A 208,216-nucleotide genomic window follows, 5' to 3' on the forward strand; every position below is an offset into this window, starting at 1 on the left:
TACATTAGAGCTCCAGAACTAATTCATCTTATAATTGGAAGTTTATGCCCTTTGACCAACATCTCCCCATTTTCTCTACCTGCAAGCCCCTGCCAACCATCAATAAATGTTTCTATGATTTCAGCTTTTTCATTTTCCAAGTGTGAGATTATATAGTACAGTTGACCCTTGAACAACACAGGTTTGAACTACACAGGTCCATTTGTACGTGGATTTTTTTCAATACACACATATACAGTACTACACAATCCTCAGTTGGTTGCATCTGTGGTGGTGAAACCTCAGATAGGGAGGGCCAACTGTAAAGTTATGTGTGGATTTTTGACTTCGCAATGAGGTGAGTGTCCCTAAACCCTGCCTTGTTCAAGGGTCAACTGTAGTTGATGTTCTCTGACTTATTTCACTTAGCATAATGCCCTCAAGGTTTGTCCATATTGTCTCAAATGGGAGGATTTCCTTCCTTTTTTGTGGCTGAATAATATTCCATTGTGGATACATACCACATTTCCTTTATCCATTCATTCATCCATGGACACTTAGGTTATATAAGTAATAGAATATGTAAAAGTGGTGGGCTGTCTCTTCTGAGAGTAGGTTACAAAAAAGACTGTGACTTCCATTTCTCTCTCTGTCTTATCCCTTGCTCTCAGGGAAGTTAGCAGCTTCTTATGGAGAAATACAAGTGGCCAGAAACTCATGAATCCAGTCAACAGCCATGTGAGTGAGCTTGAAAGAGGATTCTCCTGCCTTGAGATGCTGGCAGCCCCAGCAAACATCCTGTTGGCATCCTTGTGAGAGACCCTGAACCAGGGAATCCAGCTAAACAATTCCTGACCCACAGAAACTATGAGGAAATAAGACGTATTTTCCTTTATTTTGGGCTTCCCTAGTAGCTCAGCTGGTAAAGAATCTGCCTGCGATGCAGGAGATCTGAGTTCGATCCCTGGGTCAGGAAAAACCCTTGGAGAAGGGAATAGCTACCCACTCCAGTACTCTTGCCTGGAGAATTTCATGGACAGAGGAGTCTGGCAGGCTACAGTCCATGGAGTTGCAAAGAGTAGGACATGACTGAGCGATTTTCACTTCACTTTCTTTAAGTTATTAAGTTTGGGGAAGTTTGTTACTGATCAATACATAATACAAGGACATTGGTTACTCCAAAAAAAAAAAAAATCGCTATATGAGACAAATCTCTTGGACAGTTCAGTTCAGTCACTCAGTCATGTCCAACTCTTTGCGACCTCATGGACTGAAGCATTCCAGGCCTCCCAGTCTATCATCAACCCCCGGAGTTTACTCAAACTCATGTCCATTGAGTCGGTGATGCCATCCAACCATCTCGTTCTCTGTCGTCCCCTTCTACTCCACCTTCAATCTCTCCCAGCATCAGGGTCTTTTCAAATGAGTCAGCTCTTTGCATCAGGTGGCCAAAGTATTGAAGCTTCAGCTTCAACATCAGTCCTTCCAATGAATATTCAGGACTGATTTGCTTTAGGATGAACTGGTTGGATCTCCTTGCAGTTACAACCAGGAAAAAGCTAGCAATATATAAGAACAATATGTTTCTTAGAGACAGTGAGAATAACATACATGTGTTTTTCTTTTAGTTTCGGCCATCAGGAAGCTCAGAGCCAGATTTGTGGCCCAGTTTTAATTATTATATGATACTCTATGGCCTGCTTGTCTATGTTCTTACTCCTGGTCTTTCCTTATATTTTGAATAGGCTTTTTCTTCATTCCAATTTTTTAGTTCATTTTTATATTTTACTGTATTACATGGAGTATGTTGTTGTTGTTCAGTAGCTCATGAATGCTGGCGACTTTCCCCACCCCTGCCATCTTGTTCTCAAGTTCTTAACCTGTATGTAATTCTGACAACAACATTTGATGTAGGAACTATTGTTTCCTATGTTTTCAGTTCAGTTCAGTTGCTCAGTCCTGTCTGACTCTTTGAGACTCCACGGACTGCAGCACGCAGGCTTCCCTTACCATCAGAAACTCCCAGAGCCTTCTCAGAATCATGTCCAGCGAGTCAGTGACGCAATCCAACCATCTCATCCTCTCTCATCCCCTTCTTTTCCTGCCTTCAATCTTTCCCAGCATCAGGGTCTTTTCCAATGAGTCAGTTCTTCGAATCAGGAGGCCAAAGTATTGGAGCTTCAGCTTCAGCATCAGTCCTTCCAATGAATATTCAGGGTTGATTTTCTTTCGGATTGACTGGTTTGATCTCTTTGTAGTCCAAGGGACTCTCAAAAGTCTTCTCCAACACCACAGTTCAAAAGCATCAATTCTTCGGCTTTCAGACTTCTTTAGTTAAGCCATCTCAAATTCAGCTCACAGGGAAGCAAGGCATTCAGAAATAATTTTAAAAAATAGTTCAGCTTGCACTTGTTGAATACTAAGTGCCTGGAGGTGGTGATAGAGAACATCAGGGAACGTAAGCGTGGCTCTAGAGCTTGGGAGTTCTGGCCAATGGCCAAGGTTAATTTGGATTGGGTGAGAAAATATCAAGTGATGACAAAAAGAAGCGGAAAGTATGGCCATTGATTAGCCCCCCAGGAGGTGGGGCCAAGGGCTTATCCAGTCACACACGTTGATATCTTTGAAATTTATTCCTCGCACCCAGTCCTGTAGGACCCGCGCGCGCCACCCCACCCCTGCTCACCCCACCCCTGCTCACCCCACCCCACCCCTGCTCGCCCCACCCGACTCCTGCTCGCCCCTCCCCTCCCGCCCAAAGCCCCGCCCTTCACCCCATAGCCCCGCCCCTTCTTTGGCCCCGCCCGCTGCGCGCGCCGCGCCGCCTCTGGCTCCGCCCCCCGGCCGGCCTCTCGGGCGGTTGCGCGCTCCTCCCCCTCCCTCCGCGCCCGCGCGCGCTTTCCTAGCCCGGCCGGGCTCTCTCCTTTCGGGGCGGTTGGGCCGCGCGCCTGTGGGGGCGGGGCCCGGAGGAGACGGTCGAGCCAATGGGGCGAGGCGGCGGTGGCGGCGGTGGCGGCGGCGGCGGAGGCGGTGGCGGTAGCGGCAGCGGCTGGGTCGGGCCCCGACGGGCGGCGGCGGCTGAGGTGGAGGCGGAGGGAGGCGGCGGCGGCGGCGGTGGTGAAGGAGGCGGCGGCGGCGGCGGCGGAGGGGGGAAGATGGCGGCGCCCGTCCTGCTGAGAGTGTCGGTGCCGCGTTGGGAGCGGGTGGCCCGGTATGCAGTGTGCGCCGCCGGGATCCTGCTCTCCATCTACGCCTACCACGTGGAGCGGGAGAAGGAGCGGGACCCCGAGCACCGGGCCCTCTGCGACCTGGGGCCCTGGGTGAAGTGCTCCGCCGCCCTTGCCTCCAGGTAGCCCGGCTGGGGGGAGCGGGCCGGGAGCGGCCGAGCGGGGCGAGGGCGGAGGCTGGGGGTGGGGAGCGCGCGGCGGGAGCTCGGGCCTGGGGGGGCGGCGGGGACCGGGCCGCGAAGGGACCGACGGCGCCGCGAGCCGGGCAGGGGGCCGCGGCCGGGGCCGGGGGGAGCGGCGGCCCAGGGTGAGGGGCGGCCGGAGTGCAGGCCGCCGGGGCTGAGGTGGCGGGGCCGCGAGACCGACGAGGAGGGAGGGATGAGGTGGCAGAGTGCAGCCGGGGAGGCCGGAGCGGACCGAGAGCAGTTGGGGAGGCTGGGAAGGAGCGAGTGGGGTTCACGGAGGGTGGGTCCCGGCTGGCTTGACAGATTTCCTGGTTCTCGCCCCGGGAGGCGGGTCGGGGGTGCGGGACGCTGCTCGAAGGAGCCGTGAGGTCAGTGTCCACCCCTCGTCCGGGGTCGCCGCTGCTGCCCTAGGCTGTGCGGCCGGCGTGGGCTCGGAGGTTGCATTTCCCAGTGTCTTCCTGGTGCTAGGACAGGTGTTTCCGTGGTCAGGCCTCTTTGTACTCTGGAGCGGTGATGGGAATTTTGCAGACTTCTTGAGACAGTGACATTTGCGGGCAAACACGAATTTGACCCTACTCTGGAAGAAGATACCGGCACTCAGCATATCTGATTTCTTGGATTCCCCCTCGTATATTTCAGGGTGCCCGGTGGCCTGAGTTTGGGTCTAGTCTCAGCTTAATTTCAGTAAAATATGTCATGTGTGATGACGATGTTTGGGGAATAAGGGTGACTTTTAAACGTTGTTGGTTATTATAATGAAATACCCACCGAAGAATAAAAATACATAGATTGCTAAACTGGAGGGATTGGTTTGTTTTACTGATAATCAGGTTTTTCAGCATGTTGTAGTTGATTTATCTGTTACACTTTATTTTCTGCGTTAGATTTTCCTAGGCAAATTGCTTTGAAAAAAAAGAGGAATTTACATCTATAAAGTGCCGGCTCTTTTTTTTTTTTTTTTTTTGAGGAGGGTTCCTTTTTAAAAAGTAGCAAAAGTAAAAGAAATTATTTTACAGTTGCTAGGTTACACAGGTTGCACTGTTAATAGAGACATACTATGCCTAATATTTTGAGTTTGTTAGCGGTAGTCATGTTTGAGCAGTTTCTTCCTCTCCTGTTGATCTGTAGATTACTAGGCAGACAGTCATGTATATAGCTCACTAGTTATTTTGACCTACATATTGGTGATTGTATGAACAACCTAGCATTGGAGTTTGTCTTGCTACTATTTACAAGCTCCAGGCCGAGGATCTTTTCCCTTTAATGTTCTTAGTGAGCCAAGTACTCTTTCTCATCTGTAACTTTTTAGTGGGAAAATAGTTATCATTATTGCTACATTAGACACAATGTGTTTAAAATGTAGATACCAGTTAACAGTTAAAATACAACAAAGTAACAAAAAGTTTACATTTGTTGTTGGGTATTTTGAACCAAGTTAATAGACCTAACAGACTCTCAGATAACCTTATGAGGACCGCTGAGTGTATTTTATGTAAACATTTGTATATTATTTTCACTATCCATTGGGAAGGACTTTTATACATAGAGTACCTTGCACTCAAAGTTAGCTGAATAAATATATAATGAAAAGACTGTGCAGCAGTATATATCAGGTATTTGAAAAAAGAAGAAATAAAATAAGTTTTGATATTAGATTAATGTGGAATTTAAGCACAATTATTACCAGTTTTAGCTTTTGGATACATTGTAGTCTATAATAAGTTTTACTAGATCTGTTAAGTTTTGGGCATGGAAAGAGTGATTTACGTTATCCAGACTGTATGTTTAAGTTCTTAAAATTGGCTCTCCTTTTAAAAAGAGTGGTTTTGAGTCATGTAGTAAGTACAGATTTTAAATATTTTCCGTTATGTGTCCTGTGAGATACAGGTTTTTGTTTTCTGATTTCATTTTAATAAGGCACCATAAAATAATATAAATAGCATCAAGTGAGATTAAAAGTTTATGTAAGACTGAAAAATCTGGATCTCTTTATAATTTTAAATGTGAATTTAATATGTTGTGACTGAAACTAATATTTAATTGTGTAGCTGTGTACATAGACTATTTTAAATTTGCTCACCAAAAAAGGTAAGAAATAAGACATGCTACTAAGAGAAGTAAATAGCTTATTTGCCATGTATACTGTAAAAGTCAAGAAATTTATCTAGTTTGACCAACTTGTTTGTAAACTACTTGCAAAGCCATATGTATATATATACACTATATCTATCTGTCTATATACATTATATATATATATATATACACACACACACAGTGGAGATAGAGAAATTTGGAAATTTGCTTGAGTCTGATTTATAGACCAATTTTCTTTTGGAAGTAGTAGACTAAACCTAATTAAAAGTTTTTATTTTGTCAAAGTGAAAAAGGCTTTAAATAAAGGCAAATTATTGGAGGCCTCAAGTAGTAGATCTTTTTATTTGACTCAAGTATTGATTGCCACCTAGCAGTAGTAGTAAAGAATGTGACTATTTTAGGAACAGAAAGTTTGCGCCCAGGTTTGAGTGAGTAGAATTGAAGATAAAGAATGATAAAAATCAACCAGTGAAACAAATCCTGAGGAAAGTTCTCTGCCCAATCCAACATTAACTCATGTGATTTTTGGATTGCTGAAACTCACTTTATTCCCATTTCTCAATCCTTCAATGTCCCAATCCAAGTAAAATAGAGATTAATGAGAGAGTCTTGAGGTGTATGTATGAAGTCCTCTGTTATTTTGGGAGGCATCATTGTCTAAGGAAGTAGTTCCCAAATTTTTTTGGATTTCAGAAGTATTCCCCCCCAAATTGGGAGGCTGCAGGAGAGGTGCCAGGCTTCTTCCTAGTGGTAAAGAACCCACCTGCTAATGCAGGAGACGAAAGAGACGCACTGTCTACTGTCACTGTCATTTTAAGGAAGGATATTTTAACTCAAATAATTAGAACCGAATCTCAGCATGAAAGACCTTTAAACTGAATCAATTAGCTTTGTTGAAAAGTTTACTTTTCAACAGTTTCAAAGTTTTCCTCATTTATGTTTAAATTACTAAAAAACATCATTGCAAGTCTGCACCAGCCTGCCAACTGATCCCTGTCTAGTGCACTGAGCTTAGATCCAAAGATATTTGGTGGACTTCTGGCTCTTCACTTGTTAGACTGTGACATCAAGCTAGTTGTCATCTTCATGGAGCCATAGTCACTTCTCCTGTTAAATAGGGATATTAAAACCTACTTTGCCAGATGAATGGTAGGATTAAAAAGGATACACAGAATGAATAAATGGATGATACTTGGAATAAAGTATGTACTCAATTAGTTACAGCTGTTATTGACTGGAGGTGGAATGATTATTTTTTTGCAGTGTCTTATCATAAATGCCTTTAAATAGTAGTAGTTTCTTGTTTTAGATGTAGTATTTATGTATTTTAAATGTAAATTGTTCTAGTGTACTTTATTGCTGGGGTTTCCCAGGTAGCTCAGTGGTAAAGAATCCTGCCAGTGCAGGAGGCAGGAGATGCTGGTTCGATCCCTGGATTGGGAAGATCCCTTGGAGAAGAAAATAGCAACCCAGTATTTTTGCCTAGAAAATCTCATGAACAGAGGAGCTTAGTGGGCTGCAGTCCATGAGGTCATGAAGTGTTAGATACAACTTAGCAACTGAGTGTGCACACATGCACTTTATTGCTCGCTCCACGGCATAGTAGAAAGACTTTCGTATAAAAACTTAAAGTCCAGAGATTTCCCTGGTAGTCTAGTGGTTAAGACTTCACCTTCCAGTGCAGGGGGCATGGGTTCAATCCCTTGATCAGGGAGCAAAGTCCCACATGCCTTGGGGTCAAAAAACCAAAGCATAAAACAGAAGCAGTATTGTAACAAATTCAATTAAGATTTTTGAAAATGGTCCGTGTTAAAAACACACACACACAAAACTTAATAAAATCCATTTAAACAACTCCACAGGTATGGTGAGAGACACAAAACAATGAGCAGAATAGTCTTTAAAGGTATTTCCTGTAAGTTGCATTAGACCCCTTCTAAGAAGAGCTTTTATGTAAGACAGAAATAATCTTGAAAGATTAATAAGCTTGACAGTTCATGTTCTCAAAAAGTTGCCTTACTTTGCAAAATGTTGAACTAGTATCCCCTCATATCTTAAAGATAGTACCATCTATTTACTACCCTCCTCTTTGAGATACATTTTTGGAATTAGATTAGAACCTAGAAATCTTTGCTGCCCCTAGCTTGGTCCAGCTATACTCACAGGTTAAATGACTTACCCAGGGTAACAGAGTTAGTGGCAGCTTGGGACTAGAAGACTAGCTTCCAGAGTACTTGTTTAGAGGAACCACCACCCACCACCTCCATTTGAAAAATTAGATTCTTATACAGATAATATGGGCTTCCTTGGTGGCCCAGACGGTAAAGAATCTGCCTGCAGTGCAGGAGACACAGGTTTGATCTCTGGGTTGGGAAGATCCTCTGGAGAAGGGAATGACAATCCACTCCAGTATTCTTGCCTGGAGAATTCCATGGACCGAGGAGCCTGGCAGGCTACAGTCAGTGGGGTTGCAAAGAGTCAGACATGACAGAGCAACTATCACACACATAAGTAATATATTCACTGCTTCAAATTTGAAAGATACTGAAGTATATACAGTGAATCACCCCTTTCATAATCCTTCTCCCAGGCTTGTACTTCTCCCTTTCCGTAATCAGACATGAAGCTTTATAGAGCCATCTTATGTGTATACAGGCATAAATATGACATTAGTCTCCCAGTTTTTTAAACATAAAGCTGCCATATTCTATGTTCTGATCTGTACTTTCCTCTTTGCTAGCATTCTTTCCATCACCACTATACTTTTAAGTGCTTACATTCATGTTTGGTGGAATGTTAATAGTAACTGCTTCTGTGTAAGAGAAAATTTGTTCTGCTAGTTAGTTTTGATCAAGATCAATTTAATAAATAAAACACAGATTCTTATGTGACCACTGTTTCAGGAGCAGTATGAACATCAGAGTGTAAGCAGAATAGATGTCACAAAGAGGTGAAGCTGGATTGCCATGTGTTAGAGATAATTGTTAATACTTGGATAATGTTTACTGTGTGCTAGGCACTGTTCTGAATGCTTTACATATGTTATTTAATTCTTGAAACTGTCCTGTGAGGCATTTTTATTACCATTTTACAGATGAGAAGATTGAAGTACACAGAGGGTAAATGAAACTTGATTTAGAAAATACAGTGGCAGAGATCACATTTTCACCCAGGCAGTTTGGCTCTTTACCACTACTTTATTTTTAAAATTTTTGCTCTGCAGCTTGTGGGATCTTAGTTTCCCAGCCAGGAATCAAACTGGTGCTCCCTGCAGGGAGAGCTCAGTCTTAACTGGACTGTCAGGGAAGTCCCTCTTTACCTCTACTTTAAATTCCATTTGATCTGATAGTGATACAGTAATACCAATATGAGCCAAATTTTAAAAATATACACACATCTATGCTTTTTTTTCCATCTGTGCCTAGTTTCGTGTTTTAGCTTTTACTTATTGAGAGTGATCTTTTTGGAAAAGCAAGGACATTACTCTGAAGGCATGATGTTCAAGAAGTAACTCGTTGGAGTGTTTGCTTTCTAAGCCTAAACTTATAAAGATACGGCTTTTGTCACACCCAGTTAGTGAGCAGAGTCCTAGTGGGGTGAGGATCAGGAAGACCTAACAGAATAGCTGAGAGAAGAAACATCAGGTGGATCTTGGTACCTGGAGGTATGGAGGGGAGGGGGGAAGAGTTATTTTGAATTGAAGGAAATGGCAACCCACTCCAGTATTCTTGCCTGGAGAATCCCATGGACGGAGGAGCCTGGTGGGCTACAGTCCATGGGGTTGCAGAGTCGGACACGACTGAGCAACTTCACTTCACTTCCCTAGGGTGGGGCAGTCCTTTCTGAGAGAGGTGTTGATTCATGAGGACTTAGAGACTAGAGAGTTGCGCCTGGGGTGTGGTGGAGGTAAATCTCCAGAACTAAGAATTTGAGGGAGATTCATTTCCTGGATGATTTGAAAGAATTCTAAATATGTGGAAAGGCAAAAAACGGTGACCATTCTGTGGGGGGGAGCAAACAGTCATATTCTCACGTAACAGAAACTTACCTGGGTCAGGAAAGGACTGGAATCTAGAGGCTGGCCAGAAAAATGCACAGCCAGGCATTCTTGTAATCCACGTGTTCTTGTAAACATAGATAAGATTTAGAAGCACTGTGCCATGGGCTTCTCTTCTGTAATGTGTTTGTACTAGATTGCACTAGGTTTGTACCAGATTATTAATTTAAAGAATTCATTCCCCAGAATCCTAATTTTATGGTAGTACAACATGGGTTTCATAAGCATTTGAGTCACATTTTTAACACTGTAAACTTTAAAACACTGTAAACACTGTTAACCAGGGCTTCCCTGGTAGCTCAGCGGGTAAAGAATCTCCTGCAATGCAGGAGACCCCCGTTTGATGCCTGCATTGGGGATCTGTTGGAGAAGGGATAGGCTACCCACTCCAGTATTACTGGACTTCCCTGGTGGCTCAGACAGTAAAGAATCCACCTATTTCCACCTGCAGTGCGGGAGACCTGGGTTCGATCCCTGTTTTGGGGAAATCCCCTGGAGAAGGGAATGGTTTCCCACTCCAGTATTCTGGCCTGGAGAATTCCGTGGACAGAGTCTGGCAGACTACAGTCCATGGGGTTGCAAAGAGCTGGGCATGACTGAGCGATTTCCACTTCAAACATTGATACGCATTCAAATTTTATATCATGCTAAATTTTAACAAATTAAAGACTGCTGATTTGTACTGCCAGGTTATCTAGGTTAAAAAAAAAGTCTTTAAAGGTTACATTCTATACAGTTGCATTTATATAACATTGTTGAGATAACAAAGTTATAGAAATGAAGACTAGATTAGTTGTTGCCGGGAATTAGGAGCAGGGGAAGGAAGGTGTGGCTGAGGAGGCAGCATGAGGGAGCTTTGCGGGGAGGGGACAGTTCTGTATCTCAGCTGTTGGTACTCAAAGCTACAAGTGTCAAATGCGAAATTGCATAGAGCACACGCATGAATGTAAAAGTGATGAAAATATTAATAAACTCTGTGGATTGTACCATAGTCAGTTTCCTTGTGATCTTGCACTAGAAGTATGTAAGATATTACCATTGAAGGAAGTTAGGTGAAGGGTCCTTGGGACCTGCCTGTACAGTTTTTTGCAAATTCCTGTGATTTATAACTATTTTTAAATAAAACATTAAAAAAAAAGAGAGAAAAGGCAATGTAGTTAGGATATTTGAGGGAAAAAGAAAAAAACTAAAATTATCCATAATGCCAACAGCCAGGTAACAATTCTTATAATGACATTGCTTGCTTTCTTTGTGCATGTACTGGAATTCCTAAAAATTCTGTTGATTGGAAAAATTGTAGCTTTATATTGTTCTTTTTAAAATTCAGACCAGTGCTTATTTGTTCATGTAAGATTATAGGAGCAAATTTGCTCCTATAGACAGCTCTCATTGCATTGTGCAGTAACATGTGACTGCTCTGTATATATAATGTCTTGATGTCAGATTAGTATATATTTTAAGTTTCATATTTTTCTTTCTACCAAAATATTTGTGGTTACCACATATTCTCATTGATATTATTAGAGATTTAACTTAGAATTTTTCTACTTGGACTTCTGGACAGGTGTAATAAATCCTTGGATAGCAAAAATGTGCTGTTTTTAAAAGAATGACAAAGACTTATTTGTAACTGCTAATCTCTGTGAATCAGGTTTTTTATATATATATATATATATATATATACTGGGCAATAAACAAAACAGGTTTGTCCCAGTCTTCCAGAACTTATTAGAGTTTGTGTTCATCAGAAGAAATTCACTGTAAATATTATAAATTTGAGCTTTTCAAATACACTAATAGAATGAAATGCTGCTTTAATTTGTTTCTCATATTGTAGGTCCATATAAAATTTCACTTAGAAAAGCATTCCTTTGCTTAAAAAAATTTTTTTAATCCCCTGGATTATGATCTATAAAGTTTCTTTTGTCATTAGCACCTGACACTGTCAGCATTTCAAGGATGCTGTTGTCACTGTTGTGTGATTATTGAGCTTTTGAAAGCAGCATTATATTTAGAAGTAAAATAATGGAATACCCATGACAAAATAGGAAGAGGAGTATATTCAACTCTTAGGAGTTTGATTTATTCCCTCCTGTCCATTGTACTAGTAGTTACAGTCCCAGACTAGAGCAGATGTATCTGGGTTGAAACCTTGGCTCCATGACTTGATCTCTCTTGTCACAGTTTCTCCATAAAATGAGGATAATAAAGCGTCTAACTCAAGATTATTGTAAATATGAAGTGCACCAGTGTACCAATAACCTGTAGATAGTCTTAGCTCAGTGTCTGGCAGAGAAGTAAGTGTCTATAAAAACTTAGCTATTCTTTTAAAATATGGTTGAGATCATACTGTATGTATTTTATATCTTTTTTCCTCATTTAACAAGTCACAATTCTTTTCTCATGTCATTAAAAATTCTACCTGTAAGGTAAATAGGAGAACATCAGGTGCCCTATACCTCTGCCAGTATTGGGCATTCTCATTTTTTTACACCTTTATCAATTTCATGCGTGAAAAATGTCATCTCATTGTTTTGACCTCCATTCCCGCCCACCAAGGATAAGCAAGGTTTCATGGTTTTCACATTGTTTTAACTGTTTGCATTTATTCTCCAGTCTTGCTTGTATAGATCTAAGAATTTCTATATTGATTTAGATAATGCTTTCTATATTTAAAGTATATGAATAATTTATTATATTTGTTAATATTTTTGCCATTTTCTATTTCATTAATTTTTGCAGTACTAGGGGTTTTTTAAAGTATATAAAATTTATTTTTCTTTGTAAGTTTTTGTTAGGTTTTAAGTTTAGAAGGGCATTTCTCATTCTGATATCAGATGAATATATATTTATAATTTCTTTTAGTTTTGAAAACATTAACTTCTTAATCATCTAAAATGTAGCTTATCAGACTTTAGATGAGTCTGTAACCTAACTTTTGTGCAGACATGTTAATGGGCATTCATATTCCTTCTGGATATCGCCTGTTCGTGTCTTTGACCATTTTTTTCCCTTCAGGGTGGTCTTTTTTTTTCTTATTGATTAGCAGGAATTGTTCAGATATACAATAGTCAATCCTTTGTTGTATGCGTTACACATATTTTTTCAACTAGTTTCTTCTCACTTGTCTTTTAATTTCATTTATGGTGTTTTTATTCATATAGAAGTTTAAACTTTTTATGTGGTCCCATCTTTGACTTCTTTTTGCTTTTGAGTTTGTTTTTTTTTTTTCCTTTAATCTTGTTTAACAAAATCTCTACCATCCCAAGATTTTTTTTTAACTCTCATGTGTTTGAAATTTGTTTTTTCATATCATATTTAACTCTTTAGGTTTGTGTGGAATTTACTTTTTGTCTGATGTGGGATAGAGATCTTTTTTCTAAATTGACAAGCTTTTCCTAATTTCACTTATTGACTTGTCCATGTTTGAAATGCTGCAAGAATTTCTTTATATACGTAGGGCCTCTGCATTTGCTGTTCGATCCCCATGGTGTGTTTGTGTATGTTTCTGCAGAATTCTATTACACAGTCCCTCTTCGCCCTGCAGCTTTATATATTACAGTTTGATACCAGATAGAGCAAATATGCTCATTTTCAATTTTTTTCTTGGCTATTATCATGCATTTATTGTTTCAGGTGAATTTTAAAATTTATTTTGATAAGCTCTAAAACAAATCCCATTGAAATTTTGATAAGAGTTGTACGGACTTTATAGGTGAATTTGGGAAGGAGACAGCCTTCACTAAAATCTTTTTATCAAGGAACAAGCATATTTTGGCTTTCCGCTTCTTGTGGAGCTGCTAATCTCATGCACATTTAACTTAGATGCCCATTGTGTTTTGCTTTGCATGTGATTGATGTGGTACTAGAAATTGAGAAATTTTAGGATGGTATTCTGGTGGGATCCAGGAATATTAGAATTCTCTCCAGTCCACAGCCACAGTTTTCAAATCTATGGGGCTCCTAACGGACAGATTTATATTAAGTATTTGTACTGGCAGTAAAAACCCCCAAACTTTACCTCTTATTCTTGACTAGGACTTGAGCTCCAAACCCCAAGACGGAAGACTCAAATGTGCCCCACTGCTTTTATGTGGAGTTGCTGTTTTTCTCAATTTAGTTTAGCTTCATTTGTTTGAAACTGATCTAGCCCATGAGATGGATGCCCTCCATCTCCCCAGTTTTCGAGCACAGCTAGATCTTTCCCCTGTGATGTGGGCAAAGCTGGCCTGACTCATTCCTATCAGTGCTCAGGGCCTTGTAACCAGAGAGAGCCCATTTGCCCCGGCTGACTGCTGATCTGGCCTTGGCCTCCTGCCTCTGGCCTTTTCTGCCCAAGTAGTAGGTTTAGCCCTGGCTCTCCCTTGGAGTAGCAGAAGTCCTCTCTTGAAGGCGTCTCATGCCACTTCAGTCACATGAAGACACGTAAAAGTGAGCTTGCACCTGTGTGCTGACCTTTTCATGCCCATGCTGCCCAGTGGTGCAGACCTAACGCACTCCAATCTTATCTTCTTCCTTCCTGAGAAGCAGGGAGAAGAGTGAGAGGGGCCTTCGTTTCCCACTTCTAAAGACAACATGAAAACTTAGAACCATTCTCAGAAGCATTGATTTTCTCTTGGTTGTTGCTTTTCCCCAATCAGCCAGAGAGGTGGAGTAAAAACTGGCTTGCTGAGTATTGCACATAACCCGTATGCTTTCTTCACTATGCACCAACCTGCAGTGAGTGACTGATTTCAGGAGACGTTCTCTTCCTTTGCTTAATGGTTCACCACACACTCTTGATAGTCCTCCCACCACTTGGGTCCTTCTCAGTTTTTTGTTTTTTGTTTTTTTTTTTTACTGGCTTATCCTCCTGGACCTGCCCATTAAATGTTGCCATAGCTGGGATCAGCCCCGCACCTTGTCCATCTCTTTTCCCTAAACAGTTATCTCTCTGTCCATGATTTCCCTGACAGGTGAATCCAAAATTTCTCTCTCACCGGGACCTCTCCTTTGAGCTCGAGATCGGCATATCTAATTGCCCACTGGACATCTCTGTCTGGATGTCTCAAAGGTACTATAAATTCACCGTGTCTAAGCTTTAATTCATATCTTTCCTCTGAAAATGCTGTTTCCTTATCTCAGTGAAAGGCATCCCCACCCAAACTGGTGTGCAAGTCAGAAATCTGGCAGTTTCCCTTGGCTGTCTCTTTATTCCTCTCTTCCCCCAGCAAACCCCATCAGTTACTGAGTCCAGCTGACTTTTTAAAATCTTTTTTTTTTTTCTGATTTGTAACCCTTTCAGTTTTGTTCTGATACATACAGAAAAGTCATTGGTCTGTGCATCTTTCTTTGATGTAGTGATTAAAAAGCATAAGCCTTGTAACAAACATTCAGGTCACTAAGTAGACAATTGTCAGCATTGCAATTGCCCCCCTTAAAATTCCTGCTTATGAACTATACTTCTCCTTCACTAGAGCGATCTCTGTCCTGACTGTATATATATGAAATTTTATTTATTATTTTTAGCTGTGCTGTCTCTTCGTTGCTGTATGGGCCTTTCTCTGGTTGCAGCGAGCAGGGTTACTCTTCATTGTGGTACGTGGGCTTCTCATTGTGGTGGCTTTTCTTGTTGCAGAGCGCTGGCTCTAGGGTGCGTAGGCTTCAGTGATGCAGCTCATGGGCTCTAGAGTGCAGGCTCAGTAGTTGTGATGCATGGGCTTAGTTGCTCTAAGGCATGTGGATCTTCCTGGACCAGGGACTGAATCCGTGTCTCCTGCACTGGTAGGCCGGTTCTTTACCACTGAGCCATCAGGGAAGCCCTCTGCCCTGCCTCTTTTGATATCATATCATAATCACTTTCGTACTTTTCTGCCTAAGGTTGCACCCAAATTTGGTAGTTTAGTTTTGCCTGCTTTTTCAACCTTACATAAATGGAGCCATTTATTTTGTACACTTTACTCTGGCTGTTTTCACTTAACATTATTTTGTGAGATTCATCTGTGTGTGATGGAGCTGTAGTTAGTTCGTCATTGTGGAATGTTCTCTTATACAAATATATCACAGTTGATTATTTTGCTCTTTTTTTTTGATGAGTTGCACCAGTTTAGATTTCTGTCAGCAGTGTATGAGAATTCCTGTTATTCCACGTCTTTGCCAAGCCTTGGAATTGTCAGTCTGTTCAGTTAACCATTCTGGTTTATATACAATGGATCTTTGTGTGTTCTCTGAGATATATGTCATATCCAGTAAGTTGCAGAACTTTTGAATGTACACTTTGGAGAATATTTCACATAGGCATGTACCATATTCACACGCAGACACAGAGCATTTCCATCACTCCAGAAAGTTCTCTCATACTCCTTTGCTTACAGAGTCTGTATTCTGATAAAACTGTTTTGACTTCTACCGGTACAAATTTGTTTTGCCTGTTCTTGAACTTCATGTCAATGGGCTCATAACAGTATGCACTCCTTTGTGTCAGGCTTCTTTTGCCCAGCATAATAATGTTTTTTGCAGTTTATCCAAGTTGTTGGTTTTATCAGTTGCTTAGTCCCATTTTTCATTGCTTAGTCTCATTTTTGGAGAAGGCAATGGCAACCCGCCTCAGTACCCTTGCCTGGAAAATCCCATGGATGGAGGAGCCTGGTAGGCTGCCATCCGTGAGGTCGCTGAGGGTCGGCTACGACTGACCGACTTCACTTTCACTTTTCACTTTCATGCATTGGAGAAGGACATGGCAACCCACTCCAGTGTTCTTGTCTGGAGAATCCCAGGGACGGGGGGACCTGGTGGGCTGCAGTCCATGGGGTCGCACAGAGTCGGACACGACTGAAGCGACTTAGCAGCAGCAGCAAAAGCAGCAGTCCCATTTTATGATTATCATTTTTTAATTGACTGTTGTTTCTAAGTTTGGCTATTGTGAATTAAGCTGCTGTGAACATTCTCATACACATCTTTCTATATATACATACTAATTTCTCTTGAGTATATATTGAGGAGTGGATTTTGGGTCATCAGGCAGGCATTTAATTTTGTTAGAAACTACAGAATAGTTTCCCAAAGTGGTTGTACTATTTAACACTCCTTGTTGGTTTTAATTTGCATTCCCCTGATTACTACTGTGATTGTGCAGCCTTTCATTTATTTATTGACTGTCATCTTTTTGAAGGACTCATTAAAATCATTTGCCCATTTTCCTATCTGCTGTTCTGTCTTTTTCTTATTTGTGTGTGTGTGTGTGTGTGTGTGTGTGTGTATTTTCAGATACCTGTATTGCAGATATCATCTTCCACTCATGGCTTGCCTTACCTTTTCGTTTTCTTAAAGGTATTTTTGGATTAACAAATTCTCAATTTTAATATAGTTAAGTACATCAGTCTTTTCCTTTATAATTAGAACTTTTTGTATCCAGGTGATGATATATTTGCTATTGTTTTCCGTTAGGTTTTGCTATTCACAGATCAACAGTCTATGTGGGATTTTTTTAATGGTGTAAGATAGGGATCAATTTAGTTCTTTTTCTGTATGAATATCCAGTTACTATTGGGTTGACCAAAGTGTTTGGGCTTTTCCCATTACATTGTACAGAAAAACCCGAACAAGGTTTTTGGCCAACCCAGTATTATTGTGGCACTGCTTTTTAAAATGTCTGCTCTCTCCTTCTCTGTAGAGTCACTTTGGTCGTGAGTCAGCTGGTTGTACAGACAAGGATTTGTCTGGGCCCTCCTATTCCATTTCTCTATTTTGTCTGTCCTTATGTCAAAATGCCTGGAGAAGGCAATGGCACCCCACTCCAGTACTCTTGCCTGGAAAATCCCATGGACGGAGGAGCCTGGTAGGCTGCAGTCCATGGGGTCGCTAAGAGTCGGACACGACTGAGCTACTTCACTTTCACTTTTCACTTTCATGCATTGGAGAAGGAAATGGCAACCCACTCCAGTATTCTTGCCTGAAGAATACCAGGGACGGGGGAGCCTGGTGGGCTGCTGTCTATGGGGTCGCACAGAGTCGGACACGACTGAAGCGACTTAGCAGCAGCAGCAGCAGCATGCCAAAATGCCTTTGCATTAAGTAGTCTATTTCAGTAGTTCTCCTGGGACCATGTAGAGTCCCTGAGACCCTTTAAGGGGTCTCTGAGGTCAAAACTGTTTTCATAGTAATAATAAGATGTTATTTGCTTTATTCACTCATGTCTCATGAGTGCACAGTAGGTTTTCCAGAGAATGTGTGACATGTGATATTGAAATTGAATGAATAAAGGAGCAGATTTGAGAATCCAGCCATCTCCTATTAAGCTAGATGTTGAAGAGATTTATGAAAATGTAAAACAGTGCCACTCTTCTCACTAAATGTTTTGTTTTGGAAAACAATTCGTTTTTCATAAATTTATTTCTGTTAGCATGTGATAAGCTTATTATTTTAAAGTAAATTTTCTGTTTCAAAGGTAAAAAATAAACTCCCATAAACTAAAGCTCTTTAGAGTCTCAGTGAGTTGTAAGAGTATAAGACTAAAAAAAAAGTTTGAGAATTGCTACTCTAGTTTGATAAATCATGATATGCAATAGATAATTCTTGGTTATTTTGGGCTTCTTGTATTTGCATATACCTTCTAAAATCAGCTTGTAGGATTCCACAATGATAAGTTTAGGTACAATTGAAATCGTTATACCAATGAGTCTTCCAGTTCATGAATACTATCTCTCCATGTGTTTTGATCTTCTTTTTTTTTCTCAGTAATGTTTTATAGACTTCTAGAGGTATTGCATATCTTCCTAACAGAATTTTTGAAGAGAAAAAAGTAATTTAACAATAGACATAAAGTAAAAATCATCAGCATTATGCCATAGCTGGGCAATGTCCTTTTTTAGTGCAACATAAAATAATTGTATCTTTTTAGAAAAAGTTTTATTGGCGTATACTTGATTTATAGTGTTGTGTTAGTTTCATATTGAAGGTATCTTGAAGTTCATAAAGTATAATCTGTAAGCCCAGTGTAATAACAGTATCTCAAGATTTTCAAAACTTGATTCTAAAGTTCATATGAAAGGACAAAAGTGGAATTTTTCATAAAAATTATGGAAAAGCCAGTGTTCATGAAGAAGGGATTAATGCTATTAGAGTCTGTGTTAAAGCGGAAGTAAAGAGCACCAGAGTAGACAAGTTATACTGGATAGAGTTGAGAGGACTAAAGTGGCCTCATTTATAGAAATGTCAAATGTGATAAAGATGAAAACAAATTTTCAATAAATAGTATTGGGTAAACTGAGTAGCCATTTGGGAAAAAAAAAAAGCTAGCTGTGATCTCACTTTAAAAGAGAAAAACCTTGGAGAAGGAAATGGCAACCCACTCCAGTTTCTCGCCTGCGCAATCCCATGGACAGGGGAGCCTGGTGGGCTCCTGTCCATGGGATCGCAAAAGAGTCAGACATGACTTAGCAACTAAGCAATAATAACAAAACCACAAACAACTTGGTCTTCCTGCCTCTCAGAAAATAAACATTTTTTTTTTAATGAAAAAGAAAACCTTTCATTGAAATGCAATTCACAGGAACGTACACCTATTTAAGGGATCAACTCAACAAATTTTTATGTATATGTACACAATGTACTCACTGCCTTGAGCAAAACGTAGGCTATCTCCAACACTTAGAAATTCTCTCTTGTGTTCTTCCCAGTCAATATGACCTCCCCTAGTGATAGCCACTATTCTGACCTTTGTCCATAGATTAATTTTGCCTGGTTTTGGTCTTCACATAAATTGAATCATATGGTAAGTCTTTTGGGTCTAGTTTCTTTTGCTTAACATAATGTATGAGATTTATTTATGTTGTACATAGCAACATAATGAAAGCATTTTTAATATGTATGATTAGCGAAGAGAAAAATGATTTAGCTAACATGTAGGGGAATATCTACTTCCATTTTAGTAATAGTTCTTTTTTAGTGTTGTGTTGAATTATATTGTATTAATACGTCATACTTTATTCTACTGTTGATAGAAGTTTTGGTTGTTTATATTTTGAGCGGTAAAACTGCTGAGAACATTCTTATGCATGTTTGTGGGGAGAGCACAAGTGCTCATTTTCTGTTGGAATTGAGAGGAAATGCTGGGTCATAGGATATGTGTACGTTTAATTTTAGTATATATTGCCAAACAGTTTTCCAGAGCGACTCTACCAGCTTATATCCACCAGCAAAGTATGAGAGTTCCATTTGCCCTGAGTGTTGTGAAACACCAGAAACTATAAAGAAAAAAAGTTGATGAGTTTGCATACAGACAGACAAAACCTATGCATGGCAATAACTAGCATAAACAAAATTAGAACTCCAAAGACATACTGGGAAAAAACTTGCCATGCATCGTATTCAAGGAGCTTGTTGTTCAGTCGCTCAGTTGTGCCAGCTCTTGGTGATCCCATGGACTGCAGCATGCCAGGCTTCCCTGTCCTTCACCATCTCCTGGAGTTTGCTCAGACTCATGTCCATTGAGTCAGTGATGCCATCCAGCCATCTGCTGTCCCCTTGTCATCCTGCCTTCCATCTTTCCTAGCATCATGTTTTTTTCCAATGAGTCAGCTTTTCGCATCAGGTGGCCAAAGTATTGGAGCCTCAGCTTCAGCATCAGTCCTTCCAATGAATATTCAGTACTAATTTCCTTTAATTGACTGGTTTGATCTTGCAGTTCAAGGGACTCTCAAGAGTCTCCTCCAACACCACAGTTCAAAAGCATTTGGTGCTCAGCCTTCTTTATGGTCCAATTCTCACTATTCATGACTACTGGAAAAAGACATAACTTTGACTATATGGACCTTTGTTGGCCATGTAATGTCTTTGCTTTTTAATACGCTGTCTAGGTTGGTCATAGCTTTTCTTCCAAGGAGCAAGTGTCCTTTAATTTCATGGCTGCATGCTTCCAATGGAGGTGGCATGGGTTGGATCCCTGGTCTGGGAATTAAGATCCCACATGCCGTGTGGCCCAGCAAAAACAAAAAGGAATGAATGAATTACAATTTACACATCATATAAATGATTCTCACAAACGTATTATTGAGTGGAAGCTGCTGCTGCTGCTGCTGCTAAGTCACTTCAGTCATGTCCGACTCTGTGACCCCATAGATGGCAGCCTACCAGGCTCCCTTGTCCCTGGGATTCTCCAGGCAAGAACACTGGAGTGGGTTGCCATTTCCTTCTCCAATGGATGAACGTGAAAAGTGAAAGTGAAGTCGCTCAGTTGTGTCCGACTCTTAGCGACCCCATGGACTGCAGCCCACCAGGTTCCTCCGTCCATGGGGTTTTCCAGGCAAGAGTACTGGAATGGGGTGCTGTTGCCTTCTCCGATTGAGTGAAAGAGCTAGACACAAAAGTTCAAAAGCAGACACAATTAATCTGTGGTGTTATAAATCAGGGTAGTGTTACCCTTGATGAAAGGGACACAAGAAGGGCTTTGAGGGCTTATAATGTCCTGTATCTTGATGTGGTTAGTGGGTGAGTGGGGGACATAATGGGAAACACTCTCCCATTATTATTTTGTGACTTTCAAATTAAAAAAAATTTAAACTGCTGCAAAATACACAAAGCATACGTGTTGCCATCTTAACCATTTTAAGTGTGCAGTTCAGTATTTACTGTTAAGTATATATACATTGTTGTGCACCCAACCTGCAGAGCCTTTCGTACCTGTTAAATGACTCTAAAATTTCCTACCTATTTCCTCTTCATCTTGATCCCTAGCTGTTACCATTCTACTGTTGTTTTTTCTATGACTTTGACTACTCTGGGTGCCTCAAAAGTAGAGTCATAAAGTATTTGTCTTTCTGCGATTGGCTTATTTCACTTAGCATAACATCCTCAAAGTTCATTTAAACTATTTTGTGACCTTTGAGTTCTGTACCTTGTTCATTTATTACTTAGTTTTAAGAGATCATTAAAAAGTTACGACCATATTGTTCAGAGATGGCTAATCAGGCGGTAAAAATTTGATCCTGTGTATTACTCACCTAACCAACATTTAGCGCTAGTTTTGGCAGCAAAAGCACTTTATGCCAAAGTGCTATTTGAAGCTTTATCTCACCTCTTGTTTCTCCTGTTTTCATCTGTAGGTGTCAATCAAACTACAGGCTCATGAAGTTCTCAGTCTCTTGACCACCAGCCTGCTCTGTAGTTTTTCCCCTGGGCTTACTGTCCAACTTTGGTCTTCTCAAAATCTACCTCTTCACCTCAGGCACAGTCTGGTTCTGTGCCAGGGGAATTGCTTTCTCTTGGCTGCTTTCTCCCCTATTTCTGACCTGTCTTAAAGGGGGTTTTTGTTCTGCTAGGTGTTCAGTACTGCTTGAGATCATTAGTCTAGAGCCTTCTGCAGTAATATTGTTTCATTGGAACCTTTGACTGGGGGAATTGATGTGGAGATAGAGGAACAAGTTGAAATGACTTTGAAATTTATGGGAGGACCTTGTCCCATTAAATAGAACAGAGGGGGACAGGCAGGTCCTAGGTAGAAGATATATGATTTGGGGAAATATTGGCTTGAGATGCTGGCCTATAAAACGGCAGGAACTGTGACGTAGAAATGGGGATTTAGAAAATAAACTTCTCATTGTAAATGTAGTGTTTGTATATGTATAATGAAAATACAGAGAATATATAGAATAAAAAGTATTCATAAAACAATTATTCTTAACATTGAATTAACTTCGGTTTTTTTGTGTGTGTGGTTACATACATACAAATGTACATATATAAACTCAAATTTCAAGATGTAGTTGAGCTTTTGCATTCTGTATTCTGCTTTCTTGCGTGTGTATTCTATTCATGAATGAAGAAGTCCAAGGCCAGTTACCTATGGTGCTTCTCTTGTGTTAAGAGTCAGCAGCAAAAGAGGTCACGAATGAAACTGTGGGGCTTGTTGAAATTACACATGGTACTGTCCTGCACAGATGGAGAAGGGAATGTGGCAACCACAGGACTTGGGAAACTTGCCTGTATTTGAGGATTCAAGAATAAATCATAATCAGGGAAGTAGAATTAAAAGAGTGTAGTGTCAAATTGAGATTGGAGCACATTCCAAGAAAAAATAGATTTTTTTTTTTTAAAAGAGAGAGGGCTGGATGAAGACTAAGACAAAGGCTTTAAGAAATTGTAAAATCGATAGTTGATATACCATATTTTTACCATATTTATTCTGTCCAGCATTGTTTGGAATAACAAGGACTGAATTTACTTTGCTACCTTAAGCAATTAGAAAACTAGGCAATATATGAAATAACAGACAAACACAGGAATGTGATCACTGAAAGAAGGGAAACAAATCTAAGGAGCCTCTATGGTTGCCCCAGTTTATTATCTGGAGGTAGTTTTTAGGCTGCAGAGCAGGAGGAAGGAACCCAAACAGAGCCCAGTGATCTCACTGAGTTGAGAAGACAGAGAAGTTTGAAGGGGCCAAGGCAGCTATAATTTGTGAGGCTGACAGGAGGAAGTGGCATAGAAAACACCAGAGATACGCAGAGGTGTTGCCTTGAGTCTGGCTGAGTACTGGTCTGCACATGCATGAGAGGAAATCACCTGAGGCCAGAGAAAGAACCATGCTGGAAAAGTGATGAGCTGGAGCTCATCCAGGTTGGGAATGTCTGTGTTCTCACTTGCCAGAGTATGCACAGGGCATTAAAAAGGTACTGCCTTGGTAATAGGGCTCAATTAACCTTAAATTAAAGGCTGCTCTGGACCCACTCCAACAGAGCACAAAAGCAAGCCTTGGAGGATTCAACTGATTTCAAGAAACTTAACTGTACACCAGAACAAAGTCAAGCACTATTTAAAGGAATATAGCAAAATCCAGCACCCAAAGCATAAAATTCACAGTCGAATCAGAAGTTACCAGACATGCAAAGAACCAGAAACTGTGGGCTTCTCTAGTTGCGGTGCGCCGGTTTACTTGTCCCATGACATGTGGGGTCTTGGTTCCCCAACCAGGGATCGATCCATGTCCCTTGCATTGGAAGGCAGGTTCTTAACCACTGGGCCACCAGGGAAGTCCCTGTGTTTTTGTTTTTTTTCTTTTTTTTTTTTAAGAACAAAATTGAACAAAATTGAGACTGTGCTCTTTGTTTTCATTTAATTTTGAATTGTAAGCATTTTGACTTGTAATAAAATATTTGAAAGCAGCTTTTGGTGTGTGTGTAGAATTCCACTAAATGGCCAAAATGTAATTTGTTTTGTCCTGGATTGTTTCCCATGTAGGTTTTTCCAATTTGCTGTTTTAAATGCTGTGATGAGCACCCTTGTACACTTTTATGTAAACCTTTACCTCATTGGTTATTTTGCTATAACCAACCATTTTCAGGCTATATTCCTGGAGGTAGAATTGTGAAATTTATTTCTAGACAATTATAGCAATTTATATTCCCTCTATATAGCATATAGGAATGCTGAATTAACGTCATCCTTGTCCACCTGTAATAGTAGTTAAACATTGCCTGGATGTTTAACATTAGGCATTAAAACAGTTTTTTTAATTGTAGGTAACTTGACTTCCACTCTGAAGGCTTATAAGGATACTGTTTCTCTGAAGTTCGAAAATTCTACCAGAATGTCTTTGTATTAAATTTGGCCAGAAGACAAAATTGTACATTTATTTTCCTTCTCCTTCCTCCTCTTCTTCCTTCTTTTCTTCCTTTCTCCATTCTTCAGCAGTATATTGTTTTCATTTCTTTGGTTATTGCTTCAGCCTCATTTGTTCCAGAAGATGAACTTTTCCATGTCTGTCTTGTTCAGTATTGTTTCCTCACTGCCTGACTATATTATACCATATGCTCAATAAATTTGTAGAGTAATGAACTCTTTTCCTTTCTACAGCTCTTATTGGTAAAAGTTGATCAGTATAATATTTCTAACTTAAATTTCATTGATCGTTTTGTCCTTTTGATTAGAGTTGTGGGATAATTTGTCCATTTGTGTTATCATGTCACTACTTTTCTTTTGGTAATACTTCATCTGCCGTTCACTGCTTCTATTGCTATTTCAAATTTGGCAAATCATGTTTTTCATCTCAGAAGATCTTTCCATTTTTGTGAAATTGTTCCTCATCTTAGATTATTCTCAGTTCATGATTATTTACATATGCAGAATTCTCTTAAATCCTTTTAAAACATTAAATTTTTACCTCAATTTATACCAGCTTTTTTAGTCTCTTAGCTTTTTATATCTTTTTATTTTTTTATTACCTCTAGGGAATTTAAACCAGTAGGAAATAAAAGAAAATGGACTGTCCGTTTGTTGATTAGTTTTGTCATTTGTTTCTTTACCTCAACCACTTCAGCACACAGTTTAAATGTGGTATCACAAGATACTTAATAGTAGAAATTTAGGCTGAAGGGTTATTAGCAAATAATGCTATGTGGGACTATTCTAGAAAACACCTACTTCTTGAGCTATTTTTTGAGACCTGCAAAGGTAGAGAGCTGAGCCAAAGAAACAGGTAATCAAAGAAAGTTTGAATACAAACTACCTATTTTTGAGAAGACCACAAATTCAGAAAAATTCAGAACTCGAAAGAGTTGGAATTATTCCTTTCCTTAATTACGTACACTTTGGAATTTGACCTTAGGAACTGAGAAATGAATAAATAAGAGTTCCTGTCCTCCAGGAGTCCATCGCCTGTGTCTTACATTAGACAGGACTGTGGTGGTGGTGGTGTACCGGATGGTGAAGGCTCCATAGTTCCTGGTCTCCGTTTTCTTCTGAGAGAAGCCAGGAGACATGCAGAGTGAAAGAGGTTTCAGATTGCATTTTGGAGTAATAGACTTGAACCTGGGATGAGTAAAAAAAATACAAATTAAGATAAAAAATATTTTTTTTCTTAGTATGAGTCCTCACGTAAGGGTAGAAAATGACAGTAAAATTGACTCAGGGTAATTTGAAGGAGAATGGGACTGAGCAACAAGTGCTTGACAAACTCAGATTTGTATATATAACTACTTGAATCCTCGTTACTTTGCATATTTAATGTGTAATTAATTGCTAAAGCCTCAAGTTAGAATGGAAGTTTAAAATGTTTTTCCTCATACCTGGAAACTGTTCCTGGTAGCAGTATTTCTAGTGATTTCAGCATCCTCTTTCCCAATCCTGATAACTGTCTGGAAAGAATGGCTTGGCTTTCACATTACAGAATGACCCACAGTAGACTTCCTGGTGTTCAGTTTTGATTACTGGCAACATACACCACTGTGAACACCACTGGTTTTGTGTTTTGTTTTGTATTTTAATCGTGGTCGAAAGGTCTAATATTTTCATCAATATTAGCTAGGCTAATGATCTACCAATCTCTGAACCAGGTGTTTAATAAAGTTCAAATTCACTTAAACTTCAGGGAGTCTGAGATTAAAATCAGAACACTTTGATATTTCCAAAGACAATTTTGTTCAGCTTATTATGCTAAACTGGATAGGTTTTGTTCTTTGGAGAATCTTCCTTGTCCCCCCAACCCCAACCCCCACCCCACTGTCAGAGACATCAGTTTCAATGGATTTTGGATTAAATATGAAAATGTGCTCTAGTCCATGCTTTCATTATTTATTGTGAAAACAAGCAATATATCAGGCCTAATAACTCCTTTGCTACCTGGGGTCCATGAATACTTTGCACATAAATACCCACTGCTACTGCTAAGTCACTTCAGTCGTGTCCGACTCTGTGCGACCCCACAGATGGCAGCCCACCAGGCTCCCCTGTCCCTGGGATTCTCCAGGCAAGAACACTGGAGTGGGTTGCCATTTCCTTCTCCAATGCAGGAAAGTGAAAAGTGAAAGTGAAGTCGCTTAGTCATGTCTGACCCTCAGCGACCCCATGGACTGCAGCCCTCCAGGCTACTCTGTCCAAGGGATTTTCCAGGCAAGACCCACAGCTGGTTAAAATATTTTCCTCTACCCATCAGATTTCAACATATTTAAAAATTTAGGTTTACTTTAGGTGTTTAGGTTTAATTTAGGTGTTTGCAAAATCTCAATAAAGATATGTTCAGAATATACATGAATTTACTCTGTTGACACTCAGGACACAAGTATCTACTCAAAGTTAGCCCAATGTTTCACGAACTGTGGTGAAGGAAGAGTGAGATTTCCAGTCAATTATGGACCAATATTTGTGCGAAGTGAATTATTAAAAAATAGGTGAAAACAACAAAACAACAAACATGCTAAATACAAGCTCATGTAGTTTAATCATCTTACAAAATTATATTTTAATGATTAATATAGGCAGTAAATAACAGAATACAAAGAGTTACAAAAACAAAACTGCCTGTGTAGTCAATGTGGTGAATTTCTCTGTTATGTTCTTAATGTAATTTTGTAGTTGTAACTTTTAAAAGTTATGCAGTAGCAATTAGGTATTCTAAATACCTAACGTACACCTTGAACAAACACTGCTTATCAATATTTAAAATTTTTTTTAAAATTTTTATTTATTGTCCTTGGCTGAGCTGTCTTCATTGCTGCATGTGGGTTTTCTCTAGTTGTGGCCAGCAGGGGCTACTCTCTAGTTGTGGTACGTGGGCTTCTCGTTACAGTGGCTTCTCTTGTTGCAGAGCACAGACTCTAGGGTGAACGGGCTCAGTGGTTGGGGCACACGGGCTTAGTTGCCCCATGGCATGTGGGATCAACCCTTCCCAGGCCACGGATTTAATCCATGTTCTTAAATTGGCAGGTGGATTCTTACTGGACCACCGGAGAAGTCCAGTGTTTAAAGTTTTAATGTGATAAGCTCACTTCTTGCTTGTTAACTTATCTAGGTTGAAGACAGCACTACTTTCAGGTAATAACATATAGCTAATCTGTTGTGCTTTGATTTAACAATACTCAAGTAGAGAAACCATCTTTACTGAGTTATGTTGATGGGACTGGAAGAACAGATACTGAAGGCAATGTCATCAAGCTCAGGATATTCATTTAGAGTTTCATCCAAAAACAAGTGCTGTAATCTCAAATGTATCCTTTACCATTCAAGAGTAGCCAATTCCAGTAGTTTATATAGTGAACAGTTAAATTGTATTTAAGTGAAAGAAATAGTTTTAGTTCTATTACATTTACTATCTATGGATGCTACTGGGTTGGAAAATTAAATTTTAAAATTTCATTGGAAAGTGTGGATTGAGGCAATGTTTCCAAGCGAATATCTTTGATGTAATTGTTCATTTGTCTTTTAACAATTGTATTTAGCATTTTAGTCTTGCAATCCGAAGTGCAAGAATAGGAAGCCTCTAAAACCAACATTTATTGAGAAAATATTGAATATGTGCTTTTGTTAGCCTAATTCAGTGCTCTTTCAGAAAATTCTTTTGGCTCTGAACTTATTTTTGTGTATTTTTGTTAAGTGTTGTTCAGTCACTAAGTCATGTCTAATTCTCTGAGAGCCAACGGGCTGCAGCAAGCTAGGCTTCCCTGTTGACATTGCACTATCTCCCAGAGTTTGCTCAAGTTCACGTCCATTGAGTCGGTGATGCTATTTAACCATCTCATCCTCTGCTTCCCTCTTCTCTTTTTGCCTTCAATCTTTCCCAGCATCAGGGTCTTTTCCAATGAGCTGGCTCTTCGCTGACTTTGTGAGTGCTCCTTAAATTTTGGTATTTTTGTTGCTCCATTAACTAGTATATCTCTGCAGTTAACACACATGTTGATAACACTTTACCATCAGTTATGGCTACAAATTGATGATATGGGGCTTCCCTGGTGGCTCAGATGGTAAAGAATCCATCTATAATGCAGAAGACCTAGATTCAATCCCTGGGTTGGGACTATCTCCTGGAGAAGGGAATGGCTACTCACTCCAGTATTTTGGCCTGGAGAATTCCATGGACAGAGGAGCCTGGCAGGCTACAGTCCGTGGGGTTGCTAAGAGTCAAACACAACTGAGTGACTTAAAAAAAAAGGCTACAGAACTGAACTTGGTATATAAGGGATCATACTCTTGAGGGAAAGAAGGCTTCTTTTTGATCTACATCTGTTTGGAATCACTTCCTTTACCTGCGTTTGCTTTGCAGATACGGGCACATTCAGAAAAGATGTCTTTTCCGCTAAAATGTTGCTGAAAAATCTACTGAAGCTTGTTTACCCACGTATAAATTCGGTCAAAATTCATATAAATTTCACTTCTCTCATTTAGCTAATGGTATTATAATTTAAAAAGCATGATTAAGAATGAACTGTTATAAAATTAACTAGTTATAAAAATGAGTAAACCTGTGTATTTTCTCAGGTTTTTATAAATCTTTTAGGTAGTTAACAAAGTAACCTTAAAATGTCACATGAAACTTTGTTATACTGTGCTTCACTAGTGCATGTTATGCCAGATGCAATTCGTCACGTAAGTCTGATAACACTTGGATCTGTCTGTATTTTCTTCATCAAGACAAATCCGCTAATCATGTACTTTGATGTCATGGCAATGTCCAATGTCTATAAAATTTTCTAAGTGCTCACTTTCAGTTTTTAAACTGATCTCATCACAGATCCATAGCAGATAGTTCATAGACCATCACTGTGTGATCCATGCTTTCAGTAGTGGTGGACCTCTAGTAGAGTTGTAGGCTTAATGTGCACTGATACTTAAATCTGTTGGAAATAACCAGCTTCATTGCATCTTTTTAAAGATTTACTTGATACCCATTACATGGCACAACAGAGCCTATTACGCACTGAATGTGCTAAGTTGCTCGGCTGTGTCTGACTCTGTGACTGTATGGACTGTAGCCCGCCAGGCTCCTCTGTCCATGGGATTCTCCAGACAAGAACACTGGAACAGAGAGCCATCCCCTTCTTCAGGGGATTTTCCCGACCCAGGGATCGAGCCCGAGTCGCCTGCATTGCAGGTAGATTCTTTACCAACTGAGCCACCAGGAAGCCCTATTACACACTGTTGAGATATAATCCCATAATGTAATATTAAGGCAAGAAACACTGTACTTTATATTTAGTGATTATTATATTTCAATTTTCAAATATTTGCAGTGCTTTCATGAAAAAATGTGCAGGCATCTATTGTTTTAACTGGAATTTCAGAACACTTAAAAGTAGATATGAGCTGTTCTCTTTTGGCTGTGCTGGGTCGTCTTTGCTGCCCATGGGCTTTCTGCAACTGCGGTGTGCGGGCCTCTCATTGCAGTGGCTTCTCTTGATGCGGAGCACGGGCTCAGTAGTTGTGGCTCATGGGCTTAGTTGCCCTGTGGCATGTGCGATCTTCCCAGACCAGGGATCAAACCCAAGTCCCCTTCATTAGCAGGCAGATTCTTAACCACTGGGCCACCAGGGCAGTCCTGAGAGCTGTTTCTAAGGCGTGAAGGTGCAGATGCAACTTCTCAATGTTGGTGGAGCTGCCAGGTACTGTTTCTTCCGCAAGTAGCCATCAAGAGCCACTATGTGGTGTAACCTGTGGCTCTTCCTAAGATCACAGTGCTTGCAGCTGACCCTTTTTAGTGCATACTTAACCCCCATGTTTCTGAACTGGCGCCATCAGATGTGTTCTGATGTATGTGATCGATAAGAATGTGTGATGAAATGGGTGAGAATAAGCCACCATTTTATTACAAGAATTTTCAAGCATTCAGAAAATATTAAAGAATTTGAGTACCTGTATACCCACCACTTAGATTCTTCCATTAACATTTTACTATACTTGTACTTATTACATGCCTGTACAAATGTCTACACTTCTATCCAGCCATCACTAAAACCTTTCTCCCCAAAACTTCCACATACACATCATTAACTGGAATTCACTGTTTGTTTATGGTCTGTTTTCTTTTGAGCTAAAATACACATATGATGAAATACACAGATTTCAAATGGATATTCTCTGAATTTTGACAAATGTATATGTCTATGTAAGTCAAATCTGTCAAGATATAGGGCAGTTGTGTTCATTTAGCGGCGGTTTTGCCTCCAAGGGGAGATTTGACAGTTTCTGGAGTTATTTTTGGTTGTCCCAGCTGGGCGGCGTAGTGCTGACATCTAGTGGGTAGAGTCCACTCACGATTCTTTGTCAGTAGTGCCCCAGTTGAGAAATCATGTAGAGCATTACCCCAACCTTGGAAAGTTTCATTATGTCTCTGGCCAGTCAACCCCTTCCCTCCCCCCCAACATTTCAGAGATAACCACTGGCGTGGGTGTTTCTTTTTTTCTTACTATAGTTTTACTTGTTCTAGAATATCAATATAAATGGGACCAAACATTATATACTTCACGGCAGTCTCGCCTTAAAAAAATAACACAAAACATTGCCTATAACTCATCAAGGGAGGCAGTTTTTTCCCCCATTAACTATAAAAGAAATCTTTTGTAGGATTTCACATAAAGGATGCAGAAATATATAGGCAGTATTCGCAGCAACATGCCTGTAAGAAACAAATTACAGGTGTTCCCTCAGTATACGCAGGGGATTGGCTCCAGGACCTACCATAGACTGTAAAACCCGCAGACGCTCAAGTCCCTCTGTTAGCCCTTTGCAGTGGTGCTTCCACATCCTCAGATTCAGCCAGTCTCAGATCATGTGGTACTCCATGTATTTATTGAAAAAAATGTCTGCATATAAACCTGCATAGTTTAAACCTATGTTATTCAAGGGTCAATTGTAAAGGAGTTCACATGACTTTTCCCTCCAGACATAATGCCAACCTGAAACTTGGTGCAAGCAGCTTTACTTAGAGACAATACTGTCCAAAGACATAGGTTTCTAATAGTCCAGTTTGATTTCAAATTAAAACCTTTAGATGAATGTTTGGGATGATCTTCAGATACTCCCCATGAAGGGTACTTTGTTCAGGCAGGATTTGACAAGACATGTACAGCATCCATTTCAAGGTATATACACAGTGCAGATAACATGATGCCAGTTAAGGGGAAATCTGCCAGCTTTGGAGAACAAATAAGAAACTTGTCTTATATTTAATGTTACCTATACATTCTTTTCCTTGAAGGTAATATTTGAGAATATCTGAAGGCAAAGAAAGAAGGTTTAAAAACCCAAATAACATAATTGTTCCACTAACAGAAGCTCAGGTCTCCAAGTTAACTACCACTTTCATCCTTGGCAGCTCTGATGACTTACAGTCATGTTTATTAGTCACTGATTGATGAATTGATTCATTTATGTCAGAAGTCACTTGGTGATGTCATTGTCTCATGAATTTGAATGCCATGTATGTGCTGCTGCTGCTAAGTCACGTCAGTCGTGTCTGACTCTGTGTGACCCCATAGGCAGCAGCCCACCAGGCTCCCGTCCCTGGAATTCTCCAGGCGAGAATACTGGAGTGGGTTGCCATTTCCTTTTCCAGTGCATGAAAGTGAAAAGTGAAACTGAAGTCGTTCAGTCATGTTAGACTCTTCGAGACGCCATGGAAGAGTACTGGAGTGGGTTGCCATTGCCTTCTCCATGTATGTGCTGACATCTCCCAAATTCCTCAAACTATAAACACATAAATCCAATTGCCTATCTGATGTCTCCACTTGGATATATAAAAGACAATTCAAACTTGATGTTTCCAGAACTGAAGTCTCTCTCTGATTAAAGGCTTCTCTTTCACATCTCAGAAAATAGCAGCTCAAGTCAAAACCTTGGTATCACCTTAAACCATTTTTATCGCACATTGCACATCCAACCAACTACTTATTCATTTAGGTCATGCCACATGGCTTGTGGGATCTTAGTTCCCCAACCAGGGCTGGAACCTGGACCCTCAGCAGTGACAATATGGAGTCCTAACCACTGGACCACCAGGGAACTCCCTGAAGAACTCGTTTTACAGTGGGTCTTCTAGTGAACATGTTTAGGTTTCATTCATCTCAGAAAGTATTTTCCCTTCATTTTCAAATAATATTTAGGCTAGGAGTTGGCAGTCCATTGTCTTTTAGCTTCCCTTTCTGTTGGTGTTAGCGCCAGTATTATTGTTGCTGATTTAAGAGTAATATGTCTGTTTTCCCCTCTTCTGTGGCTGCTTCTTTCATTTTCTGGAGTTTTATTATAATATTCCTGCATCTGTTTTTCTTTAAATGTCCTGCTTGGAATTCAGCACCTCTTGAATCTGGTTTGGTATCCATCTTCAGTTTTGGAAGATTCTTAACAATTATCTATTACTTCAAATATTGCTTCTGTCCCACTTTCTCCTCTGTCTCTGGTGACAGCAAAGTGGAAGGTTTGATCATGGGGATGGACAACTGACTTGGGGTTGCTGAATGGGTAGTTGATATGGTGGGATGATTCACCTATGTGGTGTCCAAGTCTCTTAAAAAGATGATAGGAGCTGGGGAGGAGAGAAAGACTATGAACCAGGAGCCAAAGCCTCCCTTGATTATAAGGGTCTGAGAGTACAACCATCTGTGTGATTATAAAGTTGGTGGGTGGAAATGGCTGGGCTTGTGTATTGAAACGCAGCTGCAAGGAGCAGGGAGTTTCAGAAGAGAGAAAGAGAAGCAAAGCCCTGAAAGCAAAAATTAGAAGAAAGGAGCGTATTTTCCTTCCTGGCTCTAACAAGTGAATACGAGACAAAACTATGTCAGCATTTGAATGGGCTGTAAAGGAATTTGTGTTGTCAGAGAAGAGCTCCGAAGGCAGAAAAGGCTCTTCTAAAAGTCAATGAACAGAATTTCAGAAGACATAATGTGAGAGGTTTGGGAGGTAGGGGAGAAGAATGAGAAATTAGATTTTAATGGGAAGTACAGAGCAGTGTGAGATTAATGTGATGATTTAAGAAGTTTGACCTTCTGGCACTGACAGGTACAAGGGTTGACAGGTACAAGAGGCATAGTGAGAAGGGTCCTGAGATTTTCTGAGATAAAGATGGGCTATCACATTTTTCCTCCTGATTATGAAGGCTTCCCCTTCAGGTATGGAGAAGTGAGATGGTTCTTAATATATCAGTTCTTCCGAGCTTTTGGATAGGGTGACTTAGCCAGGGCAGGCTTCCCAGTAGAGACTCAGTGTGCTAATATTTTCATATGTGGCTCACTGAGGCTGGAAATAGTAGCTTCTCAAGGCTTTTCAAGGTTTTGAGATTTTGAAACCCAAAGCCAGGCCCTTGACTATGACCAGTGAAAGCCAGACCCTTGGCTATGACCAATGCACCGAGCTAAATACCAGTTTGTGAAATGTCTGGCAGCCTCACAATTGGTATTTTTCTTTTTTTGGTTAGTCTTTACCCTCTGTTAAGCTGGACAATTTATCTTTACGTTCTATAACTGTGTGATCTTTATCAGTAGTGACATTATTCTAGTTAAATGCAAAGATTGGCTTTTTCTTTCTACAGTAGGTCCTTGTTGGTTATCTGTTTTAAATATAGCAGTATGAATGTGTCAATCCCAAACAATTTATCCCACACCCTGCTTCCTCCTGGTAACCATAATTTCATTCTCCAAATCAGCGAGTGTGTTCCTATCTTGTAAATAAGTTCATTTATATTATATAATAAGTTCATATATTGTATATGCATGTGTGTATGTATATTTACAGTATTTAGTATACAGTATATGCATACTGTATACACATATATATAGTATATGTGTATACTATATATACACACATATATATTTAGATTACAGTATTTGTCTTTTCCTGTGGCTGACTTTTTCTTTAAGGGCCCGATAGCAATTATTTTAGATTTTATAGGCCACATGATCTCTGTAGCAAGAGATAGTACAGATGAGAGTGGTCATGTTCTACTTAAATTTTATTTACAAAAACAGGCAATGCGACTGAATTTGGCCCTGGGGTTATAGTCTTCCAGCATTTGGGCAAATGAAACCTCTAAGGATATTTTTCATTGAAACCACTGTCACTTTGACAGTACACTTTAGTAAATTTTTTGTGCCATGTGGTCTTCAAATTTTGTGAAAATCTATCTAGTAATTTTTGCAAATCTGGTAACAGACAAATGTTCAACTGCCTAGTTTTATTTATATGAATTTGCTGGGTGGTGATTGACAGCTGTACCTACCCGTTATTTTTAAGTCATTGCTAATCACTAGCTTAGTTGCCAACTCTAGAAGTATTTTGTACTCTGTATTTTGCTCCTCTTTTCCTCACGATTCGATACTGACTGTGGTATTTTCCGTGAATCCTGTCTTCCTGTGACTGCGCTCCCCTGGCTCTCCTACCACTCTTGCCCATTTTCAGTCACCCTTGTGGATTTCTTCTCTGTGCTCTTTTTTTTCTGACTACCCTCCCTGAGCTCTCTTGTGGCTGTGGTTTTTTAGAGCCACATTTCTACACCCGCATTTTAGACCAGTTTATAAACCTCCAGCTTTTTACTTTTGGCTGCTTATTAACCATAATTATCTGTGTAACTCCGAGATACGTGAAAACTCAGAATGTCAGAACTAGACTCAGTCCTCCGTCGTTCTCACTCCTGTGTTTGTCTCATAAAGAGCCTCATTGTCCACCCAGTCATCCTGGCAACTTGGGAGTCAGTCATCCTTCCCCCATAATTCAGTACATTATCAAATCCTCTCCATTGTACTTCCTAACTACCTTTTGGATCCATCTTCAGTGCTCTGCGTCCTAGTTCACACCATATTTCCCCTAAGTTATTATAGTGGTTTGCTAATTGGCCTTACTCTTTTCAGTTCTGACCCCTTTGATCTTTGATTGGTGCTGTATACCAATGCCATACTCCCTTGTTAACCCTCCCAGACAGAATTAAACCCTCTTCATCTAGGTACATAGTTACTTTACAGTGTTTATTACTTTGCATTATGCTTCTGGATGTCATTTTTCTCTCCATTCTTGAGTATTTATTTATTTAGCTGTGCCAGGTCTTAGTTGCGAAATGTGAACTCCCACTTGTGGCACGTGGGGTCTAATTCCCTGACCGAGGATCAAACCCAGCCTTTGTGCATTGGGAACGTGGAGTCTTAGCCACTGGACCACAGGAAAGTCTCTCTGTTCTTTAAGACGAAGCTTCTTGAGGGTACGGACTGTGCTTCATGCATTTATATGGCTAACTTCACACCCCCTGCTGCTTCAGACACCTGCTGCTTGGCATATATGTATTTGATAAAATTTGAGTAAGTGAATTTTAGATTTCCAGATAAACATAATGGATTTTACGCACATGTGTATTTCTGTACCCTCAGAGAATTCCAAGGAAAGGAATAAAAAATTATATAAAACCACAAGGACAGAAAGAACGGGAAAGTGGACACAGCTCTAAGAACGCTAGTAGCCAGGCATCTTCACCACACCCTTACTAGCAGTAGAGACTGGAGGGATTTTTAAAAAAATGTCTCCTAAACATATTAGGAAAAAAATGTTTCTTTAGAAAAAAAAAATTCCTCCAGTCTCCTACTGCTTGTAAGGATATGGTGAAGATGCTGGGCTGCCTGGCATGCTGCAGTCCCTGAGGTTGCAGAGAGTTGGACACGACTTTGTGACTGAACAACAATGATATGATTAACTCTGTATTTTATAACCCATCTATAGTAACATCTGATGTTGACAAAATCATACCCAATGATAGAAATTCCATGCTTCCCTGATGGCTCAGATGGTAAAGAGTTTCCCTTTTTACAGGAGACACTGGTTGTATCCCTGGATAGGGAAGATCCCCTGGAAAAGGGAATGACTACCCACTCCAGTATTCTTGAGTTTCCCTGGTGGCTCAGACGATAAAGAATCTGCCTGCAAGTCAGGAGACCTGGGTTTGATCCCTGAGTCAAGAAGATCCTCTGGAGTAGGAAATGGCAACCCACTCCAGTATTCTTACCTGGAGAATTCCCGTGGACAGAGGAGCCTGCTGGGCTACAGTCCATGGGGGTCACAAAGAGTCAGACATGACTGAGCAACTAAACAATAACAATCTTGAAATTAGTGTGTGTTCTCCAGTTGCATTATTTTAAAAAAATATTTTGTCTTTTTCTAGTTCCTCTACCTTTCTATATAAATTTTTGTCACTATCTATAAAAAACTCAGTTATTATTATTTTTATTAGAATTGAGTTGAATCTGCGTTAATGTCTGAACAGCATTAGTATCCTAACCGTTTTGAGTCTTCAGTCTTTCTCCATCTATGTAGGTCTTCTTTATATCATAACTTTCAGCATGTGAAAGTTGCTCAGTCATGTCTGACTCTTTGTGACCCCATGGACTATATAGTCCATGGAATTCTCCAGGCCAGAATGCTGGAGTGGGTAGCCTTTCCCTTCTCCAGGGGGATCTTGCCAACCCAGGGATCCAACCCAGGTTTCCCGCATTGCAGGTGGATTCTTTACCAGATGAGCCACAGGGAAGGTCTTCTTTATTTTATCATAATTTTCAGCATACAGGTACTATTAATACATGTATGTTGTTAGATTTGTACCTATGTACTTTATTTTTGTGTATGTACTATGTAGACGATCATTTTAAATTTTATTTCCAATAATTAATTTCTAGTATATAGAAGTATGGTCTTCTTCTCAGTGAGTAAAGAACCTGCCTGCAATGCAGGAGGTGCTGGAGATAAGAGTTCAGTTCCTGGGTTGGCAAGATCCCCTGGAGGAGGGCACAGCAACTCACTCCAGTATTCTTACCTGGAAAATCCCCATGGACAGAGGAGCCTGGTGGGTCATGATGTGTTATCCTTCATGTATTTTGCTGGATAGAATTCAGTGTTTTGTTGAGGATCTTTGAGTCTGTTTTCAGGAGTGTAGTGGTTTTTTGGTTTGTTTTTATGTTGTTGTCTGGCTTTGATATCACGGAATTCCCGTGGACAGAGGAGCCTGGAGGGCTACAGTCCATAGGTCACAAAGTCGGACATGACTGAAGTGACTGAGCACAGCACAGCACAGTGTATAGAAACACAGTTGATTTTTTAAATTTTGATTCTGTGTTGTATAACCTCATAACCTTACTCACCTGTTAATTCTAGGAATTTCCTTTAGTTGACTCCTGATATGGAAATAAATGAAGACCATCCAAAAGAAAAAAGTAGGGCATCAGCCACCATTTCTTGCATTTGGCATAGAATCAGAAGGAAATCTAAAAGGAGAGTATGAAAACTTTTATAATGAACCTGAAGGGAAAGCTTCAGGTTGCCTTAATTGGAAATTGTTGGCATGGGGAAGCTGGAAGCAGGCCTAACTAGAAGTGGGGCATCCCTTGTGGTTGGTTGGGGGAGCTTATTTGACTTTGGTTGGTCCTAAATTGGAAATGGGGGCAAAAGTTAGGGAAGCTGGCAGTTATTGATCAAGGCCTGGCTGTTTGGAATTAGTTACTACAGAAGCTGCGGTCTGCCTTCCTGGACTGGTTGTTGCAGAGGGTGTGGGTCAAGGTTGTTTTTGGATGTGATCTTGCTCTTGTCCTTTTGTATATTCAGTCTCTCACTTGGGATTTTCTATGGAGACAATCACGTAGTCTTGCAAATAGAGTTGTATTTCTTCCTTTCTAATTGGTATGCCTTTATTTTCTTCCCTAATTGCACCAGCTAGGACTTCCAGTACAATGTTGAAAGTGGTGAGAGCAGACATCTTTTTTTTTTCCTTTTGAGAGCAGATGTCTTTGATTTTGTTCCTAGTCTTAGAGGAAAAATTTTAGTCTTTCCTCATTGAATGTGATGTTAGCTACAGGTTTTATGTAGGTGACTTTTATTAGATAAACGAAAATCCCTTCTCTTCCTAGTTTGTTAGGCATTTTAAAAATCACGGACGAGGGACTTCCTGGTGGTCCAGTGTTCAAGACTCCACACTTCCAATGCAAGGCACAAGGGTTCCATCCCTGATTGGGGAACTAAGACCCCTCATGTCACACAGCATGGCCAAAAAAATAAGTAAAATAAGAGTAATAAAATAATAGTTTAAAAAATCATGAATGGATGTTGTGTTTTGTCAAGTGCATCATCTGCATCTACTGAGATTATCGTGTGGTTTTTCCCTTTAGTCTGTTAATATGATGAATCACACTGATAGGTTTTTGAATGTTGAACTAGCTTTCCATTCTCACAATTCATCCCCCTTGGACATGATGTGTTATCCTTCATCTATTTTGCTGGATTGAATTTACAGTGTTTTGTTGAGGATTTTTGAGTCTCTTTTCAGGAGTGTAGTGTCTTTTTGGTTTGTTTGTTGTGATGTTATTGTCTGGCTTTGATATCACGGTAATTCTGGTCTCATAAAATGATTGAGTTGAGAAATGTTGCATCCTCTAGTGTTTTCTGGAAGAGATTGTATAGAATTGGTGCTGATATAATACTGGTATTATATTTAGTCCAGCCATCTAGATGTGGAGAGTTAAGTTGTCAAATTTATAGGCATAGAGTTGTTTGTAGCATCCTTTTAATGTCTGTACCTGTCTGTAGAGATACATGTGTGTGCTCAGTTACACAGTTGTGTCCAACTCTTACAACACCCTGAACTATATAGCCTGCCAGGCCTCTGTCCATGGAATTTTCTAGGCAAGAATACTGAAGTGGGTTGCCATTTCCTCCTCCAGGGGATCTTCCCAATTCAGGGATCAAACCTGCATCTCTCGAATCTCCTGAATTGGCAGGCAGATTCTTTACCACTGAGCCATCTGAGAAGCCCCTATAATGATACATACCCTCTTTCATTTCTGATTTTGATGCTGTGTGTGTGTGTGTGTGTGGCCACAGCACACAAATTATGGGATCTTAATTCCCCAGCAAGGGATCAAACCTAGGCCCTTGGCAGTGAAAGCACAGAGTCCTAACTACTGACCTGCCAGAGAATTCCTTGATATTGATATTTTTAATCTTCTCTCTCTTTCTTTTTCTCTTTGTCAAGTATAGCTAGAGATTTATCAATTTTATTGATCATTTCAAAGAACCAGCTGAGTCACAAGTGAAGCCCAAGAATACTGGAGTTGGTGGCCTATCGCTTCTCCAGTGGATCTTCCTGACCTAGGAATCAAACTGGAGTCTCCTGCATTGCAGGTGGATTCTTTACCAACTGAGCTACCAGCTTTTTATTCCATTTATTGTTTTTCTGTATCAGTTTCATTGATTTCTGATCTAATCTCATTTTCCCCTTCCTTTTAAAATATTTATTTATTTATGGCCGTGTTGGGTCTTAGTTACAGCACCTGGAGTCTTCATTGCGGCACGCATGATCTTTCATTGTGGTGCCCAGGCTGTTTGTTGTGGACCATGGGCTTCTCTCTAATTGCAGCTCTCAGGCTCTAGAGCACACGTGCTCTGTCGTTGCAGCAGGCATGTTTAGGTTCCTCACAGCATGTGGGATCTTAGTTCCCTAACCAGCGATCAAATCCGAGTCCCCTGCATTAGAAGGTGGATTCTTAACCACTGGACCACCCGGGAAATCCCCTTTACCATTTTTTTAAATTAAAATTTTGTTTTGGTTTTGCTGGGTCTTCATTGCTGTGCATAGGCTTTCTCGAGTTACGACAAGCAGGGGCTGCTGTTTGTTGCAGTCCACGAGCTTCTCATTGCATGGCCTCTCTTGCTGTGGAGCACAGGGTCTAGGCACGTAGGCTCAGTAGTTGTAGCTCGAGGGCTCTAGAGCACGGGCTCAGTAGCTGTGCACACAGGCTAAGTTGCTCCTTGGCGTGTGGAATCTTCCTGGACCAGGAATTGAACCCATGTCTGCTGCTCTGGCAGGTGGATTCCCATCCACTGTATCCCCCAATACTGGATAATTTCTATTAATCTTTCAGCTCACTGGATCTTCCTCTTTGCCATCTTTGTTCTGCTTTTGACCTCCTCTCTTGGATTTTTAATTTAAGATAGTGCATTGTTTCGTTAAATAATTTCAATTTAGTTTCTGTTTTATAGTTATTCTTTCTCTTCTGAGAACTTCCATCTTTCCAGTCATTTCTCATTACCTTCACCTGTGGAGCACAGATATAACTGTTCTAAATGTTTTTTTCCTGATAACTCCAATATCTAAGCCATTTTAGGACTGACTTATTTTTCCCTTGAGAATTGATCAGTTTGGGGGGTTTTGTTTTGTTTTTGGATTTTTTGTTCATTGTATGCCACGTGATTTTGAAAGGTATCTTCAGCTCATTGTATTTTGAACATTTTGCTTTTAGACTCTGGGTTCTGTTCAGATCTTCTGAGAATGCTGATTTTTGTTTTGTTTCAACAGATAATCAAGTTAGATTAAACCTACAAGTTTTGTCTCCTCTGTGGGTGATGGTTTCAGTCTCACTTCCATTTTTAAAACCTTTGCCCTCACGCGCCCCACCCAGTAGTCAGTCTGCACTTAAGTGCTGGTTTAGGCAGTTTCGGTTTCAAAGACTTGGCTGGGCTTCTCTGATTCTGTTCCATGCGTGTTCAAGTCAAGGGTGAGGCCGGGACTTTTGTAGTTGTTACACAGCATCAGGAGTTCCTTTCTCTGACTCTCCCGTTGCTGGGATGTTCTTCCCAACCTCTGGTCCCAACCCCCTCCCACCTTACCCCCCAACTCCGTGTCTAGTTCCTCTGGCTAGAAAGACAGGTTTCTCACAGAGCATTTTAGCCCCCTCACTGTCTTAGAGTTCCATGTGGCAGATTTTACCCTCAGGGTAAAGTAATGAGAACAAAGAGGAAAAAAAATAACAGGGATTCCCTTTCCATGCTTAAGAACACAGGGGCCCCTTTTCTCATTTCTTCCAAGCAGAGACAAGTTTTCTGTCAATTTGAGTTATGTGGTCTGTCATCCCTGAGATTCAGTTTCAGAACTCTTGCTCATTTTTAAGCAAGGCCAGGAGAGAAAAAAATAAATATGGAAGCAAACTGTGGTTGCCCCGACACTATTCAGCTCACATGGGTCCTTTTTCTTCATCTTCTGGCCAGAAAGAGGGGCTCTGGGGCTGTCTACCACCCCTGGTCAGTTCTGCAACTTGAGCTACTCTTGGTTCAAAGGCAGATGGCAGAAGAGAAGAAAAACCCCAGAAAACTCCACAGTACAGATTGTTCAAGTTTCAGCTCCTGTCACCTGTCCCCTTGCTGGTTTTTACTTTTTAGAGTCCTCAGGTAGCTGATTTTTGTATTCTTTCCAATTTTCAGTTGTAATCAGTGAAGGAGACAGGCTGTGGTGGGCATAATCTCTTTTGCCCAGCACTGAAATTGGCATTCATATTTTTAATGCCTGTCTACAAGTGAGCTAAAGGGTCCTCAGACATTTGAGAAAAGTCTTCAGTATGGGAGACAGACAAACATAGACATCCATCAAAGAACTCAGAGGAAACAGAAGAGAAGGACTGGGACAAAAGGCAGGAATGTTACCCAAATGGAGGCATCTCCATGTGGAAATTTGAAGAACCGGGAGTAATTCAAATATCTGTGTATGTGTTTGCATATAGAGATGATTTTAAAATTGTTTTTAAAGAATATTGATATTGTTAAAAAGCAAGATGATCACACATTTATTGGTAACAGAAATTTAAATACCTAAGAAAAAAGCAAATAATTTCCAAAATATCAGTAAAGCAAGTAAATAAAGGTAATCAGAAGTTTAAACTTGGGAGTATATTTCTCTGTTTAAATGTAAAGGCAGGTATATCCTTAATTCAGTTCTGCTTGTTTCAAAGAAGATATTTCAGGGACTGATGTATAAATTTCAGGGACTGAAGTATATATTGGTGTAACTTTTATGCACAACTTTTTGCTTAATAACACAATACTTTTTAGGATGCTTCTGCCATCAGATCAAGTCATTTCTTTCTTCGTAGTTTATCTTATAGAAATAATGCAATATGCAGACAGACATTTAGCAATATGTTCATTTAATGGTTTTTGTAACTACGAGAGGTAGAAACAACCCACCAACTTTTACCAAAAAAGGATGTGTTCAGTTAATTGTAATACAAATATACCTATAAAATATAGAATATTTTACAGTATTTAGAATCAAAATTTAAAAGTGTCAATAAAGTAAACATATATTTATGGATGGAAAAATGCTATTTCAAAACAACTGCCTTGAAGAGAGAATGCCAGGTAGCAGATTGTCTTATGTATAACTCAGTCACATTGCTGTAAGCAGAAATTAAATACATTTCTTTAAATAAATACATTTATTTAATAAATTAAATAGCATTATAAATCAACCATGCTTCAATAAATTTTGTTTTAAATGGTAAACCACTACATAATTATTCTCAACACAGTTATTTCTCACAACAGTCCTGTGAATTGGCTGCCGCAATTATCTCCATTCTACAAATGAGGGATTCAGAGTTCAAGGTTAAGTGACTCACTGAAAGTCATCAAACCAGTTGATAGTAAAACCACGTTTGTCTGACTCGGAAACTCTCGCTCTTGGCACTGCTGTCTCTGGATGCCTGGCAGGAAGCAGGTCCGCAGTGGGTAGACTTTTCCTTTGTGTAAATTACGTTTGTAGGATTATTTTGAAGCTGCTGTAAGACAATCTTATTTTTCTTGAAGATGCCCAACTTTTTGCCATATCCCTTCATAATGTCATAATGCCCCCAGCCAACTTTGGAAGTCACTTGGATTTTTCTGTAGATTGCAGCTTATATAGATTGGTTGGTTGGTTGTTGTTTTTTTTTTTTTTCAGTAAAGTGTACTTCCAAGAGTTGTATAAGAGTTGTATAACATCAAAAAATACAGTTTAAAATGCTAAAATAGACTAATACCAATAGGCTTACATCATGCTTATAAGATCTAAAATTAGAAAATTGTAGGCAAAATATACTTCATTAACCAAGCTGGAATTTAAGAGGGGAAAAAAAGCAAGAGTCCAGTTGTCTTGGGTATATTTATAAGAAAAAAGTATTTTTAAGTGAGGTATGTAAGCAAGCATCTCAGTAAAGTCTTCCTCAGAGTAAGGAAAATACTAGGGGAGCCCTTATATTCTTATATTCAGTCATTTCCTCTCTTTACTAATTTTGTATTCCTGAATGTTTTAGTCATGATCTTAGAGCTTTGGTAGATTTTCCATGATGGAAAGAGATTGTTTGCAGTAAAATTTATCAAATGCTTTTTATGTGTTGAGATTATATGATTTTTTTCTTTCATGCTATTAATGTGATGTATCACATTGGCTGATTTGCATAAATTGAATCATCCCTGCATCCTGAATGTAAATTCCACTTGATTCATGGTGAATGGTCCTTTTAATATGCTGCTGACTTTGGTTTGCTAGTATTTTTTCTTGTTTTGGTTGCACTGGGTCTTAGCTGCAGCATGCGAGATCTTTTTAGTTGCAGCACGTGGGATCTAGTTCCCTGATCAGGGATCAAACCCGGGCCCTCTGCATTAGGAGCTCAGAGTCTTACCCACTGGACCACCAGGGAAGTCCCGGTTTGCTAGTATTTTATCGACAGTTTTTGCATCGATAGTCATCAGAGTATTGACCTGTAGTTTTCTGGTAGTGTCTTTTCTTTCTGCTTTGGTATCAGGGTCGTGCTGGCCTCATAAGATGAGTCTGGCCTCTTCACATATTTTGGAAGACCTCGGGGAAGACTGGTGCAAAGGTAACCATTTTAAAGAGTACACTCAGTGACATGTGGCGCGCTTGCAGTGTTGCGCATCCATCACCTCATCTAGCGGCAGAACATTCTGATTACCCACAAAGGAGATATTGTACTCATTAAGCAGTCACTCCTCACTGCCCCCCTCCTCTCGCCTCTGGCAACCACTAGCCTACTTTCTGTCTCTATGGATCTGTCTGTCCTGAAACTCATACGGATGTGATCTTTTGTGTCTGGCATTTTTCACTTAGCATAATTATTCAAGGTTCGTCTGTCTTGTAGCATGTATCAGCACTTCATTCCTTTGTATGGATATACCATGTTTTGTGTATTGAGTTGTTTTTACCTTTTGGCTATTGTGAATAGTGCTGTTGTGAACAAGTATACTTGTACTTGCTTGAATACCTGTTTTGAAATATTTGGGGTATATACCTAGGAGTGGAATTGCTGAATCATACGGTAATTCCATGTTTCACTTTTTGAGGAACAAATAAATTGTTTTCCTCCGTGACTGCACCTTTTTATCCACCAGCAGTATACAGGTGTTCCCAAATCTCTACATCCTCACCAACATGTGTTATTTTCTTCTTTAAAAAAAAGTTACAGCCATGGAATCTTTTATATAATTTTTTGAAAAATAAATTAAAAATATAATTTATTGAAAGGCATATTATGTCTTTTATGAGGTATAACTGACCTGTCACTTTAGGGGTTCCATGCATTGACTTGATATCTGCATGTATTGCAGAATGATCACCATAACAAGCCCGGTTAACAGCCGTCACCGTACACAAGTTCACAGCATCTTGTTTCTTGTGATGAGAACTTTGAAGAGCCACTTACCTAGCTACTTTCAAATATACAATACAGTATTCTTAACTGTAGCCAGCATACTGTACATTACCCCCTCAGGGTTTATTCATTTTATAACTGGAAATCTGTGCCTTTTGCTCCCTTCACCAATTTTGCTCACTCCCTCCCTGAGGCAACCACCAATCTATTCTCTGTACCCATGAACTCAGTGTTTTTGTTCATTTGTTATTTGTTGTTGTTTTAGATCTCACATATAAGTGAGATCATACAGTATCTATCTTTTTCTGACTTATTTCATTTAGCATCATGCCCTTAAGTTCTATCCATGGTGTTACACATAGCAAACTTCCACTCTTTTTTATGGTTGACTAACCTATTATATGCCAAGTTTTCTTTACCCATTCACCCACTGATGGACATTTTAGTTTGCTTCCATGTCTTGGCTGTTGTAAATAATGCTACAGTGAAGATAAGGGTACATCTTTCTCAGTTAGTGTTTATGTTTTCTTTGGATAAACACCCAATCGTAGAACTGCCAGATCGTGTGGTGGTGATATTTTTAGTTGCTTAAGAAAGCTCCATACTGTTTTCCACAGTGGCTACACCAAAAAGCATTCTCACCAGCAAGTGTTCTCTTTTCTCCGCATCTTTACCAACACTCATTTCTTGTCTTTTTGATAGTAGCCATTCTAACAGGTGTGAGGTGATATCTCACTGGGGTTTTGATTTGCATTTCCCTGATGACTAGTGATGTTGAACACCTTCAAATACCTATTGGCCAACTGTGTCTTCTTTGGAAGAATGTCTATTTAGTTCCTCTGCCCATTTTAAAAGTCAGATTGTTTGATTTTTTGCTATTGCACTGTATGAGTTCTTTATGTATTTTGGGTATTAACTCCTCATCAGATATATAATTTGGAAATATTTTCTCCCATTCAGTAGGTTGCCTTTTCTTTTTTCTTTTTTTGATGGTTCTTTTTGCCCTGCAGCAGCTGCTTAGTTTGATGTAGTCCCACTTGTTTATTTTTGCTTTCGTTGCCTTTGCTTTGGGTGTTAAATCCAAAAACTCATTGCCAGGACTAATGTCAGGGAGCTTACTGTGTATGGTTTCTTCTAGAGTTTTATGGCTTCATTTCTTACATTTAAGTCTTTAATCCATTTTGAGTTCATTTCGTGTGTGGTGTATATAGTGGTCTAGTTTCATTCTTTTGATGCAGTTGTCCAGTTTTCCCAACATCATTTACTGAAGAGACTATTCTTTCCGCACTGTATATTCTTGGCTCTTTTATCATAAATTAATTGGCCATATATGTGTGGGTTTATTTCTGGGCCCTCTGTTCTGTTCCATTGATCTATGTGTCTCTTTTTATGCAGCTGCCATACAGATTTGATTGTTGTAGCTTTTTGTATAGTTTAAAATCAAAGACTGTGATGCCTCCAGCTTTGTCCTTCTTTCTCAAGATTGCTTTGGCTATTCAGAGTCTTTTCTGATTCCACGAAGATGTTAGGATTGTCTGTTCTATTTCTGCTCTATCTCAACCATTTATAAAATTTTGTCTGATTAGTGATTTGGGTTTTTTTTTGAGGGGAGGAACTGGTCAAAAGCAGTGATTTTCAAACTTTTTGATAGGAGAACCCCTTTATACTTTTCATAATTATTGAATACCCCTAAAAGGCTTTGTTTATGTGGGTTATATCTGTATTTGGTATTTTGGCTGTATTAGAAGTTACAAACTGAGAAACTATTTAAATATGCATCCATTCATTGAAACATAATAAACCCATTATATGTTAACAAAATATTACGAATAATAACTCCCCCGACCCCCCCACACACACACACACACATGATAGTGGAAAGACTTGCATAGTTTCTCTTATTGCAAGTCTCTTTAATGTCTGCTGTAAGGTAAGACTGTTGATTCTCACATAAGGTCCTGAGATTTGCATGTAGCCTTTGGAAGACTCCCCTATACACTTGTGAGAGAATGATAAGGAGGCAAAGATAATGTCTTAGATTTATCCTCAGCGACTGAGGATACCCAGGTTGGAGAGCAATTGGTTTTAAGAGTTGTTGTTTCTGGCAAAACTAGGAGTGTTTAAAAACCTTTCAGCAATTTCTTATCATAGCTTAGGGAATGGTATTGGTTGTTTCGAACCCAAATACAAAATATTCAAGGAACTTACTATGTGGGTCAAAGATGAACTGTTTTTTTAGAGTCAAAGATTAAAGAGGAGTTATCAATTACATAATCTCTTCTTTTATGTTATCATACTGAAGTAAAATGAACAGCTGTATAACTAGTACTTTTCTTTTTGCTCAATTGGTTAATATCCCATCTTGTTCCATAAGGTACTTGGGGCAACTCTGCAGATAAGTGGTATACTAGAATTTTGAATACAGATGGGACGAGGAGAAGACGGCTAGAAACTAAGACAAAGCCAAGTGTAAAGTAGCACATACACTTTTGTATAACTTAGAAGTGGGAGAAAACTATAGTATTTTCAAATGTTCCAACTTGAGAAAAAGATTCACTAAGGGTTTTTAATGACTCACACCATCCTTTGCAATTGTGCAGCACAGTGTCTTTAATGACAATCTGTTCTTACCTTTCCAAGGAAAATAGTCTTATATTGCCAGTCTACTTTGCTAGTTACTTGACTTGCTAACAGTTATTACATCAGCTTTATCAAAATGTATTCAGCTATACTCAGCATTATTAATTGTATTTGTATGTGTGCTCAGTCATGTCCAGCTCTTTGCAACGCCATGGTCTGTAGCCCACCAGGCTCCTCTGCCCATGGGATTCTCCAGGAAAGAATCTGGAGCGAGTTGTCATTTCTTTCTCCAGGGGATCTTTAGTTACAGCATGTGAGAGCTAGTTCCCTGATCAGGTATGGAACCTGGGCCCCCTGCATTGGGAGCATGGAGACTTAGTCACTGGATCACCAGGGAAGTCCCGGTCATTTTATAATGTTATGCAGGGTAAAGGAAAGAGCACAGCACTGCAGTCCAGGAGACCAGAGGTCTAACCAAGGTTCCAAGGCTGGATTCGTACAAGCCTAGGCAGTCACGTACTTCTTGCTCCTGGACAGAGAGGAGAACAGGTTTCTGGAAAGGGGCTAACAATTTAATTTGAGAGATGGAAGCAATCTATAATGTTGAGGTGGTTTTTGTTTTTTTTTTTTAATGAAAGGTACTTACACTCTCATTTCACACTACTAGAATTACTTTATACTCCAGAATTGCTATACCATGATTACAATTTGTATACCAGGGTGACTCAGGTATTTGTATTGGTCAAAATTATACAGTTAAGATTTGTGCATTTATATACATTTTACCTTAAAAAAATTAAAAATAATCAAGTGGTTAGTGGGTAAAGGTGGCAATAAAACAAGAAAGGCGCAATTTTCACAGCTACATGATAGGGACGTGAGGTTACTACCCAGCTCTGTTCACTTTGTGTGTGTACATTTGAAGCTTTCCATGTTAAAATGTTTTTGTTTAAGCAGTTTTCTGCTCTACCATATTAGGATGTCAAAAGATAGCATTTAGAATTGATAAATCAAGAAATAGCGATGTAAAGATATACTTTAGAAATGTGGAAATAAAAGGGGAAAATAATTAAAAGGTATCAAAGTGGTTGCCTATGGGGATCAGAGCTGAGTGTAGAGAGGGCTGGAGTAGGAAATAATCTCGATTTTGTTTTATAAGACTTTCAGTGTTATTTGATTTTTAAACCTTATGCATATATTCCTTGGATGAAATAGTATATTCATTCTGTGGATTACTGCATTGTTTTCAAGGAACATATCCACAGGATCATCTGTGTATTTTATAAAGCACTTCCATTCAGAGTGCTCACTTTAAAAAATGCACAACGTGAATGTTGCAAGTTAAGTTTTACTTGGGGCAAAGTGAGGACTGTAGCCCGTCAGGCAGCATTTCAGATCAGCCGGGGAACATGACCGTGGCTGGGGGCAGTACATGCAGTCAAGCACGTATTTTCTTGCAGGTTTCTTCTAGTCAGGAGCAGTTGTCACTATGAAGGATTTTAGTGCTTTTCTAGATATGAGGAGATAGAAAAATTGGACTCATGAAATCAGCTCCTGAACATATCTGACTATCTGAAAACCTGTCCTGTGGGGTGCTGAAAATCAACAGCTGCGGCAGCACATGACTGAATCCTTGTAGACGTAGATGGCAGGGGCCATTTGGAGTTGACAAGGGTTGAAGTTATCGTTAAAGGTTTTTATCCAAAGTAAGTGTTAGTCTATTATTTATGTCAAATTTTATTAAATCAGTTTAATAAATTTTTAATAAAAGATTCTGAAAATTGAAAGTCTAATGCAAAACTTTCAGTTAAACTAAAATAAAAACTGATGGGGCAAATAATGCATCAACTTTTTACTTGTAAGGTAAGATTCTAGGAAAAACTTTAGTTTTGGATAGTCTACATTTAAAGATAATGTTCCCAGGATATGTCTCCTCATGCATGACCTGGGTCAGGAAAAGTTTCATTCTATGTACTATGAGTGAAGAAATAGGACAGCTTACATCAGTGACTTGCAGCTGGGGGTGATTTTGCCCCCAGGGGATATTTGGCAATGGCTGAAGACATTTTTGGTAGGCGCAGCTAGTGGAGAAGGGGGTGCAGAGGCCAGGGACCTCTAAATACCCTGTAATGCCCCCCACTGAACAGCTCTCCACCACAAAGAATTATTTAGCCCAGAATGTCAGTGGTGCTGCTTCAAAGAGACCCTGGCTTAAAATTCAAAGAGCCCTTCCTCTGCAAATACTAATCCTATCAGAAAAACAACGCTTTGTTCAACCTTTTGGAAAAGAGACTGTATAGAAACTGGCAATTTAGAGATTCAGATGGGTATGTGGGCAGGAAATGCTCAGATAGTTCTCCTTTTTAAAAAAGAAGAAAACTCTATTAAATATAGGGTTACTGGTTTTCTTTATTTTACAGATGGGGTCGAGGATTTGGTCTTTTGGGTTCCATTTTTGGAAAAGATGGTGTATTAAACCAGCCAAACAGTATCTTTGGACTTATATTTTATATACTGCAGTTATTACTTGGTAAGTACTTATACAGCAATACATAAATAAGTTTGTTTTGTTATATTTCACTTAGTACTTTGTCTCTTTGCCCTGATGTGTCTTTATGGTAAATAAAAAGCAGATGTTGATGGTAGAACATTTGTAGTAACGATGGTAGAACATTTGTAGTTTGTAACACATTTTTGTGTTGTGAAAACTTGGTTCACTAAGATTTTGATGACACTCAGCCTGAACTTGGTATCTGTTGGTATTTAATCAGGGATAGGAGCATCCCAGGATGCTCAGAAAAACAAGTCCCATTCAGGGAAATTATTACTCCAAACAGTTTGCCTTGGAAACCTTGTTTCCTTGTTACTTTGTATACTCTCTAGCTATTTAAAAATATTATGCATTGAGAAAACATTAATGCTAAATGATATTCAGTCATAATTCTATCACCTTTATATAGCCACTATTGCCATTGTTCCTTACTTTTTTTACTTAATTTTATGTGAACTCTCTTATACTGTCTATCCTCTTAAGTGCTTTGCTGTTGTGGATATCAAGGCTTCAGATTTTTTTGATGTTATAAATAATACTACAGTGATTAACTTTGTTTAAAGTCCTCTTCTCATACTTCCTTTTCTCTTTGAATTATTTCTTCAAACAAATATCTAAATGTAGGATGAATGAGTCAACAAACATAGATTTTGGGGGGGGGTATGGATTTTAATAGGTAGAAACAAACTGATTTTCCCTCAGTTGTCAGATTTTCCCTAAGCTTCAACCATCTTCATTTTTTTTCTATAAAATTTCTAATTCAGTAGTTACATATTAATAGCCATATTAATTTTATTTTAAATTTCATAGTATTTTAATTTCCTTTTACCGCCAATTGAGTTATTGGGATCCTGATAACAGTACATTTCATATTTGTTACAAACATTTTACTCATTCTTTATTCTTGTTTTAGAAATATTGATTTTGTGAATTTTGATTATACAGAAGGTTTTATACTTTCAGAGTTAAATTCATCCATCTTTGTCCTTGCATTTGTTAATATTTTATCCTGTTATCTGGCAGGTCTTCTTTCTAGCACCAATAGATTTATTCTAAGACAAACTGTGCACCTAAATTTTTCTTAATAGCCCTATCAAGTTTGCCCCCTTCCGTATCTGTATATCCTGCAGAAATAAAAACACACACGTAAGGATATTCATAGCAGTTCAGTTTAAAATAGCAAAAAATTAGAAGTAGCTTATAAGGATTGAATAAATTAGGTTACAAGCATGCTAGAAAATACTATGTAGCCATTAAAGGGAAAAGTAGGTCTACAAACCCTGGAAGATCAAAACCTAGTTTAGCAATTAAAAAAAAAAAAAGCAAATTGTGGTATAATAAATAGAGGATAAGTATATATTTATATATGTGCAGGGTTGAGACTTTCACCTTTTATTTCATTTATATTGTTTTGTTTGGATTTCTAAAGAAGAATATAAAGTATAAGTTCACAATAAAATAACCTAAGAAAAGCTTCTGACTGTGTTAATTTTGAGAGATGGGGTTGAACATCTCCAAAATTTTGTAATATTTAATTTGTTAATTTCATTATATGCACATTTAAAATCATGTGTATCGTATGTATTTTTTCTAGTCACATTTTAGGCATTCACATGCATTTTTAGTGTTTGTGTCTTTACCACCAGAGGCACATTTGAACTCCCCAAATGTGGTTTTCCAGAGCACATCAGGTTCACTCCCTTCTAAGTTGTTCAAAATAGAGCCTTTTTTTTTTTTTTTGGTGGCGCTGTGCAGCTTTGTGGGATCTTAGTTCCCCAACCAGGAATTGAACCTAGGCCACCACAGTGAAAGCCCTGAGTCCTAACCACTGAACCTCCAGGGAAGTCCCATCTTACTAGGTCTTTAAATCTGCACAACAGTCTTAAGAGGCAGTCATGATTATTATCCCACTTTTACAGTTAAGGAAAAGAGTTGCACAGAGAGCACAACTAACTTGCCTATATCATTTTGAAATTAACTTTCATTAAGGTGCCAGCATTCATTTTTGAAGTTTGAGATATTCACATAAGTGAGGTCAGCCAACTTTGTTTTTTAGTACAGGGCCAGATAGGAAATCATTTAGGCTTTGCTGACTATCATAGCTACTCAGCTCTGCCACTCTAGTCCCAAAGCAGTCATGGACATTACATACGTGAATGAGTGTGGCTGGGTTACGATAAATCTTTATTTACAAAAGCAAGTGCATAAGTAATCCAATGGTGTCTGGAAAGAGCCTTGTTAAAGCATCAGGGATGTCGCTGGCGGTCCAGTAGTTAAGACTCTGTACTCCCAATGCAGGGGATTCAGGTTCAATCCCTGGTCAGGGAACTAAGATCCCACATGCCACACAGTGTGGTCAAATAAATAAATTAATAAATACTCCTCTGCTTAAAAAAAAAAAAAAATGATTTCTTTAAAAAACATGTACTCTCTTAAGTGGTCTCTAGGCAAGTCGGTCCCCATGGCTAGGCTACAGCCTAGATGCAATTTCTCATTGTACTGGCAGTGTGATCTCAGCTCCTTAATTAACCTTTTCAAACCACTACCACTTATTTATTTGTATCCTGTTTCTGTGATCCTTAACCATTAGTTGTTGGGTAGGAGGGTAGGCAGTTTAATATGCTCTGCTGTCTCCTCTTATCCTTGAAAATAAATACACATGTTCTCAATATTGTTGGCTACAGGAAATTACAAAACCAAACGTGAAGATGTCAGATGATAGCATCAAGGGTTCAGGCAAGTCTTTGTCTTGAGAACTCAGGTTATCACATATAACTGCCTTTTTTCTCCATCTGGTTTGACCCACATGTGGCCAACTGGTCAAATGTGGTTTTCCTTATGCCCCAGGGTGAGCCCTTTCTGAAATGTTTATCATGATTTTTTTTTCCCCTTCAACAGCATGTTGATATAATCATCTCCCATTATGGGATTTTTGATAAATTTGATCTAAACACAGGAAAGCAAATTTTACTTTCCACAGGTGGGGAGCCCACCTATAGTGAAAAGGGTCTGGATGGTCTCACCAAATGTGTCCTACTTGGAAGAGAAGGTTGTGGTCCTCACATTACTTTTTTTTTTTTCTCCTCTCGTTACTTTATTCATTACAGGAGGTAGGGCTGTCAGTTTTACAAATCTGCTTCATTGCATGGTGATAATGTGATTGCAAAAGTGCATATTTTCTTTACATGCCTTAGCTAAGGCTAGTTTATGAAATATATAATATTTCATCCAGAATATTTACCAGTCAAAAACAGTGCAGCTATGGGATGGACATGTACACACTGCTCTGTTTTAAGTGGATGACCAGCAAAGACCTATTGTATAGCACAGGGAACTCTGCTCAGTGTCATGCGGCAGCCTGGACAGGATGGGAGTCTGGGGAAGAATGTTGTTGTTTAGTGACTAAGTCATGTCTGACTCTTGCAACCCCATGGACTGTAGGTTGCCAGGCTCCTCTGTCTGTGGGATTTCCCAAGCAAGAATACTGGAGTAGGTTGCCGTTTCCACTCCAGGGGATCTTCCTAATCAAGGGATCAAACCCATGTCTCCTGCACTGACAGGTGGATTCCTTACCACTGAGCCACCAGGGAAGCCCTGGGGAGAGAATGGATACGTGTATATGTATGGCTGAGTCCCTTCGCTGTTCACCTGAAACTATCACAGCATCACAACATTGTTAATCGGCCACACTCCAATACAAAATAAAACAGTGAACAATGACACTGCAGCTATGAAACTTAAGAAAATAGACCTGTAGGTCTTGTCTTCAAACTTCAGAGTGTTTTGTCTTAAGATCAGTGTTCCAACCCTGAAGCAAATCACAAAATATTCCCTTTGAACTGGGAAGCTTGTTCTCCAGTGTCAAGGTCTGACTGAGCCAGTGTCCCTTCTCTTGCAGGCCTGACAGCGAGTGCGGTTGCAGCTTTAATCCTCATGACGTCCTCCATCATGTCCGTAGTGGGGTCTTTGTACCTGGCCTACATCCTGTACTTTGTGCTGAAGGAGTTTTGCATCATCTGCATCATCACATATGTGCTGAACTTCATTCTTCTTATCATCAACTACAAACGACTAGTTTACTTGAACGAAGCCTGGAAACGGCAACTGCAGCCCAAGCAGGACTGACCGCCTGACGAACTCTTTAACTGACACTCTGAAGTCCCTTTTTCCATTAAGTTTATTTTGCAGCAGTTTGGTTTTTTTTTTAATTATTATTATTATTATTATTCACAACAGACACTTTCCCTAAGAATCTTAAACTGATTTTTAAAAATCCTATAAATTAGAAGGGGCTCTAGCTATTTTCTGTGTCAATCTTCATTTTAAATATGGATACAAAAAAAGGATACACCAAGCCAATCAAAGACAAGCTTTAACTTTACTTTGGAGATGTTTCTGAAATGGTAAAATGTAGCCCTAGCCCCTTCCCCTCAGTTGTAAAGTGAGCAACCATTGCTAGTAATTCTCTAATGTGTATAAATTCAATTTCAGGTATAACAAATGTGATCATGACATGAAAATATTTTAGAATAGATACTGTATTCAATATTGCCATGTTTACAATATGTAATATGTTTTTTAGCCGATGGATTTAAACATGTAGATTCAACTAGAATCCATTTATGTGATATTTGTAAATAAAGGTAGAGATATTGGATCCAGCCCTGCAGAAACTTGCTGTACAGCTTAGTTGGAGTGTAGTGATGAGGAACAGTCAGCTCAAGGCTGACTGAAGACGTAGTGAAAATACTAAGTCCACACAGAGCATCTTGTGGAAAGGACTGGCAGCTGTGGGTCCAGCACTGACAGCAAAAATAATAGGGTGACTGGTTCCCTTTCATCTCCTTCCTTTGAAAGGAAGAAACTAAATTTGGACATTCAAGTCAAGCTTGTACCTAGTCATAAAACTGGATCAATTAGAAGCTGACAGTGTGCGTCATGTGACCAGACTTCCAAGGCCTTCAGGACACTAAAGGTGGGAAAATGGGTAGATTTCTCTGGCAAAAAGCTGGAAATAGTACTATGGCATTTCATAGTCTCTTACAACAGGTGAATTTTCATGCAGATAATTTTCCTTCACATTAGTGCCAGTCAACCAAACAGTATTGGCTTGGAAAATCATCAGTATAAGCCCCAGTCACTCCAGAGTAGGATTACTCTTGGGTAGCTCCATAGTGTTTCTCGTTTCTTTCTTCACTAACTAACCGGACATCTAGTTTAATTGTTTTAGAGTCAGATATTAGATTCGTAAACTTTAGGGCTGACATGCTGCTCAGTTGGCTTAACTGGGAGGAGTACTAAAGGGAAGAGTATCTCAAGGTGGAACGTAGTACTCTTTCTACTAACTACCCCAATGCAGAGTCTCTGAAAGAGATCTGAATAAACCCAAATGAAACGGTGACAGTATGTCTCTCTGGTTAACATCTTCTATCAGAATGTTCAAAGTGCCTTCTGTCTTAAATCTCAAACCAAATATTTTGTGTGTTGAACTTGGGCAGAAGTGTCCTTCCTTCCTTTCTCAGCATGAAGTAGGAACCTTGCATTCTATAGGAAGGGTCTGTGTGATCTTTTCATTCCTTAGATTGAGAAGGAGTCGCCATGTTTTTGCTTCTAATTCTGTTCATCATTACGTTAAGAAACTGGTAACTACTGAGTGTTCTGCCTTCTTTTGTAGGGAGGGGACAGGCTCTGCTCTGTAAACCATAACGTGTAGAGTCATCGACTGTCCAGCAGTTTCCAACCAACTGTCATAATTGATGCAGTGTACTCTTCTAGCCCAAGGCAGGTATCCAATTGCATTGTAATGTACTTTTAACCAGTTTAAACCAATTCTGTAAAAGATGGCTTAGTTCTGATTTCATCCAGGCTTATGTTTCTTCCCATGAATGTGAATATTTCAATGTCTGTTTTATTATGTATGTATTGTTCTTGTTTCTCTAAAGAACTCTAGAAAGTGTTGATTAGATGTCTGGTATTTATGGAGAAATGAGTTCTCTGGAGAGCTGCACGATGAGCTCGTCTGGCAGCAGAGTTCCCCCTCTACCCAGCAGATCAGCAGTCCGCTGCTTCTCTTTTCTCCACTAGTCTGGAGACGGCTTCACCGTGATGACATCGTGGTATATATATATGTAAACTCTGGTTGTGCTAAACAAATTCCTTGTGTCCCCACTTAAAATTGTTCTTTGCCCTCCTCTGTATCGGTCAGCGGAGTAGAGTTAAAGCTTGTCTTGATGTTGCGTTCTTGCGAACGCCTGCAATTCTTTTGTGAAAAAACATCAGAGTGTTCAGCCAGACCCTTCAGGTTTTTCCTTTGCTTTTCTAAGCCCTGGGGACACCACTGTTTCAGTTGTAGGAAAATTGTTGCCACATTCCTATGACCCCAGAATTCATGTCCTTCTCACTGAGGGATGAACATGTGCTGCCTGAAATAACCACGTGGTGATGCCCATCTCTCTAAGAAAAGGACCCCCATGCTGGTGTGTGTGATTAGGTATTTTTCTCTGGGAAGAATTTAGACTTCCCTCTATATCCTCAATTCTACCCTAGAAGAAGGGGGAAACCTCCTGTTATAAAAGTCTGAGGGTTATTAAGATTATTTCAGACTGAATATTTAAACACTGCAACATTATTAGCTACCAGTGTTGAAGAACAGGTGGGGGAAAATGTGAATTTCTGCTTCTCAGTTTTCAAAATGATTTGTAACAGATGAAGCCTCTTATTTACTTGACAGTCCTATCCTTTGAAGAAATAAGAGAAGTCATGGTTACATGACAAATTTTAGGAAAACTCGGTGGTTTGAAGGGTTTCATTTGATTTTTTTTTTCTTTGCAGCTAGTTGCTATCAGTTGAGGATCAACTTCTGGTGAAGTGTCAGGTTTAACTAGCTGTGTGCCCTGGGTGTATGTAGCCCCTCCTTAAATCCATGACTTTTAAAGATGTTGATAGCATTGATTATTTTCATTCAGAGAGACAAAGATCTCTTATTTGATACAAGAGATCTTTGGACCTCCTACGTAGAATACAGGACCAAGACTACAATGAAATTAAAACTGTGAGTTGGCTTTAGTTTTCTTAGACTCCATTTAAGACTATCAGCAGAAGTCCAAAGTTGTATTCAGCAAAGCTTGAGACCAATAACTGCTGACAGGTCTTACCCTGAACATCGTTACTGGACAACTGCCAACAAGAAACCCACTCTCATTTTTGGTAACCTATTTGGGAAAGAATACCTAATATTCAATCTTCGTCCTCATGTATTTTTGTGTATTTTTTCCCCAATGGGCAAGTACTGGTGAAACACTGCTATTTATATATTTTAGGCAGCACTTATGAGTCCTAATTTGTGAGAACTACCCTTCAATAAATCAAAGGGATGGGGGTGGGAGTCCAGGTGACTTGGTTAAACTTTTTTTTTTTTAACATATTAGCCCAGAAAAGGTAAAATGTTTTGTTATAAAACTGTATTAAGCATGGCCTAAGTATTAGGTGTATGATCTGTATAGTATGTTCCATCAAAAAATATTTATTACTAGTGCTTTAAGCTCCAGAGTAAACATTCATTTAAAATGGAGTTCACTGGGCAGATTTCCCCTTTAATATAGATAGAAATATTCTTTATCAGAGATTTAGGACACAGTTTTGCTAACTGGTAAAAAACAAATGTAAATATGTAAGAATGTTTATTTGTTGCACATAACTTTTTTGGTATAAAATAAATGTAGAAGTTACCTGTGGAACTTGTGCTGCCCTCATTCTTATACTGCAGTGTTATAGTTCAAAAAAGAAGCAGAAATGAATTCAGTCTTAGAAACGATTATTAAGTTTTGGTCACACCCTGACGTCAGGACCTTAGTTCCCCAACCAGGGATCAAACCTGTGTCCCTTGCACTGGAAGGCAGAGTCTTAACCATTGGACCATCAGAAGTCCCTATAAATGATCCTTACAATAAATACCATAGCCTCATTTCTACAGGTATAGAGTTGACTCTTTTTCTCTTAAATTATATGTAACTTAGAGAAGACAGAACCAGAATTCTTAGAGATTCCAGTTCTTGGAATTCCTGTGGGTTTATGATGTATGTGGCTGTCAAGAATTAATGAAGATGTTACTGCTTATAGTTCTTTGACCACATAGATTGTATTAATCAGCTGTTTCTCCACTGCTTTACTGTAGCTCACCTTGAATACTCCACTCTTATAATCTCCTAAAAAGTTAATATCTGCAAGAAAGATAATTTCATTGGAAATGCAGTAGGCCATATTTTATTGGATAGAACAAATGTGTCCTTTGTTAGGATCTTAGGACTTGAGAAAAGAATCTTACTCCTAATTTGTAAAACATTTAAGTGTGTCTGTCATGTTTCATTTATTTTTTGTTTGTCAGGTAAAGAATTTTCTATATTATTCCTTGACATTAAACTGGAACATAAAACTTGATTATTTCAAGGAACTGAGAAGTTTTAGGGTAACAAAAGAAATATACAGCCCCTAAAATTCCTAAGTTATTACTGGAACAGACTACACTCGAATTTCTTCATGGAGCTTGGAAAGAAAGGTTTAAAAAGGGCATGAGTTGAGACATGAAATCCCCTACAAGTGGATCAAACTCTGTATTAAGAACTACATTGATTTACGGTCTTCAATTTGATTGGACCGTACTTTTCCAAAGCTTTCAGCTTTAAATCAGGGTTGATGAACACTGAAATCTTACAAATAACATCCCTTACTTAATGGAGCCTGTGGAAGAGGGGCAGGAGGATAGATTCCTAAGGAAAGGCCATCCTCGGGAGCAGAGCAGGAGGCGGCACCAGGTACGGAAGCCCGTCCTGTCTGCGGCCCGTGCGTTCAGTGGCCGCATCTCCACCTTCAGTGGAGTCGGTTGCGATGGTCCTGTGGGCTTCTACAGCCATCTATCCCTTTCAGTCCAGACAAGACGACGGCTGCGGTTGGAAGAACGTCCCAGCAGCACTGGTAACCTCTGAGCTCCCTTCCAGCTCCGACATGGCTCCATTCTTACCTTTCTTCTGCTTCTCCGTCAGCTTAGCTCCGGTTCACAGACCCTGTGCGGCCTTCTTCCAGCCTGATACTACTTTCTGGGAATTCGCTGAAACTTCAGCCCTTTTCTGGAGTTCCTAGCAGGTGTTCTCTACTGTCACCCACTCAAGTCAAGGCTGGCCCAAAGCGCGGGAGCAGGGCTGGTTTGGTGGCAGCACAGTTTGTAAGCCGCGACTCTGAATGGGGCATGAGTACTGAGGAGAGGTTGCCCAAGACTCTGCTTGGTTAAGGCTACGAAAACAGGCTGAGACACCGAAAACAAAGGCAGATGCTTTTCAGCAGTACAGCTCATTCAGTTTACGGATGGTCACTTTTAAGCCAACTCTTTATGCTCATATGACAAAAGCCTTTATTTTCTTTTTCATTATTATTATTATCATTATTGGCCATGCTGTGGAACATGTGGGATCTTAGTTTCTCAACCAGGGATCAAACTCAGGCCCCCTGCAATGGAAGTGCTGAGTCTTAACCACTGGACTGCCAGGGAAGGCCCTACAAGTCTATTTTCACCTCTAATGTTCCCTTCTAGCAAATGACCACAAAATCCAGGTGAGAAGCTTCCAGGTCTGCCATGCCCAGTGCAGGAAACACTTGCTTTGTGTGCGATAGAAATAGCCCCCCTCCCTGGGGAGGAGGAGCTGGCCAAGCCAGTGTCTGCAGAGAGGTAGTTCTCGCTTTAAACAGTAAACAGGCCACTTCCCACACACTGTGACGTCACTGCTGACCGCTGGTACCTGGTTTCATTGGCAAGTTTCCAGTATCTTTCTCGCAACAGGAAAGCTGCACTCTTTGGTTGTCTCTGCCGAGTGAAGATCCCTTTCCTGTTCCCGATCATCCGAACTGGTGCTAAAAACAGGGCAGAGGGTGTTTCAGATGACTTCTGATGGGGAAAATCAGAACCAGCCTGGAGCCAAGCTGGGCACTCAGCAATATCTTCATTCTTTAGAGCTGCTCGGCCTGCTGAGGACTCGGAAGTGGCCACGTTAATGGGTTAAAGACTTAAATACCAGTGCTCCCCCAAACACTTCAACTTTCATCCATTAGCGGAAGAATCCAAAAGTGTTTATCTTTTCCTTGCAAGATAATGTTTAAGACATTTAGGGTACCCAGCTGCCTGGTAACTGGAGCGGGGCTGAGACAAAGTTACTCTTTGAAAGGCTGGAGCCCTCTCTGAAAGGACTACTCTCCTAGTAGGAGCCAGAGTCTTGACCACTCACAGGTGCCCAAGGAGGATCTTCTAGTAGATGTTAAAGTCCTTCCAGGCAGACTTCCAGCTGGGTCCCCACCCCTGGAGGCAGGTCTGCCGGAAAGGGAGGTAGAAAGAGCAGCTATGCTCCCAGCAAGTCTTCTCTCCACCCCCAAGAGAAGCCACCCCTTCTGTGAAATGGAAAGGTCTCTCCCACTGAAAAGTTCAAAACAACAATCATTTATTCCATGAAAAGCAAACACCAGGCACCGTGCCAAGCACTTCAAGTGGAATCTGCATGTCAGCCTGCGAGGTGGTTGTTGTTATCCCCACTTCATAGGCTTGTGAAAAGGTAGGTACCTTGTCCAAGGTCACACAGCTAATTCCTTACTACACAAAGCCAGTGCCCCTACTCACAAAACTAGGCTTCCATCCAAGTTTATTTCCAGGAGCCACTAATCTCATTTGCCAAGCAGAGTGGAGGCTCGTGTTCTCTTTCTTTTTCCTCTTTCACTCTTGCCATTCTGATTTTTTGTTTGTTTGTTTTTTGGCCATGCTGCGTGGCATGAGGAATCTTAGTTCTCCGACCAGGGTTCAAACCCGTGCTCCCTGCATTGGGAGTGCAGTCTTAACCACTGGGCCACCAGGAAGCAACCCCCCCCCCGCCCCCGCCCCCAAATTCTGATTTTTAATTAAACTTTAATCTTCCAAAAACCTGTCTTTGCCCAGAAATAATAAAAGGTAATTCCCACTGTTATCAGTTCTTCCCTACCTCCCCCAGCATGCTCTCCTCAATTTACAATATATCAAGAAGCTAGTAACCTAGAGGGGTAAAAAGATATAGGAAACATTCATTTGGAAGTTTCTCATTGTTCTCACTTGAGAAAGTACAGACCATGTTCACTCTGAAGGCTTTTAAACACTCCTACATTCAAAACCGTTTGATACTTATGTATATTTGGTGAACCTGCCTTTCATAAGCAAATCATATAAAACAGACTGAAATGTCTCAGGTTTCTCAGGCTTTGTACTTTACCCTAGAATCATGAGTGTATCCCAGTAAATCCAATGCAAGATCCACTTTTTCCTCACACTGTTGTGAAGCACAGAGGAAAGCTGGCCACCTCTGCCTTGAGACAGACGCCTCTCCCATTTACTTCAGAAAATGATTTGCATTACCTGCAGCACGCAAGTAATCAGCTGCTTGCTCAACACAACTGACTTTATCCTAGGAAATCCTTTGTGTAGTCTGCTTTGATTATCATCAGCCTTCCCTTGCTTGTTTCCAGAGTTCTTAGAACCAAATGTCCTGAACATGCCCACCAGAAACAAAGAGAAGAGGTACATCCCGTGCACCCAAATGCCACTTACATTGATTAGTCATGAAATCAGCAAAATTCCAGATGAGCTCGCCAACCACATATTCTTTACGTTTTTGGTCCAGAACCACATGATACTGCTTGAGCAAGCCTTTCTGATACTCTTCACTGAACATCAGTGGTGGATCCTGGAATTCAAGGCAGAGAAGTTAGGAGTCAGAACCAGCAAAACCGTAAACATTAAAGATCCATGTGATGATGACCAAAATATCTGTCCTTGTGATGGGCTACAGTGCCTGCAGGACTTGCTGATACTGGTGGAGGGCCAAGCCAGTGTGTGATGTAGCCCAGGGTTTAAAAAAAAAAAGGTTTAAAAAACAACAACTACTACCTTAATTAGTAACTTCATTATTTATAAACAGAATTTTTTTTTTTTTTTTTTGCCACACAAAGCAGCTGGTGGAATCTTAGTTCCCCAAACAGGAACTGAAACTGGACCTTCGGCAGTGAAAGCGCAAATCCTAGCCACAGGACCACCAGGGAATTAGCATTAAACAGAATTTAATATTTGCTTTACCTTTTTCTACCTATATTCCCCACTGCAGTCTTACAACTGAACTACACTAGGAATAAAAGTACGTCTCTGGATAATAAATTTAAAACCCAAGGCTGAAGTAGCTGCCAGTGCATAATTTGAGCACTGGTGTGACTCAGCTTTAACTTCACTCCAATTCCCCTGTATCTGATCTAGGTATTTAGCCCACTGACTATTCAACAAATCATTATTTAGCATCTGCTTATATGCCAGGCATTAGGGACAAACTAACAAACTAGAAAGATAGGGTCCCTGTCCTCATGGGCTTTACAATCTGGCAAGACACAAGCTCTAAGTGAAACAAGGGTGAATTGGGAGCATGTAGTGTGTGGGGGTGGGTGGCAGGAGGTTAGCAGGGGTGCAGATGCAGCAGGGGCCACAGAACGCTTCACTGAAGCTGAGACCTGCCAGGTGAGGAGGGAGCAAAGCAGAGCCCACATCTATGGACTCAGTCTCTGGAGAAGAGCTCACGTCTGTCGTGTGCTGAGATATAATGATCTTTGAGATGTTCTCAGAGCATAAGGTCTGCGTTTTCATCTCATGGGAATGTGTGGGGGGTGCTGGTCTTTGACGCGCGAGGAGGCAGCACTGCAGTCATCTGACAAGAGAACCAACCCCTGTTGGCTTTGGTCCTCCTTCCTGACGAGGAGGATTAAAATGCTATTATACAGGATGCACTGCAGATACAACTGCGGAGTGCTTAGGAAGCCAAGGGAAACAGTTTAATCTCCCTCCTGGAGCCCCCGGTCTGGTCACAGAGAGAACCAGGGACCGTGAGAGCTCACAGTGTTCCTCTGCCCCAGTGAGGTGGCGTCCTCCTCCCCAAAGAGTGGACACCTGAGCTGAAGCATGAGCGCGGAGTTGAGTTCCATTAGCTGGTGATGGTGGAGCTAAGAAGGGCTTGCTGAACAAACAGAACAGACCAGGATCTGGGACTGAAGGCCTGGGAGAGGGCAGAGGGCAGAGGGCACGGACAGCCCCGAGCACAGATTAGAGCTTCATCTGTGGCATCAGGGGAAGCCAGGGACAGGACAAGGCTTGGATTTGTTCCAGGGACCACTTGGGCAGCCTGTGGGAGGCTACCTGAGGACCACGCACATGGAACAGAGGCTGAGTCCGGGCCGGCCATGTGGAGAGGCAGCATAGGGCCAGCCTGGTAAGCTGTGGGAGGTGGCCAGGACAAGGGAGGGAAGAGGAAGGAGGCAGCTCTCTAGCCTGGGGCAGTGATGACTGACATCAGTGTCCGAGAGAGGGGAAAAATAACCCCCGTCTTCGACGCACTTACCTCGTGAAAGCCTTCAATGGCATCCGCTCCGTACTCGCTCTGAATCATCGGCTTCTGGTAGGCCTTATACCAGTTCTCGAACTGGGTTGCCAACTGCAGCTGAATCACCTCCATGTGCCCATAGTCATGGTACCAGGAGTAGTAACTGTTCACACAGATCACGTCCACGTACGGCGCCTGCAAGAGCATGGGGAGAGTCCACCAACCAGGAGGGTGGAGGACTCACACTCGGGGGGCTTCTAGAGGAGGTAAGGAGAGAGTGCGGAAAGTGCGTTAGATGCGCATGGGCAGGAAATAAAATCAGAAGGGACCTGAATGGAGCCAGTGAAGGGAGCCAGCCTCTCGTTCTGGGCCGGCACCCCTGACCTGGCTGCAGCTGGGCTCCGGGAGGGCGATGAGAGGCAGAGCTGGCCGCAGGCACGCCGGCCCAGGGGAGCCCATCCAGGCTGGACTGTCTTCATCTCTAGGTTGCGCTCCTGTCATTAGTCATCCCCTTGGCCCAACTGAGGGCTGAAGGCAGTTTTTCTCCTCACAGAGCCTCCCGAGTCCCCTTTCTGAGCTACTGTCATGGGCCCTGAAGAGACTGGACAGTTCCCTCCTAGGAGGGCAGCCCAGGTTGGGGGCAGCACCACCGTGAATCTGAGCAATGCGCTGCTCGGTGGACCGCAAAGCTCACCTGAACCCACGCTCGCCTGCGGAGTCTGCACTGGGACCCATGCGGTCCATCTCTCCCAAGGGACTGCAGTACCCTTCTGAGCTTGGGGCAGAAAGATGCCGCTGGGAAGCGGCACCTCTGGGTGGGCACGTGACCACAGCTCACACATCCCAGCGGGTGAGCCTGGCAACCTTCTGGGGGCACCAGCACAGGCTCCCTTGCCCACCAGAGCAGAAAGGGATGCCACTGAGACTTTGAGACGCCCAGGTCTGCCTGTGCCCCATGGTGTTCCACCACAGTCGTGTTCCTTTGAAGGGATGGCACCGGATCACTGGGGCTGCAAACCATCGGGTCCATGTGACAATGACAGTGCTCACACCTACACTTGAACAGGGTTTTCTTATCCTCCCTTTCTCGAGAGGATTTCCCTCTCTGGAGCACTTCTTAGGACTGGCCTCAGTGCCCCAGTGAAGCATCTTCTTGCTCCTGTTTTACAGCTTTTGTGCAACAACTCAACACAGTTTCTGAGGGGCTGCTGTGCCCAGGGACCGTGAGAGGAGCCATGGGGTCCAACCGGCTGGGTGAGCCTCTCCCTTCAATTTTCAGTCCCCCCGACCCTGGATCTCAGCCGTGGTTCCCAAAGCTGACTGATGCCTGGAATCACTGAGGAGTTTTTTTTAAAACACAGATTCCTACCCTGGACATTATAAATCAGAATCACAAAATCTGGACCTCTGTACTTTCAAAAAGCTTCCATTTGTGGCTCCAACAATCAGCCGAGTTGGAGAAAGACAAGTCAATGATGACTTTAAGCTCCCTTAAACCTCTGCCCTTTTCTGAGCATATGAAACTTGGGGGCATAAAATTAAATCAAAGTGTAGAGATATCAATGAATTGAAAATGAACTGAGAAGGAATTCGACCTTCCTATGCCTGACCTCCTTAGTGTCGAGAAACTACACTGCCTGGCAAATCACTCCCTGGCAGTTCTCTTTAACCCAAAGACCATCTATGGAAACGGTCAGACTGGCTGCTCGTGGTCCCTCCCAGCAGCTCATCTCAGCAAGCATCAGGGCAGGACAAGAGGACAGGTGGAAGGAAGATGTGCAGAGACCCCCAGGCTCACCCCCAGGTCTGCTTCATAGTTGGTGTTGGTCACAAAGGTCACGGGCCGGGAGGGGTCCAAGGCTTTAGTATGGGCAATCAGCGTCCTGTCCACGGAGGGCAGAAGACACGGTGCCGTCAGTCTGAGGAGGGCCTCAGGCACCCCTCCTGAATCCCCTCCTTTCCATCTTCCCAGACATAACGCCCCCACGACACGGCTCTCCTAACTGCCTTCTAGGGCATTTCAGGTAAGTAAACATGTTCCTCGAGACATCATGTTTCCTGACATCATTCTCTCTTCCTCCCTTAGCCCCCCACCCGTCCCCCAGAGGGGCCATCCTCAAGAGATGAGGCACAGCTGATATCTTTGAGCTGGGCGCTGCCAAAAGCAAGTTTCCTCATCTCTGATGATACTAGGATGTTGTGCAGGTTAGGATGAGTATTAATATAACACATCACTAGGGAGCGTGTCCTGGGAGGCAAGCTGTGCACTGGGCACTCACTAGAGACTTATATACACATGTATTGGCTTGGCCAGAAAGTTCATTCGATTTTTTGAACAATGTCATGAAAAAACATAAACGAACTTTTTGCCCCACCCGACCTCCAGCTGTGTGTCCAGAGCTCGTCTTTGCCCAGAAAGGTCCACTACACAGAGCCTCCATCCAGGACAGGAGGATGCAGGCAGTGTCTCCTAGGGAGTATTTCCATGGCCTCTGCTGCCTCCACAGTAAGTGAAATAATTCTCCTCACCCGGCTATGCTACAACTGCAGGATGGGAAGAAAGAGAAGGATCCAAGAACACGCCAGGAGGCTGGCCCACTGTGGGGAGATGGACCCTGTGTGAGGTGTCCGCCCAGGACAATGCCTGGGGGGTGGGTATGCAGTGAACGGACAATGAACTTCAGGTGACCTGGTCCTGTCTAACAACGTACTTTAGGATAGTTGGAATATACGCGGTTTGGAAAATCTGTTTATAATTATATGCCTAGGTAAGTCAGCTTTATAAAGCTTAAAGCCCCTTTACAGGTGAACTCAAAAGCATTGCAAACTGGTTTTGTGCAGTTCTAACCTGTACTAAATTTCCCAGGAATGGAAACAGCATAAATATCAAGGAAAGACCCAGGTGGCTTAGTGGTGAAGACCCGCCTGCCAAGCGAAGACGCGGCCTTGATCCCTGGGTCAGGAAGATCCCCTGGAGAAGGAAATGGCAACCCACTCCAGTATTCTTGCCTGGGAAATCCCAAGGACAGAGGAGCCTGATGGGCTATGAGGTCGCAGAGAGTCGGACATGGCTTAGCGACTAAATAAGAGCAGGGCTTGGATTTGACTGGAACTATATCCGCCACGGCTCAGAGCCTCAGAAAAGGGCAGAACAGAAGGAAAAGCTGCTGGTGGCACCAGAGTCGCAGGCTACACTTTCCAGCCCTGTCATCAGCTTCTGCAGCTGTGCTTTCAGGGAGTTTCGCAGAAGGTGCAAGCGCCTGACTCCTTCAGCGGCCCTTCTGAAGATTCAGGCTCACACATTTATGTATTCTTTGACAAATGTCTCTTCCTTAGGCCATGTCACTATCTTTTTTCTTTAATTTGAAGTTGCATGTATAAGTAGGTAGGTTAACTCTGCATTTCATTTCAGGTGTGTCAAGGAGACACTTGGCTGAAATGATCTGGGTGGGTGGGTACCTTGTCCCCTGAATTGACCAGAGATGGATGCACCTGGGCTGGGAGCCGCCCACACGCACTGCAGGGCCCACCGCCACTCTCCCGTGGCTCCCAGGCAAGGCTGAGCTGGCCCCGCAGGCTGCGGTCTCACCCGGGACCCAGCCCAGGCAAGGCCGGAACACTCACTTGAAGTAGTAACCAGCCGGTTTCAGGAAGGAAGCCGGCTCATTGGCCACGGACCACATTACAACGGCCGGGTGATTCTTGTCCCTGCGGATCATTTCCTCCATCACCTCCAGGTGGTGCTGCAGAGACACGTTGCTGAAGCTCTCCCTGGGGGCCAAGGGAGGAGAGGGAGCAGGTCAGTCTGATTTTCTTTCCCTCTTGTAGAAACTCTGGGCTTCCCTGATGACTCAGTGGTAAAGAACCCGCCTCCCAACGTAGGAAACGCAAGTTCGATCCTTGGGTTAGGAAGATCCCCTGAAGAAGGAAATGGCAACCCACTCGTATTCTGGCCTGGAGAATCCCATAGACAGAGGAGCCTGCTGGGCTACAGTCCATGGAGTCCCAGAGTCAGACATGACTGAGCGACAGCATGCATGCACAGGCTGCCGAGCTGGGGGGTCCGCGCAGCGCAGGCAGCGGGCACTCACACCAGCGCGATGCCCACGCCGGGGCTCTCGTCGATGACCACGATCCCGTAGCGGTCACAGAGCTGCAGCACCTCCTCCGCGTAGGGGTAGTGGCTGGTGCGGAAGGCGTTGGCGCCCAGCCAGCGAAGCAGGTTGAAGTCCTTCACCAGCAGCGGCCAGTCAAAGCCCTTCCCTCGGATCTGGGGGACAGCAGAGATGGGTGAGCCCCTGCCCTCGACCCCATCCCAGACACGTTTCCTCCAAGAGCTGGGCCCACAGGAGTCACCCCGTCAGCCCCCTATCCAGGCTAAGGACAGGCAGTGGTTTGGGGCGGTTTGCTCTGAGCTGCCCTCAGCCACTCCAGGGGCCGCGGGAAAGCGGATGGCGAGAAACAGGGACCCAGGAGCCCCTACTCACGTCTGCATCCTCATGCTTGTTGACCCCTCGGAAATAGAACGGCTTCCCATTGATGAGGAATTGGCTCTCGGTGACGGCCACGGTGCGGATCCCCACCGGGAGGGTGTAGAAGTCAGACACGGGCCCCATGGCCGTCTGTGCCATCATCTTCACCTGCGAAAGCCAAGCACTGAGCGTGAGGCAGCCTGACGGGCCTGAGCCCCAGGCAGCCTGACCTTCTCAGGACAGCCCCTGGCAAACCACGGCAGCCCACCTCTGGGACTGCGGGTGGAGACAGGCAGAAATTACATCTGCTGTGAACAACAAGAAACTTTTGCCCACACTGCTGCGGGGCCTCCTCTTCCAATTCGGCCTCCCCACAGAGAGTTGAAAAAATCAGACTGGGGACTCTTCAATCCAACAGACCAGGAAGCTGACGTGACCAGGCCTGCTAAAGCCAGAGCTGCTGGATGGGGACAAACAGCCTCCCCCAGCCCAATCCTCACCACCATTACCTCCAACGAGTACAGGTAGGCAGGGTGCTCGTGCATCAGGTACGGCCACCAGAGGTGGGCACTGGGCACCTGCAGCTGGCCCTCAGCTCCTGCCCCTTTGGCCACGACTTTGCCTTCCTCATCCAGAAGAGACACGTCCACTTGGAAGTGGTCACTGCCCTGGACGATGACCTGGTAATTCACCAGCCCTACAGGAGACGAGAGATCAGATGAGAGAGAAGGTGGGGGGACGTGACCTGGGGTCCTACAGGTGAGAGCACCTTGAGGAGGGATGGGAGAGCCTGTCTCCAAGGGGATCTTTCCAAACAGGGAACCAAGCCACTCTGGGCCTGGCTGAGGGCAGATCCTGGCAGGAGCCTCACCAATGTCTTGGTCCACGTCAGTGGTGACGGTAATGTCATCGATGTAGGTGGTAGGTGTGGTGTAGAGGACCACAGACCGATGCAGTCCCGCGTAGTTGAAGAAGTCAAACTTTGTGTTCTGGACAAAGTAACCCTTGGGGTACCTAGGACAGAGCAAGGAGACAGTGGCCTTGCCCCGAATCCTTCGATCTCAACGCAGATGTCTCCCTGGCCTCCAAGAGCCAGGGCCTCATCTCTGCTGAAGCCACCCTGTCCTCTGGTGGGAAGACGTCTGGGCAGGGTGGGGAGTGGGGGTGGGGGCAGGGGCTGGGCAAGGTGCTGCTCACATGGAGGGGTCCGTCTTGTAGAGGATGGTCCCAGGCGGCAGGGTGTGGGGGGACAGCGTGTTGTTGATGGCGATGGTGATGCGGCAGGAGGACAGGGGCCCGCTCTGGACCAGCTTGCTGATGTCAGCCTCGAAGGGGAGATGGCCCCCCTCGTGCTCGACCACGTGGACCCCATTCACCCACTGCAGATACAGAGAGACAAGCGGGGGTGGGGCCCGGCTGTTTCCAGCACACCCTCACACACAAGGGCAGGATGAGGGAAGCGGGCAGAGTGGGGCGGGCTGAGGGTTCTGCCAGCTGCCACCCCGACCTCATGAGTGGAAGAATGGGGCTCCAGGGAAATAGACGAGACCACTCTCCGCCACCCAGGGCACAAACCCTAGCTTGGGGCCTTAAATGTGCCCTGCCCCCACATGTGCCCCAGAGGCGGGCTGTCAGGTGGGGGCTGGGAGCAGGCTCCCCAGCACAGCCCATCCGCCGCCCCGCCCCGCGCCTGGACACCCGCTCTGCCCGCCGCCCCGTGCCGCGCCTGGACACCCGCTCTGCCCGCCACCCGCTGCACTGACCACAATGGCATAGTAGTGGGCGCTGCCGATCCTCAGAACCACTCTCGCGCCCAGGTCTTCCGCCCACCGCTGGGGCAGCGTGATCTCCCGTTCATACCACACCCAGCCGACAAAACTCCGCAGCTGCCCATCCTGGCCCACGTCGTTGAAGCTGGACGGCACCGGCATGTCCAGGGTAGGGCCCGACTGAGGAGACAAGGGCCGGAATCAGGTCCAGACCACCCAGGAAACTAAGGGGCCAGGTCCCCCAGCAATTCTGCCTGCAGGACAACGCTGGACAAAATGACTTCTCCCCAGGGCCTTTCCTGGTGGCCCAGAGGTGGGAATCTGCTTTGCAATGTATGGACACAGGTTCGATCCCTGGTCTGGGAAGATTCCACATGCTGCAGGGCAATTAAGCCCAAGTAGCACAAGACTGGATGCAGCCAAATATTTATATGGCTGCATGTTAAAATATTAAAAAAAAAAAAAAAAAGACGTCTCCCAGACCCTCCCAGATTCCAGACCACCCTACCAGCAACTCACCAGTGTCTCTATGGACTCATTTAATTTTTACGACTCCATGAAGCAGACCCAGTCACTCACTCACTCACCCACTCTCTCAGGGGTGCACAGGGAACACCCACATGGTGTTCTAGGCCCTGGGAATAGGACACTGAACAAGGCCTCCGCTGTCAGTGAGCAGTTTTATGTAGAGAGTGGGGAGAGGGGCAGGGAGCTATCTTCGGGTCAGGGAAGGCCTTTGGGGGCCAGGACCCATGAGATACAACCTCTGGACATCCTGGCAGAATCTGAGCCCCACAAGGAACCCCTTGAACCTCTTGACCCTGAATACCTCAGGAAGAAGGCAAGGCAGGAGTGGACAGACAGCTCAGTGAATCTGGAAGCAGCTTGGGGAAGAGCTTCCTGAAGACACAGATGGGACACGGGAGCTTGGAGGAAGCGGGATTCCCTGCCCCTCACAGCTGTATGCCCAGTGGCTGGCCCACGCCCTGCCACACAGTGAGGACCCAGTAAATACTGACTGAATGAATGGATAACTTTCTGATGACAGCAACAGCTAGGAGGCTTTGTGTCTGAGGTCTGGTGGGAGCAGAAGTTCTTTCTCAGGGCAGCGGGCACTCGGGGCTCCATGGAAAGTGGTGTGCCCAGGCCACAGCCAGCCTGGGGCAAGAAGGATGTCCAGAAATGAGACCCTAACTAAGAGGAAGATGATCAACTGACTGCCACCGGGAGGAAGGCTGGCCGGGGAGCTGGAGCTGCTTTCAGAGGAAACTGTGAGTGGGACACGTGCCCGGCTCCCCCGCCCCTTTCTTCCTTTGATGAGGGCTGAGCGGCAAGGACTGAAAAAAGAGGATGTAAGGGAGGTGACCGTTGGATGCTCACGGCCGACCCCCGACCCAGTTCTCTGCCCAGAGGGAAGACCTAGAAGGGGGTGCCCGGCTGGATGCCAAGCCCCCGTTCTCTACCTAAACCTTGGAACCCAGGGTTCTTCCTCCCAGGGCAAAGGTGCGGCCCCAAAACGTTCAAAGACTCCTCTCCAGCCACTGGCATTAGCTCGCGGCAGGGACACCGCTCCGGCTCCGCCTCCCCTACCGAAGTCCCGCCCGCCCATTTCCTTCTGCCGGTCATTCTCCGGGTGGGTCGACCCCACGGCCCCTTAGGGCCGTCCATCAGCTCCGAGGGCACAAGGGAAGGCTCCCCACGCCCCCCACACCGGGCTTCCAGGAGCTCCCCGGCCCCGGCCCAGGTCCCGTCCCCCGAGCGCGCACCTCCCGCAGCGGCGCCCGGTACCACTGCTGCTCGAAGCCCTGGCGCCGGTTGTCGGAGAAGTCGGCGCGGAAGCTCCAGAGGCCATCCAGCTCCTTGCGCTCCCGCGACCGGCTCTCCCGGGGATAGAGCATCCCGCCCTGCAGCAGCGCCAGCCCGCAGCCCCAGAGCAGAGGGCCGAGCACGGCCCAGGCGCCCGCCGACCCCCGGAGCATGGTTGCAGTGTGGCTCGGGCAGCCAGCTGCCTGGCGTCCCGGGCCGCTAGCTGATAAAGGGGCGGGGGCGGGGCCTAGAGTCACGTGTCCCGCCCCCGCGCCATCTTGGCCAGCCGGGGCACCCCCTCCCCACGAGGCCCGCGCCCCTCAGGCCGCGACCGGTCCTCCTTCCTGCCCGAGGGCTGCGCGGCGGAGGGCCCGCCGGGAGCCGGAGCGCCAGCCCGGACCCGGAAGGGCGGAGGTCATAGCTCGCAGGCTCCGCACCCGCGGGGTCACCGCCCTCCTCCACCCTGGCGTCCCCATCTGCTGGCGCCCAAGGCGGCTCGTCCAGGCCCGCGAGCCAGAGCTGGACCTGAGAGACTGCCAGGTTCCCCGCCACACACACCGATTCTCCAAGGAGACCGGCTGGGGACGCCTCCACTCGCTTATGCCTGCGGGACACTGGTAAGCTCAGGCGAAGCCTGTATGCCTAGTGCCCTCCGGCCCGCAGGCGTGATCATCCGGCTCTTGGCCTTGACCCTGGGCCTCCACCAGCAGTCCCCTGGTCCCCGAGCCCCTACCCAGGGGCCCTGCTCTCCTTGGCATTGCGCACGTACACATAATGAGATGGAGGCTATGGTACCAGGATCCTGGCCTGGATGCGTTTGCTCCTACAATTACTTGATTTTTAAATTAACTTTTCCTCAGATTTCATGTTCACCCAAGCAAACCTTCTGGCTTGGACCTTGACACTGTAAACAAAGTAGATCCCGGGATAGTACAAATAAATAAATTGCAAGAATTGGCAAGGCCTAAAGATTTTTTTTCTCCCAAATGCTTACAATATAAAAATAAGAAAAAGTGAGATGCGAAAGTTTATACTGTATGACCCTAGTGCTAAAATTAAATCCACACAGCTGTAGATAGATGTGAAGTGTTATTATCAGTGTTACAGGTGATTTCCACTTTCTTCTTCATATGTTCTGAGTTTTTGAAAATTTCCAACATGAACATGCATTAATTTTATAATCAGAATGAAAACAGTGGGAACTTGCCTGAAGTTCCAGTGGTTAAGACTTCCCCTGCAATTCCGGGGGTGTGGGTTCGATCCCTGGTCAGGGAGCTAGTATCCCACCTGCCTCTAGGCCAAAAACCAAAACATAAAACAGAAGCAATAATGTAACAAATTCAATAAATCCTTCAAAAATTTTTAAAAAATGGTCCACATTAAAAAAAGAAAGAAACCAATGATCTTAAAACTAGCACGGCGGCACAAATATGTTGATCTGCTTCTGTATGTGTCTGTGTCCAGGTGCTCGGTTGCTCAGTCGTGTGCCCCTCTTTCCAACCACACAGGCTATAGCCTGCCAGACTCCTCTCTCCATGGGACTTGCCAGTCAAGAATACTGGAGTGGGTTGCCGTATTCATCCAAGTGCATATTCCTGACTCAGGGGTCAACCCTATCTCTTGCGCCTCCTGCTTTGGCAGGCAGACTCTTTCCCATTAGCACCACCAAGAAAGAAAATAACTATTTTAAAGCTCGCAAATGGGCACAAATAAGTCAAGGTTGATCTGCTTTTGTAAATTAATAACTTGATTTTCCATTTGAGAGTCAGCATGTATACATTTAGTTAGTTGAAAGTTGATTTTCTACTGTTTGATGGAGTTCAGAGAACACTTGGTTTCCGAACACGTGACCCTGACATCCAGACCCTGAAAGCTGAAGTCCACCAGCCAATTTCCTTCCCCCTTCATTTTGAAGCCATGCATAAGCTGAATCTGGAGATGAAATTTTGGGAGTTGCCAGCAGTGAGAATGGATGAGGTCACCAAAGAACAGAGGGCAGGTGAATAACAGATCTCAAGATTAGCCCTAAGACACCCTATGTTATGAGTAGAGGGGACAAAGAGGATGAATGAGCAGGTCACCATCTCCTTGAGAATAAGCACAGACCCCATAGTATAGTCTGTTGTGGTCTGACTGGTCTCCCTGATCCCTGGCTCTGAGTCCCAGAACTCACCATGCTCCTGCTGGCTTCTGGGCCCTGGCTTAGGACCCTCCCTCTGTCTGGAAGCCCTTCCACCCTGACTAGTTAACTCTTCCCTCTTCCCTGTCACTCTCATTCTTAGTGATCATTTCAGAGTTTTGTTTGTTTGTTTGTTTTTTAGCCACACCATGTGGATTGTAGAATCTCAGCTTCCCAACCAGGGAAGGAACCGAGGCCCTCAACAGTGAAAGGGCAGAGTCTCAACCATGAGATCATGAAGGAATTCTCTTTTTTTCCGAATACCTTCATCTTCACATTTCTTGGCCTCCGGTTCATTCCTCCACATACACACAGGCCCCAAATTCACTGAGCAATTTGGTCCTTGGCTCGGGTCCCCTCTCCATCGAACCTCCTGTCCCGACCAGTGGCCTTCCGATCCTGGGCCTTTGTTCTGTGACCACCTTGACTTTATCTACCTTTCCATGACCTGTGGTGACTCATTTACTGGATCATGGTCTAGGTTCTTTTCATTTTCTCTTACCCAAGACTTCTGAGATTCCTCCCAGCCTACCATCTCCTCTAATTTTCATCATCCCCATTTACTCCAAATTTGCTCTTTTACCAGATCCAAGCTCTGTTTTTCTCTATCCTCCTTTTTTTTTTTTTTTTTAAATGTTTGGTCCCACCTCATAGCATGTGGTATGTTAGTTCCCCAACCAGGGATCGAACCTGTGCCCCCTGCATTGGAAAGCAGAGTCTTAACCACTGAACCACCAGGGAAATCCCTATCCTCGACACTTTTCTGAATTGAGCTCTCCTACCCCAGTTTTTTAGCCTGAAAGCCATTCTAAAACCACACCCTGTCTCTCCCAGGGGTTGCCCACCATTCTATAGCTTTCCTTCTGGAACCTCTCCACTCCTGTGTCCCCTTTTCTCTTCCTCAGTTGCTGCCATCACCCACCTCACCCTTGGGAGAATCATCTCTCCAGCCCCCAAACCTGACGGGAATGAAACCAGCTTCCTCTTTGCTGCTTGCGAAGGTGGGCACACAGACTCTTTTTATCTTAAGGGTGCGTCTGCACACGGAGAAAGGGGAGACCAAGCTAACAACGCAGGCAAGTTACTGAGTTCCATCTCTCACGGGCTGTGGTCTGTAGTTGCTGCTTTTCTTTTGAAACTTTCTTCTAGTTACTTATTTTTTAATATTTATTTGTTTGTTTATTAGTGCCAGGCCTTAGTTGTGGCATGTGGGACCTTTGTCCTTTACTGGGGATCAAACCCACACCCCCTGCGTTGGGAGCACGAAGTCTTAGCCACCGGACCACCAGGAAAGTCCTGAAACCTTTCCTTTAAAGATCCGTCAGAGGACTTGCCTGTATTGGCCAGCAGGTGGCCGATTCATCTGCTCTCCGGTGAACTGTTGAAAAATCTGAAATAGTCTTGAGGGAGGGAATTCTTCCTTGACAGTAACTAAGGCCCCTTCCCCTGACCCCCTCACCAGGGCATTGCTTCCTGTGTACAAATTGCTAACTCCAGGCTTTTTCCCCTCACTCTAGTTTATCTAACAAGACAACTGACGAGTGAACCAGCCTTAAATCTCAGCAACATCCCAGTAAAGCCCACAGCAAGACCGGTACTCCTCAGTTGCCTTTCACTTCATGCATGGAATGCTGGAGAGCCAGAGGAGCAGGCAGGATGAGCCTGAGAGCAACGCTGGAACTCCAGGTAGCGGGGACCAGGGAAGGAGGATACACCCTGTGTGGAGAGCAGACTGCCTCAGCCATTCCCTCTAGCACAAACGTGAGTTCCTCCACAAAGGCAGATTAAAGCCTGAAGCTAAAAGCTTCCGCTGTTGGGCACCTCACTAGCTAGAGCCCCTTCTAAGGTCCTCAGGAGCATGGGAGTGGTTGATCACACATTATAACAGATGCCTCTGGAGCCCTGTTTCCCATCTCCTTTGGCAGCCTCTGATTTCTGTCCAAGCTGAGTTCCCTGAAAACGCAGTTACCAGTGACCAATCCCCTGAAAACAGAGGCTCTCCCCCTGCAGGCTCTGAATGGCTCAATTCTGCTTCTTCAATAGATTTGAGAAGTGGAGGTGAAATGGGTGTTACTAATCTAGAGACCTCATCATTCAAAGAGAGATAAGAACCATTACATAAGTGTTTCAGCTTTTCCTGTAATGGGGACATTATGTACGATCAAGGTGTGACCTTGATTATGCACTTGAATATTAGCTCTTCATTCTTTTCTGTCTTCCTCTTCCTGCTACCATATCTGGGAACATTTTCCAAATCAGTGCCTGCATGGAATAAACCTTTGTCTTGGGGCTTCTCCACTGGTCCAGTGGGGAAGACTCAGCCCTTCCACTACCCAGGGTGTGGGTTCCATCCCTGGTTAAATAACGAAGATTCTACATGCTTCACAGGGTGGCCAAAATAATAATAGTAATAATAGGCCTTTGTCTTCAGCTCTGCTTTCAAAACACCAACTGGCAGTGTTGCGGAAACCATTACTCAAGAAACCACACTGGAGAGTTGGAGAACTCAGGCTTTACTACGCCAGCAGGCCTAGAGGAGTTAACACTCCAAGCTCTGAGCCCTGAATAAAAGGATTACAGAGTTTTTTTAGACAGACTGTAGTGGACCACACTAACTCTTAGTAGGCTGGTTAAAAGTAAGGGGTTTCATGTGTGCAGGAACAGTGATCCAGATGGGAAGGGGGATGCCTGATCTGGACAGGCATGATTAAGTGGGTTTGCAGGGCCTGGGCAAATGCAAAGATCAAGACAAGAGTGAGTGAGATAAACTCCAGTTCCTAGTATTGCAAATCCCCGCTTTCTGAGACTATGTGACCTATGTGATCTAGGCTTTGCAAGGGGTAAGCTGAGTTACAGAGGCAGAAAGAGAAGGAGGTTATGTAAAATTTTAACTTTTCCTCTTCATTCCCCACTCTTGATACTTCTTTCTATCACTTGTTGTAGAAAGTGTCATCTCATGTTTTTGGTAGGACACTCAGAGCTCCCCATCGTTTAGGGGGCTATATTGAACTATTACCATTTGTAACTGTATGGATTCAGTCTGAGAGGTTATGAACTGGGTAATAGCATTGAGAATACGAGGGCCAAACAAGAGTGCTACAAAGAGCATGAAGAGAGGACCTGTCAAAGGGAGAAGCCACGATGCCCTGCTCCAGATATTACTCGAATTACCCCAGGAATTAGCTAGTTCTTCTCTCCTTTTTATGATTTGTTCCCTTAGCTGTTGGGCTGTGTCCTTGTCTATTTCTGATTGGTTTACATAGAAGCAGCATTCTTCATTCAAGAAGAGGCAGAGTCTTCCCTTTTCAGCTGTCAATAGGTCTAGTCCTGTCCTGTTTTGTAAAACCACCTCAGCCAGGGAGTCTAGTTGCTGCTGTAATACCACTGAAGATTTGGCCAGTCTCTCAATGTCATCTGTGAAGTCTTTGAATAGTGTATGGTAAAAGGTGGTTGATGAAGCAATTCCGCCTATTCCCATACCTAGCCCAGCCGTGATTCCCAGACCAACTAGTAGGGGTATAAGCTGGATGGCTCTTTTTGACCATGTATGTGCTGCCAGAGGTACGGTGAGAGCCTGGCTGTTAGGGACAACGTTCATCTGGGGAGTGAGGAAAGCTAAGCTGCAGATACCCATCTAATTGACAGGTACACATAAGCATCTGTCCCACAAACAAAGAAAAGGCCTTGATGGGGGCAGCACCGTCTGTTACAGCAAGGGACATGAAAAGGCTGCAAAGCAGCCTGCACATAACAGATAACTGAACACTAGCAAAAGGTTTTCTCCCCATCTCTGGGTTGTCACAGCTATAGCAACTGAGCCTATCATGAAGGGGGGGGTCAGCTATACTGTGGAGCAGTTTAATTAGTAGGGAGAATTGATCATAAGAGACTTTTAATAAGAATGAGGCTTCCCACTACAGTGAGATAACAGCAAACTGCAGCTTCTGACCCAAATCCCAGTCCTGGGGTGCAACTAAAGCTAGTCCTTTAGTGAAGAGCACAGAAATAATAGCAATCAGGGATAGAGTCCAGGGTTGACAATGAAAATCCATTGATATTTTGATAGCCGGATCCTCAGGCTTCAGCCATGCATTGACCTCCCAGCCAGCTGCTGGAACATGGCTGGAGCAAGGCTAAAGAATCCTCAAGCTTCTGCCATGCATTGACTAGTCAGCTCCCGGAGTGACTAGAGCAGGGCTTGGCATCCTTTGAGGGTGAGGGTTGCTGTTTTTGGAACCAGACCTTGAGGGGGTTTGGGGGGTCCTGAACTGCTTTCCAGATGTCCTCATTATAGGAAGCTGCTGCCTTCTTGACTCTGGTGTGGTGGATCCAAGGGATGACACCTATAACTCATCTCCTGGCTGATAGGGATGAAGCCAGTTGCCCAGTGGAATGGGTGTCCTTTCTCAGGCAATATGGTGGAAGACTTTCCCAGGGCCTGGAGGTGTTGGGACATCTCCAGGTCAGCTAGTTGTTGGTGATCTCCCTTGAGCCTTTTTATCACTGGGGGTGGTCTCCCATATAAGATCTCAAAGGGAGAATAGCCTGAGGATCTTGGGGTGCCTTTACAGAGGCCGATAAGAGTCCACAGAATAAGGCAGCTTGTTCTAACATTGTCTGGGTATTGGCTGGGGGATATTCTTGTCGTACTACTACTACTTGGAGAAACAAACTTAACAAGAAAGTTTCTTGAATGCTGCTGAGGCACTAGCTAGGAGAACCAGGTCCAGACATTGGTTCATGGCATTAGTGTTTCTCTAGGTGTGAGAAGGGAGAAGGCAATGGCACCCCACTCCAGTACTCTTGCCTGGAAAACCCCATGGATGGAGGAGCCTGGTAGGCTGCAGTCCATGGGGTTGCTAAGAGTCGGACACGACTGAGCGACTTCACTTTCACTTTTCACTTTCATGCATTGGAGAAGGAAATGGCAACCCACTCCAGTGTTCTTGCCTGGAGAATCCCAGGGACAGGGGAGCCTGGTGGGCTGCCGTCTTTGGGGTCACACAGAGTCGGACATGACTGAAGTGACTTAGCAGCAGCAGGTATGAGAAAATGCAAGAATTTGGACTCATAAAAATTTTTATCTGAAAACATCTGACTATCTGAAGGCCTGTTTTTCTGGATTTTCCCAGAGCACAGAGTGCCTTATTTTTTGTCTCCACCCTGAAGTCCTTTCAAGGGGGTGTTGAAGGTCAGCATCTTATATTGGTCCTGATTTAATCTTTGTAGAGGCAGCTGGCAAGGGCCAGCTTCCAGTCAGCAGGGCCCCTTCATAGCCACATATTTGACCATGTTTTGGGGCATTTCAAGGTCATTGTGTCCCACGGTGCTTGGAAGGCTCATTCCCAGGTCTAACAAAGATTCCATTGACAGGCCACTCAATGTGTTGTCACTAGACCAGGCTTTGTAAGTAGGAAAAGTCTCTGGACCATTCCTGTCTTGCTAGCCTCTTGGTCCAGGAAAATATTTCCTCTTGTTGCTTCTTCCCACATCTAGAGTTACATTATTACAATTATTGATCTTATATGGAACTGCACATCGGCATTTATCACAGGCTCAGTCACACCTTTGGTAACATAAGAAATAATCTTCTGAAACAAGCTACATAGAAGATAATATAGCTAGCAGTTATTAGTAAGGTCACAAGCAAGAATTTAAATCAAGAACTTTCATTGTATATAGCCTGGTATACTCCAGGTCATCTGTCTCAGTTAAATGATTGTAGCCAGGTGTTACTCTCCTGTACCTCATGGAGCATCTCAGCTTTATCCAAAGACTGGTTACTGAGATAAGCTTTAGAAACCATCTTAAGAGTGTCCTTTTAAATAACTTAATTAAACCTTTTAGCAATATAACATAACAAGGAACTATCTCAGAAGTGAGTCTTAGTAAGCACAGACCTTAAATAATAAAACTAGAACTTAGTATTTAGTGAAACAATGTTTTCTTTTTCAGAGAACTTATTCTGAGGGTACAGGTAAGGCTTTAACCCATCAAATAAAAACGAGATGTGTCAGGGAGCTGGGGAAAGCCATGCAGCCATCTTGGATTTCCCATAGCCCTGGCTCTTTGATTTTTACCTGTTGTTTATTTATTTTTAATTTCCTGATTTAAGAGCAGACTATCACCATGTTTTAAGGACATCAAGATAGCAAAAGTCTAACCATGAGGGATTATTTTTTGTAGAAGCAGAATGAGCTTTGTCTACATGTACCATAATCTTAAATGTTTATTTAATTTCAGGTCAGTCGCTCAGTCGTGTCTGACTCTTTGTGACCCCATGAATCGCAGCATGCCAGGCGTCCCTGTCCATCACCATCTCCCGGAGTTCACTCAGACTCACGTCTATCGAGTCAGTGATGCCATCCAGCCATCTCATCCTGGGTCGTCCCCTTCTCCTTCTGCCCCCAATCTCTCCCAGCATCAGAGTCTTTTCCAGTGAGTCAGTTCTTCACATGAGGTGTCCAAAGTACTGGAGCTTCAGCTTTAGCATCATTCCTTCCAAAGAAATCCCAGGGCTGATCTCCTTCAGAATGGATGGGTTGGATCTCCTTGCAGTCCAAGGGACTCTCAAGAGTCTTCTCCAACACCACAGTTCAAGTGCATCAATTCTTCGGTGCTCAGCCTTCTTCACAGTCCAAATCTCACATCCATACATGACCACAGGAAAAACCATAGCCTTGACTAGACAGACTTTAGTCGGTAAAGTAATGTCTCTGCTTTTGAATATACTATCTAGGTTGGTCATCACTTTTCTTCCAAGGAGTAAGCGTCTTTTAATTTCATGGCTGCAGTCACCATCTGCAGTGATTTTGGAGCCCAAAAGAATAAAGTCTGACACTGTTTCCACTGTTTCCCCATCTATTTCCCATGAAGTGATGGGACCAGATGCCATGGTCTTCGTTTTTTGAATGTTGAGCTTTAAGCCAACTGTTTCACTCTCCTCTTTCACTTTCATCAAGAGGCTTTTAGCTCCTCTTCACTTTCTGCCACAAGGGTGGTGTCATCTGCATATCTGAGGTTATTGATATTTCTCCCGGCAATCTTGATTCCAGCTTGTGTTTCTTCCAGTCCAGCGTTTCTCATGATGTATTCTGCATAGAAGTTATTTAGTTTACCAAAGTAATTTTTTCTTTTTTGGAGAACTCATTGTGAGGGCATTAACACTGTAGCCAAAGTTAACAAAAGATTTCAAGGTAAATACAGAACAGATCAATTAAGAGGTTAAAAAAAAACCTTAAATCTATTATTAAAAGCAATTCAATATCTGAAGAAAGTATGTCCTCTTAACAGAAAGGTCAAATTTAAAATTTTTGCACCAGTTTACTTCAAACTCATTTAGGTAAACTTAATTAAATTTATTTTAAACTTAGTCAGTCCTAACCATGCACAAACTTTTTTTTCAGATTCCATCTTCCAGAAACTTTTTAGTCACTTTCTATAACAGCCACCTCTAAGTCAGACCTACTTTCTTTTCCCTTTATAAAATGCAATTTTATTTTTTATGTCTTCTTTATTAAAAAATACATCCTACTTTCTTGTTAGATAAGCAAACAAACATTAATACTAGGTATTTAATATTGAATATTTTCCAGTTCATATGAATCTGAAATTTATTTACTTAATTTTTCTTGTTTGTATTGTATTCTTTGATTCATAAACACTTACTTTACTTTAGGCCAATTAAATTAGCACTCATTTACAACTTCAACAATATTATCAGAAAAAAGATATAAACTGAGATATACATAAATTATGAGACAGACAGATTGACAGAGATCTTATAGTTTTCTGTCTGAGATTTAAAATATCTCTTTGAACACCCCTCTTTTTTCTTTCTTCACTTAAAGTTCTAACTTTCCCAAGGCTAAGGTCTCAGGCAAAGCTGGCTGCGTATTTCAAGGACACGGAAAGGGTTAATTTCAAGCTTTTCCCTGGGTAGGCCTTTTAACAAGTTAGTTGTTTTTATTGTATATGCAAAAAGAATTGGCTTTGTAGTTTCAAAAAAATTTCTCTCCATTCAGTCAGCAATCACATGCTCAAAATCATTCAGAGGCTATCACAATGCCTTCCTTTTCCTGAGTCCCCTAGGTTTCCTTGCTCCCTTCCTGGGAGGTTATCATTCACGATGCCTCCCTTCTCCTGAGTCCCCAGGGTTCCTTAACTGTTGCTCCCTTCCTGGGAGCCCCAGGGAGGTTATCATTCACGATGCCTCCCTTCCTCCCAAGTCCCCAGATCTCCTTATCTGATGCTCCCTTCCTGGGAGCCCAAAGAGGTGATCAGTCTCCTCTTCTACTTGTTGGGATAGGCTCCTGCCTGGGGACTGACCCCGGAGCCTTACCTTATCCTGTGGCCATTCCTGGCAAGTTGGTCCGTCCCTCCAATGAGTCCAGTTGGGGCTCGGCCCAATGAAGAATTGGAACACCAGTCTGAAAGAGAACCCGGAATACCATCAGGTGGCGCACGCCCTCCTTCGTCTCGCGGTTCCTTCGCCCCAGCGCGGCCGAGCCACCAGTCCAGAAGCTCAAGGGGCCGGCGTGGTTGGAATCTCTCTGGGGCCTCCAGAAATGTTGCGGAAACCAGTACTCAAGAAACCAAGCACCGCACTCAGAGGTTTGGAGAACTCAGGTTTATTACACCAGCAGGCCCAGAGTAGTTAACACTCCAAGCCCTAAACCCCAAACAAAGGGATTACAGGGTTTTTATAGACAGACGATAGTGGGCAACACTAGATGTTAATAGGCTGGTTTAAACTAAGGGCTTTTGCCTGCGCAAGAACAGTGGTCAAGATGGGAAGGGGGATGCCTGACCTGGACAGGCTTGATTAAGCAGGTTTGCAGGGGCTAGGTGATTACAACGAGCAGGACAAGGGTGAGTGAGATAAGGTCCAGTTCCTAGAATTACAAGTCCCCATTTTTGAGACTACATGACCAACGAGATCTAGGCTTTGCAAGGGGCAAGCTGAGTTATAGAGGCAGAAAGAAAAGGAGGTTTTGTAAAATTTTAACCTTTCCTCTTTGGAAATGGCTCTGGGAAGTCAGCCCTTAGAACAGGATTCTGGAACAAGACAACCTTTGCAGTCATTCAGCAACAAGGGCCCTACTGTCACTCCAGTGAGTGGAGGGCGTAGCTCCTGAGGTGCTCTAACACTGGAATCACTAAGATTACCTGTTATGAATTGAGATAAGCTACAGGTGGAAGGGGAAATAATAGGCCAGGCAATAGAACTGGAATGAAATGTGAGTAAGGTTCATTTTAAGGACTGTAATTTTAAGCTGGCTGGGTTTGCTGAGGTCCCAGAGACACTTCACGAAAAAGAATGACAGGCCATCTCCAGCCAACTAGCAATCCAGGGCCCAGTGAAGCCACAAGGCCTACTGGCACTGTTGACAGAGACCTTCATCTCCTGCAGTTGTAGGAAGACTGTACCGAAAACTGGGCCCGGCATTGAACCATAAGCCGCCAGAGCTGATGATGTGAGTCCTATGAGGCTCATAGGGAAGGACTGAGAGCAGGGACGTAGGATGTGGACCTTGGGGTCATTGAACCTGAACCACTTGAACCCTAGCTTTACCTGAATCCTCTAACCAGTTAAAGAAGCCCTACCCGCCTGGAGAGTGGCCTCCCCTTGACAGAATCCACAGATGAAGATCTCACCTGACGGGACTTCACTGCTGGTCCAGTGGCCAAGACCCCCTGCTCCCAATGTGGGAGAATGGAGTTCGATCCCTGGTCAGGGAACTAGATCCCGCAATCTGCAACTAAGACCCAGAGCAGACAAATATATAAACAACTTGGTTTAAGAAAAAGGATCTCACCTGAGGAGGCTGCCTCACAGGACGTCCTCCTCTAGATCGCAGCCCTCCTCCCCTCTGGCCCCAGACCAGTAACTGGGTCAGGTCTCGGCACAGGATGCGTAGGGAAGTGCAAGCACCACTGTGAGCAAAGAGCTCAGTCGTGGAGCATTGCAGGAGCCACCGCACGTGTCCTGACTGAAAGGGCGAGCGTGTGAAAGAGCAGAGCTAAGTCTATGAGACCAGAGTGTGGAGGTGAAGCTAGACAGGGAGGGTTTATTGAGAGAGGGTGAGGCTGCTGGTCTGGGATCAGGACATAATGTTCTAGAAGGGAGATCTGGACTCAATCCTATGACACTGATGGGAAGGTTCCTCCAATCTTGTTCACAGTGGCGGTGAACTAAATGAGGGGCGATAGTGGAACTGCCTTGGAGTATTGACAAAGGCCAAATGGAAGCCCTGGCAGCTCCCCAATCCGCCCCCCACCCCACCCTCCTAAGATAGTAAACCAGAAGCAGTACTTCACCCCCCTGGAACTGCAGAGTGGAGCCACCTTCCGAGACAGGGTGTGCAGGGTGCTGGTCACCACTGTATCCCCCTCCAGTGCTCCTCCGTGGCCCCTGTAAAGTTCACATTAGTGGGTTCAGTGTCAGGAGCCTTCCAGGGGTATGCCTGCTACTCAGTGTACCGGCCTCGTTACCTGCTACCCTGATGCCCAAGTGTGGGGCCGGAGATGGCCAGTTGCTGCACTGTCGCTGGGTGTATATGGTTGTGGAGGAGAAATGAGGCCAGAAGTTACAGATAAGTACAGTTGCAAGCAGATAATTCATGCTCGTTGATCTCTAGTCATAATGCAGGATCACTCCTTACACAGAATAGCCTCAGTAATTGAGAACACACTCTCATCATTATACATGGACTTCCCTTGTGGCTCATCTGGTAAAGAATCCGCCTGCAATACAGGAGACCTGGGATCAATCCCTGGGTTAGGAAGATCCCCTGGCAAAGGGAAAGGCTACCCACTCCAGTATTCTGGCTGGAGAATTCTATGGACTGTAGAGTCTATGGGGTCATAAAGAGTCAGACACAACTGAGCGACTTTCACTTCACTTTATCATTATACATACATATGTATACACACACACACACCCTGTTTTCCTTTCATAAGATATATGTAATAGAATTTATTCCAATGCCTATGTCTATCGGGGACAAACTTGTGCCAGTACTTTAAACAGAGGTTGTATCATTTTGTGAACTCACACCCAGTGTATCAGCTCCACGTTAGCATTGCTTGTGCATCTTGATAGTGTGCTAAAAGGCTGTCAATAAAGCAGAATGCCCTGAAGAAACAGTGACAAAACACCCCATCAGGCAAGGACGTGTTCTCACAGTGAGCCCTCCTCTGGCATGGAGAGGATTTGCCTTGCTATTGAATCACTAAATTCAACGTCCAATGTTTGTCTCTCAGTCGCGTCCAACTCTTGTGACCCCATGGACTGTTGCCTGCCAGGCTCCTCATCCATGGGATTTCCCAGGCAAGAATACTGAACTGGGTTGCCATTTTCATGCAAGCCCATCTTCCTCACCCAGGGATCAAACCCTCTTCTTTTGTGTCTCCTGCTTTGGCAGGCAGATTCTTTCCCGTTAGCACTACCAAGAAAGAAACCAATAACTGTTTTAAAGCTCTCAAATGGGCACCAATAAGTAAAGGTTTATCTGCTTCTGTAAATTAATAAACTGATTTTCCATTTGAGAGTCAACCTGTATATACTTAATTAGTTGAAAGTTGACTTTCTGCTGTTTGATAGAGATCAGAGGGAACTTGGTTTCCCAATGCGTGACCCTGACAACCAGACCCTGCAGGGTGAAGTCCACGGGCCAGTTCCCTTCCCCCTTCATTCTGCAGTCGTGCATAAGCTGAATCTGCAGATGAAATTTTGGGAGTTGCCAGCAGTGAGAATGGATGAGGTCACCAAAGACAGGAGGGCAGGTGGATAACAGATCTCAAGATTAGCCCTAAGACACCCTGTGTTATGAGTAGAGGGGACAAAGAGGATGAATGAGCAGGTCACCATCTCCTTGAGGATAAGTGCAGACCCTTTAGTATAGTCTGTTGTGGTCTGACTGGTCCCTCTGATCCCTGGCTCTGAGTTCCAGAACACACCATGCTCCTGTTGGCTTCTGGGCCCTGGCTTAGGACCCTCCCTCTGTCTGGAAGCCCTTCCACCCTGACTAGTTAACTCTTCCCACTTCCCCATCACTCTCATTCTTAGTGATCATTTCAGAGTTTTGTTTTTTAGCCACACCATGTGGCTTGTAGAATCTTAGTTCCCCAACCGGGGAAGGAACCGAGGCCCTCAACAGTGAAAGAGCAGAGTCTCAACCATGAGATCATGAAGGAATTCTCTTTTTTTCCAAATACCTTTATCTTCACATCTTTTGGTCTCCGGTTCATTCCTCCACATACACACAGGCCCCAAATTCACTGAGCAATTTGGTCCTTGGCTCGGGTCCCCTCTCCATCGAACCCCTTGTCCCGACCAGTGGCCTTCCAATCCTGGGCCTTTGTTCGTGACCACCTTGACTTTATCTACCTTTCCATGACCTGTGGTGACTCATTTACTGGATCATGGTCTAGGTTCTTTTCATTTTCTCTTACCCAAGACTTCTGAGATTCCTCCCAGCCTACCATCTCCTCTAATTTTCATCATCCCCGTTTACTCTAAATTTGCTCTTTTACCAGATCCAAGCTCTGTTTTTCTCTATCCTCCTTTTTTTTTTTTTAATGTTTGGTCCCACCTCATAGCATGTGGTATGTTAGTTCCCCAACCAGGGATCGAACCTGTGCCCCCTGCATTGGAAGGCAGAGTCTTAACCACGGAACTGCCAGGGAAATCCCCGTCCTCCCAATTTTTCTGAATTGAGCTCTCCCCCAGTTTTTCAGCCTGAAAGCCATTCTAAAACCACACCCTGACTGTTACAGGGATTGCCCACCATTCTATAGCTTTCCTTCTGGACCTCTCCAATTCTGTGTCCCCTTTCCTCTTCCTCAGTTGCTGTCACCACCCACTTCACCCTTGGGAGAATCTTCTCCTCCCCAGCCACCAACCCTGATGGGAATGAAACCAGCTTCCTCTTTGCTGCTTGCAAAGGTGGGCACACAGACTGTTTATATCCTAAGGACGCGTCTACACACAGAGAAAGGGGAGACCAAGCTAACAAACGCAAGGAAATCACTGAGCTCTATCTCTCATGGACACTGTTCTGTAACTCCTCCTTTTCTTTTGAAACTTTCCTCTACTTATATTTGTTTGTTTGTTTATTTGTGCTAGGTCTCAGTTGTGGCATGTGGGATCTCGCTCCTTGACTAGGGATCAAACCCACACCCCCTGCGTTGGGAGCATGAAGTCTCAGCCACCGGACCACCAGGGAAGTCCCGAAACCTTTCCTTTAAAGACCCGTCAGAGGACTTGCCTGCATTGGCCAGCAGATGGCTAATTCATTGGCTCTCCGGTGAACTATTGAAAAATCTGAAATGGCCCTGAGGGAGAGATTCTTCCTTGACAGTAACTAAGGCCGCCTCTATTCCCCCGGGGCATTGCTTCCTGTCTACAAATTGCTAACTCCAGGCTTTTCCCCCTCTCTCTAGTTTATCTAACAAGCCAACTGACGACTGAATCAGCCTTAAATCTCAGCAACATCCCAGTAAAGCCCACAGCCAAGACTGGTGCTCCCCAGTTGCCTTTCACTTCATGCATGGAATACTGGAGAGCCAGAGGAGCAGGCAGGATGCGCCTGAGAGAGACGCTGGAACTCCAAGTAGTGGGGATCAGGGAAGGAGGATACACCCTTGTGTGGAGAGCAGACTGCCTCAGCCATTCCCTCCAGGACAAATGTGAGTTCCTCCACAAAGGCAGATTAAAGCCTGAAGCTAAAAGCTTCTGCTGTTGGGCACCTCACTAGCTAGAGCCTCTTCTAAGGTCCTCAGGGGCGTGGAAACAGTTGATCACATGATATAGCAGATGCCTCTGGTGGCCCATGTCCCAGCCCCTTTGGCAGCCTCTGATTTCTGTCCAGGCTGAGGTCCTGAAAATGCAATTACCAGTGACCAATCTGTGTGATCACTCACCTAGAGCCAGACATCCTGGAATGTGAAGTCAAGTGGGCCTTAGGAAGCATCACTACGAACAAAGCTAGTGGAGGTGATGAAATTCCAGTTGAGCTGTTTCACATCCTGAAAGATGATGCTGTGAAAGTGCTGCAGTCAGTATGCCAGCAATTTTCAGAACCTGAGCAGAGACCTGAGGACTGGAAAGGGTCAGTTTTCATTCCAATCCCAAAGAAAGGCAATGCAAAAGAATGCTCAAACTACTGCACATTTGCACTCATCTCACACACCAGTAAAGTAATGCTCAAAATCTTCCAAGCAAGGCTTCAGAAATACGTGACCCATGAACTTCCACATGTTCAACCAGGTTTTAGAAAAGGCATAGAGGAACCAGAGATCAAATTGCCAACATCCGCTGGATCATCAAAAAAGCAAGAGATTCCAGAAAAACATCTTATTTCTGCTTCATTGACTGTGCCAAAGCCTTTGACTGTGTGGATCACAACAAACTGTGGAAAACTCTGAAAGAGATGGGAATATCAGACCACCTGACCTGCCTCTTGAGAAACCTGTATGCAGGTCAGGAAGCAACAATTAGAACTGGACATGGAACAATAGACTGGTTCCAAATAGGAAAAGGAGTACGTTAAGGCTGTATATTGTCACCCTGCTTATTTAACTTATATGCAGAGTACATCATGAGAAATGCTGGGCTGGATGAAGCACAAGCTGGAATCAAGACTGCCGTGAGAAATATCAGTAACCTCACATATGCAGATGACACCACCTTTATGCCAGAAAGTGAAGAAGAACTAAAGAGCCTCTTGATGAAAGTGAAAGAGGAGAGTGAAAAAGTTGGCTTAAAGCTCAGCATTCAGAGAACTAATATCATGGCATCCAGTCCCTTCACTTCATGGCAAACAGATGGGGAAACAGTCTAAACAGTGGCTGACTTTATTTTGCTGGGCTCCAAATCAGAATTGATTTGGAGAGGCAGATGGTGACGGCAGCCATGAAAATTAAAAGATGCTTACTCCTTGGAAGGAATGTTTTGATGAACCTTGACAGCATATTAACAAGCAGAGATATTACTTTGCCGACTAAGGTCTGTCTAGTGAAGGCTGTGGTTCTTCCAGTAATCATTATGGATGTGAGAGCTGGACTATAAAGAAAGCTGAGCGCCTAAGAATTGATGCTTTTGAACTGTGGTGTTGGAGAAGACTCTTGAGAGTCCCTTGGACTGCAAGGAGATCTAACCAGTCCATCTTAAAGGAGATCAGTCCTGAGTGTTCATTGGAAGGACTGATGTTGAAGCTGAAACTCTAGTACTTTGGCCACCTAATGTGGAGAGCTGACTCATTTGAAAAGACCCTGATGCTGGGAAAGATTGAAAGCAGGAGGAGAAGGGGATGACAGAGGATGAGATGGTTGTATGGCATCACCAACCCAGTGAACATGAGTTTGGGTAATCTCCAGCAGTTGGTGATGGACAGGAAGGCCTGGAAGCTGTGGTCCATGGGGTCACAAAGAGTCGGACACAACTGAGCAACTGAGCTGAACTGAAACCCCTGAAAACAGAGGCTCACTGCCTGCTGGCTCTGAATGGCTCAATTCTGCCTCTTTAATAGAGCTGAGAAGTGGAGGTGAAATCGTCAATAATAATCTAGAGACATCACCATTCAAAGAAGATAGGAACCATTGCATAAGTGTTTCAGCCTTTCCTGCAATAGGATGGAAATCTGGGAGACATTATGTATGATTAAGGTGTGACCTTGATTATGCACTTTGATATTACCTTTTCATTCTTCTCTGTCTTCCTCTTCCTGCTACCAAACTTCAGGGCACATTTTCCAAGTCAGTGCCTCCATGGAATAGGGCTTTGTCCTGGGGCTTCTCTGCTCATCCAGTGGGGAAGACTCAGCCCTTCCACTACACAGGGTGCAGGTTACATCCCTGGTTGAAGAACTAAGATTCTACATGCTGCACAGGGTGGCCAAAATAATAATAGTAGTAACAGGCCTTTGTCTTCAGCTCTGCTTTCAAGAAAACCCACTGGAAGTGGCTCTGGGAAGTCAGCCCTTAGAACAAGATTCTGGAACAAGACAACCTTTGCAGTCATTCAGCAACAAGGGCCCTACTGTCACTCCAGTGAGTGGAGGGCGTAGCTCCTGAGGTGCTCTAACACTGGAATCACTAAGATTACCTGTTATGAATTGAGATAAGCTACAGGTGGAAGGGGAAATAATAGGCCAGGCAATAGAACTGGAATGAAATGTGAGTAAGGTTCATTTTAAGGACTGTAATTTTAAGCTGGCTGGGTTTGCTGAGGTCCCAGAGACACTTCACGAAAAAGAATGACAGGCCATCTCCAGCCAACTAGCAATCCAGGGCCCAGTGAAGCCACAAGGCCTACTGGCACTGTTGACAGAGACCTTCATCTCCTGCAGTTGTAGGAAGACTGTACCGAAAACTGGGCCCGGCATTGAACCATAAGCCGCCAGAGCTGATGATGTGAGTCCTATGAGGCTCATAGGGAAGGACTGAGAGCAGGGACGTAGGATGTGGACCTTGGGGTCATTGAACCTGAACCACTTGAACCCTAGCTTTACCTGAATCCTCTAACCAGTTAAAGAAGCCCTACCCGCCTGGAGAGTGGCCTCCCCTTGACAGAATCCACAGATGAAGATCTCACCTGACGGGACTTCACTGCTGGTCCAGTGGCCAAGACCCCCTGCTCCCAATGTGGGAGAATGGAGTTCGATCCCTGGTCAGGGAACTAGATCCCGCAATCTGCAACTAAGACCCAGAGCAGACAAATATATAAACAACTTGGTTTAAGAAAAAGGATCTCACCTGAGGAGGCTGCCTCACAGGACGTCCTCCTCTAGATCGCAGCCCTCCTCCCCTCTGGCCCCAGACCAGTAACTGGGTCAGGTCTCGGCACAGGATGCGCAGGGAAGTGCAAGCACCACTGTGAGCAAAGAGCTCAGTCGTGGAGCATTGCAGGAGCCACCGCACGTGTCCTGACTGAAAGGGCGAGCGTGTGAAAGAGCAGAGCTAAGTCTATGAGACCAGTGTGGAGGTGAAGCTAGACAGGGAGGGTTTATTGAGAGAGGGTGAGGCTGCTGATCTGGGATCAGGACATAATGTTCTGGAAGGGAGATCTGGACTCAATCCTATGACATTGATGGGAAGGTTCCTCCAATCTTGTTCACAGTGGCGGTGAACTAAATGAGGGGCGATAGTGGAACTGCCTTGGAGTATTGACAAAGGCCAAATGGAAGCCCTGGCAGCTCCCCAATCCGCCCCCCACCCCACCCTCCTAGATAGTAAACCAGAAGCAGCACTTCACCCCCCGCCATCTGTAACTGCGGAGTGGAGCCACCTTCTGAGACAGGGTGTGCAGGGTGCTGGTCACCACTGTATCCCCCTCCTGTGCCCCTCCATGGCCCGGCAAAGTTGTCACTAGTCAGTCCAATATCAGGAGCCTTCCAGGGGTGTGCCTGCTACTCAGTGTGCCGGCCTCGTTACCTGCTACCCTGATGCCCAAGTGTGGGGCCAGAGATGGCCAGTTGCTACACTGTCACTGGGTGCATATGGTTGTGGAGGAGAAATGAGGCCAGAAGTTACAGATAAGTACAATTGCAAGCAGATAATTCATGCTTTTTAATACCTGGTGATAATGCAGGATCATTCCTTAACACAGAATAACCTTAGTCATTGAGAATATGCTCTCATTATTATACGTGGACTTCCCTTGTGGCTCAGCTGGTAAAGAATCCACCTGCAATGCAGGAGACCTGGGGTCAAACCCTGGTTTGGGAAGATCGCCTGGCGAAGGGAAAGGCTACCCACTCCAGTATTCTGGCTGGAGAATTACATGGACTGCACAGTCCATGGGGTCACAAAGAGTCGAACACGACTGAGCAACTTTCGCTTCACTTTATACATATAAACACGCCCTGTTTTCTTTTCCAGAAGATATATGTAGTAGAATTTATTCCAATGCCTGTGTCTGTAGGGTACAAACCTGTGCCAGTACCTTAAACAGAGGTTGTATCTATTTTGTGAACTCACACCCCAGTGTATCAGCTCACATCTTAGAATTGCTGGTGCATCTTGTTCTGGAATGTCTGGTGCTTCCAAACAAAATAATGTGTTAAATTGCTGTCAATAGAGCGGAATGGCCTGAAGAACAGTGACAAAACTCCCCTCAGGAAAGAACTTGTTCTCACAGTGAACCCTCCTCTGGCATGGACACTATTTGCCATACTATTGAATCACTAAATCCAATGTCTAATGTTTGTGGCTTAGTCATATCCAACTCTTGTGACCCCATAGGCTGTAGCCCGCCAGGCTCCTCTGTCATGGAATTTCCCAGGCAAGAATATTCGAGTGGGTTGCCATTTCCTTCTCCAGGGAATCTTCATTGCAGGCAGACTCTTTACTGCCTGACAACCAGGGAAGTCCACTAAATCACTATTGTGAAGTATTCCAACACATCCCAGAATCATCCATCATGAAGCATAGTCTCTCATCCCAAGTTCCCCTCCACAGTACAGTTTATCAGAATTTTTTATGTTCTGGGTCACCAGATTCTTTCATCCCATTTACTCCCACCTTATTCCAAATAGGATTAACACTCCATGAAAACTATTTAGGCTGGCCAAAAAGTTTCTGTAACATCTTTCCAAAAAGCTTGAATGAAGCTTTCGGCCAACCCAGTACTTGGCATGATCATCAATTCTGTGTTCTTAGATCCAAATTCCCTTGCCATCTTACTCTGGGTAACCTTTGGCTTGGATGTTCAAGGAAAAGCACCTATGCTTCCATGAAGCTACATCCTCTTCATTTTCCTTCAACCTCACTGGCCTTTTCTCTGCCTCTTCTTCTGGCTCCCTCTCTTTTGTCCCATCTTCAGCTGTTGCAAGTGTCTCAGGATTCTCTGTTCTATGTCCTCACCCCACCAAATTAACTCATCCATTTCCATGACTTAGTACAGTATATGCAAGAGAATCTTTTGAAACTTGTTATCTCTTAATGATCTCTTCTCATATCATATGAGGGTTGGTCTATGTGAGATGAACAATGGCAGAATTGATGGTATGTTGCTTCCAAGACAAGGTCATTGTGTAATTTCTGCCCATTGCTGTTTCTTGGATTGCATGCTTCAGGGGGAGCTAGCTGCTATGTTCTCAAGCAGCCTATAGAAGTGGCACAAGGTGAGAAATGGAAGCCTCCTGCCAATGGCTATCTGGGTGAATCATTCTCCAGCCCTCATTAAGCTTTCAGTTGACTTCCATTCCAGCTGACATCTTGACCACGACTTTATGAGACCCCAAACCATTATAACCCAACTAAGCCACTCCCAATTTCCTGACCAGCAGAAACCACGAGATAATAAATGCTTGTTGTTGTAGGCTGCTAGATTTGTGGGTTGCTTGTTATGCAGTAGTAGAACACTTATACAATCCCCAAGTTCATATCTCCAGTGTTTTCCACTCCACAGATCTCCAGCTTCATATATTGAAGTACTACCTCCATGATCAGTTTCCCTGATGGTTCAGTGGTAAAGAACCCACCTGCCAATGCAGGAGACTCGAGTTCAATCCCTGGGTCACAAAGATCCCCTGAAGAAGGGAATGGCAATCCCCTCCAGTATTCTTGCCTAGCAGATCCCATGGACAGAAGCCTGGTGGGCTGTAGTTTATGGGATCCCAAAACAATGAGACGTGACTTGGCAACTGAACAACAACAATAACTATGTGGTATCAACCCTGAAATATCAAAAGCACCTCATTATTAATATGGACAAATAAAAACTCTTGATTCCAAAAACTTTACTACCACCGGCTTTTACTCCAGAAGAAATCTACATCTCAAGAGCCACTCAGCTTCTCGGGCCGGAAACCTAGGAGTCATTCTCGATTCCTTCCTTCCCCTCACCTTCCGCAACCCAACCATCAGCTCTACTTCCAAAACTGATCTTGACTATGTTTGCTCCTTTCCACCTCTGTTGCTGCTCTGCCGGTCCAGACCACAGGCATCTCTCACCTGGACTGTTGCTTCTTAACTGCTTGCCTTCCTGCATGCTTGCCCATCACTCGGAGCAAGGAGAATGAAGGGTCTTTATAAAAATTACACCTGTTACCTGGTTAAAATCCTCCAATGACTTCCCAGTACACCTTGGAGGAAAATTCAGACTCCTTACCATGGCCGTCAAGAACCTATGTGTCCCAGCCCTGCCACCTCTCACTCTTATTCACCATTTTCCGAACAGCTGAGTCATTTTCCTGTTCCTCAAATACTTCAAGCCCATTCTTGCTTTATGGACTTTGCATGCAATGTTCTCATAGTTTATTCTCAGTGATCTAGGTCTTGGCTTAAATGTTACCTCCTCATTGAGTTCTCTTATACTTACTTTAAAGTTGAATTATAATAGTTAACCCTGGTAATCTTTAGTGTTTTTCACCAAACATTCCTCTGGTGCTGCCCTTTTCTAGACACTTGGTCCATGCCCCTTGGAAGTTAGGTGTGACCATATGACTGTTTTTGCCAAATGAGCTTTATTTATTGATTGATTCTTCTTCTTCTTCTTTTTTTTTTTTTTTGCTGTGGCCTGTAGGATCTTAGTTTCCAGACCAAGGAGCAAATCCATGCCCCCTGCACTGGAAGCATGGAGTCTAAACCACTAGGCTGCCAGGGAATTCCCCCCAAGGAGATTTAGATAACAGAAAATTTAAGAGCCAGTGCCTGACCTGCCACTTCCCTTATTCCTGCCTTGTGATCTTGGAAGCATGTGTCCAAATGGAACTTCCATCAGCCTAAATTCCTGAGTGACTTAGGGTGATAAATGCCTCTCTTTCAACCTCTGATGGATGTGTGGCATGAGTGAGATACAAACCTTTATTGTTTCTACCACAACGTATTACCATATTCATCCTCATAACACCCTCTTAAGAAAGGCAATGTCAAGTATAACGACCACAGTTTTATAGATGGTAACACAAAGACAAATGGAAGTAGTGGCTTGCCAAGATCAGAGAAAAACCTATAGCAAAATTAAGGAGTAGAACTTGTGTTTTTATAAATTCAAACTTTTTTCCAGTTTCTTCTCAATGACATTTTTCAAATTTAAATTTGGCATTACTTTACCTATAAATTAGCATATTTAGAATCATGCTAATATTTATAATCTAATTTTATTTGAGAAATGTGCACCAAAAGCCTGGCAATTTCTAATTGAATAAATATAAAAAATAGCAAAAAAAAAATGCTTATTACTATTTCAAACAGCTGAGATTGTTGTTAGTTACTGCAGCATAACTAGCCTGACTATCATGCCAGGTACTTACCTGGGTGTTTTACATGAATTCACTCATTCACTTCTCCAACAACTGTAATTATTCTCATGTTAGAATTAGAGTGACTGAGGCACAGAGAAGTAAGGAACAGAGGTAGAATCTGAATCTGGTAAGAGATTTATGCTCTTAGTCACTCTGTTCTGCTACCTCTCAAAGACATTCAAACTCATGTTCAGACAAGGAATTGCAGAGTCATGGGTTTCATTACACATTCATACATATATAGAGAAGAGGGAACTGCCAGTTTTCATCCTTAGAGTGTGTGTGTATTTTAGGAATACAGGAATGTCACTAGAAATATCAATTACTATTTTAGTGTCAGTACCAGGACAATTATCAAGTATAACAACCAATTAAAATAACAAATATTTTAGAAGCTAAAGATTATTTTTACAAGATCTAAAGACAAGTCTTGAGTGTCTGAAAAGACCCTTCCTCACCTTGTAGAAATAGTTGCAAGGGCTTTTTCCCCAATTGTTTAAAACAAATTCTTTTAAGGTATAGTTTACAAATGATGAAGTACACACTTGTTCTAAGTGTACAGTTTGATAAGGCTTGACAAATGTGTATACCCGAATACCTGCCAGCACCATCAAAATACAGAACTTTAGGACATCCCTGGCTTTTCCACTGCAGGGGGCACAGTTTTATCCCTGGTCTGGAAACTAAGATCCAGCAAGCCATGTGGTGCAACCAAAGAAAAAACTTTTCCACCACTCTGCACAGTCTATCTTGCCTCCACCCCTGGCCTCAGGCAACTGTTGATCAACACTGCGTCACCATAGAGTAGATCTGGCTTTTCTAGAGTTCCGCATAAGTAGAATGATACAGTGTGCTTTTTGTGTCTCATTTCTTTTGTTCAGTACCATGTTTTTGAGATAATCCATGCTATTGCAGGTGTTAGTATCTCATCCCCAAGAACAGTTTTTAGTAACAGAAGATAGAATAAGTTTCAACTCTGGGCAGAACTTTTCTCGTTAGGTAGTTAGAATAGGAAAAAGGAGTTCAGGAGGGCGGTGGCTAAAAGACAAGGAAGGGAAAAGCCTGCAACAGTTGGGCAAAGGAAGGTCCGAGGACTGGAGTGAGGACCTCAGGTAGAACAAACAGAACTCCAGGCTGGCCCGATTTACATAGGGCAGGCCCAAGGGGAGGGAAAAAAACATAAAAAGAGGAGCCAAACGGCCAGGGGTCAGTCTCTCACATGCACGCACATGCTGTCTCCCTCTGTCTCTCTCCCTGTGTCTTTTGCGTCGGCATGCCCTCACGCCTCAAGGATGTATTTTCCTTTCATTTTCTAAATAAAACTGAGGTGTAGCATGGAGCTGTAACCCTGATCTGTCCGAGAGCTGAGAGCTATAACACGGTCTGTCTGAGAGCTGAGACACATTCTGTCCGAGGGCTTTAACATTTGTCACTTTAAATTTTTGTTGTGATGAGGCAGAACCGAGGAAATTACACACTCCCCTGACATCTTTCATGCTGTGGCTCAGATTTAACCTGGCTGAAACAACCTCGGTGCAGCCCCCACAAGGAGGAGGCCAAGCACAGCAGGAGCCTAACTTGGCGAAAGTTCCTACGGTGGAAGTGACAAGCCCAGTGTGCTGGAAACTGGGACAGCTAATAACAAACTCAGCAGAAAGTTCATGTAGCTCAGTCTCAGATTCCAGAAGACCTCCAGTTAAGGTAGAAGGTCTCGCTCCTGTTTCTGGAGGGACATATGCCTTGCAAAATCTTAATTCCTTTACAATCTCTAATTTCTTGTTTCTTCAAACCCCCAGCGAACAGGCAAGGGGCAGTAGGCGCAATTGAGGAACTCTGGGGAGTCTACTCCTCAGTATGTCCCAAAGACACTATCTGCGGAGTCCCAGTAGCTGTTATCCAAGCTGGTGGGGGTTCTTCTGTCCTTAGTCTTATTTGTGCCAATTAAAACTATGAGCAAGGTCAGGTGTTTAGCAGATTTTCTGACAGGCTATGAAGGGGATATGTCAAAGCTAAGAGAAACCCCAGTAAGATGGTAGGCACTGAGAGAGGGCATCAGAGGGTGGACAGACAGAAACTACAATCACAGAAAACTAACCAATCTAACTCTATGGACCAAAGCCTTGTCTAACTCAATGCAACTAAGCCATGCTGTGTGGGGCAACCCAAGATGGGTGGGTCATGGCGGAAAGTCCTGACAAAATGCGGTCCACTGGAGAAGGGAATGGCAAACCACTTCAGTATTCTTGCCTTGGGAACCCCATGGACAGTATGAAAAGGCAAAAAAATAGGGCACTGAAAGATGAACTCCCCAGGTCAGTAGGTGCCCAATATGCTACTGGAGATGAGTGGAGAAATAACTCCAGAAAGAATGAAGGGATAAAGCCAAAGCAAAAATAACACTGAGTTGTGGATGTGACTGGTGATAGAAGCAGGGTCTGATGCTGTGAAGAGCAATATTGCATAGGAACCTGGAATGTTAGGTCCATGAATCAAGGCAAAGTGGAAGTGGTCAAACAGGAGATGGCAAGAGTGAACATCGACATTTTAGGAATCAGCAAACTAAAATGGACTGGAATGGGTGAATTTAACTCAGATGACCATTATATCTACTACTGTGGGCAAGAATCCTTTAGAAGAAATGGAGTAGCCATCATAGCCAACAAAAGTCTGAAATACAGTACTTGGATGCAATCTCAAAAATGACAGAATGATCTCTGTTTGTTTCCAAGGCAAACCATTCAATATCACGGTAATCCAAGTCTATGCCCTGACCAGTAACACTGAAGAAGCTGAAGAGTTCAATGAAGACCTACAAGACCTTTTAGAACTAACACCCAAAAAAGATGTCCTTTTCATTATAGGGGACTGGAATGCAAAAGTAGGAAGTCAAGAAACACCTGGAGTAACAGGCAAATTTGGCTTTGGAGTACAACATGAAGCAGGGCAAAGGCTAATAGAATTTTGCTAAGAGAACACACTGGTCATAGCTAATACCCTCTTCCAACAACACAAGAGAAGAGTCTACATATGGACATCTCCAGATGGCCAACACTGAAATCAGACTGATTATATTCTTTGCAGCCAAAGATGGAGAAGCTCTATACAGTCAGCAAAAACAAGACTGGGAGCTGACTGTGGCTCAGATCATGAACTCCTTATTGCCAAAATCAGACTTCAGTTGAAGAAAGTAAGGAAAACCACTAGGCCATTCAGGCATGACCTAAATCAAATCCCTTACAATTATACAGTGGAAGTGAAAAATAGAAATTAAGGGACTAGACCTAGTAGACAGAGTGCCTGATGAACTATGGATGGAGGTTCACGACATTGTACAGGAGACAGAGATCAAGACCATCCTCAAGGAAAAGAAATGCAAAACAGCAAAATGGCCATCTGAGGAGGCCTTACAAATAGCTGTGAAAAGAAACAAAGTGAAAAGCAAAGGAGGAAAGGAAAGATATACCCATTTGAATGCAGTATTCCAAAGAATAAAAAGAAGAAATAAGAAAGCCTTCCTCAGTGATCAGTGGAAAGAAATAGAGAAAAACAATAGAACGGGAAAGACTAGAGATCTCTTCAAGAAAATGAGAGATACCAAAGGAACATTTCATCCAAAGATGGGCTCAATAAGGGACAGAAATGATACGGACCTAACAGAAGCAGAAGATATTAAGGTGTCAAGAATACACAGAAGAACTGTACAAAAAGATCTTCATGACCCAAATGATCATGATAGTGTCATCACTCACCTAGAGCCAGACGTCCTGGAGTGTGAAGTCAAGTGGGCCTTAGGAAGCATCACTGTGAACAAAGCTAGTGGAGGTGATGGAATTCCAATTGAGCTATTTCAAATTCTAAAAGATGATGCTGTGAAAGTGCTGCACTCAATATGCCAGCAAATTTGGAAAACTCAGCAGTGGCCACAGGACTGGAAAAGGTCCGTTTTCATTCCAGTCCCAAAGAAAGGCAATGCCAAAGAATGCTCAAACTACTGCACAATTGCACCCATCTCACACGCTAGTAAAGTAATGCTCAAAATTCACCAAGCCAGGCTTCAACAATACATGAACTGTGAACTTCCAGATGTTCAAGCTGGTTTTAGAAAAGGCAGAGGAACCAGAGATCAAATTGCCAACATCCGATGGATCATTGAAAAAGCAAGAGAGTTCCAGAAAAACATCTATTTTTGCTTTATTGGCTATGCCAAAGCCTTTGACTCTGTGGATCACAATAAACTATGGAAAATTCTGAGAGAGATGGGAATACCAGACACCTGACCTGCCTCTTGAGAAATCTGTATGCAGATCAGGGAGCAACAATTAGAACTGGACATGGAACAACAGACTGGTTCCAAATAGGAAAAGGAGTACATCAAGGCTGTATATTGTCACCCTGCTTATTTAACTTATATGCAGAGTACATCATGAGAAACGCTGGGTGGGTGAAACACAAGCTGGAATCAAGATTGCTGAGAGAAATATCATTAACCTCAGATATGCAGATGACACCACCCTTATGGCAGGAAACTAAGAAGAACTAAAGAGCCTCTTGATGAAAGTGAAAGAGAAGAGTGAAACAGTTGGCTTAAAGCTCAACATTCAGAAAACGAAGATCATGGCATCCGGTCCCATCAGTTTATGGCAAATAGATGGGAAACAGTGGAAACAGGGGCAGACTTTATTTTTTGGGGCTCCAAAATCACTGCAGATGATGACTGCAGTCATGAAATTAAAAGACGCTTACTCCTTGGAAGGAAAGTTATGAACAACCTAGACAGCATATGAAAAAGCAGAGTCATTACTTTGCCAACAAAGGTCCACTTAGTTTTTCCAGTAGTCATGTATGAATTTGAGATTTGGATATAAAGAAAGGTGAGCATCGAAGAACTGATGCTTTTGAACTGTGGTGTTGGAGAAGACTCTTGAGAGTCCTTGGGACTGCAAGGAGATCCAACCAGTCCATCCTAAAGGAGATCTGTCCTGAGTGTTCATTGGAGGGACTAATGTTGATGCTGAAACCAATACTTTGGCCACCTGATGGGAAGAGTTGACTCATTTGAAAAGACCCTGATGCTGGGAAAGATTGAAGGCAAGAGGAGAAGGGGACGACAGAGGATGAGATGGTTGGATCACATCACCGACTCAATGGACATGAGTTTGGATAAACTCCAGGATTTGTTGATGGACAGGGAGGCCTGGAGTGCTTTGTTTCATGGGGTCACAAAGAGTCAGACATGACTGAGCGACTGAACTGAACTGAACTGAATGGAACTTTGTGGTGACACACCTCACCACTAGGCAGAGGCTTGTTCTATTATTTTCTGTTCTAAACATTAAAAAGTCTTCTGGGTGATGTACCGTCAACAATGGTAAATGTAGGGAGCTCCCTGGTGGTTCAGTTGATAGGACTTGGCACTTTCACTGCCAGGTCCGGGCTTCAATCCCTGGTCAGGGAACTAAGATCCTGTGTGCATGTGTACATGCTAAGTTGTTTCAGTCATATCCAACTCTTTGCAACCCTATGGACTGTGGCCCACCAGGCTCTTCTATCCATGGATTCTTCAGGCAGGAACACTGGAGTGGATTTCCATGCCCTACTCCAGGGGATCTTCCTGACCCAGGGATCAAACCCATGTTTATGTTGCCTGCATTGGCAGGAAGGTTCTTTACCACTAAGAGGCACCTGGGAAGCCCGCAGGATCCTGCAAGCTGTGCCAAAAAAAGAAAAAAGAAAAACGGACAATGTAGTTTTGGGTGTGTTTCCCTGAGCAAGTCATTTCACCTTCCCTCTCATTCAGCTTCAGTTTCCTCATCTGTAGCAGAGAACAAACAAGTCCACTTTATAGTCTTCCACAACAGAAATTCTGCTGGGGGCAGGGGGAGGGGGAGTGAGTGCTGTTACTAATGTCATCAAGCAGTAGGAATCCAGGGAGCACTCTAAAGGTCCCAGATCACCTTTACCCAGGTGATACCCTGTATGCTGTCACTTATGGGGTGAGGTCCATGTCACTGTGGTTATGAAAGGAGGATGGGCTGCCAGACTCACAGTTTGGCTCATGCCACGCAGCCAGGCCTCCAGGTCAGGGCCCTGACTGCAAATGTGGTTGACAGTGGCTATCCCAAGAGGAAGTTTTGTCCCATCAGGAAACAAAAGAGCTGGCATCTGAGCCAAGCTTAGAAACATGACCCAGAGAACAGAAGAAAGAACTATGCAGCCTCCAAGAGAAGCCTGGGAAGGTATTTCTGGGGCCCAGGAACAAAAATACCAGTATAAAAGTTACAGGGAAGAACTGACTCCGTGTTAGACCTGTTTCTTTTACTTTAACCTTTGCTTCTCATTGCTTTTGTTCAGTAAAAGGATATTGTCCATACAAAATAGCCTGCCTCAGGGAACCCAGCCCCTCTGCCAGAATGTTAAACCAAAACACCTTTGTTCAGGACCACATCCACCTGTGGATGGCTACAGGAAGGAAGAAATTAACTCATACCCTCCCCAAGATTGGCCATTCTAGGAGATAGCTGCAAAACTAATGGCCTTTTTACTTTAATCCTCTCCGCCCCCCACATTCTATAAAAGAACCTGGCATCCAGGCCCTGATAAAGATGGTTATCTTGAGACATTAGTCTGCCATCTTGTCAGTCAGCCAGCTTTCCTGGTAAAGTTGTATTCTTTGCCTTGACACCTCTCTCTGTTAGCTGAGCTATTGTGTGGTGAGTAGAGAGAACTTGGACTCGGTAACAGAAGGGTGATGAGGGATGGGGGAGATGCATAGAAAAGTCGCTTAGGGCAGACTTACAGTCAAATAGCATCATGACTCCATGCTTTAGACATAAAATGAAGATGAATGAAACGCATAAAGAGAAAAGATTCAGAAAGATCTAGTCAAGATGAAAATTAGCAAGACCTCTTTGTGAAGCAGACACAAGCAGAGGTGGTCAAAGGGGAGAGGCGTGGGCCTGGGCTGGGTCCAGAGAGGGACTGGTGGCTGGGTGATTTTCTTTAGCTTTCATGTAGTCAGTTCAGTTCAGTTCATTCGCTCAGTTGTGTCTGACTTTTTGCGACCCCATGGACTGCAGCACGCCAGGCCTCCCTGTCCATAACCAACTTCCGGAGTTTACTTAAACTCATGTCCATTGAGTCAGTGATGCCCTCCAACCATCTCATCCTCTGTTGTCCCCTTCTCCTCCTGCCTTCAATCCTTCCCAGCATCAGGGTCTTTTCAAATGAGTCAGCTCATATGGAGTAGCTGGGACTGAAATCTCTAGTGTGCACAGCCTCATGGAGAGTGCCTGGGAAGATGAACAGGGAAACGGACAGGAAAGTCAAAAAGGGAGAGATGAACGGACTCTCCAGTCCCAGCAGCTCCATGTTGAGGAAACACCTGGGGAAAGTATCATGTGTGAGCCAAAGGTCAGTAGGCATGTGAGGAATGTGCTGATGGTAAAGTGAAAATGGGAAACCACCTAAGTGCTCAAAGGAAAGGGTGGTGTGATTCATACAGTGGGATACTCTCCAGTCATTGAAATGGACAGAGCAGAGCTATACATGTCAGCATGGCTGGATCTGGCCAAAGCATGTGCCCAGCTGTGCCTGGCTTGCTGGGGCTGGGAGCAGGGGATGTCTCTCCTGGGGATGCTGATGGCAGTGCTTTGTTATTCATTCTACCCCAGGCATTCCTGAGAGGAAATAGACAGGGTTGTTCCGGATTGTGAGAAGTGTCAGGGGTAGATCAGGGAGAGGTGAGATGACCTGAAGTTGCTAACTTTAAAAAAAATTAATTAAATATATCTTTTTATTTACTGCACTGGGTCTTAGTTTTGGCATTCAGGATCTAGTTCTCTGACCAGGGATCGAACGCCCCCGCCCCAGCCCCTGGCATTCCATTGGTCACTGGATCATCAGGAAAGTTCCAAGGGTGCTAACTTCTATCAGGTGCTTCAAGGAAGAAGTTACGTGTCCCTTACTCCTCTGGTTTAGAACTAGCATCTGCCTTTTCCTTTCCATAGGCTGGGTTTTGAGGTCCCCAGCCCTTCTTTTTCTGTAGGTGCTAATGGAAAGCAGGTATTGAGTCTTGAGAATGTTGCAAGAAAAAGAAAATTTCAGGAATTTCCTCTTTCTATAGCAACAGAGGATAGACACCAGTCCAGGTCATATAAATTTGATTTAAAGGCTCTTATCTGAATAAAGTGTAGAATTGAGACTACTTATGAAATGTCAGGGCAGTGTGTAATTTCCTCGGTTCTGTCTCGTCACAACAAAAATTGGAAGCAATGGATATTAAAGCCCTTGGAAAGACCGTGTTACAGCTCTCAGTTCTCAGACAGATTAGTATTACAGCTCCATTTTATTTAGAAAATAAAAGGAAAATACGTCCTCGCGGCGTGAGGGCATGCCAACCCAAAAGACGCGAAGAGGAGAGAGAGCTGGCCCGCACGCGAGCAGATGAGAGAGACCCCTGGCGCTTTGTCTCCTCATTTTATGTGCTTTCCTCCCCCGGGCCTGCCCCATGTAAAGTGGGCCAGCCAGGGGTGCTGTTTGTTCTACCCGAGGTCCTCACTCCAGTCCTCAGTCCTTCCTTTGTCCTATTTTCATGGGCTTTTCCCTTCCTTGTCTTTTAGCCACTGCCCTTCTGGACTCCTTTTTCCTATTCTAACTACCTAACATTCCCCCCTCAAGAGATGGGAGGCCCATTTCTTTGGGAATAGGGGCATCCAGGTCTTTCTGGCTACTTCCTGCTGAACTGGTATGGCGAGGGGCATTGGGCCTCCCCGTCTTGCTAGTCTCAAGCCTCAGAGTCCTTATAGTAGTGTCCCTCTAAGAGTGAGCAATATTTTCCTGAACTGGCACTGCATGTTGTAGCTTGTTGACCTGGGCAGAGACAAAATGTGTTAGGCAATTGATAATGCATGGAGCAACCATAAGCAGCATCAATATGGCATAACAAGGGCTAGTAGGGGCATTGAAAGTGAAAGTGAAAGTGAAGTTGCTCAGTCGTGTCCAACTCTTTGCAACCCCATGGACTGTAGCCTATCAGGCTCCTCCGTCCATGGGATTTTCCAGGCAAGAGTGCTGGAGTGGATTGCCATTTCCTTCTCCAGGGGATCTTCCCGACCCAGGAATCAAACCCGGGTCCCCCACATTGCAGGCAGACGCTTTACCATCCGAGCCACCAGGAAAGCCCAGTAGGGGCATTAGCCAACTCCAAATTCCCATCGCCAGGATGGCTCAAGTCCCTCCTTGTTCAGGGATCAGAAGATCTATCTCCTGTCTGTTTTGGAGTACAACCCCTGCCAAGCTGTGTTGGTTCTTTAGAGCTGTCCTGAGAAATCTTATCCCCAGAAACTAGATTTTGGGGGTGTTCATTAGAATGGCGCTCATTTGCAGTCCTGAGTAGGTATCTGAGATCTCCCAGGGGCTCACAGGTGTATTGAGTGTCCTCTTCTGTTTTTTTTTCACGGCTTGACTCGTGAGTAGTGAATCCAGGAGTCATGTCCTGGTACCTTGACTGCTGTGGGGGTAGAAAGTATTACAGGGTAGGGGCCCTTCCATGTGGGCTGGAGTTGAGCCTTTGGGGACCCATCTTTCCAGACTTTAATTAGGACTTGAGTCCCTGGGGCATATAGCAGTGACTCCTGAGAATCTTTTGTGTCCTAGTTGACACCCCACAAGCGTATATCCTGTTGGAATTGCCCAGTGGCCATGGTTTAAGACTGGAGGGTCTGAGATTCTGGATCTAGGAAGAGGTCATTGACATAAAGAAAAGGTCCCCCATATAGCATCTCAGAAGGACTAAGACCAACCTGTTCCTTAGGGGCAATTCAGATGCGGAGAAGAGCTATTGGTAAAGCCTCCTTCCATCCCAGAGAGGTCTCCTGGGTTATCTTTTTTATTGCTGATTTTAAGAATTGATTGGCTCTTTCTACTTTTCCTGAAGACTGAGGCCTCTAGGCACAATGGAGATAATAAGTAATGCCCAATGCTTTAGAGACCCCTTAGGTGACCTTAGAAGTAAATGATGTCCCATTGTCACTTTGTAATGACCTGGGCAGACCAAATCTTGAAATGATTTCACGGAGCGGTTTTTTCACCACCATCACCAATCAACCCTCTCAGTCCAGGTGGGAAAGCAGTCAATCCATCTTGTGAATGTATCTATCATGACTAATAGGTATTTATACCCTTGAGAAACTGGCATCTGGGTGAAGTCCATCTTCCAGTCCTCTCCTGGATAGGTCCCATGTCTGTGGACAGGCTGGGCCGGCTGGGGTCTTCGAGCTCCTTCGGGGTTGTTTAACTGGCAAGTGGGGCAAGAGGAGTCCACTTGCCTTACAGTCGTTTGGAGGCCTGTTCCTCTGAAGGACATTTCTAGTAATCTTTGGAGGGCCTTTTCCCCTAAATGAGTGGTGGCATGTAAGGAGTTAACCAACTTCCATTGGAAGTTCCTAGGCAGAAAAAAGGAGTCCCTCCTTTTAGAACTACCCAATATGATCTTCTTGAAAGTCCTCACTCTTAGCTTTAAGAGTCTCACATTCAGTATATGAAGGAGTTTCTGGCAAATTAGTCTGTGGAACTAAGGTGGCACCCCCTATTAGGTCATGGTTCGGTAATGCTGCTCTCCTAGCTGCCTGATCAGCTGCTTGGTTCCCTCGTGCCATTTCCATGCTCCCTTTTTGGTGTCCTTTACAGTGGGAGACTGAAACTTCAGCGGGCAGATGGACCACCTCCAAGTCTCTAAGGATTTGATCACCATATTTGATTGGGGACCCTCGGGTGGTAAAGTGGCAGCCTCTTTCTTTCCAAATAGCAGCATGTGCATGTAGCAACAGAAAGACGTACTTGGAGTCAGTGTAAATAGCTACTCTTTTTCCTTTTCCCAGCTCTAAAGCTCGAGTCAGGGCTATGTGCTCAGCTAATTAGGCTGAGCTGGTGGCAAAGGTTTAGCCGCTACTGTGTCAAAATTGGAGACTACTGCATATCCGGCTCTTCTTTTCCATCCAAGACAAAGCTGCTCCCGTCAGTGTACCAGATTTCCTCAGGATTGGTCAGAGGATCTTCCAACAATCCTCGGGGTATTGTCCAGTGAGCCAAGGTTTCTAGGTAAGAGTGAAAGGGGAGAGAGCCCTCAGGGGTAGGCAGGAGGGTGGCTGGATCAAGAACCTCACGAGGGGATATAGTGAGGCCTGGATTTTCCATCAGCACTACTTGATATCTGAGGATTCTTTGATCAGACATCCATAAATGGCCTCTCCCATTTAGGAGTTGTTTCACTTGGTGGCTGGTAAAAATAGTTAGTTTGCCTCAAAAAGAGAGTTTTAAAGCATCTTTTATCAGGACTGCAGTAGCTGCAAGATTTTGAAGGCAAGGAGAAATTTCTTCCCAACAAGGGAGGAGGACAGTCGGGGACCACTAGAAACTGGTGGAAAAATGTTTGTCCATCCCAGCAACAAAGTGCTCAGGTGAATCTTTTAGTAGTTGTTTTTCCTGTAGCACCCAAAATGGTATAGATTTGGGAGGAGAAGGCTCCGGAGTAGGAGGTCAGGACAGAGTAGGTAGCCCCCATATCAACCAAGAAATTCTCTGACCTACCCTGCCACATCCAGTTGCACCCTTGGCTAAGCCCCGTGATCGTTATCTGTGACAAGTAGGCTGGCTGGAGCAGGCTGCTTCAGTCCTGTTGAACCCTCGTGAGGGAAGGCTTGGCGCTTGACCTTGGGGCTCTTGCGTCTTGAGAGCAGAGTGCCACCCAATGTCCCAGTTGATGGCATTTACAGCAAGCCATTTTAGGAGACTTGTCACGGTTTGGATACTCTTTGGCCCAATAGCCCACCTATCTATAGATTAGGCATTTGCCTCATGCCTTGTCCTTCAAGGACTCAGGGTTTGCCATAGGGCCTCCCTGGAGGGCAGCCAGCATCTGGGCTTGCCTTGTCTCTTTCCTTTTCTCCTTCTGGGCCTTTGCTCCTTCTGTTCTCTGTTATAAAAGGTATTGGTGGCTGTCTGGACCGTCTTAGCTAAAGAGGCAGCAGGGTCCTGTTGCTGTAGCTGTTGTAACTTTCTTCTGATATCTGATGCACACTGGGACAGGAATTTGTCTTTTGAAATCACCTGTCTCTCATAAGAGTCTAAGTCCACATTGGTAAACTTTTGCAGGGCCTCTTTTAGCCTTTCCAGAAAGGCAGTGGGGTTCTCACTGGGCTCCTGAGTTATTGCTGAGACCCGGGCATAGCTGATTACTTTTTGCTGGGCTGCTTTCAGTCCTGCCTTCACATAGATTAGAAAATGATCCTTTTCACAGATGTGTTCAGGGTGATTATAGTTCCAATTAGGATCTGAGGAGGGGACTGCAGTTTCCCCTACTGGGTATTTACCACTTGACATGTGAAGCCCCTTTGCATATCTTTAAAACCCAAGTATGCTCAGGAGCAAATAAAGTTTGACTAAATATGACCATGATGCCCTTCCACATCAAGTCAAAGGCCAAGATAATGTGTTGGAATGTACCTATATATTTGCCTGGGTCATCTGTATAGCTTCCCAGGTCTTGTTTGATCTGTCTTAGTTCTAAGAGGGAGAAGGGCTTATGGACCCGGGTTGGTCCAAATTCTCCTCCAGTTTCAACTAAGGGACATACTCGAGCTGGCTTTTGTGGAGGGGGTGCTTCCGGATACAGGGACACGTTTGGACACAAGGAAGGAGCACCAGGCAACTCGGGAGCTGTGGGAGGTGAGCCTTCACGGGGGGCGGTGGGGGGGAGGGGTTCCTTCGCTTGGTTGTCTGTGCCTCACATCATTTGCCTAGTCGGCTCACTTTTAGGGCATACAACAATCACATACTTAAGACAGAGTTCCTTCATATCTCTCAGTCGGAAGAAAATTTGGACATAGGGGATCTCTGTCCATTCCCCCTTGTCTTCCGCATCATAATTCTAGCTGCAGGAGGGTGTTGTAACTTAAACTCCAATCCTCTGGCCAGTGATCCTTGTCCCCCAGAGGGTACTGTGGCCACACAGTGGCGCAAAAGAATTTTAAGCGACTTCTCCTTAGAGGATCAGCTCTGACAGCTTCCAGTCATCAAGGATGCATCTCAATGGTGTATGTTGGGAAGTGGATTGGTTATTTGCAACCTGAAAGACAGTCATTACAGAGAGGAAAAAAAACTAATAGGTCTCCTTCCATTTCCATGGGTGGACTTCCTTAGGGATGAGTCTTTTTGAGACTTATCTTACCCAGTACTGTTGCAACCTGAGGGCCAGGCAGGGTCAGGGTGCAGATCCTCAGGCAAGCTGAGGCATGACAGCCTCCTGGAGATGCAGGTGGGACTCCCGAGAATTGGGTCCCTGGGCTGGTCAAGGCGTGATGACCTCCTAGGACCCCTGGACTGGTGGATCTGAGAGCAGGTTGCGGCGTGACAGCCTTTCAAGTACCAGATCCCTAGGCAGGCCAAGGCATGTTGACCTCCTGAGATTCCCAGAGTGGACTTGGGTGTCCCCAAGGTCTCTAGCATGACCAGTGCTGGGTAGGATTGAGGGGTTGTAATTTTAACTCATTGTCAGTTTGTTCACTGCAGATGGGAATAGATATCATGATGTAAAGCAATCCAAGCCTGTGCCCTGAGACCGGGAACCTGGTGAAACAGTCATAAGCCTTATCCTCTTACTGCTCCAAGGGAATGTAAGTCACGAATTTTCTCCCCTAGTCCTCCATAAGAGCAGGTTAGGGTGTCTCCAGTGGTAAACATTTCATTGTCATAGACCCACTCTAGGTAATAACTAATGACACAGGAGTGGCCCTGGTAGGGGCATTAAAGTATTTTAATAACAGGCTGGGTGGAGCAATGTTGCCTACAGGGGGCAGGGTCCTGGGTGTAGGAGTTAATAATTGGCTTAAGAACAAGTTGGTAAGAGGCAACAGACCAGGTGTTCTATAAAAGTGGAGTGGAGATTTGATCCTGGGGTATGTTTGTAACTTTAGGAGAAGGGTGGTAAGGGTTTGGGCCCAAACGGCCTGCAGGGCTTAACTCCCGAAGTGGCAAACCTTATCCCTGGAAGCCCAGTTGCCTTTGAAAGGATGCCAACAGATGGGCTTCTGGCAGGCACTGTGTGCCTTTCACCTGCCCCAGCGGGCTCACTGAGAGATGCTGGTGCGGCACATGTTGTAGGAAAAGCTCTTTGGCCCAATAGCCCACCTAGTGGAAGATGAAGGTCTGAATATCTAGAGGGACGGGATATTATATAGTATTTCCCTCCCAAGGGCCAGCCATTTTCTGGTTGTCCCTCCAGAAGACTGTAAAGGCAACATTGTGGGCCCGGATGGGGATCAGGAAAAGAGCTTGAAACAGGAGGGAAGGGGGCAGGACAGAACTTTTGAAAGAATGACATAGTGCAAGGGCATCACATAAACTGATTAAAATCAGCTGGGTCCAAGATGATAAGTCAAATTGAACTAAACCTTAATCCCCAATCTGTAAAATAATGACATACCCAGAGGTGGCAGGACGGCTCCCAGACACCCTCAAAAGAAGAGTGGGTGGTTCCCCAGTGGTTGGGATGACCCTCCCACTCATTAGCATATGAATTCACCCAGCTCGCAAAACCTAGCCCAACTGCATTCCATGGCCTAAGCCCTTACACTCTGCAATGGCCCACACCCTGCAGGGTGTACTTGTCTCTGAATCATAACAAATCCACCTCTTACCTATTGCTGTGTCTCTAACTGAATTTTTGCAATCAGTGATCAGAGCCTGAGCTTCATTAGGTCCTGAAGCCAGGCATCATGGGTTTTGGCTGGGCTCAAGTCCTGGGAGAGAGGAGCTGAAGAACAGGAGGAAAAAGCAGTGGGAAAAATGTCCCAAGGAATCCCTTTTATCAGTTCAGTTCAGTTGCTCAGTCATGTCCGACTCTTTGCGACCCCATGGACTGCAGTATACCAGGCCTCCCTGTCAATCACCAACTCCCAGAGTCCACCCAAACTCATGTCCATTGAGTCGGTGATGCCATCCAGCCATCTCGTCCTCTCTCGTCCTCTTCTCCTCTTGCCTTCAATCTTTCCCAGCATCAGGGCCTTTTAAAATGAGTCAGCTCTTCCCATCAGGTGGATAAAGTACTGGAGTTTCAGCTTCAACATCAGTCCTTCCAGTGAATACTCAGGACTGATCTCCTTTAGGATGGATTGGTTTTACCTCCTTGCAGTCCGAGGGACTCTAAAGAGTCTTCTCTAACACCACAGTTCAAAAGCATCAATTCTTTGGTGCTCAGCTTTCTTTATAGTCCAACTCTCACGTCCATACAAGACTACTGGAAAACCATAGCCTTGACTAGACAGACGTTTGTTGGCAAAGTAATGTTTCTGCTTTTTAATATGCTGTCTAGGTTGGTCATAACTTTCCTTCCAAGGAGTAAGCATCTTTTAATTTCATGGCTGCAGTCAACATCTGCAGTGATATTGGAGCCAAAAAAAATAGCCACTGTTTCCACTGTTTCCCCATATATATGCCATAAAGTGATGGGACCAGATGCCATGATCTTAGTTTTCTGAATGTTGAGCTTTAAGCCAACTTTTTTACTCTCCTCTCCCTTTCACTTTCATCAAGAGGCTCTTTACTTCTTCACTTCCTGCCATAAGGGTGGTGTCATCTGCATACCTGAGATTATTGTTATTTCTGCTCGCAATCTTGATTCTAGCTTATATCCACATATATCTTATGGAAAAAAAAAACAGGGTGTGTGTGTGTGTATACATACGTATGTATAATGATAAAGTGAAATGAAAGTCACTCAGTCATGTCCAGCTCTTTGTGACCCCATGGACTCTACAGTCCATGAAATTCTCCAGGCCAGAATACAGGAGCGGGTAGCCTTTCCCTTCGCCAGGGGATCTTCCCAACACAGGAATTGAGCCCATGTCTCCTGCACTGCAGATTCTTTACCAGCTAAGCCACTGTTGAAGCCACTGTTGTAGCCACGCGTTCCGGGAAACAAACTCACTCAGAAGGACAATGCAGATAGTGGAGTGCAGTTTATTACACCGGCGGGCCCAAGGCAGAGTCTCCTCTTAGCCAAGGACCCCGACCGGCATTTGTGAAAATCTTTTATACCCCATGTGTACGTGTCTGAACCCACCACCCAAAATTCCTTGAGACTTACATAAACCAAGGAAAATACAATCCCAATAACCCCATCATTCACGTGCTGTGCTCATGTGCTCAAACAGTCAAACAATTAGCCAATAATCAATAAACCCGAGGTTACACTCCGATAGATACAGAAAAATTTATGGCCTGTCTGGAGGAAGGGGTGATAGTGTATGTTTTCTCTTAGGCGATGCGTAACCTAGATATGATCTTCAAGGTTCCCCTGTCTTGAGGGGGCCTTATCCTTCTGTTGTTGTTTTCATAGGCACTAAACACAGAGCTCAGAGTCCATTGGGAAGGTGGCTGAGCATGATCAGCATGAACAGGCCTAAGATGGAGTCCAGGCCCTATAAATTCCTTCTTCACTCTGACAGATCTTTAAAGGAAAGGTTTCGGGACTTCCTTGGTGGTCCAATGGCTAAGACTTCATGCTACCAGTGCAGGGGGTGTGGGTTTGATCCCTAGTCAAGGAGGAAGATCCCACATGCCACAAGTAAGACCTGGCACTAATAAACAAATAAATATTATAAAATAAGTAACTAGAGGAAAGTTTCAAAAGAAAAGCAGCAACTACAGACCACAGCCCATGAGAGATGGAACTCAGTAACTTCCCTGAGTTTGATAGCTTGGTCTCCCCTTTCTCCCTGTGTACACAAGTCCTTAGGATAGAAAAAGTCTGTGTGTCCACCTTCGCAAGCAGCAAAGAGGAAGTTGGTTTGATGTCCATCAGGGTTGGGGGCTTGTGAGGAGAATATTCTCCCAAGGGTGAAGTGGGTGGTGGCAGCAACTGAGGAAGAGTAAAGAGGAGGCAGGAGTGGAGAGGTTCCAGAGGAAAGCTATAGAATGCTGCGGGACCCCTAGCAGAGCCAGGGTGTGGTTTTAGAATGGCTTTCAGGCTGAAAAACTGGGGGAGGAGAGCTCAATTCAGAAAAATGGGGAGGATATGATTTCCCTGGTGGTTCAGTGCTTAAGACTCTACCTTCCAATGCAGGGGGCACAGGTTCGATCCCTGGTTGGGAACTAACATACCACATGCCGTGAGGTGAGACCTAAGATTAAAAAAAAAAAAAAATGGGGAGGATAGAGAAAAACAGAGCTTGGATCTGGTAAAAGAGCAAATTTAGAGTAAATGGGGACGATGAAAATTAGAGGAGATGGTAGGCTGGGAGGAATCTCAGAAGTCTTGGGTAAGAGAAAATGAAAAGCATCTAGACCATGATCCAGTAAGTGAGTCACCACAGGTCATGGAAAGGTAGATAAAGTCAAGGTGGTCACGAACAAAGGCCCAGGATCGGAAGGCCACTGGTCGGGACAGGAGGTTCGATGGAGAGGGGACCCGAGCCAAGGACCAAATCACTCAGTGAATTTGGGGCCTGTGTGTATGTGGAGGAAGGAACCGGAGGCCAAGAGATGTGAAGATAAAGGTATTGGGAAAAAGAGAATTCCTTCATGATCTCATGGTTGAGACTCTGCTCTTTCACTGTTGAGGGCCTCGGTTCCATCCCTGGTTGGGGAATTAAGATTCTAGAAGCCACGTGGTGTGGCTAAGAAACAAAGAAACAAAACTCTGAAATGATCACTAAGAATGAGAGTGACGGGGAAGTGGGAAGAGTTAACTAGTCAGGGTGGAAGGGCTTCCAGACAGAGGGAGGGTCCTAAGCCAGGGCCCAGAAGCCAGCAGGAGCATGGTGAGTTCTGGAACTCAGAGCCAGGGATCAGGGAGACCAGTCAGACCACAACAGACTATACTATGGGGTCTGTGCTTATTCTCAAGGAGATGGTGACCTGCTCATTCATCCTCTTTGTCCCCTCTACTCATAACACAGGGTGTCTTAGGGCTAATCTTGAGATCTGTTATCCACCTGCCCTCCTGTCTTTGGTGACCTCATCCATTCTCACTGCTGGCAACTCCCAAAATTTCATCTGCAGATTCAGCTTATGCACGGCTGCAGAATGAAGGGGGAAGGGAACTGGCCCGTGGACTTCACCCTGCAGGGTCTGGTTGTCAGGGTCATGCATTGGGAAACCAAGTTCCCTCTGATCTCTATCAAACAGCAGAAAGTCAACTTTCGAGTAATTAAGTATATACAGGTTGACTCTCAAATGGAAAATCAATTGATTAATTTATAGAAGCAGATCTACTTTATTTGTGCCCATTTGCAAACTTTAAAATGGTTATTGGTTTCTTTCTTGGTGGTGCTAACAGGAAAGAATCTGCCTGCCAAAGAAGGAGGTGCAAGAGAGCAGGGTGTGACTCCTGGGTCAGGGAGGTGGCCTTGGATAAAAATGGCAACCCACTCCAGTATTACTGCCTGGAAGATCCCATGGAGAGAGGAGACTGGCGGGCTATAGCATGTGGGGTTGCAAAGAGTTGGACACGGCTGAGTGACTGAGTGGGTGCTTGTGCGTGCACGTTCACACATGTAGACACACACACATACAGAAGCAGATCAACTTTAGTTATTTGTGCCCATTTGCTAGTTTTAAAAAGATCATAGTTATCTTTTTTTTTTCATGTGGACCATTTTTTATTGTGAAGGCTTTATTGAATCTGTTACATTATTGCTTCTGTTTAATGTTTTGGTTTTTTGCCCTAGAGGCAGGTGGGTTACTAACTCCTGGACCAGGGATCAAACACACACACCCTGCATTGCAGGGGAAGTCTTAACCACCGGAACTTCAGGCAACTCCCCACTGTTTTGATTCTGATTATAAAATTAATGCATGTTCATGTTGGAAATTTTCAAAAACTCAGAACATATGAAGAATAAAATGGAAATCACCTGTAACACTGATAATAACACTTCACATCTATCTACAGCTGTGTGGATTTAATTTTAGCACTACTAGGATCATACAGTCAGAGAAGGCAGTGGCAACCCACTCCAGTACTCTTGCCTGGAAAACCCCATGGATGGAGGAGCCTGGTAGGCTGCAGTCCATGGGGTCGCTAACTGTCAGACACAACTGAGTGACCTCACTTTCACTTTTCACTTTCATGCATTGGAAAAGGAAATGGCAACCCACTCCAGTGTTCCTGCCTGGAGAATCCCAGGAACGGCAGAGCCTGGTGGGCTGCCGTCTATGGGGTTGCACAGAGTTGGACACGACTGAGGCGACTTAACAGCAGCAGCAGCAACAGCAGCAGCAGCAACAGCAGCAGCAGCAGCACGATCATACAGTATAAACTTTTGCATCTTACTTTTTCTTATTTTTATATTGTAAGCATTTGGGGGAAAAAAATCTTTCAGTCCAGTTCAGTTAAGTCGCTCAGTCATGTCCGACTCTTTGCAACCCCATGAATCGCAGGACACCAGGCCTCCCTGTCCATCACCAACTCCCGGAGTTCACTCAGACTCTCGTCCATCAAGTCAGTGATGCCATCCAGCCATCTCATCCTCTGTCGTCCCCTTCTTCTCCTGCCCCCAAACCCTCCCAGCATCAGAGTCTTTTCCAATGACTCAACTCATCGCATGAGGTGGCCAAAGTACTGGAGTTTCAGCTTTAGCATCATTCCTTCAAAAGAACACACAGGACTGATCTCCTTGCCCTCCAAGGGACTCTCAAGAGTTGTCTCCAACACCACAGCTCAAAAGCATCAATTCTTCGGCGCTCAGCCTTCTTCACAGTCCAACTCTCACATCCATACATGACCACAGGAAAAACCATAGCCTTGACTAGATGGACCTTAGTCGGCAAAGTAATGTTTCTGCTTTTGAATATGCTATCTAGGTTGGTCATAAATTTTCCTCCTGGGAGTAAGCGTCTCTTAATTTCATGGCTGCAGTCACCATCTGCAGTGATTTTGGAGCCCCCCAAAATAAAGTCAGACACTGTTTCCACTGTTTCCCCATCTATTTCCCATGAAGTGATGGGACCAGATGCCATGGTCTTCGTTTTCTGAATGTTAAGCTTTAAGCCAACTTTTTCGCTCTCCTCTTTCACTTTCATCAAGAGGCTTTTTAGCTCCTCTTCACTTTCTGCCATAAGGGTGGTGTCATCTGCATATCTGAGGTTTTTGATATTTCTCCCAGCAATCTTGATTCCAGCTTGTGCTTCTTCCAGCCCAGCGTTTCTCATGAGGTACTCTGCATATAAGTTAAATAAGCGGGTGACAATATACAGCCTTGACGTACTCCTTTTCCTATTTGGAACCAGTCTGTTCCATGTACAGTTCTAACTGTTCCTTCCTGACCGGCATACAGGTTTCTCAAGAGGCAAGCAAGGTGGTCTAGTATTCCCATCTCTTTCAGAATTTTCCGCAGTTTATTGTGATCCACACAGTCAAAGGCTTTGGCTTAGTCAATAAAGCAGAAATAGATGTTTTCTTGCTTATTCAATGATCCAATGGATGTTGGCAATTTGATCTCTGGTTCCTCTGCCTTTTCTAAACCCAGCTTGAACATCAGGGAGTTCACGGTTCACATATTGCTGAAGCCTGGCTTGGAGAATTTTGAGCATTACTTTACTAGTGTGTGAGATGAGTGCAATTGTGTGGTAGTTTGAGCATTCTTTGGCATTGCCTTTCTTTGGGATTGGAATGAAAACTGACCTTTTCCTCTTTTTTCAGTCCTTGCCGCTCAGCCCTCATCAGAGGAAGAAAGGCGCGGGGGAGCCGGGCACGTGCCCCACTCACAGTTTCCTCTGAAAGCAGCCCCGGCTCCCCGGCCAGCCTTCCTCCCGGTGGCAGTCAGTTGATCATCTTCCTCTTAGTTAGGGTCTCATTTCTGGACATCCTTCTTGCCCCAGGCTGGCTGTGGCCCTGGGCACACCACTTTCCATGGAGCCCCGAGTGCCCGCTGCCCTGAGAAAGAACTTCTGCTCCCACCAGACCTCAGACACAAAGCCTCCTAGCTGTTGCTGTCATCAGAAAGTTATCCATTCATTCAGTCAGTATTTACTGGGTCCTCACTGTGTGGCAGGGCGTGGGCCAGCCACTGGGCATACAGCTGTGAGGGGCAGGGAATCCCGCTTCCTCCAAGCTCCCGTGTCCCATCTGTGTTTTCAGGAAGCTCTTCCCCAAGCTGCTTCCAGATTCACTGAGCTGTCTGTCCACTCCTGCCTTGCCTTCTTCCTGAGGTATTCAGGGTCAAGAGGTTCAAGGGGTTCCTTGTGGGGCTCAGATTCTGCCAGGATGTCCAGAGGTTGTATCCCATGGGTCCTGTCTCCCCCAAAGGCCTTCCCTGACCCGAAGATAGCTCCCTGCCCCTCTCCCCACTCTCTACATAGAACTGCTCACTGACAGCGGAGGCCTTGTTCAGTGTCCTATTCCCAGGGCCTAGAACACCATGTGGGTGTTCCCTGTGCACCCCTGAGAGAGTGAGTGAGTGAGTGAGTGACTGGGTCTGCTTCATGGAGTTGTAAAAATTAAATGAGTCCATAGAGACACTGGTGAGTTGCTGGTAGGGTGGTCTGGAATCTGGGAGGGTCTGGGAGACGTCTTTTTTTTTTTTTTTTTAATATTTTAACATGCAGCCATATAAATATTTGGCTGCATCCAGTCTTGTGCTGCTTGGGCTTAGTTGCCCTGCAGCATGTGGAATCTTCCCAGACCAGGGATCGAACCTGTGTCCATACATTGCAAAGCAGATTCCCACCTCTGGGCCACCAGGAAAGGCCCTGGGGAGAAATCATTTTGTCCAGCGTTGTCCTGCAGGCAGAATTGCTGGGGGACCTGGCCCCTTAGTTTCCTGGGTGGTCTGGACCTGATTCCCGCCCTTGTCTCCTCAGTCGGGCCCTACCCTGGACATGCCGGTGCCGTCCAGCTTCAACGACGTGGGCCAGGATGGGCAGCTGCGGAGTTTTGTCGGCTGGGTGTGGTATGAACGGGAGATCACGCTGCCCCAGCGGTGGGCGGAAGGCCTGGGCACGAGAGTGGTTCTGAGGCTCGGCAGCGCCCACTACTATGCCATCGTGGTCAGTGTGGCGGGCGGTGGGCAGAGCGGGTGTCCAGGCGCGGGGCGGGGCGGCGGATGGGCTGTGCCGGGGAGCCTGCTCCCAGCCCCCACCTGACAGCCCGCCTCTGGGGCACATGTGGGGGCAGGGCACATCTAAGGCCCCAAGCTAGGGTTTGTGCCCTGGGTGGCGGAGAGTGGTCTCGTCTATTTCCCTGGAGCCCCATTCTTCCACTCATGAGGTCGGTGGCAGCTGGCAGAACCCTCAGCCCGCCCCACTCTGCCCGCTTCCCTCATCCTGCACTTGTGTGTGAGGGTGTGCTGGAAACGGCCAGGCCCCACCCCCGCTTGTCTCTCTGTATCTGCAGTGGGTGAATGGGGTCCACGTGGTCGAGCACGAGGGGGGCCATCTCCCCTTCGAGGCTGACATCAGCAAGCTGGTCCAGAGCGGGCCCCTGTCCTCCTGCCGCATCACCATCGCCATCAACAACACGCTGTCCCCCCACACCCTGCCGCCTGGGACCATCCTCTACAAGACGGACCCCTCCATGTGAGCAGCACCTTGCCCAGCCCCTGCCCCCACCCCCACTCCCCACCCTGCCCAGACGTCTTCCCACCAAGGGACAGGGTGCCTTCAGCAGAGGTGAGGCCCTGGCTCTTGGAGGCCAGGGAGACATCTGCGTTGAGATCAAAGGATTCGGGACAAGGCCACTGTCTCCTTGCTCCGTCCTAGGTACCCCAAGGGTTACTTTGTCCAGAACACAAAGTTTGACTTCTTCAACTACGCGGGACTGCATCGGTCTGTGGTCCTCTACACCACACCTACCACCTACATCGATGACATTACCGTCACCACTGACGTGGACCAAGACATTGGTGAGGCTCCTGCCAGGATCTGCCCTCAGCCAGGCCCAGAGTGGCTTGGTTCCCTGTTTGGAAAGATCCCCTTGGAGACAGGCTCTCCCATCCCTCCTCAAGGTGCTCTCACCTGTAGGACCCCAGGTCACGTCCCCCCACCTTCTCTCTCATCTGATCTCTCCTGTAGGGCGGGTGAATTAAAGGATTGTTGTCCAGGGCAGTGACCACTTCCAACTGGATGTTTGTCTTCTGGATGAGGAAGGCAAAGTCCTGGCCAAGGGGGCAGGGGTCCAGGGCCAGCTGCAGGTGCCCAGTGCCCACCTCTGGTGGCCGTACCTGATGCAGGAGCACCCTGCCTACCTGTACTCGTTGGAGGTAATGGTGGTGAGGATTGGGCTGGGGGAGGCTGTTTGTCCCCATCCAGCAGCCCTAGCTTCAGCAGGCCTGGTCAGGTCAGCTTCCTGGTCCATTGGACTGAAGAGTCCCCAGCCTGATTCTTTCAGTCATTGGTGGGGTGGCTGAGTTGGAAGAGGAGGCCCCGGGGCAGTGTGGGCAAAAGTTTCTTCTTTCTCACAGCAGATGTAATTTCTGCCTCTCTCCACTTGCAGACCCAGAGGTGGGCCACAGTGATTAGCCAGGGGCTGTCCTGGGAAGCTCAGGCTGCAGTGGGGCTCAGGCCCGTCAGGCTGCCTCACACTCAGTGCTCGGCTTTCACAGGTGAAGATGATGGCGCAGACAGCCGTGGGGCCCGTGTCTGACTTCTACACCCTCCCGGTGGGGATCCGCACCGTGGCCGTCACCGAGAGCCAGTTCCTCATCAATGGGAAGCCGTTCTATTTCCAAGGGGTCAACAAGCATGAGGATGCAGACGTGAGTAGGGGCTCCTGGGTCCCTGTTTCTCGCCATCCGCTTCCCCGCGGCCCCTGGAGTGCCTGAGGGCAGCTCATAGCAAACCGCCCCAAACCACTGCCTGTCTTTGGCCTGGATAGCGGGCTGATGGGGTGACTCCGGCGGGCCCAGCTCTTGGAGGAAACGTGTCTGGGATGGGGTCGAGGGCAGGGGCTCACCCATCTCTGCTGTCCCCCAGATCCGAGGGAAGGGCTTTGACTGGCCGCTGCTGGTGAAGGACTTCAACCTGCTTCGCTGGCTGGGCGCCAACGCCTTCCGCACCAGCAGCCACTACCCCTACGCGGAGGAGGTGCTGCAGCTCTGTGACCGCTACGGGATCGTGGTCATCGACGAGAGCCCCGGCGTGGGCATCGCGCTGGTGTGAGTGCCCGCTGCCTGCACTGCGCGGCCCCCCCAGCTCGGCAGCCTGTGCATGCATGCTGTCGCTCAGTCATGTCTGACTCTGGGACTCCATGGACTGTGGCCCGGCAGGCTCCTCTGTCTATGGGATTCTCCAGGCCAGAATACGAGTGGGTTGCCATTTCCTTCCTCAGAGGATCTTCCCGACCCAAGGATCCAACTTGCATTTATTACATTGGGAGGCGGGTTCTTTACCACTGAGTCATCAGGGAAGCCCAGAGTTTCTACAAGAGGGAAAGAAAATCAGACTGACCTGCTCCCTCTCCTCCCTTGGCCCCCAGGGAGAGCTTCAGCAACGTGTCTCTGCAGCACCACCTGGAGGTGATGGAGGAAATGATCCGCAGGGACAAGAATCACCCGGCCGTTGTAATGTGGTCCGTGGCCAATGAGCCGGCTTCCTTCCTGAAACCGGCTGGTTACTACTTCAAGTGAGTGTTCCGGCCTTGCCTGGGCTGGGTCCTGGGTGAGACCGCAGCCTGCGGGGCCAGCTCAGCCTTGCCTGGGAGCCATGGGAGAGTGGCGGTGGGCCCTGCAGTGCGTGTGGGCGGCTCCCAGCCCAGGTGCATCCATCTCTGGTCAATTCAGGGGACAAGGTACCCACCCACCCAGATCATTTCAGCCAAGTGTCTCCTTGACACCCCTGAAATGAAATGCAGAGTTAACCTACCTACTTATACATGCAACTTCAAATTAAAGAAAAAAGATAGTGACCTGGCCTGACTGACATTTGTCAAAGAATACATAAATGTGTGAGCCTGACTCTCCAGAAGGGCTGCTGAAGGAGTCAGGCGCTTGCACCTTCTGTGAAACTCCCTGAAAACACAGCTGCAGAAGCTGATGACAGGGCTGGAAAGCGTAGCCGGCAACTCTGGTGCCGCGAGCAGCATTTCCTTCTGTTCTGCTCTTTTCTGAGGCTCTGAGCCATGGCCAATAGAGTTCCAGTCAAATCCAAGCCCTGATCTTATTTAGTCGCTAAGTCGTGTCCAAATCTCTGCGACCTCATAGCCCACCAGGCTCCTCTGTCCTTGGGATTTCCCAGGCAAGAATACTGGAGTGGGTTGCCATTTCCTTCTCCAGGGGATCTTCCTGACCCAGGGATCAAGGCCGCGTCTTCCGCTTGGCAGGCGGGTCTTCACCACCAAGCCACCTGGGTCTTCCTTTGATTTTTATGGTGTCTCCATTCCTGGGAAATTTAGTACATGTTAGAACTGCACAAAACCAGTTTGCAATGCTTTTGAGTTCACCTGTAAAGGGGCTTTAAGTTTTATAAAGCTGACTTACCTAGGCATATAATTATAAACAGATTTTCAAACACGTGCATATTCTGACTATCCTAAAGTTACGTTGTTAGACAGGACCAGGTCACCTGAAGTTAATTGTCCGTTCACTGCATACCCACCCCCCAGGCATTGTCCTGCGCAGACACCTCACACAGGGTCCATCTCCCCACAGTGGGCCAGCCTCCTGGCATGTTCTTGGATCCTTCTCTTTCTTCCCATCCTGCAGTTGTAGCATAGCCAGGTGTGGAGAATTATTTCACTTACTGCGGACGCAGCAGAGGCCATGGAAATACTCCCTAGGAGACACTGCCTGCATCCCCCTGTCCTGGATGGAGGCTCTGTGTATTGGACCTTCCTGGGCAAAGACGAGCTCTGGACACACAGCTGGAGGTCGGGTTGGGCAAAAAGTTCGTTTGTATTTTTTCATAACATTGTTCAAACAATCGAATGAATTTTCTGGCCAAGCCAGTACTTGCCTATTTAAGTCTCTAGTGAGTGCCCAGTGCACAGCTTGCCTCCCAGGACACGCTCCCTAGTGATGTGTTGTATTAATACTCATCCTAACCTGCACAACATCCTAGTTTCGTCAGAGATGAGGAAACTTGCTTTTGGCAGCGCCCAGCTCAGAGATCTAGGTTGTGCCTCATCTATTGAGGATGGCCCCTCTGGGGGACGGGTGGGGGGCTAAGATCTGGGGAGGGAGGAAGAGAGAATGATGTCAGGAAACATGATGTCTCGAGGAACATGTTTACTTACCTGAAATGCCCTAGAAGACAGGGAAGAGAGCCGTGTCGTGGCGGTGTTTAGTCTGGGAAGATGGGAAGGAGGGGATTCAGGAGGGGTGCCTGAGGCCTTCCTCAGAGTGATGGCACCATGTCTTCTGCCCTCCGTGGACAGGACGCTGATTGCCCATACTAAAGCCTTGGACCCCTCCCGGCCCGTGACCTTTGTGACCAACACCAACTATGAAGCAGACCTGGGGGTGAGCCTGGGGGTCTCTGCGCATCTTCCTTCCGCCTGTCCTCTTGTCCTGCCCTGATGCTTGCTGAGATGAGCTGCTGGGAGGGACCACGAGCAGCCAGTCTGACCGTTTCCATAGATGGTCTTTGGGTTAAAGAGAACTGCCAGGGAGTGATTTGCCAGGCAGTGTAGTTTCTCGACACTAAGGAGGTCAGGCATAGGAAGGTCGAATTCCTTCTCAGTTCATTTTCAATTCATTGATATCTCTACACTTTGATTTAATTTTATGCCCCCAAGTTTCATATGCTCAGAAAAGGGCAGAGGTTTAAGGGAGCTTAAAGTCATCATTGACTTGTCTTTCTCCAACTCGGCTGATTGTTGGAGCCACAAATGGAAGCTTTTTGAAAGTACAGAGGTCCAGATTTTGTGATTCTGATTTATAATGTCCAGGGTAGGAATCTGTGTTTTAAAAAAAACTCCTCAGTGATTCCAGGCATCAGTCAGCTTTGGGAACCACGGCTGAGATCCAGGGTCGGGGGGACTGAAAATTGAAGGGAGAGGCTCACCCAGCCGGTTGGACCCCATGGCTCCTCTCACGGTCCCTGGGCACAGCAGCCCCTCAGAAACTGTGTTGAGTTGTTGCACAAAAGCTGTAAAACAGGAGCAAGAAGATACTTCACTGGGGCACTGAGGCCAGTCCTAAGAAGTGCTCCAGAAAGGGAAATCCTCTCGAGAAAGGGAGGATAAGAAAACCCCGTTCAAGTGTAGGTGTGAGCACTGTCATTGTCACATGGACCCGATGGTTTGCAGCCCCAGTGATCCGGTGCCATCCCTTCAAAGGAACACGACTGTGGTGGAACACCATGGGGCACAGGCAGACCTGGGCGTCTCAAAGTCTCAGTGGCATCCCTTTCTGCTCTGGTGGGCAAGGGAGCCTGTGCTGGTGCCCCCAGAAGGTTGCCAGGCTCACCCGCTGGGATGTGTGAGCTGTGGTCACGTGCCCACCCAGAGGTGCCGCTTCCCAGCGGCATCTTTCTGCCCCAAGCTCAGAAGGGTACTGCAGTCCCTTGGGAGAGATGGACCGCATGGGTCCCAGTGCAGACTCTGCAGGCGAGCGTGGGTTCAGGTGAGCTTTGCGGTCCACCGAGCAGCGCATTGCTCAGATTCACGGCGGTGCTGCCCCCAACCTGGGCTGCCCTCCTAGGAGGGAACTGTCCAGTCTCTTTAGGGCCCATGACAGTAGCTCAGAAAGGGGACTCGGGAGGCTCTGTGAGGAGAAAAACTGCCTTCGGCCCTCAGTTGCGCCAAGGGGATGACTAATGACAGGAGCGCAACCTAGAGATGAAGGAAGTCCAGTCTGGATGGGCTCCCCTGGGCTGGCGTGCCTGGGGCCAGCTCTGCCTCTCATCGCCCTCCCGGAGCCCGGCTGCAGCCAGGTCAGGGGTGCCAGCCCAGAACGAGAGGCTGGCTCCCTTCACTCGTGATCTGTGTGAACAGTTACTACTCCTGGTACCACGACTATGGGCACATGGAGGTGATTCAGCTGCAGTTGGCAACCCAGTTCGAGAACTGGTATAAGGCCTACCAGAAGCCGATGATTCAGAGCGAGTACGGAGCGGATGCCATTGAAGGCTTTCACGAGGTAAGTGCGTCGAAGACGGGGGTTATTTTTCCCCTCTCTCGGACACTGATGTCAGTCATCACTGCCCCAGGCTAGAGATCTGCCTCCTTCCTCTTCCCTCCCTTGTCCTGGCCACCTCCCACAGCTTACCAGGCTGGCCCTAAGCTGCCTCTCCACACGGCCGGCCTGGACTCAGCCTCTGTTCCATGTGCGTGGTCCTCAGGTAGCCTCCCACAGGCTGCCCAAGTGGTCCCTGGAACAAATCCAAGCCTTGTCCTGTCCCTGGCTTCCCCTGATGCCACAGATGAAGCTCTAATCTGTGCTCGGGGCTGTCCGTGCCCTCTGCCCTCTGCCCTCTCCCAGGCCTTCAGTCCCGGATCCTGGTCTGTTCTGTTTGTTCAGCAAGCCCTTCTTAGCTCCACCATCACCAGCTAATGGAACTCAACTCCGCGCTCATGCTTCAGCTCAGGTGTCCACTCTTTGGGGAGGAGGACGCCACCTCACTGGGCAGAGGAACACTGTGAGCTCTCACGGTCCCTGGTTCTCTCTGTGACCAGACCGGGGGCTCCAGGAGGGAGATTAAACTGTTTCCCTTGGCTTCCTAAGCACTCCGCAGTTGTATCTGCAGTGCATCCTGTATAATAGCATTTTAATCCTCCTCGTCAGGAAGGAGGACCAAAGCCAACAGGGGTTGGTTCTGTTGTCAGATGACTGCAGTGCTGCCTCCTCGCGCGTCAAAGACCAGCACCCCCCACACATTCCCATGAGATGAAAACGCAGACCTTATGCTCTGAGAACATTTCAAAGATCATTATATCTCAGCACACGACAGACGTGAGCTCTTCTCTGGAGACTGAGTCCATAGATGTGGGCTCTGCTTTGCTCCCTCCTCACCTGGCAGGTCTCAGCTTCAGTGAAGCTTTCTGTGGCAAATCATGTATCTGATGAGGGGTTAATACCCAAAATACATAAAGAACTCATACAGTGCAATAGCAAAAAATCAAACAATCTGACTTTTAAAATGGGCAGAGGAACTAAGTAGACATTTTTTCAAAGAAGACACAGTTGGCCAATACATATTTGAAGGTGTTCAACATCACTAGTCATCAGGGAAATGCAAATCAAAACCCCAGTGAGATATCACCTCACACCTGTTAGAATGGCTACTATCAAAAAGACAAGAAATGAGTGTTGGTAAAGATGCGGAGAAAAGAGAACACTTGCTGGTGAGAATGCTTTTTGGTGTAGCCACTGTGGAAAACAGTATGGAGCTTTCTTAAGCAACTAAAAATAGAACCACCACACGGTCCGGCAGTTCTACGACTGGGTATTTATCCAAAGAAAACAAAAACACTAACTGAGAAAGATGTACCCTTATCTTCACTGTAGCATTATTTACAACAGCCAAGACATGGAAGCAAACTAAAATGTCCATCAGTGGGTGAATGGGTAAAGAAAACTTGGCATATAATAGGTTAGTCCACCGTAAAAAAGACTGGAAGTTTGCTATGTGTAACACCATGGATAGAACTTAAGGGCATGATGCTAAACAAAATAAGTCAGAAAAAGATAGATACTGTATGATCTCACTTATGTGTGAGATCTAAAACAACAACAAATAACAAATGAACCAAAGAACTGAGTTCATGGGTACAGAGAATAGATTGGTGGTTGCCTCAGGGAGGGAGGGAGCAAAATTGGTGAAGGGAGCAAAAGGCACAGATTTCCAGTTATAGAATGAATAAACCCTGAGGGTGTAATGTACAGTATGCTGGCTACAGTTAAGAATACTGTATTGTATATTTGAAAGTAGCTAGGCAAGTGGCTCTTCAAAGTTCTCATCACAAGAAAACAAGATGCTGTGAACTTGTGTACGGTGACGGCTGTTAACCCGGCTTGTTATGGTGATCACTCTGCAATACATGCAGATATCAAGTCGATGCATGGAACCCCTAAAGTGGCAGGTCAGTTATGCCTCGTAAAGGACATAATATGCCTTCAATAAATTATATTTTCATTTTATTTTTAAGTAAATTATATTTTTAAGAGATTCCATGGCTGTAACTTTTTTTTTAAAGAAGAAACTAACAAATGTTGATGAGAATGTAGAGATTTGGGAACACTTGTATACTGCTGGTGGATAAAAAGGTGCAGTCATGGAGGAAAACAATTTGTTGGTTCCTCAAAAAGTGAAACGTGTTACAAAAGCCAGGACATGGAAGCAACCTAGATGTCCATCGGCAGACAAATGGAAAAGAAAGCGGTGGTACATATACACAATGGAATATTACTCAGCTATTAAAAACAATGCATTTGAGTCAGTTCTAATGAGGTGGATGAAACTGGAGCCTATTATACACAGCGAAGTAAGTCAGAAAGAAAGACACCAATACAGTGTATTAATGCATATCTATGGAATTTAGAAAGATGGTAATGATGACCGTATGTGTGAGACAGCCAAAGAGACACAGATGTAAAGAACAGACTTTTGGACTCTGTGGGAGAAGGCGAGGGTGGGATGACTTGAGGGAATAGCATTGAAATGTATATCATCATATGTGAAACAGATCGCCAGTCCAGGTTCGATGCATGAGACAGGGTGCTCAGGGCTGGTGCACTGGCATGACCCTGAGGGATGGGATGGGGAGGGAGGTTGGGGGGGGGTGGTTCAGGATGGGGAACACATGTACACCCATGGCTGATTCATGTGAATGTATGGCAAAAACCACTACAATATTGTAATTAGCCTCCAATTAAAATAAATTTTTTTTAAAAGTTAAAAAAAAGTAAAACATGGAATTACCGTATGATTCAGCAATTCCACTCCTAGGTATATACCCCAAATATTTCAAAACAGGTATTCAAGCAAGTACAAGTACTTGTTCACAACAGCACTATTCACAATAGCCAAAAGGTAAAAACAACTCAATACACAAAACATGGTATATCCATACAAAGGAATGAAGTGCTGATACATGCTACAAGACAGACGAACCTTGAATAATTATGCTAAGTGAAAAATGCCAGACACAAAAGATCACATCCGTATGAGAGTTTCAGGACAGACAGATCCATACAGACAGAAAGTAGGCTAGTGGTTGCCAGAGGCGAGGGGAGGAGGGCAGTGAGGAGTGACTGCTTAATGAGTACAATATCTCCTTTGTGGGTAATCAGAATGTTCTGCCGCTAGATGAGGTGATGGATGCGCAACACTGCAAGCGCGCCACATGTCACTGAGTGTACTCTTTAAAATGGTTACCTTTGCACCAGTCTTCCCCGAGGTCTTCCAAAATATGTGAAGAGGCCAGACTCATCTTATGAGGTCAGCACGACCCTGATACCAAAGCAGAAAGAAAAGACACTACCAGAAAACTACAGGTCAATACTCTGATGAATATTGATGCAAAAACTGTCAATAAAATACTAGCAAACCGGGACTTCCCTGGTGGTCCAGTGGGTAAGACTCTGAGCTCCTAATGCAGAGGGCCCGGGTTTGATCCCTGGTTAGGGAACTAGATCCCCCGTGCTGCAACTAAAAAGATCTCGAATGCTGCAACTAAGACCCAGTGCAACCAAAACAAGAAAAAATACTAGCAAACCAAAGTCAGCAGCATATTAAAAGGACCATTCACCATGAATCAAGTGGAATTTACATTCAGGATGCAGGGATGATTCAATTTATGCAAATCAGCCAATGTGATACATCACATTAATAGCATGAAAGAAAAAAATCATATAATCTCAATACATAAAAAGCATATGACAAATTTTTACTGCAGACAATCTCTTTCATCATGGAAAATCTACCAAAGCTCTAAGATCATGACTAAAACATTCAGGAATATAAAATTAGTAAAGAGAGGAAATGATTGAATATAAGAGCTACCCTAGTATTTTCCTTACTCTGAGGAAGACTTTACTGAGATGTTGCTTATATACCTCACTTAAGAATACTCTTTTTGCTTATAAATATACCCAAGACAACTGGACTGTTGCTTTTTTCCCTCTTAAATTCTAGCTGGGTTAATGAAATATATTTTGCCTACAATCTTCTAACTTTAAATATTATAAGCATGATATAAGTCTATTGGTATTCGTCTATTTTAGCATTTTAAATGTTCCCTTGGTATCTCTAATTTTCTTGAAGAGATCTCTGGTCTTTCCCATTATATTGTTTTCTTCTATTTCTTTGTACTGATCATTGAGGAAGGCTTTCTTATCTCTCCTTGCTATTCTTTGGAACTCTGCATTCAAATGGGTATATCTTTCCTTTTCTCCTTTGTTTTTTGCTTCTCTTCTTTTCACAGCTATTTGTAAGGCCTCCTCCAAGAGCCATTTTGCTTTTTTTTTTGTAAAGTTGGGAGGGTCACAGCCTTGAGCCTAACAAGCAAGTAACAGGACACTCGGCTGATCAGAGCACATGTGTGAGACTTCCCTTTTATTTTATTTTTCCAAGATAAGTTTCGGGACTCCCCTGGCAGTTCAGTGGTTAAGACTCTGTGCATCCCATGCATGGTGCATGGGTCTGGGAATTAAGATCCCACATGCCACACAGTGTGGGCAAAAAAAAATAGTAATAATAAAAGTTTAATAAAAAAGGTCAAGTTTCATTGTATTTTAAAGATATCACAAACAGGTCCTGGGAATCATTTGGCATCTTCTTGTTTCTATAGCTAGACAAGTCTTAGATCTTATTGACAGCCTTAAGACTAGTTTCTTTTTCATAGATAACATCCAGATTTTTCTGATATTATTATTTTTTTTATATTTATTTTCATTTATTTGTCTGTGCCGGGTCTTAGGTCAGTATTCTACATGGGATCTTTCAACTTCACTGTGGCATGTGGGATCTAGTTCCCTGACCAGGGATAGAACCTGGGGCCCCTGCATTGGGAGGATGGAGTATTAGCCTGGACCACTAGGAAAGTCCCTGATATCCTGATTTTTTAACTGTGTGGCTTGTTGGATCAAAGCAGATAAATCTGATTTAAGGTCAATGCAAATCACTTTCAGGGTGTGAGATACCCATTAAGCAATCCCTGGCCTCATATGAGCCCTGCAGATTTTTCATCTAAGAAATTTCAGATTTAAACGAGACTTGCTCTCCAGAGTAAGGACTCGAATGGGGAAGTGAGCACACACAGACACTGTCTTGTGATGGAAGCCCAGTGGAACACCCTTGATCACGTGCTGTGTTGGGCTAGAGACTGTATGAGCTGGAACTGGTTCCTCTCTGTTCCACTGTTAACCCGAGTCCCTTCCTATTCCTTCCCAGGAGGCTGAGTTCTGTTCTGCTGTTGTCAGTCTGCAGGATCTCTCTGGGGCCCTTCACAATGACCGTGTGTCCCTCCAGAGTGATGTCGATGTTTTCTGAAATGTCGACAGTTCGGTTGCTGAAAATAGTCTTCTCGTGGTAGATTCAGCAAAGAGCATCATAGGGTTTATTTTTTAAACAGTTTGTTAAAATTTTTTTATTGTGGTATAGTTGATTTATAATGTCTCTAAACATGTCTTTATTGAGATATAATTCACATACATAATTCATCCATTTAAAGTATAAAACTGAATGGACTTTAGTGTATTCATGTATATGTACGACCATCATTATGCCCAATTTCACAATATTTTCATCACCTCAAAAAGAAACCTTGTGTGCCTTTTAGTTATCTATCCTCTGCCCCTCCCAGTCAGCCCTAAACCACCACTAATTTATTTTTTTGTCCAGATTTAGCTAATCTGGATGTTTTATATAAATTATGCAATATATGATATTTTGCCTCTCAATGCTTCTAAGTTAGATGTGTTTACCTGTAATTCTGCTTCATACCAAAATTCATCAGAATCCGTATTTTTCAAGATTAGCAGAACATTAGATTAGCAAACCCATAAATTTATTTTGTCCTCCCTTCCTGAAGAAAAGCCCAGAGACTTTATAAAACTATATATTTATTTACTTATTTGGCTGTACCAAGTCTTAGTTGTAACATGCAGAATCTTAGATCTTATTGAAGCATGAAGGATCTTTTAGTTGAAGCATTTAGGATCTAGTTCCCTGACCAGGGATTGAGACTGGGTCCCCTGCATTGGGAGTGCAGAGTCTTAGCCACTGGAGCACAAGGGAATTCCCTTTTGTCTTTTTTAACTGAAATGTTTGTAACTGTTATCCTGTTCCTGTTTTAGGAAATGGCATGTTTTAGTGGCAGATAATTTATTTCTAGAATTCTTTGAAAGGCTATTTTTTTCAGTTTATTTGATTGCCTTGGGTCTTAGTTGTGGCACGAGTGATCTTCATTGAGGCAGGTGGGGAGCTTTTGTTGCAGCACATGAGTTCAGTAGCTGTGGCTCAGTAGTTGCCCTGAGGCATGTGGGATCTTACTTCCCTGGCTAGAGATCAAACCCACATCCCCTTCATTGGAAGGCAGATTCTTAACCACTGACCACCACAGAAGTCTTCTTATTTCTTGAATTTTTATGTATGAACTCATTTAATCCTCACCACAATCACAGGTTCATGGATAGCAAGGAATTTTGCCCCAGGATGGGTCATACTCAAAATCTCATTCATACCCATTTTAAATGATGAGATATGGGACTTCTGAGCTGATGAGATTTAGATGAAAGTTTGAACTTGAGCTGATGCTGTAATGAGTTGAGACTATGGGGGATCTTGGGATGGAGTGAATGCACATTGCATGTGGGACAGACATAAATCTTTGAGAGCAAGACAGAATGTAGTAAACTGATTAATAATCCCTGGTACTTAACATGATAAAAAAATGAAGATGTGATTAAGTTAAGGATATTGAGACAAGATTATCTTGGTTTATTCAGGTGGTTCCAATGTAATCACAAGGGTCCTTATAAAAAAGCAGAAAGGTCAGTCAAAAGATATGACCATGCAGATGAATCTAGAATAGACTGATGGCTGCTAAGGGGACAGTGGGTAGGAGAGGTCTGGGTTGAGAATTTGGGATCAGCAGATGCAAACTGGTATATGTAGAAACAAAACAATAAAGTCCTACTGTACAGCATGGGGAACTATATTCAATATATAGAGATAAATCATAATGGAAAATAATATGAAAAGGAATGTAGATATATGTTGTGTATATAGATGTACAGTCACTTTGCTGTACACAAAGTGTACACAACTATTAACACAAAATTAACACAACACTGTAATTCAACTATTTTTGTTTAGTTGCTAAGTCATGTCTGACTCTTTGCTGTAGCCTGCCAGGCTCCTCTGTCCATGGAATTTCCCAGGCAAGAATATTGGAGTGGGTTGCCATTTCTTCTTCCAAGGGATCTTCCCCGCCTTGGGATCAAACTGGCATCTCCCGAATTGGCAGGCGGATCCTTTGCTACTGTGCCATACGTCAGTAAAAATAAATAAATAACAATATGACAGTGGAAGCAGAGGATCCAAGAGATTTGGCAATGTTACATTGCTGGCCTTGAAAATGGAGGAAGGGGCCACAAGCCAAGGGATGCATGTGGCCTCTAGAAACTAGAAAAGACAAGGAGATTCTCCTCTAGTCTCTGGAAGAAGCCTGGCCCTGCTGACGTACAATTTTGCTTCCATAAAACCCACTTCAGACTTCAAGAACTGTAAGATGGTGTTATTCTGATTTAAGCCATGATTTTTTGGGTACTTTGTTACAGCAATAGGAAACCAATATAAAGTCACACTGGGCTTTGGTGTAAGCAGCTTCCAAGATTAAAAATAGACAAGAGGCAAGGATGTAGCCAGTTGGTAGCAGAACAGGAAGAGGCAGACCTAGGCAGTAAGCACAGAGTCTGGAGAAAAGCTGCATAAACCCTTGCCTCCCTAGGACAGGCCATTCCTTCTGGTCAGGTTAGATCACACGTGGCCAGGCTCTTGAGTGGGAAGCCCCATGAGGCTGAATGCAGTTCAGTTAAGAACTTAACAGAACCATCTGGAAACAGAGTTCCCATTAAGGCTGAGGTGTCCCCCCTCAATCGAGGCAGTAGATACAGATGGAGGGAGGTGTCACAGCAACTTCCTGTCTCACTGTACTCCCATTCTCCCTGTGCCAAGTGCATCAGAGTTATTTTAATCCTGTCTGTGGTCAGATGGACATAAGGCCCTCCTTCATTTTGGAAACTAGGTTTTAGGCATTCTCTAGATTAGCACTTTTTTGTTTAAGTTCTACAATTTTGTTTGTTTGACCCCTCTGGGTTTATTTTTTTATTTTTTAAAATTAAAATATAGTGAATTTACAATATTGTGCTAGTTTTAGGTATACAGCAAAGTGATTCAGATACATATATATACACACACACACAAACACACACATACATATATATTTTTTTCAAATTTTCCTCCATTATAGGATATTGCATGCATGCTGTCGCTCAGTTGTGTCCAACTCTTTGTGACCCCATGGACTGTAGACCACCAGGCTCCTCTATCCATGGGATTCTCCAGGCAAGAATACTGGAGTGAGTTGCCATGTCCTGTTACAGAGTATTTTCCCAACCTAGGGATCAAACCCACATCTCCTACACCAGCAGGTGGATTCTTTACCACTGAGCCACCTGGGAAGCCCATTATAGGATATGACAAGTTACCTAATATATAGTTTCCTGTACTATAAAATAAATCCTTGTTTATCCACAAATCAGCATTTGACTGTTAAGTGTGTACAGGAATCACCTGGGTAGTTTGTTAAACTGCAGATTCTGAATCAGTAGATCAGGGCAGGCCCCAGGTGAGGTGGATGTTGCTGGTTTGCAGCAACTTTGTGTAACAAGATTAAGATCAGTGCCTCTCAAACCTAAGCACACATCAGGATCACCTGAAGCACTTGTTAAAACAGATTGCTGGACCCCACCCAGAATGATTCAGTAGGTCTTGCTGGGGACTTCTCAGGTGACTCAGTGGTAAAGACTTTCCTGCCAAGCAGGAGATGTGAGTTCAATCCCTGGGTCAGGAAGATCCCCTGCAGAAGGAAATGGCAACCCACAGTATTCTTGCCTGGGAAATCTCATGGACAGAAGAGCCTGGTGGCTACAGTCCATGGGATCACAAAAGAGACACAACTTAGCAACTGAAGAACAGGCCTTGGTGGGGACTGCAAATTTGATTTTTAACAAGTTTGAAGATGATGATGATGATAGGAACCCTGGCTTTGAGAACACTGCTCTAGAAGATGCTGTGACCCTTTTGGGAATTTGGTGTAGTGTCCCCCAGTGCCAGAGTTTTTGTTCTTTAATTTTCAAAATCTTTTCGTGAGCCTAGTGGGCTGCTGTCTATGGGATCACACAGAGTCGGACACGACTGAAGAGACACAGTAGACTCACTTGGAGGACTTACTCATACTTTTTGTTTACCTTATCTTTCTTGTTAAAAAATGCCTGAAATTTATGTTTTATTATCAGGATTTTGGTGAGATTTGTGTATTAATAGAAGAGGAGGTCTCTGCATCTCTGCTGGCTGCGGGACCCGCTGTTACTGAACTCTGACCACGTGCCAGATCTCACCTCAGGCTCTTTGCAGCCTCAACGTGACCATCCTTTCTCTTGACCACAGCATGGGCAGACCCCTCTGGCACCACCTGTCTGTGGGCCTCACCTCAAGGTCAGTGCTTGCGAATTTGTACATTACTCTCCAGGGTGGAGAGAGCGTCGTCTTTACCCATGCGTGGAGCTCACCTAGTGCCAGGCATCACTCAGTATCCGGGTGACCAACTCTGCTACCAGATACAGCATTCCCTTTAAGAAGGTACAGGGCACCCTGCAGTGCTGCCGGATGGTCCAGGGAAGGGTTGGGTTAACCCAGAGAATGGGAATAGGGGAGCCTAGCAAGGGCCCCAGAAGGAAGCGGGCTGGACGAGGGCTGACTGGGTGAGCCAAGCCCGTCAGGTCCCACCAGGGATCCAAGGAGGCCAGTGCTGCCTAGACACCCAAGACTGGAAATCACTGTGAGGCCCGCCGGTGGCTGGGGCGGGGCCTGCGCGGAGTCAGTGACGAGGTGTGGCCGGTGTGGGTCGGTGACGAGGGCGGAGGAGGTGCAGGTGAGACCCGCTTGGGTCACCCGGTTCTCCCACCTCCCTGAAGACCTCTACTGCCCGCTCAACAGAACCCCACCCGCCAGAGCCCACCACTGAGGCAGACAGGCTGGGCAGGAAACACACACGGCCTCCTCCAGGGCCCGCTTTATTTGGGAGAGGGGTGGGGAGGGCTCTCGGCCTGCTGTGCCCGGAGGAGAGCTCGCAGCTGGCCGATCTGCCAGTCGACGCTGGAGCGCGCGGTGCCGCCCAGGGCCTGGTACTGCTCCACGCTGTGTCCGTAGTCCCACACGTGGCTCACGTCGCCGGAGAACAGGGGGCTGGGGGGGAAGGCGGAGGTGGGCCAGGACCTCTCGGCCAGCCCAGTCTCAGAGGGCCCGGGCTTGCCTCCCAGATTGGGGGAGGACAAGAAGGGGGACGCACCTGATGGTCTGCAGCTCCTGCAGTGACAGCTGATTGAGGGCGACCCCCTTGGTCTCGGCCATGAACACGGCTTTCCCAGAGGCCTCGTGGGCCTGGCGGAATGGCATCTGGGAGAGCCAGGGAGGAGGGTGGTGCTGACGCAGCTTTCTCCACCCTTTGTTCTGTTGGGGTGTTGGCGCCCCCATGGCCCCCCAACCCTGGCCTGGGGAACATCCCTGTCCCCTGGCCCCTCCACCCTGGCTGCCCCACACTCACCCCTTTTCGGACCAGGTAGTAGGCGAGGTCAGTGGCCAGCATGTCAGGACTCAGAGCCCGTCCCATGTTCTCACGGTGAATCTGGGGACAGCAGGCCAGGCTGGCAGTGAATCCGGGGCCCTGGGTCCTGGAGCTGCCCGCCCCAGGCCCACCCTGCTCAGTCAGGATGTTCTGTGCCTTGGGCAGACCCCCTCTCACCCACCTTGTCCTGCTCTCTGCTTGAGCCACCATTTCCTAACTATTGATAAGTGTTAGCTGTGTTACCAGGGTTGCCTCCTGATCTTTAGAATGCATCAGAATCACCTGCAGGATTGATTAGACTATAGATTGTGTGGCCTATTCCAGAGCCTGTGATTCAGTGGGTCTGCAGAGGGGCCTAGGATTGCAGGTCTGTCAAGTTCTCAGGTGATGCTGATACTGCTGTTCCCGGGACCACACTTAGAGAACCACTACTTTAGAGATGTACCCTGAACTATATTTAGAAATGAAATTACATTCGGGGGATTTGCTTAAAAACAATGGTGGGCGGGGTAGTGGGTAAAGACAGTTGAATGGAGAATGGCCTGTGAGCTGATCGTTGTTTAAGCTGAATGCTGTTACCATGTAGGGGTTCATTATGTATGCATGTGTGGGTGATCAGTCGAGTCTGACTCTTTGCGACCCCATGGACTGTAGCCCGCCAGGCTCCTCTGTCCATGGGATTTCCCAGGCAAGATTACTGGAGCAGGTTGCCATTTCCTCCTCCAGGGGATCTTCCCAACCCAGGGATCGAAGCCAGGTCTCCTGGATTGGTAGGCAGATTCTTTTACCACTGTACCATTGGGAAAGCCCAGGGGTCATCATACATCCTCTCCACTGTTGTACATTGAATTCTCCCATAGTAAGTGGTTAAAAAAGAAATCTGGTTGGGCCAGTTGAGGGGGCTCCTTGGATCTAACCCACTTCCATTCTCCTGCAGCAGCTTAACTGTGTTTCTTCACTGTTCCCAGGGCAGGACCAAGCACATACCCCCTCCCTCTGCCCCAGGTCTTCCGGACCCACCCACCCCTGCCTCCTCTCAAGATCACCCTCCTGGCACACCACCCCCAAGTTTAAGAGCCTCGGGGAGGAGAGGTGTGTCTTGCCTGCAGGGTAGAGATGACACCAGTGGCCACTTGGAGGACGGCGCTCATGGTGTCGGACACTTCAAACACGGCTTCCTTGTCCTCCTGGGAGACACATGGCAGGAAGTAAGGCCCTAGGAGCTGGGTCCCCACAGAGGCACCCCCTCTGCCTCCCACTGGGAACACACAGCACCTCATACACCCCACACTGAGGGAGAGGAGAGAGCTCTCAGTGTGGTCAAGGGCTGGGTGTACACGATGGGAGGTGGCAATTCTATGGGCCCCCTGCCCGGATGAGCCAGGACCCCAAGAACTGGTGTGTGAGGTAGAAGAGGCGGGTCCCGAACCTGTAAGTCCTTGTTGTAGGTGCTCGGAAGTCCCTTGAGTGTCATCAAGAGCCCAGCACACTGCGGAGAAAGGGAGGACTTCAGAGCCTGTCCGGAATGTTCCCTCTGGACCCTCGGGTCAGCCCTGAGGCCGTACTCCCTTCCCTGTCTGGCTCACCCGTCCAAAAACTCGCCCCGCCTTGCTCCGGATCAGCTCCAGACTGTCTGGGTTTTTCTTCTGGGGCATCAGGCTGCTTCCAGTGCTGGAGACACAGATGTTGGGGCTGAAGGGGCTCCCGCACCACTTGGCTGGTCTGCTGGGCAGCTCTGCCCAGGGCGAGGGTGGGGAGGGATCAAGCCCTTCCGGGGGCTGCAGATCTGGGCAAGGGCGGGCGCAGTCTTACCTGTAGGCATCTGAGAGCTGCACAAAGCTGAACTCCTTGGTGCCGTAGAGGATGAGATCCTCAGCCATTCTGCTGAGGTGGGTCATGCACAGCGAAGCCCAGAACAGGAACTCGGCTTGTGGGAGAAAAGAGAGAGCAAGCTGTCTGCTCACCAGGCCTGTCTCGCTGCTCACCCAGCCTGGAGAGGCTCCAGGTGGGCCATACGGGGGTGGCAGGAAGCTGGAGAGGAGCCAGGGTGGGGGGACAGAGGCAGCACACACTGCAGGGGACTGGCCCTGGAGGACAGGCGGGCTAGCTCCCAGGTTGTTATTGTTTAGCTGCTAAGTTGTGTCCGACTCTTTTGCGACCCCATGGACTGCAGCCCAAAGGGCTCCTCTGTCCATGGGATTTCCCAGGCAAGAATCCTGGTGTGGATTGCCATTTCCTTCTCCAGGGGGTCTTCCCGACCCAGGGATCAAACCCGCATCTCCTACTTGGCTCCCAGGACTCACCCACAAAGTCTCGCTCACTGGTGGCATCCATGCTGTTGAGAGTGATGGCCCCAAAGTCCAGTTCTGAGTGAGGTGGGAAAGGGAAGGCAATAGGGCTGGGCTGGAGGGCTGGGAGGGGCCTTCTCCCTTCCTCGAACCAGATTGCCCAGCCACCTCCCCCTGGACCTCCCAGGGAGGCAGAGTAGGGAAGGGCACGAGTTGGGGAGGTCTCTTGTACAGGTCCCAGGAGGGAGGCGGGAGTCCTGAGTCTCCCCGGCTCCACCCACCCCTAACATGGCCTCCCCAGGCCACTCTAGCCTCGTGTCCACAGAAACAAACCAGAGTTTCACCCGGACCCCTGCCCTCTCTAGGTGTGTGTCTGTGGGACTTGGCAGGTATTGAGGGTGGTCTCCCAGGAAAGGAGGGGCAGGGTGCCTCACCTGCTCGGAGCAGTTCCCGGTCCACACCCAGGGGGTTGCCTGCGATGGCCCCGCTGCAGAGCGGGGTGGGGTTCTGAGTGACCAGGGCTCCCACAGGCAGGGCCTGGCCGTACACACATGCACATGCATGCTGCGTGCTGGTTGCCAGGCCCAGAGCCTGGTCAGCTTGGGAGCCAGACACCTCTCCCCACAGGTGGGGAAACACAGCTGGCTGCCTCTTCAGAGAGCCCTGGCTTTGCTGTGACATACTCATTCTTATCTTAGAACTGAGGGCCCATGTATGGTCCCCTTCCCACCCTGGACAGGGAGGCTGATCGCCTGGCTTCCTGTCCCCCTCTGTCCTTCCTGGCTCCTCCTCTTTTGCTGAACCCCTAGGACCATGCTAACTGGGCGGCAGGAACCCCGCCCCACCCTCTGAGCACTGGGCCCTGCTCACCTCCCCAGGGGCAGGACGTTGATCCGCTTCTGCACCTCCAGCAGCCTTTCAGAGTCTCTGGTCAGAGCCACGGCATGGCTGTGGGAGGCCAGGAGGCCAGAGGGTCAGGGCAGCCTGGCCTGGCCCCTCCCCTCTGCCACACCCCCTCATTACATCCTCCATCGCTGGTCTCCACCATGACCCCTCTGACCTCAGGATCCAGTGGCTCCAGCGGATCGGCTGAGCCCTTTGCAGGTGTGTGTACCCTGGGAAGAGGACATCACGTTCCCTGCAGGGAAGAGAAAGGACAGGGTGTGTGAGGGGCTCTCAAGATTCAGATGAGGCCTGCTTGTCACACTTGGGACCCTGCAGGCCTGGGCCCGTCTTGGGAACAGCAGGGCAGGCTCGCCAAGGATGTGCCTGTTTGAGGGACCGAGTGACCTCCTGAAGACACACATGGTGTCAGCGAAGGTTGGGAAGCAGCCAGTGTGCTGGGCCATGGCTGTGGGGCCTCCAGGGGGTGAGTGTAGGACCAGAGGTAGATCACACCTTCAGCTCCCACCTCTGCACCTTCACAGAAGATCTGGGCAGGGGCCAGGGCAGGGAGGAAGGTGCACGGCCGGTACCATTGGCATGGAAAGGCTGAGTTTGTGAGCATGAGAGGAGCCCTGGAGGAGTCCAGAAAAGCTGGGAGCACTTTAACGTAGGCTGCACAGTAGCAGAGATGCTGTGGGTGATAGTTCTGGTTTGTTAATATTAATGACTTTATTGAGATATAATTAATATACCAATCACCCATTTAAAGTGTACCATCACCCCAAAAGAGAAACCCTTACTCATTAGCAGTCACTCCCTATTCTCCCAATACCTGTCTCCCACAGGATGACATTTCTGGGCCCTTGTTTTCCCCTAGTTGTGAAGTCAGTGAAACCGGGGTTACAGGGAGTTAGGGCAAGGAACGCTCAACCCTGTCTCTGACACAAGTAGACTCTTCTCAGCAGTCATGTCACAGAGCTTTGGGGTGAGGTCAGTGGGAGGCAGCCCTCAGCTCTCTCCTTTGCCTGCGGTGCTGGGCAGGGACAGGGGAGCTGAGATGCAGGCAGCTGAGAAGGGACACTCTGGCAGCCCCAGCAAGTCAGCCCCTTCCTCCGGCTTCAGGGCACCTGCCTGGTGCCTTAGCCTCCAGCCTGTGAATCCACAAAGGGTGAGCTCCCCTGCGTGTCGAGCTGGGCCGGCTGTGGGTAGGCGACGCTGAAAGAAATGGCCTGCTGCTGGCTACTCTGCCTCACTCAGTCCAGGAGTTCTGGGGCTCCCAGTACCCCAGAGCCTGACCCCCCTGTCCTCTTCACCCTGCCACTTAGGTCTGGCATTCAGGCTGCCCGTCTCAGGGGAGCAGAGACCTTGGCTGTCCTCCTGGCCCTCTCTGCCACCTGGTGACCCTGGGACTCACGCCTCTGCCCGATCCACCATGGTTCTGATGAGTTCGCAGAGGAGGGCTGAGAGCGTGGAGCAATTCTGCCGCATCCACAGCCTGAGGTCAGTGACCACCTGGGGGGAAGAGGAGCTGGCACTCAGGGACTCAGCCCTAACTCTGCTCCCTCACCCCCCGCAAGGTTAGGAAGGCCCCGGTGGGGGGGCAGGGAGGGGGCGGCACCTGGTCGTTCCGACTTCGTCCCGTGTGCAGCTTCCCCGCGGTTTCACCAATGAGCTCCTGGGGGTGGAGGGAGGCATGCAGTTGGGGTCTGCCTGCTCACAGCCCAGTGGGGTCAGCCCAGGCAGCTGCACTTCCTCCCTGGCCTGTGACCCTCCCTCCCTGCCCTGGGGTTCCTTGGATCTGCCCAATCTCTGCCATCTCTGCTGATGCCTCCTGCTCTGAGGTCCCAGTGATGAAGTGAACAGAATGGTGGTGCTTATGCTCAAGTGGCCCTGGGCAAGGTAGAGAGGGGAGGGGTAGGGGATGAAGCAGTGGGTGTTGCACCTTCAGACGCCGCTCGTTGGCCGTATGGATGTCCTCATCATTGGGGTTTAGTTTGAAGGTCCCCTGAGCCCACTCCTCAGCTACCTACAGAGATGGCAGCAACACAGGGGGTCAGGAGGGCAGGCATTGGCAGCTGAGTCCTGGCAGCACTCCGCCCTTTCGAGCATCTCAGGTCTAGAGCACCTTTCTCAGGAGCCACAGAACCACACGGACATTGAGGGATGAAGAGAGATGGTCAGCGCTGCACGTGGTTGAAGGGCACCTCTCTAAGCATCTGATCACTACGAGGGGAGATCCCAAGCCTGTCATCTCGGGATGTTGCTGCAGCCTGTACTTGGGGATTTGGTGAAAGCCTGTATCTGTGGCAAGGGGCAAGGGGCGTGCTCTGGGGTGAGCCTGGGGATGTGGAGAGTACCTTGTCCAGGCCATGGAGTATCTGGTCCATCTCGGCTTTGGTGAGGAGCCCCGCCTTCTCCAGGCCCCGGCTGTAGGCTTTGCTGCCCTGCACGTCCGCCTCCCAGAGGTGCCGGTCGTACGCGATGGACGAGTTGAACTTTTCCATGATGGGGTCCACTGTGCCGACAAACCGGCCACCCCATAGCTTCCCGCTCTGGCCAGAAGGGCAGAAGCGATTAATCTTCTCCCTCTTTGAGAATAATGCCTCCCACAAAGAGCCCTCAGGAGAGTTACCCAGTCTGATGGCAGTGGAAGCCAGTAGGCAGGGTTATTCTCACTGGACAGATAAGGAAACTGAGGCTCAGAGAGGGTCAGGAGCTTGCCCAGAGTCGGTCAGAGAGTGAATGTGGGAACCTGACTGGACACTGAAGTTAGGGTTCTTTCCCATCATGGGACACTGAGGACATAAGTTCTCCTCTGTCCCCCTGCAATGTCCCAGACTTCTGTTAGCCACCTAACCATAGGCCTTTATATAACCTCTCTAATCTCAGGGTTGCCCCTCTACACAATAGGAATAATAATAGTATTTATCTGGTGGGGTTGTTGTGAGTATTTAATTAGATTAAGCTACATAGCATACACAGCACAGTAGCTGGTACTCAGTAAATTCTAGATATTACTGAGGGAGGGGCTGAGGACTACCAGGGGTCAGGGTGTGCCTTAGCTCCACTCCTGTTTTCTGCATGTCCCCCTGGGCCCTCCACCACCACCCCAGGCTGGGAGCTGACACTTCAGTGCCCAGCAACCTCAGCTGCCAGAGGACTCTGCCCTGCAGATGCAGTCTCTGCCCTCCCTGTGAGCTGGACCCACCCCTCGCCCTCATGCTGCCCCGCCAAGCCTGATCTCCAGCAAAGCACCACGTGGGGCCCTGGTCCTGACCACTGGGGCCCGAGGGCCTCGGCCAGCCAGACAGTTGCAGAGCCAGGCTGCCCTTCAGCAAGGCGTCACCTGGCATCCCCTCCCCCAGCAGGCCCCTGGACTCCCTTCATGAATTGTTAGTAATAACAGCTATTTAACAACTGGGGCTGCAGCCAAACCAATTAGTGCCAACCCACAGGACAGCCTGGGGCAAGCAGAGGTCGCCCAGAGCCCTGGTCTCCTGAAGGCAGCCCATTCTGCAGTGGAGCTTGGGTCCAAGCTCCTATGCCGCTGGCAGGCTTAAAAGGACTCCAAGGGGATGTCAGAGTGAGATGCCACCACCTGTACACCAAGGGGGGGTGAGGTGGCAGGAGAGGGCACTGCTATGAACCAGGGTACAACTGGGCCAGAAGGATGTGAGGGGTGAGGGGAGGGGGACATTGATTGGCTGAGATGAAAGAGCAACAGCTATTATTATTATTTTTAATGTTGCCATGTATGCAGGTAGTGGGATCTTAGTTCCCTCAACCAGGGATTGAACCCTAGCCCTCAGCAGTGAAAGCCAAGAGTCCTAACCACTGGACTGCCAGGGAATTCCCAGCAATAGTCAATTTAGAACACACACAGGAAATACCAGTGTTATCCTCTTAATGTCATTAGCCACAATTTATTAACACCTACTATTGCTTTGATGCCGTTATACCCTCTATGAGGTTACCCCTATTTTAAAAATGAGGAAATATGCTCAGGGAGGTTGAGTGACTGCTTCAGAAACCAAGTCTGTTTGGCTGCAAAGCCCAGGCCCTGCCACAGGCCCTCTACCACGACCCAGAAGCTAGCAGAGCGGACAGTCTTAACGCATTTATTCAGTAAACAAACTGAGGCCCACAGAGGAAGTGACTTGCCAGCTAATGGGTGCCAGAGGGGTCTGGAACCCACACCTTGCGCTTCCCAGGCCCAGGGTTCCCTTCTCAGTATCAAGCAAACAGCCCCTTTTACCTGAAAGTTTCAAAGCAATGACCTCACCATCCGGTACCTCACAGAGGAGGCAGACAGCTAATATTCTCCCCATCAGCCAGGTAAATCGAGGCCCAAGAAAAGGGATTTGTGCCTCAGACTCCTGCCACTCGGTCAGGGAGAGAACCCAGGAGTCCTCTGGCTCTGACGGGGAGGGGCCAGTGGGACAGGAAGCCACCAGGTCCTAGAGCCACAGGGCACGATTCCCTGCCTCCTGGCTCTTAACAAACACAAGAGTCCTGTGGACTCGGCTGCGCAGGGACAACTGCTAAGGCAGGGGAGGGGCACAGGATGGGGAGGGGTGGGGTGGGGGTAGGGGGTGAGTGGGAGGGAAGAAAGGAATTAACAGGTGGGGAGGCTAAGTGAGTGGGAGGCACCTTTCCCCCGCCAGGCCGAGAGCGCTGTCAGGTCAGGTGAGGTCAGAGCCGCTTTCCCCAGCAGTGCGGGTTGGTGGGTTTGCCACACAGGCTGGGGAGGGGTGAGGGACGCGCGAGAGCAGATGGTGGTAGGGACACAGGGAAAAAGGGACAAAATTCTCTTCCGGGCTCTGGCAGGTGCGCCAGGGGATACCCATTGCCTGGAGCCAAAGAGGACAGTACCCCAGCGTGGCAGGCGCAGGTCACGTCCCGGCTGGCTCCCAGGGCGCCCCTCGTCCCCATTTGGAGGCTTGGAGGACTGGCGTCCCCGAGGTCCCTCTCACCTCCGATGCCATGTTGGGCGGTTCCTTGTCCTCCGGGAGCCTAGGTCCTCCGGGTGTAAAAAACAAGGCGGGACTGACGACCTCCTAGGTCACCGGGTGGGGTCCCCCGTGCGGGTCCGGCACCGGGTTGGGGCACCGCACCTGGCGGAGGGCAGTCGGGGGAGGAGGCGGACGTGGGCAGCGCCCAGAGCGCTCTCCCGGGTCGTCTGCGTCCTCCGCTCCCTCCAGTCCTGCCAGTCCGGCCGCCGCACACTTACGCCGCCTGGCCGCGCTGCGAGTCTCTTGCCCAGCCACTGGGCTGGGCTTTTCTGGCTGGAAAATCGTCAACAGCGGCTCGGCGCTGTCCCCGCCTCCCATCGGCGGACGCACCAATCCCAGGCGGCCCCTCCAGGTGGGCGTTGCCTCCTCGCTCCAATCCTGGTTGTGGGCGGAGCCGTCTCCGGAGCGGATTTGGGCTGAGCGGCCCCAGTCAAAGGGTAAGGGACTGGGAGGGTGGTGCCTGGGCGACAATGCTCAAAGGCTGCAGACTGTTCCGGGCCCTGGAGGGAGACCCGGGATAGGGGTAGAGGTAAAGACTCTGAGCCGTGCCTGGCGGGCTCACAGGACAAGGAAGGTAAAAAGCCACGCCCAATTCTTCATTCATTCAACAAACTAGTACTCGGCACCTCCTATGTGGTCGGTACAGTTTATTAGACACTGAAGAAAAAGAAATGATACTTGCCTCAAGAAGTTCATAACAAAGCATGGACAAGGTGTGCAGCGGGGCACAGAGGACAGCGCAGAGTGGGGCGTTTATCTTCGAGTATTCAGGAAAGATTTCCTTGACATGACTAATTATTCAGCAGAAATGACAGCCTGGGTTCTAGGGATTAGGGGGTCTCGAACTTCTGCTTTGGAAGTTCTACATTCTGGGGGAGAGAGATGTCCCCTGAGTTGGGTCTGGGAAGATGAGAGTTTGTTGTTCAGTCGCGAAGTCCGACTCTTTGGGACCGCATGGACTGCAACACTCCAGACTGCAGCACTCCTCTGCCTCCACTGTCTCCCGGAGTTTGCTCAAATTCCTGTTCATAGAGTCCTTAGCTCAGCGAAAAGGGGAGGGGTTAGAACATTCCCTTTAGGGGATGGGCAGCCTGGGCAAAGTTCGGGAGGACAGAGGCCAGAGGCCAGAAAGTGAAAGACCTGTTTGGAGAACAGGAAACCATTAGAGTGGCTATAACAAAGGGTCCCCACTCCACTCAAATGTTCTTGCCTGGAGAATCCCAGGGACAGGAGGAGCCTGGTGGGCTGTCGTCTATGGGGTCGCACAGAGTTGGACATGACTGAAATGACTTAGCAGCAGCAACAAAGGGTCAGGGGCTTGAGGATGGTGGTGGGGAGGAGAAGTGGGAAGTAGGTTGGGGCAAGTTTGTAAATGGCCTTGAAAGTCAACTGAGAAGGTTTGGACCAATAGCTGGAATACCTCGTGGGTTGAAGATTTTTAGCTCTCACTCAGGTGTGGGATTACTTGGAGTTCCTAGAATGCATAAAGCTGTTGCAAGGTTTCCTAAATGCTCTTCCCTATGCCTGGAAAACCGTTCCCTCCCTTTCATCTTGCTACTCCCTTTCATCCATCAATATTGGAGCCAGTGTTGGAAAGACTCCCCACTGAACCAGATGCCTAGCTCTGGGCTCCTGTATGATCCCAGGAAAAGAGGGAGACCGGGAGGGAAAAGAAACATTCTTACATCATCACATCTCCTGAGCATCTTCAGAAATCCAAAGCTCTGAGGCTCCTGCCTGAGGGAAGAAAAGGTTAAGGAAGAAATTTGGAGATAGCCTGAGGCATTTTCAGTATATAAATAAAACAACAAACAAAATGACAATGACAGCTAATACTTCTTGACTTCTAATTGTGTGCCAGGCTCTATCTATGCTGAACATATTATATAGCGATTATGTACTTAGATCCTCACAACCACCCTCTGTGGTCAATGCTATAATTATTCCCATTCTGCTGATGAAAATACTGAGGCTGGGAGTCCCAAAACACCCATCTAGGAAGTAGCAGAGCTGAGAATGACCTTCAGGAGTATGACCACAAAGCCAGTGTTCTATTCAGGCAGCAAGAACATCCATCTGGGGAGCCTTGACCCCAGGCAAATCTGTGTTCATTTTCTTTGCCATCTTGGCGGTCCAGGACTGTTCAGACAATGAATCATACCCATTTTCAGCTGAGAGCTGAGTGCTGTATGGAATTTACCTTCCTTGGGAGACTGAAAACTTTGTCTGGTCTCTCTCCCCTGAAATGTCCACATTGGTTCAGCAGAAGGGTCTAGGAAGAATTTAGTGTAGAACAGGGAGAAATCCCTAATGGTGGCAGGAGACAGGTGAGGTTGGAGGTGACCAGATAAGAGTGAGAACCCTGGCTTGGACACTTCCTGACCACTCTGTGAGCTTCACTGTCCTGTGACTCGGGCTGATCATAGTGCTTAATTCTGAGAAATCCTGAGAGAAGTGAATGAGACCATCCTAACACCATGCCTTGTACATATCCTGAAGGAGATTTAGTGAGGATTCGATGAGTGTACAATTGTGAAAGGCTCAGATCAGCTCTCTGGAAGCTTGTAAGCATCAAGCAAATCTTAGTATTCTAGACTCTCCCTGGGTGACTTCACTCTAAAGGCTTCAATTTCTACTTAAACCTTCAAAAGCTCTGTGATTTTCTTCTGAGTGCTAAACCTGAATGCTTTAATGTTCAACAGGATATTTCTCCTTGGAGGACATACATGAAGCTTTGCTCATGTTCTAGCTCTTTGTATATCCAGTACTTAATACCTCTCCCTAAAAAGTTAGCTGTTAAGGAAAAACAAAAACCTATTTTCTAGGATAATGTGCTCTGGGGGGGAACAACAGAGACTCCACAGGCAGCCTCAAGTTAGGAAAGTTGCAGGGAGGCTCTGAGTGGGGACAGGCCAGGCAGGAATTTCAGCTATGTGGCCTGGGTTACCTTTTCATGCAGGCTCCCCGTGGGCAGCCTTGCCTTGGGGTTGGGCCTCTCTCCTGACTACTTGGCTGTCCCCATGGGATAGATTGGGTGGCTGCATATGGCCCGCAAAGTCTTAGGGGAGCATCTGTCAGAGAAACAAGTTTAGCCATCTTATCATGGGGCCCTCAGAGGAACTAACCTCTTCTGTGGCAGGCCATCCTTGAAGCCTTGGCCTTGTGTGTTCTTCCCTGCCCCCAGTTCAAACACCCCTGGCTTTGGGACGCCTCTCAGCCTCATTAGTCATCCCCTCCTCTGTTCCATAGCCTCTAAACACAGGGGATTGTAGTTATTGATGTCCGAAGGTATGTATTATTCATATATGTATCATCACCACCCAGTAGGCCATCAGTACATGTTTGTTGAGTGAATAACACAACGGTGAATCTCCATATGAATTAGGCCATCTGGGTTTGGGTTGGTATTTTATTTACTTGTTGATTTTTAAAGTAAATTAATTGTTTTAAAAATACTTTTGTAGGAAGTTCCCAGGTGGTCCAGTGGTTAGGACTTGGTGCTTTCACTGTTGTGGCCCTGGGTTCAATCTTTAGTCAGGGAGCTAAGATTCCACAAGCCATGTGGCTTGGCCAAAAATATTTTTTTTCTATTTTATAGTTTTAAAATAACATGTAAAAAAATAAAATAACATGTTTATTGAAAAACATTTTAAAAATTGCAAATGTGTAAAGTTAAATGTTAAAAATTCCCCTCACTTCCCTTCCAATGTAGGTGTCACAGGCAAATACCGGTAAAAACCATTTTAACAACTTTATTGATATATAATCCAAATATCTTATAATTCACCTATTTAAAGTGTACACTTCATTGGTTTTTTAGTAAATTCACAGGAATGTGCAACCATTACCACAATCTAATTTTAGGACATTTCTGTATCTCTCCAAAGAAACTCAGTACCATCACCACCTCTACCCCCTCCCAACCCTAAACAGTAGCTGCTAATCCACTTCCTCTCTAAAGGTTTTTTTTTTTTTTTTTTTGCCATTCTTGGACATATCATATAAATGGAATCAGATAATGTGTTGTCTTTTGTGTCTGGCTTCTTTCACTTAGCACATATTTGAGGGTCATCCATGCTGTATCGTGTATAAGTACTCCTTTCCTTTTTATTGCTAAATAGTATTCCATTGTATTAATACTGCATGTTGCATTTATCCAGTCATTAATCACTATTAACAATTTAATACACTTCATGTCTTTGTTCAGATTTGCCTGGGTTTAAATCCCTACAGGCCTAGATGAGTGACTCTGGGTAAATTATCATCTCTCCAAGCTTGGCTCAGTTTCCTCAGTAGTAAAATCTGGATAACAAACTACCTAATAGAGTGTCATGACTGTGCTGTCACGGTAATTATTATTTGTTGAGCACTTAGTATGTGCTAGGCACTTTAGATATCTAACAGATCCATGATTTACATGTTAGGGAATTAAGGTTAGGAGAACTTAAGTAAACACCCGAAGTTAAATGGCCTCTAAGAAAGGGATGAAGGTAAACAGAATCACAGGATGCCTGGAAAGCCTGCACTGTTAACTGTTAAAATCATGGAATAGTAAAGCACTTATCAAGAACCTTGCAAAGAGAATGTTTAGTAAATGATAACTGCTATAGCTATAAAAAAAAGTGGGAAAAAATTAGCAATTGACTCATTGTCTAAAGACACCAACTGCAAACTTCCCTGGTGGTCCAGTGGCTAAAACTCCATGTTCCTGGTACAGAGGGCTCTTGTTCCAGCCTTAGTTTGGAAACTAGATCCCACATGTCGCAGCAAACACCCAGAGAAGCTGAATGAATCAATAAATAAAAATTTTAAAAGATAGCATCTTAAAAAAAAAAGACACCTGTCATTCTCATTTTTGGCATATTTCCTTCCAGTCTTAAAGGAATATTTCAAACATACCAAAAATCCAGAAGATAATAGACACTGACAGTTCTGTTGATGTCTTTTTTTAGTAACACAAAACTTAGTAGATTAGGTGGTTCTAGCGCCAATACTCTTAGATATTTTCCCCCCATGCTTATTTTTCCTTAAATTACTAGTCATACCACATCATTTTCCATCTTTTAAAGACCCTGTCTTGAGCATTTCCCCAGCATATAAATTATGCTACATGATTTCTCCTGTTACATATATTATACTGTATGGGTGAAACAAGATTGATCAATTCCTCATTGCTGAGCATTTATGCTTTATGTCAGCAACATTATCATTACACATCGATCTTTCTTTAAGTGTCTGATAATTCCCTTTGGGCAAATTCCTAGAAAGGCCGAAAGGTCGGAGACTGTGCTTCTCCTTAAGGTTCTTTACACTTCCCTGCTAAGTAACTCCGATGAATGGGAAATGGAAGGAGGCTGAAGTTTTTGGTCCCACCCCGCCCCCACCTTTTAGAACGTTTTATTCAAGTATAACACACATACAGAAAAGTGCACCTACGCATGCAACTCACTGGATTTTCAGAAACGGAACTGAACACACCGCGTACCCAGCACCCAGGTCCTGAAATAGAGCGTTTCCAGCAGCCCCGGGCCGCCTTGCCCCTCGCCATCGCTACTATCCGAGGGGTCTTTAACGCCGCAAATACTTGCTAATCCGATTATATATTTGGAAACTTACTAAAGTAAGTTAATACTACTTCTATACAACCTGGACAACGAAAACGTGAGCTTAATGTTCTCGCAAATGCTTAACATTCTGATTCCGAGCCAGGCGAAGAGCATACGGGTTCAAACGGCCAGAGGGGCCCGCCCAGCTCGCGGCCCCGCGGGGTCCTCCAGGCTCCCGGCGTGCATCGCGGCGATCCCGGCGTGCATCGCGGCGCGCGGAGCCGGCTCTAGGGCGTTCGGCGCGGCGCCGGGAGCCGCAGCTTGCCGGCCTGGAGCTCAACGTGTGCTGGTGACCCGAGAGGAGGCGGAGGCGATATGGAAGTGTAAGTGGTTCGCGGGCGTGTAGCCGGCTTTGGGCCGACGCTCACAGCTCGGGACGTCTCGGCCCTGGGAGCCGGGAGACGTGGGCCTGGGGCGACCTCTCGTCGCGGCGCGCCGGGAGGAAGGGTCTCCCGCCCTGGCCCGCTGACCTTCGCGCCCACTCCCACCGTGTGCCCAGGTCGCGAGGCCGCGTGCCAGTTGGCCCAGCTGCCTTTAAGTGCCTGTTCCCTCCCTCATCCACTCACTCTTGTTGCAGGGGGTCACCGTCGGGAGCCAGGCTCAGTGTTGGAACCGGGACTGAGGTATAAAGCCCTGGGTCCCGCCTGGAGGGTACCAGGAGGAAAGATGGGTAAATCCAGGGGTGGAGCTTTGTTTAGGGGCCGTGGGCTCCTGGGGAGGCCTTAGTCAGAAGTACTCTCCGAGTTTGTTGGGAAGTTTGTGTGTTTAGCCCTGTGTGTGTGTGTGTGTGTCGAGGGTAAAAGCCATTCTAACAATTTTAACTCCACATAGCCTTTTCCGTGTCTGCTCATTGTTCCGCGTGCAAATGGAAGTTTTTGAGGCTATTGTGTAATGAATTTTTCCATGGTTGACAGTTTATTTTGTTGTTTAGTCGCTCAGTCGTATCCGACTCTTCGCAGCGCCATGGACTGCAGCACGCCAGGTTTCCCTGCCCATCACCATCTCCTGGCGTTTGCTCAAACTCAGGTCCATTGAGTCGGTGATGCTGTCCTACCACTTCGTCCTCTGTCGTCCCCTTCTCCTGCCTTCAGTCTTTTTCAGTATCCAGATTTTTTCGAAAGAGTCGGCTCTTCACATCAGGTGGCCGAAGTATTGGAGCCTCAGCTTCAGCATCAGTCCTTCCAGTGAATATTCAGGGTTGATTTCCTTTGTGTTAACTTATAGACATCCCCATATTGTGTTTTCTTTGGCACTGATTAATACTTATATTTTCCTTTATGTTTTTGTTCCTTATGTTTAATGTCTACATGTACTAGTGTTTTTCAGGCTTAAAAAACGGCGCAGTGGGTATATGTAAGTGAAGGCTTTGTAAGACAATACCATACACTCTGATAATCTCTTCTCTTTTATTAAAATAGAATGTTAACCCACTAAATTGATTTTGCAATCCAGTAATGGGATTTAATATGAAACTTGAAAAAACATGCACGTATATTACTCTCAGTTCAGCTCAGTTCAGTTGCTCAGTCGTGTCCGACTCTTTCCGACCCCAGGAATCGCAGCACACCAGGCCTCCCTGTCCATCACCAACTCCCGGAGTTCACTCAGATTCACGTCCATCGAGTCAGTGATGCCATCCAGCCATCTCATCCTCTGTCGTCCCCTTCTCCTCCTGCCCCCAATCCCTCCCAGCCTTAAAGTCTTTTCCAGTGAGTCAACTCTTCGCATGAGGTGGCCAAAGTACTGGAGTTTCAGCTTTAGCATCATTCCTTCCAAAGAAATCCCAGGGCTGATCTCCTTCAGAATGGACTGGTTGGATCTCCTTGCAGTCCAAGGGACTCTTAAGAGTCTTCTCCAACACCACAGTTTAAAAGCATCAGTTCTTCGGCGCTCAGCCTTCTTCACAGTCCAACTCTCACATCCATACATGACTACTGGAAAAACCATAGCCTTGACTAGATGGATCTTAGTCGGCAAAGTAATGTCCCTGCTTTTGAATATGCTATCTAGGTTGGTCATAACTTTTCTTCCAAGGAGTAAGTGTCTTTTAATTTCATGGCTGCAGTCACTATCTGCAGTGATTTTGGAGCCCAAAAAAATAAAGTCGGACACTGTTTCCACTGTTTCCCCATCTATTTCCCATGAAGTGATGGGACCAGATTACTCTAGTCCAACCCATTATCAGTTTTTCCCTCTTCACCAAGCATTTCCTGTCAGCACACAAACCTGTTTTTTGTTTTTTTTTTTTTAAGGGGCAGTTTTATTCTTATCATTTCCAAGATTCAAATCACACTATACAATAAAACAATTCTATAAAATAACATTTTACTGCAATTTCCTAATGAAGGAATGTATCTTCCGGAGCTTTCCCCACAAGCTTTCAGCCCCCAGAGCAGGATTCCTGTCAGAAGGCAGCTATTGCTTCATCCTGCGAGAAGGCAATGGCACCCCACTCCAGTACCCTTGCCTGGAAAATCCCATGGACGGAGGAGCCTGATGGGTTGCAGGCCATGGGGTCGCTAAGAGTTGGACACGACTGAGCGACTTCACTTTCACTTTTCACTTTCATGCATTGGAGAAGGAAATGGCAACCCACTTCAGGGTTCTTGCCTGGAGAATCCCAGGGACGGCAGAGCCTGGTAGGCTGCCGTCTGTGGGGTTGCAGAGTCGGACATGACTGCAGTGACTTAGCAGCAGCAGCAGCCCTGAGGAAGGAGTTTCAAGCACCACACTGTTATTTTCTGAAATTTTCTTCCTCCTACAGCCAATAATCCTCAGGTGGAGGCCAAACTCTTGGAAAAGCCTCTATTTCTTCTTGTGTGTACTCATCTAGACTTCTGGGCACTTTTTGTGGTTGAGGAAGCTCTTCTCTTCTGGTATATCTTCATCTAGGAAAAGGTGCAACCTCTGTATCAGAGTTCTTCTGTGAAGGTTTTCTGGCAGCATGCCATAAATAGCTAGTTTTACAATTGCTACTGGATCCTTCCGGTGAAGCTGAGCAGCTGTTACTTGCTTAAATCTACCTAGGTAGCCAGTATGTGAGGAGTACACTTTGTGCTCCCACTTGTTTCCAGAAAAGGCAGTGTGCCTTGTGTTCATGATGACAGCATGATCCCCACAGTCACTCAGTTGATGGTACACAGGCTTATGCAATCCTTGAAGTCTAACTGATGCCAGGGCAGCAAGCCTACCAGGAGGCTGCATCTTCCCATCTAGGAGATACCGAACTCGGGCAAAAGTGGCCCATTGCTGCAGCACCCTGGACAGACTCACCATGCTCCCAAGGGGCAGCTCTGCGCTTCTACCCAAACCTGTTTTGATTTATCTGTCTTAAAAAAAGATCCCTTGTCTTATTAAACTCTGCCAATGGATGAAGGCAGTCCTGGTCCCCTCGCTGTGACTCAGTTGGGAGGCCAAGGCAGACATGGACAGGTGAAAAGGGCTGGATGGTGACCTGGAGTAATTTATGAGTGAGTGACACTGAGACTTCATTTCACACATACACATTTTTAAAAATACTAAAAGTATGGCCAGACCCGGGGACAGGGGCAGTAATTCTCATACACTACTGATGATAATATAACTTGATTCAGTTATTTTGAAGACTCACCTGTATCAAGAGCCATAAAAATGGCCATGGAGTGGTGGGACCAGATGCCATGATCTTAGTTTTTTGAATGTTGAGTTTTAAGTTAGCTTTTTCACTCTCCTCTTTCAGCTTCATAAAGAGGCGCTTCAGTTCTTATTCACTTTCTGCCATAAAGGTTGTGTCTGCATATCTGAGTTTATTGATGGTTCTCCCAGCAATCTTGTTTCCAGCTTGTGCTTCATCCAGTCTGGCATTTCGCAGGATGTACTCTGCATATATGTTAAATAAACAGGGTGACAATATACAGCCTCAATGTACTCATTCCCCTGTTTGGCACCAGTCTGTTGTTCCATGTCCAGTTCTAATGATTGCTTCTTGACCTGCATACAGGTTTCTCGGGAGGCAGGTAAGGTGGTCTGGTATTCCATCTCTTAAAGAATTTTCCACAGTTTATGATCCACACAAAGGCTTTAGCATAGTCAGTGAAGCAGAAGTAGATTTTTTTTTTTTAATTCTCTTGCTTTTCCTATGATCAGCAGATGTTGGCAATTTGATCTTTTCTAAATCCAGCTTGAACATCTGGGAGTTCTGGGTTCATGTACCGATGAAGCCTAGCTTGGAGAATATTGAGCATTACTTTGCTAGCATGTAAAGTGAGTGTAATTGTGCAGTAGTTTGAACATTCTTTGGCATAGCCCTTCTTTGGGATTGGAATGAAAACTGACCATTTCCAGTCCTATGGCCACTGCTGAGTTTTCCAAATTAACACTTGGTATGCATATGAATCAGAGAAGGCAATGGCACCCCACTCCAGTACTCTTGCCTGGAAAATCCCATGGATGGAGGAGCCTGGTAGGCTGCAGTCCATGGGGTCGCTAAGAGTCAGACACGACTGAGCGACTTCACTTTCACTTTTCACTTTCATGCCTTGGAGAAGGAAATGGCAACCCACTCCAGTGTTCTTGCCTGGTGAATCCCAGGGACGGGGGAGCCTGGTGGGCTGCCGTCTATAGGGTCGCACAGAGTCGGACACGACTGAAGCGACTTAGCAGCAGCAGCAGCAGCAGGAGCAGCATGCATGTGAATGAAGGTAAAAATTGCTGAGTAGAAAAAAATCCCTTGTCCGTCCCCACATCCTATCTACCTGTGGCTCCTTTTCTGCTTCCTGTCACCAGAAAACTTCTTGAAGTGCCATTTACTCTTTATTTCTTGCCATCAGTCTTTGAGTTTTCATTCTCACTGGTCTACAGAAATAGGTCTTATGTAGATTTACCTATCTTGTCAAAGCCAGAAGTTGATATTCTGACCTCAGCTTTCTCTCCATCCCTTAGCAGTAATTGATACAGAAACTCCTGGCTTTATGACATGCTCTTCTGGATTACCTCCTGCCTCAAGGACTACTTCTCTGTCTTCTTTCCTGGAACCCTCTTCCTTGCTTGGCTGCTAAATATTGAAGCATTTTAGGGCTCAGTCCTGGGACCCTTACTCTCCATACTCTCTCCCCTGGTTATTTTACCCATCTATATGAAAATGATTCCCTAGAATGTATTTCTAGCCCTTCTCTCTTAGCCATACACTTGCCTTGACCAGAAATCGAGCCCTGTTTCCTCACCACTAAATCCAGTCCATCAGCCACCCCTGTCACCTCCAACTTCAGAATGAATTTTGAATGCAATAACTTTTCACTGTCCCCGCTGCTAATTTTGTTGTCAGTCTTCTCTGGTTCCAATTAAACAATAGCTTTTGGTTTTCACTCTTGCCCTGCCCCCTCCATTCTGTTTCCACACAGCAGCCAAAGTGAATTAAAATATTAGATCAAATCACTCTCTGTGTAAAAATCCTTCCTTGCTTTTCTGTTGTGCTTAGAGGATATCTGTGTTTCTTAGTAGGACCACAAGACCCTGTTTAACCTCATGTATTCACCAGCGTGAGTCATGTACCCTCCCCTGAACACACACACTTTCCACTGGTAGGCAAGTAATTAGGGTAACCCTCCAAGCCCTTTACTACTTCGGGCCTTTGCACTGCTGTTCCTTCGTCCTGGTTTACTTTTCCTCCTGTTCTGTCCTTTTCTTACCGCTTTGACATCTCAGGTTGAGTATCCTTTTTCAGTGTTTCTCCTCTTTGGTAAATCTGAAGTCAGTGTTGCTTTTTGTCTCTCATAGAACCTTGGTTTATTTTCCCCTTAAATAATTACAAGTTGCAATAATAGATGTTTGTTTGTCTAGTGCTTTGTCTTCCTCGTGAGAGTGTAGGTACCATGAAGGCAGGGACCGGTGTGTGTTCACCTAGCGCTTAGCACTGCACCTGGCACACAGTAGGCCTTCGACAAATATGGTCGGCCTTCTATATTTGTTTTGTATCTGTGGGTTTCACAGCCACAGATACAGAGGGCTAACTGTACTTGTTGAGTGAAGTAATATAAATAGTACTTCATTAGTTTAAGAAGTTAAATTAATATAAATTAATGAGCTAGTTTCTTGATTGCTTAGCATATCAGTTTTCTGATTTTCTGAAGTGAAATGATTTCAGTCAAGAATTTTTTCTCCTGTAGTAACCTGCCCACTTCTTCCAAGAAGTCATTGATCAATCAAGAATTTTGTGGCTAGCAGTTTTGGGAAAATGTGGTTTTCTGAAGTAGGCGTGTGGTTTGGGAGTGGTAGGGCCCTGGAATGGGATGCTCTGGAAGCCTAACTTCAGATCTTGCCTGGTCTCCAGCATGAGGTGTGATCTCTGACAGTGTGGTCCTCAGGATCTTCAGGAGACCCCTGGGTTTCTGAGAGGGCAAATGTATTGTACCACTGCCAGGACCTACAGTGAGGAGGCATGGATGGAAGACTCCCGTGAGTTTTTACCACTTTTTTCCCCTAACTACCTAGTGTATGTGAATGATACGTATAATATACACTAGAAGTTTTTTAATGTTAAGACATATTTGAGCTTTATTGGGTTGAAAGGGAGAGTTTAAAAATGAAAACGTTTTCACCATCACGTCAGATAAAAGGATACCAAATATTCATAGCAAGATTAAGTATTTGTGTACATAAGCTATTTGTTGTTTGACTGACTTTGTCTAATGCCTCTGGGTTATATGCCTGGAAGACTTTGTCTTCGTCCTTTTATTCTTGAAGTTAAGATATAGAGTTAGGGAAAATGGACTTTATTCTGTATCATCTTTTTGAAAGAGTGTCAGAATTTTCTTCATCTTTCAACTAGAAATACTGAAGTGTAGAGACATTAGCTAAGAGGTCCTACAGCAGGTCAGTAACAGGGCTGGAAAGAGGATAATTTGTTTGCTGGCTCCCAAGTGCATGCTGCACTTTAACTTGTTCACTGACTTTGAAGGTTGCTCAGTTTTCTTGGAGCAGAGTTTAGTTTCTCCGAACAGGACTTGAATCAGTAACATAGATTAAACACAGGAGAATTTGAGCAATTCCGTGTGTCATTGTGTTCGTAAGAGCTGACTGTGTGACACTAGGCACTGTTGGCTTGGACTTCTTTGTGCGTGTGTGCCTCTAAGGAAAGTCTGTCAATAGATCATTTTGTTCTGTTTATTCAGAGTTTGGTTTTCCAGAGTAGTTGTTTATGTCCATTAAATTGATTCAGCAAGTTAAGCAGATTTTACAGGTTAAATTTCAAATAGCAAGTCAGCTAAGGAGCTTAAGTGACTGCCCTCTTGTAAGTATAGATTCACACAGTCTTTAAAATTCACTTGGAATATTTGCTTTAAATATAAGTAATATCAGTACTATTCTAAGTCCTACAAGAGAGTATGAAGGAAAAAAAACTGGGAGAGAGAGTCCTTAATTACAAGTTATACTGATGTCTTTTTAAAAAAACCTGGAATTTTTTAGTTTTACATCTCCATTTTTCTCAAGTTTCTACCTTGAGAAATGTTAAACCCGTGTAGCAGTTGCAAAAAGAGCATCACAAGTACCTGTATGTCCTTTACCTAGAGTCACCACGTAGGCATGCATGCATTTTCTCTACACACACACACACACACACACACACACACACACACACACACACACACACACACACACACACACACACACACACACACACACACACACACACACACACACACACACACACACACACACACACACACACACACACACTCCCTCTGTCACACTCTCTCGCTCTCTACTGAACTATTTGAGAATTATGGCTGTGTCATGTTATCAGTCTTAAAAAGGCATTTTCCTATGTATCTGTAATACCATCATCATACTTGGATTTAGTGCTTATATAACCACTATTATTAAAATGCAATCTATATAAAAATTCCATCAGTTGTCTTAATAATGTTTTAGCTAGATTTAGGAAAAACGATATTAGATCCAATCAAGAATCACACATTGCCTTTGTTGCCAGGGTTCTTTAACCTCCTTCATTCTAAGACAATTTCCTAGCCTCTTTTTGTGACATTGGTATCAGGACGAATGACAGTGATATTTGAAGAATGTGGGCCAATGGATTTGAAGAAGGTTCCTCAGGTTGCATTTGTCTGATTATATCCTCTTAACTAGGTTTAAATTAACCATTTTTGGACTGGATTGCTATAAGGCATGTTTCCTTCTCAGTGAATCGCATCATCATTATTGGTGCTGTTGAGTTAGATGACTTGATTAAGATGTTTCTCAAATCTCACCATATCCTGTTCTCAGCAGCCTGCCAGTTAGTGTTGGTTACAGTAACTTCTTCAGAATAAAAACTGCATTTAAAAAAAATTTCCCAATACACACAATTCTTTTAGGACTTAGTAAAAACAGACACTATATTCATTGATTTTTTTTTTTTTTTTCCACACCAATTGGCATGTGAAACTTCCCTGACCAGGAATCAAACTTGTGCCTCCTACAGTGAAATTGCAGAGTTTTAACCATGGACCACCAGGGAAGCCCAATATTTTATTGAATGAAGGAATACCTAGAATTTTTTGCATTTACTCCATTAGTATTTAGCTGGGTAAAAAATATTAATATCTTCCTAATAAAATATCAGTGGATAAATCAGCTGTGCCCACCAGAGTACAAGATGCACTAAGATCCATTGTTCTCCTGGCCCCAAAACACAAGTTCATGACAATATACCTGAAAGGGAGCGCCTATCCTTTGTATATTGACTCTAGAAAAGGCAGGAGATGTTCTCAGGATTCTCCCAGTTAACAGCATGGTTGGGCAGTGGGGCAGTACTTGAACAGCCAGGACAGATTTCCCAGGGCCTGGAATAGTCTGCATGACCGAGGAGGGGCTGGGACTTGGAGATGAACTTGTCACCATGGTACCTGGGATGGATCCACTGGCCTTGAGAAAGAATAGCATTTGTAATTCTTCACCACCCTGTTCCAGGAAGGGCTGTTTTGGTACCCCTGAATGTTATGGCACACAGGGAGTTGTAATTCAATTTCAAGCAAAAGGCTCTTGGGCTGACTTCCTGATTAAGTAGTCAAGGATGACATGTGGCTTGATTTGTCATTTCCAATTTTAAATGAACCATGTCATGGCCCCTAATTATGCATTGTCCTTCCTGTGTCAGGTTCCTTTTAAATATATTCTTGGTGACCTAAATGCCATTGTCATTTGCGCAAAGCCTCGGTTGATGAAATCCTGGCTCTCTGTTGAATGACTGGTAACCTTTGGTAAGCCTTGTGCTGATTTGATTACTGTGCTGACAGCACTGTGTGATGACCTGAGGTCTTGGCTGAATGCTGTGTCAACCTCTTGCTTGTTTTGCTTTATTTATCGACTGGGGAAACCGCCCATGTTTTTGAAATTTTGTGTCCTCGTTTTCACCTTACAGCCCCTCTCCTAGTTTAAGAACAGACGGTAGTCTTTGTTGCACATTATGTCAAATACAGATTCCTTGGTGAATTGATTCTGTATTACAGATTTCCATCCAGTTTTATTTTTTACAATCCCATAGTTATTGTCCCCTTCAGTTAGTTTTTTCTTTATTACTGTGTGCCCTTGAGCACGGTTTTCAATCTTTGCACCTGGTTCATCATCTATAAGGAAGGAATCATAATAGCTCCTACGTCACAGGCTTTTCAGTGAGAATTAAAATGAGATGATGTCTTACAGCTTTCCTTTAGGGCGATCCGAGTAAACCACAGACTGTTACACTTTTAAAACTTGTTTTCCCTTCATCCTCAGAACAGCCTTTTGAAGTAGGAAGAAGTGGTGGTGGTAGCACGGGGAGAAGTGATAACAGATGGTATTTATTGAGTACTTACTGTGTTCCCGGTACTTTACATGTTTCAGTTCAATCCTATAAAAATCTTACGAGGTTGGTACTGTAATTGCCATGTTATAGATGAGGAAATGTAAGCATAGAAGGGTTTAATAACTTGCCCAAATTCACATATCTGATGGAGGATGGAGCTGGATTTAGAATCCAGGTTACACTTCTGAGTACTAGTTTATCATCATTTTTTGTTTTATATGGGGACGCTTAGGAGGGTGGAAGTTAACTCATTAAAACTCAGGTAAGTGGCAGAGCTGGGACATGAACCCAGATTTGTCTGATTTCAAAACTATGTTTTTTGGAAATTGAAGTCGAGTTGATTTACAGTGTTTCAGGTATACAGCAAAGTGATTCAGCTATACATACATATATATTCTCTTTCAGATTCTTTTCCATTATAGATTATTATAAGATATTGAATATAGTTCCCTCTGCTATACAGTAGGTCAAAACTGAATTCTTAATTGTTACTAATAAAACTGCATTCTTATTATAGACTGTTAAGAACAGTATGTACTTTTGATGCGATACTGTAGAATGGATCAGTGGTCATTTAATGCAGGTCACACTGCTGTGCTCATTCATACATGAAAGTGACATTTTGCCTTGACTGTTGCACAGGGGTCAGGGTTTTGACCACTGCTCTAAACGTGAGCTCTGCCTGTTGAGTCGACAGTGAAGATACACACCTTGGGAGTTTTGTGCCTATCTGGCAGGATTCCTGACGTTGCTGGGATTTGCAGGAGTGATGTTAGTGTTAAGGGTCTCATTTCTGGTGATCCAGCAGGAAAATTTAGCTGCCCAAAATGTTGATAGCTGGTAGAAGGCGGAGGTGCTGGAGAGAGGGCATGGCTGTGGGATGAGGGGGCACTCTGTTTCTCCAGCTAATTCTAGCACTCTCTGTTTATTGCCTCCCCCTACTCCTGTGGTTTGGCCCACGGATTCTTCCTACTACTAACTTCCTCTAGATGTCTGACTTCTCTTTAACTTCTGCCTACTTGGACCATGGATAAGTAGAGTATCTTAGTAACCTACCTGATGATGGATTTGTGATATACCTCGGTTTTAAAGAGGAGAATTTGCTCTGAATTTGTGCATCGCCAGCTAAACCAGTGAGATTTAGGACATTTCTCAATTTGGGGTTGTAGTCCCCAAGTTTCTGAACTGGACTACTGAATCTTAACAAAGGGATTATTTTATATATTTCATTCCCACAGAGGGATAGGAACCCAGACTAATGACAGTTTACTTTGTTTTGCAGGAAGGATGCCAATGCGGCGCTGCTCAGTAACTATGAGGTAAATCGCTTTGGCCTGTTGTGTTTTCCTCTCTGATTGTTTGTCCTCTGCTTCTGAAGGCTGCTGAATTAGTTTTGGTTAGAAATGACTGAATTCATTTGGATTTGCCATTTAAAATAAGAGAGATGGCATCATCTGGTGGACTTTGGAATACTCTTGGCTTGGTAAATCACACACAGTAATCAGGAAAGCTGAGAAGGCTTTAGTTCCTGTAGGCAACCATCTCCAAATGCCAGAGATTTTAGATCTTCATTTGGGATGCCTTCATAGGATGGAAGCATCTATTTTGGAACTGTTTCTGTTTGTAAAAATTTTCTGTTAAAAAAATGTATGCCTTTTCCAAATTAACACTCTTTAGCTGTAAAATGCTTTTATAAGTAATTATTTTGATCCTCATACTGGTCTCATAGGTATTAACACCTTCATTTTGGAAGTGAGAGTTTAGTTGACTCACCATTATAAGTAATTAGTAGGAATGAACAGATTTGGAATTTGGGGGCTTGAGGGTTGGGTTGCTGGGGAAAGAAAGGAAGGAAGGAAAAAGGTTGGTGAGAGGGGAGATAGACCATTATTTCTGCTTACTTTCTATTATACCTGGGTGTTGTTTGGTAATAGCAAAACCATCTGATTTTTTCTTATGTCAGGGTCTAAACTCAGGAAGACTTAGAGGAGATTTAAGTCTTCATTGTGTGATATATGTAGAAGGTAGTAGAATTAACATAGTGGGCCATATTCTTTCCTTCCTAAAGGTTCATCTTAAATGGGTTCTAGTCATAACAGGAATGAGATGGTCAAGCCATTGGCTTTTAGAAATCTCCTTGTCCAGTTAGGCCTCTGGACAAGGTGTTTAGTGTTTTATCCATTTGTGAACGTTGCATTAATGGGGTCTCAAGCCACTATTTCTGAAAGGACCTACAGCCAGAGGACGGTTGCATTGTATCTAGTCATTACTATGTCTGTGATACTATGCTTCTTACAATTTTCTGGTATAATCTCCAAAATAGGAGAGAGATTTCCTCTCCTGACCCTTCTTAGCACTAATAAACTTGTGTTTCTTCCTTGTGGGAAAAGTTTACTTCTAAAGTTCTATAGCATTTCCACCCCTCCCTGCCTTTTTTTTGGTAAACCACTTTTATCGCTTGCCTCATAATTTTTCTTTTCCAGAAATAAAATAGATTTTCATAGTGGAGAAGAAGCAAGATCTTTTTTTTTAAAAAAAAATTGTTTTCGGAAAAATTTTTTTAATTCAGGTACAATCAAATATGTTGTGTTAGTTTCAGGCATATGACATAAGGATTTGATATTTGTGTATATTGCAAGATGATTTCCACAACAAGTAATAAATTAACATCATAGTTGTATAATTATTTTTTCTTGTGATGAGAACTTTTAAAGATTTACTCTCTTAGCAACTTTCAAATATGCAGTACAGTATTAACTAGAGTTGCCATGCTGTACATGATATCCCCATGGTTCATTTATTTTATAACTGGAAGTTTGTGACTTCTGACCACTTTCATCTGTTTTGTCACCCTCCCTGCTGTCTCTCGCATCCATCTATTCTTTATGAGCTTGGTTTTTGGTTTTGTGTTCTTGTTTTTAATATTCCACGTGTAAGTAAGATCATAGAGTATTTATGTTTCTCTGCTTTATTTTACTTAGCATAATGCCCTCAAATTCCATTCAAGTTGCAGTTGGCAGGATTCCACTTTTTATGCCTGAATAATATTCCTCTTTGTGCATGTGTGTGTGTGTATGTGTGCGTATAAATATATATATACATACACGCGCGCGCACACACATGCCACATTTTCTTTATCCATTCATCTGTAAATGGACACTTTAGGTTATTTCCTTACCTTGGGTATTATAAATAATGCTTCATATATTCTTTCAAATTAGTGTTTTTGTTTTCTTTGGATAGTTATCCAGAAGTGGAATTACTGAATCGTACGGTAGTTATGTTTTTAATTTTTTGATAATCCTTCACTGTTTTCTGTAGTGGCTGCACCGGTTAATAGTCCCAGCCATCGTATGCAGTGGCTTCCTTTTCTTCGTATCCTCACCAATACTTAATTTGACTTTTTGATGATAGCCATTGTAACAGTTGTGAGGTGATAGTCTCATTGTGGTTTTGATTTGCATTTCCCTGATGATTAGTGATGTTGAACATCTTTTTGTGTACTTGTTGGCCATCTGTATATATTCTTCGGTAAAATGCCCATTTTTAAATTGGATTATTTGTTTTTTTCCTTTTGAGTTGTAGGAATGTACATATTTTGGATATTAACCCCTTATCAGCTACATAAGTTGCAGAAATTTTCTCCCATTCAGTAGACTGCATTTTGTTGATGATTTCCTTTGCTGCACAGCAGCTTTTTAGTTTGATGTAGTCCCACTTATTTATTGTTGCCTTTGTTGCCTTAGCTTTTGGTGTTGAATCCAAAAATTCATTGCCAAGACCAGTGTCAAGGCGCTTGCTGCCTGTGTTTTCTTCTGGGAGTTTTATGGTTTCAGATCATCCATCAAGTTTTTAATCCATTTTGAGTTAATTTTTGTGTATGGTTTATGTAGTGATCTAGTTCCATTCTTTTCCATATGGCTGTCCAGTTTTCCCAACACCATTTATTGAGACTATCCTCTCCCTGTTGTATATTCTTGGCTCTTTTTTCATAAATTAATTAACTGTATATGTGTGGATTTATATCTGGACTCTATTCTGTTCCATTGATCTCTGCATCTCTTTTAGGCCAATACTATACTGTTTTGATTACTATAGCTTTGTAATATAGTTTGAAATTGGGGAGTGTGATGCCTCTAGCTTTGTTGTTCTTTTTCAGGATGGCTTTGACTATTCTGGGTCTTTTGTTCAGTTCAGTTCAGTCACTCAGTCGTGTCCGACTCTTTGCGACCCCATGAATCGCAGCATGCCAGGCCTACCTGTCCATCACCATTTCCCGGAGTTCACTCACACTCATGTCCATCGAGTCAGTGATGCCATCCAGCCATTTCATCCTGGGTCGTCCCCTTCTCCTCCTGCCCTCAATCCCTCCCAGCATCAGAGTCTTTTCCAGTGAGTCAACTCTTCGCATGAGGTGGCCAGAGTACTGGAGTTTCAGCTTTAGCATCATTCCTTCCAAAGAAATCCCAGGGCTGATCTCCTTCAGTGTGGACTGGTTGGATCTCCTTGCAGTCCAACGGGCCCTCAAAAGTCTTCTCCAACACCACAGTTCAAAAGCATCAATTCTTCGGCGCTCAGCCTTCTTCACAGTCCAACTCTCACACCCGTACATGACCACAGGAAAAACCATAGCCTTGACTAGATGGACCTTAGTCGGCAAAGTAATGTCTCTGCTTTTGAATTTGCTATCTAGGTTGGTCATAACTTTTCTTCCAAAGAGTAAGTGTCTTTCAATTTCATGGCTGCAGTCACCATCTGCAGTGATTTTGGAGCCCAAAAAAAAATAAAGTCTGACACTGTTTCCACATCTATTTCCCATGAAGTGATGGGACCAGATGCCATGATCTTCGTTTTCTGAATGTTGAGCTTTAAGCCAACTTTTTCACTCTCCCCTTTCATTTTCATCAAGAGGCTTTTTAGCTCCTCTTCACTTTCTGCCATAAGGGTGGTGTCATCTGCATATCTGAGGTTATTGATATTTCTCCCGGCAATCTTGATTCCAGCTTGTGTTTCTTCCAGTCCAGCGTTTCTTATGATGTACTCTGCATATAAGTTAAATAAGCAGGGTGACAATATACAGCCTTGATGTACTCCTTTTCCTATTTGGAACCAGTCTGTTGTTCCATGTCCAGTTCTAACTTGCTTCCTGACCTGCATAGAGGTTTCTCAAGAGGCAGGTCAGGTGGTCTGGTATTGCCATCTCTTTCAGAATTTTCCACAGTTTATTGTGATCCACACAGTCAAAGGCTTTGGCATAGTCAATAAAGCAGAAATAGATGTTTTTCTGGAACTCTCCTGCTTTTTCCATGATCCAGCAGATGTTGGCAATTTGATCTCTGGTTCCTCTGCCTTTTCTAAAACCAGCTTGAACATCAGGGAGTTCACGGTTCACGTATTGCTGAAGCCTGGCTTGGAGAATTTTGAGCATTACTTTACTAGCATGTGAGATGAGTGCAACTGTGCGGTAGTTTGAGCATTCTTTTGCATTGCCTTTCTTTGGAATTGGAATGGAAAACTGACCTTTTCCAGTCCTGTGGCCACTGCTGAGTTTTCCAAATTTGCTGGCATTTTGAGTGCAGCACTTTCACAGCATCATCTTTCAGGATTTGAAACAGCTTTGCTGGAATTCCATCACCTCCACTAGCTTTGTTTGTAGTGATGCTTTCTAAGGCCCACTTGACTTCACATTCCAAGATGTCTGGCTCTAGATGAGTGATCACATCATCATGATTATCTGGGTCGTGAAGATCTTTTTTGTACAGTTCTTCCATGTATTCTTGCCACCTCTTCTTAATATCTTCTGCTTCTGTTAGGTCCAGACCATTTCTGTCCTTTATTGAGCCCATCTTTGCATGAAATGTTCCCTTGGTATCTCTAATTTTCTTGAAGACATTTCTAGTCTTTCCCATTCTGTTGATTTCCCCTATTTCTTTGCATTGATTGCTGAAGAAGGCTTTCTTATCTCTTCTTGCTATTCTTTGGAACTCTGCATTCAGATGCTTATATTTTTCCTTTTCTCCTTTGCTTTTCACCTCTCTTCTTTTCATAGCTATTTGTAAGGCCTCCCCAGACAGCCATTTTGCTTTTTTGCATTTCTTTTCCATGGGGATGATCTTGATCCTTGCCTCCTGTACAATGTCACAAACCTCATTCCATAGTTCATCAGGCACTCTATCTATCAGATCTAGTCCCTTAAATCTATTTCTCACTTCCACTGTATAATCATAAGGGATTTGATTTAGGTCATACCTGAATGGTCTAGTGGTTTTCCCACTTTCTTCAATTTAAGTCTGAATTTGATAATAAGGAGTTCATGATCTGAGTCACAGTCAGCTCCCGGTCTTGTTTTTGTTGACTGTATAGAGCTTCTCCATCTTTGGCTGCAAAGAATATAATCAGTCTGATTTCGGTGTTGACCATCTGGTGATGTCCATGTGTAGAGTCTTCTCTTGTGTTGTTGGAAGAGGGTGTTTGCTATGACCAGTGCATTTTCTTGGCAAAACTCTATTAGTCTTTGCCCTGCTTCATTCCGCATTCCAAGGCCAAATTTGCCTGTTACTCCAGGTGTTTCTTAACTTCCTACTTTTGCATTCCAGTCCCCTATAATGAAAAGGACATCTTCTTTGGGTGTTAGTTCAAAAAGGTCTTGTAGGTCTTCATAAAACCGTTCAACTTCAGCTTCTTCAGCGTTACTGGTTGGGGCATAGACTTGGATAACTGTGGTATTGAATAGTTTGCCTTGGAGACGAACAGAGATCATTCTCTCGTTTTGAGATTGCATCCAAGTACTGCATTTCGGACTCTTTTGTTGACCATGATGGCTACTCCATTTCTTCTGAGGGATTCCTGCCCGCAGTAGTGGATGTAATGGTCATCTGAGTTAAATTCACCCATTCCAGTCCATTTTAGTTCGCTGATTCCTAGAATGTTGACGTTCACCCTTGCCATCTCTTGTTTGACCACTTCCAATTTGCCTTGATTCATGGACCTGACGTTCCAGGTTCCTATGCAATATTGCTCTTTACAGCATCGGACCTTGCTTCTATCACCAGTCACATCCACAGCTGGGTATTGTTTTTGCTTTGGCTCCATCCCTTCATTCTTTCTGGAGTTATTTCTCCACTGATCTCTAGTAGCATATGGGGCACCTACTGACCTAGGGAGTTCCTCTTTTGGTATCCTATCATTTTGCCTTTTCATACTGTTCATGGGGTTCTCAAGGCAAGAATACTGAAGTGGTTTGCCATTCCCTTCTCCAGTGAACCATGCTCTGTCTTTTGTGGTCCATACAAGTTTTAGGGTTGTTCTATCTGTGAAATGTGCAATTGGAATTTTGATAGGAACTACACTGAATCTGGTTTGCTTTGGGTAGTACAAACACGTTAACAATATTCTTCCAATCCTTGAGCATTTACTTGTGTCTTGACTTTTTCTTTCATCAGTGTCTTATGGTTTCCACTGGACAGGTCTCTTGCCTTATTGGTTAAATTTTTTCCGAGGTCTTTTTTGTTGCAATTATAATGATTAGAATTGTGTTTTCTTTTAAATTATAGAAACACAACAGATTTCTGTATGTTGGCATTATATCTTGCAACTTTACTGAATTCATTTCTTAGTTCTAACAGTTTTTTTGTGGCGTCTTTAGGAGTTTCTGTAAATAAAACCATGTAATGTGCAAATAGTGACAGTTTTACTTCTTTACATTCCTTTGGATGTCTTTTTATTTCTTATCTTGACTGATTGCCATGTCTAGGTCTTCCAGTACTAAGTTGAATAAAAGAGGCAAGAGTGGGCATCCTTGTCTTATTCCTGATCTTAGGGGAGAAGCTTTTAGCTTTGCACTGTTGTGTACAATGTTAGCTCTGGGCTTGTCATGTATGGCCTTTACTGTGTTGAGGTACATTCCCACTATACCCACTTTGTTTAGAGTTTTATGGTTTATATTGATAGGAAACACTTGAAATAGTTTATGTAAACCAATGAATTTATACTGTTTGACTTAGATAAAAGAGGCTTTAAAAGTCTTTAAAAAGTCAAATGCTTTCCGGATTCATTTGCTCTAATGCAAGAGTTTGGGGGAGGGTTTATGAGAAGAAAGAGATGTTCTATTTATCCTTCAAGATCATTGACCTTGGAATAGATACATGTTTCAAATTTATTTATGAAAATTTTTTGTATATCTCTTCCTAGGTGTTCCAGTTACTAACTGATTTGAAAGAGCAGCGTAAAGAAAGTGGAAAGAATAAACACAGTTCTGGGCAACAGAACTTGAATACTATCACATATGAAGTAAGTCTAGGTTTCCAGAGGGTCTGTCCAAACTACTATTGAAAGGGGTTGGTTTATCTTGCTGCTGACTGGACGCCGAATCACGACCATCCATTATCTGATTTGAGTAGTTTTACTGTAACTCAGTTTTTATTCTGTTTATAGAAGTGGAAAGAGTTTGGGCAATTGCAAGTGTTGGCCAACTGCAAAATTTAGAGGAGGGAATAATCAAAAACCTGCCTCACTTCTAATACCAATTGCAAATCAGAGCCCCCCAAGAGAACCCTCAGATTCAGTAATTCACTGACAGAACTCATAGAACTGAAAGCCATTATATTCACAATTACAGGTTATCACAAGGAAAAAAATAGATTAAAATTGGCCTAGGGATGAAGCAGTTGGGGCAGGTGCCAGGAGAAATATCATAGGCAGAGCTTCCATTGTTCTGTAATGTGGAGTTAGAACATGCTTCTCTCGAAGTCAGTGTGTGTTAATACACTCAGAACATTTTCAACCAAGGAAGCTCCACTAAGTTTTGGTGTCTAGTTTTTATTGGGACTCCATTACCTAGGCATGATTGAATGATTGATTGTCTGTGTAGTTCATGTCAGCCTCCAGGTCGGTTGATACTGCATGACCCAAAGCCCCTGCTCTCAGTCTTATTAAGACTATCTGGTAGGATGTCAGGCTCCCAGACAAACATAACTCCTATTAGGTGTAACGCTCCAAGCGTATGAAGACTACCTCCTGGAAGCAGAGGGCAAAGGCCAGATCATCTGTTTTGGCAAAGACAAATTCTTTATTACAGTATAAGTGATACTTTTTTATAGTAGAAAACTTAGAAAGTACCAAAATGTATAAAGAAAGTTATTAAAAGTAATTTATAATCTTAATATCTAGTTGATAGTTTGTTGCATTCTCTCCCATTCTATGCTTTGTTCTTAAAAAAGAGCATTTAAGCTGTTATATATTTGATTTTGTATCTGTCATTGTAATTTATTTTTTCTTGTTATTTATTTGCTTTCAGTTTTCATTTTGTCTTACAAAGATTCAGATTTAACTATCTTTTAATTTATCTTTTCAAAGACATTAAAAACTTGCCTTAAGTCATCATAATCTCTTTTAAGGAAAATAAGGGATTTAACACTTTTGTCACCATTCCTTCCCATCTGATTTTGTTCATTTAATTATGTGTTTAGAATCCTAGAATCATTTATCAGTCATGTTCTTTTACTTTATATAGTTCATCTCTTTAACGTCTATGGTTCATTTAGAGCTCTTTGTCTTATGCTTGCTTTTTCCTTTTTTTCCGTAGACATTAAAATACATATCAAAAACACCATGCAGGCACCAGAGTCCTGAGATTGTGAGAGAATTTCTGACAGCAATGAAAAGCCACAAGTTGACCAAGTAAGTAAAAATAATCTTAAGTGGGAAAAGACTGACACATAATGAAAATGATAGCTTGCAAAAGTCATCCTTTGCAATGGTGTATTTATATTTAGTTGGGTTTTGAATTATAATCAATACGCTTTTACATTAGGATCCTAGGATTGTATATGAGACAACTGAGACTTACACCCTGGGATCTTTTTAGAGCCAGAAATAGAACACAGTGGGCTTTTTAATCTCCAAAAATCTCCCCCAAATCTGTCCCTTAACCTCTTCTAAACATTCAGACTAAATTGGTTGAAAAATGGGATTTACAAATTACGAGCTTTTGATCAAGTTGGTGAATTAAGTCATTTGACATTTGTGTTTGTGGGGCAAAAGTGGCTTGATAAGATGCTGTCTGCTCTTCTTGTGCCCAGTTACTTTCTTGATGACTTTCCTGAATAAGTTAAGTTTGTAGAAATTAAAAGCATCATTAAGAATTAGAGAAAGAGTTTCCATGAGAAAAAACCAGCCCTAGTCTTTTAGAATTAGGAGAAGGCAGTGGCACCCCAGTCCAGTACTCTTGCCTGGAAAATCCCATGGACGGAGGAGCCTGGTGGGCTGCAGTCCATGGGGTCGCTAAGGGTTGGACACCATTGAGCGACTTCACTTTCACTTTTCACTTTCATGCATTGGAGAAGGAAATGGCAACCCACTCCAGTGTTCTTGCCTGGAGAATCCCAGGGATGGGGGAGCCTGGTGGGCTGCCGTCTCTGGGGTCGCACAGAGTCGGACACAACTGAAGCAACTTAGCAGCAGCAGTCTTTTAGAATTAATAACACAGCTGATAAATCCCAAAAAGGCATTTGTCATTCATTCAGAAGAATCAGAAATTTTCTTTTGGAGGAAACATTGGGTATTGTTTCAGGCACACAGCTGATGCGTTGTCAGGAAACTAGTGCCCTTCTCCCTTGCTTCTCTTCTCTATGAAGACAAATTTTTTCAAATGTGTGCCTGTATGTATTTATGTATGTTTATGTATAGTTTTACTTTTGTGATAAGCGTAACATAAAATGTACCATTTCAACCACTTTTAAGTCTAAAGTTCATTTATATTTAGTATTCACAGTGTTGTACAGCCAACATCCAGAACTTTTTAATCTTGTAAAACAAACTATACCAATTGAACAACTCCCCATTTCCTACTTAACCTATCCCCTGACACCACCATTCTGTTTGTATGAATATGACTACTCTTGGAGAAGGCAATGGCACCCCACTCCAGTACTCTTGCTTGGAAAATCCCATGGACGGAGGAGCCTGGAAGGACACGACTGAGCAACTTCACTTTTACTTTCATGCATTGGAGAAGGAAATGGCAACCCACTCCGGTGTTCTTTCCTGGAGAATCCCAGGGATGGGGGAGCCTAGTGGGCTGCCGTCTCTGGGGTCGCACAGAGTCAGACACAACTGAAGCGACTTAGCAGTAGCAGCAGCAATACCTCGTATAAATAGAATCATACAGTATATGTCTTTTTACAAAATCTGAATTTTTTTTAATATTGTGGTATTTTTATTTTAACCATTTTTTGAAAAACATTTGTTTGTTTATTTTTGGCCACACGGGGTCTGTTGCTGTGCACAGGCTTTTTCGAGTTGCAGTGAGCAGGGCCTGCTTTCTAGTTGTGGGGTGTGGGCTTCTCATTGCGGTGGCTTCTCTTGTTGTTCTAGGTGCATGGGCTCAGTAATTGTGGCGCACGTGCTTAGTTGCCCTGAGACATGTGGGATCTTTCTGCTCCATGGATCAAACCCATGTCCTCTGTATCAGCAGGTGAATTCTTAACCACTGGACCACCAAGGAAGCCCTATTTTTAACCATTTGTAAGTGTGCAGTTTAGTGGCATTAGATAGAGTCAGTTGTACCATCATCTCTGCCATCCATCCAAAGGATAGTTTTTCATCATGCAAAACTAAACCTGTATACCCATTAAACAGTGACTGCCCATCCTCCCTTCTCCCTCTGGTAACCACCAGTGTGCTTTGTATCTCTGACTTTGGCTACTTTACTTCATAGGAGAATTACAGGGTATTTGTTCTTTTGTAACTGGTTGTTTCATTTATAACCTCTTCAGGGCTCATTAATGTTGTAGTGTGTGTCAGGTTTTCCTTCCTTTTGAAGGCTGCTTACTATTCCATCTTATGTATGTATGACATTTTGTTTATTCATTTATCTATTAGTGTATATATTTGAGTGGTGTCTGCCTTTTGGCTGTTATGCATAATGGTACTGCTGTGAACACAAGTGTACAAATACCTCTTGGAGATTCAGCATTCAGTTCTTTTGAGTGTATACCCAGAAGCCAAATTGCTAGATCTTAGGATAATTGTTATTTTTCCTTTTTTGAGAAACTACCATACTGTTTTCCCTAGTGGCTGCTCCATTTTACATTCCCACAGGCAATGTAAGGGTTCTTGTTTCTTCACATCCTCTCCAGCACTATTGGGTAGGCCAGAAAGTTAGTTCCAGTTTTTCGTAAGATGTTATGGGAGACCCTGAGCGAGCTTTTTGGCCGAACCAATACATATTTTAAAGAACGTTAAGAGGACAAAAATAGTCTTTTATATTTACTTAGAATTTTGCTGTTTCTTTTCATCATTCATTCCCGTTCATGTTTACTTTTTAGCATTTACTTCAGCCTGAAGACCTTCTACTAGCACTTCTTTTAGAACAGGCCTGCTGGCTGCAATTTTCTTAGTTTTGGTTCAAATGGGAGTGTTATATATATTCTTTCATTTTGGAAGGATAGTTTCATGGGATTGAGTGATCCTTTCTTTCAGCTCTTGAAAGATGTTAGTTTAAAAAAGAAGTCCTGTGACTGCTTTCAATACTTTTCTTTGTATTTGGTCTTTGAATGATTTATGGTTTTTTTTTAAAGTTTATCTTTGCTGAATTTCTTGGTTATGTAAATTTTTATCTCTTACTCTGGTTTGTGAAGTTTTGGGCCATTATTTCTTTAAACATTTTTTTCTGTCCCAGTCTCTTCCTCCTTTCATTCCAGAACTCCAAAGACGCAACTGTTAGAACTCTGATAATTTTTCTACATATTCCCAAGGCTTTGTTTTTATTGTTGTTGTTTTTTAAAGACTAAGTTTTAAACTGAAATATGGTTGATGTACAGTGTTGTATAACTTTCAGGTGTACAGCATATTGATTGAGTTATCCATATATATATATATGTTCTTTTTAGATTCTTTTTCATTATAGGTTATTGCAAGATATTGAATATAGATCCCTGTGCTGTATAAGAGGTCCTTGTTGTTTATTTGTTTTATATATAGTGAATGTGTATCTCTTAATCCCAAATTCCTAATTTACCCCTCCCTTCCTTTGGTAATCGTAAGTTTGTCTTCTGTGTCTGAGTCTTTTACTGTTTTGTAAGTAAGTTTATTTGGGACCTTTTTTTTTTTTTTTTTTAAGATTCCACATGTGATATATTTGTCTTTGACTTACTTAGTGTGATAATCTCTAGGTCCATTCATGTTGTTGCAAATGGTATTTCATTCTTTTTTATGGCTGAGTAATATTCCATAGTGTGTGTGCGTGCGTGCATGCATGCGTGAGTGTGTGTGTGTGTGTGTGTGTGTGTGCGCGCGCGCACACACCATACCTTCTTTAACTGTTCGGCTCTTGATGGTCACGTGGTCCCTTTTGGGACTTTCAAAATGTGTATGTTGGTTCATCACGTGGTGTTCCAGGCTTTATTCACTTCTCTTTAATCCTTTTTTCTGTTCAAGTTCACTGACTCTTTGTTTGGCCTGTTCAGATCTGCCTTCGAGTCCCTCTAGTCATTTTCATGTTAGTCACTGTGCTTTGCAGCTCCAGAATTTCTCTTTGTTTCTTTCTGTCTCTTTATTGATATTTCCATTTTGTTTATGCATTGTTTTCTTGACTTTCTCCACATCTTTTAATTCTTGGAGCATCTTTAATGTTTTATTTATTTTTGAGATGGTTGTTTTAAAGCCTTTGTCTAGTAGACTTTTTATTGGGTTTTTTTCAGAGACTGTTAATTTGTTTATGTATTTGCCTGGGCTATACTTAACTGTTTCTTTGTTTACCTTGTGAATTCTTTGTTGAAAACTGGATACTTGATCTAATAAAATCGTAGCTCAAAATCAGATTTTCTTCCTTTTCCTTAGGCTTTCTGACTTTTGTTTATTGTTTACTATTTTTGTACTGTAGTGGGTTGTTTCTGTGCTGAGAGTCAGCTTGAGGTATGAACTCAAGGTCTTCTCAGGTCTCTTCTGAGTGTGCGCCTTTCCCTAGGCATGCACAGTCTCTCTCTGATTTTCCCCACATATGAGCTTTTAGGGGAAAAGAAAAAAGGTGGAAGGGGGAATGAACACCGGATTTGTAAACTCTTTCTTGACCCTTTAGAGCCTGCTGCTGCTGCTAAGTCGCTTCAGTTGTGTCCGACTCTGTGCGACCCCATAGCCGACAGCCCACCAGGCTCCCCCGTCCCTGGGATTCTCCAGACAAGAACACTGGAGTGGGTTGCCATTTCCTTCTGTAATGCATGAAAGTGAAAAGTGAAAGTGAAGTTGCTCAATGGTGTCCAACTCTTAGCTACCCCATGGACTGCAGCCCACCAGGCTCCTCCATCCATGGGATTTTCCAGGCAAGAGTACTGGACTGGGGTGCCATTGCCTTCATTAAAGGTTGTTTCCCGAGAGACATGAACATGCCAGGGCTCTAACATACCCTTGCAAAAGCTCCAGGCAGTGTTGTTCTGAAAACAACCAGTAGAGGGGGCTGCAGGCTCCTTTCACTGTAGCTGGGTCTGGCTCCTCTGGAAGCAGGCAAACTATCTACAGCCCATTGGAATTCATCTGGCCTCAGTGCCTTATGACTCAGGGGGCTGCTTGCCACAGGCTATCAAGACCTGGATCACTTGTGCTAGCCAGTGCATTTTAAGACAGGAATCACGTGGGTAACAGAAACTGCTGAAATGCTCTTTAATTCTTTTTTCTGAATATCCCCTGCTAGAGTTTTTCTCTTATCCTTTTTTCAGGAAGAGGAGATTCAAGATAATAGCCCCTTAATGACCTGGTTCTAGTACTACAAACTGGGGCTCCATTAATTTGCTTAAAAACCTCCACTGCTGAAGTTCTTGAGAGTTTGATAGGAACCATGTTTTATTTGACTTTAGGTGTCAAAGTCCAAGAGTAATCTGGAGGCAGCAAAGCTCAGGGTAGATAGATGGGTGCAGGTTTCACTAACATCTGGAATGTGGTTACTCTGCTTAGAGAGCCTGGAATCTCGCCCCTTGTCTCCCTGCTGTGTGAACAGTGTCTCTCTCTGGAACGTCTCCTGCAAGTCATTGCTACTCTAGCTCTTTGTTTTCAACTCATGTTTGTCTCATGGTAGGTTTGTCTTAGTAAGGATACAAAGATGAATAGCTACAATGTAAGTGCTATGGCAGTTGGGACATAGCAGAGAGACACTGAAGTGTCAGAATTTGAGTGTATCATTTTGCCTGTGGGAGGTGACACTGGGTTTTCATATAAGGTAATAGCCAGATATAAGTGAGCACATGCTTTCTAAGCAGAGGGAACATGATATGCTGGAGCCTGTAATCAGGAAGTACTTCCTGTGTAATATTTGCAGTTTCATTTGATTGGAATATGAGTGCTTAGGGGACATGAAGGCATTTGAACCTAGAGAGACTGACAAACAGGAGATGTCAGTGGGTTCTGAAGGTTGAACTAAGAAAGTTTAAAAACTGTGTGCGGACAGTGGGAAGATTAGAAGCAGGATAATGAGATGACCAGATTTTTATCTTTTAAAGGGTACTTTGTTTGTAAGAATGAAGGTAGACTGAAAAAGTGGCAGACGCTTGAGGACAGAGGCCTTTGCCCTTTAGCCAAGAAGAATTGAAGTGGCTGTAGAAATGGTGAGGGTGGGGACTGGGGACAGATACCTTGAAAGAAATAGAATCAGTAATTCTTGGTGTCTTAATATGGGCAGTGGGTGAGAGGGAAGACTTGGGGATGATTCTGGCCTGTGTATTTGGCTCTTCACCAAGATGAGAAGTACGGAGAGAGGAACTGGTTTATTGGGAAAGGTAGTCAGATTGCTTTGGGATAGGTTGAGTTTGAGGTTTGTCTGGGGTGTTTAGGTGGCAGTTGGTTACAGAGGTCTGGAGATCAGCTCACTACATGAAGACATGAATTTCTTTGTTCTAACCTGTAATGGCAGATGAGATTGTGAGGTTTGGATGAAGAACTCAGTAAAGATGAAAGATGGCACCATGGGAATGCCACAGAGGCAAGCGGAAGAGGAAACCTTCCACTTGTAAAGAGATGAGGGAATAGAAAGATAGGTGAATCAGGGAAGAATGGTGTGTGGAAGCTGCAAGGGCAGATAGTTATAAGGAGGGAGTGACCAGCAGTGTTGGCTACCGCAGAGACAGGGAAGGACAGGGCAGAGAAGCCCTCCAGAGTGATCAGTGTGGAGCACTCTGGGCCCCTAAATGAGAACAGTTCTGGTGATCATTTGGGGCAGGAGCTAAAGTGCAGTGAATTAAATGAAGGAGAGAAAGTAGAAATGATAAAAATGAGCCTCTGAAGTCAGGGGGGGAATGTTTGGAACCCCCATCCCCCAAAATGGAGCCTACAGTACATGTGGTCCTGTGACTTCAGCTGGGCTCAGCTCCTGGGGTGCACAGCAGAGAACTTGCTTGGTTGGTCTGACTGCCTGACCTGCCTGCTGCGAGGTCTGTCCTCTGACCTTTATGCACCAGGGGCTGCACAGTCCCCGCTGTGTCCGCTGCTTTTCCTGGCACCTCGTGGTATCTGTCTGTGGCCTAGTCTGTGACTGTTGGCCCTTTAGGTTCCATAGTCCCATGGCTTAGTGCCGGTGAGAGGAGGGTATCATTCAGGTGCCAGATTCGATACTGAGGCTACTGCTGGCAACGTTCCTCCTCCACTGCCAGAGAGTCCACCCCGTGCTGCTCAGCTTGCAGTCCTGAAGGGAGCCTGGGTTCTTGTAATTCAGCAGAATGGAAGTTTCTCCATGGGTGGCTCAGAGGGTGGCTCCACCATCTGGTGAGGAACCAAGGCCACCTCTGTGCCAGCAAAGACATCACATAGCTTCTTATAACTTCTTTAGTCATGTTAACCTGCAGTTGTAGTTTAGACACGTGTTGTTGGGGTATCTTTCTGGGGCCCAAACTTTAAGTCACTTTTCAAACTGAATAAGGAACCGTGTATGTTGTGGTGGCAGTACCTCCCTGAAGGTTGATGTGAAGGAGGTTCTTGTTCATAAAATGAATGTGGCTGAAGCAGCCCTCAGGATCTTCCTTTAGTTCCTCTGGAGTAATACTGTACCATACTGGTCTTTGCTTTTAGTAGTAACACGTGACATTAGGTTTGCAGAGGACTTCGATCTTCTAATTAAAGTCATCAGATTTTTCTGCTTAATCTTTAATCTCCTGTAAGTCTTTGATTTATTTTTATTTATGTTGCTTGTTACGACTGAAACATACTGGTTGTCTGCCTTTTCCTTTCCACCCTTTGCTCTAATCCCACCCTTCACCCGAGTCTAATGTTCCCTCCCAGCAGTCTCCATTGACTCTATGGTGCAGGACAGAAAGCAGTCAGACCCATTTCCTTCTCTCCTTGCACTTCTCCTGCTTGTCATTTCTTAAAACTTATTTATTTCTGGCTTCACGGGGTCTTCGTTGCTGCACACGGGCTGTCTCTAGTTGTGGTGAGTGGGGTTCCACTCTAGGTGCTTGGGCTTCTCATTTCGCAGAGCACAGGCTTAGTTGCCCTGTGTCACATGGAATCTTTCTAGACCAGGGCTCGAACCTGTGTACCCCTCATTGACTGGGCAGGTTTTTAACCACTGGACTGCCAGGGAAGTTCTCTTTGTCATCTTTTACCTAGTCTTTCACAAGGATCCTCTGAGACCCGCTCTGTGCCCTGAGCACCGGCTCCACTACTTCTACTTTGGATCGCCTTAGACAGATGTGGAGAGTGCCTTTGGGACCCTCTTCAGAGACTCTCTCCATATACCTGAACCAAACCCAGATTTGCTTTGGTGCCAGAAAAACTGACCTTTGTCTGGTATCAAAGCATATCAACATAAACCATACTGAAAACAGTTTAAAATATGAGGGCAACACGGAGGGTGCCTTTCAAAAGCCTGGTGACTTTAGAGCGCAATTAATTTAGAGCCAAATTTTTAGAGTTTTCAAATCACAAACTGATTACCATTTATTGTTGGAGTGCCTGGTGCGGCTGCTCATGGCTCCCAAGAATTCCTAAGCTGGGTTAATGGGGTCATATTGTGAATGCCTCCCTCCAAAATGACTTGAGTCCAGTAAAAGCTCATTAGGGCTAAGAATATTTTGGGATCCTTAATCTTTTAATTTTTGTTTTCCAAAATTGGATTTTGCTTCGCCTTGTAACTTCGGTTCCCCTAAGCTTTGCGCTCTCTACCTGTTGTGTTTGGCTGCTGTGGAGCTGGTGCTGCCTGTCTCTAGCTGCACCAGAGGTGCACGTCTTGTGGGGCTTTTATCCTAAAAGTGTAGGCCAAAGACTGGAAGATTTGGATAAAGTGATGACAGTTGTTTTACAAAGAAAAAGGAGCTTCCTCCACCGTTACTCCCCAGTCCTCACAGGCCAGTTGTCGCCTTCACTATCGTTCTGCTGTAGTGGAACTACCTGCCAGGCTGCCAGTGCCCTCCGTTTTGGCAAATCCAGTGACTTCTCTGCCGTCAACCTACTGTCCTCTCTTCAGCATTTGACACTATTGATGATACCCTCTGTCCTGAACTTTGCCTTTCTCTTTTGCGGCCTCTTCTCCCAGCCCCGTGAGTAGAGGTGCTTGACGGTGTCTGCCGTGGGTCTTCATTTCCTCTGCAGTTGGCCTCTGGACTGATATCCACTCTGCTGGTTTTGCATACTCCTTCATAATAAAGCCGGCTCTGATCTTTTTCTCTAGTTCTAAACCAAACTCTTAGACTAGAGAAACTGTTGGGTGAGTTCTTCATTGTGGCTCCAAAAGTACCACAAACTCAAATTCAGATTTCAGTTCATACAGCATTTCCAAACAGGCTAAATACCTGACAGTAAACCTTAGCTCTCCCCTGTCTTTCACCCGCCACATCCCCAGCCGCGGCGGTTGTCAGGGCCTGTTGACTGTACCTGAGGGCGACCAGGAGCAGGTCAAGACTCTGGTTGCCATCCGTCCTGTTGCCGCCACCACCTAAGTACACAGCATTGTTTTCTGTCATCCGGGAGTGTTATACAGTGTCTCTGCCTCCATTTTCCCAGGCTCTCCAGGCCCAGCAAGTCCCCTCCTTTCCTCGGTTGCTCTCCAGTGTCTCTAGAGTAACACCTTGGTAGTGCAGGCCCTTTGTGGTCTTGTCCCAGCTGACTCTTTCAACCTCAAGCCCCACAGCCTCTCTTGCAGCCATTTCCTAAAACTCCATGAATGTTCGTTCTTCTGGATGTTTAGATGTGCTGTTCCTGCCCTTACTGCCCATTCCTCGTATCCTTTTCGCCTAGAAAATCCTTAAGGGCCCAGTGCAAGAGTCTTCTCCTCTCTGGAAAAGAAGGAAAGAGCATTGTCATGTCTGACTCTTGCAATCCCAGGGACTGTAGCCCACCAGGATCCTCTGTCCATGGGATTCTCTGGACAAGAATACTAGAGTGGGCTGCCATGCCCTCCTTCAAGGCTAGAGTACATGTTTGGTGGCTTAATGAGGGGTAGAACTTGACTGCACTGCCTTAATCCTGACTGTCGTTGATGGGGACATGACTGTGTGAGTCATCTTTATGAACACTGAGTACTTTTAGAAGCAGATAGTTCAGGACATAAGCTTGGATAGCAGAGTCTCAGCTCTGCCATTTACTAGCTGTGTAGCCATGGACAAATTATTTCTTTACCGTCTCAGCGTCAAGTCTGAGGGTTAAATGTGCTTGCCATATGGAAAGTAAGCAATAAGTGGTTGCCACTCTCGCTCTAAATGGTAAAATTTTTGTCCCTTGTAACCTTCTCATGAGACAGGTAAGTATTGTAGTCATTCCTGTTTGACAGATGATGAAACCAAGGCTTAGGGAGAACTGGGTAACTACTGCTTCCCCAGATGCCTGGCTCTGGGAATTGTGGCTTATTCATCACTTTATTCCAGAATATTCCTCTTCCAAAAGAGGAAGCTGTAGAGCTCCAGAGTCAGAGAGAGGAATATAGAAATTGTCACCTGCACAGGGGTGGCAAACATTGAAGCCACTTTTTTTCAAGTCCTACCTTTTTTAAAAAAATTATTTTTAGTTAACAGATAATTACAATGTTGTGTTGGTTTCTGTAGTACATCAGCGTGGATCAGCCATAGGTATACACATGTCTCCCTCCCTCTTGAGCCTACATCCCACAAGTTCTGTCATCTTTGAGAGTACATGCATTTCAACCACCCCTGCAGCGATGAGCTATATTTTGTCTTGTGGTAGATAACTGGTGTCTTCATTGTGAATCTTTTGTTAAAATTTGCTTTCATTAGTCTTCTTTTCCCAACTGGATTATAAGCTCTTTGAGGGCACAGAACTTTGTCTTATGCTACCACGTATTAACCTCCTTGGAGTCTTTGGTTTTGTTTACCAAGATAACAGGTCAAGTCTGAGTAACATTTAGTCTTAACCTCAAAAAGGAATTTTCAACCATTTGTAAGTGATGAACAACCAAGATGATTTTGTAAATCGTTACTTTCTGTAATTTGAATTAAGATTTCCCAGATATAATTTATTAAAACTGCAGCTGTACTGTCTGTTACATTTCTTATAACCCAAGCCTCTGGACCCTGTAGGATTCTAATCCGTGTTTGTGCCCTTGAGTAAGAGTCACTGATCGAGGACTCTTCTATTCTCATTCTTTCATTTGACAGCTGAAGAAACTGAGGGCCATGTTCCAAGTTGTTCTTCCATGTGTTATCTGACAAAGTGTTCTCTAAACTGCTTGGTGAAGACTCAAGATCCTTAGGAGTATAAGAGTTTTGAAGGCTCTGTACTTTTCTTTTGACAGAGCTGAAAAGCTTCAGCTGCTGAATCACAGGCCTGTGACTGCTGTTGAGATCCAGCTGGTGAGTGAAGGAGGGTTGAACTTGGACGGGTTAGTTTCTGGGTCTGAGATGTAAACTGGGTTCTAAAGGCTGACCTCAGACAAGCTAGAAACTGTCATTATTTGAAAAGACTGCTAGAGCATCCATTTTATAAGTGAAAGGAAACCTCAATGATTTGATCCTAGTTACTGTGGACTTAGGGAAAAGGAAAGACTGGAGAAGTGTCGTTCCTTCTGTAGGCTTTGGGGATTGACTTGGCAGCTCTTTGTCTCCTCCATGTCCGGCGCCGTTCTGGCCGTTGCTTCTCTGTAGGGTTAGATTTGGCGTGGCTCTGATGGAGTTTATCCTCCCCCCTCGCCATCCCCGCCCCGCACACACTTTTGACCTCCTCTTCCTGTATTTCTTCTCTCGATGAATGGAGCATGTGTACACTTGACCACAGGCTCACGCTCTCACCCTCCTGGCCCAGTGTCCCAAGCTAGGCTCCTGGAAGTCATTCGTTTCCCTTTAGCTCCTGGTCAGTCAGCCCCAGCCTCTCTCCCTTCTCCTGCTTCTTGCTCTTTCTTCCTCCCTTGCTGCACCGCAGTAATTCCTGTCATTTCTCTGCTCAGCTCTTTCAGCCGTCCTCTCACTGTCTTCCTACCTCCAGTCCAGCCCCTGCCCGCCCGCCTTCCATACCACAATCATAGTTTGCTTTCTAAAACCACACATTTGGTCATCTAGTTTCCCTTTGCATGTAACCATTCAGTGGAAACTCAATACTTAGAGAGTCTAAACTGCAAGACCAGCATTAAGTTTTAGGATTGGGGAAGCCAGAGTAGGGCTTCCCAGGTGGCTCAGTGGTCAAGCTGCCTGCCAGTGCAGGAGACACAAGAGATGTGGGTTTGATCCCTGGGTCGGGAAGATACCCTGAAGGAGGAAATGGCAACCCACTCCAGTATTCTTGACTGAAAAATCCCATGGAAAGAGGAGCCTGGCGGGCTACAGTCCATGGGGTCTCAAAGAATGAGACGCCTCTGAGTGACTGAGCGCACGCACACACACACACACACACGCGCACACACACACACACACAAGCCAGAGCAGACGGCAGAGGTGCTGTGAGGAGACTGTGAGGTGGCCCAGGATTGCAGGCTGAGCCGTTGCGGTCCTTCTGTGTGGAGCGCTTTCCTTCCGTGTCCCGGGCGGAGACCACTGTTAAGCTCTTAAATATTAGGCAGGCCATTCAATTACGAGTAAAAAACTTTGGCTGGAGAATTAATAAAATGAAAATAAAGCAGTTTTAAAAGTCACTTTTAGAAGTATTTAGCTCTTTGTCAAATTTCCTTTAGAAAAATGTGGAAGAAAATACCTCTGATATTTAAGAGTTGCTTAAAAAGAACAAAACCAAACCATTTTTAAGAGTCCTGGGATATTTACTTTATGAGTAAAAGTTTTATTGTCCTCTCAGCATTTTGTTTCTACCCTTTAAAATGCACCCAAAATTAAATTAGAAGAATTCCTTCCATAAAGGGTGTCTTTTAGGGGGAACTGGTCTTCAGGCTAAATAGAGATACTTTTTTTTTTTTTCCTAATACCCTCAATTCTTCTGATGCTCTCGACTATATGGGAAATTCAGCTTAGAAAAGAGAAAAAAACAGAACAGCAAGAAAATAATCCCCATCCCTCTGGGTTAAAAATGTCATGTCTCCTCCAACTTTAATCAGCAACATATGTTATTCATGGCTTAATGACAGACGGAGAGAAGAGATGAGGAGGATTAGCGTGACCTCATCCTGGAGCCTGCGGAAGGCTCTCAGTACTTGGTAGGATTAGCTGCTATTAAGATGGCCTGCTCTATGCCAGACTCAGTGCCAGAGACTGTGTGTATCACCTTTAATGCCCTCACCGTAGTCTCGGCTAGTGAGTGCCCGAGTGGTCTGTCTGGTTCAGAAGCCCTGTGCTGCTGCATGGCGAGGAGAAAGGTCTCTGACGTCTCCTCAGACTGTGTTTATCCTCTTCTTTCCGCAGGTAGGTAGACCTTGTTAAAAGCCGTCTGTGTTGTTTCCCAGCACTTTCGGGACAGATTTTTCCCAGCCAGGGATCTGGCCATAAAAGGTCGCAAGTCACTTGCCAAGGTGTGTAGCAGTGTCTGTTCTCACCAGAAGGGGGTAAGAGATGAGGTTTTCCCTAGATAGGAAGGTGCAGAGAACTTGAGAATTTCCCCATGTTAGCTTTATAGCTGTGTGTTTTCCCTAGGTCCAGAAGTAATCCCAACATCCAGCATCCGTTAGGATTCAGTGCTGGAGGCTGAAAAACTTCTCTTTTTCGATTATCCTGGTTAATCCTTCAGCCATGGTTTGTTGTGATCCTCAGCTCCACAGCTGACTGCCTGCTGTGTGTGAGGAGATGGGGAGGCCACCAGCTCTGAGACTTCTGCCATGCCCTTTTGTGTCTTCATTTGGGACCGTTGGGTACCTCTGGCCTGACGACAGAACTGGGAACTCCCAGACCTCACAGGCCACGGTCCTAATCGGCGCTACCATCAGTGCCTGTTGTAATTTAGTGATTATAAAAAGGCTTGAATCATACAGTTTCCTGCTTTATAAAACACTGAAATGTATGTCCTTTTTTGGTCCTTCTTATAGGCATTACTTTAATTTTACTTCAGAGAAAATTGAAATTTATAGAGGTAAAGTGAACTGTTCTGGGTCAAATAGCTAGAAGTGCCTGTTGTTAGATTTTTAGTTGTTTTGAGCAGAGTAGGAGGTTAGGCTTGGCAACTTAGACTAAGTGAGAAACATTTTTGGAGTAGAGCAGCCCAGTCTGACAGCCCCTGGTAACTAATATAATCTTCACGTATGATAAAAAATTTATTGTTTATGTTGACTCCCCTCAAATACTTTTTTTTTACGTTTCATTTGCCCTTATATTCTGAACAACTTGAACCCTTTGATATTTTGGAGTGTTGAGACAGCGCTTTGCGTTTCTTTATTTGAGCTCTGTTACTTCTGCGTTGAAGAGAAAAGTTAAGAGTAGTGTTATTATTTTTTAGCGATCCAAGAGGGGTCAGTAAGTTTTTTGTTTCTGCAAGTTTCTTTTTTGTGTATATTTCATCTTGCTTAATACAGCTCATATTTTCTTCTGTGACTGGGAAAGAAAATTTCCTGACTATAATTGTTCCTGAGGGTTGTTTGCTAATAAAAGCATCTGCTGTTGGCACATTTGGCCAAAGTTAGTAAAGCTTGTCAGCCCTATTGCCAAGAACACACCTAACTGAAACCAGATCTGTCAGACCCAGAGACTGGATGCAGGAACGTGGCCTGTGGAAATCCTCCCTGTTTGGTTTTCTAAAAAGACCCCTCAGAGCTCATATAACCAAACTGTTTCAAATCAGTGGGCTCTGGTGTACCATCCAGTATCTCCAAGAGAGGAGTTGATAGAAACCTCCTCCTGGAGGCCATGGAGTTCTAGGAGGAGCTGGGATTCCAAGTCTCAAGAGACCTTGCCCTGCTTGCTGTGAGATCAGATCAGTTTTCCTTGTGGTGCTGAGCCTCCTTGTACTCATCTGTTGATTGTCCTTGCTTTACGTACAGCGGCCTTGAGAAGCTCTGGTGCAGTGATTGTGAGAAGGAGCGCTGATAATGTTAGGAGGTTGTCACTGGTCTCATAACAGTCTCTTTCACATTCTTCACCTGCAGCAGGAAGCTGTTCATCAGCAACTGTGTGTGCCAGTTATTCATAAGCTGGGAGACATTGTTCTCCCAAATGGAGGTCATTTTTCCCTCAAGATTAAATTATCAAATCAGGTGTATCTCTCCTTTCTCCCCCTTCATTCTTTGGAGGCAGGGCATGTTAGAATATTTCCTTTTACAGACTGTAATTTTGCATGGCTGATTTTAAAAGTGGGCTTTTGAGGATTTTTTCTTTTTCAGTAGAAAAGTTACATGGAGCCTTTGAATCTTTATAAAGTATGGTTGTTTTATTTCGCATCATAATGGGAAGTAGCTCCATCGGGTCACTGTGGATCTTTTTTTTTTCTCACTCTGAATCTTTATTCTAGAACACCCAGTGTTACTCTCTACTTGTGGGAACATTTTTGGACTGAGGTGAATGAAGAGGCTAGTGGTTTGCCAGAACTTTGATTTTGGGCATGTCACCTGGCTTCTTTAACTTCTGCACTGCTGTTTGTGCAGCTAGGCAGTCAGACTGAAGTCCCTTTGAGGATTGTAAGCCTAGCTTGTCATCATGCTGTACTTAAATCTGCCAGGATTTCTTTCTGGAACTCCTTTTGGTCTTAGTTGCCAGATTTCAGAAACTGTTACTGGGAAATGCCATAGGACAGGACCCTGGACACCTTTAGTTGAGAAAGCTGTTTTGACAGATGGTAATGCCTGCAAGTGAGCGTGGTTAAATAACTGGACTGCTTGCATGATGCTTTTACAGGCTGGTTGATGACATTGTGTTTGGTGTTTGTTAACACTGAGGATTAGCAGTTAGGCTTGAAAGTGTGGATCTCATCTGTGTGTTCAGATGTCCAGGACCATTTCCGAAACGGGGCTCTAAGTGGATCTTGGATGGGGTGGTGGGAGGCTGTTTCCCAGCTGTCACTCCTCAGGCTCCTGTGCTGCATCCCCAGGAGATGACAGTGGCCCGTGGCACGTGTTAGATTGTAGGAGTCAGGGATGGACAGGTCTGGCTTGGGACTCCAGATCTGCCCTTTGCTGAGCTTGTGGTTTAAAAGAGAAAATGGGTGTGAAGTGCAAGACGCAGTGCCAGGCCCAGGAGCTGTTGTCAGTAGGGATAGTAGTAAGGATTAGAAAAAATAAACAAACCGTTTGGCGCATAGTGGGCAGTCATCAACTGAGCTGCTGATACAGTATGTAAGTTAACAGATGTGCTGGTTGTGATACACTAAAGTGTATATAAAATGCCATTTTACTCAGGTGAGTTTTCTTTGTATGTGTAGTGTATTTTTGTGTGTATGTGGATCGGTAGAGAACTGTTAGGGTTTGCTTTTTCTTTAAGAAAAAATGCTAACCTGCAGCTTGCTGTTTTCACTGACTCGTGTGGAGCAGCCACATCGGCTTACCCTGGAATTTGAGCAGGCTTCTCCCTCCTGGGGAGTTACAGCGGAAAGGGCCTGGAGACCCAGGGCAGCTCAGGAGCCAGACCCTGAGCTCTGTGCTGAGGGGCTGGGCCGAGACCAGGAACAACTTGGGGAGGGGAGGGTGGGGGTGGGCCCAGTCTGTGAGGCTCCTTGTAAGTCCTGGAGGGTTTTCGTTCCTTCTGCAGATGGTGGAGGAGAGTGAGGAACGGCTGACGGAGGAGCAGATCGAAGCTCTGCTGCACACCGTCACAAGCATCCTCCCCCCGGGGCCAGAGGCCGAGCAGCAGCAGAGTGCCAGCGACGACGTGGCGATGGATGAGGAGGACCCCGCGTAGAAGAGCACAGCTGGCCGAGCGTCTCCTCAAGTCGAAGGCCCAGCAGCCGTTTCCCACACAGTCAGAGGATTGTTTATTTGATTTTACCTTCTATCCCAACAGGCCTGATTTCCCGGCTAGTTGGGTAAACCACAAAAATAATCTTAAAAGAAATCCTTGTGCCTCTGTGAGAACAAACATGGTGGACTGGCTGAGCTTGTCAGGGCAGAGAGCTGAAGAGAGGAGGAGAGAGTCAAAAAGGACAGTGACTGGGGAGCTCTCAGTGGCGAAAATATTTCTTCTGTGGCCTTTGCCATGGTTGTGGGAAGGTCTCTGTACACAGCTGGTAAAATACTTGCCTTGGCTTTGATGGGCTGTATCCTAATTAATTTCATCTGCTTCCCTCGGAGCTTCCCAAGCAGGGATGCGGAGCACTGCTGGAATGAGAGCCGACTTAGGAGAATCCTGTTAGATGGCTGAAAACTTGTGAAGCAGCAAATAGTTGCTCTAAGTTAAAATGAGCCACTGAGCTTGGCTCACCGTAGAGGAATCTTTTCCTTAAGAACAATAGACATAAGAAAAGATTGGCCTAGGAACTTGGCGGTCCAGTGGCTTAAGACTCCACATTCCCAATGTATAGGACCCAGGTTCCATCCCTGGTCAGGGAACTAGATCCCACATGCTGCAACTCAGAAAAAAAAAAAAAAAAAGATTCCTGCATGCTACAATGAAGATCGAATATTACCGTGTCCTAATAAATATTTTTAAAATAACTAAATAAAAGAACGGGCTGGACCACTCTTCATCAGGTCTGAAGGCCCCTTTTCTCTACTGGCATGGGCTTTGTTCAGCGGTTTCACTAGTTAGTCTTCAATGGTAGGACACCAGCTCACTGCGGTTGAAAAGAGGCACTCCAGTGTTCTTGCCTGGGGAATCCCAGGGACGGAGGAGCTTGGTGGGCTGCTGTCTGTGGGGTCGCACAGAGTCGGACACGACTGAAGCGACTTAGCAGCAGCTGACTGAATGACCGCGTGTCACCTGCCTTTCTGAACACCTTCAGTTTTCTGCCTTGTGACAGGCACAGCCTGTTGCAGTCAGTGAGCCTTATTTGTACAGGGGGCAAATGGTTTGCATCTTTGAGAAAGGGCAGTTCTCTGGCGGTCCAGTGGTTAAGCTTCAGTGCTTTCATTGCAGGGGGTGTCGGTTTCGTCTGTAGTAAGGACTAAGATCCCACGTGCTGCAAGCTGGGGCACCACCCCCTCCCCCAAACAAAAGAAACCCTAAATAAAGACAGCGCAATTACATAGCTCTTTTTGTGGATGGAGTATGAAGAACTAGAGGCTGATTAATAAGAGTTTGAATTTGTTAACTGTTGTGTTAGTTTTTTTAATTGAAAATATTAGAATAATTACCATGCAAGGAACTTGTTAATATTTAGGCTTTGAAGAATTTAGTAGCCCCAGACACATGGCTGCCTTAGATCCTAGGAGTATTGTTAAAAATTAATACCCTGTATTCACTCTGCTCTCTATTTGGAGAAGAAAATGCCCATAGACATTTTTCAAATTGGTGCTCATTTTGTTGTAAGATCACATATTTTCAGTGCTTCTGTTAATTGGATTACGTCCCACCTCTTACAAGTCCCAGGTTATTTCAGCCCCCCCAATAGGCAGTTATGTTTACCTTAACCTTATCATCTAAGGATCAGTTGAGATCTGCTTACAGGCAACATTGAAATTAACAGGACATTTATTTTTAAATCTCTCTTGAGTATCAGGAATTTTACCAGGAGCTGTTGATTTGTCAAGGCATACAGGTACTTATGTCCTTGTTTCATTTTGACCTTCAGTGCATTTGATACGTTTTCTTCATGGATTTAGGGTTTAATTAGTTAATAAATGGTTTCCAGATGACTACCAACTTACACTATTTTAAAAAATCTTAGAAGAGTTTATTTTACCATGGGTAGTAAAAAATAAAATGAAATGACTTAAAAACTAATACATACATATTAATTTTTTTTCTTGAGTCTATTTAGATCTAAGTTTTGTGTTAGATTTTAAGACAATTTTAAGTTTCTTTATTTGGGACCTGAATTTAGCCTCTGATTAAGTCAAACAGGATCTAGAAGATTGAGCCTTCATAAGAAATATGGACTGTGTAATATTCCTATTGCATTAATAACAACATTTTAGAAATGAAAATTTACACAAGAAACTTAACCAGGGTCATCAGGGAAGGAGAGCTGGGAGTCTGTGAGACTTTGCTTTTCACTTTATATCCTTCTGTGTGGCTTCAGTTTTTGACTGGGTGACTGTTTTATTCTTTAAAAAGAAAAAAAAAAATTGTGCTTATTTGCATGTTGTCCTTGGCCTCTGAAAGTTATTGAAGGTATAGTCCATAATTAAATTATGTCCCAAAACATAGAGACTGACACCCAATCCAGTCATTCGGGGAGACACAGCACTGAGGGAAGTTGATCTTTTAAAAGTGCTACTGAGCCCTTGAAAGATGAAGTCGACTCACAGAGTATTTAGCGAAATATTGGCTTGGCCAAAAAGTTCATTCGGGACCTTCCATACGCCGTTATGGAATGAACTTTTTGGCCGACCCAGTAATTGTCTTGCCTCTTTTTGCTTAAAAGGTACCCACTACCACCTCAGAGAGCCTGTCATTTATTGAAGGCTCGTTTATAAAATAATGGATATTGTTTTCCTAATCAGTCATTCTGTGAGCATACCAGGTCTCAAGAGCTTATACCCTAGTGAGAGATGAGACACCTAATCCTCCAGTATATTCTTTGCTAAATCATCACTGTTTTTAAATTTGAAAAGCAAGAAGAATAAAAATCTAAGCATTTAACACTAGCTTTCTAGGTCATTCACAATCTGGTTCCCAATAAAATTTCCAATTTTTGTAGTCTTGTGTACAACCCTCCATTCCAGCCAAGTGGATCCACCCATTCATTAACTCAGCACATTTTTGAGTGACTGTGATGCAGGGCTTCGGGCTGGGCAGTGGGATTATGATGTGACTCTGTCATCCTGAGTCCCTGCCTTCAGAAAGCTTTATGTTCTAGGGGAAGAGATGGTAAATGACCAGTTTCACAATTCATTATTTTGTTATAGCAGTGGTTCAAATTAGAAACGAGAATGAGCTAAGAGAGCAGGTAACAGAGAACCTGACCTAGTCTGGTAGGATCAGGGAAGGTTCTCTGAGAAAGTAATGTTTAGACTTGAAGGATGAGTAAGTTAGTGAAAAAAAGAACAGTCCTTGAAAATATTCTTTGTTTCCCCATCTCTGTGCTTTTATTTACACTATGCCATCTGCTAATACTATACCCCTTCTTCCAGTACCCAAATTCTAACTCAAGATTTGGGCTCATATCTGCCATTTTCCAAAAGGCTCGCCCTGAGCTGTTGCATGTTGATAATAGTATGTGTTTTTTTATATAGGAAAGTCAGTTTTGCTGGATACAAAGTCTTTTGAGTCGCATTTTATTTCCTTTGGATTTAAGATACTCAGTTATTCTATTATTTTCTTCTGGCATCAAGCATTGGTGTTAAAAAGCCTGACAATATCCTCCTCTTGTTTCTCATATAAGCCACTTGCCTTTTTTCCATCCCCCTAGATGCATAAAGGATTTTTTCTCTCCTGAAAGTCTGGTGAATTTACTAGAATGCGTCTTGGTATTGTTGGTTAAGTGTTCTTAGATACATGGATACGTGGTGCATATATAGTGTTAGATATTTTTTCCTCAATTTGAGAACATTCCTGGAAGCTTTTACAGATTTTCTTGATTTTATACCAGGATATGTATACCTTGATTTTTTAATGTATATTTTCTTGATTTTTTAAATATTTTGTTCACTTGCTTCAGTTCTCTGCTTCAGAAGCTTCTATATTCTGCACCAATTCTGTGCTAATCTGCCATATTGTCATTTCCATTCAAATCATTTTACTGTCTTCTGTGATTTCTTGAAAAATTTTCCTCCTGTTTTCCTAAAGATATTTTAAAATTGCATTTATTTGGTCTTGTGTTTCTTCTAATTTAGTCTTAATCTTTTCCCCTTTTACTTCTAAGTGGTTCTTTGAGTAAAGGCAAACTCTTATGAGTTTTTCTAATTTCATTTACCATGGTTCTTTCATGTCATATGTAATTTTCTTATAAATATTTAGCTGGTTTTAAAATAGTTGATTGTAATAGAGCTATTTTGTATGCATGTATTTCTGGTGTGGTCTCATAGAAATGTTATACTTTTGTCTTTTTTTAAATCATAACTTTGAATGAGATTTGACCTTAGTAATTTTCTGCCATTTATTTTTATATGAAATTAGTTTCCTGGAACTTTTAGAAGGAGTTGTGTGGTTCAGGATGGTTTTCCTAACCTTGCAGGGCTCCCTCTTTTGTTGTGTTCATATATTAAAAAGTATGATGCCTTGTTGACCCTCTTCCCCTCCCACACTTTTATTTAGACCAAGGATTGGCAGAAGCCTCCTATTTTTTATAAATAAGGTTTTATTAGAACACAGCCCTTCTCATTCATTTATGTATGTTTATGGCTACTCTCAGGCCAAACCTGCAAAATTGAGAAGTTGCACCATGGACCCCATAGCCTACAAGCCCCAAATGTTACTGCCAAGCCCTTTAAGACCCTGATTTAAACCTCTTCTTTCTTTGTCTGTTGTTCCTCCTGTTCTGCTCAATTTTAACTTTATCCCACATGTGTCTTCTCAGTGTGGACCACTGTCAAGCAAGCCCTAACCAGTCAGTTTAGAGAGTTCAAAGGGACTTCAGACTGCTTCAGACCTGAGTACCCTTTATGTTTAAAAAATGATGGTAAAATATACATATAGAGTTTACCATTTAAACAACCCAGTATATTCATAGTGTTGTGCAGCCATCACTACCGTTTAGTGTGAGAACACTTTTTATTACCTCAGACTAAAACTCACCATTAGACAACACACCCCACTACCCTTCTTTCTGCAGCCCCTGGTGACCTCTATTCTTCTTTCTGTCTCTATGAAATTGACTATTCTGAGTACTTAGTGCAAGTGGAATCATAAAATATTTGTCTTTCAGTGTCTGCCTTATTCCAGCACGCATAGTGTTTACTACATCCATGTTGTCGCAGGTATCAGAATCTCACTTCTTTTATGGCTGAGTAAGATTCCATTGTATGTGTACATCATATTTTGTTGATCCATTTTATTTATTGATGGACATTTCAGTTGTTTCTGCCTCTGAACATTGGTGTACAGGTATCTGAATCCCTGCTTTCAAGTCTTCTGAGTATAAATGCAGGAGTAGAGTTGCTGGATTTATATGGCAGTTCAGTTTTTACTTTATGAAGAACTGTCACAATGGCTTTTCCGTCTTTCCACAGTGGCAGCACCATTCTATATTCCCACCAGCTATGCACTTGGATTCCAGTTTCTCCACATCCTTGGCCAGCATACGTGTTTTTCTGTTTTGCTTTTAACAATAGCTCTCCTAATAGGTTTTAACTGGTATCTCATTATAGTTTTGATTTGCATTTCCCCAATGATGAGTGATGTTGAGTATCTCCTCATGAGCTTATTGAACACTTGTATTTCTTCTTTGGAGATATGTCTGTTTGAGTCCTTTGAATTGCATTTGTTGTTGTTGAGTTGTAGAAGTTTAGTTCTTTATTCTGAATATTAACTCCTTGTCATATGTATGCTTTGCAAATATTTACTCTCATTTGTGGGTTTTTTCAGTGTCTTGATAGTGTCCTTTGATTATTTTCCCTTTAATAAGTAATTTGTATAGAGCTACTTTAAAGTTGGGCTTAAGTGGCTCAGTGGTAAAGAATCTGTCTGCCAGTGTAGGAGACGTGAGTTTGATCCCTGAATCAGGAAGATCCCCTGGAGAAGGAAATGGCAACCCACTCCAGTATTCTTGCCTGGAGAATTCCATGGACAGGGGAGCCTGGTGGGCTACAGTTCACAGGGTCGTAAAAGATTCAGACATGGTTTAGTTGACTAAACAACAACAGCAACAACATCTTCAAGATTATATAGCTATATTGTTCTTCATCAAACTTTGACTCATTAACTTAAGCATCTGTTGATGATTCTTTCTTGAATCAATGGCTGCTGTTTTTGTTCATCAGCTGTGTTCCCGATACTGCCCTAGGTGCTTACCATGCATTATTCCCTTTGTCCCAGATGAGGGAACTAAAGCTGAAGAGCTGAAACAATGCTGGAAGGACTCCTAGTGAGAGTAGAAATGGGAGTAGACTCTGGACTGAACTAAAGCTCCTGTGCTCAAGTTTAGGAAGCAAGTGTTAGCTAAAGACTTGGGACTGCAGGCATCAGGTCTGTTGAGCAAGCCTGTTTCTGATGTTCCTTCCTTTTGCTTGAACACCCGCAACCTCGAGACAGGGTAGGACAGGCAGACTTCAGGGCTGTGGGCCATGACCTGCTGGGTGTGTTCTGCAGTGAGGAGCCAGGTCCCCCGATGGAGTACCAGCCACGCAGGCTGATCCCCTGCTTGCAGCTTCGTGGGTCACTGTGTATCCCCAGTGTTCTGCAGGTGTGGTTGGGTCAGTAGCTGGGTTCACAGAACCAGAAGGCCCAAGTTGTTGATTCAGTGGTAAGGGTGGAGGGTCTTAGTAAGCTAGCAGCTCTGAGGTAAACATTCCTATTCATTCCTCCTCTGGGGCCTTAGCTCGGAGGAGCAGAACGGAGGGTGGGGTCCTGGGCAGGGAGCCAGAGCCCTGAGTCATAGGGAGACCATGGAGTCAGGGCCAGGGCACGGCGTGCTTAGCCAGAAAACCTGGAGGGAAGCCATGGTTTGAGTGCCTGGAGGAGGGAGAAGTCACCAGAAGCAGGCGAGGCCACAGGAGGGATTTCGGTCAGAAATGGAGCCACGAACAAGCTCTGCTGGGTTAGGGTCACATGAGGTTGGTAGAGGAGGTGCTGAACCTGTGTCTGCAGGTCTCCACTATGGGGGGCTGACTGTCCAGGGCTGACAGCGGCCTAAGCCTGGTAGATGATCGCGGGGATGCACGAGGCAGGTGTGTGCCTCAGTCCCGGGTGCCCTACTGGCTCAGGCTTTGTGATGGACATTCACTTCTCCAGCTCTAACTGGGCGTGTCCAACAGGCCCATACTCACCTCCATCACCGGGGATTCACCCTTTGGCCTGTCAGCTGGGGTCACCTTGCCTAGCTCCTCGTCTAGAGGATTACTGACCCTCTCTTAAAGCTGACTTCTTCAAGAACTGGTTTTTGCCCTCCTTTGAGTGACCTGGCCCTGGCTCTTGTGAGCCATGCTGGTGAGTGGCTAGCAGGAGTACCAGCTTTGGGCCAGATGAATCCAGGCTCTGCCATTTACCCATTGTAGGACTTTATGAAATTACTTAACTTCCTTGTGCCTTGACTTCTTTTTTATGAAATGTGAGTAATCAGAGTAACCTGGGATAATAGTGGGGGAGTGCTATCAAATGAAATCATGTTCACAGAGTGCTAATACATTCCTGACATAGTCAGTGTCCAGCAAATGTTAGCTGTCTGAGTTTATCTGTCTTGCTTCATCTCTGACTTTGTACCCCAAGCTCTTCCTGGCTCTCCTGTGGTCCTTAGTGTTAGCCTTTGGATTCTCTCAGCACGATGGCTCTTGATTCCTGTGTTCCGTCCTAGAACTTGCCCTACTCTGACACCTGTGAGGGTGGAGGCCTGAAATAAAGTACCCTGTTTATCAGAGATCTACTTCAAGACAGTCTAAGAGCAAAGGATGCCACTGTCTCTCTGCTTAACCCAATTCCAAACGCAAGTTTTGAGAAGAAAAATCTCTTCTGTTAATGTATTGTTATGTAACAAAGTACCCTAAAACTCGGTGGCCTAAATAACCATTTTATTTTGATCATAATTTTGTGAGTCAGGAGAGGGTTTGGTTGGGTGGTTCTGATCTGTGCTGGAAGCAGCTACAGCTGAAAGATTTCTTTCCAGGACAGCTTCTTCTTGCCTGTAATGAGCACTTCCACATACTTTCTCATCCTCCAGGGTCTTCACGCTGTTTGGGTCGCAGACAGCATGGCTGTCCCAGGGCAGACAGATTTCTCACATGGCAAATGCCCTAGAGCAAGCATTCCAAGAGGGTGGCCTGGATGGAGGCTGCAAGGCCTCTTGCGAACTACACGCAGAGTTTGAGAAGGTCATTGCTGCTGCATTCTTTTGGCTGAACAAATATCCAAGGCCAGATCAGATTCCAGGGAAGAGGAATTAGATTCCACCTCTCAGTGGGAGTCTTCCCTGATAGCTCAGCTGGTAGAGAATCCGCTTGCAATGAGGGAGACCTGGGTTCCATCTCCCTGGGTTGGGAAGATCCCCTGGAGAAAGGAAAGGCTACCCACTCCAGTGTTCTGGTCTGAGAATTCCATGGAGTGTATAGTCCATGGGGTCACAAGGAGTCGGACACGAATAAATGACTTTCACTTTCAGTTTCTCAGTGGGAGGAGTAGAATTAGGGTTAGGGATGCAAGCGATCTTGAATCCACCACAGCACCTGATGAGTGGATGCTGACTCCCATCTGGCGCTCTGCTGCAGTGGGGTCAGGGAAATGGAGTTTTTAGGATGTCTCGTCTCTGCAGCCTAGATGGAAGATGGGGCACAGGAAAGAGGATGTGACAGTCCGCCATTCAGTCATGCTTGTTGGCATGCTTTGGCGATCAGATTCTGTGAGTTGGCCAAAAGGTTCCTTTGATTTTTTTTTTTTCCTGTATGATGGCTCTAGTAACAATTGTCTTTAACTTCATTTGAAACAATTTTGCTAGGTTATATTATTACAGCTGTCATATGTGTATGCATTAAAAATTTATTAAAATCAGTAAATTTTTGTATAGCTGTTTTAATATTGAAGGTGGAAGAAAAAGGCAAGATTTTCAGCATCTTGTGCTTTATTATTTCAAGAGAGAAAAACACAGCTGAAACACAAAAAAAGATTTGTGCAGTATATGGAGAAGGTGGTGTGAGTGATCAAACATGTCAAAAGTGGTTTGTGAAGTTTCAGGCTGGAGATCTCTCACTGGGTGTTGCTCCACAGTTGGGTAGAGCAGTTGAAGTTGATACTGATCAAGTCAAGACATTAATAGAACAGTCAGCATTATACCACTTGAGAGATAGCTGACATGCTCAAAATACTCAAATCAAGCATTGAAAATCACCAGCTTGTTTGTGTTAATCGCTTTGATAAATTTGGGTTCTACATAAGTGAAGCGAAAAAAACCTTGGCCATATTTCCACATGCGATTCTACTGAAACATAGCAAAAACTTTCTATTTTTAAAATAAATTGTGATGGGCGATGAAAAGTAGACACCGTACAATAACGTGGAACAGAAGAGATTGTGGGCAAGCAAAATGAACCGCCACCAGCTTCACCAGAGGCCGGTCTTCATCCAAAGAAGTGATATTGGAAGATGGTGGGATTGGAAAGGAGTCCTCTGTTATGAGCTCCTTCTGTAAAACCAAACAATTATTTCCACCAAGTACTGCTCCCAGTTAGACCCACTGAAAGCAGCAATCAACAAGAAGTGTCCAAAATTAGTCAATAGAAAGCCCACAATCTTCCATCAAGGTAATGTAAAACTCTGTGTTTCTTTGATGACCAGGCAAAAGCTGGTCAGCTTGGCTAGGAAGTTCTGATTCATCTGCAGTGTTCACGAGACATTGCACCTTTGGATTTCCATTTATTTTGGTCTTTTCAAAATTATCTTAATGGCAAAAAAATTTCAGTTCCCTAGAGTAAAAGGCACCTGTAACAGTTCTTTGCTTAAAAAGATAAAAAGTTTGGGAAATGTGGAATAATGAAGTTGCCTAGAAAATGGCAGCAGGTTATGGAACAAAACAGTGAATATGTTATTCAGTAAAGTTCTTGGTGAAAGTGAAAAATGTGTCTTATTTTTATATAAAAACCAAAGGAAATTTTTGACCAACCCAGTATAACAAGTTTCCCTTCATCCTTGGTGTCAGCATTCTTGAGTCCAAATGGGAATGGGGAGCAGTCAATCCCTCAATCTATCCTTCCTCTGGATCAAAGCTTAATTTTATTTTTTTTTTTTTTTACTTAAACAGTGAAAGCTACAGTTTATAACAGCATATGGACATATATATGTAACTGAAAAAAGTTATATGATGCAATTTTTATCTTTATTGTGTGCAATGTTATAATTTTCTAGCCTGTTCCTTTTAAACAGATAGCATATTGTGCCTCCACTCAGTTAATCTCATGATTCACTGATTTAACAGTTGTAGTTTGAAAAGCATTACTGAAAATTCTCTTTTCTCATAGGGACTGAAAACAAAAGAAAAAAAAAGTAGGAAAAAAAGTACATAAGAACATTCCCCAAAAAGATTTGAGGAAGCTACCTAAAAGCAATGCCTATTAATTTCTATCTCATTCACATCCAATTTACTTGTTTAGGTCACTCACAAAAATTTTATCATACCAAGTTACTTTTCTTGCTGACAAATTTTGTAACAAAGATAACATGAACTTACCTGACCTGACCAGTAAACTCAAGGAGAATAAAAGTTGTATGCCTGCATTATTTTCAGTGTTGATAGCTCTAAAGATATGCTTGTTTTACTTAAAAGCTCCAAACTTGCTTTAATACACCAAAATTAATCTCAGATCATATAAACCTGAAAAGTACTGGGTCCAGTCTATTATATTTCAACTGGTATAAATGCTTTGGGTTGTTTTTGGTTTGGTTTGGTTTTGTTGGCTGTGATTTGTGGCATGTGAATAGAACAGGGATCAACTCCCATCCCACCACCCCGACCCCTCGCAGTGAAAGCTTGGTCTTAACCATTGATCACCAGGGAAGTCCCATTGCTTGTTTGTTTTTAAGCCAATTAAATAGAGCTCTTCTGCAAATCAATTTTAGCAATACCATCAGCAGGTAGGAAATGAAAAAAACACATCTATAACACGCATGTGTATACACACACACACATACAGACACATGAAAATACAGACAGAAGGAAACAGGGACCTTCTAGGTTTGTTGTAAATTTCAGCCGTGTCTCAGATCAAACTCAACAGTTAGATCCAAATTGTGTTTCTGGCATACTGTAAGGATGCTTTTAGAGCTCTTTATGAAGTCAGTTTGCCTTTTAGAAGCTTCTGCAAACCAATCAAAGAATGCATTACATTGGATCCCTAAGGATTTGGACTCCTCTCTTTTAGGAATGCTCCTTAAGGTGAACTTTTCTTTAAAACAAAGATTCCCCTTTTTGAATAGGATGGATGAATTCCCAAAACCCTTCAACAGACAGAAATACCAAAAATCTAAGGCAATTGTTATTTAAATCTTTCCTTCTTGTTTATTTGCTCCAGTTAACTTAGAAACAGTAACTAGGGGTTTAACATTTGGATCCTCAGATGATAGTTCCAGTTTTAAAGGGGCTGGTTTTCACAGAGGGAAGATGGAATAAGGGGTGGGGCCAGAGTACAAGGTGGAGTCCTGAGACAGAAGAGCCAAGGAAGATACACAAGGTGGCCCTAAGACAAAGAACCCAGAGGGAGGGGAACATAACAAGTAGGAGGTTTCAGAAGTCATCTTGTTCTTTTTTTTAATCTAGTTTTTTGGTTGTGTCTGCCAATTTAGAAACAGTAAGTACCTTGCTGAGAAGCAATTTTAGAGTATTGAGTATTTGAAAGCTTATTGGTACTAACAAAAATAAACATACCGTTTGTTTTAATTATAAAATCAGAGTCCTCCAGTGTAATCTTAAAAATGAGTTTAGGAAGATTGAAATTTCCTCATAATGGCCATGGTAATTCTGAGTAACCTTTAGATTTTTCAGCCCACTTCGTTAAAAATTCACATGTGGGCAGCCTGTAGTTTTTAACATGGAACCAACTGGAATCCCCAAAGGAGGGCTGCCCTCAGGACACTTAGATGGCCAGGGTCTTATTTTCTTAAGTTAGCCTAGAATTCTAAGAAAGTTGCTGCAGTCCTGGCCCAGATTCCAAAAGGAATAAACTTTTAGGTCCCACTTAGCTTGGTCCTCAAAAGAGAACCTCACCACCATGCTCCAGAAAACAATACTCACTAATGAAGAAGCCTTGATCCAGAAAGAACAAAACCTTTCCAGATCCCAGATGAAGTCCAGGAGCTTGAAGTGCAAAAAGAGTGGAGCTTGAAACCCAAACTGAGACTCCAGACTGAAAGCAGGTGCTGACCACAGAACCAATGAGCATAAGGGACTTTGCAGCTACCTCATTCAGTTCTGGGAGCCATCATCTCTCGCGTCCACCTCCTTTGGATCCCATTTCTGACACCGAGTATGTCAACTTTAGTAATACAATAGCCAGCTATTTTAGCAGCAAAAGTGAGTTTATTTACTGATAGCAGAGGAATTCCAGTTTGGTATAAGTGAATGACAGCACACCATAGGCAAATTCAGAGCACAAGGAAAAGGAACTTGCTTTTATGGGGAAAAGGAGGGAGTTGAGAGGGACAGTGATAACCAGAGTCCATTGGAAGAAGCTGGGAATCCAAAGTATGGTGGCTTCTCATTGGTTGGGCTTCTACAGTCTGATTAGCTGGGCCATCATGGAGTGGAAAGTTTTCTTCCCCCTGGTGGATAGTAATGTAGAGGCATCTTCCTGTCAGAGATGTAGGTGAGGTCTCTTCCCGTCTGGTGTAACTGATGAGGTATCGTGGTCATGAGAGCCTGCACTACTGGCCTGTCCCAATTTAGAGGAGTTTGTTGTTGCCTTTTTTTTTTTTTTCAGAAAGGCTTTATTATAAATTCGTAACAGCTTTATTCATAAATAGACAAAAATAAAAAGAAGCCAAGTCTATCAACAGGAATTTGGATAAACAAATTGTAACATGTCCATACAATGAAATATTGTACAGCCATAAAATGAACGGACTACCAGTACACACAACATTATGGATAAAAACATGTTGAGCAGAAGCTAAGCACAAAAGTGTACATGTTTTGTGATTCTATTCATATAACATTCTGGAAAAGGCAAAACTATACTGAGAAAGTAGATCAGTGGTTCCCTGGTCCAGTAGTGGGAGGGGGCCACACGGAAGTTTGGGGAATGATAGGAATGTTCTCTATCTTCATGATAGTGGAGGTTCTACAGGTATATACATTTGTCATATGAGTCGGACACAACTGAGTGACTAAGCATACATTCATCAAGTCACAACTATGTACACTTAAATGCAGTTTATTATATGTATGCGCTAAGTCACTTCAGCTGTGTCTGACTCTTTGTGACCCTATGGACTATAGCCTGCCAGGCTCCTCTGTTCTTGGGATTCTCCAGGCAAGAATACTGGAGTGCGTTGTCGTGCCCTCCTTCAGGGGATCCTCCCAACCCAGGGATCTTATGTCTCCTGCATTGGCAGGTGGGTTCTTTACCACTAGCACCACCTGGGTATGTATACCATACCTCAGTAAAGGTTTTGAGATACACCATTTTTTTTTAAGATGGTCAGTTGGAGACCCCCTAACCAGATAGGCTAGGTTTTTTTTAAAGTCAGACATACATGTTTTTATGTGAAATCTCTTCTTTTAAGACATTAGTTCCTAATTCAGAACTTAATTATGCCACACAAGCCAAACAAATGAATCCTCAGGCTACATTTGGCTCACAGGCAGCCAGTTTGTGGTCTGAGCCTTAAAATCTGCCTTAAGCTCAGCCAGTAAAGCTGTAAACTGGAACTACACAGAGTGACTTTTCCTGGGTGTGGCTCTGGCATGCTGCGCTTGACCCTCCTGCAAGAGGTGATGGGTAGTGAAATCTAGTGGGTCTGGGGAGCTGAGTTTTTAAGAATTAATTTCACAAACCACATTATAATGATCACACCTAGAGTATTTAACAATCTAATTCTACTAATATCCACATTTCCCCAAAATTGTCCTGAAAATGTCCTTCTTAGCCTTCCCTCCCCAATTCAGTTTGTAATTAAAGATTATATAGTGCATTTACTTATCATTTCTCTTCAGTTGCCTTTAATTTAGAATAGTTCCCAGTCTTTTTAGACTCTCATGAAACTTTTTTTGAAGAGTCTGGACAGCTGTTCTGCAGATTGTCCATTTGGATTTGCCTGGTTTTTGCAACTGCAATATGGGATTCAGGTTAATCATTTTTGGCAGAAATTGTGCATAGGTGATGTCATGTTCTTATTAGGCTCATGCTGTCATTTTGACTATTTGTGATGTTACGTTTTATCACTTGTTTACATAGTGTCTGCCAGGTTTCTCTGCTGTAAAGGTCATTTTCCCCACTTTATAATTAATAAGTCATCTGTGGGGAAATTCTTTGATCTGTGCAGAAACACCAACAAGCTTTTGCCCTGTGGTTTTGGCTCCATTGATGATTCTTTCCTGAATCAATTGTTATCATGTAGAATGTAAATGGTCATCAGTGTTTAAAACAGCCCCTGAGCAATTTTGTGATTTTATTTACTTATTTTTGGCTGCACTGGGTCTTTGTTGCTAGGTGGGCTTTTCTCTAATTGCAGCGAGCAGGGTTACTCTCTAGCTGTGATACACGGGCTTCTCATTGTGGTGGCTTCTCTTGTTGCCGAGCACAGGCTTTTGCGCATGCGAGCTTCGTTAGTTGTGGTTCCTGGGCTCTACCACACAGGCTCAATAGTGGTGGTGCACGGGCTTAGTTGTTCTGAAGTATGTGGGCTCCTCTTAGATCAGGGATGGAACCCATGTCTCCTGCACGGGCAGGGGTATTCTTTACCAGTGAACCACCACAGAAGCCCTCCTCCTTATATAAAAAATAAGTGATTTTATTAAAGTGTAACCAGTGTTGGGAATTGCTAGACCAGTGCTTCTCATTCTGTGTTTACAGTTTCCCTGGAGATCTTGTTATAAAGCAAGTTTGGATTCAGTTAAACTGAAGTAGAGGTGAGAGTTAGCGTTTCTAACAAATTTCCAGGTGCTCTAGTCCACATGGGTCACATGTTAAATGTCAAGGGTTAGTCTAGATTTCAGAAAACACCTGCAATTCATTCTGGATACAGTGCCTTTTCCCCCTAATTTAGTTCTGCCCAGCACATCAGTCAAGATTCTCAGTTACGAATATCAAAACACTCTCTAGCTTGTCTGCACAGAAAAGGTATTTATGAATCAGCATTGGGGAACTCTCAGAACCCCTTGGCACTGAGCTCCCAGGAACAGTGCCCAGACACATTGCAGAACTGACCTCATGAGGGAATCAGCCTTCCCATTGCTGGGCACTGAGCCCATCAGCACTGATGCCAGGCATGCATGCCAATTGTGACCAGTACTGCCACCAGCACCAATGCCACACTGATGCCTGAAACTCAACCTCACAGCTATTATTGGCTGTCAAGGTTGATGTCAGTTGTCACCCTCACAAACAAACAGATTCCACACAGGGCACACTTTCTCATGTTATTTTATTTCTAAAGTTTCATTCGAGTGGGTGGGATTGCTGGAGCCTTGGTCACATGTCCATTCCTTAGCTGCAAGGGAGGCAGGGAAATCACATTTCCTGGCTTCTCTCTCAGGAGGCGGGGAAAAGGCAGAGTTCATAAAGTAAAGATGCTCTAAAGAAGCAGCTCCAAAACATGGCAAGTGCCCAACACACAGTTACTTGAAAGAATCAACATCGTAAGTGCTGAGAAATCTACAAAAAATAAGAGCAATACTAGAGACATTCTCTCTGATGTAGAAAATACATTGTGGAACTGTGATAATGTGTGATACCAGAATGAGAATAGATAAATATTTGGGGTATACTTGTCATATTTACATATATATATATGTATATGTGTACTGGGGGAAAGGACTTAGATCCAGGCCTTTACATCAGTGTTAGCCAAAGCTGGTCAGGATGACCAAGCTCAAAGTCAGTGTGGGAGGGCAACAGTCAAGGGCTTGGATAGAAGGAAGCATGCATCAATGGAAGGTGTTCGCTCAAGAGTCTACCTCAAGTATGTTCTCATCTATGATTTTTAAAAATTGTACATTAGTAAGGCCAAAAGGAACTATCAGAATGTCACTAGTGATGGGAATTCCCCCACAGCCTAGTGGTTAAGGCTTGTCTTCCAATGCAGGGGATACAGGTTCAATCCCTGGTTGGAGAGCTAAGATCCCACATGCCTCCAGGCAAAAAAACCAAATCATAGAACAGAAGCAACATTGTGACAAATTCAATCAAGGTTTTAAAAACGGTCCATGTGAAAAAAATTTTTAAAGAATGTTATTAGTGATTATCTCTGAGTGATAGTTTTCTTTCCATATAATACTTTGCATTCTAAAATGCTTATAATAGGGTTTCTTTTTTAATCGTTGGAAAAAAATTAAGTTAGAAGAATGGGAAGAAAGATAAGAAAGGTGAGAAGGGAGGGAGGGAAGGAGAGAGAAAGAGAGGAGGGGAGAGGAATTGAGGCAGGGGAGGAAGGAATAACTGAAATTGATTTACAGCTGGAAAGCTGGTGGCTTTCTTGGGGCTAAATTTTCCAGAAGAGCAATCTGAGCAGTTCAATACACTCTGAGTGGCGTCTCTCTGTCTTCCTCCTCATCCCCTCCTGGGCTCTTGGATCTGCAGAGCTCCACAAGCAGCATCCAGGCCAGTTCTTGCATTTGTCATCCCCTTGAACTGACTTTTGCTCTAAGCTTCTGTGTTGCAGTTTTGGCTTCACCCAGAGCTTTGGATGGACTATTCCAATCCCAGTTCTGAGACTGGAGAACTATGCTGATGGGAGAGTCCTTTGATGTGGAGCAGGATGGAGTGAGACAAAGGGTAGCAGGATCTCCTGATGTTTCCGTGGAAGCCTTGAGCTGCCTGTGGCTGAAGCTGGGACCAACTTCAGAGCTGGTTTGAAGTGGGAGGGGGAGTGAGAGGGCTTGACCTTTATCCTCCTATGTCGATCAGTCCTTATACGTGGGCTGCCTGATGTGAGGATGTGACCTTGCGCGAGGTGGCTTTCCTCAGTGAGGCTCTTTTAAACTGTGGCTGAGGCTTATCTGTGAAAATCACTCTGAGGTAACATGTGCTTCGTTCCTGAAAGAGGATCTTCATTTCCTTTGGGGGATCCTAGCGTCCACCATGAATTTACAGAATAGTGTGTTGATATGGAGCTGGGCAGGCTTCCCAGGTGGCGCTAGTGGTAAAGAACCTACCTGTCAACCTGCAGGAGACATAAGAGACATGGGTTCGATCCCTGGGTCAGGAAGATCCCCTGGAGAAGGGCGTGGTAACCAACTCCAGTATTCTTGCCTGGAGAATCCCATGGACAGAGGAGCCTGCCGAACTACAGTCCATGGGGTCACAAAGAGCTGGACATAACTGAAGCGACTTAGCATGCACATATGAAGTTTGGCAACAATGGGATAAGAAGATACTAGAAGAAGCAGTGGGAAAGAAGGCAGGAAACAGTGTCTTGTTTAGGGGGGGACTGGTTCTGTCCTCTTCTGACTTCACCCACAGTCCAGGCCTGCAGTTTTCTTAAATGTTCTGTTCTGAGGCACCTGTGCTCAAAAGCCTTTGGTATGTTTGGGACTCCAGGTCTGTATCACATCTGGCCTCCACTTGAAGGCACTCTCTTGGGTGTGCTGTTTCATCCTGGAACCACCACCAGGGGACATTACAGACACCCTTGGCTTGCAGGACCCAGGCTGAAGATGAAACACTGCCTCTCCTCATCTTGCTTCTGAAAAAAAGAAAAAAGAAATGAAATATATTTTATGGGATTATCCTTTTGGATACAAATGACACAGAGCCATGATGTGACAGTTGGATCTCCCTCAAGAAAGAACGTGCCCTTTGAGACTTCCCTGGTGGTCCAGTGGCTAAGATGTGCTTAGGGGGCCCCGGTTTGATCCCTGACCAGGGAATTAGATCCCAGTTGCCACACTAAGGATCCCACATGTTGCAACAGAAATCAAAGATCCTGCATGCCGTAGCTAAGAACTGGTGCAGTCAAATAAATATTAAAAAAAGAAATGTGTCTTTTAGCTGCCAGCTGTACAGGTAGCTGGCAGCCTTCAGCTCCTTGCATCTCATGGTTTGCCTCAGCCTTCACACTGGGTCCAGTGTCTGACTGGGCAGCCCCAGACCATGACTATGTATGCAGGGATACTAAGGCCTGGGTATTTTTGCCAAATCTGATTCCTCTATGGGCTGTCTTTGCTCCCTCTCAAGAAAGTGAAAGGCTAACCCACAGAATGGAAGGGAATATTTGCAGATTTTATGTCTGACAAGTGACTTGTCTGCAGAACACGTAAAGAACTCTTGCCATGGAATCGTAATAAAAGCAAACGAGCCAATTAAAAAATGGACAAAAGATCTGAACAGACTTCTCCAAGGAAGAAATACAAATGGTCAAAGGGCATATGAAAAGATGTTCACCATCACTAGCCATCAAAGATTTGCAAATCGAAAGCATAGTGAGATACCACTTCATATCCATGAGTGTTGAGGATGTAGAGAAAGTGGGAACCTCAGGGTGTGGGTGGCAGTGTGAAATGGTGCAGCCACAGCAAAAACAGCCTGGCAGGTCCTGCCATGACTAAACACTGAGTCACCATATGACCCAGCAGTTCCACTCCCAGGTTCATCCCCAAGAGAAATGAAAACATATGTCTACACAAAAACTTGCACACAAATGGTCACAGCAGCACTAGTCACAACAGCCAAAAGGTGGAAACAACCCAAATGTCCGTCAAAGACCCAGGTGGGAAGCCCAGAATGGGGGAGCAGCTCCAAGTGGCTACCTTCTGAGTGCTTCCCAACATTAGGAAGAGAGAAAATGGAAATGGGAAAGTTCTTACTTGAACATTTCTGCTGTGCGTAGGTTTTGGATTTGTTGGATGTTTAAAGTCCCTTCTTTGAAGCTTTGGGTACTTGAATGAGTTCTCTGAGGCATCCTTTTTCTCAGCCACTAGGTGTGGAGCAAACACACCTCTTCCAGAAAATTTTCTCCAAAAAATTTCCTCCTTAAATCCAATTGCCAACATTTTTGTACCTTTGATGGGGCAAGGAGTTAAGACTTTTTCAGAGACCTGATAAATTCTGCATTTGGTCTAATCCAGGGTTTTTCAACCTCAGAATCACAAACACTTTGGTTGGATAATTTTTCACTGTGGATTCTATCCTATCCTCTGTATGATGTTTAGCAGCATCCTTGGCACCGGCTTGGTGGTTAACACCCTCCCCTTCCCCAGTTGGCAAGCCAAACCATCTCCAGACATTTTTCACTGCCGCATATCCCCTGGGGGTGTTGATGGCAAAATCGCTCCAGGTTAAGAACCACTGACCCCGCCCCCTTGCCACTCAAAGTGTGGACCATGGACCATTAGCATAAGCATCATCTGAGACTTGCTAGAAATGTAAATTACCAGGTTCCACCCTAGACATGCTGAATCAGACTCTGCAGTTGAACAAGATGTGTGATTTGTGTACTCATTAAAATGAGAAGCCCAGTTTAGTACATTACAGTATGTGGGATATTTCTTCCCCTATGAGGGATCGAACCCATACCCCCTGCAGTGGAAGCACAGAGTCTTAACTACTGGACCACCAGGGAAGTCCTGAAAAAGACAAAGGTACCAAGGCCATGGCCTGGCCTTACTAGCACCATATTCTCTTGCCTTAGTCCTTCACTTGTGGCTTGTGTTAGAATCTCCACAACCTTTCTCAAACTGCATGGGCCCAAGCCCCAGATTTTCTGATTCTGTGGGTTCAGATCGGCCATCCAGGGTCTATGAATTTTGAAACACCTCTCCCGGTGATGTGCTGTCAGTTAAGATCCCCTGGGCTCCCTTTACTGGATGCTGAGTTCCTTCCTTCCAAATCAGTTATTCAAGTTGCAGAATCTCTTGAGATAGGGACTTCCTTAGTGGTCCAATGGTTAAGACTTGTGCTTCCAATGCAGGGGCGTGGGTTTGATCCCTGGTCCAGGAACTAAGATCCTACATGCCGTGCGGCATGGCCAAAAAATGTCTCTTGAGATAGAATAATTGGCTGCCAAATAAGCCCTGGCCACGTTTCAGAAGCAGAGGGGAAATAGGACCATGCTTGGATTCAGGAGTGGATTCTTCTCAGGCCTCCAGACCTGGGGCATGTGGTCTCTGGAAGTGGCCAGTTGCCGAATCCCCTTCTCCTGCCCAAAGGACCCAGGGAGTGGCTCGTTCTGCCATCACACCCTGCATTGCACACACCCCGGCGGAAACTCTGGCCACCAAACTCAGGCATAGTGTTCCTTCCAAGAATACCCAGGCTTTCTCAATTTCTTCTGTGTCCTCAGACAAGAATGGCTGGAAAAAGTGACAGGGCAGGCTTTCTTGGAAAGCAGTCTGGCCTGCATCAGCATTAATGAGTAAAATGTGTCCTTGTGTGGCTATTCCCCAACAGACAGCACACTCCTAAGCTATTTTAACTCATCGGTTCAGAAAGTCTAGAGTCCCCGTCTTCAGTCCAGGATCCTTTTTCCCCTAGAGAATCAGACCGAGACGTCATTGACTAAAGGGTTCGATCAGTCTCAGAGAATATCTCCCTTCATGTTGTTTGGTCACCAAGTTGTGTCCAACTCTTTGCAACACCATGGACTGCAGCACTCCAGGCTCCCTTGTTCTTCACTATCTTGCAGAGTTTGCTCACATTCATGTCCGTTGAGTTGGTGATGCTATCTAACCATCTCATCCTCTGCCACCCCCTTCTCCTTTGGCCTTCGATCTTCCCCAGCATCAAGGTCTTTTCCAGTGAGTCAGCTCTTAGCATCAGGAGGCCGAGGTATTGGAGCTTCAGTCCTTCCAATGAATATTCAGCGTTGATTTACTTTAAGACTGACTGAATATCCCCTATCACCTATCTATCTATATATCTCTTATCATCATCTAGATACAGATCGATAGTTGTAGAAATTTTTATATTACAAAGTGGTAAAAAAAATTCAACTGAGGAAATGTTAAACATCTTATTGGCTATAATTAATGATTCATGAATTGGGCAGCATCCCACCTGGTAGATAGAAAGGAGCTCCCCCCACCTCAAAAAAAAAAGGAGCTCCCAGGAGCTGTACAAAATAGAAGACTTCCCGGTAGAAGGAACAGGGTAAGGAAGTTAAACTAGCAAAGAGTGGATTGGTTGTCACAAGGTCAGCTTTCTTTGGGGGAGAGTAAGCGTCCTTACTACTGCTGATCAGGTAAGTCCTCGTTGACTGATTTAAAACTCCATTTCCAGGAGAGGCCAAAACTAGAAGTAGGTCTCAATTAGGTAACATGGGGCTTAGCCTAAGTGGCTTCATTTTGGATCTGTTGTCTTGTCTTGTTTTTAGCAGAAGTAATATAACCTTGATTTAGAAAGTTTGGAACATGATACAATTTTTAAAAACCTGTCAAAGTGTAGTGGCCAGAATCTTCTTGGAGCTGTCAAAGTTACATAGAAAAGGCCAAGAATAGGCTGCCTTTTAGAACATAAGAAAACTTGACTATCTTTTTTTTTTTTTTAAGGCTCATTTTATTTTTTGAATTTTTTGGCCATGTTGCACAGCATGTAGGATCCTAGTTCCCCACCAGGAGTTGAACCCTTGCTGCCTGCATTGGAAACAGAGTCTTAACCACTGGGCCACCAGGCAAGTCCCTCAACTATCTTTGTAATGCTTCTCAGAGCCGTAGAAGTGGACCATCCAACACTTCAGGCCCTGTCCAAAAGAATACACTTTTCCTAGTCAACTGGAAAAATCGTCCTACAAATTTAGTTATTTTCCTTCACAAATAAACATGCAATTGACTAGTTTCAATGTGATAAACACCTGACTTGAAGCTAAAGAGTCACTAATTTTAGCTAGCTAATCATCCCCACTTTTGTCTCAAGTTCATGAGATCTTTGTTTCTTATCACTGATCGACAGTGTCATTTGTATTGTATTTTCTATTCAATTAAATATTTAAATAATGACATCAGTTGCTATTCTGAAACTGAAGGCAACTGGTGATGCTGAAATGGAACTCTTGGCAGCTATATAGCAACCTCAGGAATTAGCCTGAAATCATCCAGAGTCAGCTGAGAGATACAAGTGCAAATTCAGTCTTTGAAAGTTGCATTCAGCCTGTCAGAATACCATGTATGAAACATACAAAAGTGTAGACTAAGACTTGAAATTAGCAAAATTGTGGACTGTCTGTGTGTGTGTGTGTATATATATATATATATATATATATATATATATATATATATATATATATATATGACATAGCCTTTCCCTGTAGCACAGTATCTTCAAAATTCTTCCCTTCAATCTCCTGAAAACTCAGAACCTTATTCTCCTGTCATTATAACAACCCCTGCCTTGTGGTGAATAGGGTCTTTACCTAGAAAGGCAGAATTGGTGAAGATATTTAGTATTTCTTTTGAAGTTCCATCTGGGGCTTGCATCTTATTTGGGGGCACTTCTCTTGACTTCTTGACCTATGCAACACTTGCCAGTCAGGCCTATAATGGCCCAAGAGTGATCATCCGGGTGATCTTAGTGAATAAATATGGTAATTAAATTCTAACCAAAGTTTGGCATCCACATATAAAAATAAGACAAGTATTTAGAATAGATAAATCCTGCATGAAAAAAGAGGATGAGAACGTTTGCCTCTGATTAATCATCCCAAGAGAGGCAGCAGACTTCTTGCAGGAGATGGGAATAAAGAGTGCTGGCCTGTGCTCGAAAGGGGCACCAGACTGCAGTCCAAATTGAGAGCCTGTTAAGTCCAGGTGCTGAGGCTTGCTCATCTGGAATCTATTTGAGATCACCCATTTTCAGTCTACTCAACTGCAGTAGGTAGGTACCTTGGTTGTGAGCAGTAGAAACTCAAAATAGCTTAAGCCTGAAGATGGATTTATTTTAAGGAACAATGGACCCTTGGAGTCAATGGCTGTCTTGGAACGTGGGTCTCTTGGAACCCAAGAGCAAGACTGCAACTGGGACTCAGAAACTATATGAAATCACAAACACCACCAGCCTCTCTGTCTTGTTTCTGTGCCTCTCTGGGTGTCACTCTTTTTTCTCAGCAATGCAGCTGCCTCTAATCAGTCCCCCAGTTCACGTGATCTGAAACATGATTGTAGATAGCACCTAAGTTTTATATTTTCACAGCCTCAGACACCAAAAGGAGTCTGCTTCAACTCTCTTTCAGTCTCTGGTCCAAAAATTCTGGGAGGAAGCCCTCATTGGATCAGCTTGGGGCAGGTGCCTTCCCCTCCCTTGAGTCAATTAGCTGTGGGCAGAGGACAAGGTCACATGAAAACCTGGCAGCCTGGAAGCAGGAAGCAAGAGCAGGTAGCGCCAGCCATTCATTCCCATGGGGTATCCACTGAGCCAGCTATCCCACCATTTTGATGTGTTCTTTTGTATTCATTAAATCTATGTTTGCGTCTGGAGAAATACTGCATGGTCATGGATTGGAAAACTCATGGATTTATTCTCCCCAGATTGATTTCTAGGTTATATATATCCTTATCAAAATCTCAATCTTTTTTTTTTTTGGTATTTTTTTTTGTTTTATATTTTGATTTTTATTTATTTTGTAAAGGTTATTTATGTATAATTATTAATGATTATATTCTTCTGTTTTTAACTTCTCTTTTTTCCCAAAACAAACAACTTTTTATTGAAGTGTATTTGATTTACAATGCTGTGTTGGTTTCACGTGTATAGCAAAGTGAGTCAGTTATAAATGTGTGTTTGTATGTGTCTGTATGCATGCACATAGTCGCGCAGTCATGTCTGATTTTTATGACCCCGTGGACTGTAGCCCGCCAGGCTCCTCTGTCCATGGGGATTCTCCAGGCAAGAATACTGGAGTGGGTTTCCATGCCCTCCTCCAGAGGATCTTCCTGACTCAGGGATCACACTAGCATCTCTTAAGTCTCCTGTATTGGCAGGGCAGGTTCTTTACCACTAGTGTCACCTGGGAAGCCCATATATATATCTTTCCAATTATTTTCCAAAATAGGTTATTATAAGATTTGAATATAGCTTCCTGTGCTATACAGTAGGTCCTCATTGGTTATCTATTTTATATATAATAGTATGTATCTGTTAATCCCAAAGTCCGAATTTATCCCTCTCCCTCTCCATTTCTCCTTTGGTAAGAAGCCCTTTAGTTTGTTTTCTGTGTCTGTGAGTCTATCAACATGTTTTTTAAATAGAACTTGACAAGCTAATTCTAAATTTATATGAAAATATAAAGGGCCAAGAAGAGTCAAGATAGCAGCCAGTTCTGGAAGCTCTGGGGTATGAAATGACCCTCTTCTTATTCACTGAAGATGTGACTTACAAAAAATGTCAGAAATAAAGGAAAACCTGCAGAATACCACCCACAGTTTTCACTCAATAAAGGAAGGGAAGGTCACAAGCAAGCTAGAGCCCCCCAGGCACAAGCTTATGCACAGGCACTCAGGAAGGAAGATCCAGGGGGAAAAGAGAACTGAGTAAATTACAGGTAAGAACTGTGTGTGAGCTGCACTGTGGCTCCTGTCTTCCTTCTGTCCTCTGACTCTCATGAGGGAGTCTCACTGGTAGCCCACCCTAACTGGAGTCCCACTGGAAAGGGAACTTGGGAGTCTGTAGACCAGCCTAGCCAACTCGCCACATCACGCATCCACTGCACTAGTGTGCGTGCCGGTTTGGGTGAGATAGTGTCAGGATATAGTCATTAGTCTCACCTTACCCTGCGGATCATCGCTGACTGCTGAGTCTCTTATGGTCACTCTCTCTCCCCTCCAGGCGGCCCAGTACGCCTTGTCCTTGGGGCTGACCTCAAATCCAGCATGTGCTGGCTGTTCAAGGCCCAGCTGGTCCCTTTGCTCAGACTCCTCTTCCACCCAAGAACTCCGAGCGCCTTCCTAACAGTGCTTTGCGCTTTCAGAAAT

At 44.3% G+C, this 208,216-nt stretch overlaps 5 protein-coding genes and 1 pseudogene across 9 annotated transcripts; 3 read left to right on the top strand and 3 right to left on the bottom strand.

The window, feature by feature from the left end:
- The first annotated feature begins 3,023 nt into the window (after positions 1-3,023).
- On the top strand, positions 3,024-57,586 carry VKORC1L1 (vitamin K epoxide reductase complex subunit 1 like 1). 2 transcript variants are annotated; one of them, XM_027961936.2, is made up of 3 exons: positions 3,024-3,328; positions 49,720-49,829; positions 53,749-57,586. In XM_027961936.2, exons 1-3 carry the CDS (start codon positions 3,135-3,137, stop codon positions 53,973-53,975), a joined length of 531 nt encoding a protein of 176 aa, XP_027817737.1. In that variant the 5' UTR covers positions 3,024-3,134; the 3' UTR covers positions 53,976-57,586. The 2 variants fall into 2 exon arrangements, with proteins under 2 accessions (XP_027817737.1, XP_060261846.1); XM_060405863.1 differs by lacking the exon at positions 49,720-49,829.
- Positions 57,587-59,229: 1,643 nt separating this feature from the next.
- On the bottom strand, positions 59,230-71,543 carry GUSB (glucuronidase beta). Its single transcript, XM_027961933.3, has 12 exons — positions 71,279-71,543; positions 69,507-69,692; positions 68,941-69,122; positions 68,615-68,757; positions 68,253-68,440; positions 67,759-67,911; positions 67,363-67,541; positions 66,896-67,042; positions 65,070-65,154; positions 63,290-63,466; positions 61,462-61,597; positions 59,230-59,750 (listed from the first exon to the last, which is right to left on the bottom strand). Exons 1-12 carry the CDS (start codon positions 71,489-71,491, stop codon positions 59,581-59,583), a joined length of 1,959 nt encoding a protein of 652 aa, XP_027817734.1. The 5' UTR covers positions 71,492-71,543; the 3' UTR covers positions 59,230-59,580.
- Positions 71,544-71,602: 59 nt separating this feature from the next.
- Positions 71,603-125,171, top strand: LOC105605805 (beta-glucuronidase-like). Its single transcript, XM_060405858.1, is given in 15 exon segments — positions 71,603-71,935; positions 74,403-74,573; positions 75,015-75,183; positions 81,954-82,110; positions 86,348-86,446; positions 86,944-87,189; positions 116,607-116,695; positions 117,139-117,320; positions 117,504-117,646; positions 117,816-118,003; positions 118,346-118,498; positions 118,716-118,897; positions 119,218-119,364; positions 121,114-122,818; positions 123,161-125,171. Coding segments are annotated over 12 exon segments (1,791 nt in total). The 5' UTR covers positions 71,603-71,935; positions 74,403-74,573; positions 75,015-75,120; the 3' UTR covers positions 121,256-122,818; positions 123,161-125,171.
- A 7,770-nt stretch (positions 125,172-132,941) lies between these two features.
- ASL (argininosuccinate lyase) lies at positions 132,942-141,971 on the bottom strand. The gene is made up of 16 exons (XM_027961934.2): positions 141,677-141,971; positions 139,061-139,255; positions 138,646-138,729; positions 138,322-138,378; positions 138,118-138,215; positions 136,879-136,956; positions 136,689-136,766; positions 136,253-136,305; positions 135,834-135,896; positions 135,343-135,457; positions 135,117-135,201; positions 134,960-135,019; positions 134,634-134,717; positions 133,510-133,590; positions 133,255-133,361; positions 132,942-133,151 (listed from the first exon to the last, which is right to left on the bottom strand). Exons 1-16 carry the CDS (start codon positions 141,686-141,688, stop codon positions 132,980-132,982), a joined length of 1,422 nt encoding a protein of 473 aa, XP_027817735.1. The 5' UTR covers positions 141,689-141,971; the 3' UTR covers positions 132,942-132,979.
- A 183-nt stretch (positions 141,972-142,154) lies between these two features.
- CRCP (CGRP receptor component) lies at positions 142,155-193,225 on the top strand. Of its 4 annotated transcripts, XM_042240393.2 has the most exons (8): positions 147,523-147,644; positions 147,899-147,944; positions 153,629-153,753; positions 158,424-158,460; positions 165,332-165,430; positions 166,725-166,819; positions 177,867-177,924; positions 183,178-193,225. In XM_042240393.2, the coding sequence occupies exons 3-8, from the start codon at positions 153,737-153,739 to the stop codon at positions 183,325-183,327; spliced, it is 456 nt and encodes a 151-aa protein (XP_042096327.1). In that variant the 5' UTR covers positions 147,523-147,644; positions 147,899-147,944; positions 153,629-153,736; the 3' UTR covers positions 183,328-193,225. The 4 variants fall into 4 exon arrangements, with proteins under 4 accessions (XP_042096325.1, XP_060261845.1, XP_042096327.1 ...); XM_042240391.2 differs by lacking the exon at positions 153,629-153,753 and having other exon boundaries at positions 142,155-147,644; XM_060405862.1 differs by lacking the exons at positions 153,629-153,753; positions 177,867-177,924; positions 183,178-193,225 and adding an exon at positions 168,515-168,674 and having other exon boundaries at positions 142,155-147,644.
- Positions 149,809-150,597, bottom strand: LOC105604744 (large ribosomal subunit protein uL13m-like; annotated as a pseudogene).
- Positions 193,226-208,216: the final 14,991 nt, after the last annotated feature.

The sequence above is a fragment of the Ovis aries genome, chromosome 24 (assembly GCF_016772045.2).
Source record: "Ovis aries strain OAR_USU_Benz2616 breed Rambouillet chromosome 24, ARS-UI_Ramb_v3.0, whole genome shotgun sequence".
NCBI lineage: Eukaryota > Metazoa > Chordata > Mammalia > Artiodactyla > Bovidae > Ovis > Ovis aries.

Excerpts from the sequence above, each read along its gene's own strand:
- VKORC1L1 (XM_027961936.2), top strand. The coding sequence starts at position 3,135 with ATGGCGGCGCCCGTCCTGCTGAGAGTGTCGGTGCCGCGTTGGGAGCGG. Across the intron at positions 3,329-49,719 it reads TCCGCCGCCCTTGCCTCCAG|ATGGGGTCGAGGATTTGGTC; the intron begins GTAGCCCGGCTG and ends TTTATTTTACAG. Across the intron at positions 49,830-53,748 it reads TATACTGCAGTTATTACTTG|GCCTGACAGCGAGTGCGGTT; the intron begins GTAAGTACTTAT and ends CTTCTCTTGCAG.
- ASL (XM_027961934.2), bottom strand. Across the intron at positions 136,306-136,688 it reads AACGTCCTGCCCCTGGGGAG|CGGGGCCATCGCAGGCAACC; the intron begins GTGAGCAGGGCC and ends CCCGCTCTGCAG. Across the intron at positions 133,152-133,254 it reads CAGGAGCTGCAGACCATCAG|CCCCCTGTTCTCCGGCGACG; the intron begins GTGCGTCCCCCT and ends CTTCCCCCCCAG.
- CRCP (XM_042240391.2), top strand. The coding sequence starts at position 147,386 with ATGTTCTCGCAAATGCTTAACATTCTGATTCCGAGCCAGGCGAAGAGC. Across the intron at positions 147,645-147,898 it reads GGCGGAGGCGATATGGAAGT|GGGGTCACCGTCGGGAGCCA; the intron begins GTAAGTGGTTCG and ends CTCTTGTTGCAG. Across the intron at positions 147,945-158,423 it reads GTGTTGGAACCGGGACTGAG|GAAGGATGCCAATGCGGCGC; the intron begins GTATAAAGCCCT and ends TTTGTTTTGCAG.
- GUSB (XM_027961933.3), bottom strand. The coding sequence starts at position 71,491 with ATGCTCCGGGGGTCGGCGGGCGCCTGGGCCGTGCTCGGCCCTCTGCTC. Across the intron at positions 67,912-68,252 it reads CCTACCTGTACTCGTTGGAG|GTGAAGATGATGGCACAGAC; the intron begins GTAATGGTGGTG and ends TGGCTTTCGCAG. Across the intron at positions 65,155-66,895 it reads CCGGCTGGTTACTACTTCAA|GACGCTGATTGCCCATACTA; the intron begins GTGAGTGTTCCG and ends CTCCGTGGACAG.